The sequence below is a fragment of the Panthera uncia genome, assembly GCF_023721935.1.
Source record: "Panthera uncia isolate 11264 chromosome C1 unlocalized genomic scaffold, Puncia_PCG_1.0 HiC_scaffold_3, whole genome shotgun sequence".
Lineage (NCBI taxonomy): Eukaryota > Metazoa > Chordata > Mammalia > Carnivora > Felidae > Panthera > Panthera uncia.
The window spans coordinates 51,041,614-51,321,526 of record NW_026057584.1 but is presented as its reverse complement, the minus strand read 5'-3'; the positions used below and the strand labels follow the sequence as shown (position 1 = coordinate 51,321,526).

At 36.8% G+C, this 279,913-nt stretch overlaps 2 protein-coding genes and 1 pseudogene across 15 annotated transcripts in view; 2 read left to right on the top strand and 1 right to left on the bottom strand.

Annotated features, from left to right (window-relative positions):
* Nucleotides 1-55,147: 55,147 nt before the first annotated feature.
* Nucleotides 55,148-178,868, top strand: PPP1R1C (protein phosphatase 1 regulatory inhibitor subunit 1C). The gene is made up of 5 exons (XM_049615256.1): nt 55,148-55,228; nt 56,891-56,951; nt 117,284-117,321; nt 119,583-119,643; nt 178,394-178,868. The coding sequence occupies exons 1-5, from the start codon at nt 55,148-55,150 to the stop codon at nt 178,480-178,482; spliced, it is 330 nt and encodes a 109-aa protein (XP_049471213.1). The 3' UTR covers nt 178,483-178,868.
* LOC125910894 (mitochondrial-processing peptidase subunit alpha-like) lies at nt 113,937-114,876 on the top strand (annotated as a pseudogene).
* A 14,334-nt stretch (nt 178,869-193,202) lies between the features above and the next one.
* PDE1A (phosphodiesterase 1A) overlaps nt 193,203-279,913 on the bottom strand; it is a 329,201-nt gene continuing 242,490 nt past the window's right edge. For 4 of the 14 annotated variants that reach the window (XM_049615391.1, XM_049615395.1, XM_049615403.1 and 1 more), the window contains 11 exons: nt 267,002-267,184; nt 261,386-261,452; nt 258,220-258,336; nt 257,217-257,357; nt 249,282-249,382; nt 243,508-243,633; nt 239,960-240,061; nt 239,228-239,348; nt 228,461-228,542; nt 226,364-226,484; nt 224,801-225,276 (listed from right to left, as the gene is read on the bottom strand). In XM_049615391.1, coding sequence (XP_049471348.1) covers nt 225,036-225,276; nt 226,364-226,484; nt 228,461-228,542; nt 239,228-239,348; nt 239,960-240,061; nt 243,508-243,633; nt 249,282-249,382; nt 257,217-257,357; nt 258,220-258,336; nt 261,386-261,452; nt 267,002-267,184 — 1,402 coding nt within the window. In that variant the 3' untranslated portion in view covers nt 224,801-225,035. Of the gene's footprint in view, nt 195,933-198,823; nt 199,144-224,800; nt 225,277-226,363; nt 226,485-228,460; nt 228,543-239,227; nt 239,349-239,959; nt 240,062-243,507; nt 243,634-249,281; nt 249,383-257,216; nt 257,358-258,219; nt 258,337-261,385; nt 261,453-267,001; nt 267,185-268,681; nt 269,015-279,913 lie in introns of those variants that run through there. The other 10 variants (XM_049615394.1, XM_049615397.1, XM_049615405.1 and 7 more) reach the window with 9 other exon arrangements.

The following is a 279,913-nucleotide window of genomic DNA, read 5'->3' as shown; positions in this document are numbered from 1 at the left end:
TATGTAGAAATGAATGAGAGAGGGTCTACAAACTATATGGAAGAACAGGGCATCTTTTTTATATAGGTAAGTTTACAAGTACCAAATGAAAAATATGAAGAATCATGAAAGGAATTTGACAGAGTGTAGCCTGGGAGGTCCAAGAAGTCTTTACCGAGAAGATAATGGTTTGTGTAAAGTCTTCTAAAAAAAAATTTTTTTTTTTTAATCTTTATTTTTGAGAGAGAGAGAGAGAGAGAGGGACAGATTGTGAGCAGGGGAGGAACAGAGAGAGGGAGATACAGAATCTGAAGCAGGCTCCAGCCTCTGAGCTGTCAGCACAGAGCCCAATGTGGGGTTTGAATTCATGGACCGTGAGATCATGACCTGAGCCGAAGTTGGATGCTCAACCGACTGAGTCACCCAGGTGCCCCTGGTTTGTGTAAAGTCTTAAGAATGGGAGGTGGAAAGGAAGGGGTTAAAATAATCAGTATTAGTAAAGGTTATTCAGAATGTATAAACTGAGTTTTAATTACTCTGCACGATGAAGAAATGTTTTTAAGAATCCAAGTTGTCTATAGCTTTCACATACTTTGTTAAAAACCTGAACAAAGAAAGCATAGACGAAAAAGAATCTTGAAAATGGTGATTTGGAAGTTGGGACTCACCGTGAATGATATACCATGGACAAAATTGGGCAGCTTCTCAGACTTGAAGGACATATTGTTCCTCTAAGAACATTCAGTTGAATTTCAGTAACATGTAAAATATGCATTACATCAGCTAAGACTATTTGCTCAGCTGGCCATCTTCAACTTAAAAAAAAACAACTACATATTTTCAGAGCAGTTTTAGGTTTACAACACACTTCAACTTATTTAGAGGACAATGAAAATGTAGTAAAGTGCATGTAAAATAATGTAAAGAAAAAGTACGTTTGAGGGATTCCTGAAGAGGTGATCCTCACCTGTCCAGATGGGTGTGTGGTGCTTGTGGAAGAATAGTACAAATAATACAAAATACAAAAATAATAAAAAACCAATGCATAGGTTCTTTTTTCTTCTGGAAAAGAACTGGTAGCTTCTAGGTAGTGAGAAGAGGAAACATTCTATCTTCTAATTAAAGCTGAGGATCTAAGTTATAGTAAGTTATGTATGACTGGTTTTCAGAATCTTTTATATTAGCACTTAACTCTAGCTGCATTCTAAATGTAGAAAGTTAGGATGTTATATCTCAACAGCTCCTCTCCTATATGGTTTTTTATTACCGTTTATTACTGTTAAATTGAGCTCTTTACCTCATTCATTTTATTCTCATTTTCACCACTGATGCTCTTTTACACGTTGAATAAATAATAGCTTGCATACAGAATGTCAGTGTGCTCAGCAATACATTAGAAGTGTACTCAAACATTCGTACCAAACAGTGTCCTATCCTCACAAGGGTCTTTTTAGATTCCCCAAAGGAGACTAAATCTTGTGAACAATGATTAACTAGCTTACTTGCTCACTGTGTTCACTCAAAAGTTTGCTGGATAGCCACCCTTTACAAGGCTCTGAGCTTATGAAGATGGATCTGTAAGGAATAAGATCACATTCCAGGGACAGGCAATAGAGTACATTGTTCAGACCTTTGAAGAAATTGATACTTTTAGGAATTAGATTGTCTCTTTTTTGTCCATTTTTAAAAAATCTAATGAGTTCTTTGGATAAAAAATATATTAAATACATTGTAGGTAATGCAAGTTGTAATGATATGAAAGCTAATACATTTTTAACTTTTAAAAAAATTTTTAATGTTTATTCTTTTTTTAAAATTTGTCTTGCCTTTAATCTTACAACAAATGTTTAAAGTTTTTAGTTAGCAGTTTGTATCTGTATTTCTAGAGAGTTGATTTCTGCTTTTTTTTAAAAAAATATGAAATTTATTGTCAAATTGGTTTCCATACAACACCCAGTGCTCATCCCAACAGGTGCCCTCCCCAATGCCCATCACCCACTTTCCCCTCCCTCCCACCGCCCATCAACCCTCAGTTTATTCTCAGTTTCCAAGAGTCTCCTATGGTTTGGCTCCCTCCCTCTCTTTTTTTTTCCTTCCCCTCCCCCATGTTCTTCTGTTAAGTTTCTCAGGATCCACATAAGGGTGAAAATATATGGCATCTGTCTTTCTCTGTATGACTTATTTCACTTAGCATAACACTCTCAAGTTCCATCCATGTTGCTACAAAAAGCCATATTTCATTCTTTCTCATTGCCAAGTAGTATTCCATTGTGTATATAAACCACAATTTCTTTATCCATTCGTCAGTTGATGGACATTTAGGCTCTTTCCATAACTTGACTATTGTTGAAAGTGCTGCTATAAACATTGGGGTACAAGTGCCCTTATGCATCAGCACCCCTGTATCCCTTGGGTAAATTCCTAGCAGTGCTATTGCTGGGTCATAGGGTAGATCTATTTTTAATTTTTTGAAGAACCTCCACAGTATTTTCCAGAGTGGCTGCACCAGTTTGCATTCCCACCAACAGTGCAAGAGGGTTCCCGTTTCTCCACATCCTCTCCAGCATCTATAGTCTCCTGATTTGTTCATTTTAGCCACTCTGACTGGCGTGAGGTGGTATCTCAGTGTGGTTTTGATTTGTATTTCCCTGATGAGGAGTGACGTTGAGCATCTTTTCATGTGTCTGTTGGCCTTCTGGATGTCTTCTTAAGTGTCTATTCATGTTTTCTGCCCACTTCTTCACTGGATTATTTGTTTTTCGGGTATGGAGTTTGGTGAGTTCTTTATAGTATAATTTTGGATACTAACGCTTTGTCTGATAATGTTTGTTTATTCTTGACACAGAGAGAGAGTGTGCGAGCAGGGGAGGCTCAGAGAGGGAGACACAGAATCCGAAGCAGGCTCCAGACTCCGAGCTGTCAGCACAGAGCCCAATGTGGGGCTCGAACTCACTAACTGAGATCATGACCTGAGCCGAATGAAGTTGAATGCCCGACTGAGCCACCCAGGAGCCCCTGAAAGCTAATACCTTTTGAAAAGTAGACTTCAGAATGATTTAGAAGTGGGACTGAGAAAAGAATGTTGCTTTATTTTAGAAATAAAAATATTTGAAGTAGTGATAAAATATTTTACTTTTTTAATGTTTATTTTTTGAGAGAGAGAGAGAGAGAGAGAGAGAGAGAGTGCAGGGGAGGGGTAGAAAGAGAGGGAGACAAGAGAATCAGAAGCAGGTTCCAGGCTCTGAGCTGTCAGCACAGAGCCCAACGTGGAGCTTGAACTTGGGAACAGTGAGATCGTGACCTGAGCTAAAGTGGGATGCTTAACCGACTGAGCCACCCAGGTGCCCCGAGTAGTGATAAAATATTCTAAGGAAAACAACTGATTTATCCGTATGCTAAGGAGAAAATAATTAAAGGAAACTTGAGAAGTTACTTTAAATATACTGCTTACATGAGGACCATACAACTATAGAGAAAGCATGCACTTGTAAATATTTGTATGTTCTTGTGGTTTTAGAAAACCTACATTCTGTTGTTTTGATGCCCATGTTGATTTAGATTTACAAAAATGTCCTTTGAATCAACCTTGATGTCATACATTTTTTATGAAATCAACAAAAATACTATCGAATGACGAGTGCATTTAATTTGGACACTCAAACGGTATGTATAACATCAACAAGAAAGAATGTTTTAAAGCAGAGATTAATGTTTTATGCTAAGTTATTTTCTGTTCTTAATTCTAATGTGCATAAATCTTACAGTTTTCCTAAGAAAGCAATTTGCCATTGTAACACACTTTATAAAGTAAACCTCTTTATAATTTTCTTAGATTCCTTAGTGTTAAATGTTGTATCTTTAGCTTCATAAAATACAGGAAGTGTAAATGCTATTTTTTTGTTCACAAATGCACATATTGATAAAAACACCTATTTATTTACTCCAGTGTAATTAAGCTTAAAGCTAGTCATAAGGAGTGCTTTTGTTAAATAAAAGTGGTTAAACATTGTATTTCTAAAAGTGTTTTCTCAGAAAACAAGGTACCTGATTATTAGAAAGGGTAATAAAATGTTTTAGGCAAGAGAGCTAGTACATATGAGATGCAAGAACATCACTGATTTGATGTACACATTTCCAGTAGTTAAGGCTCAAGCTGCCTTCAAATTTCTGCTACATAGACCTGGGAAGGTGATAACAGTGCCTCTTTTATAGAATTGTTAGATGAATGTAAATGCACTTAGTACCATGCGTGGCACAGCTCAGTAAGGTTTGTGGTGATGGTGGTCATGACGGGTAGAAATAGTGTGTTAGGTATATGAAGTTTGACAAATTGGAAGAGAGAACATGAATTTATAGATCCAGGTCTGAATTTTTCATCTTCATCATGTTCTTTCAAGCAACAGGACCAGAGACTGGCAAAAGACCCCTGATTCTCCTACTATATGAAAGGTGAACACTATTGTATTCAAAACACAATACAAAAGACATTTAGTTCTTTGGAACAAAAATTTTTGCTCATGGAATACCACTTAGAGCAAACCTTAAAATTCACAGAAGTCAAATCACCTCAGATTGTGTAGACATTCATGAAGGTTCTGTTTAAATAGGTGTGGGTCCTATTTTGGGGATCCAAATTTTTGTGTTTCTAGAAGCTTCCAGGTGAGATTGATCCTGCAAGGCTATGAATTGTACTTTTAGTAGCAAGGATTTAGATTAGTGGACTTTATTACCTATGTATGCTAGATGCTTTGAAGGGAGAAATTGGTTAAGCAGGAAAAGGACTTTATATCTCCAAGGAGATGTCACCTAAGAGGCTCCCTTCAGGAAACTTTTCATCACAGCCCCAAATTCAAAATTGAGAACAAAGGTAAGCACAGCACATAAGGAGGAAGCTATGAGGGGAAGTACCTAAGGCCTCATGGAAATGTACAGTCGTCAAGACAGGCCTGTTGGCAACAACAGCAGCCTAAGTGCTATTGTGCTGTTAATGATAACAGGTAATAAGTCTTTATACCATGTTGATTGGAAATTAAGAAAATGCAGACAGTCTGAATGTTTTGAGAGTCAACCACTCAAGAACCAGGATGAGATCTAAAAAGGAATGAACTAGCTTTGGAGATGCTGCAGAAAGAGGAGATCATCTCTAGAGTGTGGAATTTGTTCCAGTCATTGGTGCTTGAAGAAGGTTACCACTCCTTTTGGGAAGGGATTAGTGAATAAAAACAATTACACCTGTGTCAAACACACTGGAATATGTTATTCATGTTTTTGATTAATTGTTTAGTAAATTCATCCTCAGGTGATTCATGGTTTTGTTTGGCACATCGCAAGTAATTCCTTTTATTATTTCTCCAGTCCCGAGGTAAAAATCCCTAAAGGCACTGCAAAACAATTACTATATTATATTATAGTATAGTATAGTATAGTATAGTATATTTATTATATATTATGTAAGCCTCCTCAGTCTATGAGGACACGTGGAATTGTATTAACGATGATAGACTTTTTTTTTTTTTTTTTTAATCTTTTTCCATCCCCTCCTCAGGACTGCTGAAGGATATCCTCTTCCGGGAAGAGTGTTTACTTGTATCTCATTCATTTATACTGGAAAGTGCTCAAGAACTATTCATATAGTGATCTCCTCTTCTCTTTATCGGGGGCGATAGTGCTCCGCTGCTCTTCTCCTGGGGTCCCCAACCGGCCAAAGTCCTGATGCTCCCGCGCCCTAGCAAGTGGAGAACTTCTCTTGCTGTCTCACTGTTCACTCCGCTGGCGGCAAAGCAGCACTGCTGATCACCCAGCCTTCTACGTGAATCCCCTGCAAGTGTGTCTTTGATCACTTATGCTTTCACGACCATCTCCAAGGGGCTTGGCCATGGGTGAAAAGCACTTAGACACGTTGCCGTCCTTCCCATCCCCTGTTCTCCTCTGGTGCCAGCAAGCCCCCTTGCTGTCTTCCAAAACACCAAATTGACCTGGCTAAATATTGAGTGTGAACACACGCTCACTAGTGTGCGTAGGCACAGACTAGTTCTTTTTTACTCCTGGAAACAGACAAGCATTTAATGTCAGATGCTGAACATTCCTATTTTTATCATATTTTAATTCCGAAATTTCACCACAAATTCGTTGAACACACGTTGAGTGAATAACTGTCGAGTACAAGGCGCTAATGACAAAGTTGGTTTTTATATGGCCTTAATTTACCGTTTGCTAATTTGCTAATTTTACTAGCATTTGAATCAAGTTTCTCAAGATTCACAAAGGAGAATTTTTACTTTCGTACAATTTTTTATTGTTCTTGTTATCTTTCAAGTGCTGTAGAAGAAGCCAAAAGTAGAGCATAAATAATATCACGGGTCAGTCAGGTGTAATCCTAATCAATTTTTTAGAATAGATATTAATTTCCTAGAAAAGTATTTACTTGGTCCATTCTACCTGTGATGCCCATAATGGGAAAGGGAAATGAATGAAACAGCTCATCACTTGTGAAATGTTCTACTTTTTTAGACTCTAGATACACATTTGACAGAAATTATTTGTAGAAAGGCACAACAGCGAAGGAAACTTCATCCATTATGTGAGTTATAGAACACACTTGTAATTATCACTCATGATTTTGGGGACAGTTTCCTAAAATAGGTTTAACCTCCCAAAGGTTTTGGATTTGGATTTGCCCCTCGATAAATGATCTTTTATTATTTTCTAAATTAATGCATTTGTTTAGAAATCCATGTAACAAAATGCCTGGCTTCATAAAAACCAACCCAGAACTCAATAAGGAACATCAGCAAAACTGATAATAGTCCATTTACACTATCTTTTGGTTTATGAATTAGCTGAATTATAGCAAATCTGGCAACAAAGCAAATTTCTTTATAATCTCCAATTAATAAAAAAATGGGAAGAGGAAGAGACAGTTGGGGGAATCAGTAATAGCCTGAATTTAAGCCATTTGGTGAGGAAATACTTCTATGATGGAAAAAATCTTAACCACAGGTACCTATTCAGCAATTATACAGATTTCTTTTACACTATGTTCTCAATTTCAGTATTTCCTTTCTGCTTTTATCTTCTTTTTTCACTTCTTTCTCTTCAAGACTTAGAAACTATTTCCTTACAGAGGGATTTTTTTAATGTGTTTATTTTTGAGGAGAGAGAGTGAGTGAGTGATGGAGGGGTAGAGAGAGGGAGACAGAGGATCTGACACCAGAGAGCCCAATATAGGAATGGAACTCAGGAACCCCAAGTCAAATGCTCAACCAACTAAACCACCCAGGTGCCCCTTTACTGAGGAATTTCTTGCACTCCACGTTTCTGCTCTGAGAATATTGTTTTATTCTTCAAATCTGTGCATTACAGTATCTGATAGAACTGGATTAAATATCACATTTTGCCAACAAATATCCCTTTCAATATCATTCTAGTCTGAACACTAAATTTGACACTTCAGGTTTTATAAAACAAGTTAGGTTTTTATGTGATCTGGGCTGCATGTTTGAGTCTGTACTGCGTTTGCTAAAAATCAAAGACATTTATGTTTATTTTCAAGAAAATATTGCTAGAAATATACATAACTGAAGGGAGTAGAAGAACATAAGTAAGCATTAAGATGTCTCAATATAGAGGCAGACAGGCCTCAGTTCCAGGCTTAGCTCTGCCACTTTCTTACTCATTTTAGCCTCACTCTCCTGAAAATAACATCAGCACTTACCTCTTTGGTTTATGAGGGGAGATTAACAAGGCCTAATAACATAAGGATACTTAGCATACTGCCTAGCATATGGTAAGAGCTCAATAAGTATTAGCTATTAGCAAGAGGTAGTAATGATAGAGAAGAGAAAGCACAAACATAGCAGACTATTAAAATATCAGGATATACTGTATTGATTATCTGAATCAACTGAATGAAAATACAGCTGAAGTTATTCCATCTTTATGTTAAACCATTAACTATCAAAATCGTGTGATTTGTCCTGCCTAAGTTTTATTTAATTCAGGAAAAGCTCAGTGTTAGATACATTTGTCAGAAGCTTATCTGTTCTGTTATTTTTTTGAAGTTTATTTATTTTGAAAGAGAGAGAGAAGGAGAGGGGGGGGGGGGGGCAGGAAAGCAGGGGAGAGGCAGAGAGAAAGGGAGAGAGAGACTATCCCAAGCAGGCTCTGAGCGGTCAGCGAGGAACCAGATTCAGAGATCTGTGATTTCACAAACTGCGAGATCATGACCTGAGCTAAAAAGAAAAGTTGAACGCTTAACCCACTGAGCCACCCAGGTGCCCCTCTCTTCTCTGTTATTTTTAATACACTTAGCTGGCATCACAATAAATGACCAATTAGAATAATTGTCAATGATGAGATACTTTACCCTGTTTCATTTATTTAAAGGATTTAGGGCTTCAGAAAATTAGAATCCTTAGTTTTAGCTATTTGTAGACCTTTGTTGTTTTTTATATAAATGCCCTTGGTAACAACATTCTCTTAGCATAATTCTCCTGTTTCTTTTCCAACTCCCATTTTTAAAAAAGAATCAATGAACAACTGAGTTGAGCTTTTAAAAACCATCTAAGCATAAAAATTCTCAGCTGGACAAGAGCATTGCAGAATGTGTAGTGTGTGAGTTTGTATGTATGTGTACTTATGCACATAAGCATGGCATGTTGTTTTATTCAGTTTTATAATTGTGTATTTGGAGAAATGTTCTTTTGAAATATATAGAAAACGCAACTTTTTAAAATCTTCTGAACTGGCAGAGTATGGGTTTTAAAAAGTTGAGAAAAACTAACAAATTAAGCCAATTTAGTATCAATTTAGAAATATTACAAATAAGATGTACTATAATACACAGAGCGCATTATAATTTACTTTCGAAAGGTTCTATCTACTATTTGCAATATTATAATTCTAGCTGGTTTGTAATAGCTAAGATATTTTCAAGTTAATATAATTCTGAAGGACACACAATTTAAGGTTGAATCAATATTCAACTCGTAGAAACTACAAATTTTGACACTCTTTAAAGTCACTACAATGGAACAGTCGGCATCTTCTATCTAGAGGGAAGAATTTACAGCTCTGGGTCACAAGGACTGCTAAGAGAGTAATAATTACTTAACCATGACTTGTATATCTTAGAGACTGAAAATCAGGAAGTGTGGACATCAGTATTTCATGACCTTGATATCTCATTACAGGCAAGAAAAAGAAGAGGCACTTTTGAGAAGTTATGGCTACTGTCAACTTCCTGGTTTCTTCTTTAAACAAGGAACATTTAGAGATCTCCAAAATATTCTGGTATAATACTAGAAAAACATGCCGTATGCAGCAGGTGTTTCTTCCCAGCCCACCTATATTTATGCTTGTTGGTATAAAATATCATCATTTCTCAAAGATGATGAGAATTCTAATTAACAATAATGCTGATCTACAAAAATAACTATGAAAAGAACTTCACAATATTTATTACAAGTCTCCGGTTATATAGTTATTAAGATATATATATTTGGCTGCGCTTGGGAAGAAATGTATAAACGTTTTATATAGTTGAGCTCACATTTATAGATTCTAAGTACATAAAAATACATTTATAGATTGTGCCATGTCATTTCTTTCCCTTCTAGAAAAAATTTTATGGAGAGGCACCTGAGTGACCCAGTCCATTGAGCATCCGACTTCGGTTCAGGTCATGATCTCTGGTTCATGAGTTTGAGCCCCTCGTCGGGCTCTGTGCCAACAGCTCAGAGCCTGGAGCCTGCTTTGGATTCTGTCTTCCTTTCTCTCTGCCCCTCCCCCCGCTTGCTCTCTCTCTCTCTCTCAAAAACATTAAAAAAATAAAAAATAAAGTAAATATTATATGCAAATATCATATCATTTGAAGCACGAACCATCTCAGATTACCTTTCATGTTTTTCCCTTTTTGAAACAACTAAGTAAAAGTCCCACCAACTTCCAGTTCCACTTACCAAATACTAATTGTCTTTCTTTGCCAGGTACCTTATTTCTTCACAAGTCCTGAGTGTCTAACTCCTTCATATCTGATCATCTCCACTCCTAATACCTTAATTCAGGCCCTCTTGCTTCTTGCCTTAGTGCACTATTTGCCAACTAGGCCTTTCTGCCTACAGTAGTTCACCCGCGGTCCATATTCCTCCATACTATGAGAGTGAGTGAGCTAAATGTAAATATGCTCTCATCCTTAACCCCTATTGCTCAAAGCCATCCAATGATGTCCCAGTCTTTTTGAGTTAAAGTCCAAATGCACCCCTTTTTGCATCTCCAAGCCTGTATCTGGAAAGCCTGATATAGGCAGCTGTGCCTTGGCCATACTCAACTATGCTGCTCCATCCTTCCCTGTATTTGCATGTTCTGTTCTTTCTGCTTGGAAATCCTTTCCCTCTTCTCCAATGTAACCCATTGTAAGCCTTTCTTCCTCCGAGAAACCCACTGTGGTCTACAAAGTGGACATCACTTCTTTGTCTATGCCTCCACTCTACGAAGTACATACTTTTATGTTTTAGTGTGTGTGTGTGTGTGTGTTGGATGTGCGTGTGTGTGTGTCTTTGTATCAGGTTTATTAAAATATAATTCACATACACTACATTTCACCCATTTCATGTGTAAATTCCATGGTTTTTAATATATTCACAAAGTCGTGCAACAATCATCGCAGTTAATTTTAGAACATTTTATTACCCCAGAATACCCAGTATACATTAGCAGTCACTCCCCATTCTTTCTCAACCCACCTCCATCCTAGGGAAGTGAAATTTACTTTCTGTCTCTATAGATTTGCTTATTCTAGACATCTCATATAAATGGAATAATACGTAACCTTATGTGACTGGCTTCTTTCATTTAACAATATTTTCAAAGTTCACCCATGTCACAGCATGTATCAGCACTTCACATTTTATTGGTAATGATATTCCACTGTACGAATATACCACATTTTGCTTATTCATTCATCATTTGATGGACATTGGGTTGTTTTCACTTTTTTGTCTATTATGAACAATGTTGCTAAGTACTTTCATGTGCAAGCTTTTTTTTAGAATTTTTTTTTTTTTTTTTTTTTTTTTTTTTAGAGAGAGCTGGAGAGAGGGGCAGAGGGAGAGGGGGAGAGAGAAAGAGAGAGAGAGAATCTTAAATTTATTTTTAATGTTTATTTTTGACAGAGAGAGACAGAGCATGAGCAGGGGAGGGGCAGAGGGAGAGGGAGACACAGAATCCGAAGCAGGCCCTGGCTCTGAGCTGTCAGCACAGAGCCTGACGTGGGGCTCGATCTCACGAACCTCAAGATCATGACCTGAGCTGAAGTCAGATGCTTAACCGACTGAGCCACCCAGGCGCCCCAAGAGAGAGAGAATCTTAAGCAAGCTCCATGCTCAGCAGGGAGCAAGATGCAGGGCTCCATCCCATGACCCTGGGATCATGACCCGAACTGAAATCAAGAGTCAGCACTCAACTGACTGAGCCACCCAGGTGCCCCTCATGTGCAAGTTTTTGTATGGACATATATTTTTACTTATCTAGGGTAGAAGTGGATTTTCTGGGACATATGGAAAACTGTATGTTTGACTTTTTGAGGAACTGCTATGCTGTTTTCCAAAGTAGCTGGCTAAACATAGTTACCAAAGATTAAATACAGTTACTATATGAGCCATTTTATATCCTTACTAGCACTGTAAGAGAGACCAATTTCTCCACATTCTCCATAAATCTTTTATTATATTATTGTTGTTATTATTATTATTATTATTATTCTAACATCCTAATGGATGGGTGATAGTATTTCATTGTGGTTTTGATGGGCATTTTTCTGAATGATACTGAGCATCTTTTCATGTGTTTATTTACCATTTGTAGATCTTCTTTGAAGAAATGTCTATTCATATCCTTTGGCCATTTTGAAAATTGTGTCATTTGTCTTTCTATTATTGAGTTGTAAGAGTTCTTCATATATTCTAGGTGAGTCCTGTATCAGATGTATGATTTATATTTGAGTTGCAAAATTTTCCCTCTATTCTGTGTCCTGTCTTTCCACTTTCTTGATGATGTCCTTGAAGCACAGTTTTTAATTTGAATAAAATCATTGCCTAACCAAGGTCATGAAGATTTACTGTTATGTTGTCTTTCAAGAGTTTTATACTTTAAGCCCTTGCATTTAGATCTTTATGGATTTTGAGTTTTAATTTTTATATGCATGAGGTAGAGATCCAACTTCATTAATTTTCATGGAGATATAGTACATACCTTTAATGTTTTTTTCATTTATTTTACTACTGTGTAATTAACTGTATAGTGTATGTCTTTCAAACTACAGTAAGACTGGAATATGCCTTATTTACCTTAGTATACCTAGAATGGTGCTTGGCATGTAGTAGATGTTCAATAAATACTTGTTAAATGGAAGTTAACTGGATGGAAAACTTGACCATTTTTTCATTATTACCATAAAACAGTAAGTTATTTTGACTGAAATATGCAAAATTATTTGATTTTTAGGATAATTATATTTTACAAGGATATGTCTATTTTAGAAGGACGCAAAAAGATCCCCAAGCTGGTTTATATCTATAATCCATCTCAACAGATATTGTTCACTTTCAGGGGAACAAAAGCTATATTATAAAATGTTTAATTCTTCTCCATAATTCTGGCATCAGTGACAGGACTGATAAGATTCTTTTATTTTTTAATTTATATGTTAACATACCTCCCCCACCAATATTAATTTCCTTATGCAATCAGTTTTTACTTGATGTAGATTATATTTTCTAAAGATGGGTTCAACAATATCATCCTGTCCCACATAGTCTTCTAAACCTTTGCCACTTCCCCATCAAGAGCTGGAGTTTATATCTCTTTCCTTTGTAAGTGGCTGAAATTTTAAGACTGCTTTGAACAATGGACTATAATAAAAGTGAAGATCTATGATTTTCAAGGTTAGAACATTAAAAAAAATGCCATGCATTGACATTTGGTTCTCTCAGGGTGCTTGATCTGTAAACCCAACCACCATGCTGTAAGAAAGGCCAACATATCTAGGAAGAAGAGGCCTATGTGAAGAGCAGAAGCTTTGGTCTCTGGCCTTGGATGAACGCCTACCCAACAGACAGCACCAAATTGCCAACCATGAGAATGAGTTTCCTTGAAATAGATTCTCCAGTTGTCAGTCATGCCACCCCACATATTGCCATATAGAGCTGAGAAAAACTGTCCTTGCTAAGCCTTTTCAATTTGTACATCGATGAACAAAATAAACAATAGATGTTGCTTCAAGCCACTAACTTTTATGCTTCAATATGTAACTGCTACTAATTTTGGAGCCTAGAAATGGGATGCTGCCATAACAGAAACCTAAAATGTAGCACTGGCTTTGGAATTGTACTGTGGGAAGAAGTTGAAATGGTGTTGAGGAGGCTGTTGGTGAAACCCTAAGTGTCTCAAGTAGATTGTTAGTGGAAGCCTAAAAGGCCTAAAAGACTGTCAGAAAAACCTTAAAGGAAACAGAGGAAAATGTTGGAAGCTGAAGGAAGGGGAACTCTTGTTAAGTGATCACAGAGAGTTTGCCAACATAGTCATTTGTGATAATGTGACAAAGAGAAAATGTACCTTTAATAAACTCAAAGATCTAGCTAAGGAGATTTCCAGACAGAATATTCAAAATGTCACCTCATTTTTTTTTCTTATTGCCTACAATAAAATGTGAGGAGAGATGAGCTGAAGAATAAACTATTAAACATAAAAGAGCTAGAACTTACGGGGTTTGAAACAAAATTGTTTCTTATACGCAGATTCTCTAAAAACAGTAACTTAAGAAAATGACTTCTGGAAAAGATCAAACCCAGTTATAAGTCTGTAAGATCTTTGTTAGTATCTCAAAAGGATTTAGGACAGTTACTCATAGAATATTTCAAACAGAGGAAAGGTCCTTTAAGGATCTTAATGCCTGCTTGTCCACATCATTTCAGCTAAGTAATAGTGCTTCTAAGATTTCCTTTATTTTTTAATTTATATTTTAGTTAGTTAACATACAGTACAGTATTGGTTTCGGGAGTAGAATCCCATGATTCATCATTTACATACAACACCAAGTGCTCATCACAAGTGCCTTCCTCAGTACCCACCACCCATCTCGCCCATCACCCACCTACCTGCCTCCATTGATCCTGTTTGTTCTCTTTCATTATGAGACTCTTGTGGTTTGTTTCCTTCTCTTCTCTTTCCCCTCCACTTTCCCATATGTTCATCTGTTTTGTTTCTTAAATTCCACATCTGAGTGAAATCATACAGTATTTGTCTTTCTCTATTTGACTTTTTTTACTTAGCATAATGCATTCTAGCTCCATCCACATCATTGCAAATGGCAAGATTTCATTCTTCTTGATGGCTGAGTAACATTCCATTGTACATATACATATATACCACTTCTTTATCCACTCATCAGGCAAAGGACATTTGAACTCTCTCCATAGTTTGGCTGTGGTTGATAATGCTGCTATAAACATTGGGGTACATGTACCCCATCAAATTTGTATTTTTGTACCCATTGGGTAAAAATATGCAACTGCTGGATTCTTTAGGAACCTCTTTACTATTCTCCAGAGTAGCTGCACCAATTTGCATTCCCCCCAGCAGCGCAAGAGTTTCCCCTTTCTCTGCATCCTCAAGATCCATTGTTTCTTGTGTTGTTAATTTTAGCCATTCTGACAGGTGTGAGGTGATATCTCATCGTGGTTTTTATTTGTAGTTCCCTAATGATGAGTGATGTTGAACATCTTTTCATGTGTCTGTTAGCTCTCTGAATGTCTTCTTTGGAAAATTGTCTACTCATTCCTTCTGCCCACTTCTTCACTGGACTATTTGTTTTTTGGGTGTGGAGTTTGATAAGTTTATATATATATATATATATATATATATATATATATATATTTTGGATACTAACCCTATCATATTTATCAGATGTGTCATTTCCAAATATCTCCCATTCTGTAGGCTGCCTTTTAGTTTTGTTGATTGTTTCCTTCGCTGGGCAGAAGCTTTTTACCTTGATGAAGTCCCAATAGTTCATATTTGCTTGTTTCCCTGGCTTTGGTGATGTGTCTAGTAAGACATTGCTCTGGCCAAGGTCAAAGAGGTTGCTGCCTGTGTTCTCCTGTAGGATTTTGATGCTTTCCTATCTCACATTTAGGTCTTTTATCTATATTGAATTTATTTTTGTGTATGGTGTAAGAAAGTGGTCCAGTTTAATTCTTCTGCATGTCACAGTCCAGTTTTCCCATCACCATTTATTGAAGAGATTTTTTTTCCATTGGATATTCTTTCCTGCTTTGTTGAAGATTAGTTGGCCATATACTTGTGGGTACGTTTCTGGGTTTTCTATTCTGTTCCATTGATCTAGGTGTCTGTTTTTGTGCCAGTGCCATACTGTCTTGATGACTACCGTTTTGTAATATTGCTTAAAATCCAGAATCGTGATGCCTCCAGTTTTGTTTTTATTTTTCAGGATTTCTTTGGCTATTTGGGAACTGTTGTGGTTCCATACAAATTTTAGGATTGTTTGTTCTAACTCTGTGAAGTATGCTGGTGGTATTTTGATAGGGATTGTATTAAATGTGTGGATTGTTTTAGGTAGTATAGACATTTTAACAGTTATTTGTTCTTACAATCTGTGAGCAAGAAATGTTTTTTCCATTTCTTTGTGCCCTCTTCAGTTAGCTTTGTAAGTCTTTTATAGTCTTCAGAGTGCAGATCTTTTACCTTATTAGGTTTATTCCTAGGTATCTTGTTTTTGGAACAATTGTAAATGGGATTGATTCCTTGATTTCTTTGCTGCTTCGCTATTGGTATATAGAAATGCAACAGATTTCTGCACATGGATTTTATATCCTGTGACTATGCTGAATTCATGTATTAGTTGTATTTTTTGGACTCCATCCAATTTTTTGATGGAGTCTTTTGGGTTTTCTACATAGAGTCATCTGCAAATACTGAAAGTTTTACTTCTTCCTTGCCGATTTATATGCCCTTTATTTCTTTTTGTTGTCTGATTGCTAAGGTTAAGACTTCTAGTCCTATGTCAAATAGTAATGATGAGAGTGGTCATCGTTGTCTTGTTTCTAACTATAAGGGAAAGGCTCTCAGTTTTTCCCCATTGGGGATGATATTAGCTGTGGGGATTTCATATATGACCTTTATGATGTTGAGTTGTTTTCCATCTGTCCCTAACTGTCAAGGGTTTTTATCAAGAATAGATGTTGTGTTTTGTCAGCTGTTTTTTCTGCATCAATTGACAGGATCATATGCTTCTTATCCTTTCTTTTATTAATGTGGTGTATCACACTGATTGATTTGTGACTATAGAACCAGCCATGCAGCCCAGAAATAAATCCCACTTGATCATGGTGACTAATTCTTTTAATGTACTGTAGAATTCAGTTTGCTAGCATCTTCTTGGGAATTTTTGCATCCAATTTCATCAGGAATATTGGCCTATAATTCTTTTTTAGTGGAGTCTTTGGTTTTGGAATCAAGGTAATGCTGGCTTCAAGCATGAGTTTGAAAGCTTTCCTCCTATTTCTATCTTTTGGGAACAGTTTGAGAAGAATAGGTAGTAACTCTTCTTTAAATGTCTGATAGAATTCCCCTGGGAAGCCATCAGGTCCAGGACTCTTGTTTTTGGGGGGAGATTTTTGATTACTGACTCAATTTCTTTGTTGGTTATGGGTCTGCTCAAATTTTCTATTTTTTCCTGTTTCAGCTTTGGTAGTTTGTGAGTTTCTAGGAGTTTGTCCATTTCTTCCAGGTTGTCCAATTTGTCACCATATAATTTTTCACAGTATTGTCTTATAATTTGTATTTTAGTGATGTTGGTTGTGATATCTCCTCTTTCATTTGTGATTTTATCTATTCGGGTCCTTTATCTTTTCTTTTTGATAAATCTAGCTAGGGGGTAATCAATTTTGTTTATTCTTTCAAAAATCGTTTCTTGGTTTTATTGATCTGTTCTACTGTTTGTATGTTTATTCTATATTGTTTATTCCTGCTCTAATTTTTATTATTTCTCTTTTTTCTGCTGGCTTTAGGCTTTATTTGCTGCTCCTTTAAATATAAGGTTAAGTTGTGTATTTGGGACCTTTCTTGCTTCTTGAGATAGGCTTGAACTGCAATATAATTTCCTCTTAGGACTGCCTTTGCTGCATCCCAAATGGTTTGGACTATCATGTTTTCATTTGCATTTGCCTCCATGTATTTCTTATTTCTTCTTTAATTTCCTGGTTAACATTTTTTAGTAAGATGTTCTTTAAATTATTTTTCATTTTTTTTTTTTTACTGTTTATTTTTGAGGGAGAGAGAGAGACAGAGCACAAGGGGGAAGGGGCAGAGAGAGAGGGAGGCACAGAACCTGAAGCAGGCTCCAGGCTCTGAACTGTCAGCACACAGCCCGATATGTCGCTTGAAGTCATGAACTGCGAGATCATGACCTGAGCTGAAGTCGGACGCTCAACCAACTGAGCCACCCAGGTGCCCCTAGAAGGATATTCTCCATGTATTTGAGGGCTTTCCAAATTTTTTCTTGTGGTTGACTTCAAGTTTCATTGCATTGTGATCTGAAAATATGGATGGTGTGATCTTGGTCTTTTTGTATTTGTTGAAGGGTTGATTTGTGATCTAGTATGTGATATATTCTGGAGAATGTTCATGTACACTTGAGATGAATGTGTATTCTGCTTTAGGATGATAAGTTCTGAATATGTCTGTTAAGTCCCTCAGTCTAGTGTGTTGATTTCCTTGTTGATTTTCTGCTTAGATGATCTGTCCATTACTGCAAGTGGGGTGTTAAAGTCTCCTACTATTACTGTATTATTATCAATGAGTTTATGTTTGTTATTAATTGATTTATATATTTGGGTTTCTCCACGTTGGGGGCATAAATATTTAGAATTGTTACATCTTCTCGATGGATAGATCCCTTAATTATGATATAATGCCCTTCTTCATCTCTTGTTACAGTCTTTGTTTTAAAATTTAGTTTGTCAGATATAAAATGGCTACTCTGGTGTTTTTCTTTTTTTTTCTTTTGATGTCCATTAGCATGATAGATGTCTCCATCCTGTCAATTACAATCAGCAGGTCTTTAGGTCTAATGTGTGTCTCATGTAGCAGCATATAGATGGATCTTTCTTTTTTATCCATTCTGATACCATACATATTTTGATTGGAGCATTCAGTCCATTAACATTCAAGGTGACTATTGAAAGATATGAATTTAGTGCCATTATGTTACCTGTAGAGTTGGCGTTTCTGGTGATATTTTCTCATCCTTTCTAGTCTTTAATGCTTTGTGGGGTTTTATTTGGGGGGGGGGGCTTTCTGTCTCCACCCAAAGAGCCCCCAGAGCAGGGCTGATTTAATGATCACAAAGTCCTTTAGTTTTTGTCTGGGAAACTCTTTATCTCTCCTATTCTGAATGACAGCCTTGCTTGATAAAGGATTCTTGGCTGTATATTTTTCCTATTCAATACATTGAATATTTCCTGCCACTCCCTTCTGGCTTTCCAAGTTTCAGTGGATAGGTCTGATGATAATCTTATGTGTCTACCCTTGTAGGCTAAGGATCTTTTGTCCATGGCTGCTTTCAGAATTCTCTTTGTGTTTTGTAAATTTCACTATGATATGTTGTGGTGTTGACCTGTTTTGTTGATTTTGGGAAGAATTCTCTGTGCCTGTTGGACTTGTTTCTGTTGTGCCTTCTTGTTTCTTCTTGTGTCTGTTTCCTTACCCAGATTAGGGAAGTTCTCAGCTATAATTTGTTCAAGTAAACTTTCTACCCTTTTTCCTGCTTTTCTTCTTCTGAGACTCCTATGATACAGATATTGTTTCACTCGATGGAATCATTGAGTTCCCCAAGTCTCCCTTTGTGATCTAACAGTTTTCTTTCCTTCTTTTCAGCTTCATTATTTTCCATTATTTTATCTTCTGTATCATCTATTCTCTCCTTCACTTCTTCAGTCTTCACTGTAATTCAGTTATGTTGATTTTGCATCTCAGTTATAGCATTTTTTTTTATTTTAAGCTGACTAGTTTTTAGGGATTTGATTTCTGTAGCCAAGTTTTCTCTGGTGTTGTCTATGCTTTTTTCAAGCCCAGCTAGTAGTCTTATGACTGTTGCTCTAAATTCTTATTCAGATATATTGCTTATATCTGTTTTGAGCAAGTTCCGAGCTATGATTTCTTCTTGACCTTTCTTTTGGGGAGAATTCTTCCATCTTGTCATTTTGGCTAAGTTCTGTCTTTTGCATGTTTTGAAAGCTTATTATGTTTCCTGCACCTGAGAGTAATGCTACATTAAAAAGAGGTCATACACTGTTCAGGGTCTGGCACTTCAGGAAGTATTTCTGGTGTATGCAGTGTGCCCTCTGCTCTTGGATTTGGGCTGTGCTTTCCCGCTGCTCAGTCCTCTACAGAGCTCCTCCTTGCTTGCAGTGGGGAGTTTCTGGAACTTTAACTGGGTGTGCTTTGAAATGTTTGTTAAAATAAGCCTGGGGAAAAAAAAAGGAAAAAAAAAGCCTCATCTCCCTCAAAATTAAAAAAGAGAGAGAAAGAAAAGGCAAAGAAATGAAAAAACAAACAAACAGACTGTCAAAAAACTATAAGCCTGATTCCAAAGAAAAAGACTTGGTGGGAGGGAGAAGCAGCAGCCTGATTCCAAAAAAAAAAAAAAAAAAAAAAAAAAAAAAGGGAGGAAGAAAATGAATAAAACAAACAAGAAACTATGACCCTGATTCCAAATGAAAGAAGAAGAAGAAAAGGTAAGCCTGGTCCTATTTCTACCAGAACTGCAGATGCTGCTTTGAAGCATTTGAATTTCAGTGCACTTGGAGCATGGGGGTCTTCTGGAGGAGAGATCTGCTGCTTTGGCTGAGAGTCATTCTTGTCCCAGTAAATAAGCAGTTGCCAGCCACAGAGAAGCAGGGTTTGGTGTAAGCAAAGGGTTTGGTGTAAGAGTTTGGTGTGAGGTTTGGTGTAAACAGGTCCCACCTCCACTGGGGGCTGTTGTGTTGCTCTCTGAAGTCCCAACATGTTGGTGTTGGGGGGGAAATGGTGCCACCCCACTCTCTTTTCCCTAGACAGGGGATCTCACACACACCACACTGTTCAGGAAACCCTCACAGAATAGCGAGGGCAGTCAGCTGGCCCTGTATGACAGCTCTACTGCATTTATTTATTTATTTATTTATTTATTCATTTCCTTTGGTGAATAGCTGGCATTTAAAACTCGAAATCTTAAAGGACCCGGCACAGCGCAGGCCCACCTCCTCTTTTAGAGTAGAGCCTCTCCACGTTGTGTCTGACGTCTTTTGTCCCAGAAAAAATAGTCCCACACCTGCATGGTTCATGGAATCTATGGTGTAGCACCGCTAAAAGCAGTAACAAGGTTATATGCCCTCTGTGTGTGCCTCTGCCCCCTTCCTACCCCCCTACCTACGAAAGGCCTTTTGCTAGAGCCTACAGGGTCCTTTGTCCTTGGAGAGGCAATATACCCTCTTCCAAATGTGCTCCAGGAAGGGAAATGTTCTCTGCTATTGTGACTCAGGAGATCCCTAAGCCACACTTGCACTCAGAGGCCAGTGCCCTCCTCCCCAGGAACACTCCCACAGCTGTACTCTGGAGAAAGTCATGCACTTCCAAAACCTCAAAATTTGACCTACATGTGCTCTTTGCAAAAAACCTGTGACATTTAGTACCTCTCTCTCCCCAGTGCATGGTCCTGAGAGGGTTTCCTCTTGTGCAAACCCAACACTGCACTCTCTCAACCTCTCTTTTCTCTCCCTTTTGTCTCTCCACGGACAAGTTTCCCTCCCCTCTGAGGCACCACTATTTTCCTCTTCCCCAATTCACTTCCATGCACCTTGCATCAGCCATGCTGTCTCCCTCCAACCATGGAGATCCTTCTCCCAGTGTCCTTTTCCCAGTGTTCCAAGTGATCTTACCTCAATATAGCTGTGTATGAGGGACAAGTAGAGCCTAGGGTCCCCCTACTTCTCTGCCATCCTAACTCCTAGGGCTTCTAAGATTCTTCAGGGTGTTCTTCCACAGTGGTCTCAAAAGAAACCTAACTATGATGTGCTGTTTTTGTCAAAGGTCAAGGCAAGGTTGTGTCTTTTGTTTACCAAAGTACTCTTGCTGATCATGGAGATGGTATTTGTCTTACTAAATTTTATGTAATAGAGATTTTTTAGAAATACCTTTAGCCATAAATCCCAGCACAAGAAGACTGCATAGTTAACAGGCTCTATTAGAAGCAGTTCATGGATAATGTGAGATAAAGCAGGAAGCAAGCAAGTATCATATCAACTGTGGTCAGTAGAAATAGTCAATATTGCCAGAATCCTATTCAAATACTGAGAAAAGATTATTCCATGTGTTTCCTTTTATTCACTTCAACTATGTTAGTTTAAGAACGTGAATTCAAGTTTAAATATATCTGAAATACTTCCCTTTGCATTTGGCATTTTGGCACTGGAAACCAGTGTCACAGCAGGTACATATTTGGAATTGTCTCAGACCCTCTGTGAAGTATGTTCTTCCCTGTGCAGCATGCATTTGCAATGTCAACAGTAGCTAAGTACCAGTTGAGCTACATTCCTTGTAAAGCAATCTAATTATGGCAAACTTGAAGACCTGAGCCCTGGTGATAATTTCCAGAATGAAGTGTTCACAAGATGAAATGGAAAAGCATCAGCAGGTCATCCTTTTCTCTGTCATCCTTGTTTATGAAAGCCTAAAAATGTGAATGAGTTTCCATTGTTTGTTTCCCAAGCTTCATAGAGACACCATGATCTACTGTTTGAACAACTAGTTACTTTTTCTGGATTCAAAGTCACTTACTTACAAAGAAACAAGCCTAATTTGATCCAATGATTAATTCAAGACTTAATGTTGAGTAATGGTGGAACCTCACTTTTTAGTTGCATTTGATTACTTCAGTTTTGTACAGTTTAACAGAGTCATTATGTGTCAGATCTTTATTCCTGATTTACTTTGACGGGATAATATTTTCATATTACTTTATGTTTATTTCCTTAGTATTTTTCTCACTCCAATTAGAAGACAGCAGCCAAGACTTATAATTGCTTGCTCCGGGGTTGTGATTTAGGGGCTGATTCTCTAACACTAGAGGAGAGCCTGCTGTCCTGGATTCTGCACTCAAGAGGATTCCACTCTGGCTTTCATCTTTTGACTGTTTTGAAGAAAACCCACTAATACCACAAAACAGCAACCACAATCCTTCCAAGACAGGGTCTCTGGAGAAGTGGGAATGGTGTAGGCTGAATATTCTCAGACCAGATACATCCACTGTTCAACTCTTATGACTTATGTAGAACACAGGCTTTCAGAGAAGGACTTCTTTAGAAAGAAGCCCAAACATCCTTTTAAGATTATTCTCAGAAACTTTGTCAACTGCAAAGTTCTTACAGAAGTAAATAATCTAATAGAACTTTCTACCTCTAGGTAAGAAGGAAGTTAGGAACTCCAGACAAAGGATAATGTCCAAACCAATTTGAGGTGGGGGGGAGGGCGGTGGTTCTTAAATTTGTAATTTTCCCATGTTTTAGTTGTTTTTTATATCATCTGTTTTCCTAAAATGAACACCAGGGACACATATGAATTGAAAATTATCTGTGTACTTGTTCTGGGAATCAGCTAGTGAGATTGTGCCCAGTGTGGAGATATTCTTGGGAGATAAATCTAAGGGACAATGTGGAAAATAGAAATTGAAAATAGAAATTCCCAAATGAGTTTTTAATTCATTTATTGTGAATTAAATGTGCAGAACTGCAGATTTTTCTTCTCTAAAACGGAGCTTGCTCATCATCTCTGCATTTGATACTCATCAAAATCTAATTTTCAAAAAAATAAAAAACATGGCTCTTCTATAAATATAAAACTAACAACCGTCAAAGTTGATTTAGTTCATTACTGAGGGAACCAGAGGGATAATAAAGCTAATTGAAAAATGTACTGGACAGGCAGAAATACTGTAATTGAAAAAAAAAAGGAAAAAGAATATAGAATAAGATTGTTAAACTGAATTCAAAAAATTGTGTTTTAATTTTTTCTACTATATAGAAACCATTCACATACCTATAGGACAAATTCATTTGCAATGCTAGTAAGGAAAAATTATTTGAATGCTATCAGTTTTTCTAAGTTAACATTTACTTTTTTTACAGTTGTAATTTACCCTAATTAATGGAAATTGTACGTCAAAACAAAACTATATACCCTTAAAGAATCAATCTTTTTCCTCTTCCCCCTTTGGAATTTTTCTTTTTACTACGCTGATGCAATTAATTATATTTTCTCTCAAAATGAGAAATGCAGAGATTTTTTTTTCCTAAGTTGTGATTCTAATAAGGGAATGAAATTATGACACAAATACGTTGGCATTTATGCAAATTAAAAACCACTATCTATGTTACTTTTTTTAATTTTGAAAATGTGTTCAAAATAGCTAATGAAATTAAATGGTTATGAGTCTAAATACAAAATTCATGAAAAATTATAAATCATAAATTTGAAAATAAACGCAAAAGCATAAAGTCAATGATATTGTAATAGCGTTGGTGAAAGATGGTAGCTACACTTGTGGTGCACACAGCATAAAGTATAAACTTGTGGATCACTAAGCTGCATACCTGAAAATAATGTGGCACTGTATGTCAACTATACTCCAATTATAAATAAATAAATAAATAAATAATAAATAAATGTTTTAAAATAAAGCTCAATGCATAAAAATATAAATGTCAAAAATTTTGTCACTCTGCTATAAATTAATAGATGAAGATGGAAGAAAAATTAAAATATTAAATCAAAGGTTCATAAAATTCTGAGAGTTTAATTAATCATAAGAAACAATATTATTCAATTTTTAATTACAATTAAAGGAAAAAAGTGCCCTTGTATACTGGTTAGTTAAATGACAAGGTTGTTTTTGTGTAAATTGTTGCAGATATTGAAAATGTCTTTTTTGACTTTTATTTAAGGTAATATGAAGTAACTTCAATGAGCATTGTGGTGCTCTAAGAGGATGCTTTCTAAATGAGGGCACCGTTGTTTAATGCAAAATTTCAAAGGTGTATAGTGATTCTCTGGTAATATCTCAACATATAAATGATACCAATTCTATTCCTTACTCCTCAACACTGGCTGCTTTTAAGATTTTCCCTCAATACTAGTTTTCAGCAATTTGATTATGATTTGCCTTGGTGTGGTTTGAGTTTCTTGGATGAGATTCTTGGATATGTGGGTTTATATTTTCATCAAATGTGGGAATTTCTTAGTCATTTAATTTTTTTTTTTTTCTGTTCTCCTACCCCTCCTTTCCTTCTGGGACTGCAACTACATGTATGTTAAACTTTTGATATTGTTTCTCAGGTCACTGAGGTTCTTCCTGTTCTCCCCACCACCACCACCACCACCCCCCAGGCATCCCTCTGTGCTTCATTTTGTGTATTTCAATTTCTATGTCTTCAAATTCATGATTTTTTTCTATATTATCTAATCTGCCATTAATATAATTCAATGAAACTTTTAATTGGCAAAATCATATTTTCATCTCTAGAGGTTCCATTTGGTTCTTTTTATAGCTTCCATTTATAGCTCTCCTCATTGTGTTTATGTTTTTCTTTGAATCTTTAAACATATTTATAATAACTGTTTTAAAGTTCTTGTCTTCTGGGGAGCCTGGGTGGCTCAGTTGGTTAAGCATCTGACTCTTGGTTTCAGCTCAGGTCATGATCTCAAGTACATGAATTTGAGCCCTGTGTTGGGTTCTGTACTGACAGTGCAGAGCCTGCTTGGGATTCTGTCTCCCTCTCTCTCTACCCCTTGCCTGCACTCTGACTCTTGATTTAGGCTCAGGTCATGATCTCACACTTCACAAATGGGAGCCCTGTGTTGGGCTCTGCGCTGACAGTGCATAGCTTGCTTGGGATTCTCTCTCTGTCTCTCTCTCTCTTTCTTTCTCCCTTGTTCTCACACACACACTCTCTCAAAATAAATAAACTTAAAAAAAAATGTTTGCCTTTCAGTTTTTCATACAGGTCGACAGTAGCCTTTAAATCCACTGCTATCCCTGAATCTTCTGGTTTCTCTAATGAAATGCCATGTGTATTCAGACTGATGTGAATTCCAATGATTCCCAGGTTTACATAAGTTCTGAGGATAATTTAATTTACACTTCCTAGTAACTATCTTCTCCCAGCAGTTGTTTTTTGTCTGGCCATGTTGAATTTCACCTTACACTCCAAAGACCTCTATGCAGATTTCTAGAGCTCATTCTTTTCATAGCTCCCTCTTCTCTGGTAAGCCTCCCTGCAAATTCTAGCTGCCTCAGATTCCCTCATCTTTAAGCTCTGTCTTCTCAACTGATTGTGACTGCCAGCATCTGCTTGTGTTTATCCTCCCTGGACGACAGTCCAGAAATTGCTAAAGCAATCATAGGGTTCATCTTGGTTAGTTCTCTTCTTTCAGAAAGCACAGTTATTCAATGTATAAAAACGCTTGTTTCATCCATTTTGTTCAGTTTTCTATTGTTTGTAATAGGATGGTAAGTTCTGTGCACAGTTGTGCTTTGGTACAGGATACATTAATTTAAAAAAATTTCAGAAGAACGACACTATGCCAACAAAAATAAGTGTTTCCTTACATAAATACACCATGGTATATTGGAATAGTAGAATGCCAACAAATGGTAGCAGCCACTGTGTATGAACGAAATAGACCACCTTCCATTGTTGACTAGAGCCTATTTCAGCTTTGTTAGTGTTTCAGATCTGGTGAGATTGTCCACGATTCCCATTCAATGCCTGGTTTAGGGGACTCCTTACAGTCTTCTGCTAAGGGTTGCAGCAACTCCAACTTGAGAATGTGGAAATTTCTGCGGATGGAAGGGATGGTGCTGCACGCAGGGTGCTATCATAGGTCTTCTCAGTCTAAATATTCCTGATTGCTTTCTAATTTATGGCACCCATGCCAGTTTGGCATGGAAAATTCTTTGAGGCTGCCTCTATTAGAATTCCAGGCCCTAATCAAATGCAAGTTCCTTTTGCCCATAGAACTGAGCTATTTGAGAGTTTTCTGCCTTATTCGTTGTCTAATCCACTCTCCTCTTCACTTGGGGAAGAGGCAGGGCAGGGGGCTCTCTAGAAGCTCATCTATGACTCACTTACTTGCTTTACTCACCCTGAAGATCCTTTCCACATGCTCTGGACTGAATTGTGCCCCCCACCCCCGAATTCATATATCAAAGCCCTAACCCCCAGACTGGCTGCATTTAGAGTAAGGAAGTAATTAAGGTTGAAGGAGGCCATAAGAATAAAGCCTTCATCCAACAGGATTAATGTCTTTATAAGAGGAGACACCCACATGCTTGATCTCTTTGCCAGTGAGGGCACAGAGAGAAGGTGACAATTTACAAGCTAGGAGGAGGAGCCTCACCAGGAACTCAATAGGCTGGCACCTTGTTCTTGGACTTAGCACCCTCAGAACTGTGAGAAACAAATTTTTATTGTTTAGCCTCCCAGTCTGTGATATTTTGTTACAGCAGCCCAAGCAGTCTAAGGTATCACACCTAATGGAGGTTTTGTTATTTTTTTGTTTCCTTTCTTTGGGCTAGAAAATTGCCTTCCTGACACCTCCTATATTTTTTTCATATTTAAAGGTTTTCAGATAAAAACGCTTTTCTCAGTCTTCCAGAAATTTTTTCCTAACATTTAAAGGAAAAATTATGGAGTTAAAAACAAGCAAGAAATCCACATTAAAACAAAAACAAATACAAAAACTTTCTCTATCTCAATCTCTTGCTTGCCTCTTGAAATTGAAGACCAAATTCAAGACTGTCCTTACTGAATATGATTTTGGGAACCTAATTCTGAAAGCCAAAAGCCAAACTCTGATTACCAACTCTTTTTCCTTTTCAATCATAACAACCTTAATCCTCTCAAAGGTAATGAACAGCCCTAGTTGAATGAGGATAAGATTACACAGTAAAAACAACAACAAATACAAGGAAGTGCCAAAAAGAAAAGCATAGTAATGTAATTCAAAATATTACTTCATTGCACAAATGTAATACAGATTTCCTACCCAGGCATAAGAAATAATTGAGAAGAGGGTCGCCTGGGTGGCTCAGATGGTTAAGTATCTGACCCCTCATTTCAGTTCAGTCATGATCTCAAGGTCATGAGAACCAGCTCTGGGGCATGGAGTTTGCTTAAGATTCCCTCTCTCCCACTCTGCTGCTCTCTCTCTGAAAGAGAGAGAGAGAGAGAGAGAGAGAGAGAGAGAGAGAGAGAGAAGGACTAAGTAACAATGGTTAAAAAAAAAAAAAAGCAGCACTCTTTTCTAAGCTACTTCTCTTACCTGTCTCTATCCCTTGGTATTGCTAGAACTCCTATGATAAAGTTCTCTTCTCTGGCAGGGTTTTCTGGTATAGAGTTCTTATGAGTAGTACCTGCATGGCCCCCACATGGTCTCAGGATTGCCACCTGTCTGACATTATCTACATCTTACCTTGGAGTATGATACAGGGTTTGCTGAGGTCTCCGTGTCTCCTCTTTGTCCTGAGTTCAGGTGAGCAAGGGCTCCTTTAGATGAGCCTACTAATGGTGATAGAAAGTGTACTCCCCTTAGCAATATTATTATTGTATGTAATTTCTATGTAGAAAATAAACACTTTCTATTTTTCAGGTCCTATTTGTATTACCAGATGTGACATTTTTCTTGATATCCTCTTTAATTTCTTCAGAGATTTAGATTTAGAACAATAACCTTCATTGGCAGAGTTAGAGGACAACCCATATGGGATCCCATAAGGTCACCTGGAAATACCATCTTTTACTACAAAATCAGCCAGTTTCCTATGATTCAATTCAAGCATCTTCCTATTCCTTTCCCTGAGTTTTGTGCATATCTGCTATATTCACTAAGAGGTTTTAAGATTGCTTTTATCCTCAGTTTGGAGGGATTTAAATCTTGGATTTTTTTTTTCTAGAGTCCTTTTATAATGTCCCCTTAGGGAATATCAGAATTGCTTGCAAATAGGGGCACCTCTGTGGCGGCTGGGTTGGTTAAGTGTCTGACTCTTGATTTGGGCTTGGGTCATGATCTCACCGTTCATGAAATCAAGCCACATGTCAGGCTCTGCTGACAGCACAGAGCCTGCTTGGGATGTTCTCTCTCCCTCTCTCTGCTCTTTCTCTCTCTCTCAAAATAAATAAATAAACATTAAAAAAAAAAGGGATTGTTTGCAAATATACTTACTGACAGTTTGTCCTGACATGTTAGGATTTTGGGTGAACATACAAATTAGATCTTTCTGGAATCCGATCCAAGTTGATCAAAATGATAGGATTTTTGGCTCATATAAATGGAATTTGACATATAAGTTGGCTTTAGGGTTGGTTTGTCAGCTGCTCAATCATGTCTTCAAGGTTCAGTTTCTTTTTATCTCCCCTCTCTGTCTCATGCAGGTTCAGCTTCTTCTTAAGCCTGGTTCTACTTCATGGTCACAAGATGGTTGTGTTAACATCCTTGGGGAATGTGTTTCTCTAGGCACATCTATGGAGATAGAAGGGATCGTTTCCAAGAGTGTTCTTCTCAGGAGGGGGAGGACCTGTCCTTTGATTTGGTCAGCCTGAGATGAGTCATTCTGGAACAAATACTGTGACCAGGAGAGGGACTCTTGTGTTCATTAGTTTAAGCTTCAGTCACTCTTCCCACTGCTACTGTGAGATACCCAGTGGAGGTGAAGATATCAGAATGAATATTTCATTCATGACTAAGGAAAAGGGAGAGTAATGTTGGGAGGCTAACCACAATGCCCAGCATATCTATTTCCTCAGAAGAGAATAAATGTCTTGAAAGGGGAGAAAAACACGCTAAGTATTCACTTATGCTAGGCCTCATGCCAGGTAATACATGTATTTCTAACACTGTTGGGGAGTGTCTACCCAGCCTATTACCTCCTTTCTTTGTGAATTTCCCTGCCTTCAGGGAGATTCTGATAACCCACCCATTGAACAAAGATGACTGGATCAGGGACAGACACCTGGTCCAGACTAGGCCAATTATCTTTCCTCTCTAGAAATTTTGAAGTGGGATTCAAACTAGTTAGTCTCTCTGCTGGTCTGTGGGAGCACACATAAAACATTGGAAGCTGTGGGGTAGCTGTTTTTTATATGTGCACAGAGAAACAAAGACAGTTTAGAGAGATTCTGAGCAGGGAGAAGCAGAGTTAAGGTTTGACACTAGAGAAAAGCTTCCTTGGTTCTTGATGACCTTCACATGCATGGTCCAGTTACTACTTAAGCCTACTATTCATGTAACACGTTGTTAAAATGGAACCCAAAGAACAATGTAGTAGATTCCAAAGAATACTTCTCTCCCCCCACCTAATGCCCTGGATACTAAAGTGAAGCGCTGGACCACCCGTGCATAATGTACTGAGGGATAACGAGATGCTCCTGCCACCTTGATCATGCACTGCAGCTCATAAGACAGAAAAAAGCTGATTAGACAGATGTCCTTGTGTGAACTTGGTGTGATATTCTCTGCTCCCTCCTCATGAGAATAGGATGCTTTCCTTTCACAACTAGCTGATGAGTGAAAACTCTGAGGCGATTTTAGTTTCTGTGTCCTGGAGATTGAGGGAGATAGACAATGCTGTTTGACTTAAGTCTGAAAAGTCTAAAGTCAAGAAGTGTATAGCAAATCCACTGGGGTAGTATGCACTTCTACTCAAATTGGCTTGTGAGCACAAAATGAGACGCTTTCCAAAAGTGAGCTGGCCCGGGTCATCTTAACAGAGAATCTCTTCTGAGAGGACTCCTCAGTGGGTTACGATACATAAAGAAATGGTGAGTTGCTGAATGCTCAGAGCAGAGCTACCCAGAGGAGGGCATGCCACGGGCAAAGGAATTTGGTGATCTTGAGTGAGAATCTCCAAAGAACAAAAATGTCCATCAGAGGAAAAGTCAGCAATGCTTCTACAGTCCTGAGGGCACTGAGGTCAGACTGCAGTACACCAGGCATGGAACCTGGTCCCTTTCCTCTAGTCCCTCTCTCCCTAGGTTGACTTTGGAGAGACCAAAACGGTGGCTTGCACAGTGAGAAAGCAGCAGAGGAGGAACTGCTTAAGCAGCCAACCATACCCACCACCTCAACTTGCTCTGAGGAATGAGGAAAGCTTGGCACTGAATAAGAGTTTATAGATATTTTCATTCTTTATTGAACTGGATGCCAGTTTTGTAATAATTAGACTAGACTGGAACTTTCAATACCAAAACATTATCTAAGAGTGAGTATAAAAACTATGGACAGACATACTAAAGTTTTATTTTTAACAGTGAGAAATAATACATTTATTTTCTTTTTACATTTTATTACTGACTGAGGTGTCATATAATCATTTTAATGATGCTGCCAGGTGAGTATTATTATGTCAGTAAGAATTCTTTTCTCCACTCTGTAATTGGGGAGCCCATGAAAGGGGAGCGACTCATGAAATGGACTTTAAAAGATGTTCACTTTTTTAGTAAGTGGAAATGAGAGAAAGGGAGTTCTGAGAGAGGAAGAAATGGAGAAGCAGAGGCTGGTGAGGGTGTAGCAGTCTAGAAGGTCTGGAAAGGCTGAGGATAAGTAAGTCTGAAAACATTTTAGAGTAATGTGGCAGATCTTTAACATCACTTTTTGTCTTGTCCCTCCTCTACAACTGCCTCTTTCTCATTCTCTGACAAAAAATGAAGGTATTCTTCCCATTTGATCACGTGAGAATGTCCAATTTGGAAAATAGGGATTATATGCTAGAATCTCACAAGGTAGAGGGGAAAACTGCAAGAGATTCTGAGATAGGTAGATCTGTTTTGAATACAGTACTATTGCAAGAACGTAGTATTTCTGAAACTCAATTTCCTTGTCTGTAGAGCTGGGAAATTTCTATAGGTCTACTGTCAGGGATACATAACATGAGAATGAGGCAGATCCATAAAATAATTGTGTGACCTTCAGTAAGTCACAGATGCTTAGGTCTAGGTCTCTTGATGTGCCCATTGTGTTGTCAGTGACACTTCATGTCAATGTCTGAAGCACAGTTGAGATGGCTTTTTTTTTTCAGTATCGTTTTCTTATAAATGCCCAATAAATGTCAAGCCTGACTTTTTGTGTACAAAATCAAACCATTTGTTTTAGTTACATAAGAAAGGTCCTTTTGGTGAGGGTAAGAAGGACATTTAAACTGAAAGTTATGTATAATTGGGCCTGAAAACTTTTAATGGCTCTACTTAAAATGAATAGAAAGGTACTTAGGGAAGGTAGCAGTTGTAGGCTTTCTTTTCTTAGGAAATCAATACTCATAAAACTCAAGGTTGGAGTTGAGAATTAAAAACCACAGTGAGTTTATTTTAAAACATGTAGTCTGTCATCTTTATTTTCCCTTTGGATAACATAGTGTTTATACCCTGAGGTCTATTTATGTTGCTGCAAATCTTTCACTGACTTTGAAGTGAACTTTATGTGGTGCTAGAATCAGAACCTTAGGGCTTAGAAATCATGAAGTCCAACCCCCTCATTTAAAAAAGGGTAAACTGAGGCCAGAGAGGAAAGTGAAAGTGCCTAACATCTCCTCCATTTCCTCCGAGTTGTGATGAGGAACCTCCTGTTGTTCTGAACCTCCAGGCCCAAATCCGATAGGCGAGAAGTCCTTTTCCTTTTCATCTTCCACCATGGGGCTTGATCTTCCGCTCAACCTGCATGGTGCCTGGCACTTAGCAGGTACTCTTTCTATAGTTCTTATTTGAAAAAAGGACTGTATTTCACTCTGAACAGAGTATTCTGTCCTCACCAGAGCCTAATTAGAAACTGTCTGCCATTCTTGGTGTGACTTAGGAGAATCACTGATCATGGTTAAAGAAAACAAATCCTTGATGCTCTTCTCCCAAATACATGCTTCGCAGACTTGCCTGTGTGAGAAACTGTTCTGTGGCCAATCCATGCCTGCAGTTTATGCATCCCACTCTTGTGACTGCTCACCTGCAGTTTCCTTTAAAACCATTTCCTAGGGGCTCTGTTAAGCGTCTGACTTCAGCTCAGGTCACGATCTTGCCATGGGTTCAAGCCCTGTCTCTGTGCTGGCAGCTCAGAACCTAGAGCCTGCTTTGGATTCTGTATCTCCATTTCTCTCTGCCCCTCCCCCACTTGTGCTCTGTCCCTGTCTCTTGCAAAAATAAATAAACATTTAAAAAAATATTAAAACCACCATTTCCTGTGTTCAGGGCATCTTACTGCATCCAGCACCTCTCATCCAACTAGCAAGCACACAGATGTGCTATCAAAGCTCGTTTTTGGGTCAGAGGACTACCTAGTTCTTTGGGGTGTCCCTTCAGGGTCCCTGGGAACGAACTGCATTTATGCTTATATTTTAAATCTGGCTGAACCAAACTTCTAGTATTTACAAAAACATGTTTAGTTCTTTTTGTGTGATTCAGATACAAATAGAGACTGATTTTATTTGTATAGGTATAAAGGTCATGTGGGTTGGGGAATGAGTCATAGACAATGCAAAAGTAAAACGAGTAAAGCAAACCAACTTAGAAGGTTTATAATTTTGGAGGTTTTTGTCTGAAGAGGAGATAGCTGAACCTCACACAGCAATAGGCTATTACATACTGGGTAGGAGAGACCAGCTGTTCCCCTCTCTCCTAGGGAGAGCACAGCAGTAATTAAGTTTAAAGGGCAGCAGTAGGCATTTTTATTGCAACCAGGTAACTTTCTAGAATTCCTACAATGAGAGAATGAGAACTCCGTGGAGTCTCTTTCACCTATTCTCAAATTCTTCCAATGCCAGCTCTGCTGTTCACTCCACCTGGTTCACAGATGATGTAGAGCCTTGGGTCCCAAATGGAACCCATGTGTCCAGTAGTCACTCACAAGGAACTGTCAGGAGCCCTGCGGGAGTTTAAATTGTCAGGGACGAGCATAGCACCATCTGTTGGGACATCACACCAACTACTATTATTACAGTGTTCCAACATAACTACTTAGTAAATAAAACTGTTAGGTATTTCTTTTTTTTCTTTCTTTCTTTTTTTTAATTCCAGTATAGTGAACACAGTTCACATTTATTTCAGGTGTACAATATAGCGATTCAACAATTCTCTACATTACTCAGTGCTTGTCAAGAGCACTCATCCCTTGACTTGCCTCCCCCATCAGTTTGTTCTCTATGGTTAAGAGTCTGTTTTTTGGTTTATCTCTTTATTTTTTCCTTTGTTCATTTTCCTTTTGTTCATTTGTTTTGTTTCTTAAATTCCACATATGAATGTAATAATATGGTATCTATCTTTCTCTGACTTATTTTGCTTAGTATTACACTCTCTAGTTCCATCCACATTGTTACAAATGGCAAAATCTTTCTTTTTAATGGCTCAATAATATTCCACTGTGTGTATACACACACACACACACACACACACACACATCACATCTTCTTTATCCATTCATCTATTGATGGACACTTAGGATGCTTCCATAACTTGGCTAAAAACATGTTTCAATAAACACAGGGGTACACATATCCTTTTGAATTAGTGTTTTCATATTCTTTGGGTAAATACCCAGTAGTGCAATTACTGGAACATATGATATTTATATTTTTAATTTTTTTGAGGACCCTCCATACCATTTTTCACAGTGGCTATACCAGTTTGTATCCCCACCAACAGAACACAGGGGTTCCTTTTTCTCCACATCCTTGCCACCACTTGTTGCTTCTTGTGTTTTTGAGTCTAGTCATTCTGACAGGTGTGAGGTGATATCTCACTGTGGTTCTGATTTGTTTTCCTGGTAATGAGTGATGTTGAGTATCTTTCATGTGTCTGTTTGCCATCTGTATGTCTTCTTTGGAGAAATGTCTGTTCATGTCTTTTGCACACTTTTTAACTGGATTATTTGTTTTTGACATTGTGTCAGTTTCTTTTGGTGTTGAGCGGTATACTATTAGGTATTTCTTTTGCCCTAGATACTAGATACTAGATGCTAGATGCTATTTATCTATGTATATGGATACATAGAGAAGTTTTTTTCTAGAGATGTCTCCTTAAAAATTACTTTGAAAAGGTTAAAGACATAGCTTTCACGTTACAGAATGTGGAAGCTGTGGAGTTCTCGAATCCTAATAGAGACCATGACGGAGGGAGGTGTTGATATGGAATCAATCTCATTCTAGGTGACCTTTGTCAACTTTACAAACTCTTTGATGACTTATTATCCATTTATAAAACAAAGAAAATAATGCAGATGTTGTTGAGGTTTTGTGTTTATAAAATATCCTAAGATGCTCAGATGAAAGGTGTGACTCACAGGAAATGCCAAGTACGAAAGAAACCGTCCCACAGATTCACAGCTGATCCCTTTCAGTGTGATGGAAACTTGATATTTAAAAACCTCCTTGATAAGAATGCTGTTCTCATCAGCTGTGCCTCTTCTCTGAAATTTGTTCCATTTTTCTCTCTCCTTTTCCATACCTTCAAATTGGTTGACATTTATAACTGCAAGGGAGTCATTGAGCAATTACTTAAGGGAGCCCTGCACAAATATAGTTTCTTTTCCACCAGGTAAAGGTCATGTGTGTATGTTTGGCTGTATTTATCCTTTCCTTTTCAGTATTTGTCCATCAAGGAAACAGATGTTAGAAAAATATCTGATTGTTTAATCTCTCCACTACCAACAGTTCTATTTTGGTCTGCAACACTCCTTTATTTTAGAATGTTTCCTAGGCAGTATATGGTAATTGAAAGAGATCAAAGTGAATCTACTTAATTTGCACAAGCCTTCCTAATAATATATTTTCATAAAACATGCCTGTGATCAGGTGACATTCATCAAATAACTAAGCCATTATTTGAGGGAACTTTGATTTGGAGAAAGGATCTTCTATGATATCTTTTTCATAAACAACACTTTTCATGATGAAGGAAATAAATCGATCCTCAATCATTTTAGGATACAGAGAGAAACACAACTGAATTGCTGGTGCTTCAGTCTAGCCTTTTTTCTAGGCACATATTTATGTTATACACATTTTTTTTTTGTTTTATTCACCTCATTGTGTGTCAGTTTCTTTTGTTAATGTTTATTACCATTTACTCCAATTAAGGCAATCATGCAATATTTAACACCTTTATTTTTTTGCACAAGCTATTTAAAAAGGTCAATCGAAGATTATTTTGGATACAAGTGAGTTGAAATTGAGAGATATAGATTTAAAATATATTATTTTGAAGATTCCTGTCTGAAATGTTACATAACTTAATGTTTATTGACTCACTCTGTAATTAATTCTAAAGCTCACACCACCAGCTGTTCACATTGTTAAAACTTAAAATGGATTTTGGGCAAAAAATATTTGATCAGCTGTTTTAATTGGAATAAGTAGTACTGACGTACTTTCCCACTGGATAACTGTACTAACTCTTACTAAGCAAGCTCCTGAAATCTCACTCAATTCATGAAGTCATCTGGGTTTCCTGTGGGACAGGTAGTAATTTACATTCTCAACCACTGAAAAATATTATAGTATAATATATAGTATATTATGACTTATTAAATCATAAAATGCATTCATTACATTGGTTATACATAGAATTAACAAACATTACTTAGTTCAGGGCTAGTCCTACGTAAAAATCACAAATGAGGTTGGATCATCCTCTGCTCAAAACTATTTCCGTTTTGGGTCTTCTTTCTTCCCTTTCTGCAGCCAAGTGATCAAAATCTGACACTGATGCTTATAGCCTGAGGAATGTGTCTCTCCTACCCTACTCAACTCACCTTTCCAGGCAAGGCCTGTGCTTCAGACCTTTCCTGAACATCATTCCTTGCCCCCATCATCACAGCCTTTGGTGGGTCTCCTGGTGGCTGAGGGACTTGTCAGATGACTGCATTGCTAATCATACTGCATTTTGCTAAATTGCAAATCATTGACAGATGTTTCATAAATCATGCCTCCCAGATTGTGTTCCCATTCAGTTAATGGAAACCTTTCAAGACCTTGATCCCTAAAAGGAACTGTTTGGGGTATAAACTCTAGGCAATAAGAAAATTGTGGTAAGTATTTGGAAGGGTAGCAGGAGAAAGAAATCTACATCCATATGATACTGGATTTCCAATATGACCATTGGGGGGTCTGATTCTCATTAGGTCTGATTCTCAAAGGAAGACTTTGACATGAGGATTTGTGAGCAAGAGATTTGTTAAGGCGGTACTTCCAGGAAAATCCAGTAGAGGCATACAGGAAGCCCAACAACGAAGGGAAAGAAGTTAAGCAAAAGAGCAGTTTTAGGTCAAGCTTCAGCCTGATCTTACAGGGAGCTATGCAGAGGACATTACATTTCAGAGCTTATCTTGTCTTGAGGAAAAGGAGCTGGGCTTTCACTCTTCCTCATCGGTCAGTCACTGGATGTAGGCTGCCCTCTGAGAGACACAAGTTCCCTGGCACCTCCAGCTCTATGCAGGTTTGGCCAAAGGGTAGTCTTCTGAAGATTACAGCTGTGTGCTGTCAAAAGTGCAACATATAGAAGCTGAGGGACTCATAAGGAAGCACAAGACTTATGAGGAGATCTAAAAGGATATGGGTGGATCACCTTCCATATCTGCTATAGCGCAGTGGGTGAGCAATGCCTATGCAGCCATACCTTGGGCAGTGGAACCTTCTTCCCAGGGGTAATTGCAACTCCAGATCAGGATATGGAGTAATACAAGCACCCCAGAAGTCTTCCTGGTACTGCCTCGCAATCAATAGACCCTTTGAAAAGGTAACCAGTTCTCTGATTATAGTTTTGCTTGCATGTTTTTTTTTTACCCTTTTATAAATGAATCTTACAGCATATACTCTACTGTGCCTGGCTTTTTTATTCAACTTATTGTGAAATTCATCCATGTTATAGCATCTAGTGGTAGTTCATTCTTTTTCATTGCTTTGGAGTATTCCATTATATGGCTGTCTCACAATTCATTTTACTGTTGCTGGGCATTTAGTTTGTTTCCATGTCACATACCCTGTATGTGATACATACTCCTTGAAGATAGAGAATAAACTAACAATATGACAAAAGGAAATCACAGCAGCCAATGTGAACTTCTCTAGCAGTTTGTCAGCCCCCAGCGTAGAACTTAAAGTATCCCTAGAGATAAGCTAGAGTAGTTTGCCAACATCCTCGGAAAGACTTTGGTGAGGCCCAGTGGACTGAACTGACATGGCAAAGACCCTCAGGTGTAACCATTACACCCAGCTATACAGACTCCCTAGAAGTTGCGGACTAGCAGCGGCTCAAAGACTGGAGGACCACCCATGCTGTACTTGTGGAGATACTGTTCCAGCTGGACTGCCAGAGGCTTTATCAGCCCAGAAGGCAGCCTGACTACAATTCTGGCCAATGTTTGTCACAGGACCACACGTGTGCCTCGCTCCTGGCATTTGATGCCTCCTTGCCAGATTCTCTTCCAAGTGGTTCATTAATTCCCTCTTCTACCTTTCTTGTGTAACTAACTTGTGTGATAAAGTTGTACAATACACAGCGTGATTCATGAATTTAATATTCGTGCTGCATGGTTTTTTGAAACATGTCTCAATCTCATGATTCATACCTGGCCTTGTGTTTGCCCTGCTTCATTCCAATTTGGGGCTATTATAAGTGATGCTGATATAAATTTCTTGGGAGTGTATTTTGAAGCCCAGATGTGTGCATTTCTGGGAGGTCTGTGGGTAAGTACCTGAGAGTAGAGTTGCCTGCGTGGACTGTGCATTTATTAAGCCTTGGTAGATACTGCCATTGTGCCCTTTCAATTCTCATTAGCACCGCATAAGAATTTCAGTTGCTCTGTATTCTCAGCCCCACTTAGTGGTCTTGGTCTGTAGCTTCTAACCATTCTGGGTGTGTAGATTGTTTTTTAAACTGGGGTTAAATTGAAAACTCACAGTTAAAGATTTTGTAGAAACTTTTGAAGATAGCAACCTCATTTTGATAAATGCTGATATTGGTGAGTAATTTGTCTTCTCACAAATAAAATTGCGGGTGCTAAATATTTCTTCATTCAACTGATAATTTTAAAAAGTTTTTAAGTCATTTAGGTGTGAATCAACAAGATCTCTCTTATATTGTTCATTGTAGAAATCAAGTGTTTTATCTGTTTGAATTTGGTCTGTGTAGAGCAAAGTTTAATGCTATCAACTAAGAAAATTTATAAGAAATATTTCATGTTGACTAGCTTTCACCCTAAAACTTTCTAGCTCCAATTTAAGACTATAGCATCCTGGCAGAAATATGTGGAAATGTTTTGATATCTGTATGAATGCAAAGAATCAGAAACAAGTCATTTAGCCTCAAATAGGAAAAAAACAAAATAAAACACACTTTCAATGAAGATGCATAAGACTATTAAAAAAAAAAGCTGTGATTTGCTATAGACTGAAACTTGACAGTTAGGCAGGAGAGAAATGTCTATTTGACCATGGACTAGAACTTGAAAAGGTTTACAGGAGTATGCCTGTTCTCAAACATCAATGTCACTGTATATCATTATACTAGCATTTCAGGACTTCTGCATTAATTATGTTTTTAATTTAGATAATCATGCTATAGAATCATGTGTCATTGAAGGAGGCTCCAATGATGTGTGTGTGTGTGTGTGTGTGTGTGTCTTTGATGGCAAATTTGTTCAACCACATTTTTATATGTTGATCTTTCTCCTTACAGCTGAAAAAGTCTTGGGGGCACCTGGGTGGCTCAGTCGGTTAGGCTTCCGGCTTCGGCTCAGGTCATGACCTCACAGTTCGTGAGTTTGATCCCCACATCGGGCTCTGTGCTGACAGCTCAGAGTCTGGAGCCTGCTTCAGATTCTGTGTCTTCCTCTCTCTTGCTCCTCCCCCATTCACGCTGTCTCTCTCTCTCTCTCAAAAATAAACATTAAAAAAAATTTAACAACTGAAAAAGTCTTGAAAAATTTAAAAATTTTTAATTAAATGCTTTTAATTAAATGCTTTTAATTAAATGCCGCCTCAAAAAACTGTATATAACTCTATAAAGCATCTGCCCTCAGCCCTTACTAGCTAACACTTTCCTTATCAGTTAATGCCTTATCAGAAATTTGTAGAATTAGCCACAAAGTAAATCACTGGGAAATCGTGCCTGAAAGAGGGAAAATCAAGAATAGTAGTGGAGAAGTGTCTGAGGGAAAAGAGAACTGCTCACACATCACAGAAAAGAGTAGGTTCTCCCATTTTACTGAAGTCTGGTCCTACTCATTTTAGGATGAGTGCAAATCATATGGTTTCTATGTGGAGGGTTTTGGGAGAAGATCAGTGGTCTGATAAACTCTATTGAGTTTTAATATCTAATTCATACAATCACACAGTGATTTAAACAGGAAGAGAATATAGGTGTCTTGTAGCTATGTTCTCTTTCCCAAATGGGAGAATTGGGGCTCAGAAAAGGGTTACAAACAACCTGAATGAGGGGCACCTGGCTGGCTCAGTCAGTGGAGCATGCGACCCTTAATCACAGGGTTGTGAGTTCGAGCTCATGTTGGGTGTAGAGATTACTTAAAAAAATAATAATAAGGGACACTTGGGTGGCTCAATTGGTTAAGCATCAAACTTTGGCTCAGGTCATGATCTCGTGGTTCATGGGTTCGAGCCCCACATTGGGCTCTGTGCTGACAGCTCAGAGCCCAGAGCCTGCTTTGGATTCTCTCTTGGTCTCTCTCTGTCTCTCTCTCTCTCTCTGTCTCTCTGTCTCTCTCAAAAATAAATAAAAATTAAAAAAAATAAAATACATAAAATAAAAACTTAAAAAAAGAAGAAAAAAAAAAGAACAACCTAAATCCCACGTAAAAAGTTTCCCATTATTCTAGAGTTTTATTTTCTCCATATACACCCCTCTCCCTCCCATCCTTCTCACCAGTTTCTATTGTTTTCCATTAACAGAAAAATAAGAATTCTCTCTTCCGTGAGGCCTCATGTTTTTCTATTTCTGTGCTCTGTTCATGCAGTCTCTCCACTTACAGATTACCACTACGATTACCCTGCTGTCATCCAGGAGTGATTTTCCAGCAAATGAGACTTATGTGAGCAGAGAACAATTACTCTAGTGTACAATGCAATCCATTCACGAAAGTTAAGAATGAAAACAGGCTCTAGCTACTGTTTTGTACCTATAGGAATTGCAGAGATTCTACTGAAATACATAGACATCAAAGAAAATGTTTCACCAGATAATAAATCCGTAACACAGCCTAAATAAAAAAGGATAAACTCAGCAGACCAGAAATTTTGAGGAATTTTTTGATGGTAAGGAACAGATAAATAGTGTCATCTAGCTGGAGAAAGCAGAAAAGAGAAAAAAATACAAAGGCTATAACTGGAGATGGCTCTACATTATTTAAGCATTTCCTAAAGAAAACTAGGAGAAATGTGCTCAGACTGAACAAATCAGAGAGGGAGGGGCCCCTGTGGACAGTTAGGGCAATTAATTAAAGACTTATTTGAATAGCTTGGGCCAGCTGGCTGCCCCCCGCCCCAACCCCCCAAAGCGGATGGCAATAGTAGTGTTTGCCTTGGGATAAATCCTAGAGGACTGTTTCATATACACAGTGAGTTACTTCCTTAGGAGAGAGTCCCTTGTATGAAGGTTGGGGCTGGAGATGAAGGAAAGCAGAGTCTGAGCTAACCTGGAACTTCTGAATCCACAGCAAAGATGGAAGGAAGGAGAACCACTTATTCTCTTTGTCCACAGGAACAAATTGGGAATGGGATAATCTGAAATGCGAGTTCTGACACAGGATACCCCCAGATAAGGTGTAACAACCAGCAGGGCCGAGAAGCCCTCAGACCCTAAATAAAAGTTATTTGCACATTTTCCCAGTGTGACCCCCCCTTCCAAACATCCAAAGCAGTCATCTACATTCAGAATTTAATGGCACCTACTGCAAAAGCGGTTCTCCTTTGATCTGATAAAATACATTTCAAATATCCTGTTATGATAAAGATACTCAACCACAAATATAAATAGCAACCCCAAACTACAAACTAATTGAAGAAACTTAACCATGTAAGTGAGTCATTCAAAATACTGAAAGGATCCAAAAAGTAGCATGAAGAGAAAAATACTACCTACATTTTGACACACCCCAATGTAATTTCAGAATGCCAAATCTAAAGACAAAATCCTAAAAGTTTCTCAAGAGAAAAAAACAGATTGCCTATGAAAGAGTTCTAATTAAAATCAGCAATCTTGGATACAGGTTGACAAAAGAGAAATATCATCAAAATTCTGAAAGAAAAAAAAAATTAACCTGGAGTTCTTTACCCAGCCAAACTCCCTCATGTGGGAGAGCAAAATATAGATTTGCTTTTTTAAATATGCAAAGACAGAGAATTTACTACCTATGAATCATTTTTTTAAAAATTACTGAAGAACACAGCTCAGCAAAACAGAGAATGAATCTAAAAAAGTAGGATATAGGAACAATGTGGGCAAAGAAACCAATAAAATGAAACCGCCAAAATATATTATAAAGAAAAAAAAAAGACACCCTGAAATTAAAATAAAAGATCCTTTTACCATCTCAGGTGAGTGAAGACTGGGGAGAAGGGCATGCTAAGTTTCTTGTTTTTCCAGGGGGTAGATGTTGAGAATGAATATTATTTATTACATTAATTATTAGTATAATTAATTTTTAAAAGGAAACAATGTATGAACAAAGACTCGTGAAAGCTCAGAGGATTCTGGGAAGACATTTCAGAAGAGGGGCATTTGAACAAGGTTCTATAGGAAGAAGTATATTTCAATAACAAAGGTGGGGTAGAAGGATATTCTGAACAAAGTGTCCCCATGTAAAAAGGGTGCAGCACTGTGCAAGGGCCTGGATTATTCGAGATAGAGTAAGAAGTTCAGTGGTGGCTGTAGGATGCATGGCCTGAGATGTGTCTAGAAAATAAGGTTTTTGAACCTTTTGTTTCTCTAATTTGCCAGGTAATGATGTAAGTTTGACTTCCTCATCATACTTTCTTAATTATCTACTCTTATCATCCATTTTGTTCCATGACTCATTATGTGCACTGGAAAATAAGGCTCAGCACATTACAACCTGATAGATATTTCATGTTCTTTCTGAATTAAGAATATCTCTTTGCTTCCAAAATCATTATGCATATATTATACAAACAGTATAGTGAGTCATATTCTCTTAAAACTAAGTGGTTAGAAAATCATAAAAAAGGTTTATAACATTTTGAACTCTCAAGAAAAAGAGACTGTGAGATAGCACTGATCATCCCCATAATAGGTTGCTAAGAAATAAATGTGATCAATAAGCAATTCTGATTTACAGACCAACTGATTTCCTGTCACTGCAGTCCAACACGACCAGGAAACCATGGCAAACGCCCTCAGCTGTTTAATATAGGTTTCATGTTCTTACTAAAAGGTTTGCGTTTACTGGAAGTGACTCATCCTAATCAGTGAATTATTCTATTTTTTTAATTTCCATTACTTAAGATTACTTGTGGATACGAATTAGCCTATGTCATGTGTGGAAACACAGGCAAACACTCAAGAATAGCTATCATGTGCCTTTTTAGATTCCACTCAGACCCAGAAGATCGCTAAACTGCAACATGAAGCCAAAAGTTGTAATCATCTTAAAAACGAATTTACTTTTGTGTAAATGGAAGTTAGAACAAAGAGCATACACAAAGTACCAGATGTGTAAGTAATATTTAGGTAGTAGGAATATAGATGAGCAGAAAAGTAAGACAGAAGAGAATGTGTATCAAGTTTTATACTGATAATAAAAAGAGGCAAAATGGTTAAGTGTTAAAGTACCAACTTAATTAATCATTTCTTGATTTAGTTTTTTTTTTGGAAGAAAAGGATTTTTGCCAAAGCAGATCTTTCTCTGATACTGAGAGCACAGGAAACAATTGGCTTCCTTCCACAGAGATGTTCTAATCAAATATACTTTTTAAAAAGGGAAAACATACTCAATATGAACTGAATATTCATTCATATAATACCATGACTTCACTGACTTCTATATTACATGCAACTTTCGAATCACATATATACTTAATTTACATCTTGTTCTCTTAAAAAAAATTGAGAAACTTGTCAATTCAATTACTATTAGCATCAGCTTTCTGTTTCTGGAGATTGATGAATTAATTTGTGGCTTATGCCGACATTTGCCTCCAGTCTTATCTTCCCTGTATCCTGCCTTTTAAGCAATCTCCTAAGCATTAGCATTTTACCCGAGGCAGGAAGATTTAGGGATAAGAGATGAGACTTAAGTCAGTCAATTATGCCACCTTGGAGTACTCCTAACACAAGGTTTATATATACATGTATAGAGTTTTAGGTTTAAAAAATCATTATGGAAAGAAAATTGGAACCAATATCTAGAGTTGGTTTGAATTATGTATGTGCTGTTTGTCACTCATCCCACAGGAATCTGAGATGGGTGTGCATATTAATTAAAGTAACATACAGAAGATTATACTGTGAGACTGTTTCTTACTTGTTATATCCATTTCAAATTGGATTTCACAGAGTATATTTGCAGGTAAGATAATGTTAAAACATTTGACAGAACCACCAAAAATTCAATGAAAAAATCTTATCTGCTTTTTTATGTCATTACAGAACTTAAGTTCTATTTTTGGTCACAAATTGTAACTGGAAGAAACTTTGGTCATGCCTCTTCTACAAAGATTTAGTATCCACTCTGAGATGTGATTTTTCTAGAATTAAGATAAATCTGAAGCATATCAATCACAACCTTACACACAGGATGGGCCCTTCCTAGAATTCCTCTGGGGAACTCAGGTTTTCTAGCTGTGTCCTGGGTTAGAAGAAACTGTGAGACAGTCCAAGCACGAAGGGGTGAGAGGGGAGATGAACTGAAGCAACAGTGGAAGGTGGCTTTTGGGTGTCAGAATCCCCTAAACTGAGAAGCACAAATCAGAACCCTCTCTGGTTCCCAGAATTAGGTTGGCGGCAGCAGCTGGCTGGGATCTACCTGATAGGCTACTAGGTACACCTGAGTATCCTTTAAAAGATTAAATACATTTTATTTTATTTATTTTTAAATGTTTATTTTTGAGAGAGACAGAGAGTGAGTAGGAGAGGGTCAGAGAGAGGGAGACACAGAATCCAAAGCAGGCTCCAGGCTCTGAGCTGTCAGCACAGAGCCCAAAACAGGGCTTGAACCCACAAACTGTGAGATCATGGCCTGCGCCGAAATAGAACGCTTAACTGAGCCACCCAGGTGCCCCAGAAAAGATTACAAAGATTTTAAAGTAAAGTGCCTCACCATCTCAGGAGTACAGTCTCTCCCTGTCTTCTTCAATCATTTAAAAATAATCTCTCAATAAAGGTAGGGCACAAAATGTTTTTCCTGATATCTGTAAAATGAATGAAAGGATTTAAGAGTCTACCAAAATTTTTATGACAATCAAGATTGTGCCTGACATCAATCAAAGTTACAAGACACTTACCTTAGGTGACTCACAAAACCCTACTTAGAAAAATTATGAATCTAAAATCTTGGCAGTAATTGATATTGATTGTTCTCTAGCTGGCATTTGATGACATGTTTAAGGAACTAAATTGAAGACAGTATTTTACCTGGGAGTTATCTGTTGCCTATTTTGTTTTCTTCAGAATGTATTGTCCATTTAAATTTCTCTTTTGAAAGGCGTCTTAAAAAGTAACACTGGGCAGGACTTTGAGAAAACTTGTTCCTTCAAGCTTCTCTGACTGATAAGTATTATCTGAATATATTTCACACTTTGTCTGATCACATTTTTGTATGTATGTAATACCATTTACATTTCGAACATTTCTTTTGAGTAGAAGACTTGAAACTCCTTAAAGTTTAAGGAGCTTCATTTTCTTCTGTGTTAATTCTCTTTCATTCATTCATTCATACTATCATAATTATGCAACAATAAAAGTAAGGATATGTTTTACTTGTTACGCATAGCTTAGAGAATGAAATCAACAAAGCTAAACAAGAAAATAATAGTGGTCTTCAAGGAGATTATAAGAAAACAAATTGCTCCTGATGTTTTCCTAATTTCATTGTAGCTTATATGCATTATACTGCATACATCAGCAAGTATATTAGAAATGCTTTTGTGTAGTTACAGTCTTTCTTGCAATATTGCTCTTATAGGTCAATATAAAAGTGTTAAAAACTGTGTTCTTTTGCATTTAATAGGTGAAGTAAATTCAGTATGCTTATGGAAACAATGATCTCATCCAAAGCAGTTTGTCTTTAATTAAAAGACAAAATACCATTTTTTGAAAAACTATTTTAGTTTAATTTTTCTGATTTTAGGGAGTATATAAAATAATCTCTTTATACATGAAAATTAAAACCTTTTAAAGAAAATATTATTTTAAAAATTATCTTTGTTATTATGAAAGCGGATTTTTACTACAAAATTAATACTTGCCCATTATATAAAATACAGAAACATAAAGAGCAAAGATAGGATCTATAATCCCATCATCTGAGATAATTCCTAGTAACATTTCAGAAGAGGTTATCCCAAACATTTTTCTCACATCACACACAAAAATACAAATATGTGTCTATGTATATATATATCAATATGTGTTTTATGCATTGTACTTGTGTGTGTAGGTGTTTGTGTGTATATACCCAAATAAATATGTAATGGAATTACATTAGACATACTTTTTTTTTTTAAACTTAACTGTGGTTAACAATACACCATGAAAAATATTTAATTACTGAAAGCCATACCAACAACCAAGAGTGTGATTTTATCTCACTGCGTCATCAAAAATTGGTAAAATGTGAAGAATTTTACAAATGGACTGTTTATGCATTCATTTCCTTATTTGTCTTAAGAGGAAAATTTCTATGGCCTCCTAGAAGGAAACTGGCCTACTATTTAGGAACCGTGAGTAGTAATTCCATAACAGAAAATAGACGCATAATCTGAAATAAATTGCCTACATTTTATTGTCTTCAATTTAAATTATATTTACATTTCTTTTTAGAAATTTTCCCCTCTCTCTTATTTTCAGCCTCTCTATTGGCCACCTCCTTGTAACACAGGATATACTCGAGTCTTGTTCATCTATGAAACAAACCTAAAGATCCCCATTCTCACTCTTGCTGTCTACTGTTAGGTCCTGTGTTTGAAGGAGGCTTTTTTTTAACTGCCATGGTGTTTTTTGTTTGTTTGTTTGTTTGTTTGTTTGTTTTGAAGGACTAGTTTCAATTTTTGTTTTCACTTAGATAATCTCTCACTCTCTCCCTCAGTCTAGTTACTAAAATTCAACAGATATTTTTTAATGATCACAATTACATCCTCTACCATTATTTTTTAGTGCTGATTACAATGCTCCTAAATAAACTATCTTCAACTTTGATTTCCATGTTATGATTCTTCCCTGATCTTCTTACCTCTATAGATTTTTGTTTTTCATTCTGTCTTGCCTTTTCTCTTTAACCTTTGGGATTCTTAAAATTTTTGACTTCCTACTCTGCATTCTACATACGGCTTGGATTAATTTATCTACTTCCATGTTCCTAATTGCTTAATTGATAATAACTCATATATTTATATGTATATCTTTATTAAGACAGACCTTGCTTCTGAGTTATAAACACACATATAAAATGGCCAGCTGTAAGAAGTAATAATGATTTTAAAAGTAGCCAACAATTACTGAGTTTTGCCTCTATATCCCTGTTCCAAACTTAGTGCTACAAATAACAATCAATTTTCATCTAGATTCTATAGATCAAGAATTCAGGTAGGGTAAAGTGAGGATAGCTTATCTCTGTTCCATGATGTCTGGGGTTTCAGCTGGATCACACAAACAGCTGGAGGTGACTCACAGTTAAAGGCTGTAATCATCTGGAGGCTTCTTCACTTAATGTCTCATGGGATGGCTGTAGTGATTCAAAGGCTGGTCTTCACTGAGGCAACTGACTGGCGTCAACACATGACCTCTCCATATGGCTAGGGCTTCTCACGCATACCAACTGGGTTCTGAAAGAAAATGTTATAAGAGGGAGTATCTGGAGTGTAGACAGACAAGGCAGAGCAGGAATGCATTCTTTGCACTTTGATGTCATCAGCTCTGAAGACTCAAACAGCTGGGATGACTTGAGTAGCTAGGGACTAGAATGCTCTGGAGGCTTCTTAACTCACATGTCTGGCACCTTGACAAGGATGACTTGAAGGTTAGGCTCATCTGAGGCTGTCAGCCAGAGTGCTTACATGTACCCTCCATGTGAATCCCCCAACCTTCATAGTGCCGTGGCTGGTTTCTAAGAGGGAGCATTCCTAGATGGAGGGAGTCTCTAGAAAGTAAGTGTTGCAAGAGAACTAAGAGAAATTAGTATGGCCTTTTATGTATAGCTTCTGCAGTCATGCAGCATCACTTCCTTTGTATTCTATTGGTTACAGACAAGTCACTAAAGCCAGGCAGAGTCAAGGGCAGGGGAATTTGACTTCACTTCTTAATGAGGGAGCAGTAAGGGCACATTGCAGACAAATATGTGGAATGCTGCAACCATCCACATTTTAGTGCGTGATATCCCCATATGCAAAGCTGCTGAATCTAAACTATTAGAAACATTCTTCCATTTATCTTTTCCCTTGTCACCATCCAATTCCATTAAATAACTGTATCTCCCTCTCTCCATCTTCACTACTATTTCTTTAGATAAGGCTTTTGTCATCCCTTGAGTAGAATACTATAATACCCTCAGATGTTCTCACCTTTGGTCTTGTACCCTTCCAATCTATCCTCCACACAGACATCACAGTGGCCATTCTAAGACTCAAGTCAGATCATAATACCCTCCTACTTAAATCTCTCTAGTTATACTTGTTGCCTTCACAGTAAATCCCACATTTCTTTGCATAGTATGCAATGTTGTCATGCCTATCTTCCTCTTCTCCAGCTCAGAGGTTAGCTGAAGCTAGTTGGGTTATGTAGCAATACCATGCATATACTGTTTTAGATTGATTACCAGTGTAGAAATCACCGCCATGCTTACAGAAGGTAGCTGGAGTTGATTGTAACCTTGTGGATATGAGAGCCCAGCCTTCTATCTATTTTAAGGGAAGCTGGATATCTTTTATTTTTATTTGTCTTAAAATGTCATCTCAATTAAAAAAAAATTATGTGTAGGCAAATAAAAACTATTTGTGACCCAGAGTCACCCATCAACTTCCTACCAAGGTCTCTTTTCTATTTCCTATTACCTCTTTCTATCATAGCATCTTTAGCTCTATGCTGCTCACTTGTTTAGGATTTTGCTTTCTTCTGTTACCTATAAGTTCTCTGAAGGTTGAGACTTTATCTTGCTCATGTTTATGTCCCAGTGTTTGGCATAGAATAGGATGCTCAATACATAGTTGTTGGATGAATGAATAATATTTATGAAAATATTTTATAAATTAATACATTTTTATGTAAATTCAAGAATTACAATTTCTATAGTTCATATAATAATCATCTCCTCCAAATAAAAGGCAGGGGAAGAATAAAATTAAGCCATGGAAATGAATGAAAGTGAAAGTTACCAAAACAAATGAAAAAGGGGATGGATATGAAGAGAACCAAGAATGGATTCCAACTCTTCTTCCCATTACTCCTGTGCCTTTCCTGGACCTGAGCTAAAAATCTTCTTAATATTTCACCTGGCCTGACATTTCAGAGGTCCCATGGTCCACACCAAGCTGTGACTGACTCTATCTTTGCATGCCGTTCCTTTGCCTGAGTAAATTGCTTCCTTAAGAGTGGCATGAACAAAATCCCATAGTCCTTCAGATGAGGCCCCAGCTCTACAAATCCCTAGAGTTCCCTTTCTCTCAGGTGAACTTACTGCTCTAGCCTCATGTTATGCACTTGCTGAAAACCCTTCATGAGCTTCTGATTTTCTTTAGTGAACCTGCCTCAACAAGAATAGAGATGAAACAATTGAGTGATGATCAGGAAAATATTATACATTAAACAACACAGTAGCGATTCTTCAGTTCAACACATATTGTAAAAACTGCATTAATTGATATGAGGATCCCAGAGTAAATCAAAATTTAAGTTAGAGGAAGTGAAGATAAAAACATGCAAACATAAAGCAATTAAGGAACAGTTTTAAGGAATATGGCAGGCACTAAATAAATGAAAGAATGTATCAATGATGTCAGCCTTTAAGCACAAGAGTGATTGCAAGTACATTTCTATAGTTAAGTAGTGTGGAGTTCAGATTTTATTATAAGATTGCAATATAGTGAGCTTAATCTCAGGAGTCTTCTTTTAAGTGTAGAATTTGAAAAAAAATTATATAATATTTTAAGAAAAATTTTGCATGTTTATTTATTTTTGAAAGAGAGATAGAGCACAAGCAGAGGGGGGCAGGGGGGGGGGGGCAGGCAGGGAGAGAGAGAGGGAGACACAGAATCCGAAGGAGGCTCCAGGTTCTGAGCTGTCAGCACAGAGCCTGATATGGGGCTCAAACTCAAGAACCGTGAGATCATGACTTGAGCCGAAGTTGGATGCTTAACTTACTGAGCTACCCAGGCACCCCAAAATATAATATTTAAAATGGCATGGGTGAATTTAAAAGATGTTCTGAAGGAATTAATATGATTAATGATTTCTCTGGGAGAAATTTAATTTAAATAGGTATTGGGAGACAGTGGTCCATTTCATTTAGATTAGTGGTATCGACCACATTTTACAGAGGCACATATTTGTCTCTATTAGGTATCGGTGCTTTACTAGTAATTTGTTAAAACAATATTCAAAGTTTGGGAATTCTCCATCTATTTTCATTAAAAATAATCAAGAGGGGCCCCTGGGTGGCTCAGTTGGTTAAGCGTCCAACTTCAGCTCAGGTCATGATCTCATGGTCTCTGAGTTCGAGGCCCGCGTTGGGCTCTGTGCTGTCAGTTCAGAGCCTGGAGCCTTCTCTGGATTCTGTCTCCCTCTCTCTCTGCCCCTCCCTCATTCATGCTCTGTCTCTCAAAATATGAATGTTAAAAAAATTTAAAAAAAATAATCAAGATTATTCTACATGATCCCAATAATAATGTCATTCTTGCTTGCATTATGATAGGCTTTCTTTAATGGAAGAAGTGAATAAAGTTACAGCTAGAGCTGAAGGAGGGAAGGCAGTGCATCTCATATATGCCTGCCATCGTCAAAGTGTTGAACACATGAGGTTGAAAACCATTATATCAGGGCTATAAACCTTACCAACTAATATGTATCTACACACTTCGATATGTTGCCTGCTTTTGTTCATTATGGTATTTTCAGCATTTAATGTAATCCTATATATTTATAAACATGTGCAATAAATATTTGCTTTTGTTTTTGGTGATAGCCATCTGAATGTTAAATAAAATATCTCAAGATTTGTGAAATCAAGACATCTGAAACAGAACTTTGAATAGGAAGTACATTAAAAATTTTTAAAATTGTTTTATTTTCTTAGCAAACCTTTTTCTCTCCTCTCCTCTCCCTTCCCTTCTCTTCCCTACCCTTTCCTTTTCTTTCCTCTTTCCAAAAATAAAGCATTTGTTATATGTCAGGTGAATGCAATGGACTGAATGCTTATGTTCCCTCCAAATCCATATGTTGAAATCCTAATTGGTAAGGTGATGGTATTAGGAAGTGGGGCCTTTGAGAAGTGAGGTCATGAGAGTAGAGCCCTTATTAATGGGACTATTGTCCTTATGTAAGAGGCTCTGGAGAAATTCCTTGCCCTTTCAGCAAGGTGAGGACACAGTGAAAAGACAGCTGTCTAGGAGGTGGGTCCTCACCAGTCACCAAATCTGCTGGCCCCATGATCTGGGACTTCCCAGACTCCAGAACTGTGAGAAATAAATGTCTGTTATTTATAAGGCACCTTGTCTCTAGTATTTTTTACAGCCGCCTGAACAGACTAAGACAAGTGACAATTTATAAATGTCTACTGGAAATCATCAGATAAAGAAAAACTCCAGAACAGTCATAGAACTATATATCTATGGAATTTGGAACCAATTAGGGTAACAAGGAATACCAATAGCTTCAGATGGCATCTTTGTATATGCGAGTACAACTGAGGTTTATATGAATGCTATGAACGAAAAAAGACAAATTGTGGTTGATACATACTCTTTTAAAAGGCATGAAAATACTGAATATGTTTTTTTTTTTAATATTTATTTATTTTTGAGAGAGAGAGACAGACAGAGGATGCGTGGGGAAGGGACAGAAAGACAGGGAGACACAGAATCCGAGACAGGCTCCGGGCCCCAAGCTGTCAGCATGAAGCCTGATGCGGGGCTTGGACCCACAAAGCATGAGATCGTGACCTGAGCTGAAGTCGGATGCTTACCCGACTGAGTCACCCAGGAGCCCCTGAATATGTTTTAAGTGTCCACTTAAAATATCAAAATAAAAGCCTGGCGTGGTGCTTAAAAGGTTGAACTGTAGTCTTGGGGAAAATTCACTATATTGAAACATCTCATTTCCTGACAATATCAGATAGGAGATTCCTAAGTAGAATTATTTGGTAACTACTACCTGGCCAACCTTATGCTTTTCTGGATATGTTTAAGATAGAACAGAAAAGGGTTTGCAGTGTAGGAGGGGAGGCTGAAGGAACACATAGGACGTTGTAGAATAACATAAAAGTACATATAAGTAAATACTAGGAGAAGAATGAAAGGAGTGATGCATCTTATCTGGAGAATCTGAGGGTGACATCCTAAAGAAGTGCAGTCAGAGGATGAATTCAATTTGGAGAAAAGGAGGGAGGGCAGGAAAGCTTCCCAGGAAGGTAGGGGAGGCCACAGAAAAGCTGGCTGTGGGGTCAAGTGCAGCCTGAAGGGGCTGTGGAAAATAGGGTCAGAGATTATAAAGTAAAATTAGGAAGGCCTAATGGACTATTCTCCTAATGTACTACCTTCTTTATTCACAGTATCACTTATCTTGAAGAAAGACTACAGTTATTGCTTGTTCTAGAGGCATTTTTAATCTTTAATGATAGAACCCATTACTTTAAAAGAGAGAGAGAGAGAAAGTAAAACTGTCTTCTTTCAAGTCAGCTTGGTGACAAAACCCCCAACTCTAGAGTTTCCATTTTATTCTGATATCTAACATGAAATGTAAGATCTTGATTACTAGGATCCTATAATCATGCTACTTTCTTTCCTTTTATTCATATGCCATGTCATCTTAAGATGTCTTACCATGGAACTTGAACCGGTAGAACATCTAACCATTGTAGGTTCTGGTACCTTCCACAACCCTCTCTGTAGGCCCTTATAGAATAGCAGCCATCTGATTAAAGCCCAGGCTCTAGGCAAAATTGATTGCATTTGAATCCTGTTTCTGCCAGATGACTTTGGGCAAATTACCTAAATTCTCTGATTCTGTTTCTTCATTTTAAATTAAAAATGAGGACAGCGATAATATTTGCCTGAAAGGATTATGAGTATTAAATAAATTAGTGCAGATAAAGCACTTCATATAGCACCTGGCATGTGCTAAGTGTTATGTAAGGGTAGGCTATTACTATTATCTCTTAACAGGGAGAAAAAAATGTACACCTAATATTTAGTATAACTATACTGCCCACATAAACATATTAAAGTTTTTGATTATATCAAATTTAAGTTGCATTTTAAGTGATACTTGAAATAGCAATTTAGCTTGAAAAGGACCCCAAGGATCTTTTAACACAGTTTCTTTTCTAATGCCATAGCAAAAGGCCTGGCATGGAGTAGATGTACTATCTACTCAATAAATATGCACTATGTGAATGAGTGACATTGTGAAATGCTAAACAGAAAAGATAAACTGGTAATTATTATACTTAGTGGTTAAGCTGAGTGCTTTGGGAACACAAAGATGAGTCTAGACCCTCTGTGGATAGAAATAAATTTTACTTTATCAGCTAGTGTTCTGATTGGTATCAAAATATTCCAAATAGGCAGAGAGCCTAGTAAATTCAGATTAAGAACGTACATCTTCAAGTCTTTTGAAGTCTAGTTTAAAAAAAATACTAGCTCTCTGAGTAGTTATCATGTACTGGCCTTACAATGAGCTCTTCTAAAGAATTAATTCATCTAAAACTCACAAGAAGAAAGTTCTCTTCCTGCCAAGTTGATAAACTGAGTAAGTAGCAGAGCCAGGGTTTGAACCCAAGGCTGCCAAGTGCATGCTCGAAATTACTCTGCAAAGTGAAGTTCTGGATTGATTATTCACTGGAAATACTGTCTTGTTTTCCTTTTGTATAATTTGAAGAAATAGAGAAATTTACTTCATTAATGATATTGATTCCGGTTCCACTCCGGGACTTTGTAAACGGTAACACAAAATGTAATTTCTAAGTTTCCCTTTGACACTGCAAGGATGAGTGCATCACAAGATGTCTTGCTGGTCAGCACTGTTCTCTGACTGAAAGTGCTTTCACATCCACATCTTCATTTGCTTTTTCCCCTAGTGGGTATAGAAAACTACTTGAATAATGCATACTACTTTCCATATTCCTTCAACAGAACACCACATACTTCAATCATTAAGATGGATTCCTAGTATGGACTCAGAATTTAAGCAAAAGAAAGAAAACCTCATTTGTAAGTGCCTGGTATAATATTCAGTGTCTAAATGTATTATATAAATGCAAAAACATATTAAAAATCTAATGTTCATCAAGCAAAATCTTTCAAATAAGAAAGTGGAGTACTCAAGTTCTCTCTTGCATTTAAACAGCTTCGTTTTCAGGCTACCTTCACAAATGGAGTTGAACGCAGGAAGGCCATCTAGCTATGCTGCTGCCTCCCCTTAGATATTAACAGATGTGGAGATCAGGCCACTGTCTCCCTCTACCTTCACCACTACCCACCATGACCATTATCCTCTATCATTCTGGAGATAACCCCTTTTATGCTTTTTTTTTTCAAGTCCTTTTCTTTACATATATCCCCACTATTGACAATAAACCACAATGATGGATCATTAGGTTGACACTAATGTTTTCTAGTCACTTCTGTATTCTTCCAAATCAGAGGATATAACTGGCTCCACCAGGAAATGAAATAGAGGTCATTACAGCAGCAGTGACTTTCAAGCTATTTGCTAAATTTAGCTGTCCAATACTTTCCAATCTAATGAAACTGTGAACTACAATTATAGAATGCTGGAACAGAACAGGAGCTTAAAGGTCACCGAGTCTGATCTCATCGTTTTTCTGATGAAGGTTTGGGGGGCCTAGACATAGCCTGTGATTTGCCTCAGGGCACAGAGCTTATTAATGGTAGAGATGGAACTTGAACTAAAATCTGCTCAGTCCGGGACGACAGTGTCCTTACTATACCACAGATAGTGGGCTTCCCATGGTCAGTCTTACCTAACCAGATCTCACAGCGTAAATATACCTGATATTATTGGTTGTGGCTTACTGTCTGTGACCATTCATCAGTTTGGTGGCTGAATGTGAAATGGCAAAGGTGTCTGACTTACAAGTTGCTACAAGAGAAATGAAATGATTTCATACCCAAACCCTGCCCCCAACCGTATAAACTTCCTGCTTTATGTTCATCAATAATGAATGGCCCATCCCTGCAATACTCAGAGGGAGCTTACATTGCACTTTTGAGCAGCCGGTTAGTAATGTACAGTGGATAGAGCCTTTCTTTCAAATCCCAGGGCAGCGGGTCCTTCAAGGCTAGCATTGCATTTTCAATTAGCTGCTGAGTGAATGCTTGGCATGTGTATTAGTGAAGAAGCACACAATTAGCTTATTGTTCCTTTCTGTATTGTGCTGAGAGGTTCCAAGGGATTGGTGGGGGAACAGGCAAGCCAGCCATCACTGCGGAGTTGAAGAAGGGATTTACTCAGACCTCCGCATCTTCACTTGCTCGCTCTGGAATTACAGCTATTTATTACGAAGTGCCCTGTGTGGCTGGGTGGAGTGTGCCTGAGGAAAGACATCCCAGACATCACCTGGGGTTAGTCTTTCTGAGCCCTTCACGTCTCTAATTCTCATCATTATCATGGAGCCCAACAGTCCCAAAAAGATACAATTTGCTGTGCCTTTATTCCAGAGTCAGATTGCTCCTGAAGCAGCAGAGCAGGTAGGTGGGGTTGGGTGGGGACCAGTTCCTGTATCTAAGGTAACATGGACATAGGTTCTTATTAACCAAAAGCTTTTCTGCTTCTTGAATCTGCCTCGTTGTGACGTTCCACGCTATGTGAACAAGAAATAAGTTGGTTTCCATATGGCACTTGTATTTGAGTTGCATTGGGTGACCTATTGGCTAAAATGCAGCACTTCGTGTGATAAAAAATTAGCCCCAGTTAAGGAGAAAAATGCTTATATTAGTGATTCAGATTTGGATCCAGAAATCTGTTTGCTTTTGCTTACTAAATTAACATGTTTAACATTCAGAGAAACTTTAAAAATTCTCAGAATTAGCAATCTTTTATTTCATTATTTATAAAATAAAAAAGATTCATTTAACAATGAAAACATTAAACCTTGCAATAATTTCAGATTATAGGGTTAATATTTTTTAAAGACTTTTCATTATATATTCAAAGCAGTAATTATATGTAATACACGATAGACAGGATTTGTAGGTGTATGTATAATTTAACACATTTTATTCAGATATTAAATAGTAGCAAAGATTTACCAGATTCCTTTTCTATGTCTAATATATCTATGTATCTATATTTCTATATTTCTCTGTCTCTCTCTTTCATGTAAGATTGATTTACATGTATCACCTTTCATATTCGGATTTACTTAGACTCTTGATGCAATGGAACCACTTAAAAGACCATTTGTGGTAAAATTACAACAGTAGGGGGGCAAAAGCAGATACAATTTATGGGGTCATCAATCTAATTCATTAATTTCTTAAAGTCTAAATTATCCCTGAATCCTTTTACAAATACTTTATACAAAGTCTTAAAAATGATTACTGAACCTGGGGCTTATAACTTTCTAGGATATTTTGATAACCTGAAGTAGATCATCCAGATAAACATAACCTTGAACATGTATCTATGTTGAATGGGACACTGGTTCTGTCCTGGACAAAATGTCATTGGTAAATTTTATCTTCTGTTCTACTGACATAGACTTTAAGAGTTTACCTGTATGTTTAAGAAATCAAGAGCACGTTAGAAATTCTAATCTTAATATGCTTCTGTAACTCTTAACTAAGAAAAAAACCTACATCAAACCTATTAGTTTTAAATTAATTACTCTCATAAAATCCATACTCATTCTTTATTTGTCCTAAATATTTTACTAGAAAATAAGAAAGCCTTATTAATTGAAATTAAGAACTAATGCTGTTAAATTTAACCTGCTAGAAATTTAAGTTTTGCAAGTGTCTTTACTCTGCTTAAGAATAAGGACAATGAATCTCGAAAGCATCATCAATATTATGAGGCTCCAAGAGAGCCACTGAAAGTCATCCTCCTACCTACACTGCATACTATTCTAGTGGCATCACTGGATCATATACAACTATTTCTTTTCTGTGGAAAGGTACCTTTTTAGATCAAAGAAGGTAATACTACAACCTGACTGTTCTATTATCTGTCTTTCTATAATTCCCAATAGTGAGAACCTACTGTGTGCTCTCCCCAAGTTTGCATTTTTTTTTTTTTTTTTTTTTTATATATTGGGAAAAGATGAGGATGGGATAGCTTTGCAAGCTGTAGAGTAACCGGGGGCAGTGTCTGATTCTCACTGACCTCAGCTGGGCCTTTTTTGTTTACAGATCAGAAAAAGAAGACCTACACCAGCATCACTTGTGATTCTCAATGAACATAATCCCCCAGGTAAAGAAGCATGATGTCTTTTGCACTGATGGGACAGACCAGAATTGTTTGAAGAACATGAAAGAGTGTGTCATTGCCAAAAGATTTCAATTTAGGATTTCAGCCAATTATAATCTAACGAGCTAGTCTATAAAATGGATCATAAGCAAAATCAGAAATAAATATAGGAACTATCTCAGTCAACAGTCTGCTTTTCCTCTAGATAATGACACATTTGTGATGATATGCTATAAAGTGTTTTGTTGTTTATGTAGAGTCTGGTTCAGAGCTTATTAATGCGGCTGGTGGAAAGTTGTTTAATTAGGTTTCAAAGCTCAATTTACAGTCCAAGAGATGCTTCTATCTTTACAGAGTAGGTTTTTTATTTATGAAAGGTTGTCATGGGCTGGGCAATGAGCTAGCACTGGCTACAGCTTTGTTTCTGATGTCATGTCTGAATAATGCAATTGACAAGTAACCAGATCAATTTTCAGCACTGCCCATTTGAGAGCCATTCTGAAGGGTTGCATCCATTTGTTGAGGTTTTGCTTTCTATTTCCTGTAAAAAAGTAAAGCTGCCTTATTCCTGATAAATGACTGTGATCTTCAAGATGCAAACATTATTAGTTACTTACTGAACGGACATGATTTTAATCACACATTTAAGTGCTGTTTCTAGAAATGTAAACAAGACAGCAGAGGTCATGGCATTAATTTGTACACAGGCAGGACTTGGTGTTGGGTTTTTGCAGGTCTAAATAATACAGGTGGACAAACGGAGTTTGAAGAGTAGAAACATAGTAAGTCTAAGCTCAGTTATTTTAAGAATACCAAGGCAAAACAGTCTTTGATTTTTTTCAGATTCCTTTCTAATTAGAGAAGCATACATATGAAAGTGAAGCTGTAATAGAATATATATCATTGAGCCTAAATACAAGAAGGTCTTCAGCTAATGGGAAACCAAAGCAAAAATATTACTGATGAAAATAGGATTTTTTTTTCTATTTCTTCTTCCTTAAGGTGCTATAGCACTTAAAAATTATTGGGGCGCCTGGGTGGCGCAGTCGGTTAAGCGTCCGACTTCAGCCAGGTCACGATCTCGCGGTCCGTGATTTCGAGCCCCGCGTCAGGCTCTGGACTGATGGCTCGGAGCCTGGAGCCTGTTTCCGATTCTGTGTCTCCCTCTCTCTCTGCCCCTCCCCCGTTCATGCTCTGTCTCTCTCTGTCCCAAAAATAAATAAAAAACGTTGAAAAAAAAAATTAAAAAAAAAATTATTTTCAGGGATGGCTGGGTGGCTCAGTCAGTTAAGCGTCCAACTCTTGGTTTTGCCTCAGGTCAGGATCTCACAGTTTCATGTGTTCGAGCTCCACATCAGGCTCTGCATGGGCAGTGCGGAGCCTGCTTGGGATTCTGTCTCTCTCTCTCTCTGCCCCTCCCGCACTTGCTCTCTATTTCTCAAAATAAATAAATAAACTTACAAAAATTATTTTCAAATATATTATCTCACTTAATAAATGTTAACTTATTTTGGTTTAATAAGAGGTGCAAATAGTTTGCATTTATAGTTCATAAATAAATACAAGAAAGTCAACATAATACTAAAATCTCAGATTGAAGGTAATTTTACAGCAAGTTTCCACCACTGTCTTTGCTTACAGTGGCAATTTTTCCACAATGTCCTAGAACTTAACTCCCTAGTCATCCTTAAAAGGTACTGCCCAGCTTGATTTTTAAGTGTTCTGCTACGGGTATTGCTACTGTTTGAACACAGTGAAGCCACGTAAACGACCCTTGTGGCTCTCATTCAAGCCCCCAGAATAGGAATTCATGTTTTTTAAAAGCCAAATATGTGCCATTTACAGATGAGGAAAGTAAGTAGCAGAGAGGTAAAGTAATTTCTGCGGAAGTTACTCCACTATAAGAGTCAGATTATACAGACAAACTCAGATAAAGGTCATTCTAAAGCCCATGCATTTTCTACTGCATGATGCTGGCCCTACAAATTTCAGTTTGCATTTCAGTATGAATTCTCTGTAAATGGGACCAGACTTGAGGCCCTATTGACAAGCGAACCTAAACTTTAAACAAACCTTCTGTCTAGACCACTACATTTAGCAAATTAGAATTATACTTAAATATCCCTGTGAATCATATTTAGATTTTCTCTAGAAATTTTTTTCTTACCAGATCTCCTAATCATGAGATGGCATTGTCCTATTTCCCTTATTGACTCCATACTTCTCCACGTTTTTAAGCAGCATTGCAGCAGAACTTAGATGCAAATAGCATCGCACCGAGAACCAAGTCATTTTAGTAATGTCATCTCCTTGCATCTTCATCCTTTTGGAAATCAGAACAGTTTAGGAGAGACCCATCAGCCTATGCCTGTGTATAGCAATGTGTATGGCAAGCAGAGATTTTTGGACTTGGGTTCCTGCAGGAAAAAAAAAAAATCACTTATATAGCTTCCCCAGTAAAAAATGATCTAGAACCATGATTACTAAAGAAATAAATCTAAGGACCTAACAAAACAATGGCAACAAAAGAACAAATACCACATTGAACCAAACCAAACTTGGATACTAATCTTTATTATCCGTGTGGTCTTGGTTGGGTAAGGAACAACATCTCCAAACTTTATGGTCTCATCTATAAAACAGAGATAATATTCATCCTTTCTACTTTACAAGGTTGTTGTAATGATTGACTTATTGTGAACACAGCTTAAAAACTGCAAAGTGCAACAAATATTAGGTGTTATTAGTTGATGTGCTCTGGGATACAACCTTTGCATGGGATATTTAAAAGTTAAGAATAGAATTTTCATAATCTCCTCTATACTAAATATTTCTGCCCAACCCAACAATTCTTTATGTTCCATATATTATCTGACCATTCCCTATCAAACAAAACAAAGCAAAATAACAGCAACAACAAAAACCTCAAGTGTTAAATGACCTTCCTAAAGCAATTGCTTCTTTTAGCCCTAAAAAGCAATATGTGCTGTGACAAATACAAATTGTGCGCAGCACTAAATCCTGGTAAGATAAACAAATCTCTTCAATTTTACTGAGATTCCCCAGGAAATAACTGAATGTTCTTGGAATCATCTGTCATTAATGCTGTTTAAAATTAAAATCCCCAAAAATATTTATTTCCAATTAATGTAGCAAAGAAAATTAAATTTTCCATTAGAGAGACATAATTAACAAACCCTCCCAATTCATACAATGAGACAGGTATATTATAATCACTGTTAAATGAATTAAACATAACTTCCTTTTTTTTAAATCTTTCCTGGAGTTTGCAGAAATAGTTAAAAAGTATTTGAAACAATTATTTGCTTTTTAAAAAATGTTTATTTATTTTGAGAGAGAGAGAGAGAGAGAGAGAAAGTGCATGAGCAAGGCGGGGCAGAGAGAGAGGGAGAGAGAAAGAATCCCAAGTAGACTCCACACTGTCAGCTTAGAGCCCAACACAGGGTTCAATTTCATGAACCTTGAGATCATGACCTGAGCCAAAATCAAGAGTAGGACACTTAACTGATTGAGCCACTCAATGTCCCTGATTTGCTTTTAGATTCAGAAAAACATATGCATTGTTTATATCTGATAAAGGGGAAATAAAAGAGAAAGATATTTGAACATGTAAATCCAGATTGTTGGTTTGCTAGTTCATCTATGCTGGTCAAAACACATAGATGAGGTAGGCATGTGATTGGTAGGATTTCAGGCACAGCAAAATGTCTCCTTAGTCCTTTTCTAACCAATGGCCCAGAATTCTCAGCAGTGAAGCACTATGGAAACAGACACATAACCTATTTAGGATATGTCATCCTTGGGCATACATAAACCATAATTTAACTCAAAATAATGGGAAATATCACTAAAAAATTTGCGTTGAAGTCATCATACCTGAAACAATTTAATAACAAAGGGTGTGTCTTTATGATAAAGGGAGCAGAAACTATGCGTTTGCTGCTAGGAATGACTCTGAAGAGCCAGATGGAAGTAAAAAGATACTTGAAGCTTAAGATGTAAAGTAGAAAAGCACCAAAGACAAATTTCATTTTTCCAAATGTTTTCTGGGGCTGTTAGTGTGAATGACCTTGCAACAAACTGCTTATTTTTCTCTATTTTCAGCTCACCTTCCGATTAAGGGAATATTTATGATGAGCTCTCAGAGGCTATACAGCAGAGCTTCATTGCTCTTATACTGTGTGCTGTTTGCTTTTACTCTTGTATGATCTGTAGTTAACTGGTTTGGTTTCTATGTTTTTACTTAAAGGAATACACACAAATCCTCTCCATTTAGAAGTAAATGGCAATGCCATTTTCTGCAATTTATTTCATCACATTTCTAGATTTACTTAAACATTACTTTAAGTAGACCTATGACAAAACTGTATATTTGGCTACCACAATCAGAAATCTAGAATTGAAAAGAACTTCAGAAAATACCTAATCTAACCACACATCTTTGTGAAAGATGCATAAATCAACCCAAGTCCCTGAGACTTGTTTTATTTTGTATATGTCAAAGAAAAATCTATAATTACCCCTACTTTTCAATTCCAGATCCAGTAATTTTAGATGTTAGAAAATAGTTTCATCAAACATGAGTAATACCCCCACTTTATTCTAAAATAACTCCTTGTTCATGCTCTTCAATAAAAGTTTATTTACCCACTTCTTTAAATACACAAAAGAATTCTTCATTATTTTCTTTCCTAAATTGAATACTTTCAGTCCCTATAAGGGCCTTAATGAATTCTACCCAAATTTTCCTTGTCTTTCGGCCTTTGGAGACAGAGCTGGAGATGGTCTTCCAGTAAAAAGCCATCCTAGGCCTTCTGAATATTAAAGTTTGTGGCATTCATTCTCTCCCATTTACTTTAACCAGAGACAATATAGATACAATTAAACTTAACGGATCTGATGCCTATTATGCATGAGTGAACCATAAGAGGTCTGGAGCTTAGTGAAGGTTTGGATAAGTACCCAAGGGTTTTGGCATCATTTAAAAGTTTGTTGTACATCTAAAAAGTGGGACCAGAATTACAATGTGTAATAGTTTTCTGGGGATATTTATTGAACTTTCTATCACAGCTGAATTTTGGAGAGATTGAATCTCTTTTTTATTTTTAAATCTTTTAATGTTTATTTATTTTTGAGAGAGACAGAGCATGAATGGGGGAGGGACAGAGAGAGAGGGAGACACAGAATCTGAAGCAGACTCCAGACTCTGAGCTGTCAGCACAGAGACTGACTCGGGCTCTAATTCACAAACCGCAAGATCATGACTTGAGCTGAAGTCAGACGCTTAACTGATGGAGCCACCCAGGCGCCCCGAGATTGACTTTCTCTTTGATGCTTTTGGCTTTAAACATTCTTAGAAATGAAGAATAAAACAAAAGCATTTTCACATAGGTGAGGATCCTGAAAATTAATTAAGACATGAATTAAATATCACACTATCTCTCGTCAACCTTGAGAGAGTAAGACAGTAAGTCTAGTCAGTAGAGAGAACTGGGGTTGCCAACTGATCAGGCTCTTTGGCTCCACAGACTGAGAAAGAAGCCACAGTCCATTCTGGATGTAGCATATGACTTTCTAAATGAAGCCTGCATTTTCAGACTCCAACACTAAGATACCTAATGAGGTTTTGAAAGCTCTGGATTAATAATGCTGAGACAGTGGATGATAGATAGATAGCTAGAGAGTATTGCTGGACTGAGACTGAGTTATTTAACATAGGGGGCCCCAGGAATCTCTGACCAATGAGAGGTTTTTCAGGGTCAACAAAGTTAAAGTGGAAATTTATATCCAGTTGTTGGGGCATTCATATGCAAACAATCTTTTATCATGGAGACCCTCTATTTTACCAAATAAATGATTTGTAGTCAAAAGGCAATGGGCACCTTGAGTGCAAGCTCCAAGAATACCACTGAGGGTTTTCCTGGGACTTAAGGATGGGTAAGACATCATCAACCCCATACCTGGTGGTGCCTGTCACCTCCAAGGACCTTCAATCAAATGCACTCAAATAAGAGCTGAAAGGGATTCACAGTCCATACAGTTTTGTTTCATTCTGTTTTCTCATCTTCTGTGGGAATGTCATTTTAAATCATTCTGATACACAATCCTTGTTGATTATTCAGCATTTATTTTGCCTTCTCACTGTGAATGGCAATATGAAACAAAGAAAAGCCCAAGTTTGAAGGTTATTTAAGAGTTAACTGGTATTAATTTCTAAGGAATTTTCAGAAAAGTCTCAACATTTATTTCGCCTTTTTTTTCTCCTCAGCATTTATTTCTATGAGTTATTGAATGCCAAACTATGTTGAATGATTTAAAGACAAGTGATGCATGTGGCTTTCAGAGATTCATGTACTGCACAACTGATTGACTTGTTTTCCCATAAAGACTCAATCTGTGCAGCAGCCAAATCGCCTATTCAGTCAGAATAACTATAAGCCAGGGATGAGGTTCCAGTTCTTAGTAATGCCAAGGTTTGCTACACTTTAAGTATTCAAAGGAACTAGTATAATCTTCAAATTAAATTAAAGAAAAAAATTAAAGGGCAAATCATAAAACTACAAAATAGTTCTATTTTATTTCAGCAAGATTACTACTTTTGCTTATTTTGAATAATAACATATCTTGCTTACTTTTTATGTTGATTTTAATTAGAAATACCTTAGTGAAATACGAGAGAATTATGGTAGGGTCAATTCATTTCATTTTTCTGGTTTTCTGTCTGCCTACTTGTGGAGGGATACTGCAGATGAAAATAACTCTGAGGTACTTTTGCATGATGTAAAGATGCAGTGTTGGTAGTAGGTAAAGCACTGACTGGAGTAAGGCATGGGTTCAAATCTCAGTTTTGTTAGTTACTGGTGGTGAGACATTGTGTGTATGGTCAACCTCCACGGGCTCAGTTTCCTCCTTTCTCAGTAAAATGAAATGCATAGCACAGTGCCTGCAACCAGGCAGATACTGAAGACATGCAACCCCCCTGCATTATTATACCCCTGCTGAGAAACACCATGTTCTCCTAAAACCTGTATTTCTTATTGGAAGATGGCTTAGCTCCTTTCTGATTTCGACTGCATTAGGCCATGTCAAACAGTGTCCTCAAGAGTTGGAGTTCTTGACAAGAGAGAAGATGTATCACATCTCCTAATTCATCAGGATAAGAATACACAATTAGGGAATTGTTATGTATCTTATACTGTGACATTTGTCCAACTGAGTTGTCTTGCTTACAAATATAATTTCCTGAAATATTAGTCCTTTAGAATTTTCTTTAAAAAAACAAGGTACTGACGTCTGTAAAGTTACAAAAAGCAGTGGAGATCCTCGTAGCAGATTTGCATTTGACCAAAAATGAAATTCATATTCTAATGGTATGTGGACTGAAAGAAGGTTGATTACTGAGTATAAAAATCTTTCAGAGATATCTATCAAACATTCATTTGATTGCTCACATTTATTTCCACTCCATTTCTTCTCACTTCCTTCCATACACCATCCTAATGCCATATTTTGGCTAAGCTTTCTTTTTTTGGTTCCTTCTTTTGGTTCCTTTGCCAGATCTTAAGGCTTAGTCTAGACAGACTCATTTGTGTAAATCAGTCTCCAACTTTTCCAACAATTTCTTTTATTTAAATTACAGTATGAAACTCACTTAAATCTCAAAAATTTTCTCTGACTGGTTTCATCCATTGTCTGGCTTTTTTATTCTAATACTCTCTTCCCACTTCCAACTATTGAAGCTATTTATTGGATTATATATTCAATTCAATTCAATAAATATTTATTGAGTCCTTATTCTAAATCCTCCAGGGACATGCGATTTAGGTAATAGAGAATAAATAATATATCTCCATGAACCAGAATACAATTGTAATAATATAAATTCTAACTGCTCAGACCAGGGTAAAATTAATTCTGGCCAAGACCTAGAGGCACTTATTTCTCATGTTCACTAATCTACAAAGCATTTGTATGACTTACTTTGATCTTAGGGCTTTAAGCTTTTAATGACTAGGGTCAGAACTAAAATTCTACTATTTATTTCAAACTAGTATAATAGTTATATCTACTTAAACTAGTAGAGTGAATATCTAGTTGAGTAGATGTTATATACCGGTGAGCTATTAAATTTAAATGGATTAAAAAAAAAAACAGATCCTCAAATCCGATGGCAATGCATCAAACTTTTTGGGTACTTACTCTGATTAGGACACAGTGTTAGCTGCTCTCGGAAATAAAACAGGTTAAGTCACTATCTCTGCCCTCATGGAGAAAACTACCTGAGACATCTATAATTTGATACATGTATATTGATAGTGGAATCAACAGCATGTGGCAAAAATACAAAATATATTTCAATTCGGCACAGAAATGTCTACTCATGGACATTTTGGGAAATTCAATTATAATATTAGACAGTACAGTATAAAGACTAGGTGCTTGATAAATGGCAACTCTGATTTTGGGGAGGCAGGCACATAGCACTTAGAAGCAGAGATGTTGGAATCACTTAGGTCTGGATATGGATCTCAGATGGCCGTATACTCCCTCCCTGTCTTTACCCTAGGGAAGTGGCTTATCCTCCCAAGGCCCATTAAGTGAGGAAGCTGGGTTCAAGTGGCTCTGAAATGCATGTTTCTTTTTTCAACACTACCGTATTTCACTAAATATAAAATACATTCATTAGAAATAAGGCTATTCTGAGTCCACTGAACAAGTAGATGTACATTTTTGTGTCTGCAGAATAATACATATGGGCTACATATGTCATCGTCAGCTGTTCTGGAGAGTTTAAGGGCACATTCAGTTTCAAATTTAAGACTGAAAAAGTCACTAACAGCTCTAATTGTTTCTAGTTCATAGTCACATTTAAGGCAAATAGTAAATTAGTAGTACTTGACAACCTCTAATGAAAAAGTCTAGCCAAGCTGTGTAATGAATAGAGAGGAGTTATTTCCATGTTTATTTTAGAACTGCTCAGGAACAAGCCTTCAAGCTTTGGGACTTTTTCCCCCCTTTCTCCCACCATTTTCTACTCTTGAGTTCCACTAAACTGTGATCTGAAACTGTTCCAGAAATTCCAGACACAATTTGGTAGCAGAATTGAAATACCCCAAGGGCTCAGGCAGGTGACATAGATGAGTACCTAGGCTCTGTGTGGGACACTGTGATGGGGACTGTGGTCTACTTGGAGGGTACAAGCTCCATTCAAGTCTTTCAAACGAAACATACAGAAATACGCAGAAAGAAAGAAAACAAAACAAAACAAAACAAAACAAAACAAAACAAAAACAACATTGTGAGCGATAGGGGCGCCCAAGTGGTCAGTCTCCACGCTACCTAAAATTGTACCTTTCAAAGTTCTTATTATTGTTACTATACCCTATCTTCTATACTGTAAGAACTTGATCAGATGTAACACATCGTCCCTGACACTAGAAAAGCAGTCTACCTGGAGCTCAGAAGGAACCTGTGAAAGCCTGAGGTAGAGAGAGAGGAATATCCTGAAGCAAATATTCCAGCTGCAAAGTAGGGACCTCAGAGTTCATCTCCTACTCCCCGTCTGTTTGTGGTCATTGCTTTCTTCCCTTCAGGTCTTCCCCAGTATTTCTGAGGCCCCAAGCCCATACTGGGAAATGTTACATCTGTATCTGTGAGTCTTCTCTGTGCTGTGGATAGAAGATTATCTTTGAATTTAACTCAATGACTTTGTATCACTCAGAGTAATTTGATATAGTGACAATTATAGTGCTTAACAAAACTAATTTGTTAAGCCAAATAAGTTGCCAAATCTGCATCATCAAAGGGAGATATATTGGCAGTCTGGTTAGAATACAATTACAGTTTGACCTTGGCAATAATGCTAAGGAAAAAGTACTATATAAAGTAAGAAAAGCTAGGAAATGGGTTGCTTTTCTTCCTCCTCCCTCCCTCCTACCTACCTTCTTTCTTCCTTCCTTCCTTCCTTCCTTCCTTCCTTCCTTCCTTCCTTTTTCATTCTCTGGGAGTAATTTTCCACCGTTTATAGGAAACAATTTTCAGAATCACATTCTTTACATATAAATACATATTGACTTGCTTGTAAAAATGGAACTGAATGCACAAAATGAAAATTGAAAAAAATGTTTATTTTAGAATTCAATTTTTAGAATAATTTGGTTCAATGCAGTATCATTTTATGCTTTCTTTGCTATCTGACAAAAAAATGAAATATTAGGAAACATATCCACAGATATACATGTGCGCACACACACACACACACACACATATAAGTTGAATACCCAATTATGTGTATACAAATATCACAGGAAATTTATTCATGTAATAAAATCCACCTCCACTAAGTGATCTGACTTACAAAAAGGCCAGGACCTAATAAAGTATCTAGAAAAGCTTTGTGAATTCAGTTTATAAATGGAATAAAGTTAAAAATAATTATTTAAATTCCTAATCCTTTGATTTAAAACCAATAGATCAAAAACTAATCATAATATTTGGAAAACCATGAATAAAAAAACATTGAAATTATGGATTTAAATGATGAGACTATTTTTTAAATCAAAAGAGCATTTAAAAATAAGTTACATGTATTGAATATTAATTGCTTTAAGACTATCTTCTCATTTGGGTAGATTTTGTATTCCCAGTTTCATAATTCGTGAATACAAGAAGTATTATAACAAATTAAAAGTGAGCTCCTCCTGCTACCACCTAAAAGTCAATGTCTAGCTGAAATGTGTCATCCAATTTAAAATCAACATTTAAACTCTTAACCTCAGCAATTATGTTAATGGTATCCCCATTCCTCTAATCTGAACCATGACAACCTAGGAATCACCTCTGACACCTCTCTCTCCCCACCTGCCCCCTAAATCTAGCCATGGCTTTTCTGTTGATTCTATTGTGAAGGTTGACTCTATCCCCCATGTTTTTACTGCCTCTGCTCAGGCTAGGACAGTTATTGCTTTATTCCAAAATAAAGTACAGTAGCTTCCAAACCACTTTTCCATGACTTTAACACTGGGAGGTAGTTTGTGTAGAGCTGAGCCCTAATGTTAGAATAAGTGAACGTGGCATGACTTAAAATCAAATCGTGGCATGACTGTGAAACGCTGTCTTAGTTTCTAATTCCACGAAGCACACATCATGCATGGTAACTCCAAAACTAGTTTTCCTGCTGGATCAAGTAAGATGATGTATGCTAGCGACACTATTGGTGGTAAATTTGCTTTTTTTCCACTCTGGCTTGTGTGAGAGGCTTTGGAAGATGTAATTATACAACGGGTGATGGACTGGGGCAGCTTTACTTTTCATAATTCATTTGTTATGAGCTCTGATTTGTATCCTATAATTTACCTGTCCAAGCTCTTAATTGGCTATGATAAGGCACATGAGGTCTTCCCAGGAGGAGCTCATATATTTAAATATCATTTACACATCATTCCTATTTCTTGCTTAAATAAGTCAATTGTTTCCTCCATAGTCTATGGAATCTTTGTTACCTAAATTGTTTATAATTGTACTAAGGCTGAGATTTAATTAAAGAAAAGAAATATACAGACAAAATGAAAATTGTGTTATATTATGGTTAACATTACTGCTTTATAATTTCTTTTCTATTGCCTCCTTTATTTTTGGCTGAGGGCTCTAAAACTGAATACAGGAAACTTGCTCATTTGCCATAGGTACCTTCCTACTGAAAATAACTTTTCCATATGTGGAGGAATTTCAGATCAAGCAGGAGAGACTCAGACTGGATTTGGTTTCCAAAGTACTCTAAGGATTATCCACTTTCCCTTCATGGATCTTAAGCACTGCCCACTTGCCCCCAATGATTAAAAGGTTTTCAGGAAATAATGCCAGAGACCCACTCACCATCACATTTCAGTGAAGTAAAATGTCATGAATGATTGAGCTAAAATGGCTCATCTCAAATTCTGCCACAGGTCATTTTACTTGGTGAATAGCCCAGAATTCCCGCTTTACTCAGCCAATGAAGGGCACCTTTTTGCTTAAGGTCTTGGAGACAAAGATATTTTCATATGCTAGCTCCATGGTTCACAGCCATCATTGGAGTCAAGGCAAAAACCAGCTGTACTGTTTATAAGGACACTTACAGTATAAAAAACATATTCAAATATATTTTGAAATATCTTTAGGACATAAAAGACAAATACTTCTAAGCTACAAATAATTTTAAAAACCCGTATAAACTCAAAGGCAAATTTAAAGAGATTAATAGTAATTTATCTTCCTTTTGGTAGTTTTATACTTTGAAAACATATTTTTCACCTATGATATTTATGCTCAAGAACTCTGTGAAATAAATATTATAACCTTCATTTTACAGAAGGAAGGTGATAGGTGAGCTGCTCAAGGTTAAAGAAGCTAGTAAGTTAGTAGGTCTGAAATTTAAACATAGGTTATCTATCCCAGGTTAATGCACTTTCCACTTCAATAATAATATTTTTCCTTCTACAAATAAGCAACATTATTCTCTTGCTATTTTATTTCTATCTTCCTCATGGAAGTAACTATAAGCAAATTCCTCATTGTGGCTCAGCCAAGTGAGATCCTGTTTGATGTAATAACAGAATGTACTTCTTTCTATCCCAATGTAAGTGAGTTCACTTTGGAGAGGACATACTACACTTTTTTCTTTTCTTTGATAATTTATTAGATAAGAGTTCTTAGAGTTACTAACATCAGATTTTTTTTATTATATAATCAGAAAGATAGCCAAACAGAAAAATAAATCTCACCCATTATTCCACTCTTATAGTTGGATTCTGTTATTTATTCATGTTTCTGGTTGCCTACCTATATGAATTCATTTATTTAAAAAAACCACTTCTTGATTTAAAACTTTAGTTGGAAGGGTAACAGTTTACATTTGGATTCTAGTTAACTCTGAAAATGACTGATTTGTACACTAGAATGTCATCTTCCCTTCTTATCTGTATCTACTGTAGTTTTTCTTATCCTCCTAGACTAAGATCAAATCCCCCTTTCTCTGTGAAACCTTCACTAGCCACTCCGGCTGAAAGGCTTTATTCCAGTAAAAGTAACAAGTCAGTGGATCCATTAACTCATTTGCTCCAAACGATTGTCAATGACTTTCTGTCACCTAGTAATGCACTGAAGGAATGGATTATAGAATTAATACATTTTAATGTGAGTCAGAGGAAGAAAGATTGAGTCACAAGGCCCTTCCATGTGTTCTCAAGCTTTAGTAAGTCCTTTCTGGGTAGCAGGGCTGCAGAATAAGGTTCTAAGGATTGAAGAAAGTAAATTTTAATAGAAGACTTGAGCTGCTTGTTTCATTATTTTCATATAGAAAATGTTCTGAATTAAGCACCATAGGCAGCTAGTGACTGCGGATACATAGATCATTTTGCATAATAATAATATTTTGGGGATTTCTTATGTTTTATAGGATAATATAAAGCCTCAGTAGGTTTTGTTTAATGACCAATTTTATTCTTTAGCTGTCTTTAAATTATTGAAACTGATTTTAAAATGTCAGTAAAATGGTGATGGTAGAAAACGTAGTATTATCAGTTTGGTTGCTTTCTTCTAACAGCAAGGGAGTTCAAGAGTTCAAATAGGAGCAATCTATCCCTCTGAATGGCTATGTACTTTCCTTCTATGTTAACTAATGTATGAGTCCATAAATAGGAGGTAGGTCTTCTTTTCATTTCCATTGAGTTGTGAAATAAACATTTTACCTAATAATTCCCCTTAAACAATTTCCTTTTTTAAACAATAAGCTACCAGGAAATAGTTAGTAACCTGTAGCCAATACTGAAAATCAAACAGTCCATTACTTGTCAAAAGCATTTAAAATTACACAACTTTACCTAAAAAATCCATTCGACTGGTTTGCATATAAGATTCCTTTGTAAGCGTAACTTAGTAACTACAAGAAAAATAATTTGAGTGGACCTTGTACCGTATTCTTCCTTTCCCTCACTTTTTACACAAGGAAACCATTGAAATAATTTACATTGGCCCCAGTGAATTATTTGTAAGCATACTGATACATAGTTTCACATTACAACATTCCAGCTGCTTTATTATTTTCTGACTGAGTCAGATAAGATTGTAGTCTATGTATTTCTGTTATCTGGGTACTTCTTAACATGTCCATCATTACGGGCATACTGTTGGTATATTACATAAAAATGAGTTCATTGCAGGCATCAGCTCCATTTCCGTATTTCTAACTCAGTTGGACATTCTTGGCAATTTTTCCAGACATACCACAACCCACTCTCTATTGAGATTCTTTTTTTCCCTTTTAATATTAAGTTTTTCTGTGCAGCAGCTAGAACTTGGAGCTGCTGTCATTGTTTTTAGAGCTATAGGTCTACGGTTCACTTTAGTAAAAAAAAATCTGAAAAACTTTAGCATCAAGCTCCTTATGAGAACACAGCTTTCTTAGATGTAAAAGAAATTTGAAACTCTGACATAAAAGAATTAAGATGAGGGGCGCCTGGTGGTTCAGTTGATTGAACACCAACTTTGGCTCAGGTCATGATCTTAGGGTTCCTGACTTTGAGCCCCGCGTCAGGCTCTGTGCTGATAGCTCAGAGCCTGGAGCCTGCTTTGGATTCTGTGTGTTCCTTACCCCTTACCCCTCCCCTGCTCTCCCTCTCTCTCTCTTTCTCTAAAAAATAAAACAAACATTAAAAAAAATTAAGATGAAGTAGAATATGACTTCCTACTACAAATCTTACAGACTAATGAATATATGCAAACTACAACAAGCAAGACAAAACAAAAAATAAAACAACTTAAAACAATTTATATATGCCATCAGATTTATATTTTTTAATAATGCAACAATCAGTAAGATTTCTTAAAATAGGATACTCAGAGTTTGCTTTTTAGTAATAGCTTTAATTTAACATTTTGATGAAAGAAAAAAGAAAATGACTAAGACAGAAGGTACTGCAATGATATTTCCAAACTGGAAAATAAAATTATTGGCATTTAACATTGTTCATTAATATGCTCCATTATCTACACTGATTTACATGCTTTAGACACTTCAAATCCAGATTACAAATACGGTAATACCCATATTAATCGCCACCAAACCTTTGGTAGTAGGAAGTGTACATGAGAAAAGATGTGCTTATAAGTTGGTCCCAAGTATCTGTATGTTGTAATTCCTTTTCTTCTTCTGTAACTTGTAGAACTATTCCATGCAGAGCCATGGTGAAAACAAAAACAAAAAGCAATACCCAAAATACTGCCATCAACCATCCTGTTGGGACAGGATTGGTCTGTGTTTTCTCCCATAACCAAGCAGAGCAAGGAGCTTCCTCAGGTGCAAGGTGGTGGTAGTTAATAACATGACAACTACAGTTGACCTTGAACAACATGGGTTTGAACTATTTGGGTCCACTTATACATGGATTTTTTTGTTTTTTGTTTTTTGTTTTTGTTTTTTTATAAATACAGTACAGTATTATAAATCTATTTTCTCTTCCTTATGATTTTCTTAATAACATTTTCCTGGGGGAGCCTGGGTGGCTCAGTCAGTTAAACGTCTGACTGTTGGTTTCAGCTCAGGTCATGCTCTCATGGCTCATGAGTGTGAGCCCCACGTTAGACTCTTTACTGACAGCATGGAGCCTGCTTGGGATTCTCTCTCTCCCTCTCTCTGCCTCTCCTGCTGATGCACACGCTTGCACATGGCACTCGCAGACACACACACTCTCTCTCAAAATAAATAAATAGATAAATAGATAAATAAATAAATAAATAAATAAACATTAAAAAATAACATTTTCTTGTCTCTAGTTTACTTATTGTGAGATCTGCTTATAGTGCATTTTCCAAATGAGGGCTTTTTAACAGAAAATGACTTTGAGAATACTTACATGCAGCTGTATTTTTAGCACTCACAGCTGAAAATAATACATAATGACAAAAAGTGACAATAAAACCAGTAATGCTTGAAAATGCCATATTTTATAAGTACAACAGTATCTCCACTCAACTGAAAAATAATTACAGGTGCATGCACAAAAACAAATACAATTCCCTGACCACATGCAGGGTGCATACATTTCACAGACTCCTTGTCATTGTCATGGAAATAGCCTCTGTAGAAAGTGAAATACAAGTCAGACAGCTTTGTGATACACTGTATTCGATCAGAAGTTATTTAAATATGGAGGTTTGGAAAAGTAAAAATTCAGAAAAGAAGGTAGTCATAAATCGGTTAACAAAAGTTAAGAATCATAGTTTACATGTCACTTTGCCAGTAAGGCTTCCAAATCAACAGTATGCTATGAGTAATTAAATTTGGGGGGAGTCAAAAATTATATGCAGATTTTCGAGTGCAGGAGCAGTTGGCACCTCTAACTTCCACATTGTTCAAGCATTAACTGTTATCAACATGGTTGGAATTATAAAGGAACACCTAAATCGTCATACTTTTAAACTATTATGATAAAGGCATATGTAATTTGTGCTTATATTTGAGATCCACTCTAGATACTCTTGCCTCATCTTTTCCAGATAGTTAGTACTCTTGTATTTCACTGCCTTGGCTCACTTTCTGCTCCTTACAGAAGAGTACTTAGATTCTTTCCTTAGCCTAATATCCAAATCTTTGACAGTCTGGGTCCAGCCAAATTCCCCAACTCCACTCTATTCCTAGACTTGAGCCTGCATCTCTGGTCAGACAGGCTACCTTTCACCTCTATCTCATCTACACCTAAAATCTCTGAATAGAAATTATGTCCTACTTAGAATGCCCTCAACTATGACTCTATTTTACCAAATATTTGCAGTTTTTAAAATACTCAGTTCTATTTCATTTCACTCATTTCTAGAAATAGATATTTATCAGAAATATATCTTCTAGCAGCTCAGAGCTGAAAAATACTGTAAGTGCAATTTGATAGTGGCTTAAATTCACAAGTTTCCTACATTTCATTACAGGTGGACATTAACTCAGTCTTGTGGCATCTCCAACTTAATAAACTCAAAGATAACCTCTATGATTTTTGTCAAATTACCATGTTTTTGTTTTGTTTTTGTTTTTGTTTTAATAAGCCTTACTGGGGCAACCTGGGCGGCTCAGTGGTTAAACATCTGGGTCTTTGATTTCAGCTCAGGTCATTATCTCACAGTTTGTGAGTTTGAGCCCTGTGTTGGGTTCTGCGCTGACAGTGCAGAGACTGCTTGCGATTCCCTCCCTCCTCTCTCTCTCGAAATAAATAAATAAACCTAAAAAAATGAATCTTACCATTTGGACTTGGAATAGTGTAAATAATCTTTGAAAAAAAGGAATGCTCAATAGCCACCCTATATTCCACTAAAACCATCCTTTTTCATTAATTTTGACAAGCAAAGGAACCATGAAGGAAAACTGGTAAAAACTGTGGTATTGGTTCTACTTTGGTTTCAACTCTATGCAGGATTACTTTCTCTAGGAATTCCAACTGATGATTAGTCTGATCTACTTGACCATTTTCATAATGAACAGTTTAGCTCTTTTTGAAACATCATGGTTATGACTGGATAGCTCTAATTGTTATAAAGTCCTGCCTTATATCTAGCTGAAATATCCTTCTTGGATACTGGTATGTCCTTCTAAAAGATACCAGGAAAAGTTTAATACCTCTTCCAACTGAGAACCCTTCATGTGTTTGGGGACAGATATCTCCTTTGCCCTCAGTTCTCTCTTCTCTAAAACTTTCACTTACATTTAGCTTTACAATCATGATATGGTTTTCAGAAATGTCACTGTTCAGCCCCATGGTAATACTCATATTTTTCAGTGGAGGACCAAAATTTTACTCATTTAACAGTTAGTTATTGATCATCTATCATAGGCCATGTAGTGTGCTACAATGTGAGGCTTCACAGTGAAATGCAATGTGAGTTTGTGCTAGCAGAAACATGAGATACTTTAGAAGCACACAGTAAAAGGACATAACTCAGTCAGTAGGCTTAATGGAGAAAACAAGTTTGTGGAGAAACTTGGAAAAAAAGAAAGTCAGGGAAGACTGATCATTTAAGACAAAGGGGAAAACAAGGATAAAGACTCAGAAGCAGGGCAAGGCACTGAAGATTCACGGAACTGAAAGGGGTCCAGTATGATGCAGCATGGAATGGCATCAGGTGGGGGTGGAAATCAAGCAGACACTATGTTGGGGGTTATTGTAAACATTTTTAAGGAGTTAAGATTAGGAACCACTAAGCAGGAGGGTTCACATGCTCAGATTTTATCCTAAAAAGGTCTCTGAGGCTGCAGACAAGGAACGGGTACATGGGAGAAAGTCTGAATGCATGGAGAGTCAGTGGACTTGATTAATTGAATGGCAGAGAGGGAGATGGTGATAAAAAAGAAGTTTGAGTTAAGTCTATGGATGCCAGGGCCTTTCCTAAGAAGGCAGAGCACATTTGCAGAGGAGTGGAGAAAGGTGATGACTTCACAGTGGAACACATTACTTCAGTTATAGTGGATAAAATAAATAGCTCTCATTCTAATTCCATATGAAATATTCATAACATCCCTGGAAGTAATACCTCAATAATGGAGCCACTGGTATTAAAAACCAATTTACTAGAGTCTCTTAAGAGTAAGCACGATGTGCTTATGAGAAGGAAATGTTTACCTAGTAATTACTATCTTAATAATGTTGGCAATACATCTACTATAGGCTCAGTATAACTACCTGAAAAACAATTATTGCTCTTAATCATTAAAAAACTCCAATTAGACACATACATCGCCAGTCAAGCAATTAACATTAACTACTCACATCTACTTATGTGCTGAGTCACTAACATGCTGCCAGACTATCTAGAGCATGGCTATTATCCTGCCTCTGACAGCTGTTCCATATGCACAGGCTCCAAGGAATAACTTATCCCAAAATGTATGACCTCAGTTCAACACATCTACTTAAATTCAAAGTCCCGATTAGAACGGCATTTTCTATTCTTCTTTGATGAGTTTTATGTCCTTCGCATTTTCAACATTTAACAAAATGAGTATGTGTGACTGAACAAGTTATCTAAGTATGGATCTTGGAAGTTTTAAGGATTTTGGGCAGTCAGAAGCAGCAAATTATTTCAATCTGTAACTAAGGGCATTTGTTATAGTCCATATAAACACACATATTTTCTATCATTTGTGTTATTTATTCTATCATTTTCAAGTCTCAAATAAATGCCTGACTACACTATATACTTTGTCATTCTGTTGTTCTCAGTCCATTTCATCTCAATCTTAGAAAAATTGTAAGTCTAGAAGCATGGTATAATCAAAAGATGTAAAGTCTGGAAGCAGAAAGGCCTAGACCTGAATCCCAGCTCTGTCATTTACTAGTTCTGTGGCTTTAAAGTAAGTCACCCATCCTCTCTGAACTTCAATTTGCTCACATATAAAATATAAATTAATAATATCTACCTTACAGAGTTGTTTTGAAAATAAAAATGAATGTCATCACAGTATTAGAATCAATAGCAATAAGAATAAAACATTAATACTTTAGATTGTTGAAGCAAAGAATATGTGCACTTTACTTTCCTCAACTGGAAATCCTGTCAATCTAGTCATGGCACTTGTTGGTTGTGTTTAATGGTGATTTTAGGAATTGGGGGGGATGAAGTGTCCCCAAAGAATACTGGTTGAAATTAAGGAGCTGGTAACTCAAAAATCATTGAAAGAGAATTTGGACTAATATCTGTTATTACTGCCCAGGATTTCACCGAACAAAACAAAAACAATGGTATTTGAAAGTAAGGCTGTGGTTATGAAAGATCAAAGACATTTACTTTGATCTTCACTGGAACCTTCCCAAGATTCTTTAAAAATACGGTCTTGTAATTTCTTAGAAAAAAAGGATTAGGTGAGAGAGACTAAAAGTAGACTTCAAGTTAATCAGATCTTCACAAATCGTCTATAGCATTAACAGAATAAGAAGACTTAAAAAAAAAAAAGTGATACTTCAGCCAGTTTGTCTATATCTGATGGTGACAGATTGAAGGTTCTCAAGATTGAAGGATATATGTTATTGTTGAATGTGGTTACAATTTTGAATAAAACCGCATGGACTAACTTCATAATTGTCTTTAAACTTTCCTGACATCTTTTCTGTTTTATCTTTACTTTTGTTAACAGTGGCCTTGAGTTTTAAGCAGTTTACTCTTGAAAGGCAGATGTGCCAAAACATGCATGTGAGGCCATGTACATTATGAGTGAAATACAAAGAAATTGAAATCCAACCTTACACATAAGCCATTATTGAAATATTTGAGGTATTACAAAAAAGCAAGAAGCTTCAAGTTGTGTGCAATGATCAAAGTAAAAACGATGGGCTGAAGAAACACTGACATATCAGGATCTGAACTGGTTAACTTGGCTTGTCTCACTGCTTGTTAATGATTTTCAGAGTACTCATCATATTAGTCTTTAAAATGAGGTGCCTGGGTTGGGGGTGCCTGGGTTGCTCAGCCGGTTAAGTGTCTGATACTTGATTTGGGCTCAGGTCATGATCTCGTGGTTTGTGAGACTGAGCCCCGAGTTGGGCTCTGTGCTGACAGCATGAAGCCTACTTGGGATTCTCTCTTTCTTCTTCTCCCTCTGCCCCTCCCCCCATTGCCACACATCCACACACACATGCACATGCACACACTGTATTTAAAATAAACATTTAAAAATTAAAAAATCAAATGAGGGTGTAGAGTACAAATTTCCTTGCCTATATTATCATGTTTTATCTACAGAAATTGTTTGCTTTTTGTTACCTTATTTATGCAGCAGCAGCATGGGAACAATTAAAAACAAAAGCAAAACCAGTGACTTGTACACTAGGATTCAGGAAATCTGGATTTAATTTCAAGTTGTCCATTAAAGGGTTAATCACCTCATGCCTTTGAGTGTCATTTTCTGTATCTATTGAAGAGATTTGATGAGATGACATCTTCTAACTTTCCCTGTATTGAAATTTAATAATTTTATATTATGCCAAATGCCATTAAATATTCAATTGAAATTCTGCTCAAAGCCTGGGCATCATAGGAGAGACCATTTATTTTATGTCTTATATATAATGCCTTGTACAGAATTCTATGCTTTTGAGAGTAATGACATATTGAGGCATATGATGGTAAAATAAAACTAGACAACAGGGGTTCTCATCCTTACTTCCACTAAGCAAGTAAGTTTGGTAAGGCAGTTTGTCTTTATTTTCTCAGTGCTGGCTTTTCCCCATTAGTCAATAAAGGTATAATGCCTGGAGACTGAGTTCTACTGATCTTGAAAAATGTAGGGCCTAAAATTTTTAAAGGGATTTAGTGTATTTTAAAATATTTCTTATTTTCTTAAAGTTTATTTATTTATTTTGAGAAGGGGGGGGTATGAGCTGGGGAGGGGCAGAGAGAGAGGGAGGGAAAGAATCCCAAGCAGTCTCTGCACTAGCACAGAGCCCAACATGGAGCTCAAACTCACAAACCATGAGATCATGACCTGAGCCGAAATCACGAGTTGGTTGTTTAACTGAATGCGCCACCCAGGCACCCTTTAAAATATTTCATTATAAATCAATGTATTTGAGTAAATTTCTATAAAGTGTAATATCAGCTAGTTATCTGCACTCAAAGAATGTAGTTATAAACAAATTATATTTAATGTGAGTGGAGTATATGTGATATCCCTGATAAGATATAGGAGAGACCCCTCCAAGTCACTGCTTATACCTTTGGTAAAGGCACATTGCTAAAGGGGAACAGAATCAATGCCTTCAAAGAACATAATCAAAGGATTATGTTCACTTTTTAAAGTGCTGTTATTGTAATTATCGATGGTTTGCAATCAAAGAAAACTTACAAAATATTTTGTGATAACTTTATCTTTGAAAGTAGCAGGGCAAAGCATAAGGGTTTTGGAGTAAGATGGTTGTAGGTTTGCATCTCAGTTTTACCACTGAGTAGTTAAGTAGTTATGTTACAAAAGTAACATAATTTTTTTGAAGCACAGTTTCTTCATCTGGAAAGCAGTACAGGGTTATTCATCTCATGTGACTATTACATGAAGATTAAATGAGATAATAGTGACTGGCACATGTAGTTTCTTAATGAAATGTTAGTTTCCTTTTTTAAACATAAAATTTGATTAATTTGGCATTTTAAAAGAAATAATTATATACATAAAATATCTGAAAGAGAAACTGATTCCTATTCTTCATAGATAAAATATGTTAACATTCCAGCTTCTTTAAACCATCATTTAGTCAGACTAAATATCTAATTTTGTCTCTGTTTCTGATAACTAACAATGAGTCTAGCTTCCTGATTATATGGTCAATTGCACTTATCCGTCTATTAACTGCTTAAAAGTGGTTAGACATCTGTTTAATTTTTGTGTCATTTTATATGCCAGGTCCTAAAATATTAAATTTCTGTGATTCATAGCCAAATTTCCAATTATAGAACTAAAGTTTTAATCTCACTTTCATCCATGATCCAAAAGGAATCTTTCTTTGTCATCATAAATACATGACTGTATACAGTTTATCCATCTTTGCAGAGGTTCAGCCATCTTTGAAGTCTTTGCCAAATACTTGGCAGGCCAACAGGTTTTGTAAGTTTCCACTAGCGGTGAGCACTCCAAGTGGATCAACTCTACTTTTAGGTCATTTGTTTATTTATTTCATATGAATCTATTTATATACAAATAAAGAAAAAAAGCTACATTTCTGGAAGCACATATATGTAACCAAGATATGTCAATACATTTTAGAGTTAATAATTTACATTTTGTGCATAATACAGTTAATAGAGTTCTAGTCTAGGTCCGCTTCCAATTTGTTATGGTACTTAGCAGGTTAATAAACTTTTCCAGGAATTTGGTTTGCTTGTATATAAAATGAAGGTGTGTCTTATTTATTTTCCTTGATGAGATGAGACCAGGGAAGGCTTTCAGAATCAAGGCTAAGTCCAAATCATGGTACAGCTAGGGTTTCGATGCTAGGCAAGTGTGAGGGTGATACTGGAAGTTTGTTCAACAGAGCAGATTTGAGGTATAACCAAAGACAGGAGAGAAAGCAAAATCGTTGTGCAAATCAAACATGTTCACGCCTGTGTGTGTGCATGTGTGTGTATGCTCACGTGATCACTCATATTCAGGAGAGGGGGTATGGGAGCAAAGAAATATTACTTGCCAATTATACCTCAATAAAGCTAGGGGGAAAATGAAAAAAGGCAATAGAGGAAAAAAATAAAGAAAAGAAAAGAAAACTATGGGGACCTAGGAGGAGGTTTCCAGAAGGCTAAGGTAGATCCTTAAGATGGAGGTTGCTTACTGCTTCATTAGAGGTTTTTTTTGTTTTAATTTTTTCAACGTTTATCTATTTTTGAGAGAGACAGAGACAGAGTGTGAGCGGGGGAGGGGCAGAGAGAAAGGGAGACAGAATCTGGAACAGGCTCCAGGCTCTCAGCTGACAGCACAGAGCCTGATGCTGGGCTTGAACTCACAAACTGAGAGATCATGACCTGAGCTAAAGTTGGACACCTAACCAACTGAGCCACCCAGGGGCCCCTCATTGGAGTTCTTCTTAGTGAATGTCGTGCTTAGCTATAGGTGGAGAGAAAAAAAATTTGTACAAAAACACAAATGACGGTTACATAATGTGAAGTAAATATGCCATGGTAGAAATTCTTTAAAAGAACTCTCAGAGCTGTGCCAAAGTATTCTTTAATCTTTGACAGAGCTACACATTTTGACTCTTTAAACCATTATCCAGTTACCTTTTCATAATGCTAAATTCAATATTATCAAAATAGATTTTTCATTTCACTTTTTATCCTACTTATTACAAAATTCATACTACTTTCTCCTTGTTCACTGTTCTTGCCCGTACAGCTTTAGGTTTCCATACAAATGAAAAATTAGTGATGTCAGAATGAGATTGGATAGGGGTATTTATAATTGCTCAAATCTCATGACTCTAGAACAGACCTCAGTTAATTCAATTTGATTGTAAACTACTGAAAAACAGTTCTGTCTTTTTCATCTTATTTATTCTTCATGGACTCCAGGCCTGCTTGCACATTAGAATGTTAACATTTAAAGACTTCCAGAATTAAATTGAAATAATTTTTCATTCATTCATTTATTCAATAAATTAATAGACTTTAAGCATTGACTACATGTTCTAGGTATTTGAAGATGCAGTGGTAAAGTGATGCATTCTTTTGATACACACATTCCAGTGAGAACTAGTGGGAGAAGGAGTCTAGTCACTAAGTCCTTATCTCCAGTATGAAGTTTCTGTGGAATTGTGTTCGTCATATCAGAGAAATAAGCTAAAATGTATGACCTGTGCTATATTTGGCAAAATACAGTCATTCACCCACATTTTTTACTACCAAATGCATTGTTGTCATTAAAACTAACATACTGCAAACCCTCTGTAGTCTCAAAATAGATGTGTGATGCTTAAGTTCTAGATTTCTGGGATAAGTCAACAAAAAGAAAAATCATGCTCTTTTGTTTTGTACTTTAAAATTATGTACTGTTTATATTGATGAAAGGCTGTTACTCTGAGTTAATGTCAGCAAAAAGAACATGGTTATAGTTCAAGTTTTTTGAGACTTTATATCCATTTAATCAATAATAAACATTTCTATTGCTATCTCTCAACTTTTGTCTTTGTGATCCTAGGTTCTTAAATATTTAAAGAAAAAAATGGTCACTAATATAAAAAAATGACTTCACACTGTATACCTTTTGGCTGTAATGATCTATCTAAATTTAACCAAAATAAAAATATTGAGAATGTAACAGACCAGTTTCTGTGCTATGTGTGCTAGATAAAATAGATTGCAAGGATCTGATTTGTGAGCTTACAAACTAGTGTTAGGAAATGACATGGAAATTAGAACAAATAATAGAAGTGAGAAACAGTGTAAAGTAGGTGCAGTAAGACAGATGATTCATTAATTAAAAAAACTCTTTAATGTTTAATTATCTTTGAGAGATAGAATGTCTCAAGTCTTGCTGGGGCAGAGAAAGAGACACAGAATCTGAAGCAGGATCCAGGCTCTGAGCTGTCAGCACAGAGCCTGACGTGGGGCTCGAACTCACAAACCGCGAGATCCTGACTTGAGACAAAGTTGGATGCCCAACCGACTGAGCCACCCAGGTGCCCCAATGATTCATTATTTAATGAATGATGTCAACAGTATATGCTTATAAGAGTTCAGAGGCGTGAGAACCCTCATTATGCTCTTATAGAACAGGTGGAGTTTCATTCCAGGCATGTCTTGTGGGAATTTTCAGAGGCAGAACATGTGAAGTTGATTGCTCAGGTCAATTGGACTGCAGCAGATGGTCCACACAGGAGACTAATGAGAATTTAGGTATGTGGCAGCCAATGTGTGGAGGCTAAAATGAGTAGTTCTGAATTTGTCTTGCAAAGTGGACATTACTGGCATTGTATGAACTAGTGCATGCTGTAATCAAATGAAAGTCAGTCTTACAGCACATGGTGCGCAATGAGGAATAGCAGGAGGGTCAGCTGGGAGACCAATAGTGGTCTGGGAATTCGTGGTAAGGTTCTAAACCGGGCAATGGCAAAGTAATGGATTGTGAAAGACTAAGTTGTGAGGCGTTGAGGAAAATGAATCAATTTATCACCTGAATCCTTGACTGCCTGAATGGGCATTTAATAAGGAAGCTCAGAGAGTAAAGCAGGGTTCCAATGGGGAGATTGGGAAACCCAGAGTAGGGAAATAATTTTGTATTAAAATTAAAGTTAATCATAAGTGCAAAAGTAATGGTTATGTAGCTACATAATGACACATTAAACAAATTCATATAGTATATGTAACATACACATTGTTGATATTTTTTAAATTTTTAACATTTATTTTTGAGAAACAGAGAGAGAATGAGCACAAGCGGGGGAGGAGCTGAGAGAGAGGGAGGCACAGAATCTGAAAAAGGCTCCAGTCTCTGAGCTGTCAGCACAGAGCCCCACGCAGGGCTCAAACCTAAGAACCGTGAGATCATGACCTGAGCAGAAGTCAGATGCTTAATCAACTGAGCAACCCAGGTGCCCCACACATTGCTGATATTTTACATATATTATGGCTATAACCATATTTATGTCATGACATATACATGCTTATACACAAAAATCCAACTTCAAAAATGAAGGCAATTGATAGAACCTATTTAAAAATGAGATTCTTTTTTTTAAGTTTATTTATTTTGAGAAGGGAGAGGGGCAGAGAGAAAGGGAGAGAGAATCTCAAGCAAGTTCTGCACTGTCAGTGCAAGCTCGATGCAGGGTTTGATCCCAAGAACCATGAGATCATGACGTGAGCTGAAATCAAGAGGGGGATACTTAACCGACTGAGCCACCCAGGTGCCCCTAAAAATGAGATTCTTTTAAAAAGTAGAGGTTTGTATTTTCATAGATGCAGCTTGAAGTTCTCTACATTTTGCCAGTCTATGGCTACAGATATTACTTTCTTTATAATAATTCCTAAAGTTCCCTTGTGCCATTACCTGCTAATGTGAGTCCTCTAGCCCCTTGCAAAGTGCTTTCCCTAATCAAATATTTTCTTGGATCCCTTGGGTGAAGCATCACATATGTACCACTTCTCATTATTTTTACTGCTTCACTGGGCCCAGCTGCTACTGCTTTCAGCTGTTTCAACCACCAGGCACATCTTTTTTCAGTTAGTAGCCACCCTCTGCCCTGGGCCTCCATGTCATTCAATGGCACCGTGCTTTGTTTGGTCAAATACGTATCTCTCTTCTTGGTATTAACCCATTAGTGCGGCTCTGAAACACTTACGAGTTGTGTCTCTTTCAGGGTTTGTTTACAGCTGCTTTCCCCATTTTTGGATGAGGAAATGAGTTCAGAGAAATTGAGTAATGTAGCAGATGCCATATGACAAATCAGTGGCAGAGGTGGGATTCAAACTCAGATCTGACTGTAAACCCTGTACTCTTAAACATAGAATTTTTAATAATTATGAATGTCATTCAGTCTCATAAGACAGCATAGAAATAAGATCTGGGGATCATATCCAGAGCCTTATTAAATCAACAAGACAGAAACAGAAATCCCTGAATTGAAGCCAAGCTTAGTAACTAATTTGGTGAAGTTTTCTTCAAAGTAGGCAATGACATGTAGATACATCTCTGTAACAGCAACTTAATATATCAGATATATAAAATAATTGAGAAGCTTCAGAAATCAGTTCCCTAAGGGGCACCTGGGTAGCTCAGTCGGTTGGGCGTCCGACTTCGGTTCAGGTCATGATCTCTCAGTTTGTGGGTTCAAGCCCTGCGTCGGACTCTGTGCTGACAGCTTGGAGCCTGGAGCCTGCTTCAGATTCTGTGTCTCCCTCTCTCTCTGCCCCTCCCCCACTCACACTCTGTCTCTCTCTCTTTCAAAAATAAATAAACATTAAAAAAATTAAGAAATCAGTTCCCCAAAGATATGAGCATGTTGAAACTGGTTTTAAAAAAATTAGATGTCTGTTTGACATGTAATATTGAAAACTCATTCGATATCATTGGTTCTCAGCTTAGAGCATGAGATTACAGATAACTGAAGGAAAGATGAAAAGGATTACAATCCCCTATAGGTATTTAAGTAAAAGAAGCATTATTTTGATTTTTGATTTGATTGATAATTGTTTTAATGTATTCATAAATATTCATACTACGAGTCTTCACAGGAAAACCTGAGGTAAATAGATTGTACTTTTAAATTTCCACATTATGATTGCATAGAACTAGAGGAAAGAAAAGTAATATCATAAATAATAAAAACTGTTAGATTCTAGATTTGGGGTATAAGAACCCCAAAAAGACTATACAACCTGTACTTTCCTAGCTCTTTTTGTGAGAATCACAGAAGGTTTCTTGACCATGAGGGATCTAAGGGTAAAGGTAGACATTTGAAGAAAGCTAAAGTCGAATAAGTAGCCCCTTGAGGTCTTTCCCACCCTGACCACTGTTTTGCATGTTTCCCCTGACAGCCTCAGAGGAAATCATAACTCTTCTCAACATGTAGTTTCTCCTTCTATTCTTAGACTGTTTTCCTCTCTTTTTATTAAAGTTCTTAGTCCCCCAGGCTCTGGCATCTTAACCCTCTTTCTTCTGCCTTGTAACACGAATAGGAGCCTATATCTTAAGAAGATGAAAACTGTTGTCCGATCTTGGCCACCCCTTTCTATACCACCCTTTCTTGCCTGATTTCTCTCTGGCCGGTTATGACTCAACTTTTCAAAGGTTAGCCTGCCTGTCCTTGCTTTTAGGTTCTCTTTAATCACTCATTCCAGTTCCATTTGGCTTTCACTAAATCATCTAAGATCATTTTATCCAAACATACTTGACTTTTCTCTGTGCTTCTCTTTCTCAAACTCTCAGCTACTTTTGAAACTATTAACAATTTCCTTCTTGAAATTCTCTCCACCTTTGGCTTTTGTGATTCCATGCCCTCCTTTTTTCTCATGACCAGGATAAATTCTCTTTCTCTGTATTGTTGACAGGTGGTTCTTTGTCCTGACCACCTCCAAGAAATGGTTATTTTCCAGGGCTCAAATGTTTACTTTAAAAAAAAATGTTTATTTTTGAGAGAGAGCGAGAGAGTGAGAGAGCGAGCATGGGGGAGGGACAGAGAGAGACAGAGGACCTGAAACAGGCTGCAAACTCTCAGTGCAGAGCCCGATGTGGGGCTCAAACTCAGGAACCTGAGCTGTCAGCACAGAGCCTGACGTGGGGCCAGAGCTCACGCACTGTGAGATCATGACCTGAGCTGAAGTCGGACCCTTAACTGACTGAGCCACCCAGATGCCACTCAAATGTTTACTCTTTACTCTGCTTCAGAATAAGTGTCACCAACTGCATGTCTTCCAGCTAAGTCTTTATGGTTTACCCACTGCATTTTGTATCCCTTCAGCATTTACCAATTTAAATAACAATTTTCTTTAATGCAAACAACTATGATGTGCTCTGTATACTCCAATTGACAGATTTACAGGGTGAGATTGTTCTACAAATGGTAGGGAGTTAATTGATGTTTGCTGACTATATTTCCACTTTAAAATAATTTAGTTATTGAAAAATCTGAATTTTCCAAATGTCTTTCAAATTTAGAGTTTTGTAAATGGAAAAATTATCATTCTAATTGTTTCTGTTCTAAAATTTTTCTGGGATATATCTGTCTGAGAGATATACCTGAACTTGAATGGCGCCCCAAAACTTATAGTCACAAAATATTTTTGAAATGAATTTTTAAAAAATAGCCTCCTGAGTACATTTACATCATAGACAAAATAGAACTGTTTGTATATTTTGACAATTCCTTGAGAGTGGCAGTAAAGATTTTTTCTAATAATATCAGTACAATCTCAGAATTTTCCAACTAGTGAAAGTCAAGTGTCCTAAGGAAAGAGCACAGTAGAAACCAGCTGTGGACCTCAACAGAGAAAACAAACATTTAAAAAAAAAACTTTTTTTAATGTTTTATTTATTTTTGAGAGAGATAGAGTGTGAGTGGGGGAAGGGCAGAGAGAGAGAGGGAGACACAGAATCTGAAGCAGGCTCCAAGCTGTCAGCACGGAACCCAATGCAGGGCTTGAACTCACAATCTGGGAGATCATGACCTGAGCCAAAGTCGGAAGTTTAACCGATGGAGTCACCCAGGTGCCCCCCAAATTTTTTTAATGTCAAGGTAGCCCTTCTAATAATCCAAAATATGTATAACATAATAGACCAAGCAAAGTACATTATTTTGATGCAGACCATATGGGCTGAGGTTATAGGGACATATTTTAATGCAATATAAAGCATTACATTATAACAATCAAAGTCTCCACCATGGGAAATATGAGCTGGAATGGAAGTGAATCTTCTGTGACTCAAGCAGGATCCAGATGACTGTCTCTCAGAGATGTGGCAGAAAAGCGCCCTCCATTATTTAAAGAGGAGTTGGGGCGTAGACTCTTAAAAAGTTTCTTCTAGCTGTGAGAATTTATTACTAAAACTCAAGTCATCTAACCTTATCAATTAAATAAAAGGAGTGCTGGGAATACCTGAAGGAGCCAACCAAGTAGCCTGTCAGAAGAGACCACCTGCCCCACCCAGGAACAGAAGCAGGGGTGCCAGAGACTTGAAAACTGGTGAAGCTGGAAGACTGGGACTGGAACACCAATCCATGGGCAGCTCCCAGACTTCCCCAAACAATTAAGGACTTTGGAAGTTAGAAAGAAAGAAAAGATGTTAGAATCTCTAATACAGGAAAACAGTCATTAACTATTTCTTTTTGCATTTTTTAAACTTCTCCTAGAAAGAAGAACAATTAGGCAGAAGGGAGCTAATGATGAAAAATAATGTCAGACAAAGGGGCATTTGGGAAACTCTACAAAGTATCAAGAAAGTATTTATCTCTTTCCAGAAAAAAAGAAAGTGATTATTACAAAAAGGGACCAACATTTTAGATATCAGAGCTACTCACTGTAATACCGTAAGTGATCAATAATTATCTATAAATGAGACAGTCAGAAACAGCAAGAAAAGGAGAGACCACAGTTGAAAAGCCTAAGTTCATGCGGTTTACAATCAAGGTTAGATGATAAGACAGACCCTATAATGGGTTGGTTGTCAATGAATAACTTGTGAGTAGATGTTTCTTCTAGTCTTGTTTTAAACTGTATTTTTTTAATGCTTATTTATTTTTGAGAGAGAGAGCATGGGCACAAGTGGGGAAGGGGCAGAGAGTGAGAGAGAGACACAGCACCTGAAGCAGGCTCCAGGCTCTGAGCTGTCAGCGCAGAGCAGGAGGTGGGGCGGTGAAGCTGGAAGCCATGAACTGTGAGACCATGACTTGAGCCTAAGTCAGATGTTTAACCCACTGAGTCACCCAGGTGCCCCTAAACTGTATGTTTTCTTCAGAAATATTGAACAGAATTAGTAGCCAATGCTTAGTTAATTTATGCTATTATTTAAATGAAATGAATAGTTTAATTAAAGAAGTCCCCACCATACGTTGTAGAAAACAAATAGATGAAAATTTTTGGTTAATACAGTCTTTACACTCAAGTCAATTTACATTTTCAATGAAATTCAAAATGTATTTTGAACCACTGTGCTAGGTTTGGGGGGGGTGGAAGGTGGGTGCGGGGAATCAGAGATTAAGAGAGCATAACTCATAAACCTGGGTAAAGAAAGTTTAATGAAGCTGCATTACATTCTGTACCCTCTCAGTTCTTCAAAATATTCTTTTTAAATAGTAAAACGAGCAAGAAAATAATAAGATAAAAAGTAGCAGAACCTAAAAGAGTTAAAAAGTAAAATCACATGCCATGAATTTTAAAACGTGGCAGCCAAGAAAAGAAATAGATGATTCTATCTCAACTCAGAGTAGCTCCTCATTCCTCCTCTGTCCTCAACCCCACCCCCATAAGAAGTGCAATAATACATCCTTATTTTTATTTAAAAACTTCAATTTGGAAAGACCTCTATTCTGGGGCATCCAATAAAAATCACAGGGAAGAAAATAAAAGCCTGATGAGTAGGAAGTTGTCATCCACTACTATAAAATCTCAAGGTCTCAGTAGAAGCTTGAAAATCCATTAGAGATCATCATAATCACACTTCCATAGATCATGGGAAGAATAAGGTTATCACCCTTATGAATAACATACATTACTAACTGGTGGGGTAAATCCTGAGGTAGGGAATTTAATAAGATGTTGAAGAAATAACAGAGCCAAGACCAATGGAGTTCTCCCTCCCCACTCCTCCCTTATTAAATCCTTAAGTTATTTAAAAGTTATATAAAAATTCTCAGTCCTCCACTGTAAGCTGGTAAGAAGGTAAATAAGTCAAATATAAAGTGGGAATTCTATCAAGACTAATGATATATAGTTTATCATATGAAATAAAAAAGAAATAGGATGGCAATTTTGTAAACATAATACAGAGAAAAAAATAAACACTACAATGCAGCTTGCTAATACAGATGAAGAAGCCAGTATGGAAGAACATAGTATGCAAGGAACAGAAGAAAATATACTCATCAATGCTTAATACAAAAATACTTACTAACAACAGGAACATCATGGTACCATAGCTAAAACTTCAGATGAGGAGAAAAGAGAATAAAATAAAAAGGAGACTATAGGCCAGCATGACACCACTACAGGATTGATGAATACCTTACCAACAGAAATGAAACATAATAGGCAAGCCAAGAATAGAATTTCCAATATGGAAGAAAAGCTTGAGATACTTTGGATTCATGCAAAGGGAAATTACAGATGGAAACAATTAGAAAAAAGAGAGGACAAAGACAATCCAATCCAATTTAAGGACCATTGGTCTCAACTTCCTCTCTCCACCAAAGGACAATGAAATAAGAAACCCAAAGTTATAGCAGCAAATTTTTTATTGTAATAATGGAAGAAATAACTGAAGATTGAAAGGGAATTTGATGATCCAATAAAAGATTGTGTAGTGTGACTAAGATAAAATAACATTAGTATTACATTATTACAATTCAATAGTAAATGATTTTTCCGATGTGCAGGCATATAAAAAAAATTGCTCCTTCTCACAGAAGGTGGTAGGGGAAACATTTATGTAGTTCTAAAGGAAAATGTAACTCAACATATTTACTCTAGTCAAATTATCTTTGTATATCAAAGTATGGATATTCTCAAACATGCAAGAACTCAGGCAAGAGTTTTTCTGAACTTCTCTGAGGTCTTCTGAAAAAAAAAAAAAACAATAATGATATCCAGCGAACTCAAAGAGAAATTAAAACAAAAAATATTCAGGATGAAGAAACTGTTATGTTTGCAAGCATCTATATATTCTTACCATTAAGGTTAAACAACTATGTTTTGAAAAAGAATATAAATATTACAAAACCTGAAATAAAAGAATTTGAATGAAAAAGTTCAGGGCTTAGAGAAGAAGCTCGAGGAAAGACAGAAGTTCTAATTTCTTCATTTTTCATTGTATAGTCACAATTGATAATAACTTGAAATATTAGTTAAAATAATGGTGTCTATTACTTTTTTTTTCATAATGTTACAGTGATCTTTAAAGAGCTATTACCTCTTAGGTGAAAAAAAAATTATTGAACTTTACCAACTTCTTTTTTTAATTTATTTTCTTTTTTTTACATTCATTTATTTTTGAGGAACAGAGTGAGACAAAGTGTGAGCAGGGGAGGGGCAGAGACAGAAGGAGACACAGAATCTGAAGCAGGCTCCAGGCTCTGAGCAAGAGGTCAGCACAGAGCCTGATGTGGGGCTCGAACCTACAAACTGTGAGATCATGACCTGAGCCAAAGTCGGACGCTCAACCGACTGAGCCACCCAGGCACCCCTGAACTTTACCAACTTCTAAGTTTTACAACCTCAGTATCTTTTCCTCCTGTTACATTGTAGAAATATTAGAGCATTTATTAAAACTAGAAAACTGTCAAACATATACTAATGACTTCCAAATCAGTGTCTTGAGTCAAAAATATTGCCTGATTTTTAGATGTCTATGTTTAAAAATTGTCTAGACATCTTATTTTGGGTGTCCCAGAGGAATATCAAACTTAACATATAAGAAAATAAATTTAACACTTCCTTGCACTTCCTCACAACTGCCACTTCTCATGTATTCTTTGACATCCAACCAATCCCCAATTACTGTCAATTTTATCTTCTATTTCTCAAATGTACCCCACATCTCCATTGCTACCACCAATTCTTAAGTCAGGCCCTTACCATCTTTGTTCTGCAATAACCTTGCACGACTCAGGCCAACTCTGATTTTATATTTCTCTTTTCTAACAGAGTGATAGTCTTAAAATAAACATCTAACCAGATCCATGCCCTATTTAAACACTTTAAAACCAGCCCCCAAGAAATGCAGAAAAGGTCCAAGTTGCAGAAAAGGTCCAACCAAGTTCATTTGCATGATGTTAAAGACTCCCTATGACAAGACTTCTTTTTATTCTCATCCCTACCCTAAACCATTCTGAACTGCTTCTAGGTATCCAGGTACAGCATACTATTTTATAAATGTATCCTTTTATTCATGCTGTTTGTTTCTGTCAGGCTTTTCTGAATCTTCCAGTGATCTACTTCTTCCTCTTTGTCATGATTCAGGTATGGATTCTGGAAGCTCTTTTTTTAACTCTAGGCTAATGTGTGTGTCTTTTCCAGGTTTCCTTAAATCTGTGTGTACATAATATACTTAATCATTGATTTATTCATGCAATGAAACATTTTTGAGTGCCTACTATAGCTAGGAAACTGTCCTACTTGGGATAAAGGCTAAGTTCTTTCCCTTACTGAGTGTGTGTTTAGGAAGGGAAGACAAATATTAAATAAATCAGTACACAAATGATTAATTTATGATAATCATGATAAATGCTATCAAAAAGACTTAAAGGTGTCATCAGACTGTATAATGAGAAATATATGTAGCCTAGTTTGAGGAATCAGAGGTCTTCTTCCAGGAATTAATATGTGATGTGTAAAAAGGGACCAAGGTAGAATACAAACTTTTTCATGTAGAAGGAGGAACATATGCAAAAGCCCTGACTGGGAAAGAGAATAGTGCTTCTGAGGAACGACAAGGCCACTGAGACTAAAGAGCAAAGGTTGTGCAGCAAAAGTGTCATGAGATGAAGTGTTTACCATATTATATTGAAACTATTTCTCCATCAATACACCATGAGCTTTTTTGAGGGCTGGACTGGCCCAGTTGATCTTCTAGTCACTCATACCTATTAAACCAATTTGGGCCAACTTAAATAAAAAGTTTAAGTTGGAAGATATAAGGAAGTCATAGACGTGGTGGGAATGCTGATCAACAGGTTGAATTCAAGTAGATCCTGGGGTCAAGAAAGCAAATTATAATCTCTCCACATTCATCCCAAGAAGAAAATCATTATTCCTCAAAATCTATCAGGTTGCTGTTGGGCAGAAAATGAGATGCTAGGCCAATAAATCAACAAATGACTAGAATCAACATGTGTTGACCACAATCAACAAAGATTCACAACACTCACCATGGTCCTTGGCACATATTAGGAATGCAAAGTTTGTCGGATTGAACTGCGCTCCCATAGCCCTTACACACTTTTAACCTACGACTTATTTCACTGCACTGTGATTTTTTGGTCTGTGTCTTCTTGAAAGAAAGGACTGTATCTGATTTCACTCTGCATTCCTAGTACCTAGCCCAATGCCTGGTTCCTTGTTACTCAATAACTACTTGGAGAGGGAATGACAAGTGACTATGTGCCCATGTACGTATCTGTTAAATATCTCAGCAGTCTAAGAATCTGGAATCTCCATCACTATATCACGTTGCTTCTTCTCACCCCACATGGAGCAGGAGACCTGATTCACAAAGAAAGTTTACTGAATGAATGAATGAATGAGTGAATGAATGAAGAAATGGTTGTTATGATACAAAGCTAAGTTTTAAAATCAAATGCCTAAGTAAAATATTTTTACAATGTTTCATCAGTTTTTAACAACTGCTCAACTTATTTTTTGAAGAATAAACCTCTAACCAATCATGTAAGTGCCTCGGTTATAAAAAATAATTGCCATGAGGATTTATGTATATATTTTTTCCACATACAGTTTACTTCTTGGCATTCTTACTGCCAACTCTAAATACGCTAGGGGGATAAAAGAAGCTAAATTTGTTTCTGAATCATCCAACAAAGGCTTTACTATAGAGACCTATGTTGTCCTCATTAATTTCATTGTGCTTTAAACAACTTATTTTGCTTCTTCATAGACAAGGGGTTTGACTAAGTGGTGGAAGGGAGAGTAGATTCTCCAAAACAAGCCCCTTCCAAGAAATGAGGTAGAAGGCTGGAGCTACAAAGTCATTGCAAACTGGGTTTAAATTTATTTGGTAGAGGGGTGCCTAGGTGGCTCAGTTAAGCATCTGACTTCACCTCAGGTCATGATCTCACAGTCCGTGAGTTCGGGCCCACATTGGGCTTTGTGCTGACAGCCTGGAGCCTGTTTCAGATTCTGTGTCTCCCTCTCTCTGACCCTTCCCCGTTCATGCTCTGTCTCTCTCTGTCTCAAAAATAAATAAACATTAAAAAATTTTTTTAAATTTATTTGGTAGAACAAGAGCTCCTTTCCCTCTTACAGTCTGTAACTCTAGAAAGTTTCTCCTCTCAATGATTCAGTGGGTCTGCTCAGATCTGTTTTCAAATCCTGATTTTACCACTTACTATTTGATGTGTCCCTTTCATTGCCTATAAACTGAGAATAATGAAAACTACCCAATAATGTTGTTTAAAGGCTTAAATAGGATAACATATGTAAAGGACTTAGCAAGTCCTGATACAAAGTAAGTACTCAAACAGCAGTTATTAGATTATTTTATTATTATTTACTGCTCACTTCCATATGCATATATAAAATTAACAGACATTTTAAACATGAAATTACTACACAGGCATACTAATACTTAATTCTGATTTTCAGCATAATTTTTAGTATTTGGACAGCTGCAATAATCAACTGGAATATGTTCATTTAGAAGGTGATTCCTAAGATATTTCTATGCAGTTCCAATATCAACATTCCACAGTTCTAAATTTATTGAGAACAAAGACAATGTAATAATTATAACTTGCACTTCCTGACAAAATATTTGATATAGAGCCATAATGTATCTTATCAAAATATTGTTTTAAAGATCACTATAGGGGTGTGTGCATGTATATATAAATATGTGTATACAATGTGTGAATATATGTATATATATGTATATATATACACACATATATACAAAACATTAAATGATCCATTCATAAGTACTTACATTGTAAGTCACATTTTCAAGGTAAACTCACTAAAGGCCTATATTTCTTAGCCTATCCTTCTGTTATGCTAGTTAGCAGTTTTAAAAAGAATAAAGTCTTATACATTCAGTTTTGAGAACACAAAGATGAAAGAGGCAACATATTAGCAACACATAAATTTCAGAGAGTTTTGTGGATCTGTAAAAATTCTATCAGAGAGGCTAAATACCAGAACAAGTTGAAGCTTGAAAATAAAACACACATATAAAATAGCTTTTAGATCCTTTAGGAGCAAGAAAAAAAAAAGGCATTCCCAATTGTCTTAAGATGCAGTAATTTAATTTAAAAACAAGAGCAAACAAACAAAAAGAGGTCTTCAACTTTTATATTTCCTTCATCCCTTTCTGTAAGGAGAATTTACCTCTAAGTGAAGATGTGCTATGAGCATTGTTAAAACAGACCTGAAGATAAGCTTAGTAATAAAGAGAGAGAGAGAGAGAGAGAGTACTGCTTGTTACTTTAAGTTCAGGTTCCCAGGCTCAGAAAAAAGTATATCATAAGATAATAAAAAAATAGCAATTGTGACCAAAGAGCTATTGCTATCAACATTTAAAGATACAAGTAAAATAAATGAGCTGGCAGAAGACTGCAGGGAGTCTTGATATTTACAGCTGAGAGAACAGCAGAGTGTAGAAACCGTGAACTCTTAATTTGACCTTAATTTGAAGCAAACTCTATTCCAGACTTCTCAGTAATCTAAAATGTTGATTCCTAGACACAAGTAGGTTCATTAAAAACAAATCATGTTCCCACAACTTTATTTTTACTCTTTTAGCAGATATACTATATTAATTGATCTAGGCAATGCTTAAAACATATGTATACCAGTAAGATACCTAGCAAATATCTCCTGATATTCATATATATAGGATGAAAAATAACTTTGGATTATAATGCACTTAGTTCATAATTTTTTATGTAACCCTACCTAAAGATCAGTGGATATATACGGGCCTAGCAACTAAATGATTTGCCTCTTCTTAAGCCATTTTGTTTGACATTTTTATTAATGACTCTAAGTGAAATCTTGCTAAAGCCCCAAAGCTGGAAAGACTTATGTAGATATCGGATGGCAGAATCAAAGACAAAGGTTGAAAGCCTTCCAGATTAAATACATCAGGGAAGAATATAAGATCCTTTGTTTAACTACTGAAAATGAAAGAAAGAAAGAAAGAAAGAAAGAAAGAAAGAAAGAAAGAAAGAAAGAAAGAAAGAGGAAGGAAGAAAGAAAGAAAGAAAGAAAGAAAGAAAGAAAGAAAGAAAAAGAAAGAAAGGTTTATGTGAATCAAATCCATAGACTTAGACAAAATAGGCTATGTGACCCTATTGTATATGGCAACTGATGTAGTATTTTGCAACATTAAGAGAACTATGATGTACCTCATTTGGGATATAGTGTTCAGTTCTGAAAATCAGCTTTAAGAGGGTCATCAACTGACAAAGAGTAATGTGGATGTGGGCTGAACCTCCAGGAGGGTAGATTTTAGCTCAGAACAGAAAACAATATTCTAATGGTTAAATTTTATAACAGATTGCATAAAAATTCCTCAATTCACTCCCTTTTACTAAAACTGTTTAAGCTGATATTGAAAGACAGTCTGTTAGGATTCACAGAAAAGATTCTTGCTTTGAGTAGGATTTTATTTTCCCAGCTTTATCAAAGTATAACTGACATATGGCACTGTGTAAGTTTAAGGTATAGAATGTAAAGATTTGATTCATGTACATACTGAAGAATGATCAATAATTACCTTTTGTGTGTGCTTGTGCGTGTGTGTGATGAGAATACTGAATATGTGCTATCCTAGAAATTTTCAAGTATATAATACAGTATTATTAACTATAATTACTAGGCTGGACATTAGATCCCCGGAACTCATTCATGTTACAATTGAAAGTTTGTACCATTTGACTAACATCTCCTTATTTCCTCCACCCTTAGCCCCTAATAACCACCATTCTACTCTGTGTCTATAAATTGAGTTGTTTTTTTTTTTTTTTTTTTTTTAGATTCTACATATATGCGTAATCCAACAGTATTTGTTTTTCTCCATATGTCTTACTTCCCTTAAACATAATAACCTAAAAGTCCATCAGTGTTGTCACAAAAGGCAGAACTTCCTTCTTTTTTTTTTTTTTGGCTGAATAATATTTTAATGCATGTGTGTATAAAATCACATTTTTAATCCAATCATCCATCCACAGATACTTAGGTTGCTTCCAGGTCACACCTATTATGGATAATGCTACAATCAACATGGGGGTATAGATACCTCTTTGAGATTGTTGGTTTCATTTCTTTCAGATATATACCCAGCATTGGGATTGCTGGATCATATAATTTTTTGATAAATTTTTTTGATCATATAATTTTTTTACAAAGTACAACACAGTGTTCTATAGCGACTGCTCTCAATTTATAATCCCACCAACAGTGCAAAAGGGTCCCCTTTTCTTTACGCCCTCACCAGCACTGGTTCCTTCTTGTCTTTTTGATAACCATTTTAACAGGTGTGAGGTGATATCTCATTGTAGTTTTGTAGTTTTGATTTGTACTTCCTTCCTTTAAAACTATGTATGCAACTCCAAACACTGAGCCACCAGAGAAATCAAAGAAGCAATTGACTAGGAAAGGATGATGGCCAATTATTGGGAGAGCAAAAGAACACACAAATCAGCATTTTAAAAATTCAGTATTTATAGAGTTATGTTTAGATGAGTGAAAAATGCATTTGGTCAACCACTTCATATTCAAATTCAAGTGTGTGGAAGTAAATTTGATCCATCTGTCCCTGAATTATTTTCTTAAACCACCAACATTTTGTTTTATAAGAACTGATTTCCAACAAGTCTTATGATATCCCCAACCTCCTGCCAAACCTGCTCAGAGTCTGAAATATAGTTATTGTACTGAACTTTCTCAAATATGCTGTTTTTTTAAATTAAAACTAAGAAAACAGGCAAAAGAATATTTGATTTGCCTGTTGCAATGCCACTCATACTGAAATCAAACATAAAATATGCACAAAAAGAAAAGGATCTACATAGTATCTATTTTTATTATATATATTCCGGATATAGTACAATACAAATTATCTAGAGAGCAAGCTTTGTGTAAGCAGTTTACACATATGAGTTTAAAAGTGGAATGGGTGACCCAGGACAAATTCAGGTCCACTCTGAAGAATGACTTAAATCATATACATTGCCAATGGAGTTTCCCCATCTACCCTTTGGCTGCTCCTTTGTCTTATAGGCATGTCTTCCCCAGCCTACCTCTTCCCTTTGTTTTTAGGGCTGTCATGCAGGCCCTCTGCTTCTCTAATTCTCCACCCTCTCTCTCATTGTCATCCTTTCCCATGGCATCACTGACCACCTACATGCTGATGACTCCCAGATCTGTATCTTTGCTCTGCTTTCACTTCCAAGAGATGATTTCTGAATTCTTCCCACTTGAAACATTAGTAAGTACCTCAAAATCAACATTCCATAAGTACTCCAATTATGATCCAGAAATTGATATAATATTTGACTTCCTTCTCCTCTTTTGTCACTCCCCTCCCACATCCAGTCAGTCACAAAGTCCAGTCCATTCTTTCTCTTAAACATCTCTCTAACCTTGTTCAAATCATCATATTCCATCGTGGGAATTACTGAAATACCGTCCTAGTTGAATTAGCTATACATCCAAGATGGACCCCTGCAATCCATTCTCCACACAATTGTCAGAATAATCTTTCTACAAGGGAAATCTGATCGTGCCTTCACCTGGTTAAAACCCATCAGTGGTTTCTCATCACTTTAGAAAGAAGACCAAACTTCTTAATATCATTACAAAGCTCCAAATTATCTAGCTCCTTCTTAAGTTTTCACTCTGTTCTCTCTGAACCTACTCCTATCATTCGACAGTCCAAATATTTGAGTTTTGTTCAATATCTAAGAAACTGTCATGCTCTTTCACACCTCGGGATATCCCCACAAATAGCCTCTTCTGATTAAAATCTCTTCTCCTCCCCTGTCCCCTCATCTAACTTCCTTGTCCCATCAACTTTCCCTATCCCACCTACCTTTGCTGTCACATCAGCTTGGATGTCCTTTCCTCTGAGAAGTCTCTGTGGCTCTGCCAAAACTAAGCTTGATGTCCTTGGCATATGCTTGTACCACACCTTGTGCTTCCTCCATCACAGTCTTTATTTATAACACTGTACTGTGGTTGTTTCAGGCTGAACCCCAGTTCCTAGCAGGATTCCCTAAATGTATTATACATGCAATAAATTATTATTAAAATATTGGATGCATTTTAGATCCCTGGTGACAGCCTTCTAAAAAACACAATCTATCATATAACTGATAAACTGCATTTATGTGTTTTCATTTAATTTTCTTCTTATATCACCATTCATAGGAAAAAATGTTTTAAGACTTAAAAATGTTTAAAATATAAAGCTATTTTTCCCTCCTGATACACACACATACAGACACACACATGATTTTTCTGTTTTCCTATCTGAACTTGGTGATAAACATGTTGAAGTAGTATCTAATTATAATACTTTTTCCTCTAATATTTCTTCCATGTATCTACTATAAATAGTCATTGCTTTCTATACTGTGAAATCCTCAAGTAAATTATATCTGAGATAATTTTTTTTGTTTTTTTTTTTTTTGTTTGTTTTTTTTGAGAAACAGCATGAAGGTTAAGGTTTCTAGGACAGGAAAAATACCAAGAGTTGAAAAGACAACCTGACTACACAGATATTTAATTCCTTCAATCTTTGAAACTGAGTGAATGAGGGACACCTGGGTAGCTCAGTCGGTTAAGTGTTTGACCTAGGCTCTGGTCATGATCTCATAGTTTGTGGGTTCGAGCCCTGCATGGGGTTCTGTGCTGACAGCTCAGAGCCTGGAGGCTGCTTCAGATTCTGTGTCTCCCTCTCTCTCTGCCCCTTTCCCTGCTCATGCTCTGTCTCTCTCTGTCTCTCAAAATGAATTAAATAAATAAATAAATAGGGTTTTAACAAATTAAAAAATAAAAATAAAACTGAGTGAATGAAATATCTTTTTTTGTGAGAAATATTACCTAGAATGTTAAATAATGTTTTTTTTTTCATCTTATTCTTTTTTTTTTTTTTTCAATATATGAAGTTTATTGTCAAATTGGTTTCCATACAACACCCAGTGCTTATCCCAAAAGGTGCCCTCCTCAATACCTATCACCCACCCTCCCCTCCCTCCCACCCTCTATCAACCCTCAGTTTGTTCTCAGTTTTTTGTTTTTTGTTTTTTGTTTTTTTTTTTTTAATATATGAAATTTACTGTCAAATTGGTTTCCATACAACACCCAGTGCTCATCCCAAAAGGTGCCCTCCTCAATACCCATCACCCACCCTCCCCTCCCTCCCACCCCCCATCAACCCTCAGTTTGTTCTCAGTTTTTAACAGTCTCTTATGCTTTGGCTCTCTCCCACTCTAACCTCTTTTTTTTTTTTTTTTTCCTTCCCCTCCCCCATGGGTTTCTGTTATGTTTCTCAGGATCCACATAAGAGTGAAACCATATGGTATCTGTCTTTCTCTGTATGGCTTATTTCACTTAGCATCACACTCTCCAGTTCCATCCATGTTGCTACAAAAGGCCATATTTCATTTTTTCTCATTGCCACGTAGTATTCCATTGTGTATATAAACCACAATTTCTTTATCCATTCATCAGTTGATGGACATTTAGGCTCTTTCCATAATTTGGCTATTGTTGAGAGTGCCGCTATAAACATTGGGGTACAGGTGCCCCTATGCATCAGTACTCCTGTATCCCTTGGATAAATTCCTAGCAGTGCTATTGCTGGGTCATAGGGTAGGTCTATTTTTAATTTTCTGAGGAACCTCCACACTGCTTTCCAGAGCAGCTGCACCAATTTGCATTCCCACCAACAGTGCAAGAGGGTTCCTGTTTCTCCACATCCTCTCCAGCATCTATAGTCTCCTGATTTCTTCATTTTGGCCACTCTGACTGGCGTGAGGTGGTATCTGAGTGTGGTTTTGATTTGTATTTCCCTGATAAGGAGAGACGTTGAGCATCTTTTCATGTGCCTGTTGGCCATCCGGATGTCTTCTTTAGAGAAGTGTCTATTCATGTTTTCTGCCCATTTCTTCACTGGGTTATTTGTTTTTCGGGTATGGAGTTTGGTGAGCTCTTTATAGATTTTGGATACTAGCCCTTTGTCCGATGTGTCATTTGCAAATATCTTTTCCCATTCCGTTGGTTGCCTTTTAGTTTTGTTGGTTGTTTCCTTTGCTGTGCAGAAGCTTTTTATCTTCATAAGGTCCCAGTAATTCACTTTTGCTTTTAATTCCCTTGCCTTTGGGGATGTGCCGAGTAAGAGATTGCTACGGCTGAGGTCAGAGAGGTCTTTTCCTGCTTTCTCCTCTAAGGTTTTGATGGTTTCCTGTCTCACATTCAGGTCCTTTATCCATTTTGAGTTTATTTTTGTGAATGGTGTGAGAAAGTGGTCTAGTTTCAGCCTTCTGCATGTTGCTGTCCAGTTCTCCCAGCACCATTTGTTAAAGAGACTGTCTTTTTTCCATTGGATGTTCTTTCCTGCTTTGTCAAAGATGAGTTGGCCATACGTTTGTGGGTCTAGTTCTGGGGTTTCTATTCTATTCCATTGGTCTATGTGTCTGTTTTTATGCCAATACCATGCTGTCTTGATGATGACAGCTTTGTAGTAGAGGCTAAATTCTGGGATTGTGATGCCTCCTGCTTTGGTCTTCTTCTTCAAAATTACTTTGGCTATTCGGGGCCTTTTGTGGTTCCATATGAATTTTAGGATTGCTTGTTCTAGTTTCGAGAAGAATGCTGGCGCAATTTTGAGTGGGATTGCATTGAATGTGTAGATAGCTTTGGGTAGTATTGACATTTTGACAATATTTATTCTTCCAATCCATGAGCATGGAATGTCTTTCCATTTCTTTATATCTTCTTCAATTACCTGCATAAGCTTTCTATAGTTTTCAGCATACAGATCTTTTACATCTTTGGTTAGATTTATTCCTAGGTATTTTATGCTTCTTGGTGCAATTGTGAATGGGATCAGTTTCTTCATTTGTCTTTCTGTTGCTTCATTGTTAGTGTATAAGAATGCAACTGATTTCTGCACATTGATTTTGTATCCTGCAACTTTGCTGAATTCATGTATCAGTTCTAGCAGACTTTTGGTGGAGTCTGTCGGATTTTCCATGTATAGTATCATGTCATCTGCAAAAAGCGAAAGCTTGACTTCTTCTTTGCCAATTTTGATGCCTTTGATTTCCTTTTGTTGTCTGATTGCTGATGCTAGAACTTCCAGCACTATATTGAACAACAGCGGTGACAGTGGGCATCCCTGTCGTGTTCCTGATCTCAGGGAAAAAGCTCTCAGTTTTTCCCCGTTGAGGATGATGTTAGCTGTGGGCTTTTCATAAATGGCCTTTATGATCTTTAAGTATGTTCCTTCTATCCCGACTTTCTCAAGGGTTTTTATTAAGAAAGGGTGCTGGATTTTGTCAAAGGCCTTTTCTGCATCGATTGACAGGATCATATGGTTCTTCTCTTTTTTTTTGTTAATGTGATGTATCACGTTGATCGATTTGCGAATGTTGAACCAGCCCTGCATCCCAGGAATGAATCCCACTTGATCATGGTGAAAAATTCTTTTTTTTTTTTTCAACGTATAACAACACGTTCCGATTTTTTAATTTTTGGGACAGAGAGAGACAGAGCATGAACGGGGGAGGGGCAGAGAGAGAGGGAGACATAGAATCGGAAACAGGCTCCAGGCTCCGAGCCATCAGCCCAGAGCCTGACGCGGGGCTCGAACTCACGGACCGCGAGATCGTGACCTGGCTGAAGTCGGACGCTTAACCGACTGCGCCACCCAGGCGCCCCAATAATTCTTTTTATATGCTGTTGAATTCGATTTGCTAGTATCTTATTAAGAATTTTTGCATCCATATTCATCAGGGATATTGGCCTGTAGTTCTCTTTTTTTACTGGGTCTCTGTCTGGTTTAGGAATCAAAGTAATACTGGCTTCATAGAATGAGTCTGGAAGTTTTCCTTCCCTTTCTATTTCTTGGAATAGCTTGAGAAGGATAGGTATTATCTCTGCTTTAAATGTCTGGTAGAACTCCCCTGGGAAGCCATCTGGTCCTGGACTCTTATTTGTTGGGAGATTTTTGATAACCGATTCAATTTCTTCGCTGGTTATGGGTCTGTTCAAGCTTTCTATTTCCTCCTGATTGAGTTTTGGAAGAGTGTGGGTGTTTAGAAATTTGTCCATTTCTTCCAGGTTGTCCAATTTGCTGGCATATAATTTTTCATAGTATTCCCTGATAATTGTTTGTATCTCTGAGGGATTGGTTGTAATCATTCCATTTTCATTCATGATTTTATCTATTTGGGTCATCTCCCTTTTCTTTTTGAGAAGCCTGGCTAGAGGTTTGTCAATTTTGTTTATTTTTTCAAAAAACCAACTCTTGGTTTCGTTGATCTGCTCTACAGTTTTTTTAGATTCTATATTGTTTATTTCTGCTCTGATCTTTATTATTTCTCTTCTTCTGCTGGGTTTAGGCTGCCTTTGCTGTTCTGCTTCTATTTCCTTTAGGTGTGCTGTTAGATTTTGTATTTGGGATTTTTCTTGTTTCTTGAGATAGGCCTGGATTGCAATGTATTTTCCTCTCAGGACTGCCTTCGCTGCATCCCAAAGCGTTTGGATTGTTGTATTTTCATTTTTGTTTGTTTCCATATATATTTTAATTTCTTCTCTAATTGCCTGGTTGACCCACTCATTCGTTAGTAGGGTGTTCTTTAACCTCCATGCTTTTGGAGGTTTTCCAGACTTTTTCCTGTGGTTGATTTCAAGCTTCATAGCATTGTGGTCTGAAAGTATGCATGGTATAATTTCAATTCTTGTAAACTTATGAAGGGCTGTTTTGTGACCCGGTATATGATCTATCTTGGAGAATGTTCCATGTGCACTCGAGAAGAAAGTATATTCTGTTGCTTTGGGATGCAGAGTTCTAAATATATCTGTCAAGTCCATCTGATCCAATGTATCATTCAGGGCCCTTGTTTCTTTATTGACTGTGTGTCTAGATGATCTATCCATTTCTGTAAGTGGGGTGTTAAAGTCCCCTGCAATGACCACATTCTTATCAATAAGGTTGCTTATGTTTATGAGTAATTGTTTTATATATCTGGGGGCTCGGGTATTTGGCGCATAGACATTTATAATAGTTAGCTCTTCCTGGTGGATAGACCCTGTGATTATTATATAATGCCCTTCTTCATCTCTTGTTACAGCCTTTAATTTAAAGTCTAGTTTGTCTGATCTAAGTATGGCTACTCCAGCTTTCTTTTGGCTTCCAGGAGCATGATAAATAGTTCTCCATCCCCTCACTCTCAATCTAAAGGTGTCCTCAGATCTAAAATGAGTCTCTTGTAGACAGCAAATAGATGGGTCTTGTTTTTTTATCCATTCTGATACCCTATGTCTTTTAGTTGGCACATTTAATCCATTTACATTCAGTGTTATTATAGAAAGATATGGGTTTAGAGTCATTGTGATGTCTGTATGTTTTATGCTTGTAGTGATGTCTCTGGTACTTTGTCTCACAGGATCCCCCTTAGGATCTCTTGTAGGGCTGGTTTCGTGGTGACAAATTCCTTCAGTTTTTGTTTGTTTGGGAAGACCTTTACCTCTCCTTCTATTCTAAATGACAGACTTGCTGGATAAACGATTCTCGGCTGCATATTTTTTCTGTTTAGCACACTGTAGATATCGTGCCAAGCCTTTCTGGCCTGCCAAGTTTCAAAGGAGAGATCAGTCACGAGTCTTATAGGTCTCCCTTTATATGTGAGGGCACGTTTATCCCTTGCTGCTTTCAGAATTTTCTCTTTATCCTTGTATTTTGCCAGTTTCACTATGATATGTCGTGCAGAAGATCGATTCAAGTTACGTCTGAAGGGAGTTCTCTGTGCCTCTTGGATTTCAATGCCTTTTTCCTTCCCCAGTTCAGGGAAGTTCTCAGCTATAATTTGTTCAAGTACCCCTTCAGCACCTTTCCCTCTCTCTTCCTCCTCTGGGATACCAATTATGCGTATATTATTTCTTTTTAGTGTATCACTTAGTTCTCTAATTTTCCCCTCATACTCCTGGATTTTTTTATCTCTCTTTCTTTCAGCTTCCTCTTTCTCCATAACTTTATCTTCTAGTTCACCTATTCTCTCCTCTGCCTCTTCAAGCCGAGCCATCGTGGTTTCCATTTTGTTTTGCATTTCGTTTAAAGCGTTTTTCAACTCCTCGTGACTGTTCCTTAGTCCCTCGATCTTTATGGCAAGAGATTCTCTGCTGTCCTGTATACTGTTTTCAAGCCCAGCGATTAATTTTATGACTATTATTCTAAATTCACTTTCTGTTACATTATTTAAATCCTTTTTGATCAGTTCATTAGCTGTTGTTATTTCCTGGAGATTCTTCTGAGGGGAATTCTTCCGTTTGGTCATTTTGGATAGTCCGTGGCGTGGTGAGGACCTGCAGTGCACTTCCCCTGTGCTGTGGTGTATAACTGGAGTTAGTGGGCGGGGCCGCAGTCCGACCCGATGTCTGCCCCCAGCCCACTGCTGGGGCCACAGTCAGACTGGTGTGTGCCTTCTCTTCCCCTCTCCTAGGGGCGGGATTCACTGTGGGGTGGCGTGTCCCGTCTGGGCTACTTGCACACTGCCAGGCTTGTGTTGCTGGGGATCTGGCGTATTAGCTGGGGTGGGTAGGCAAGGTGCACGGGGGCTGGAGGGGCAGGCTTAGCTCGCTTCTCCTTAGGTGATCCACTTCAGGAGGAGCCCTGTGGCAGCGGGAGGGAGTCAGATCCGCTGCCGGAGGTTTGGCTCCGCAGAAGCACAGAGTTGGGTGTTTGCGCGGAGCGAGCAAGTTCCCTGGCAGGAACTGGTTCCCTTTGGGATTTTGGCTGGGGGATGGGCGGGGGAGATGGCGCTGGCGCCTTTTTTCCCCGCCAAGCTGAGCTCTGCCGTCCGGGGGCTCAGCAGCTCTCCCTCCCTTTGTCCTCCAGCCTTCCCACTTTCCGAGCAGAGCCGTTAACTTATGACCTCCCAGACGCTAAGTCGCGCTTGCTGTCGGAACACAGTCCGTCCGGCCCCTCCGCTTTTGCCAGCCAGACTCGGGGGCTCTGCTTGGCCGGCGAGCCGCCCCTCCGCCCCGGCTCCCTCCCGCCAGTCCGTGGAGCGCGCACCGCCTCGCCGCCCTTCCTACCCTCTTCCGTGGGCCTCTAGTCTGCGCTTGACTCCGGAGACTCCCTTCTGCTAATCCTCTGGCGGTTTTCTGGGTTCTTTAGGCAGGTGTAGGTGGAATCTAAGTGATCGGCCGGACGCGCTGTGAGCCCCGCGTCCTCCTACGCCGCCATCTTCCGGAACCCCCTAAATAATGTTTATAGATGATCTACTGACGAAAGCTAACTTCTGTACTTTCCAAGACTTTCAAGACTTTTTCTACAAAAAGTTTTGTAAAGTAGAGGAGAATTATAGTTCCACTGACCTTTCCTTCCATAACTAACAGAAGTGTATTTACCATCAGTGATAGGAATGCCTTCAGTTGATTAAGCCATGAAAATATTATCATGTTGTTTATAGGTACTCACATGTACTCAATGTGTTGAGTGACACCTTGTAATTTTTAGGAATTTATCTTCCATTTAAACTAAAAAAGGGATGTTTGCCTCTTGTTATAGAAAATTCTCATTAAAAGGAGACTGGTGTTTCATTTTAAGTCATTTTACAATGGTCTACTCATAATATAATTACTCAGATAAAATTATTTTGAAATTCACAGTGGTGTGTCTACACAGCTGAAACACAGAGGAATCTGGAAAAAAATTAAATTTTTTTCAATAGAAAATATCAAATAGCATGATTAAGAAGTAAGAATCTTACTTAAACAAGAAATCCTGTAGTTTAGCAGTTTGATGAAGGTAGAGAGGCTCCAAAATTGTCAAATATCCACTTATATTTGGCTTCGTAAGAATACACGGAAGCCTAATTTTAAGTTTAGCTTTGCCTGCCAGTTTTTATGCATGAACTGTAGCCCCAACTTGACCTTTGAAAATTAGGAGCTAATAATTCAAATTAGAAATAATTTCAAGTTGAATAATCATGTCAAGTAATTAAATTTATAAGATATAAAAAAATATTTTTGAAGTTTACTTTATATTCCATTATCTTTTTTACGAACTGAAACTATTATATTTTCTCTAATGATTGATGTAAGTTGCAAAGCAAATTTAATAAGTCTTGTCAATTTTGACAGCCAGTGTGAAAAAAGAGGAAATGTTCTATGGAGTGCAAAGAGTACTAAATATTCCAAATATTGGTAAACAGCCAATTCTTTTCCAACTCCAATGCCACTCAGATCCATCTCTAAAGTTCTCAAAATTTCTTCGAAATTTTCTATCATTACCATTCAAATGATTAACCTCTGAATATTGTTCTCATGTTCACCTCAATCATTTCTTCTACTCTTATTTATAAGGTGCCTAGTTATGGGACTTCATTTGGGGACTCTGCTAAGAATATCTTTGTGAAATTTTCTGTGATAGAATAATGAAATTTTAGTGTTTTAAATTGGTTAAAACCTATTCAAATCCTAACTAGATTTAATTTTATTAGGTCAAAATGACATAGAGCACATTGTAGGGAAGATAAGTGTTCATTAAATAATTACTTGATTGGTTGTCCACATTACCTGAAATATCTGATAATTATTTTTAAGTAAATGGATAAAATTGATGTAAAAATAAAATGTATAATTTATCATCAGTTCTCTAGGTAATTCTAAGAAAAGGAGATGGAATTTTTCCCCCAAAGTTTATTTAATTATTTTGAGAGAGAATGCATGTGAGCACACAGGGCAGGGGCAGAGAGAGAACCCCAAGCCGACTCAGCATTGTCAGGACACAGCCCTACGCAGGGCTTGATCTCATGAACCTAACCATGAGATCAGGACCTGAACCAAGATAAAGAGTCGGACACTTAACCAACTGAGCCACCTAGGCACCCCAAAGGATACGGAATTTTAAAAAATTAGAGCTACTAAAACAAGTGTGGGTGATTAAACTGATGTCATTCCCTACCCTCTCCTGAAAAAAATTTTAAAAAACACGCATTAAAGGAGTAAATTTATTTTCCTGGAGCAAATGTGAGAAATGCAAACTCCAGATAGGCAGAAAAACTTTACCTATGATTGAGAATCACCACTGATGGGATGACGCAACAGTTCTCTGGCCCTCATGTAAGCTGATTCTGTGGTAGGATAAAATATGTTTTATAAGAGAAACCAAGTTTACAAAAATCAAGAATACTAATGAAAAGCAGACTTTTGAGGTTTTAAATGATCTGATTTTTCTGTTCTTTTTTTACTGTGTTTGGAAGTGGCAGCAGAAATTATGAAATATAAGCATAAAAGCAGTTTGGAAGATTTCTAACCTCTCTCATAAGACAATTGCTGGTTGAGAGTTCTTAATAAACCAACACGATCCATTTTGTTTTCCTTGTCATCTCCTTCACTATTTCCACATAGAATATATATCTGATTCTCACTGACTGCCACAAAAATGAACCATTTTGTAGGGGGCTCTGAGAGATAAAAACCTATTTGGTAATGAGGTTATATCCCAACTTCTATCAGTTAAAAGTAGAAAGCTATAAATAATACTGAAAGAACAATACAGCTGTGTGAATCTTGGCACAACAGGATGAAACTATTTCTACTGTTTGCTTCTTTTCCCCATGTCTCCTTTCCAGCGCATATAAATTCATTGCTCTGGTGGTTTTAATTTGGGCCCCAGTTTTGGCTAAATCTAAGAACTCAAAGAAAAACACAGCTGAAACCACTGCCTAGTGGCTTAACTCACAGCCTCAAATGATAGGCCTCCAACAGAGCCCAGCAGGCTTTCTGCAAAAAGGCCCCTGACTAGAGCTCATTTTGAAAAGTGGAGAGTTTGATAACAAGTCAGAAAGAGGTTCCACCATAGCTGTCTTAGGAGATTCTGCACTGCCCTACTAAAAAGAAACAGTGAGTGTTCTATGTAAGAAACACATGATAAATTTCTCTGGCACTTTTAACTGACTGATTCTATGCTGGAATGCTAAAACCACAAGGTAGTGACAAATTTACATGCCCAATGAAGAGCTGAGCTGTGCACAGCAATTTCTTTCATTTGCATTTGATTTATCTTATTCAGTTCTGAAGGCTCACGGGTCAGTGACTGTTCTCGAACTAGCAGACCTAAAGCCATCTATACAATTTTTGTCTTTAACTCTGCCCTTCTCTGTATTACACAGCCATAGATGATCTCGTCAATAGTTGTGATCCAAGGGTTTCTGAGAAGATGTTCAACCTTCAAATATGTTAGATACCAAAATATAGAATCTGCTGAAAGGTAATCATTTAGATTTCACTGCTGTTTTCAGAGATCTGATGGTAAATTCCTTCTGAGACTGTCAAAGATGGCACCAATGCCCGTGTGATTCAGTCTCCACGGCACCTCAGAAAGAAGACTATGAATTGCTTTTCTCTGCTGCTACTCCTCTGTGGGAGAGAATTAATTCTTTTTTCACAAATTAGTGCTAGGAAAAATGAAAAGGAAACACTGACTGAAAATACACTAGGGATCTAGCATAGTATCTGCCAAGGCAGATAACTCCATTTATTAGACAAAAAGTGGAACATAGAACAGAAAGATTATGCTGGGCAAGTCTTCAGTTTTGTTACTCCAGTCCCACATAATCACCAAAATCTCTGGATTCTGCTCCCCCACAGTAGTCCTCTGCCAGGGGCCAAATCGGACTTGGTGGCCTGGCCTGTCACTCTGCAATGTCTCTGGTCTCTGTAGTTTGCTCTGCAGATCTTCATGCATTCTTTACTTTATCTTGATTTCTAGTTGTGATAAGTGATATCACTAGCCTGTGGTGAACTGATACATACCACTCCAAGCAAAACCTCAAAATTTCATATTAAAGCATGTTTTATTATTCTGTTTACTTTCTTAGCTCTGTGACTATCCCATCTAATTTCAATTCAGTCTTTTAGTAATCTTTCTCTAATAGTCCAGACTCTCAGTGGCTGTTTCCCTAATCTTAATTCTTAGTTTCATGAAAGCTGATCTTTACCACCTACTTATATGACCCTGCCAGCTTGTACTATAGCTTGAAATCCCAATTCTGGTCTTTAGGACTGAATTGCCTCTCAGAATTCGAATCTATCTGCTGACATTGTTCCAGTTCGGTATTTTGGGTACAAAAATGCTGCCTCTACTACCTACTCAACACTGCAATCTTCTGCTTGTCCACGTGTTAACTCTTAACGGTACCTCCAGACCACCTGTTCGGATGCCACCCTCACCAGTTCTCTGATCAGTGTCACACTCTGGTAATACGTCATGCATTGATCCCACAGCCTGGCTTAATTACCTTATTCTTCCAGACCCCTGCCAAAATACTCATCTTGCTTCACTTAGTTATATCTGTCTTCCCGTCATCCATAAACCAGCACTTGTATTTTTACAATAAAGTGGAGTGCAAAACAACTGCAAAGCTGAGAGGAAACTTCAAAAGAAAAACATTTTAACGTAGAAGGCTTTTTCCACATCATTTATCAATTTGGGTGTGCTTTGCATACATTTCCTTAGAGTGTGAGTCCCAGAACACATTTGACCACAATTTCAACCAGATTGTATTATAGCAGTCAAACATTCTCTCTTGACTAACTTTACAAAGGAGAGAATCAAAAACATTCTCTCTGAATGTTCAGAGAAGCTTCCCATAGAGAAGGAAGTACATTCTGGTTTTAAACAAAAACAAAACGGCAGCTAAGCCTTTTATAATCCAGCAACACACACAGGCTGGATGCGAAAATAACCTATCCTTATCTACTTTGAATTTTACTAAGGAATTTGATGGCAAAAGATGGGCATTCACTTCGAACACTAGCTTAACAGGATAGAAAAAGAAATGGGAGAAAGAATATGTGCATGAATGAGATTTATTCTGCAATTTTATTAATATTTTCTGTGCCCAGTTTATTATTAGTGTTCCTGAAAAAGAGGAAGAATAATTTAGATGCTGGCTAGTGTGTAAAATCTGTGCAATTGTAGCATTTACTCTTGGTAGATTAGTAGAAGAAGGGAAAAATCAATTTCTAGTAATATTTAGTATGGCAGCTGGAATACTGTGGTTTAATGAGGGACGTTTCAGAGTTCTAGAGCACAAAGTGGTAATGTTCATAAGAGCCAGTCCTGGTTTTTCTTGGTAACTAAATATCATTACCACATGGGTTGTAGTATTTCCATTGGTGGACATTTTTAAAAAGTAAAAATCAGTCAAGAAATTACTACTTTGTCATCACGTCTTGTAAACTTACATGACCTCTATTTTTCAATTCAAACTTTGCTAAACGCATATGCGATTCTTATAGATCTATTAGATGAGTCTCACTGCCTCCGAAGACACATAGAAAATATTTTTTAATCAAAAACTTGACTAGCGTATAGGAGTGAATGTTGACAGCCAAAAAATAACCTCTCCATATCTATCTCCACTCTTTGAATATATTTAAACCATCAATTTTTGGATTTAAAGATGTATATGAAATATTTCAGGTTTAGTGAAGACAGATGGTTAATATTTTATAAAAATTTTTAAAAATGTGATAATATAATGATTCATAGTATATACTTTTCCTACATTTTTGAAAATACGATAAAGCACTGATTGTAGATTAATGATTTTTAATGATAAATTTAGTAAAGTATTAAATGACACTGAAACTAAAATTTTAGCAAAATAAATAAAAAAGGTAATTCAGGAAATCAGTCTGATCTCTTCCAGGATTTATTTTAAGGGATGGTTTTGAATAATTATAGTTTAAATATAAAGGTGTCAATGACCTCTGCTCCTACAATCGCTGCCTTTAGAAGGATCTGTCTGCAGAGGCACTGTCTTAGATTGCTTAATATGGAACAGATGCAAGATTTTTTCAGTTATTAATGAAAAAAATTATGGAAAGTGCTGTAAGTTAATGGATTGAACACTTAATTCCACATACAACAAAACATTCAATTGATAGGAAATTAAGAACCTTGAATCAATCTTCATCCAGGTTTTTGTCATACAAAATTTTTCTAGATTTTAGAATCCTTTTCACTTGACTTTGTAACCATCTCCCTAAGTAGATAAATATATACTAGTTAGAACATCAAGTGAAAATCTCAAGTACACCTATAAAAAGGCAATCCAGTAGAAACTCAATGTGGATGGCAAACAGACTTTTAAAAGAGGCCATTCCAATGTTCATTCCTGAACTTTCCTTTGGTAGAGACAATAGGGATGGGAGAATCTGATTTTTCTTAACCTATTATTCCAACAAAGTCACAGGCAACTAACTAACAGATTAAAGCAAGGTTTTTATGGCAATTGGCTACAGAGAAGAGAAACTATGGAAACTGAATTTATTACACTGCAGTTAAATGATGGAGTGGACACATTAATCATGTGAGTGTCACAAAACAATTCAAAATTGTTATTTGTAATAAGGTTTTGCATATGCTTTAGGTGGCCAGAGTTCTGACTCCATGCTAAATTGGACAGATAAAATAAGAATGCGTGAAAACAAACCTATAGTCTTTGTCATTGAAAGAAAAGGACATTGGGAAATCTCAATTTCCTTCCTCCTGTTTGAGCAGTTATATTTGGCTGTTACCCTGTCTGCTAAGTTATGTTTAGACAATGCCAAAGGAATGCCGTGATAAATAAAACAATCCATAATTTAGCCGGTGTGTGTGTGTGTGTGCACGTGCGTATGAGACTTGTCATCATACATAATAATGGTGGTTTTGTCAAATTCAATCCTCTTATAATGAATTCTACTGTACTGGATGATGATTAGCCACACTAGTTTCTCCTATAACACTCTCCCACATCAATAACACAAATGTGAGATCATTGCAACAACACAGAAGAATGTTGTTTTGCTGTTTCAACCTGCAATTTTGTAAACTGAGAAAGGAAATTATTTACTGCTTTTTAGGATTAGTTATTCCTGATTTGGTCTTTTGGTGTGAAATTACCTAAAATCACAAAATATGCAGGTTTTTTTTATTGTGTTCTAATATTTTCAGTAAAAGAAAATGATTATATGATCATATAACAAACATGTATGATTATAATTTGTTGTCAAGTGGCTAAAAGAGACTAAATTCCTGTCTATTTTACTTATTCCTGTCAGCTAACTAAGTCCCAAATGAGTGAAGTGGGAAAAAAAACATGTTTAAATTCTAAAAAAAATGTAATTTATGTTACCTTTTTTGATACTCCCCAAAAATTCAGAGAAGAAACAGAAGCTATTTTGGAATCATGAAAAACAGACTCATAATATAAAACAAAATTGTATATTTTTTAAAAGTACTTTTAACTGGCTAACTTAATCAGTTCGAGACTGATATTAATAAGAAAAACTAACCAACAAGAAAAAAACCTTTTTCATTGAATTATGAAATGGTGAAGTCTATACAGTTGTCTTGAAAAGACATTATTTTAGTGTGTGTTATATTCAGACAGTAAGAAGGCACAAGGCTGAATGGACACCATTTTGTTCTCAAAACAATAGGTTCTGAGTCCTGGGATAAATTTTGAAAACTTCTAAGGAATAAATAAAATCTTAAGAAACACAACTGACATTTAACCAACCAATGGATCACAGTACATGCATTGTTAAAGTGGATCATATTTCATATTTACTTAAAAGATGATAGCAAAAGATTTTGCTTTGATATAACTGCTCAATTCAGTGTATTCACAGTTACCTGATAATGACCCAGATACTTCCAGGAATATCAAACAATTGTGATTGCTGTCCTCAGCCAATAGTTCCTGTCTGCTCACCCCTACACAAGGGAGGGCAAATTTATTAGGTTCCATAATTCCATAACTTCTAAAAGTCTAGTAATCAAGATATAAGATTAGAATAAATTCCATATACTATCCATTCTAGCTGCTTGTCTTTTGTTTTGTTTTGTTTTTGCTGCTTGTCTATTTTGGTCTCCTACTACATGAAATACCGACTGTATGCACTGCGGACTTCTATAGAAATTTTACTACCTATATATACGTGTTTCTGTATATCCACACGATACGTATACATAGTTTTTCATTGTATGTATGTAATGTATGTTCACTAGGAAAAGAAACAGTACAGGTAGAGTGTTATTCAATCACCAAGAGATAACTACTGTTAACATATTGAATATATCCTTTTATGAATATACATGCACTTCTCTATCATCTCTCTCTGGGTTATCTATACTTTATGAAATAAAAATGCCATTCCTTTGGTTTTGAAATCCTTTTAGTACATGTTTTCATGTCAATTGATGCAGATCTGTATCACTGACTTGAGACAGTTATTCCTTGATGAACACCTCGTTCAGTGTTTGGACCATGGGCTCAGCCTCTCAGCCTTGGCGCTCACCTGAGGGTCAGGAAAGGGTAACCGGGACAGTAGGTCAAGGCAGCGAGACCAGGGACGGCGGCTAAGGTGGTGGCGGCAGAGCAGCTCCGGCACCGCGCGAGGCCGGGTCCCCGACCCGGCCCCACCCCACAGACAGTTCGGCGGTGGCGGTGCTTTTCCCCATCCCGGCTCTCTCCTCCCTTATCCGGACTGCCCACGCCCATTTTGGCTACAGTGGATGGACAAGAAAAGTTTGAAATTGAAGTCACCACGCTGGATAACGCGCTTCGTGTGGCATCCCCAAACAAGTTTGGAGAATTTTGTTCGGTAGGAATTCTTATTAATTCAGAATCAAGATATGAGACAAATAATTTATTGGAAAAGTCGGCACTTTCGCCAACCAATGGATTTGAGCACAAGTGAAATTCTGTTTACCTCCAAAAGCACAGGTCTCTTCCGGGTGGCGGCCAGGCGGCGAGAGCACCGCGTGCGGGTGGTAAAGGTCCGCACGCGGCGGGCATGTCTGGCAAGGTCCCGCACGCAGGCTCACGGAGGAAGGCACAGAGTCGGCGCGAACGCCTGAACCTCGAACCGCGTCCTGACCCGGAACTGCTTCTCCGGGAGGTGACCCCTGAGGCTGCTTACCCGGAAAACACAGTTGGTGTCCACTGCCTCAGCGCCACAAAAGTACAGCAAAGATCTGTGGAGAGGGACTTAATTCCCGCCTGAGAAACGATTACACGCCCCACCTCGTGGTGCTGGCTGGGGTGGGTTGGAGCATGAGCACCTGGTGGAATGTGCCAGAAAGTGCCTCCCGGGAACCCGAGCCGCCTGGGCATGTGAGAAGGCTGAGGACGAGGACAGATCGGTATTGCAGTGCACGGCGGGAGGCTGCCAGGCTGGAAGACGGCAGGTCCAGCGTCAGCCCGGGCCCTGCCCTGTTTCCGGAGCCCACGCACTGTCAGGACAGGACTGAAGAGCTGTTCCTTCTTGGAGGAAGATTCCATCCCCTGCGCGTGCTGAACTGGTTGGCAGGCGGCGGGGCACGGGCATGTTTGCCAGGCTGTCCCTCAGCGATCTCAACAGGCACCACTGGATGTCCGGCACAGTCTCCCACCCCCACAGCCAAGGCAACTCGGACCTCTTGTGAGTCCACGCCTGCGCCCACCCTGGCCAGGTTCGAGGAAGCCTGGAAATCTTCATCAAGAAATTCATTTTAATGGCTGGGACTGTGGGTGTGGTGGAGCTGCGGGGAACGAAGACGTAGTCGACGTCCATGCACATGCTGAACCTGGAGTCCAGGCCTGTGATCTAACAGGATGTAGGGAAGCAGGTGCTGACTACCCGTTCCAGAAAGCTGCCCTGCGAGCCGTGCACACTCATCTCCAAGGGGAAGCCAAAAGACATCCGGAGAGTTGCTTCTAAAATGCTCCACAACAGGTCACGATCTCACAGTTAGTGGGGTGGATCCCGCGTGGGGCTCTGCCCCCACAGCGCCCTCTCTCCCCCTCTCTGCTGCTACCCCACCCCTATCCCTTCTCTCTCTCTCTCTCTCAAAATACATAAATATTTAAAATGCTCCGCTGGAAGCCTACATTTGACTGAGCAGCTAACTCTTGAGCCCTCTGCCTGCTTTGTGCAGCGGAGGTGGGGGGTGGGGGGGAAGGGGCGGGACTGAGCAGGATGTCTGGGCTCTTCTGGTCAAGGCCCTCTGAGATCCCACCCAGGCCAGGAGCTGTGGACAGAGCCGTGTTCACGCGCGTTTCTTTGGATGTGAATTTAAGGCCAAATTTCATAAACGGTGCCAAGGGTGGGACATTTCTCTTACAGTTGAACACATTTAACGCCACCCAACATAGCTCGGTTTCCTTTCTTCAGAATTGGATAAGCCACTCAGTTTATCTTCACCATTGCAACTAGAAGTGGGGTGAAGTGCAGGTAGGTTAAACACAGCCTGCTGTAGGAAAACCAGGTCAATGTTCTTACCTCTGCCGGGTGTTCCCTGAGATTAGCAGTCACCGGTGGGTTAGCACCAGACTGTCCCTTCACAGAGGCCAGAGGGCCTGTTAGCCCTGCCCAGCCTCCAGTGGTCCCAGGGCTAGACAAGGACACGTGTTCTGCTTCGCTGAGCGTTTTTCTCAGCACAGTGTTTTCCTTCACCCTCAGTTAAGCACCGTTTTGTTCCAGGCCTGTCAATGTTCCTAAGACAGAGAAGGCTCAAAGTGGGTGAGACACACCTTTGTCCCTGAGAGTCGCCCAGTTGGACCCAATATTGTGAAGCCTCTTGCCTTTTGTTTTTAATTTTAATTTTAATTTTTTTATTAAAAAAAAATGTAATGTTTTATTTATTTTTGACAGAGGGAGAGACAGAGCGTGAATGGGACGTGGGAGGCAAAGAGATAGGGAGACATGGAATTTGAAGCAGGCTCCAGGCCCTGAACTTCAGCACAGAGCCTGATGCGGGGCTTGAACTCACGAGCTGTGAGATCATGACCTGAGCCCCAGTCAACAGCTTGACCTACTGAGTGACCCAGGCACCCCAACTTTGTTTTTTCGAGAGATAGAGTGCAAATGGGGGAGGAGCAGAGAAGGGGGAAACAGAGGTTATGTGCTGATAGCAGCCAGCCCTATGTGGGCTTGAACTCATGAACCCTGAGATCATGACCGGAGCCAAAGTGAGTCGCTCAACCTACTAAGCCTCCCAGGTGCCCTGCCTCTTGCCTTTGTAAGATGCCTTCCGATCGCAGATGTGCCAACATGCATGGGGCAGGGTTTCTTACAGTTGATGGCTGGGGTAACCAAAGCCTGTGAACGTTTTAAAAGGTGGGAAACTAAGGAGCTCTAGGTTCTCCATGTCTAGATGTTTAAGGAGAATCAAAGTCAGATGACTTTGCTAATATAGGATAGCTTTGTGATTCTCAAACTTGAGAACAACCCCTCCACCCCCCGGGTCCCATGTGGGAACCCACACTGACCACCCCAATAGTTGCAATGCTGTGGTTGTCCCTGGCACGTGGTAGTCAGGGGATTGCACAATATCTGGCGGCAGTTTGGTTGGAGAAAAGAGTTTCCTAGTCTTTTTTTTTTTTTTTTTTTTTTTTAAATATTGAGAAACCTAGCCTCTGCAGTACAGATGAGAGATGGAGGAATGTTTTAGGGAAGTCAAATAACCATTAAGAAAAGTCAAGATCCATATAAAGTAGATGAGGGGGTACAAAAGAAACTCAGAAGGTCTTCCTTCTGTTGAAGGGGCAGTATGTGAGCGCCTCTTCCTCCTCTCTCCCCTTCTCATTTTCGATTTTATACAGACAGCATTTGTACTATTTTCCCTAGCATTGTCATAAGAAATATTTCTGACAAAGCAAATGATTCTTTCCAGGGGCATATAGACAAGAGGGTGCTGCCTGTCTCAGAATCAGAGTGATTGGGCAGAGTGGGAAAGGTGCTTTGTTCAGCTTAGCAGCAAACTTGAGGAAATTTGACAAGCTACAGTTGAGCAGACAGAGGCAGCAAAATCCATGGAGGAGGTTGTTTATGCCTTAGCACTATGAGGTTGGTGACACCAACAGTTGGTTCAAGGGCCATTTCCCTGGTTTCCTTTCTGATTTCTGGAAGGTGGGCAATTTGTATTTCAAGAGAGATACATTTTTTTTTTAAAACTGCCTTTTTTAAAGCTTTGGGAGAAGGTTATCTCAGAAGGAAACCACCTCCTCTGTCCCCCTTTCCCTAAGCCACAGATGTTGTATAAATATAAGGTAATTATTAAATTATTTTTTATCATATTGTTAATGTTATCAAAAATGTTAATATGCATATTATAAAGAAGAAATCACCTTTCTAATAAATTGTATCTACTTCTGTTACAGAAATAGATGACAAGAGGGTGACCAACACACAAGCTGAAGTAAGTTTCCTTATATTTTGTATAAATAGGTGTTCAATTAAAGACATAATTAGTTTGGCTTGATGTTATATAAAATATATCAATATAACTAATGTAAAAACTAGTTTGCTTTTCCTGACCAAAGAAACAGTAAAATGGGGTTGTTAAATCTCTGCCTCTATGCTACATTGGTTCTCAACCTATGAAATGCCAACCCCTGAAAAAACTTGTAAAATAAACCATTGCTTTTAGTGGCAAGGTATGGTATTGCTATTTTCAATTTAGTGACTCATTTATGACCATCTACAGGCTAGGACCAGCCAATGTTGGAATCCTGGAGCAAGAAGACAGGGGCCGACACCTCTTAAAGGGTCTTCTGGTGTGTGAAGCCAAGAGCACACCCTGAGGCCAGAGGTTCACATACACATGTAGGAGTTCAGATGGAAAATAGGAACCAGGGGAGGGTAGGAAGCTAATAATATAGAATATATGGAATACAAAAAATTAAGTAAACTTGTACTCAGAAATAGGACAAGGATTGACTGCTGTGCAGACATACTAGTCAACTCCCATAGCTGCATTAGGCATATAGCAATACCCAGAGGAAATGTAGAAAGAACAAAATGCCAAATAATATCTAAGACTTTTCTAAATTTTTAAAGAGATTATAAATGTGAAAATGCTTTGATAACTGAACTCTTACATAAATATAAATCAGTTTTTATTACTTAACAAATTGTACTACGTGTTACAAAGCAAAATTTTCTGTCGAATTAATTTTCTACTTGATCTTTGAATATATGTATGGAGATAAATATATAAGAAATACCAAAAGTGATTGCTTCTTGAAATCAACTGGATGAGACGAATACAGTAAAGGAACACCAGAACTATCTGTGTTCACACTACATGTTTAACATTAACATAGAGTCCCTCTGCCTGCATCTGGGCATAATGAACTGGTACTCACATATTCCATTCTGAAGAAATGTGCTTGGACCATTTGCTTGTTGATATGGATTTGGCAATATTTGGTTGGATTTTTCCTTTTTAGTATATTGTTTTTGCATCAGGTAAGTGTCTACATCTTCATGATATTTTTGAGGGCAATTAAGCTTTAGTATGTACAAGGAAAAATACCTCAAGTTCTATTTACTGTTCAATGAAATAGTTTCTAGTTTTTTTCAGACTGTAGGTTATGTTCTTTCTAATACACATGAAAGCCTAGAATAATCCCCAAAAAAGCATCTTGTTACCATTTATACCTGACCTTTTCAAAGCAAAAATAATTGCTCTACACACTAAAACTCATTGATTAAGACCCCTACTTTTGCCACAATGAAATATAAATCAATACACTATTAAAAAGGAATCTTTGACATAATCCAATTAGAAAATAGACTACATATGTAATTTATCATAATAAATAATATAGTCATATGTAGGGATAGTTTAATTTATATATACATATATATATATATATATATATATATATATAGTTTGTGGTTTTGACCCTGAAATATGTTTCTGTGTTCCAATTTTTATAATTTTTAATACAAAAATTCTCTCTTCAATAATTCAATCCTGGTCTAGTGTGCATAGGTAAGAGTGTTAAATAGCAGTTTTGTTAGGAAAGAACTTATTTATCTTTTACAAATAGAAGAGAATATTATCTCAACATTGTAATTCCAAGTCAATGGAAATATTAGATTGAACATGTCAATTCCAGAGGTTTATAAATAGGTATTACTTACCAACGACCTTCATTATGTACCTAAAACCACTCAAAAATCCTATGAGCAGGTATAGTTATCCCATGGACATAGCATATCCCAGGACATACTTTGTCCTGGCCCTTATGTTTTTTCTCGCAAACAAAAAGGATTGGTGTCTCTTTTTCTGTTTCTTTTTAAAATAAACAAACATTACTAAGTGAGAAAATAAAAGGAGTAATTTCAAGACTGCAATGGATGAAGAGTTTTATGATAAAATAGCTTCGTATACTTTTAAAACTGTGATATCAAACCAATTTGACAATAAATTTCATAATAAAAAAATAAAAAATAACAAAAATTAAAAAAGTAAAAAATAAATAAATAAATAAATAAATAAATAAATAAATAAAACTGTGATATCAATGAACATGGATATAATTTCTCATTGATTTGCATTGTATTTCATGACGGGGAATCAGAAAGCTCTTTGAAATATGGCAGTGTATTTCCCTCACAGGGTCAATTTTTATTCAAATACGCCTTTTCCTCTTTTCTTTTTGTCTGCAGTCACAAAATGCATCCCCTAAGCAAAGGAAGCAGAGCGTGTACACACCACCGGCCATGAAAGGTACTGTTCAGGTACTGTTTCGGGTTGCCGTGAATGTTGAGCTCATGGCTGGTACGCTGTCTGTTCTCAAAGACCATATGCTTGAGTATAAGCTTGATCTGGTCGCAGTTTTACAACTTGGTAATGCTACTTTCAATAAGATAGTTTATCCATTTAAAACTTAGTTTCATCAAGAGTAAAACAGGTAACCGAAGAAGGAATAACTAGAGAGGTCTCTGAATTTCAGTCTGGAAATTCACATTTTCCAAAATAATAACAAAGGCTTTTCTTTTACCCTTCCTTATATTTTTTTTGAAGGGATCTTTCCAGAATCCCTAATTACTCTTGCCAGTGTTGCCAGAAAATTGCCATTTTTTTTCTAGGCTTATGCAAAGTAGAATAACTTGAATTGGGGTCACAGTTAATGTAAAGTGTTGCCTCATTGCCTTGTGTCAAGAGCAGCTCTGAGAAACCCAATCAAACAGTTATTAGCTGTACATGTAACAGTTGTTCAAATAACAACTAAAAATGCTAGCTCATATCCTGGCATTTTTCCAGATTTCTTCCCCCAAATTGGAACGGCTAAAAGAACATCTAAGGGTATCAGAATTTTGACTGACACCAGTTCCAGGGAAGGCTTCTTTTATTTCTCACACAAAAATGTTCCTGACGTGAGGCAGAGTGCTCAGTCCAGTAGCTCCTGCACCAGGCTGTCACCTGGGCCATTGGCCCGGTGGCTCATCAAGCTCCGTTTCAACTACAGGAGAGGCCAGCTGGGCAGCTTCCTCTGGAGTCTGGAGAGATGTCTAAATTGGGAGTGAAATTTTCCACTCTGTATTCTCTCTAGATTTGAGGCTTTTTCAGGGAAGTGGAATATAAATGGACACATTAATCGCTACTCTCAGTAAACTTCCTTCCTGTGCAGCTATAAAACCCCATGTTTGTTTGTTTGTAAGACTGCAGTAAATACACAATCATCAACATTGTAGTTTATTCCAGGGTAATTGTTGAGATTATCCGGCTTCCCTCTCTGATGACAAATAAGATCATTTGAAGGTATATTTCCTATTGTAAGTCATCTTGTACTTTTAATACACATCAGTTTTGGCATGAGTGGGCAACAGTAAAAGATATATGTTCACTTGTTTAATGATTTCCTCTGTTCTATTTTAGGTTGGCTTAACTAAATAAAGTAATACTGTTCTCGTGTCCTCAGAGAATAATAGTATTATTTTTAAAGGAAATTCTTAAAATCAAAACCCCAAGGGCTTTCATTATATTTAGCTTTCAAATATCATAAGAATGTGGGATCCTAACATTTAGGGAAGTTAGTCATATTGCACATTTTCACAGGCGACCTTACTACTGTCAATCCCTCCAAGATGGCTATTCAGTGACAGTCATTTTGGTCATGAGTTAAAGCCTTGAGAAAGCACAGTAATTCTTTCAAGAGGATACTAGTGTGTTACTATAAGCCACCTAGGTCCTCATTTTAACCAGTAAATACCTAGGTAAATCTGCTTCTGATAAAAAAATAAAGAGAGAGAGAGAGAAAGCTAAATCCACATGTTTTATTCAGTCTACCTGTCCCCAAGAGCTAGAAATGAATATTTCAAGACAAAATTAAGCTATGGTAACATATGGTGCATTGTGAGCACATTAACAAGCTTCAATCATAAGAAAGATGAATTAGCAAAGGAAATGTTATTGAGATGCTAAATACAGTAATACAATTGCTCCGAAATGTGTAATTCTTCAAATTGGAGTGGAACGTGATTATCCATTATTGAGTATAAAAAAAAGTTTTCTGAGAGAGCAAAGCAGCAACAGATGTGATTAATAGTTCTGAAAAAATTAACTCTGACAAAAAGGCCAACTAGGACTTCATGAAGGACCTAGCAAATAACTGGTTAGTGAAACAAAACAAAATACAACGAAACAAACACAAACTAGCCAGATTCTTTCCTTCTCCCCTTCCTTTACTCAGTTGTGAGGAGTTGCCAGGTACAGAGATCAAAGTAGCAGGAGGGGAGAGAGGCGACATCCTACCTATAGTGTTTTGATTAATGCATGGACAGACTGATTTCCTCTCTCCTAAGTGCATTTAGTTTTTCCTTTTTCGGTAACGGTGGCACTTCTGTCTCCAACAGGTTTCAGGAAACAAACACATGTCCAGGTTACCTCTTGTGATGAGGGCTTTATATGAAGGTATGTGGATAAGAAATAGAGCAGAGGAAACCATTTTAACAGTCATACTGTCAAGACTGATATACTGATGACTTCCAAATTTATATCTGCAATCCTAACATATCTCCTGAACTTCAGATTGCCAATTCCAACCAACCTCCGATTTTTTTTCCCCTGATTGTTATTAGCCTTCTCAAATTTAGTATGTCCGAAGTGAAACTCTTTGGCGCTTTTCTGGTTTTCCCTATACTAATAAATTATATTCAGCTGTTGAGAACAAAAGCCTTCATGTAATCCTGGACTTCTCTCCCTTACCCAATTGACTGTCTGTTCTTGTTAGCTCTAATTTCAAAGTGCACCTCTTAATCTGAGTACTCCCCACATCTTCCACAGCTGCTATCTTATGCAAGTCACCATTCTTTCTTTCTTTTTTAAATTTTTTATTTATATTTGAGTAGGAGAGAGAGCAGAGCGTGAGTGGGGGAGGGGCAGAGAGAGAGATGGAGACAGAATCTGAAGCAGGCTCCAGGCTCTGAGCTGTCAGCACAGAGCCTGACATGGGGCTCGAACCCACAAACCGTGAGCTCATGACCTGAGCCGAAGTCGGACGCTCAACTGACCGAGCCTCCCAGGCGCCCCTGCAGGTCACCATTCTTTCTTGCCTGGACTGCTGGAGTCTTTTTCTTACTGGTCACCCTGATGCTGCTCTTACCTCTCTCCACTATCTAGTGCTCACCCAGATGCCACAGTAATTCCTCTGACTTACAGATGATATCATACCCTCCTCTTGATCAAAGTCCTCAATGACTTCCTATCACATTCAGAATAAAATTGAAAATCCAACCAAGTCCCTAAATGCTCTGCACCAGCCTCTCTCTTTGACCTCATCTCCTTTCACACTGCCCCTTTTCAATGGAGCCCAACTTCATGGGCTTGTTCACTATTTTTAAACATCCCAAACAAATTCCGTTCTAGAACATTTGTCCTTTCTATTTTGTCTGCCTGGAATACTCTTTGCCCAGTGGCCTCACAGATGCCTCAGCTAATGTTACCTCCTTAGAGGCCTTCCTTCCCTGTTACTAACTCCTCCTATATCACTGTCTATGTCTTTACACACTGCCCTGTTTTTTCCATAACACTTATCGTGAAGGAGGTATCTGTGATAAGTTTTGTTCATTTGAGTATCTGCAGCACCTAGAACAGTGCCTGACAGACACATTTAGCTGCTTGATAAGTACTAGATGAATAAATGAACTGTAATGAACTAGGAAATCCAGTCACACTGTCATCTGCTGAGAAGAGGATGTCTCTTAAGCCTTGTTCTACTAATTTTCATATGTGTATTCTGCTTATGTTTCTCTTTGCTTCTCTCTTTGCCAGATTCTCCCTTAAGTCTTGTATTCCTACTTACACATATACTTCTGCTTTACTAGTTTTACTTTTTCCCACTCCTGTCCCCTCTGATCAAAGAGAAACATATAATTTGGTACATTAATTATCGTCCAGAATGGTGCATCGGTTGGGCTGGCTTCTTAAGAAAGATCATCTCAAGGACCACCAGAACCATTAGGTGGGCCCTGGATCAATAGTTTATGGCCAGGGTGGCAACACCATATGATATAAATATGGCAATGTAAATAGAAGAGTCTGGATATGGCTCTCTTCCTTCAGAGGTGTTTCGTGGTTCATTCAGCACATTTACTTTTAGGATATAATAATAGATTTGGTACTGTATCTGGCTGTTTTTCTATTCATAATATCATAGGCATTCAGTGTGTTCAAGGAGCTTAAAAGTTAACTAGTGTAACTACCCAGTGATGATTGAATTTTTTCCACTGCATATAACCTCAGGGTAATACATTGGCTGTGTCGTCTTGAGGATTCTAGTATATTAGGCCTGGAGGTAGAGCCAGATAATCAAAAGTTCCAAGTGATTCTGCTGTAGCGAGTCTAAAGATTGACCAGACTCAAATATCCAGTCACCTACTTAACATGTCTCATGGAGATCAAAGAGATAATGAGATCAAAATTAATATGGTCAAGACTGACCTTTGAATTTTTTCAAAACCAGATCAGTTTGACCTGCACTGTTTCCCTTCTCAGCAAGCAGAATATCCATCTGCCTAGCTGCATATTGCTGAGTTCTGAGAGCCTCCAGTGAACCTCTCTCTTTCTTCCACTCTCTTCAATAATAGAACACCAGGTTTCATGGATTTCACCCCATTACTATCTCTTATCTCTCCCACCTTTTGTCTTCTCTTATCTCCAACATCATCACCACACTTCAAATCACAATCATGTCTTTGCCAGGATATATAGGCATACCTCGAAGATACTCTAAACCACCACAATAAGGTGAATAAAATGAATTTTTTTAGTTTTCCAGTGAATATAAAAGTTATGTTCACACTATACTGTAGTCTATTAAGTGTGCAATAGCATTATGTCTAAAAAATAACATATATGCCTTCATTTAAAAATAACTTTATTGCTAAAAAATGCTAACCATTGTGTGTTTTCAGCAAGCCATACTGTTTTTGCTGGTGGAGGGTCTTGCTTCCATTGTGATGGCTGCTGACTGATCAGGGTGGTGGTTGCTGAAGGTTGGGGTGACTGTGGCAATTTCTTAAAATCAGACAACAATAAAGTTTGCCACATAAATGGACTTTTCTTTTCATAAATGATTTCTCTGTTGTATGTGATGCTGTTTGAAAGCATTTTACCCACAGTAGAACTTCTTTCAAACTTGAAGTCAGTCCTTTCTAAGTCTGCCACAGCTTTATCAACTAAGTTTATGTAGTATTTTAAATCCAATGTTGTCATTTCAACAATCTTCACAGTATCTTTACCAGGAGTAGATTTCATCTCAAAAAACCACTTTCTTTGCTCATACATAAGAAGTGATTCCTCATTTGTTCAAGTTTTATCATGAGATTGCAGCAATTCAGTCACATCTTCAGGCTCCACTTCTAATTCTAGTTTTCTAGCTATTTTACCCCATCTGCAGCTACTTCCTGCACTGAAATCTTGAACCCCTCAAAGTTTTCCATGAAGGTTGGAATCAACTTCTTCCAAACTTCTGTTCTGTTAATGTTGATATTTTGACCTCTTCCCATGAGTCATGAATGTTCTCAGTGGCTCCTAGAATAATGAATCCTTTCAAGAAAGTTGTTAATTGCTTTACACAGATCTACTGGAGTAATCATTATCTATGTCAGCTATAGTCTTAAGAAACACATTTCTTAATGAATAAGACTCAAAAGTCAAAATTGCCCCTTGACTCATGGGCTACAGAATGGATATTATGTTAGTAGGCATGGAAACAACATCAATCTCATTGTACATCTCCATCAGAGCACTTGAGTGACCAGGTGTATTGTCAACAAGTAGTAATATTTTAAAAGGAATCTTTTTTTTTTTTTGAGCAGTAGGTCCCAACAGTGAGATTTAAAATATTAAGTAAACCATTTTATGAACAATGTGCAGTCATGCATGCTTTGTTTTTCCATTTATGGAGTACAAGCAGAGTAGATTTACCATAATTCTTAAGGGCCCTAGGATTGTCAGAACATAAATGATCATTGGCTTCAACTTAAAGTCACCAGCTACATTAGCGCTAACAAGAGATTAGCCTGTCCTTTGAAGTTTTAAAGCCAGGAATTAACTTTTCCTCTCTATCAATGAAAGTCCTAGATGACATCTTCTTCTGACAGAAGGCTTTGTCATCTACCTTGAAGATCTGTTATTTAGTGTAGCCACTTTCACTATATTATCTTAGCTAGATCTTCTAGATAACCTGCTGCAGCTTCTACGTAAGTTCTTGCTCTTTCACCTGGCACTGTAATGTTATGGATATGCCTTCTTTTTTTAAACCTCATAAACCAACCTCTGATAGCTCCAAACTTTTCTTCGGTAGCATCTCAACTTTTTCAGCCTTCACAGAATTGAAGAGAGTTATGTCCTTGCTCCAGATTCGGCTTTGGTTTAGGGAGTATTGAGACCAGCTTAATCTTCTACCCAGACCACTCAGACTTTCTCTACATCAGCAATAATACTGTTTTGCTTTTTGTAATGTGTGTTCATTGGAGTAGCACTTTTAATTTCCTTTAGGAACTTTCCTGTGCATTCACAGTTTGGCTAACTAGGCACAAGAGGCCTAGCTTTTGATCTATCTTGGCTTTTGACATGCCATCCTCACTAAGCTTAATAATGCCTAGCTTTTGATTTAAAGTGAGAGATGTGTGACTCTTCCTTTCACTTGAGGACTCAGAGACCATTGTAGGATTATTAATTGGCCTAATTTCAATATTGCTGTGTCTTAGGGAATAGGGAGGCCCAAGAAGAGGGAGAGAGCTAGGGAACAGATGGTCAGTGAAGTAGTCAGAACACACATTTTTCAATTAATTTCACCATATTATATGGGCGCAGTTCATGGCACCCTAAAACATTTAACAGTAGTAACATCAAAGACCCCTGATCACAGATCACCATAATGTGATAACAATGAAAATGTTTGAAATATTGCAAGAATTTCTAAAATGCGGTGCAAGACACAAAGTGAGCAAATGCTATTGGAAAAATTGTACCAATAGACTTGCTTGATTTAGGGTTACCACAACCCTTCAATTTGTAAAAAAAAAAATGCAGTATCTGCAACATGCAATGAAGAGAAGTGCAATAAATCAAGCTATACCTATAACTGACTACTCAACATCCAGTCTTTCTCTCCTTGCTTCCCATGAGTTTTCTATACTGTAACCAAAGTGAACATTTAAAACTCAGAAGTGGTTATGCTCCTTCCTTGGTTAAAACTCTTTTATAGCTCCCCATTGCCATTAGATAAAATCCATATTCCAGAGCAAAGCTTTCAAAGCTTACTGGCCCAAGGCTCCAATCTGCCTCTTCTCTTTCCATTAGGTCCCAGACATGTTGGTATTCTGCCAGCTTCTGGATGCACCAAGTTCTTCCCTGATTCAAGAAAGATTGACACATTCTTCCCTTCACCTATAATGTTTTTCCCTACCTCCTCCTTGTCGTCATTCTTCATTGGCTAACTCCTACTTAACATTCATGTCCTATCCCTAGAGATCAGTTCCTGAAAGAAGCTTTTGCTAACTCTCCATCTAAATTCCCTATAGCTATAAATTCTGTTGATAGTTATAATCTCTAGGGTTTTTTCATAGCAAGTAATTATGTCCAGTTATTTACTAATGTCTTTGTCTTCAACTAGATTGGAAGTAATGTATGTAGTAGCATCAATAACAGTGTCTATTTTAATTACTACTATATTTGCAGGGCTTAACTTAATGGTTGAGACATAAGCAGTGCTTATAAATATATTTTAAAATAAATTTTAAAAATATACTCAACACACAAATGTTGGTGAATGAATCATTTCCTGTGGATATCTACTTTATCTCTGGTCTATTAGAAAGGCCTTTTTTTTTCTGTTGAGGCCCCTAAAAATTTGTATTCTTGTATTCTTGTTCTATATCTTATTACTATTTATGACAAATTTAAAAAATGGCAGCTATCTAAATATTTCAGGACATCTATCAGGTCCCTACCTCACCATTAATTTACTTCTTTCAAGGTTAAAATATCTCAATGTCAGTTATGCCTGCCACTTTGTTTTTTCACATTCTTTCTTGATCTCCTAATCTCCATTTTGATATATAGAAGTATATCATTCAGTATCAACCTAATATTTAAACGTGGTTTGATCAGAACAGAATGGAGACTTTAATGATGCCTATCACCCCCTTTTCCCAGATTATTTAATTATAATAAGGCAACCTAAAATCTTATTAACTTTTCTGGCAGGCATATACATTGGTGAAAAATAGTGAACTTACTGTAAATTCAAAACTTCCAAGTCTTTTTTATTATTTATTTTTGAGAGAGAAAGAGCATGGATGTGAACACAGGAGCAGTGAAGGGGCAGAGAGAGAATCTCAAGCAGGCTTCCATGCTGTCAGCACAGAGCCTGACATGGGGCTTGAACTCATGAACTGTGAGATCATGACCTGAGCTGAAACCAAGACTCAGACACTTAACTGAGCCATGCAGGGGTCCCTTCCCATTTTAAAATTATGTCTTTTTTGAACCAAAAAAGCAAGACAGTGCTGTCATCCCAATTGAACTTTCTCTTGTTAGAATCAGGCAGTCACATGAACATGTCATATTTTGTATTTTGATTCTGTCATCCATTTCTTATCTCAGTCACGTTTCATCCACAGATAAAATAAACTTATCTTTGGTATTTTTATCTACATCTGTAATAAACATATCAAACAGAACAGGGCAAAGAGAGGGCCTTGTAGCACACATTATCTCTCTCTAGTTGACATGGATCTCCCTGAATGCCACCATTCAAACAATTATGAAATAGACTTATATAACAGGACTCCAGTCCTTAAAACCAGAGGATATTGTGAAGGATATTGTTAGATACATTGTTGTGTTTCATTTATTTTTATGCTGACCACATTTTTTCATCTGTGCAGATGAATCATAAATTTATAATGTATATTATAACATAAAAATGACAAAAGTTGAAGTTTGCATAGAAAACAGATTTACTCTTCTATTACCTTTTGTAATATAGTGCTTCATAATTATATAAGTAGAAAGTTCTGAGGATTATCAGAAATTGATAGCTGATCACTGAATTTTCATGTGCACTTTTTTTGTGTTTATATTGTGGTCAGCCTTGTAATTTACAGAACAGACAGTTAAGGTTTTGTTGAAGAGCTTGAATCATGTTTTCAGAAAAGCAAGGCAGATTTGAATCTTGGGACAGGAAATAGCTGACTCATTTCCATCCTCATTGTGTGTGTGTGTGTGTGTGTGTGTGTGTGTGTGTGTGTGTTTTACTGGAATGCAAATGCCTTTAACTGAAGAGAGCAAAGCAAGTGCTATCGATTTAAAAGGAAATTTGAACATGAAATGAATCAGCTGACTGAAAAATAACATTGCATAGCAGGGTGTTACATTACTATTCTTAATGCAAAGCAAGTCAGATTTTACATGTACTTCTGAAGAATATCTTCTTTCTCTCACTGTTTGTAATTTCTTTAAGAGAAAATTGTAGTTACTTCGGTGTCCAGAGATTGTTCTTCTCATATGTCTAATAGTTCATATATTAAACAGGTCTTTGAATGCTTGCAGCACTATAACTCCTACATTCGGTTTCTCCAAGGATGATTGTGATCTTGATATTTTATCTTAACTCAGCCTCTTTTCATAGTTAAGCAATAAATGCAAATAGGGAATAATGCAAGATGGGAACTAAATAAAACTGGATCAATAAAAAAGGCTAAGTAGGTTTTTAGAGCATGGCAGATGATAGTGGCAAGGATGTGACATGTCATATTAACTGAAGGATAATCTTCAAATCAGAGAAAGCCATTGATCAAAATGATTTTACTGGACCCAACATGAAAAGACATGGACTTTGGAGGATAAGCAATCAGGGTTCAAACCTTGGTGTCAATGTTTATTAACTATTCAATTTCAGCAAGTCAATGAGTTTAATTTCTCCTTTATCATTGGTAAATGTTGATGATACCTACCCCAAAGGATTGCCCTAGAGACATAATGAAACAATATGTGAAAAGAGAATGTTTAGGGCAGGCATGAAGTATGTGGGAATTACTTTGAATAATTCTTTGAATTCTGGATTAAGTCAGAAGCACTTCTTTTCCATTTCCACTGAGCCCTGTATAAGGGAGGCAGGAGGTCAGGAGAGAGATGGAGGAGAAGACAAAAAGACTTGGGGAAGAATGAAATACCTGCCAGGGTTTTGCTCTGGTGGCAATTGACAAGTCAGAGTTAGAGGTGCCCAATCCTATAAGGTACCCATCCACTAAGAGTGCCCACCCAATAAGCATGTGGATTATCCAGCTTTGCAACATTTGCTCCACTTTTATTTGCCCCTGTCTGAGGTAGATTTGTGCAGCTAATCTTTGACCTTTCACTTTCTTTTCAACAAAAGCCAGCTGGCTTTTCCTTCATTTCACCTCAGGTACTGTGTACCTTATTTCCCAGCTAACAGTCCTCTCAGAAGTATTTATGTTTAATTTAATAAATCTTGTGTTTCAAGAAAGCATAAGAACAAAGTGATGGCTAATGGTGAATTTAGGGATTGCTAAAGATTATGCCATATATATGTCTAGCCACAGGGATGAGCAGGAATCACATCATCTAAATTCAGCCTTTAATTAGCCAATGAAGGTAGACTAACAATGATGACATGGAATTGCAACCAAGTCTCTCCTCCTGATTTCAAGTCTCTTATAATTGTGACTGAAAAAATACTCAGAAGGAATAGACCAGATTGTTCTTATCACCCCCCTGCACAGTGAAAATCAAAGGCAGGGAGAGAAGACAAGATCTTTTAATTTCTCATCAGGCAATCTCTACCATACTACATTCTTTTCTTAAACATTTCTATCCTTCTTTGGGTATTTTGCCAGGTATTCAGCACATTTGCCTTTCTAAAACTTAGCTGTTTTTGTTTGTGCTGGCTTGATTTATTTACTAGTAGGGTACGGCTTATTTATGCAACTCAAGAAACATTTCAACAGATTTCTAGATAATAAGGTACACAAGTCTTGCTTATTTCTAAAAAAAAAAAAAGTAAAAAAAAACCCAAAAACAACAACAACAAAAAAACAAGTATGCTTCTATTTCTAGATCCACTTCCTTCACTTCTCTTTAATTTCTTCCACTAAGTATTTGTACATCTTTCCTCCTATCTTTAAATGCAGAAGGTGGGGTTAGGGTGGAGAACTGATCTGAGAATGTACTTTTCCTGAAAGCCACTAAGATGTCTTTTTTTTCTGAGTTCAACATTGAGAGAGAGTAAAGCAAGTGGAAAAGGCCAGCAAAAATGAGTAGACTTCATATTCCATAGCATTGCTGATGATTATTAGGTTGAAAGGTCTAAAAGATCTTGAGATGAATTAAGTTGAAAATTTAGTATTTGGGACAAGAAACTTAATCTCATGTGGTGCCACTTATACTTTGAAAAGGAGACCACTGTTTGTCAATATGGTTCCATTCATGCGTTTGTGTATATAGTAAAACCTTGATTTGCAAGCATAAGTCATTCCAGAAACTTGCTTGTAATACAAAGCACTTGTATATCAAAGTGAATTTCCCCATAAGAAATAATGGAAACTTAGATGATTCATTCCACAACCCAAAAATATTCATATAAAAATGATCACAATACTGTAATATAATACAAAATAGTAAAGAAAATGCAAAATATAAGGAAAAAGAAAAAAAATTAACCTGCACTTACTTTTGAAAACCTTTGTGACTGGTGTGAGGGAGACAAGAGAAGAGGGTTATTGCGAAGGACAACTTTCACTATCACTAACAGAATCACTGCTATTTATTGGCTCAATGGAATCTTTCTGCATAGGGGCCATTGTATACACGTGCATGGATGTTGACTACAGTACAGTATTAATAAACTCTTGTCATATACTGTATTTAATGTAACTGGCAATAAGGTGCAGAGGAAAGGGTCTATATCTGCAGGCAGCCTGACCTAGAAGGAAGCAGAACATTCCTAAGCTTACTCTTGTTTGGAAAAGCAAAGGACTGTCCATAGGTGCTTTGAAGTGACAAAAAAATAACACTAGTGCCAGTTGTGGGTACCTTCCAACATTCTGAAAAATCACTGATTTCTGCCAAACACCATAACCCAAGACTGAGCATCTGAGCAGCAGCACACTGAGAGAGTGTGGGGGAAGGGCAGAGACAGAGAATCTAAAGCAGGCTCAGACGTGTCAGCCCAGAGCCTGATGTGGGGCTCGAACTCATGAACCATGAGACCATGACCTGAGCCAAAGCTGGACGCTTAACCGACTGACCCAACCAGGTGCCCAATAATAATGATGCAACTTTAAAAGTTGCTTCCTATCTTAGAAGCAGGGAAGGAGATGAACTTTTGCCTTTGGTTGGAACAGATGAATTAAGATACAGTGTCAAGATGTTTTCCAAATATGCAAATAGTAAAATTCAGTTATATAAGCACTAATCATATATTGCCACAAATCACATATCAGCCTCCACTGCGTACCAAGTACTGCAATAGAGTGCCATTGCTACAGAGATGAAAAGCAAAGTTCTCTGCCCAATGGGAGACCAGTCTAGAGGAAGCAACACATAAGTAGACAGGTAGAGCACACCCAAATGAATCTTGGAATAGAGATTTGACAGAGGTATCAGGGGGTCTTTAAGGACTCACTAGGCCTGGGGGACAGGAGATTGAAGTCACTTTCATATTACAGAAGGAACAGTTATCTTTACACATGTGCCTAGAAAGTAAAATGGACCAGGTCATGGAAAAGTATAATACATGGCTCATCATTTTCATTCCTCTTGTTCATATGAACTTAGAAAGCATTTAAGATGATACCCTAATATAGAGTGAATTTCTGCATGGATCATTACAAAGACCTCTGCTGCAGTACAAGGTTTAAGTAGGTCCCACGAATGGACTGTGTAGACAACGTTTTCCAAAGTATTTGGAAATCCGTGTGCATTTTATTCCATTTTAAAAGTTGCTTTATTTGGAGAGAAGGTGTGCATGCATGAGTGGAGGAAGGGCAGAGCAAGAAGGAGAGACAGAATCCCAAGCAGGCACCATGCTGCTAGCGCAGAACCCAATGTGGGTTTGATCCCATGAATTGTGAGATCATGACCTGAGCCAAAATCAAGGGTCAGTTGCTTAACCGACTGAGCCACCCAGGTACTCCAATAATATTCTTTTCAAAACAGTAATTTCCAGCTCAAATTATGCTTTAAAAAACAAACTTTATATTTTAGAACAGTTTTAGATTTTCAGAAAAATTATGACAATAGTACAGAGTCCCCATGTACCCTGCATCCAGTTTCCCCTACCATTTACACCCTATATTGGTATAGTACATTTGTTACAATTAATCAACCAATGTTGACACATTATATTAATTAAAGTCCATACTTTATTCATTGTTTAGTTTTTACCTAATGTCCTTTTTCTGTTCCAGGTACTCACCCAGGATATAATATTACATTTAGTTATCAAGTCTCCTTAGCCTCCTCTTGGTTGTGACAGTTTCTCAGACTTCCCTTGTTTTTGATGACTTTGACAGTTTTGAAGAACAGTGGGTGGGTATTTTCTAAAATGCTCTTATACTGCGATTTGTCTAATGTTTTTCTCTTGATTAGACTGGGTTTGTGGGTTTGGGAGAGGAAGACTGCAGATATAAGGTGACCTTTTCATCACATGACATCCAGGGTACATAGAGATAACCTGACTTATCACTGTTGATGTTGACCTTGATCACGGGTGAGGTGGTATTTGCCAGGATTCTCCACAGTACAGTTACTGTTTTTTGCTTCCTGTCCATACTGTACTCTTTGGAAGGGAGTCATGTGTAGCTTACATTTGTTGAGTGAGAAGTTGTGTTCCACCTTCTTGAAGAATGTATAAATTATTTGAAATTCTTCTGCACAAGACATTCGTTTCTTCTCCATTTATTCATGTATTCAATAATTTATTTTTGGGGCGCCTGGGTGGCGCAGTCGGTTAAGCGTCCGACTTCAGCCAGGTCACGATCTCGCAGTCTGTGAGTTCGAGCCCCGCGTCAGGCTCTGGGCTGATGGCTCGGAGCCTGGAGCCTGTTTCCGATTCTGTGTCTCCCTCTCTCTCTGCCCCTTCCCCGTTCATGCTCTGTCTCTCTCTGTCCCAAAAATAAATAAAAAACGTTGAAAAAAAAATTAAAAAAAAATTTATTTTTATGAGTATTGAGTCATAGATATTTATTTTATACTTTAGATTATAAACCAGTGCTACTTTATTTTGCTGCTCAGATTATTCCAGGTCTAGTTCTGGGAAGCTTTTCCAGTTAATTGCCGTTCCCTTTGATATACCCATCATTACGGGGTTTTTGTTGTCGTTTTATTATTTTTGTTTGTTTGTTTTAGCATATTGTTACTTTCTGGCACTACAAGATACTCCAGGTTCATTTGTGTATTTTCTGCCCCGGTCTAAGAATCAGTCATTTCTTCAAGAAGCCCTCAAGTTACAATTTTGTTTTCTATTTGAGTCAGTATACTGTAAAATATATGTTTGCATCGGGACATAGTTACTAAAAATAGAGAAATCTATCTCTTGCTCTGCAGAAGTGGATCATATCCATTAGTGTTTAGGAGGGTTAATGCTACACTATCAGCATACAGATGTACACTCTTTACTCTTATTAATGGTAATGGAAGTTCCTGGAAGGAAAAAACAGCGGCTAAGAGCAGATGTCATCTTCATGGGCTTGCCTTCCTTCATTTAAAACCTAATACAATGTTTTCTGGGATGGCATTTGTATTGCCACTTTATAGATGTGGAATTAGTAACAGATTTGCTTCTTGGAGATTGGCTATTTGCCTTGCTTAAATCAAAGATTTTAGAAAGTATCATTTATAACACTTTATACTTGTGTAGTGCTTCAATATATGCAACATATGTGTTTTTGATTAATTCATTTGTTTTTACAGAAAACTTGTAAGATAAATAGGATATTTATTTTAAAAGAAAGGTTCATGGAAGAGCAGAATCCCCATTAAATGTCACTCTTCTTGGGGCGCCTGGGTGGCTTGGTCGGTTAAGCGTCCGACTTCGGCTCAGGTCATGATCTCACGGTCCGTGAGTTCGAGCCCCGCGTCGGGCTCTGAGCTGACAGCTCAGAGCCTGGAGCCTGCTTCAGATTCTGTGTCTCCCTCTCTCTCTGCCCTTCCCCTGTTCATGCTCTGTCTCTTTCTGTCTCAAAAATAAGTAAATGTTAAAAAAAAAAATTTGAAAAAAATGTCACTCTTCTTTACAAGGCTAACTTGTGACATGAGCCTTTCTTGCTTTTCTGATGGAATAACAATAGAACTCATTTTCTCCATTTATTCTACCCATCTATCCTGTTTGCCCTAATAAAATCCAGTGATCCCTCAACTTTATAACTTAATGGAAAGTTTTTACAAGATCTTTTATATCAAAGTTACTACAGAATGCTTAGCACCTTTGCTCTTAATTATTTTGTATTTTGAACTCACATTATAGGTCCCTATATAATAACAGTTTTGTACTCAAACTAAGCTTGCCTTTAATCTTGTCTCTCTCCAACCCACCTCCCCCTGCACCCCCCCAACCTAGCTCCCAGCAGCTGAACCACAGAAATCTGGCCCCATGTCTTTTTGTTTTACAACCCTTTAAATGTGCACTGATTCCTTTAGAATAAAGCCCTGGAAAGAATGTGCAGAGCTGTTTAAGATCTGGCCCCTCATACCTGTCTAGTCCCACCTCCTGCCACAGTCTCCTTGTATTTCAGGCTGCAGCAATGCTGAGCTGTATTGAGCTCCTTGAAAATAATACATGGTTTCTAGCCTGCACATTTGCTCTGTAGCTTCATTTGCATGAAAGACTTCTCTCTCTTCCCCGTGCTTCTAAATTCTTTGAGCTGTGCTGCCTTGAGACTCAGAATGTATTACACACACTTATTTGTGTGTGTCTGTAATCCCACGTAGCTAGACTGAATTCCTTGGGGACAGAACCAGTGACTTACTTGTCTTCCATTTGTCTTCAGAAGGTTTTTAGTAAATGCTGAATCAGTGAGTGAATGAGGTTTCTGGTTTAAAAATGTGAATTTAATAGCTTAATTTTAGCCATATGGAAAAAGTTATAAATTTGGTGTATATTTTATTCAGCCACTTACTCATTCTGTAACCATTTATAGATTCCTACTCTCTGCCCGGTCATGTAGTAGGCTCTTTTAGTTTGGGATGAGCTAAATGCAGTCTCTGTCCATAGGAAAAAATGTAGTCAAGTGAAAAGGAAAGTTATGGAAACAAATAACAATAAGTTCTGTATGATTATATGGACAGCAGTATTTGGAAGCAGAGACGGAAATTGCTAGCTCTCCCCGTCACCGATAGTGAAGGCTTCACAAAAGAGATGAACTTCATCTGTTAGTTGAGGGAATGAGTAAGATTTTCATTGAGAAGCCCAAGGGATGGGTTCCAGGCAAAGGATGGAGCAGACATGGAGGCACAGAATGTGAAAGGGCTCATGAACCTGGAACATCGTGAAGCCAAGGGTAGAATGTGTGGACGAAAGAATACTGGAGACATGCTGGGGACTTGTCAAAAAAAGGTCCTTCCTGTGTGTCTTGTGCTCAGGTGTTGGGAATTTATCCCAAGACCACAGAGGACTTTTGGACAATTCTTAAGAGTCCTTGATATGTACCATGTTCTCTTGAGTGCTTTGAAAATATGGGGCAGGGAAGGGACAAAGAAGTCGATTTACAGAGCTAACTTTTAAACTTTTAACTTTTAAAGATTAGTCTACCTTAGATCTTATTTGCCTCAGTTCATCTGCCTGTTTCCAATGCTCTTATTTATATAAGAATGGCTAACTGCTAGTACTAACCTCACTTTCTTTTTCTTTAATGCATTTAGACTTTCTAAATAATAGTTATGACTTGTGAGAAGCCGAAATAGTCATTATATTGTCTTTCCAGATAAAGTAATGGAAACCCAATTAGCAATGTGTTGTAATATAAAAATGTCAAGATAGGGGCGCCTGGGTGGCGCAGTCGGTTAAGCGTCCAACTTCGGCCAGGTCACGATCTCGCGGTCCGTGAGTTCGAGCCCCGCGTCGGGCTCTGGGCTGATGGCTCAGAGCCTGGAGCCTGTTTCCGATTCTGTGTCTCCCTCTCTCTGCCCCTCCCCCGTTCATGCTCTGTCTGTCTCTCTCTGTCCCAAAAATAAATAAAAAACGTTGAAAAAAATTTTTTTTTCAAAAAAAAAAATGTCAAGATAAATTGAGAAACTGGTGCTTAGTGGGGAAAATTTAAGATAGAATTACATTCTTTACAAATTTGTGCCAGTCCGTGTAACTTTTCTAAACATTTTCCCTTAGAACCTTATATTCTTGTCTAAACCTTAAAAAAAAAAAAAAAGGAAGAAAAGGTCTGATCCTCAAGATAATTTTTAAAACAGCTTCACTAATTCCTTTCTCAAAAGGTCCTCATGACAAAATAGCCCACATTTCAATTGCCAGATCTGGCTGTACTCTTTCTGTGGCATGTTTATTATAGGATAGTAGAGGAATCAGCATTGCTGTCAATCAGTATACAAATATTTACTTAACTCAAACTCTGTGCTAAGCTCTGAATTGTATGTTACCTTAAACAAATGACCCTAGGTCAAATTTTTGAGGAAGGTTTACTGTTTCAGTTTTTTCATTAAAAGATACCAAGTAGAAGGTTACAGTTTTAGGAAATTAATAGGCCTCCAAGATAAAAATTACGTAATATGCATTGCATTTATTTATTTATTTTGAGAGGGACAGAGACAGTGCGAGCAGAGGAGGGGCAAAGAGAGGGAGAGAGAGAATCCCAAGCAGGCTCTGCACTGACAGTGCTTGAACTCCCGAACCCTGAGATCATGACCTGAGCTGAAACCAAGAGTTGGACACTTAACCAACTGAACCACCCAGGCTTCCCTGCATTTATGATTTATATTGTACATCTCTTCCTTTCTGGAGTAATCACCAATGGGGTCCATTCTGTACTTTCCTTATGCTTCATAGTTATGCTGAAGCTATTTTTTTTTTGTTTTCTTTGAACAGAAATTTTACTCACTGCACTTTTGAGTAACTATGTAAGATTTTATTTTTAAAACCAAACTTAAAATTACCTTATTGAGGGGTGCTTGGCTGGCTCAGTCCATAGAGAATGCAACTCTTGATCTTGGGGTTATGAGTTCCAGCCCCAAGTTGGATGTAGAGATTACTTAAAAATTTTTTTTAAAAGTCTTAAAAAATTGATGTCTAAGAAGCTGTTTTAGGGCAAGGCTCTCACATGTTTCCATCAGTATAGCAGCCAAAAGACATCTTAGCTTTAAATAGAGCTGGACTAGAATTGATAAAGGACTTTGAGCATTTGAAATGACGTCATCCTGCCTCTTCTGCATTTGAGGCTGTTGCTTAGCCTATTATTAAATGTTTAATTCTTGAAAACCTATGGTCCTCCTGGACCCTGGAAATCTGGAGGCAAATGAAAAAAGAAGTAAGCAGTAGAAGTAACAAGTAAAGTGACTGCAAGAGCTACAGGAGCTGTCTGGGCAGGGATGAAGCACAAGCAAATGACCCTAGGTCAAATTTTTGAGGAAGGTTTACTGTTTCAGTTTTTAAACTATGCACATAGTTATAGCACCACATGGGACAAAGGTGATCAAAACAGTGGCCTAAAGTCACTAAGGAAAAACTTGTACTATTTTAATATAATATGTATTTTCAAAGGTAGGAAGGGGTACCTAGATGGCTCAGTCCATTAAGCATCTGACTCTTGATATCCATTCAGGTCTTGATCTCATGGTTTGTGGGATTGAGCCCCATGTGGGGCTCTGTGTTGACAGTGCAGAGCCTGGTTAGGATTCTCTCTCTGTCTCTCTCTGTCCTTCCCCTGCTTGCATGCTCTCTTTCTCTCTCTCAAAATAAATAAATAAGCATAAATAAATAAATAAGTAGGAAGGTAAATCCTACTTTATTTATTTATTTATTTATTTATTTATTTATTTTTGAGAGAGAGAAAGGGCATGCACAAGCCGGGGAGAGGGAGAGGGAGAGAGAAATTTAGGCAGGCTCTGTGCCGAGTGGAGTCGGAAGCAGGGCTCGATCTCAGGACCTTGGGATCATGACCCCAGCCGAAATCAAGAGTTGGACACTCTACTGACTAAGCCACCCAGGTGCCCCTTTTTAGTAGTTTCTATTCAGTGTGGTATGTGCTTCTCATTCCATGGAAATACAAACACGTAGACTCTCTCATGCTTCCTCTTTCTGAAGCCTTGATGCCCAGCCACTGTTGTTATCTTGAAGAGTGATGACGGGGTTAATGAGAATGTGAAGTGACAGGAAACAGGGAGGGGTCTAGAGCTCAGTAGCTCATCAATTGGCCTTCTAGTCATTTCGGGACATTGGGAAGGGTATGTAAACAAATTTGGCCTACTTAAGCAATGTTCCTACATCAGCACCTTACCTCCTACTCACAGCAGAGGTTTCCTTTAAGATCTTTCTCAGAAATCTAGAGGTAAAGACCAACTTTCAAGTTTTATTCCAGTCCCTACAAAGAGTTTCATCTGGTTTGGAAAATTTATTAAAATAAGAAACAGTAGGAAGTATTTTTATTTTTCACTTTGGAGTGGTGAGCTCTCTGGAGCCAAATTGCCAATGCCATAGGGATTCATTATCACAGATAATCACATTGAAATGGTCTTTTTATGGACTATTTCAGAAAGTAAGTAATAATTAGAGCAATAATAAATCTTTCTTCCATACTGTGATGCTTGGAGAAATATTTCACCTAATTTAAAATTCTTATTGACTGTCGACCCTCTGCAAGATTCTGTACATTTCATGTGAAACTGTGAAGTCTAAGCATCTAGTTCAAATTTTGAAGACAGTTTCCATTTTGAGTTCATTTGATAATCTCTAGATTATCAGTTTTGCCTTTTATTGTAGTTAAGTGAAAAATAAATGTATTTCATGTATTGAAAATCGCCACTGCATGATAACCCTTACCTTGTGTAACAATAGGTCTCAATACAGCTTTCTGTATGGCAAAAAAAAAAAAAGTTTGAAAACTGATTAAAAATGTATTTTTACTGTGTATTTATAATGAATGTTATTTTAATTTTAGCTTTTTAATTTAGTTCCACTATTTATTATTTTGATGTTTGCCTTGAAAACATTTATTCTATTATTGTGGGAATTAGTCTGGATCTTTCGGGACAGTTGTTAGTGTCTCTATCAAGGATTTTGAACTTCTAGAAGAATGGGGCAAGAAGAGAAGTCCTCTCCTTCCATCTGTTCATCTTTTTAAAATTCACAAGCAAAAGGTACCTGACCTTACCTTTGATGTTATGGAAGGAGAACACATGTAAAAATTAGGTCAGAGAGATGGGGGGAAGGATTATTGGAACTGAGATTTCCAGTACTGCTCCCCTTTCATTCTTTCAACCTTCATGGTTAATGAAGTTGATCAGAGTTTTTCAAAGCTTCCAACCCTACTATTACTCTTTGATGCAATTCCTCCTCTAAACAATAAATTAATTAGCACTTGGGTAATAATTTCCTCCAAAACTTTTCCTATTGCTCATTCCCAATTATATAAGCTATAGTATTCTGCTTATGCTATTTTCTTCAACATTACAATTTTTCTACTATTAAGTAATTCAACTGGATTTTTATACCACACCTGAAAATTCTAGCATGAAGAAATATGGGAAAGAGATTTGTTTGCCAATCTTAGAATATTTGATAATGTTGAACTCTACATTTTGTACCCATCTTGCTCATCCTAAACATTGTGCAAAAATAATAATAGGATTAATATTACTTTGGGCTTTCTTGGAAGATGATAGGCAAAATGTCATTTGATTATTATTTAGTTAATCTTCTGTAATTACTAGGACATACAGATACATTGTAGAAATAATGAAAACTTTAAAAACCTCTACTCTATATTCAAATTTAAAAAGAAGTACAACATGAATGCACACTTGAAAAATGAAAACTAAAACTGCCCTTTATGACCTCAAAGAATCACAAACCATGGCAAAATATGCTTCAAATTTCATATTACTTAAGCATTGCTACTTGTTCTTGAATAACTTGAAATGTCATGAACTTAAATGATTTTTTTTGGATTAAGATACATTTTCTAAGAGTTGAACCAAGATAAAATAGAGAAACACTGGCATAGCCTTAATTTTAATGCACATAAATTCAATTAACATATCAATTTATTGAAGTTAGCAATGAAAAATATTCCAAAAGTAAATATCATAGGGCCTTGTTAATGCCAAAGCTTTCTTTCATCTTATTAAGATTAATTAATTGTTGAATTACCACAGGTCCCATGTTTTACTTGTAAGGCCAAACCAAAGAATTCTTTGCATTTATATCAGCATTCCTAGTTTTCCAGACAGACATTTTAATCCCTTTTGATCTCTGAGATAAATATATTTTTTCACGTAATTATATAATTACTCAATAGAACAGAACAGATCCCATGGAGCCACTCCAGTGTGTGCTGTGTAAATAATGTTCTGTTCTACCCCCTGGTAATTGGCCACTAGACGCCCCCAGGAGGGTTTTGATCCCTTAAGTAAACACTATATAGGTTGGGGGGGGGGGGGTGGTCATATTTTCTTCATTGGCAATGAAGCCAGAAAGAAGAGCTTCACATTCAGTACGTATTACATCATTTTAAAAAGAACAAACTGCTTTTGACCATATAGCTCCCTCTACTGGTTCACAAAGTTTAAAAAGTACAAAATAATATGTTCCAAGAACTAGAGCCTCTTGGGGCGCCTGGGTGGCTCAGTCGGTTAAGCGTCCAACTTCGGCTCAGGTCACGATCTCTCAGTTCGTGAGTTCGAGCCCCGCGTCAGGCTCTGTGCTGACTGCTCAGAGCCTGGAGCCTGGAGCCTGGAGCCTGTTTCAGATTCTGTGTCTCCCTCTCTCTCTGACCCTCCCCCATTCATGCTCTGTCTCTCTCTGTCTCAAAAATAAATAAACGTTTAAAAAAAAATTAAAAAAAAAAAAAGAACTAGAGCCTCTTAAGAGACAAATGTGTGAGACAAATGTGTCATTTCAGGTATGCAAGGGGGTTAACTAAAGAAATAAGCAATAGATAGGGCACTAACTAAAGAAATAAACAATAGGGCACTAACTAAAGAAATAAGCAATAGACAGGGCACCTGGGTGGCTCAGTTGGTTAAGCTTCTGACTTCAGCTCAGGTTGTGATCTCACGGTTGTGATCTCACGGTTTGTGGGTTCGAGTCCCGCGTCTCACGGTTGTGATCTCACGGTTTGTGGGTTCGAGTCCCGTGTTGGGCTCTGTGCTGACAGCTCAAAGCCTGGAGCTGCTTTGGATTCTGTGTCGCCCTCTCTCTCTCTGCTCCTCCCCCCATTCGGTCTCCATCTCTGTCTCTCTCTCAAAAACAAATTAAAAATAAAAATAAAAAAAGAAATAAGCAATAGACAGACTTCTCATTTTTATGTTTCTTAAGTTGTGAGCCACCCTACTCACTTTCTATCTTTAATCATTCTACCATTGTGTGCCTGTACTATCTTACTCTTTGCAATAAAAGGCAGGCTTTAGAACAGTAGGCAGACAACTTTTCTGGACAACTCCAATGCAAGTAAGATTCATGAGCCTATCAGCTGCACGCTAATAGCTCTATTCCTCCATAAGGCAGGGCATTATTCACAGGGAGCCTTATGTTACCCTTACTCCAGCTACAGGGGTGGTAAGTGAAACATGTAAACATCTTTTTCAAACTGATCAATTGAAATCCTGTGCCTCTCATTTTTATGGCATTGATGGCTGTCTTCATTTGGTATAGACTAAAAGCTATAGGCTGAACGTAGTCAAAAAAGACAGGACAGAAGTTGGAGAAACATGGCCTTGAGTCCCAGCTTTGACAAAATCTGTGTAGTCTTCTTCAAGTTATTTATTCTCTCTGTTCCTTCTTGTTCACATCTATAATATGGCAATAAAATTCCCAGAGAGTCATTGTTTAGCTTCAGAGGGCTAAATAAAGTAATGTATGTACAGTGTCTAACATGTAGCAGATGTATGTTAATTGTGGTTAACCTATTACTGAGTAATCTGGGTTTCTCCTCCAATGAACCAAATGATCTAGAGAGTGTCAAAGAGAAACAACTTCCCTTCCAAAAATTCAAAAAGCGTGACCACATAACATATGTTCAGTTGTATAAAACATATAGTTTTTATTGAAAAAAAATATGATTTGACTTCACCATAGTCACTCAATCTATAATCTAATCCTATTTATTTTTTGATGTGGAGACAGGATCAGAAGTATAGTTGACCCTACATAAGTGTAGGTCCAAGAAACCTCTATTATATTGGGCTATAAAAGAACTTAGGTAAACAGTATATTCTGATGAGGGTATTTAGAAAGTGAGTTGTAGAAGTTGTCATAGAGTATGATAGATAAATTCATGTCTTTAATAGCTCCCTTTTGCTACATATGTAGTAAATGTGTTTATTTCATTATATCAAGTTTTGACAAGACAGTACCTAATGGTTTCACAATCAAGTAGCAGGATAGGGAAAAGTGGTTTGACCTTAACCTTTATATTTTCTGAGTAACAGTTTGCCTCTAGGGAACGCTGTGCTGTCTCTAGTTCTATATACACAGCTAGGTCACTCTTTATCATGAGGTAATCAAAAAATAATAGAGGCAGTATAGGTGGTGGTTAAGTGCAAAACTCTGAAGCCAGAAAAGCCAGGTTTGAATTTTAGTTCTATTTAGCTCTGTGACCTTGAGAGAGCACGTGGGATACCCTCATCTGTGCTTCACTGTCTTCACTTATAAAATGCTGATGTAAAAGTGTACGCTTTGTATCAGTTTCCTAGGGCTGCCTTAGCAAATTACCACAAACTTGCTGGCTTAAAGCAACAGAAATATATGTTCTCACAGATCGGGAAGCCAGAGGTCTGAAACCAAGTTATCAGCAGGGTCATGTTCCCACCAAACAGTCTAGGGAAGAATCCTTCCTTGCCTCTTCCAGCTTCTGGTGACCCCAGCTGTACCTTGGCATGTGACAGTGTAAGTCTAGCCTGTGGCTGTGTCGTCACAGCCTCTCTGTCTCTGTATGTCCCCTCCCCTTCTTATGAGGACACTAATCATTGGATTGAGGATATTGGATACCCAATCCAGTAAGACCTCGTCTTAATCACATCTGCAAAGACCCTATTCCCAAATAAGGTCACTTTCTGAGGTTCCCAGTGGACATGAATTTCAAGGGGCACTATTTAACTTACTACATACCTCAGGATAGTTTTGAGGATTAAATGAGTTGTAATTAAAGCACTAGATAAAACAATGCCTGTTGTGGATGTTTTAGCTAAGGTGACTTCTCAAACTTTATCTGTAGTTCAGGCAGCTTCACTGACATTACAGATGCCCAGTTATGAATATGTGCTACACAGCATCCCCTAGTGGCCCACGGTACTTTAAACACAAGCCACTTAAAACTGCTTTCATTTATGAGGTGCCTGGGTGTCTCAATCTGTTAAACATCCAACTTTTGATTTCAACTCAGGTCATGATCTCACGGTTCATGAGAGCTCCATCCGGGCACAGCACAGAGCCTGCTTGGGATTCTTTCTCTCCTTCTCTGTGCCCCTACCATGCTCACTCACGCATGCACATGTGCGCGCTCTCTCTCTCTCTCTCTCTCTCTCTCTCAAAATAAATGAATAAAGTAAAAACAAAACAAAACAAAAAAACCTGCCTTCATTTTCACCCCAAACAAGAACCACTGGATTCCTCAATTCTTATAAGTGGTATTACCAACCCCATTTACTTAGGCTATAACTCCTCCTTATTTATTATTTTGTTTAATCAACCATTTGGTCCTATTGAGTGTACCATGAAAGCAATTAACTTGTTCTGCTCCCATTTCTCCTTTCTAGGTCAGGCTGCTTTAATATTCACCCGGATGAGAAATAGCATAAAACAGTCACACAGTAAATCACAATAAATGCACACACACACACACACACACACACACACACACACACATATTTCAGAGGGCAAAAATAACTACATTTCCGGGGCGCCTAGGTGGCTTAGTCAGTTGAGGTTCTGACTTTGGCTCAGGTCATGATTTCATGGTTCATGAGTTCAGGCCCTGCATCAGGCTCTGTCCTGACAGCTCAGAGCCTGGAGCCTGCTTTAGTTTCTGTGTCTCCCTTTCTCTCTCTGCTCCCCCACTAGTGCTCCCTCTCTCTCCTCCCTAAAATGAATAAACATTAAAAAGTTTTTTAAAAAAACTACATTTCCTTTAATTCAGACAATAGGTCTGACTTTAATGATTTAATGAAAAAATATAATATACAATAAAGAGGGCTTGGTGGCTCTGCATGTGAACTAGCTCAATTATGGAGAAAAGAGAAACTTTGAGGGGAAAAAAGGAAAATGTTTACTATGCTTCTAATCTGTGGTGTAAACAAAGGCATGGTGATCTGGCATGGATTCTGTCCAGACATTCCACAAGTCTGGCCTCAGTTCCCTTATCGTTAAAATGTGACTTTGAAAGGGTTATTTACATTTTTTAATCCTACAGATGATGCTTTGTCATTCATTAATTACGATTATACTTACCCACAAGTTTGACATAATTAAATGAGAAAACCATATGTAAAATGCTTTGGAATAGTATTCTGCCCCTACTACATGCTTAATAAATGTTAGCTATTAGATATAATTTTAGATTCCTATAGACATTGATTCTCTAAAAATCTTGCACCTATCTGTTGTTTCATTTGATGGCTCATTTCATTTAAAGTATATTTCCAGATTCTGTTGCATTTTAACAAAGCAGTGTCATTTGGGTGCAGTGTATGCAATTGTTAAGAAGAACTTGGCTTCTCAGTCGTTAACTGCTGTTGGGCAAATCCTTAGGCTAGGGATGTACTCTTCCTGAGCTGAGTGCTCCCTGGTGTCCTTACGTATAAGAAGGGGTACGATGTGTTATAAGAACTTAACAGCACACAGTGAGCATTCAATAAATGGTGGCTGTCCATAATAAAGTTTTTTGGGTCTCAGATTCTAGGTAAATCCTCTTAACTTTTTTTCATTCTTTTGAAAAGAAGATGAGACCTGGGTAGGGGAGATGGGCAAAATGGGTGAAGGGGAGTGGAAGATACAGGCTTCCAGTTACAGATTGAATAAGTCAGGGAATAAAAGGCACAGCATAGAGAATATAGTCAATGGTATTGTAATAGCAGTGTGTGGTGACAGATGATAGCTACAGTTGTGGTGAACAAAGCATAACATACAGAGGAGTTGAATCACTATGTTGCACACCTAAAAGTAATGTAACATTGTGTGTCAACTATGCTCAAAAAAAAATACTCAAAAAAAAATTTTAGAGGAGTATGCAATCCATTATGGCGCAGAAGTTATATGAGGTCTCTGGACAAAAAGAATTAGAACATTGTGATAGAAACTTTAAAAATCCCTGTATTTCTAATGTTGCAATAATCAACATACCTTCAGCACCTATTGAATGTTGCCATTCTGAAGCATATTGGATCAGCGGAAAGTGATCACCTAGCAAAGGGAATAAGAGCCTTAATTCTGAGATAGAACTAGCAGGATTAAAATAGAGATGAGCTTTCGTAACTTCTGGATGACTTCTTTTAAAAATGTCACACCATCAATAAAAACTGCACTTAACAGCAATTACATTAACTGAGTCTAATGTGTGTTGTTGAAAAGCCATTCAGACAGCATTTCGTGAATACCTCATATCCTATGTAAGGCCATGCCCATTTCACTACGGATACATATTTCATTCCGCGTATTAACAACATCCTCCATAGCACTAGGTCGTAAATGTCTGGGAGAGAAGCCTCATGTACAGAAACTTTATATTAATGGGAAAATAAACACCCAAAAGTTCAAACTATATATATACACACATCCAATTTTAAAATACTTTTTCTACTCAGCTTAAAGAAATAAACGCTGAACTATTACTTTGACAAAGCAGATAAGAACGTATTGAGATTTGCTCAGGGTTGTATATTGTCCTGTACCTACCCCCTCTGTCTCCCAAAAGGACACACAAAAACATATTTTTACTCATAAGAAGATTATGAGCTGGTTAGGAATTCTCCCTGCACCCATGCAAAGGATAGAAACACATCATAAAGCAACAGATGAATACATGCATGTGATATTGTAAGTCATTTGCTTTTAAAGTGATAGAAATATGATCAGAGGGGGTACAGATAGGAAAATACTTTGTAGCAAAGGCTCACCTGGTTTTTAAGGATACAGATTGTATCTGACAAAATTAGGAAGCATTACCTGTAAAGCATAATTGCATGTATATGGCATAGAAATCACGGTCGGAAAGTTACTCCGAAGGACAAAGGTACCAACCTCACTGAGTTTCAGCTTGATACAGTAAGCCTTAGTCATAGAAGAGGCCTGCTCCTGTCACTCACACTTGTTTCCCGCTCTGCTTTCATTGACCCCATGTCTGAGTTCAGAAGAAGATGGGCTCATTTAGTGCTGAATATATGTTGACTATGCTGGCATGAAAGATATGAAAGACTAAGAGATTCAAAGAGTTGTTTCAAACATGGAAGACCTAAGCAATGTGATAGGGGGCCTCTCTAATCAACCAGGAGATGAAGGGAGAAAGGGCATTTTTTTCCTACTCTGACCACCTTTTGCCCTGATGTCAAGAAGAGTCTTAGCTGACCATGGTTTATGGAGCAAAGATGTACCTGATGGGAAGCTGCAGCACTTAGTGGAGTCTGGTGACACCCAGTGGGAGATCGCTGTACCTGGTGGGACAGAATCCATACAGTCCAACTGGATTACACTTATGTGTGAACACTGTCACACACTTATACTCTAAAAAGTCCTGAATGCCTTGGAACACAAGATCAGGGCAGAGTGGATTTTAAAAGAGGCCTGAGAGGGGCGCCTGGGTGGCTCTGTCGGTTAAGCGTCTGACTTCGGCTCAGGTCATGATCTCATGATTCGTGAGTTGGAGCCCCGCATTGGGCTCTGTGCTGACAGCTCAGAGCCTGGAGCCAGCTTTAGATTCTGTGTCCACCCCCGCCCCTCTCTGCCCCACCCCTGCTTGTGCTCTGTCTCTCTCTGTCTTTCAAAAATGGATAAACATTTAAAAAAATTTTTTAAAGAGGCCTAACGTGTGTCCAACAGTCAAAAAAAGGATTTGAAGTATTGCTGATTTTAAGATCCCATTGGTTCTTCAGTTTGCTAAAGTCTAGGAAAAGTCAAATGATAAAAGATTAAATTTCATATTTCCAATTGTTTCTAGGTTTCTAGTTTGAGTCTTCTCATTGACAGAGTTAAATAATTAGATTAAGGATAAAATTAATTTTCCTTTAAATATTTTATTTTGCAAATTTTCCCCTATACACACTCATGTCCATGCATGTAAACACGTATACCTCTCTCTAATAAAAATAAAACATTCTAAGTATCTGTCCTTCAGTTGTAGGGAATGTACAGCTTTCTCCAATAAAAGTAAAACATTCTGAAAATCCATCCTTTCATCATAAGAAATAAGTAGTTACTAAAAATTGTTTGTTAAAATGTTTATCAGTATTTTATGTAGCTTTACCCTCCGGCCCTCACTGTAATAGAACCGTGAATATGGGTGCCAAAGATGATACTTCCAAGAGATAATTAAATTCTGGTTCAATTCACTTTAGACAAACTGGGAAATATCTTGTATTTTATTGCCTCTAGCTTCTCACACTAAAACAATCCCTAAAGAATTTCCTGCGTGGAATGTTTTTTCTGTAATGCAACTGTCTGCTTTGACTGTATGACAGAGTCAACCCCAGTTATACTTCTTGAAGTTCAAATATTTGGTATTTCTTCAATGAATAAACTACACTGCAACATGCCACAAGGGAGATTGGTTTAAAACAGAGAAGGGACAGGTAAGAAAACTGATCATATAACACACGTTTGGTCTATTTTGCCCTCCAGTTTATTTTAGTGTTTTGGTCAACTGAAAGCATATTGATAAATACATTTTAAAAATGAATTCTTGGGGCACCTGGGTGGCTCAGTCGGTTAAGCGGCTGACTTCGGCTCAGGTCATGATCTCGCGGTCCGTGAGTTCGAGCCCCGCGTCGGGCTCTGTGCTGACAGCTCAGAGCCTGGAGCCTGTTTCGGATTCTGTGTCTCCCTCTCTCTCTGACCCTCCCCCGTTCATGCTCTGTCTCTCTCTGTCTCCAAAATAAATAAACGTTAAAAAAACAAATTTTTTTTTAAATAAATAAATAAAAATGAATTCTTGGGGCACCTGGGCGGCTCAGTTGGTTAAGCATCTGACTTTGGCTCAGGTTATGATCTCACGGCTCGTGAATTCAAGCCCCGCGTGGGGCTCTGTGCTGACAGCTCAGAGCCTGGAGCCTGTTTTGGATTCTGTGACTCCCTGTCTCTCTGCCCCTCCCCTGCTCATGCTCTGTCTCTCTCTCTCTCAAAAAAAAATTTAAAAAGTTTTAATGAATCTAGATGGATCAGAGAATAAAACTTTTAAAATGATACTACAAAATCACCTAGAAGACTATATGGGTACATAGGAAATATTGCTCTGGAAAAAGAAATATATTTACAGAATCTATCTAAGACATAAATGAAAAGTTAAAGTGAGAATTTACAGAAAATAAAAAATGAAAGACAGGACTATAAAAATGAATACAAAAAAATCTGAAAATGAAAACATCTTTGAAAGGTAAGTGGCAGACTAGAAAACATGGCAGATAAAACATCATCATTATATCAGGAGCTCTCATAAATCAAGGGGGAAAATATGTTAATACTTTGAAAGAAAAATGAATTAAAGGTATGAACACTTTATAGAAAAATGTTGTTTTCCCAAACAGCTAAATCTCCTTCATAATTAAAGAAATATAAGATGAAATAACCAATAAATTTAGAAATCTCTTTAAAAAGATAATATTCAAACTTTGTGAGAGTGTGGGAAAAGAAACATTCACACATTGTTATTGGAAAATATAAATTGGTACCACTTTTGCAAGAAACAGAAAAATACTCAACCTCTTATTACAAAATTCTGCATTTATGAATCTGTTATAAACATGACATGGAAAAAATAACCAATTAAAACATGAAGTGAAAAAAACCTAGATTGACAATGATACCTACCTTATCTGAACTCAATTTTATAGTGAAAATGGAAAAACTCTTGGTTTAGACTCAGGTCATGATCTTGCAGCTCGTGAGTTCAAACCCCACATCAGGCTCTGTGCTGGCAGTGCAGAGCCTGATTAGATTTCTCTCTCTGCCTTTCTCTGCTCCTCCCCCACTTGTGCTATCTCTGTCTCTCTCAAAATAAATAAATAAAATTTAAAAAAGAAACATGTAAGTCAATTAATTAATACAGAAATACCTATGTAAGACCTATTATATGACTGATACAATTTTTAATGGATGGGTGATATTGAAGAAGTAAATTTTTCTTCTATTTTTCTTGTCAGGTAAAGAATATAGTCTGCAAACAAATTGGAAGTGATATATATCACTATATCCATAGTAATATAAAAGTTGTATAAAGAATCTCTCTCTCTCTCTCTCTCTCTCTCTCTCTCTCTGTCTGTCTCTCTCTCTCTCTGTTGAGGTACGCTTATATAGCATTAACTTAGGATATTACTATATTTGACATCAAACCTTCTGCATTAAGATTAGGCCATTAAAGTTTGTATATGAATCAATGAGAGAAGAGATGAACACCACACAACTTAATATCTGTAGAGTTAGAAGAAAATTTATTACTAGATGGTGATCAGCTAGTACACATCACTGAGAAGTTCTATTGTGAACAGTTCTTTTGTGACTTTATTCATATGTTTAATGATTTTTCTGGTCTTTCCCTTTTTATGCTAAATCTTGTCGTGAATTCTTACCACAAGATTTACTTGGCAGGATTTGACACGTGTGATTACTTCTTCCTCCACGATGTACTTTCTCTGGGTGACTTAGATCTAGGCACCACACCTACCAAATGCTCCTCCTACCTCACTGGTTGTGCCTTCTTGGTTCCTTTTGGTTTTTTATCCTTCTTGCTCAGACCTCTCAATGGTGGTATGGCCGAGCAATTGGTTTGGGTCCTCATCCCTGTCCATATTCACCCCCTCGATAATGTCATCCAGTGTTGTAGCTCTAAATACTTTTATACGCAGATGATTCCAAAATTTATATCTTTAAATTCCATGTTCACATATCAAACCACCTTGGAAGTAAAAGGGTATTCACTTGGATATGTAACAGACACCTCAAATTTAACATATCCCTAACAGAAACCATGATCTCTAGTTCTGTAGCCACCTCCCTCACTAAGGAGGAAAAATCAACCCAACAAACAAAAAGCCAAACTTGCTGCCTTGCAACCTTCTTCCTCCCAGTGAATGACACTTCCATTCTCCCAACTGCTCAGATCAAAAACTTTAGTCTTCCTTGACTTCTTTTTTACTCTCACATTTCATATCCAGTCTAATAGGAAATCCCTTTGGCTCTGGTTAGAGAAGACATTTCACTCTTGTTTGAGCTATCAATACTCTTCACCTGGATTATGGCAATTACTTTTTAATGGGTCTGTTTTTAACTTTGTATACTAGAGTCTATTCTAACTACATCAACAAGAGTGATTCTTTATGGTTCTTACAAGACCTACAAGGCCTAGGATCTAGATCCCTGTTACCTCTCTGACTTCTTCACCTGCCACTTTACCACTAGCTCACTCTGCTTGAAGCACAGTGGCTTCAGTTATCCACTCACCTTAGTGCCTTTGCACTGTCTATTCTCTCTGCCCCAGTACCTTCTTCCTCTAGATATCTGCATGGCCAACTCCTAGTTCCTTTGAGTCACCTTTGAGTCACATTTTCTCAAATGTGTCACCTTCTCAATGAAACTTATGTAGACTACTAGATTTAAAAGTACAGCCACTTGAACTGAACTTCTGAGACCCCTTTCCCTGGGTTATATTTTGACATAATACTTTTGTCATTCTAGCACGTTTCATCATTTATTTATTTATCATGTTTGGTGATTATTATTGGAAACTTTCTACTAAAAATAAGCTCCACAAGTGAAGAATGTTTTTTGTTTCTTTTTTGTTTACTTGCATATTCCAGTATAGAGAAGAATGCCTGGCATATAGCAGATACTCCAGAAATACCCATTGAGTGAATTAATGGACTATGATTGTCTATAAACTGTGATCATGTGTGTGTGGGTCACTGTTGAATACTCAGAGCCTAGCCTAGCACACAGTTTAGCACTTAGTGTACTACATGAATATTGGCTGAATGAGAATTTAATTACAACACAACCTTTGGTCATAAGTCTATTGTTTATGATAAAATTTTTTGTTGTTGCTCAAAATTAGAAATACTTATAAAGCTTTATGAGCTACACAAAGATAGTACGTACTTAATGAATTCCCATAGGGCATAACCATAAACTAAGAAATGGAGCAAGGTAATCACCTGCTACTACATCATTTGTAGTAAACTGATCCAAATGCTATCCCTGTCCTCTGGGAGCAGAGAGATCTCTTGTTGCTCCACAAGAGTAATTTTATTTTACTATTTTTTTTTGAGTAATAAAATTCTTTCCAGTAGTTCTTAGTAGCTTCTTTGAATTTTTGTAGTGGTTCTCTCTCTTAGTTTTATTTTGAAAATTTTAAAACCTACGTGCATTCTCTAATTGTAGACAGACATTGCATGGAAGATTTAAAGCTTTGCAGATAGCTGCCTTTCTCAGGCAACTGCCTTGAACATTTTCTCTCTCTGGTTTACTGGGATAACCAGTAAAGAGACAGTGACGACTCCCCATTTCCTATGCAAGGACTTTACCATCAGTAGATTCTGATCATCATGCTTTAGAATATTAAAAAAAGTTTACACATGTTTTGGGGACTCTTGCTATAGAAATTTTCTAGTCCACAATTACATTTCAAGAGACTTCTAAACTGTCACTAAACTGGAAACCACAGTTGTATAAAGTTTAGAGGAGGATTGTTGATGCCGATCCATAGCTGCCTCATAAGTGATGTTTATCTGCCTGCACAGTCATCAGAGTTCTTGGAGAGTAGTCAGGGTGATGGGGACACAGAGTGAGGCTTTAACTAAGGAACATGTGTGATTTCCTATAACAATGCAGAGACTGACATTTGGCAAGGCTGGTTGAGGGTTTGGCAATTTTTCTTATCACTCAGTTCATCTTGCCCTGAAAAGCTTAATGGATATTTCTACTACATTGATTATTCCTTTACCCCTGTTCCTTGGTGGTGTGTTTCTTTTCTTCGCTCTACATGTTTGGCTCAATGTAATCAAAATTAATGTAAACAGTTTTGCTCACAGGGTTTCTAGTAGCAAGCATGCCGTAAACATACTTACTGTAAATGAATCAGAATCATTACGTGGTGCACACAACATTTCTTACTTAAATTCATTTACACTATCTTAACAAAGTTCCACTAGGAACTAGACCACTAGACCTTTTTAATAGAGTGAGATAATCTCAAATAGTGGAGGAAAAGAATGAATAAGCAGTTACGGTTTCTTCTATTTAGGCAACCGGGTCAAACTGGCCCTGTGTAGGAACACCATTTATGGCTTGGTTTTGTAAACTTAATTCTGTGATTACAGTGAAAATCCAGCTCTGAACAGAAGGCCTTTTTTTCAAAGGCATATCCAGGGGAAGCCAGACAATTCTGAAATAGATTCCAGCTGTTTAGATTATTTCAACACGAGAACAGCTAAATACTGCCACAAAAAGGACTCTCAGTAGTAAATTCTGGTTTGGAGTTGCAGGTACATAAAAGCCAAATCCTTAAAGAGCACTCCCACTCAGCAGGAGCTTGGAAAGGATAGTAAGAGGAAGAGATTAATTCTTGCTTGTGGTTTTAACTGGCCCAACTACCTCAAATCTCTTAGTGTCTCAAATTGTTCCAAGCATGAGCATGAATATTTGCTACATGTGCATATTTCCAAGTTGAAAAGCTAGTCCTTTTCCAGGAAATTTAAAAAAAATTTCCAGTTTTGAGATAAACTTTTTATGTATTTCCTCAATAGTCATAATTGTCCGTGGATTGTACATTTTGTTTCACAATTAGCTCTTTTTACCTTTTTAAAGTTTTTATTTAAATTCCAATTAGTTAACATAAAGTGTAATATTAGTTTAAGGTGTAGAATTTAGTGATTCATCATTTACATACAATACTCAGTACTCATCCTTAATACCCATCACCTATTTAACCGATTTCCCACCCTACCCCCCCACCTCCCCTCAAGTAACCCTCAGTTTGTTCTCTATAGTTAAGAGTCCGTTTTCTGGTTTGCGTCTCATTTTTTTTTTCTCTATGTTCATCTGTTTTGTTTCTTACATTCCACATATGAGTGAAATCATATGGTGTTTGTCTTTCTCTGACTGACTTATTTCACTTAGCATAATACTCTCTATTGCAAATGGCAAGATGCCATTCTTTTTTATGGCTAATATTCCAGTGTGTGTGTGTGTGTGTGTGTGTGTGTGTGTGTGTGTGTGTAAAGAAGATGTGTACCCCATTTTCTTTATGCTTCAATCAATGGACATTTAGACTCTTTCCATAATTTGGCTATTGTTGATTATGCTGCTATAAGCATCCAGATGCATGTACCTCTTTGAATCAGCTTTTTTTAAATGTTTGTTTATTTATTTGTTTGTTTGTTTTGAGACAGAGAGAGTGTGCATGAGCAGGGGAGGGGCAGAGAGAGAGAAGGAGAGAGAGAATCTCAAGCAGGCCCCACACTGTCAGTGCAGAGCCTGATGTGGGGCTGCATCCCAGAAACTGTGAGGCCATGACCTGAGCCGAAATCAAGAGTCAGACACGTTATTAACCGACTGAGCCACCCAGGTGCCCCAGTACTTTTGTATCCTTTCGGTAAACACCTAGTAGTGTAATTGCTGGGTAGTAGGGTAGTTCTATTTTTAACTTTTTGAGGTACCTCCTCCATACTGTTTTCCAGAGTGGCTACACCAGTTTGCATTCCCACCAACAGTGTAAGAGGGTTCCCTTTTTTCTGCATCCTCACCAATATCTGTTGTTTCCTTTGTTGTTAATTTTAGCCATTCTGAGGTGATATCTCATTGTAGTTTTGATTTGTCTTTCCCTGATGATCAGCGATGTTAAGCATCTTTTCATGTGTCTGTTAGCCATCTGTATGTCTTCTTTAGAAAAATGTGTATTCATGCAAAAGAATAAACCTGGACTGCTTTCTTATACCATACACAAAAATAAATGCCAAATGGATTAAAGACCTAAATGTGAGACAGGAAACCATCAAAATTCTGGAGGAGAACACAGGCAGGAACCTCTTTGGCATTGGCAGCAGCAACTTCTTACTAGATATGTTTCCTGAGGCAAAAGAAACAAAAGCAAAAGTAAACTGTTGGGACTTCATCAAAATAAAATCTTCTGCACAGCAAAGGAAACAATCAACAAAACTAAAAGGCAACCTACAGAATAGGAGAAGATGATTACAAATGACATATCTGATAAAGGGTTAGTATTTAAAACGTATAAAGAACTTATAAAACTGAACACCCAAAAAACAAAGAATCCAGTTTAAAAATGGACAGAGTTTTTTGTCTTTTTAAAATAGCAAGCAGGTATAGATATTTCTATGGATTGTCTCATTTTAATTACACAGCATAAAGTATGCAAGAATACAGAGCAACATGGTAGACAACCAGTTGGCAACTTCCTGTAACCACAATAATCATCACTGTATTGCTAATGAATTAGTACTCTTCTTGGTTATATACTGTGTTACTAATAAAATGAATGATAGTACATATCAATCTCTGAAAATTAGATTGAATAATTTTATTATCTAGGCAAGTAACTTTCCTTAGTTTAATTCTGTGCCCAGCATTATCTTCCAATAGCACAAAATATTTTAAAATTTATATTTATTTAAATCTATTTCATGTTTACATGCTTATAGTTTATTTTGACTACTCACATATTTATAAGTTACACATTTGAATTTGGTTTTCATTTGAACATCTGACCAAAAGCAAATCATTTCAAGTATAAATATTTAGTCTCTCAAGAAGAAATGGATTTATTTTCTCTTAGTATTCATGCATAGTATATATGTTTCATTTGGACATTCTTGTCTATGGAGATTTAACAAACCTATCCAAAAAAATATTTTGTATAAAGATAAATACTAATTCTGATTGGGTAGCAGTTCAAAACCTAGGCCAAAATTCATTTTGTCACCTGATGTTATGTCAGATTACTATTAAACAATTCTCTTGAACTATAAATATGTGTGTGTGTGTGAGAGAGAGAGACAGAGAGAGAGAGAGAGGGAGAGAGAGATAGAGAGTAGAGACAGAGATAGATGAAGCTATGTAGTTGAATATACTTTGTTAAAATAAGGTTGCAGGTGGATAAAAGTTTTTTTCAATCTTAAGTGTAAATTGGGTGACATTTGCTGTTTATAACAGATGAAAACCAGATTAGAATTTCTTTCTGCTCTAACCTCTGATGACTAGATAAACCCAGTTTCTTTAAATTTTGTGCTTAATATTTTTAAACTGAATATTTTGAAAAAGATAGTCTAGGATGAATAGATAAAAACACTCTGAATGTAATCTCCCAGAAATGGCAAGACAATCTTAATTTCTATAAGAATTTCTCTAAAATTCTTAACTTCTCTAAGACAGTAAATTTAGGTAATATGTCAGGTTTTGAAAGTCAAATGCTTTCAGATGATAACTGGTAAGTTTCCCATAACATGTTAAGCCTCAGACTAAATTTTTTAACATCCAATTTTCCTATGTGCATATGCACAGTCTTCACAGTTACATGAGACTATAAACCATTATTTTAAAAATAAAAACTTTAAAATTTGAAAATGAAAATAGGTAACCTGTTTCCCAGGGCAGATCAAATTATTCAGAAGTTTTGCTTTCCTTTCCCAGAAACAAATATTAAAAGCAGTTAACCAAGATCAAAATTAAAAGAGAATAAATGAGTGTGTAGTTTTAGATATGTTGAGTTTATTGCCTGTATTGGTAAGGACATGTTTTAATCTTGAAGAAGTAATAAATTATGTTGGGACAATACTGACATTTAAGAAGTTAGTAAAAGCAGAAAAATGTAACACAAAGGGGACTGAGAAGGAGGACTAATCAAATGCAGCATGGGGGTTCCTGGTAGAATGATATCTTAGAAGGCAAGAGAGGTTGAATCCTCAGAAGAGAGTGAACCTTTAACAGTGGCAAAGGCACAGGGCACCTTGGTGGCTCAGTTGGTTAAGCATTGACTTTGGCTTAGGTCATGATCTCACAGTTCATGAGTTCGAGCCCCTCACTGGGCTCTGTGCTGACAACTTAGAGCCTGGAGTCTGCTTCAGATTCTATGTCTCCCTCTCTTTCTGCTCTTCCCCTGCTCATGCTCTGTCTCTCTGTCTTTCAAAAATAAATGAAACATTTTTTAAAAATTAAAAAAAAAAAAACAGTGGCAAAGGCTGAGGAATGGTGAAATAAGATGAAAGCTTAAGAAATGCCAGTTGGGTTAGGCCAGTCAAAGGTCACCTACAAACGGTTTTGGCGAAGAGATTGGAGTGGAAATCATATGGGAAATTTATATGGGTTGAGTGCACAGGAGGTGAGAAATTGGGCCCAGCAACATAAACAGCTTCATTTCTTACAGGATGAGATACAAGCAAGAGGAATATGCATGGTTAAAGGAGGTTTATGTTTGTTTGCTTATTTTTAGTATAGAAGATACTTGAGTGTGTATTACAAACTGAGTGGAAGAAAGGAGTAGAGAGAGGAGAGAATGAAGTTCTAGATAGGAAGCAAATGCAGATCCCTGAGCAGACTAGACTGGGGATGTGTATGGGAATCCTCCCAAGACAATGGGCACTCCCAATCTCCCTTACCCTGCTCTATTTTTCTTTTCTCTGTAGCATTAGTTACCTTGTATAATACTATATAATATATGTATTTGTTACATTTATCACTTGTCTTTTCCACCTCTCCACCCTCAACCTCCTTTGTGACCTTTTTAATAATATTTTTATTTAAATTATAATTGGTTAATATATAGTGTATAGTGGGTTACAGGAGTAGAATTTAGTAATTCGTCACTTACGTGTAACACCCAGTGCTCATCACAACCAGTGCCCTCCTTAATGCCCATCCCCCCCTCCCCTCCATCAATCCTTTGTGACCTTTTCATTTCCTGCTATTCCCACTTATCCTTTAAATGGAAGTGTCTTCCCAGGGCTTTATAAAGTTCACAGGGGCAGAGATGTTTATCTTTTATTTATTCACATATTTCAAGCATCTAGAACATGATGGGCACACAATAAATACTTATTGAATGAAAAGCTGTTGGATTGTAGAATTAAAAAAATAAAGTTGGGTTTAGCTTGAAATATTTTATTTTCTTACCTCCAAAGTAGGAATAATTAAGCTATAACTTATAAGAACGGTAAGGTGAAGAAAGATTTCATACATACTGAAAGTTAAACATTCTCTGTATCAATCAGATGTTATTTGTGGAATAACTCACAAGCCCTGTTTAAATAGCTCACATGCCCTATTTAAGTTCATGATTTGTTTATCTCATATAATAATTTATTTTTATTTTTAATAAGTTGTCATCATTTAAACAATAGACTTAACTCAAAGCTTCAGATGTATGGCTTGTTTTGGAAAGCAAGAGGATGTGGCAATACTTGACTCACACCTCTGCATGACCTCAATCACCTGGATCTGATTTGAGGCTGTCCCCTCACCACCATCCTCCAGGACATCGGCTCACAAGATAAAGCATGTGATCTTCATTTGCCAAAGTCCTAGCCATTCACTATTGTATCCTCAACATTTAAGTCTACTGTCAACCATCATCTATTATGGAACATGAGCTACTATTTTTTATAACATGGCTCCTTCATCCTGCTTGGCCTCTTTGGGCAAATGTGTCTGCAGTATTCAACTAACAAGTAATTTGTGTTCCAGTGAGGTTTTCCAGTACCCTTAGAAGTAGATTCAACCCCTCACCATGGCTAGTCAGGCCCTACATGAGCTGGCTGCTCCCATCCTCTGACTTCCATTCACAATCTCCACTTGACTTTAAATGCACTTCTATTTTCTGTCATCAGTGGCCCTCTTCCCTTTTCTTAAATATATCAAGCTCCCTCCAGTTTCTGTGCCTTTACATTTTCAGTTTCCTTTATTGCATTTGTTTTTTTTTTCCAGCTAATCAACATGGCTGGCTGCTAATTTTGCCACCTGTGCAAACATTTATTAACAAGCAGCTCCTTCCCTCAGAACCACACAAGTTGTTCTGAAATCTCAGTGGATTTTATCTTTCTGCCCTTTTAAATTATCCAACAAGCAACTTGCGTGAAAGGTTTACTCAAGGCAAGGGGGACAGTTTCCTAGTAGCAGGATTAATTTAAATTGCTAGTCAGAGCCAAGTGACAAAGACTGCCCACAGAACATATTGGAATCCCTAGCTTCTACTTTGAAGAATGTTGCTATTAGGCTTACTAGATATTTAGACCTTATTCATGCAAATGCAAGGGTGCCCAGTCAATTTATCTAGCAGCAGAAATACCTTAACTACCACTCATTTCCCTGAAGAAAAACTATTTCTAGCACATTATATACTAATTAATAAACTTTCTTATATTGATTGGAGTTACAAATGGTGCTCTTCTGAAGTGGACTTTCCATTAGGGTCCTTCAAATGCTAACTAGCTCTCCCTGGAGTGTTAGTCCTGATTAGTGTACTTGAATTATTAATCAACTATCCTTAAGGGGTAGATAAAATTAATACATATTTACTCCTGTACACATACACTCACACATATCAAACTTTCTATTCTGATGTGTTTTGTAGTACATCATAAGGAAACATAATGATTAGAAATCAGTCACTCAGGGTCAAATGATGAGAATTCTTTCCTCCCCACCACTCCCAAACCAATTCTGATTGAATTGACATGGGAATAAAAAATTAGTTTACTACTGGGACTAAGAATGCAATTCAACCCTTTACTCCATCCGTGGAAAGAATGGAATTGGAAAAAATTATTTGCAAAACAATTTAAAATGTATTTGGTTATAGAAATAAGGCTAGTCTTGATTTGGCTTAAAATGGATATGCTGGTTTTGCATTTCTGGATCTTTATGGGTTAGATAGGCATTGAATTCTTCCCTGGATAATTATCATGAAACCCAAACTATGTCTTCCCATTTTTCTCTTCCTGATCCTTCAAGTACATTTATTGCAGTGGTGTAGTATTTACTGATAATTTCATAAGATAAAATGAGGACAGGGTCTGCTATCAAATATTCCAAGGTAAACTCTCTAAATTTTCATGAGATACTGGTCTCCTTTCAGGTCTCTCTACCTCTCGTGTGACCCAACCGATATCCTTCCCTCTTCCTTTCCTTGAGATGCTGCCCAGGCCCTTCTGATTCTGTCCCTTCTCTTCCAAAAGTAAAAGGTTCCCTTTTCTTTCACATGCATAATAACCCTACAGTTTTCTCTGAATCCTGGATGCCAGTTGATAGCATAGTCCCCAAAGCCTCCACTATTAATGAATCAAAACAGCAAATGTAGGTCTATTCCTCTGGAGGTTTTGTATGTCAGCAATCTAGAAAAGTAAAACAAAATTCCCCACATTTTACATCTGTCCTTATAAAAAAATAGATTGAGTTCCAAACACCTTACAAACACATTTTTGGAACACAAACTCTTCTTAATTTGTAGACTTCTTGACTAATGGAAATAGAAAAAAAATGCTCATTAATTTTGGATTTTTTTTCAAATATGATGGATGTGGCTTCTTATGATGATATTTGGTATGTAACAAAAAGGTACAAGCTGTTCTGTCTCAACACACACTAATCTACAGTTACTTGTGTACAGAGTATTAACCTAAAAACAAATACCTAAAAGTAATTGGGAGAATATAATAATCTTCCTAAAATAACTTTGTAGAAAAAAAAACATGAAAAATTTGATTCTAGTAATCAACTCTCCAACAGATGTAATCTGTCTCTCTACATTCTTTTAGTGATGTTTTCTAGGAAAAAAATCAGGACTGAGGTTACCTGCAATTTTGCAATAATATTGGTGTAGGAAGTAGTTCAGGAGATGTTGGAATTCCTAGGACATTTCCATAATTTATGGAAAAGTACTTAAGAATATTTGAAAATAATCCTGTCCTGGAAAAATATCAGCCTTATTCCTAAATAGCCTCAGCCTTGCAAGCAGAGAACAGAGACCTATCGAAATATTGTGATGTAAAGGAGCAGTACTAATTTCCTATATCATCTCCACCTATCATGATCTTTCTTGACACCTGGATTAAAATTGCCATTACTTGAACCTTTCTTTAGAGGTCTGAGAAAAGAATCCATATTCTCCAGGAAAAAATAAATAAATAGTTAAAATGTTCATCATATTATGTCACAAGTGAATGGAGGAAGAGCTTGTGACTGGAATAATGAGATCTTGACCCAAAGGGAAAGAGAAATTGGGTGCCAGAGTGTAAAAATAACTAGATTAGAATTTAGGAATTTTGAGTTCTGATACCAGTTCTGATACTGTCTTGCTAGGGGATCTTGGGCAACTCATTTAATAATTGGCAGACACAATTTCTCCAACTGTGAAATGGGAGTAATAACAGTAGTCCTTCCCACTTTTCAGCATTATATTAAGGATAGAAAAATATATTTATTGCCTTGAAAATTTGAAAAGTGCTATAATATGTTCTTACTATTATTAAACAGGATGATAGAACTAGAATCAGGAAAATAATAGGGAAAGCAGAAGGGAGGCCCATATTAGGTTAGCTCATGTTAATCACAAATATTGATAATACAGGATGAAGGTGCAAAAAAAGAAAAGAATGAAATTTCCAAAGTAATCTACCCCAAGACAGATTGAATGTCCCACCTGGGGGTTGAGGTAAATCATGTCTAAACTGATTGCTTCAAATTGGCGGAGATCATGATACAAGGGTAAATTAGGTGAATGGGAAAACATAGATGAACAGCAAGAAAAGTATGGCATCAAAAATTATAGATCCAATTTATTTGTATTTCAAAGCCAAATTGAAATAATGATAAGGAGGAAGCTAAAGAGCTAATTTGGGGATTTTAAAAAAGTTTTTCTTTGCTATGTTTTTCTAGAGTCTTCAGGAGATTGCTTTTAATGTGTTATGACATCATGTGTGTTAATACCTGGTATATCTTCACAATTTACTGAAGTAGATGTTTCGCCTGAGAAAACTGACAGATTTTAAGCATTATAAAGCCTAGGTTGTGATAATTCTGGGCAAAACACTTCTTTTAGAATCACTCAAATTCTGTCATCTGGTTGTTTACAGATCTACACAATAAGAGCTGACCATAAATGTTCAGGGTTTTGTAATAATAAAACTATTGCCTCAGGAACCAAAGAAAGCATGAAATAAGTTGCAATGATTTTGACCTCTGACCTGCAAGTTTATGATATATCCATCCTTCAGAATTTGCCTTGCCATAAGGAGACAATTACTGATTTTGTAAAAAAAAAAAAAAAAAAAAAATCTCCTAAATCTCCTTTATTACTTTACCAGTAATGAATCTAAGGTTTAGATTTAATTTGAAGGACACTCTTGAGACATATTGGGAACATTTCTCATTTTTGTCTGGTTCTGAGGTCATCATATGTTTCATTCAAAGCTGGAGGTAGAGGCAAAAAAAAAAAAAAAGAAAAGAACAAAAAAGAAATATCCCAGTTGCCTTTCATTTCTCTCTTCTGTCTTCCATGCCAAGAGAAGATTCCAGGGAAGATACAAGATAAGGAGAATAGACTGTTCAGGACACTTTAGGTTTTACATGTCAAAACCCAAACCTAATTAGTTCAGGCAAAAGGGAAATTTATTGAAAGATTACTCAGTTACCTTATGTTAAGGGTAAACAAACTAGGAGCAAAGGAAAGAAAGGAAGCAGCTGAGTCTCAGGAAATGGATAATCAAAGGCTGCCTGTCTTCCATTTCCTTTACTTTGTCTATTGACTTCATCCTCCTTGTGGTCCAGGGCAGACGGGCCGTCTCCTCATGTAGGAAGTATGGTCATCAAGAGTAAGCAAGTTTAACTTTTTACACCACCTATAATTTCAAAATGCACTTGTAATGACTTGGTTTCAGACAGCAAAATCACAAAGGAAGCATTATGATTGGCCCAGCATGGGTCAGGTGCCCCTCGTGTTGGCAACGATGGCCACAGGGCAAGGTAATATAAGAACCAGGCAGTGCTGATGATTACCCCATGTTTGGAGTGGTTCCTTAAAGAAAATGAGTGAAGAGAAGAGTCATTCCCTGTAAGCAGGGGAGGGTAAGGAGCATCGTGTGGAAAAGACTAATCAATAGATACTCATTATAAAGTACAAATCAAGAATACATGGATAATAATAATATTTGTTGAAAAGTAAACAAATCTTCCTTAGAAACTTAGAAAATCATACCTCTTATTTCTGCCCACTTCTCATTATATTCTGGTAGTACTATTGGTGAATTTTCACAACATGCAACCTCCAATTATAAAAAAGGATCGCATTCTAAAAATTGGTAAGGGATTTGGCTCTGAAAATACATAGAATCAATGCTACCAATGAGTGGTATTTTTTAAATCAGTTTATAGAGCAGAATCCATAATATGCCTAAATTATTATAGTAACAGTCCATTTCAATGTCACCAAACATTCATCAGAGTATCTTTCTAAAGAGCCCAGCTTCCACACACCATGGAATACATTTTACCTCTTAGTGATTTACCTCTTAGTGGACATCATGCAACTAGATCATGGTTGGGTGAGAGAGGGCATGAAAAGTAACTCTGCTGGGATCCCTAGGCACTCTCTATGTCTAGTGTGGTATGATGCAGACAGTAGGGAATAAAAGTCTGATGACCTGTATTCTGCATTGAGTGACTGCTACTTGCTATGAGACTTCAGAAAATGGGCCTTGGTTTCTACATCTTAATATGATGGTGGTGCTGGTGGTGGTTCTGGTGGTATGTACGTGTTAGGAGGAAGCTGGACTGCTATTTATATTCAAGACTACCTTTTAAAGTTCTTTCAACCCTTAAAGGTTGTACTTCTGTGATTGAGAAAATGTGCTTTCTTACAGCACTATCGCTACTTAAGGGAAAGCAACTCTCTGGGCTAATAGTTATATGGGGAGGAGACTATAAGGGGATGGAGCAGGAACACAGGCTGTTCTCGTTCTGTGCCCATTGGTTTCTATGTCTTCCTTATTAAACTATCTGGATGACAGGAGACTCTGGCCACTTTCCTTTTTTTGAGGTTCCCTGTATTAATAAATGATGTAATACCAAAACAGGATTACAAGCATGATAGATTTGTCAATATTTTCATTTGACATAAAAATACTTAGGATATAATATAATTAAACTGTTCATAATTATGATATTTACAAAAAAAGAATAATTCATGGCATAATCCAGGTACTATGATCTAATAATCAGATGTGTGTAAAGTTTTATGAGATTTTTTAAAAAAAATTATCACTAAATTTGTCAATAAATATATCTGTGATTATATAATCACATATATACATATGAACCCATTTGGAGATTATATCAATAGCCCAATTCATGCCAAGTGTTGCATAAGAGGTCCTAGGCAAATGACCCGTCTCACATTTAGTGTGTGAGGTGCTGCTCCCTTGTGTTAGTAAACTGGAAACTATTTCTAGTTAGTATATCAAACCAAAAATAAAAGTGCTGTCTATTCTCAATAATTTCATTTTATTTCTAAAAATCTTGTGATTATCTTATATTTTTCCTCAGAGTAGTTTCCATTATTTGAAGGAGAAATAAAAATAAATAACTAAGAAAAGTTAAACAGATGAATGGACAGCAAATTTGGGGAACAAACTGAAATGCTTTGACATCATTTGGGGGTGTGATAAGCCATAAACATACTTCAAGAGAATTTTTCCTCTCCAACTGAGGGTTTAAATGAAATTCAACATGGGGTTTTGAAAAAACATACATTAATTTTTATTAATAATCTTAGAAGATAATTATACATTTTTATAAATTGAATGAAATGTTTGTACACTGAAAATAGATTGTTTACCTTTTTAAGAGAGAAATTTGCAAATTCAAAAGCCAAGATTTTAGAGTAATTGATTTATAATGTTCGAGAGAGTTGGGGGTTCCAATTTTGGTAATGAAAAAAAAAATTTCAGGTAAGTGTTGAGAAACTAAGGAAATTAGGTAAGTAAATGCTTTTTCCCCCTAGCTACTACATTTGAATATCATAAGGTAGAAATAACAGAATATTATCATTTTAAGCAAAAAAATGTATTAATTATTTTTCTTCGTCATGTAAACTATGTAAAATTGCTACTGCCTGTAGAACTTGAGTGTACAATTGCTCCTTTGCATCAAGTATGTTTAATAAAATCAATATTTAAGAAGACATAAGAAAAAAAATGGTATCAGTTCATCCGAGGAGAGTTTGCTAAAAATCTATGTAAAAGAAGAGATACTGTGATTTTACATCTGGGAGACAAGTGAAACAGACCAACTGTAGGGCAGCAAATCAAAGAAGAAAGTAGGTCAGTGAGCCCCATGGCAATACAAAGAATTGCTGTTATTTAAAGGGATGGTCAGAGAGTTACACTGGCTATGAACCAGAATCGCTAACAGAACAATGGTAAATGAACAGAAAAGCAGGGTCAGAGCAAAACAGTTGCAAGGCTCTGAGTGTGAACTGCATGTCCTTGGGTCGGGCAGAGGATGAAACAGCAGAACAATCTCGTCATTCAGAAGCTTCCTGGCGGCCAGCAAGCTGCATAATGAGAAGCAAACTGAGCTGAGGCCCTCCACAGACAAAGTGGAGGAAAACAGCCTCAGGATATAGAGAGAACTGAGCAGAGTTTTGAGACTGGATGTGAACTATCAACTCATCAAGATTAGCACTTTCCAATAAAAGAAAATGTTAAGTAACAAGAGAAACACTGAGGAGACCAAAATAATTAAATCCATTTGTTGTAAAAGCCATATGCCCAATGGGATTAATTACCTGTGTTTGGTGATCAGAGCAACATTGTATACTGGGGAAAGTACCATTTCTTGTTTCCATCTTTAAGATTTACTACACATTTTCTTGAACTAGGTGGAATTTTAGAATAATAATTGCTAAGTGAGTCTAGACTGATAACCTAAAAAAGCATAGGAAACTGAGAAGAACAAAATAACTCCAGACCAAGAACACTCTACTTTTTCTATCATAGAAGATGTGACTTCAGTCGGTGGAAAAGAAGTTCATTCATCTGGGGAAAAAAAAAATTGGCTAGATTGAAAATTATTTAATCTTTGAATAGGAAGTGTTTTTAATGAAAGTGCGATTGAAGTCAGTTCTTCACTTAAAATGAACTAAGCATCTATGATGTTAAGGCATTGTTCTAGGAGTGAAAAAATTAAGAATGATTGAAACAGGAAAATGAAGTATATCTTTCAGGAAATGTTGAAGCTTACTTAAGAAATGTGGTTAAAAGTTTTATGTGAAAGCCATCTTCATGGTTGTAAGTTTTGTGTCAGTTGTGTTTACTTGTCTAGGTTTAGGCATTAGGACTATAGAGAGTTGGGCTTTATATCAATTGTAGTTCCGTCAGGTATAATGCTCTACTTTATCTCTGATAATCTCCCTTGCTTTGAAGTCTGTTTAGTCTGAAAGTGAAACCAAACCAAAGTGAGTTCGCTCCTTGGTGAGTTACAGATACACCAGGTGGAAATGTCGCACAAAGTAAACTTTATTTTTGCAGCAAATAAGGAGATCACAGGGAATAACTTTCAAAGCCGTGACTCCCTGAACAAGGGTGGATGGGTTCCTTTTATTTAGACTTAGGATAAATATTTAAAAGGGGGAGCCTTGTCACCATATATAGAGGCAGGCATAAGGTTGTGAAACATGCCTATATATACATTGTATGTTATGTAAATGAGGCTTATACTCCTCCTTGAGTGGAGATTTTAGTATTATTATGAGGTAAATGTAATTGTCGGATATTCTAGAGCTCACTCCATGGTCCATCTGTGCAGGGTTGAGGTGGGTTTACTGGTCTGAGTGGTCTGGGCCAACTGGAGGTCTTGTTAAGAGCAGTTGGTATCCCTCAAGGGGTGATTTCACTTTCCATTTGCTTGAGTTTAGAGACAAGCTGGGGAAAAAAGCTTAAGAAAAAGTGTGGGACAAAGGTGGATGAGTATAAGCAGGTGGGCAGTAAAGGTCAGATCTTTGGGTCTAGCTGGTAAAAAAGTAATATAGCTACTCCTGCTTTCTTCGATTAATGTTAGCAAAATATATTTTCTCCACACATTTATACTTTTAATCTGTATATGTCTTTTTATTTATTTATTTATTTATTTATTTATTTATTTATAAATGTTTGTTTATTTTTGTGAGAGAGAGCATGCACACACACAAGCAGGGGAGGGGCAGAGAGAGAGATAGAGGATCCAAAGTGGACTCTGTGCTGCCCTGTGCTGAGAACAGTGAGCTTGATGTGGGGCTTGAACTCATGAACTGTGAGATCATGACCTGAGCTGAAGTCTGATGCTTAACTGACTGAGCCACCCAGGCACCTCACCTATTTAAAGTAAATTTCTTACAGACAATCTATAGTTGGGTCTTATATTAATAAATACCATGCTTTCTGTTTGTTGCCCTTGTTCTTTGTCTCTATTTTTGTCTCCCACTCTTTTTTGCCTTTTGTAGTTTTTAAAAAAAATTTTTTTAATGTTTTCATTTATTTTTGAGAGACAGAGCACGAGTTGGGGAGGGGCAGAGAGAGAGGGAAACACAGAATCTGAAGCAGGCTCCGGGCTCTGAGCTGTCAGCACACAGCCCCACACAGGGCTCGAACTCATGGACCACAAGATCATGACCTGAGCCAAAGTTGGACACTTAACCAACTGAGCCACACAGGTGCCCCAGCCTTTTGTAGTTTTAATGGAGCGTTTTGTATCATTCCATTTTTTCTCCTTTCTTAGCCTATTGGGTATACTTTTTATTTTTATTTTTTATTTTTATTTTTTTAAGTTTACTTATTTTGAGAGAGAGAGAGAGAGAGAGAACATAAACGAGAGAGAGAGAGAGAGGCACACAGAGAGAACCCCAAGCAGGTTCCACACTGTCAGTGGAGAGCCCGATGCGGGGTTCGAACTCACAAACCACGAGATCATGACCTGAGCTGAAATCAAGAGTTAGACGCTTAACCGACTGAGCCACCCAGGCACCCCACTTATACTTTTTAAAAAAATTTTTAGTGGTTGCCCTACAATTTGCAGCATACATTTACAACTAATCCAAGACTACTTTCAAATAACACTATACTACTTCACAGATAGTATACCTTATAAAAATAATGCAGTAATCTTATTCCTCTCTCTTATACCTTAAATCATCATTGTCATTCATTTCACTTATATATAAGCAACATAAACATATATACATATATATAACATATATACATAAGCATATATAATTGAATACCTTGTTGCTATTATTAATTTTGAACATCTGCTATTAAATCAATTAAGAATAAGAGAAGTTAAGGTTTTTTTACCTTCATTTATTCCTTCATTGATGCTCTACCTTTCTTTATGTAGATCATGTTGCTGATCTATATTATTTTCCTTCTATCCAAAGAATTTCTTTCAACATTTCTTGCAAGTCAGGTCTACTGGCAACAAATTTCACTCAATTTTTGTTTGTCTGAGAAAGTCATTATTGCTCCTTCATTTTTGAAGAATAATTTCAGAGTACAGAATTGTAGGTTGCTGGGGTTTTTTTCTGTCAACATTTTAAATATTACTCTTCACTCTCTTCTCTCTTGCATAGTTTCTGAGGAGTAGTCGGATGTGATTATTATCTCTGTTCCACTATGAGTAACATGTTTTTTTTCCTCTGGCTTCTTTCAGGGTTTCCTTCTTTCTTTTTGTCTTTCTTTCTTTCTTTCTTTCTTTCTTTCTTTCTTCTTTCTTTTTTCTTTCTTCTTCTTCTTCTTCTTCTTCTTCTTCTTCTTCTTCTTTCTTCTTTCTTCTTCCTCTTCCTCCTCTTCCTCTTCTTCTTTCTTCTTCTTCTTTCTTCTTCTTCTTCTTCTTCTTCTTCTTCTTCTTCTTTCTTCTTCTTCCTCTTCCTCCTCCTCCTCCTCCTCTTCTTCTTCTTCTTCTTCTTCTTCCTTCTTCCTCTTCTTCTTCTTTTGTTTTGTTTGTTCTCCTGTGTTTTTCCTTTTTTTTCTTTATCTTTGATTTTATGTAGTTTGACTACTGTATTTGTAGGTGTAGTAATTTGGGCATTTATCCTGTGTTGGAATTCTCTGAGCTTCCTGGGTGTATGATTTGGTGTCTGACATTAATTAGAGAGAAATTCTCAAGTCATGTCTTTAAATATTGCCTCTATTTCTTTCTTTCTTTTTTTTCTCATTCTGGTATTCCCATTACAAGTATGTTACACCTTTTGTAGTTGTTTCACAGTTCTTGAGTTTTCTGTTTTGTATTTTTCTTTTTCTCTTTGCCTTTCAGTTTTGGAGTTTTCTATTGTCATATCTTCAAGCTCAGACATTCTTTCCGCATCCATGTCCAGTCTGCTAATGAGCCTGCCAAAGACATTCTTTGTTTCTGTTACAGTGTTTTTGATCTCTAGTGTTTCTTTTTTTATTTTTCCTTAGAATTTCCATTTCTCTGCTTACATTATCCATCTGTTCTTTCAGGTTATCTACTTTTTCCATTAACATCCTTAGCGTATTAATTATAGCTTAAAACACAGTTTCTGGTGTGATAGTTCCAACATTACTATCATATCTGACTCTGGTTCTCATTTTATTCAGTCTCTTCAAACTGTGTTTTTTGCCTATAGAATGCCTTGTAATTTTTGTGGAAAGGTGAACATGATGTATTGGGTAAAAGGAACTGTGGTAAACAGACCTTCAGTAATGTGGTAGTGAGGGGCAGGGAGGAAGTGTTCTATAGTCTATTAATAGATTTCAACCTTTTAGTGAGCCTGTGCCTCTGGACTTTAAACCTCGGTCTCCTTCCTCCCCACTTAGGTAGGACACAATGGCTGAAGGGAATGGAATTAGGTATTTCTCTCTGCTGCCCCCACCCCCAAGTATGTTAGTCTTTGATAACCCCAGAAGGTTAAGCTCTGGTAAAAACCTCTTAAGAGCAGACCTTGTTAAGAAGAACAGAATGCTCTGTTTTTGAAAATGGCCACTATTTGTCTTCCTTGTCAAAAGCAAGAGGATGGGGCACCTGGGTGGCTCATTCGGTTAAATGTCCAAATCTTGGTTTCAGCTCTGGTCATGATCTCATGGTTTGAGCCCTTGCCTTGGGCTCTATGTTGACAGGAGCAGAGCCTTCTTGGGATTCTCTGCCCCCCACGGGCCCCCCCCACCCTGTCTTTCTCCCTCTCTCTCGCTCTCTCTCCCCGACTCATGCTGTCTCTGTCTCCCTCAAAAATAAATAAATAAACATAAAACATTTTTAAAAAGCATGAGGAGATTTTTCTCTGCTTTTTATTGCAAGAATCTAGTAGAGCTCCAGGAGGTAAAATTCACAAAAAGGTGAGGGCCCTAAATGGCTGCGCTCCTCCCCCTGGAGTTTTTAATCTGTCCATCTTGTCCACAATGAGCCCTCAGCCATTCATCCAGTACAGCTCAGGTTTTCCTCCCTGGCAGTGCTTCCTGTATGGGTGTCTGCTCCTGTAAGTTGTGTTTTTCTGTATCCACCTTTCTGTGTTTCCATATTTTGGCAGTGGTTTGCTTTGTGTCCTTACTTCTCTAATGGTAGATCTAAGAGTTGTTGATTTTTTTTAGCTTTTTCAGCTTTTTACTTGTTACAATAGAGTGGTGACATCTAAGTCTAAACTCTTTATATCGTGGACCATAGAGTTATTCTTTGAAAATGCAGATCAGATCATGTTACTCTTCTACTCAAACAAACACAACAAAAATATCTGTCAGTAGCTTCACAGAATAACAGCCAAAATGCTCATAATATCCCCTACAAGGTCCTGCATTTTCCTACATCGTCAGTCTCCTCCTCCTCCCTGCCTGGATTCATCTGTCTGAGCTTACCTCCTACTGCTACCTCATTCCTGACACTCCAGGCTCATTGCTGTCCTTTGACCCCAGCAGGCATGCTTGAGACAAAGCCTTTACAATTTTTGTTCCATTTGCCTGGGACTGTCTTCTCCCACTTAGCTTCACAACTCACTCCTACCTTCTTTCAGTCCAGTCAGGGTCTTTTCTCCTTGTGAGGAAGCTCTGTTGTTGTCACAAGGTTTCTCAGTGAGATTAGAATCAGAGCCGGATGATTTGATTATGTTTGGGCATATATTGGCATCAGGCTATGGTAGCCTATAGTGATCATTGCTTCAACAGAAAAGTACCCCGCTTAGAAGACAGAGCCTTCTAAAATGCCAGCACAGGACATCCTCCTGTGGGCATTCTTAAAAAACACAGACAGCATTAGCTTCTGTGGCTGTAAATGCAACTCCCCTTTCATTATTTTATTTTTAGTGCTTTCAGGGCTAACCACTGACTCTTGCTGATTGATGCATTCTTTATTTTAGACATGCTATTGTGTTCAATCAATGGCAGTCAAGTCTTGCAAGCTAGGGAGCCATTCTGTCCCTTTCTAAAGTGAAATTGCTCAACACATTTAGCTCCATTATATGTAGGCTTAAAAATTTAACTCTATTTCTGAGTTCATAGGAAATGCATTAGCTTAGAATCAAAAAGGGATATTAGAAGGGCACTTGACTGTAGAGGGCAAAAGAGACACTCAGGCTATCAAAGTGATTCTCATTCTAGGCTGAGTAGCAGGACTCTTGCAAATTTCTGGCCCCCACCTCACACTTACTGCAAAGATGTGGGCACTTTACATTTTAAGTAAGGCTAAACTGCTCCCCAAAGATATTATTTGAATTCACACTTCTAACAAACAGTCTGTAAGTATACCTCCTCCCCTATCTTCTTCTCCGTATTTACTGCTAAATCATTTACCTAGGGTTTACTCTTGAGCAACAGCTTTGGTAAAATACATCATAGTAAAATTACACATAAGACATATAATACTTACAAATAGTTATGAGTATCACATAAACATGCCACCCCGATTCCCATGTATGATGGAAAGAGAAGCATATCACATATTTATTCCTCTCCAGAAAAATGCTTCCCTATGTAATAGGGTGTCAAATGAAATGATCATGTGTTGATTTGCAGTTTATATTAACTGACCAGTTACCATTTCAGAACAGAGATTAACTATGCTGCATGTGTGTAATTTATTTCAAATAAAGTAGAAAGAGATAGATTTAAGGTAAATTCAGGAGATGATATGCATTTAGCTGTGGAATGAAATCAATATGTCTCTTGATCTTTGTGACCCTAAGTGTATTACTGTATTAGTAGTGCATTATAAGTGAATGACAAGAAGATTAACAAAATACATGCAAAAGCATTTGGGGAAACAGCACATTTTCATCCTGAGGTATGTTGGGCCCTGCTATGCATATTATAGGTTACCTTACATTCCTTGAATATATCTAGTATGATTATTTTGATAAAATTTGAAGGCTCAATACACAAGGAACCATTAGAAAATCATCTTTGTAGGGCCACTAAAGACAGTCTTTTGAGATTTTCTGAAGTAGGCCTTCAGAAAATGAATGGCTGTTAATTGTATTTTGCAAATAGTTTTCATATATAGAACTCAGACTTGCTGTTTCTCTTACTCTATCCAGTGTATTCCTCAATAAATAGCTCTCCAGATTAATATATCCCAAGTTGGAACCCTTTTTTCTCATAGCAGAACTCTCTAAATGTTTCATTTGTAGTACTGGTCCATAACACATATTCACAGGATTAACTTCATGTGTGTATACGTCATCACCGTTTGACCTACATCCCCATCTAATCTGTAGTTGTGTCTCTCCCATGCTCAACACACAGTAGGGGCTTTATTACTTTATTATATTTAACTCATTTTGCTTGATGATTACTGTCTCATCTGCCAGACTAGACCATGATATATTTTTTGTGTCTCCCAGAGTCCTGTATCAGGTTTGAGCATAGCAGAGAGAAAGGCTGTCTTTTTTGTAATATTCTGAACATTATTTGTAACTTGGTTCTGTTCTGGGAATGTTCCTGGGTGAGATTAAATTCTACATCTTTTTTATTCTAAATTCCATTAAAAACAGCCACAATAACAACAACAGCGACAGACTGAAAAGTTACATCTAACTCTATCAGCTATGTAAGGTCCTTTCAAGGAATGTGATAATGAAAAGGGCCTTGTGATCTTGTCCCCTTATTTTTCTTCAGTTTTTAACTTGGGAAAAGCCAATGACAGGGCAAGATTGAGTCTTGGTGACCCAGATGAAAAGACCCCAGTAGGATTTAGGGGCCAAGGTTTGTGTCTCAGATCAGCCAATGACTTCCGTGTGAATTTAAGCAAGTCACTTTGCCATCTGAAATTGTTCCTTCATATTTAAACTAAAGGGATTAAACCTGGATTCATGCTCACAATTATTTGTGGGTCAGAGACTCCTCTGAGATTCTACTGAAAAACATGGGCCTTTTCCCCCCTAAAGCACAAATACAACTATAAATAGAATTCCAAGAGAGTCAGAGGCTCTGTAAAATCCGCCCACATATTCCCTAGATGACTTTAGAATGATTTTTAAGGTCTAAAGTATGTGGCTAAAATAAATAAATAAATAAATAAATAAATAAATAAATAAATTTTAAAAAATCCATTTGCTACTCTCAATGTGAATTAGTTTTAAAATGTTGATTTGGGCCATTTATGTCATTAGAAGTCATAATTATTTTTTTGTAACTTAAAGTACAGCAGAACAAATTTTTCAGTAGAAGAGATCTCTTTTATGGACTACTAGTGTCTCAAGGCCAGCGAGGATGTCTGTCCCTCCTGCTCCACAATTCTGGCCTCCTTCTATGACTCTTCTCAGAGATAGACATTTAGGTTAGACTTGAACCCACAGAGTGATGAGAGCTCACTCACATGTTTACTGCTGGACATACATAAAGAGTTTAGGATTTTCTTCTTTGTACTAAACTATAATCTGCCCCTACCCCATAAGTGTCAGCTACTGATCCTATTTCTGCTCTCAGAAGCTACATAGATACATTTTAGTTCTTTTTCCAGTCTTTTAGGAATTCAAAGGCAGCCTCTTTTGTCCTCTCTTAATTTTCTGTGTGCCAGGCACTCCAGTTTCAGATACAATTGTTCTAGAAAAGTGATTTCATAAGACTACTTTTAATCTCAGTTAATGGAACTCTTGAAACAGAGAGCTCACAATTAGGCAGCATATTCCAGAAAAGGTCTGACAACCCACGGGTGGAAAGTAGTTCATTAAACTACTGACTGCTGTTAGGAATGCTGTGCTGACACCACCAAGAGCCTGGTCCCTAAACAGGTGATTCTACTGGGTCATGTTGGAATTGTGGTCACCTTAAACCTCTAACTATAATCAATTGAAGCTGCCCTCATTCTATATTTTTTAGAAGCAACGTAATTTTATTTATTGCTTATTTTTGTTTTTGTTTTTTTTTTGTTTTTTATTTTTTCTTCAATATGTTTTTTAATTTAAGTTTATTTGTTTATTTTGAGAGAGACAAAGATAGCACAAATGGGGGAGGGACAAAGAAAGAGAGAAAGGGAGAGAGAGAATTCCAAGCAAGCTCCACCCTGCCCGTGTAGAGCCCAATGTGGGTTTCGAACCCATGAAGTTATGAGTCACGACCTGAGATGAAACCAAGAGTTGGACACTTAACCGACTGAGCCACCCAGGTGCCCCTCTTTGTTTCTTTTATTTTATCTTATTTTTATTTTGATAGAGAGAGAGAGAACGGGCAAGTGGGGGAGGGGGATAGAGAGAGAGAATCCCAAGCAGGCTCCGTGGTGTCAGCACAGAGCCCAGTGTGGGGCTCGAACTCATGAACTGTGAGATCATGACCTGAGCCAAAGTCAGAGGCTTAACTGACTGAGCCACCCAGGTGCCCCAGAAGAAACCCCCAGAAGCAATGTAATCTTTCTAAAAATGAAACTCCCTGTTGACCTGAATCTTCCTCCCATCAGCCTCTTCCCAGCTCTTAGAAAGCTTCTGGAGTATTAGTTTTGTCTTTCATTATGCAGAAAGCTTCTGGAGTATTAGTTTTGTCTTTCATTATGCCATCTTTTCCTCTAAGTGTTATGTCGTCTACAGATATAAATAATTAGCCTGCCTTCCATCACTCCAAATTAACTGGTAAACATATTGACCTGTGGCTTGCCAAATAGAAGCTTCCCTCTGTGGATTCATTATTCATAGTCCCTCAGTCGCTTTACAATTTCATCCGACTCACATTTACTCACGTGATCTATAGACTGGAGAAGACCAGAGGGATTATGTCCTCTTTGGGGCAACATTTATTTCCTTTCCTTTCCTTCTGTTACTCACCCTCTGTTTTCTTCATTCCTTCATGCGTTCATACTGCATATTTTGGTCTTACATGGAGAAAAGAACCTCAGTTGTGTTTTGGGGGGTCCCTTTGCCTTCTGCCTGTGCGCAGGGCTGGCTGAGTCTGTGAGTGCTCCGGGAGACTCTTTGTGGCGCCATGCCGAGTCTGCTGGTGCCGCCAAGGTGTTTAAATACGTGCTTATTAGCATTTGGCAGAAGAGGAGGCTCTGAGGACTTTTTAGCAAGTCCTCAGCCCAAGTTATTTTCTTCCACCTCTACAATGACCTTAATATTAAACGAAGGTTTAAAGAAAATGTAAGCACAAAGTATATGTGTGTTTGGGAATAGGAGGAGAGAGTTGGGAGAAAGAAATTATTAGATAGTCCTCATGGACCTCACACTTTAATCTTAGTGTTACTGCATGGATAAGCAAACAATTGTTGCTGATAGGAGAAAAGATTCAAAGCACAAGTTAACCAACTATCTGTTATCCAAGGGAAAGATGACATGAATGTAAATTGCTTAGAGATCCAAAGAATGTGTCAGTTCTGTGGAGATGTTCGTATGTTATCAACTCCTGCCTCACCAAATCTTTCACCCAGAAATAGTTAATGTCACACCTGAAAAAAGGCTAAGAAAGGCATCTTCCAAGGTTTGCCCAAGTGAGTGATTTTACTTTTAAAAAAGCTTCCCATTATAACTTTGTGACCATTATTATAAAATAAATCAAATGTGAATCAGGATAAGCAAGTAGGTCTATACTCAAGTAAGGGAAGTGATTGACTAATGGTTTAGTAAGTTGGACTTTTTTGGTTACCATATTTTTTTAATGTTTGAGCCCCTCGTATAAACAAAGCAATGTTTCCATTAAGCTATTAACCCTAATTTAAAGAAAGTAGTCTTGAACACAACTTTATTGCTCTGTAGTTACCTTGTGGATGAAAGGGATGAGCTCTGGAGGTAATAGAACCTTTCAAACTCAGAGAGGTACAGACATTTCAGCTCAGGGGACTGACAGGTGGCTGAAAGATTACAGTTCTTTAATATTTCAGAGGCAATCCCAATATTGTCTGAGCCAAGTTAATAGGTACTGTAAATCTACAATAAATCTTAGAGAATGATAGGAAAATCTAGGTCAGCAACCAAAAAGCTAAAGGTGAAAATGAATTAGGGTCTCCTGACAATGAAACCTTATGCCTCATTCACTTATTCATCTATTCAGTAAATCAGTATATACTGCAGGAATATGATGTGTCATAACTTATCTTAAAACTACACTATCCTTGGGGCACTGGGTGGCTCAGTCGGTTGAGCATCTGACTCTTGATTTGGCTCAGGTCGTGACCTCATGGTTCATTAGTTCAAGCCCTGCACTGGGCTCTGCACTGACACTAGGGACCAGCCTGCTTGGGATTCTCTCTCTACCCGCCCTCTCTCTCTGCCCCTCCCCCGCTCATGCTTGCTCGCTCGCTCTTTTAATCAAAATAAATGAATAAACAGTAAAAAAAAAAAAATATACTACGCTATCCTTACAACCTTGAACAAATCACATACTTTCTTCAAGTCTAAATTTTACCATCCAGGTATCGTCATGGAGTTGTGAGGTTTAGTGACTCAGGTATATAAGACTCTAGCAGAGTAACTGATTGGATGCTGATTGAATGAATGAACTCTCTTCCCTTCTCCTTAACATTTAGACCTCTTCCTCCCACCCTATAATTTGTAATAATATGAAATAAATTCCATTTGTTAATAATAAGTGTCTCTCTTTCTTCAGTTTTGGGTCAACAGGAATTGTGCGTGATCTGTGTTTACAGATGAAATTAAAGTATTTAAATATTATTACAACTGATCAAATATTTTTGCAAGAAAATCCACCAAGCCCAAGGATGTCATTCTTTGCCAAACAGCACACTGGGGCTTGCTGACTACAGTGCATGCAAATCTACACTTTTTTTTTTGAGTTTCTTTGTTTCATAGGAAACAAGAGCAAGGACTTCCTTTCACTTACCAATTCTAACTGGAATATTTTTCAGTAATACTTAGAAAAATCTCATAAACCAATTTTCTAAAATATGCAAAATACATAAAATTTTTCATTTTAAGTATCAATGCATGAAGTGTCAGCTGTTATGTGTTAACAGAACAGATCCAAGTGAAATGAAAGGTAATTTTGTAGATTGACTATGGTTGTGGTAATTGCCTTCTGGTTAATACTCAAAATTTGGATTAATTTGAAATTATGAAAGAAAAACATGCCAAGACATATGCCAAGTTGTTTATTAATTAACTATATCAGTCATTTATTCCATCAGTATTAACGAGCACCAACTATTTGCCAGGCATCGTGCCTGGGACCCCAAACTGAAACTACATAATTCTGACATCAAGAAGTTTGCTCTAATGAGAAAGATATGTAAACAAATCACTTCTATAAGGTAATTGATACAAGAGAAAATGATCCAAGAGCAGTAGTGAAATATAAGGAAGATCTAGCCAAGTCCGCTTGGAAAATAAGAGGAGCCTTCACAGAAGAGGCAGGCTGAGGCGGAGGCATGAGTGGGAGATTATCAGGTGGGTGAGTGGGAAGAAGCTATTTGGCAGTGAGAACAGAGCGAGAAGAGCTGGGAGGCTTGAGGGAGCCTGGAGTGATCAGGGAATGTGGAAGAGGTTAGTGTTGCTAACTCCTAACTCCTAAATTACTGTGAAAGGGGAAGCAGGAAGGGCTGGGAAGGAATGAGTCCACATAGGTAGGGAGAGGCTGGATCATATAAGCCTGTGTACCTTGAGAGGGGTGCCAGTGTTTTTGCCTCTCTGTGGGCTGTGGGGGAAGTTACTGAAGAATTTTGTGTACAGATGTTTTGTAATAAAAGGAGTATGTTCTGATTCCTAAAGGAGACTAACAATATCGTGATTCTTTTGTTGTTTACAAGGTATAGAAACGGCACACACATCCCTTTTGTTCCTAGGGGTTTCTTCAATGGTTCTCATTGTACTAGATTTCAGGGATGCCAAAAGAAATATTTGAACTAAATGATATATGAAAATTACAATAAGAGTCTGTGAGTGGATTTTTAGTTAACAGGTTTTTAATAGGCTGTGATGCAATTCTTCATGGAGAAGATATAATTACAAAGGGAGCCTGTCTCGAATGGAAATTTGGCTGGGTGTGTTTTTATTTCTCAGTGAATTAAAAGGTTTACATAGGGTTAGATTATTGAAATTCTTGGAGAAAACACATATACACCAGAGAATACTTTCCACTCATTTTCCTCATCTCTTGCAGCAAAGCAGTGAACCTGTTAGAAATAAATTTCACTTAAATAGAGCATAATTTTTTATAATTTCAGGAGTTAAGCATCTGAAGGGCCAGAATGAATCAGCATTCCCTGAAGAAGAAGAAGGTGTAAACGAAAGAGAGGAGCAGTGGGACCATTAATTACGGGTCTGCAGCAAGAAGGCTTCTTGGGAATAACTGAACTATTAACTTTTCTGAATATCGTATGGAAGGCCACTCCTTGACTTCCAGAAGCATTCTCCACCTCTTCTCTCCACACTCATACAGTAGTAATACACCTCCTGGGAAGCTGTCCCTGGTTGAACTTTAGAACTAAGTACAGATTGTTCGATATTACGTCCAATTAAAGAATAAACATTTATTTTATGGTGATTTTTCCTTTTAATGACATTTGCATACATGTGAGTGTTCTAACTTTAATACTGCCCAGCTTAATCCCTGATGTCCTACTGAAGCGGTTTGCCTTCTAAGGTCAAATGTAAATAGCTTCACTTTAAAGAGTAAAAAATAAACGCTAAATACATTTAGACATGACTGTGTGTCTGGGTTTAACTTACAGAAGAATGTTTAACGAAACTTTTAAGATCTGCATTTATCATATTTCTGTACACAGGGGGGTCCACAGTGTTTATTTCAAAATGAAGAAATGCCAGATTTCTTGATTCAAAAGATCTCAATATATGAGTCTTTAGATGCTAAACATCCTTTTTCCTCCAGCATGTTAATGGACAAAGGACAGCAGAATTTTCCTCACTTTTTGAGCTGTGAGAGATATATTTCCCATCATTTCCACTAGCTATTAAGAAAAAAAAATGCTAAATCTAAAATAAAATATGCCCAAATCTCCCCTGCCACTTTTTGTTACTTGAAATATGAGCTATTTCCTGTTGCATTTTAGGAAATCATTAGTATTTTATAAATCTTCAAATGAAGAAATCATCAAATAAGAAATTCCATTATCATCAAATAAGAAATTCCATTAATTCATACATATAGTCATTCATTAATTCAGTAACTACTTTCTATGAGTTTATCTCTAGCAAACCACTTTGCTGGAGGTTATACAAATAAAGGAAAGATAATTTCTCATTCTCAGAACTGGCAGACACGATAAAGCATCAGTATAAGGTAAGGTTTTCCCAGACGGTATATGTTTATTGAACAGGGCTTTTGGTTATTCAAAGTTCTGGCCTCCAGAACAGTATTAATTATTTACGGCATTTCAAGGTAAAGTATCTATGCCACCAAATTTAGTGAGGACGGTGGCATGCCACTTTGGTTCCCACACTGATGATATTGGTGAGGTTCAAATGTTTCATGGATGAAAAAAATGACAAGATTTCTCAGACGTCAGTAAAGAGGAAATTAAGATGGGAAGAAAAAAATCAAATGTAAAATCCCTGGTGGGATCTTATATCAAGATTCAAAGAAGTAGAAGTATTGTTTTTAATTTTGAATGTGAGTTTAATAATATAGAGATTAAGAGAAATATGTAGGTCTATAAGACAATGCAGTAGATAATAACAATCATTTTTCTCAGTATCTTTCCTCAAGACCATAGATGTCAAAACTCACTGATAAGTAGTATGAATGAGTACTCTGGTTCCAAGTGTCTGTCCTTCTTCTTTCCTCCTTTTCTTCTTTCCTACCTTCCTCCCTTTCTCTCCTCCTCCCCACCCCCCACCCCTGGCCTTTTTTTTTTTTTTTTTTTTCAGTTTTTGTAGTTGATATTAAGCCAGTTTCAATCAAAACTTTGTCAGAGTTTCTAGACCACCTGCTGTGACTATTTGTTGGATTTCCTAAATTTTCTACTTAAAACATGATTAAGGCACAGATTTGTTTTAAATGACTTTGAATTATTTGTGTTTGGAAAACATTCCAATACCCCTTGAGATTATTTGAGACACCCCAAGGTGCTAAAAAATAAAATCTGCCCTCCCCTTTCCTTGAACACACTTTCGTATTTTTTTTTTCAAAAGGATTCAGGCAAACAAAAGAAACAAAAGCTTTTGCTGATTTTGTAACATCATTTGGGTAAATAAGTAGCATAGCTTCTGGATTCTTCTGTTCTCTATTAAAAACACAAAAACACAAAAATTAAAAACATAAGTTTTCCTTAGGAAATGTTGGTTTCTTCCATTCTGTTCTCTACTCTCAAAACAGAGATTATAATTAAATAAATTTTCCTTGGGAAATAATGTTGGCTTTCTCAGAAATTTGAAGGAAACCAGCTGAGATAATGGCAATGGCTTTTCAGCTTCCTTTTCGCACAATTACAGTCTACAACAATTTTTTTTCAAGAAGACGGCTTGGCTTCAGTTTGGCCGAGTGGGCAAAGAAACTTTCTGAGCAAAACAAAACAAAACAAAACAAAAACTTTATCTTTCCCAGACCACATTTATAATATAACATAATGGTTAGTAGATGGGCTTTTTGAGTCACTCTGGCTTGAGTTCAAATTCAACTTCTATCATATTTTAGACTCAGTTACTCCGTTTGTAAAACGGTTACCATCATACCTACCCCTATGGGTTATTGTGGAAATCAAATGAGATAAGGTGTATTAAAATGCGTAGTCCACCTTGGCGAGCATTTAATCATTGGTGCCTATTATTATTATCAGGGTGGGAAAGGACCTGATACTCTCTCTCCAAGCCTTACCCAGCACATGACCCTCTTCAACATCACAGACCAGCGATTGATCCCCTCACTTCTTGAACAGCTCCAGCTGAATCCCAAACCCACCCAAAGAGCTCTGTTCTCTGTGTGAAACTCTTTCTCTTGTACTTCACCTCCTTGATCACAGCCTTTCAACACTCTGATGTCATCTCCTAAGTGGCCTGGTCTCTGTGATGAAACACCACCAGTTCCTCCCTACCTTTCTCATCATCCCGGCCCCTTGCTGTTGGATCCTCTTTAATTGTGTATACTGAATAAGAAAGGTTATGTCAGATGGATATGTGGCTTTTAAAAAATCTCCCTAAACATGAGAAACTGAAGCATAGAGTGTGGCAGGGTGGAGCAGAATTCTAGACCAGAGTTCTTTCTAGTAGACAATAATAGTGTATGCCCTTTTTCTTCCCAGAGCTGTCCAGGGTAAAGGTCTTTTTAAAAAACAAAATGCTCAGACTGTTCTGTTCTTAGAAAGTTTTCAACATTCATTTTAAATTTTAATTCAATTATGACAATGTTTTCTACATTGTAGAAACATTTTAGGTTGGTAAGGGATGAGTTATTTTTATCTTTATATTTATAAATACTGTCATAATACATAGTAGAAAAGATACATAATTGGCACTCCAAGCCTATGATTTTGTAGCTATTGTTGCTTAAGATGAGGCAAGCTTAATGTGTAAGTATATTTTAGATCAATTTAAAGAAAAATATTAACTATAGTAGAGTTGGTACCTCAATATCACAGCAGTGATATATGATTGAATGATGTTTGGAAACACTGGTTTTGGGTATTGTTACAGCAAATAACTTAATTATTGCAGAGTTCATTTAGTTGCAATATGGATTAATGAATTTATAAATAAACTACTTCTATTGCATTCATTTAAAATGTCTCTTTCTTCACCCACATCTAAAAGCAGTGTACAAAATGAATAATAGAAAATTATGCCTAATTACATTAATGTGTTTATGCTCATATGTAATTTTCAATATTTGCTTTCTCTGAATATGGAGGATGGAAGAAGTGCCCTTACTTTTTTAAGTCCCTGATCCTAAATATCAGTCTTCAAAGCTCCAGCAGGTGTACTCATTTTTAAAAATGTCTATGTTGCTGCAATGAGAAATCTGTTTAAAGAGATAAAATTATTAGATTTCAAACATCATAACATTCTGGAAAACTAAATATCAGAGGAAGAAGAGTTTCAGGACAATGATAGAGGGCATCTTTGGTTTTAAATGACATTGTAAGTAGGTAAGGTACTAAAGTTTGCAAGCATCCCACATAATTCACACAGCAATGGGAGTAAAGGTTTCTAGCTTGCAGTGTTGTGTGAATTAAATGAAATAATCTACATGAATGCATAGGTGCTTGATTGCATTTTGTAAACAGGCTGCCATCTGACTGTAGCACTTCCCTCGACATTTATACTGCGAGCCCTCTTCATTCTGTGGGCACATGTTGGTGCAGCCAATTTCCTCATTGCATTTCATACTCAATTTATGCAGATAAAGAGATTTGGTGTGGAAGGGAGACGACCGTAAGTATAGAGAGAGAAGCAGGCAAAGGAAGGAACTCAAAGAAGCCTGGAAACTCAAGGGAGAAAAACTAGAGAAAGTCAGTTAAAATGGTATTGGATTCATCTTCATTTTTTGTTTCTTGCTCTAAAATATGGCTTAGCATTTTCCCCTTTTCTCTTACCTTTAGTAACAGCGAGGCTAATTTGAAGGAATGAGCACAGTGAACCCCAGAATAGAATCCTAGAAGTAGCAGAATATTAAAGTATGTTTGGCAAATGATTCTTTGTTATTACTCAGAACAAGCATTTGGCAGCAAATAACAGAAAACCCAGGAAACAATAGCATAGAGGCTTTTGTATGTCATGCAATAAAATGTCCAGGGCCGGAATTGTGGCTCAAGACCCCAGTGGGTATCCAGACACTTTTCATTTTCCTTAATATGCTCAATGTTGTAAATTCATGGTCCCAAGAGAGCTACTGCTACAGGCATCCAGTCTGTTCTGAGCAAAAAGAAGACTGGGAAGATAAAGGGAAAGAATCTAGCAGAGAAGCAGAGCTATCCCAGAGCCCCCCAGCTAATGTCCTATGGATCAGAGCTGTGTCACGAGACCACTCCTTGATGCAAAGGAGTTGGAGAAAGTAAATATTTTAAACCAGGAACCTTGCCACCTTCCAACTCAAAGTCCTCTTTGTAAGTTATAAAGTGACCATGGATATCAGTTGAGCAACCAGTGCTATTTCCCAAACAGAATTTGGGGAATTTATTCTTCCCCGGAGTATCTAAAGAAAGTACAAACTATTCAATATATGTCAAGCAGTTGAAAACATTAATACTCACTAGATATCTTTGTTACTTAAAATGCATAAATTAGGTTAATGTTTATGATAGACCTGTAGCTAGATATATCAGTTCAGATATCCTTAATTATTCTATAGTATTTTTCATAGGATAATTTGGTACCATTTATAAAAGTATACTCTAGAAACAAGAGACCAATGTCCTAGTCTATCAGTCAATAAATATGAATGCCTATGACAGGCTAGACATGGTTTAAGTGCTGAGGATACAGCTATTAATAAGATAGCTAAGGTCCTTAAATTCATGGATGTATACTCTAGTGTTTGAAGACTGTCAGTGAGTCTTCAAATAAATTAATAAATAAGTTATTAATAATAATAAATAAATAAATTAGATCATTTCAGATAGTGGTTAAGTTCCTGGAAGGAAATAGAATCAGCGATGTGATACAGGGTGGCATCTCCTCTTTTATCGTAGCTGCGTGACATTGGGGAAGCCCTTTTATCACTCTGGGAGCCAGTTTTCTGAACAGCAAAATGTAGAGAATGATCTGAGGAGGGGATCAGATGATCCTCTGAGGCTCCTTCCAACTCTAAGATCTGTTTCTCCTCTCTGATTCTCTTTCAGGAACTACCGACAAGCAGCAAAGGAGAAAAGAAGAGACAGGAATAGACAGAAAGCAGCAGCATTAAAAGCGAACGGGATCAGAAGAGAAAAAGGGTATCTTTGTATGCTTAGCTTATATGACAGTCAATAGAACAGAAGTGTTTTAGTTAGAACTCTACACACATGTGTATGTATGAATGTAACAGCATTAGCATTGTAACCATTTATGTTTCTGTCTTTTAAAACTTCTCCTTAGAAAATAATCTAAAAAATGGTGATCGTTTTTTTGTTTGTTTGTTCTTGTGGTGGTTTTGTGTGTTTTTTGTTGTTGTTGTTAAGATTTCAAAGTCCTTCCAAGAAAAATTTCCAACCACAAATAACTAATTGGATAATTTATTCTCTCATAGCACACATGCTTTGTTGCTATTAAGTGATACATACCAGATTTTTCCCTTTACAAAGATTGATGTGATGTGGTATGAAAGCCTCTGGAACATCTCCACAGTGTTCTGGAGGACTTTGTTATTTTCTTTTTCTCCACCAGGTGCAAAATGGGTTGATAATAACCAGCAGCTGACTTGTGAGGCTGTGCTCCTGTGTGAGCTTGGAAACACACCAACACAAAACAAACACCACCACTACCACCATCGCCCTCCTGGATTGCTTTCTGAAGCGCTTTAGATATTTTATACACAAATATTGACGTTTTCAGAAACTGTTCCTTCGTTTTGTATATATTTTTTAAAATGTATATATGCTATGCTCTTTGCCAAGTTCTTCCTTTTTGTTGTAATTTATTTCTCTACTACTAAAAGGGAGATCTTGAATTTGGGTAAATTCTAAGCAATTTATTTTTAGTTTTTCTAATTCTGGAATCTGAGCCTTCTTTTATAATAGGGAGAGGCTTTGACATATATTTCCTTTGTTTCTTTTCAAGTTCCATCATATGTATTTATTCTTTTCTTTCTTTTTCAAATCCATTGGTCTTGATGGAATTTAGTTCCACAAATATGTCTTGATAAGCTGCTACATACCAACCAGGTATTTACGCATCTGAGTTATAAAAATGCAAAGGCTTTTATTGTTGCTGCCGCCCTGCCACTTAATATTGGTTCAGTTCTTTACAACTAATAAAGTGGCCTCACCTTTGTTTCTCAGTTTACAATCACATTAAATATGTATGACAAGTAGGATTCATTTTATAGATCAGGAAACTGGAGTCTGAAGAAAATAAATGGCCCTAAATGAACTAATAATCCAACAAAACCCTTCTACTAGCTGATGATCTTTTTGAGAAGTTGTGACAGTTTTTCAGATGGAAAAGCCCATCTTCCTTAGAAACCAGAGGCTTTTACAGTTTAAAAAAAATTTTTTTTAATGTTTATTTATTATTAAGAGACAGAGAGAGACAGAGCATGAGCATGGGAGGGGCAGCGAGAGAGGGAGTCACAGAATCTGAAACAGGCTCCAGGCTCTGAGCTGTCAGCACAGAGCCTGATGCAGCCCGATGCACATAAACCACGAGATCATGACCTGAGCTGAAGTAGGACGCTTAACCAACTGAGCCACCCAGGCACCCTGGCTTTTACGGTTTTTTATAGTGTCTTGTAGATTGCTTTGGAACTAAACTTTCTACATGTCAGACCTAAAGCATAAGGGGAAAAGTTTGTCAATGATGCTGGAATGGAAAGAAACACCTCAGTTCTACCTTAATTCTTTGATATTGTCCTCAAACTAAAATGACCTTTACCCAATAAAAGACGTACATTTGAAATTCTTTTTAAACTATATGACTCACTTAAAAATATTTTTTATGTTTAAATCTGTACTTGAAAAAAGCAATCTTTAATATCTGAAAAGTAGGAGAGAACTGCTGAGTTTATGACAGTGTTGGGCATAAACTTTTTTTAAAGAACAAGGCATCAGTCTTTTTCAGTTGTTTCTTTTCTTTGATTTCTAATAAATTGAAAAGTCATTTCACAAATTACTATCTTTGTTATGACCTTTCCCTTTCTCTGTACCCCACTGTCCCCAGGATTTAAAGAATTCTAATTTTTACTTACCGTTCCCAAATTTGTTCTGCCCCCAAAGTAAAAATAATATAAACAAGCATAATTACCATAGAACTTAAATGCATAATTGTGGAATAAACTATAGATATTACGGCATTAAAAAAACCATATCCTACTTAATGAGGAACCAAAGAGAACCTTCTAACTGCTGCTCTCCTCAGGCTAACTGAGGAATCAATTTTATTGGTATTTCAAAATACCTTTTATTGCTCAAGAGTAGTGATGGGGTTCAGGTCCCACTGCTGTAAAGTATGGCACCTTGGCATATTGAGTATTGTAAGCTGAAGGAGCTTGAGAAAAATGGCAGATGCAGGAAGGTCACCTTCCCTCTGTCCTTCTCCCTGAAACAGGCTATAAAACCCTCCTGTAAGAGGTGCCTTATACCCAGAAGAAAGGAGCGCCCTTGTCTCTGAAGTCAAAGGGATTCAAAGAAGAATCTGAACAAGTCTTGCTAAGTTTCCCCCAGTTTACTACCCTTACTACACTCTCCTTAACTTACCATATTCTTCCGGCACACCATTCTTCCTCAGTCCTAGCACAATATTCAGGTCTGTTTCATTGGCTCTTCATTTCCTTATGAAGGCTCCCATGTCATGTAAAACTTGTATTAAATAATCTGTATGCGTTTTTCCTATTAGTCTGTCTTTGTTAGTTTAACTTTCAGACCTAGCCAGAAACCATGTTCTACCCACAGGAGCAAAGATATAACATGGCTTTATATGAATCAAGGCCACAGAACAATAAGAACCTAAAAAAAAAAAAAAAAAAAGCTCATAGATGGTTGGCCATCTCTTTAATAATTACAGGAGAATCTCTTTCTTCTTTATTTTTTAAAGAGACTGGCATTTGTCAAGGCATTGCAATAGATGGGCAAGTTTTCCCATTACATTTCCCCCGAAACATAAATTCCGTGGATGTGTTTCTCTAATCATACTAATTACATTACCAGATGTTCTCATCTTTCCCTGTTGCCTTAATGGGACATAGATTTCCTATTTTGAAATTGTCACTTATTTGTTATATTTGCGAGTGTTTAAAGTCTTTATTCGCTTTTGAGAACACTTAGTAGTCTAAAAATTAAAACTTGATCTGAAGACCAGTGATGCCTAAGATGGGAATTATACTATTAATTATACTTACTAACTATACTGTACTAGTACAATTATCCTGGACTCTCATAGGATAGCCAAGCTTGAGCTACCTATTTTCATGGTCAGTATAAACAGACTTTTCATGGGAAGCAGTTCAGTGGGACAAGTATTAATTGGAACCAATTGATATCTAAAGGAGATTTTTAAGAACAATAATTCTTACAGTATGGGCAGAGAAGTATTAAAAATTAGACATTGTCACCATAAGCTCCCAAAAGCTATTTTGGGGAAAATGTAATTGCCAAAATCAATAAATTTTTACTTAAGTCATAAATAAATCTGCATGCTTGTTTTCCTATTAATTTATTAATTTTTACAAACCTGTTCCTTTCATTGTGTAATGTGGAGTTAAAATATTTTCCATTGAGAAATATATATATGAATGTGTGTGAAGAATTTACACATATGTGTGTATACATGTACATATGCACATGTATATATAAAAAATATGTATGCAAATGCATATATATATAATTGCACTGATATAAAAAAGGAAACTTTTATTATAAATTTTTATTTTTAATTTTGAGACAGAGAAAGAGAGAGAGAAGGACAGAGAGAGAGAGAGAGGGAGAGAGAGAATCCCAAGAATGCTCTGTGTTGTTAGTGCAGAGCCCAATGTGGGGCTCAAACCCACAGACCATGAGATCATGACCTGAACCAAAATCAAGAGTCAAAGGTTCAGTGACTGAGCCACCCAGGCATCCTGAAAGGAAACTGTTTGAAAGAGAAGATAAGTGTAACCCATTTGCTATTAAAGAACAGAGAATTAAAACCCTATTAAAGAAATACTTCCCTAAATTCTCACTTCCATATTATCTTTTGTTAAGGAAAGGCTAAGTGAGAATGGAGGGAGATGTCCAGAATAAACTAGATGAGAGGAAGAAAGCGAGGACATCCTGACAGAAGGCGAAGAGCTGGCGGTAGCCAGGCGGGAGGTGGGAAGAGAAAGGCAGCCAGGGGCTGAGCTAGAGGCAGGGCCAGCTCCTTCTTCCTCAGGGTCCCTGGCCACACAACTTGCTTTTAGTAGGTTCCTGCCCAGGCTGCCAAGTCATCTCCATCTGAATGTGTCTTTGGCACCAGGGCTATTTCTAGCAGCCCTTTTCTCTGTGGTGGGTTTAAAGATTATGGTTTCAATGTTGACCCACTTGGCTTCTAGATTGCATCTGATTTACCACATTTAGTGGACGTGTCTGTTTATGGGCAATTTCCTCATTATGAAAGGTCCTCTCCTTTTTTTGTTTCCTCCAAAGAAAGACCTTTTTGTTTTGCTAATGAAGGTTCTCTGAGATCTGTGGAGAGTGCAGGGGTGTGTGTACCAGTAGTTCTTTTTTAAGAAACTGCTATTGTTGCTCCTAAGTGCACCTGGATGTCTAATAATGTGTTTTATTTAACAAGCCATTTAGGAAGTCTAAAGGTTATTGTTATTTTAATCTTTATGCTGATATTTTTCTTAATATTTGCATTAAAAAATTTCCCCTAGAATTAAACGTCTACATGACCTATATCAACATACACATCAATATAAGCATCTGTCCATAGATGTATACACTAATATTTCAATCTATATCTCCATCTATCTCTGTCTATCTATAGCACAGATATTTTGCCTTGCCTGTCCTCCATAAAGGACATTAAACACTGTGGTTAATGATAATGCACCCTCTACTATAGAATGGCCAGCCTAATCTTTACATGGAGAAATGTCCCCATCATGTGGACTCTTAGGATATTGCTACTGAAGTTAAAACCATGCTGTTTTCTTGCAACTATAATCATGAATTAATTTTTTTTAAAAAGGAGGATGATTCCTTTAAAGGAGAATCTTGGTAGATTCTTATTTTTATAGCTCATACTATTTCAGTATAGGAAAAATCTGTGTCAATATTCCCAGCATCTTACATGGGCCATTTCATTTCATCATTCCCATGATGGTATAAGATAGGTACTCTTACATCTCCATTTCATAGATAAGAAAATTGAGGCTTGTCTAAGATCACAGAGACCATGGCAAAGTCTGAAATGAGGGTCAAATTCAGTCCTTGGATGAGATATTTCTTGCCTCAGATCCTTCACATAAAATCCAACAAGAAGTAATGGTAAATGGATTAATATAAAAATAATGACATTAATTTATGTTAATTGAGGGCCAACAGGATGTCAGGTACTGTCCAGATCCTTTAAATATTATTCTTTATTATCTTGCCATTTGACTTTGCCAAAGTCTTCATGGTGAGAGGTTAGGAAATGTTAAGGTCAACAGCTACCAGCCGCCAAAGACATACTGTGAATTGAGGTCATTCCTGCTTCAAACTTGCATGGTTGCCACTGTTAATCATCAAGGCTATTTGAAATCACCTAGGAAATGTGAGCTTTGGTAAGATTTTGTAAGATTAGCAAATCTGGTAAGATTAGCTACAATTAATATACCTCTGCACCAGCAGACCCATCTCCCCAAGGGTAATAGGAGACAGATGGGGAGATCCTAATGTTTCTGTCATATAATTCAGGTTTGCTTTTAGTAGCTATTAAGTATTAATTAAGAATTAATGCACTCCCCTTGTGCCTGCTCTGAGAAAAAACACAAATGGCTTTTTAGAATTATGTCGATCTAAAGTGCTTGACGAGTGAGTCTCATTTTGATTGAATTAACTAGAGATGTTATCTGAAAAGGATTAATTCGATCCCATATCAAACACATAAGACGAACAAATACAAACTTTTCCTTCCTGCCTTCATTCATTATATTTACTTATTCCACAAATAGTTACCGGACACCTACTGCGTGTTAGGTTCAGGGCATCCTGACCTTAAAATCTGACAGCAGCTGTATGACTAGAGGAGCTCCGGGATTCAGGCAGGGAGGGGTGGAAGTTCCGAGTTCACCTGGAAGAGGGTCTAAGGCTCCTGACCAGGGAAATGAGAAAAGGCTCTCTGGGAGAGCTGGCAAATGTGCAGACCCGTGGAGGAAGCGAGCACGGCGACTGGGAAAGATGGCGAAGATCCTTGCAGAGGCGGCACCCCATGCAAAGGCAGACCAGAAATCCAGGAACAGAGCGAATGGTGAAGTGAACCAGACAGCCCGGGGTTCGACTGCGTGGGGCTCTGAGTGTTAGGGTAAGGAGTTTAAAGTTTACCTGTAAACCAGTGTTTCTCAGAGTGAGCTCTCCGTCCTGCAGCACTGGCATCACCTGGGGCCCCCACGTCACACCTACCGACTCCGCATCCCTGGGGCGTGGCCTTGGCAACCAGTAGTTCAGTAGCCCCACCGGGTGACGCTGCCACAGCGGGTGGAGAACCCGTGCGGTGCAAGCCCTCCCAGACTCCCGTGTGTGCCGTGAAGGGGCAACGCTGATCTCCCCAGACCTCCTCGGGGTCAGGCAAACCCCACCCCCACCCCCCGGGGAAGCTGCAGTCCCTGGGAGTGACTGCTGCCGGCACAAGCATCCTCATTCTTCTACTCTAGGGTCCTGAGCAACTTGGATCTGGGGGGGTGGGGGGGAAGCCCTGTGGAAAGCCGGGACAGGCCTGTGGGCCAAAAAGGCTTCGTGGCCTGTTTTTGTCTGACGCCCCACCCCGCAAGCTGAGAATCACTTTTACATTTTTAAAGGGTTACAAAAGAAGGGAAGGAAGAGGAGGAAGAAGAAAAAATGTTGAGGAAAGAAGAGGAGGAGAAACACTGTAATGGAATATGGCCTCCAAAGCTGAAGTATTCCGTCTCATCCTCTGCAGAAAAATTTTGCTGACGACTGGTGTAGACGAGGAGAAACTGTTTTTGCAGAGAAGAAGCAATAGGTCCAAACAATGAACTAAGGAACAGAAAAGAAAGAGAGAAAAGAACTGAAGGCAGAGAAGCCAAATATGGAGCACAAGGAAGACAGTCAAGGTGTAAACAATGCAATGCTCTTTGAAGAGAAAGACTGGGGCTACAGTGCTTACACAAGTAGATTGTTTTAAGGCAGTTGGCCCAAGCACCATGCTATAGTGAGTTCTCAACAACGGAGGAACTCCCAGTCTGTCCGGTTCAGCCGTCTCTCAGGGGTTGGTTTGGTGTCATTTTTGAGAGTAGTGATACGATGAAAGCATGAACTCTGGAGCCTCTTGTCAAACATGAGAAAAAACCACCTCATGTTTGAACGCTCTGTGGGCATTTAGATTCATCTTCCTAAAATTTAGTTATTGTCTCAAACAATGACATGTACAGGAATCACCCAGGCATCTTCTTAAATGCCAATTCCAGTTTAGGTCTGGATGGGGCCAGAGAGCGTTTACTTCTAAGAAGTTCCCAGGTGGGCGGTGGGGGCCACACTTTAAGTAGCAAAGGTCTGCACTGAACACCAGTAGGTTATTTGAAGAACATGCTTTTCAGGCCACATATTAAGCATGCAAAGTAATTCTGTCCACAGAAATCAAAGGCACCTTCTCTGCTATAATATATGATTCAACTGTTCTCCAAAGCACACCACTCTCGCTGTTGGTCACTTGGAATTCTGCTCACTCCAAGTGGTAGGTTTTAAAGACAAGTATCTGGATATAGAATGAAAGGGAGAATGGAATAAAGGGGAGAAAAGACAGGCAATGGATATGGTGGGTGAAGTGAACAGAGGCAGTCTAGCTTCATGGTTTGGGGACTCACACTCCCTTCGACTTCAAATCTGGACTCTTTCCCTGATCAGCTGTGTGATCTCAAATTATTTCACCCTCTGCCATGACTCCTCACCCACAGCTGGGGATAACAATTTCTTAAAGAGTACTTATGGGAGTAAAAGAGACAATGTCAGAAAATAATGTAATGCCACAGTGAGACTATAATAAACACTAAATAATTGTAATGTTTAATTGTCAGAGATAAAAAATATATATCAGCTTCAGATTCAAAGGAAGCTCTCCAAACATTACAAGAATTAAGCAAATAGCCTAGAAATTTATTAATGTTACTAAAGGATAAATGGCTCCTAAAGGAGCTTTAAATATGCAATGTTGGTCTATATATATAGGACTTGTATCTTAAATATTTGGGATTCCCTCCGAAGTAATAACATGTATATAACGTGGGACATTATTAGGTGTTTCTTTTTGACTCTAAACTATATATTGTCTTTATTGCTCAAGGCTTGTACTAAATGGTAGATAAGCTTTGTAATATTTAGAAAAGCAATTAGACGACCAGAGGCTTCATACAGCTTCCAAAGAAGATATGTATTTTATATCCACATTGTATTTCAGAATTAAAATATGCCCTTTAAGAGCTTTTTGCTATGACATGGAAATTTATCAGGGAATCACATTTAAAATAAAAGTTCAGTCAAATGTCATATATCTGATGACTAGATACGTTTTTATGTTTTAATTGAGTGATTTGGCACCGTGGAGCCAGAGTCTCAGAGGTGACACGGATTGTACCAATTACTCTTAATTCATTTAGTTGACACTCTCTAGGTCTGCACCTTAATTCGATGTTCTTTGCTTTTTTATTACTCTCAACTGTTACCTTATCCACATGGTTCTTCTTCACACAGCTTTCCTTTCCACTGTGCTTCTGCTCCGCCCCACAGAGATGTAGTAGAAAGAAAAAGGGGTTGTTGGTGACAGAGAGACCTAGAAGCAAATCCAGTCTGGAGTCCACCACTTGGGACCTGCATGGCCTAAATGAGGCTGTTTCTCTGAAACTTGATTTCCCTACTCAGGTCAATACACACTTTGCTGGATTATTGAGAATTAGAGATAATATGTGTTAAGTGTTTACACAGGGGCTGCTCATAGAAAATAGGCAATGAACATGAGCTTTGCTATTATTTGTTAAGTAAGTATCAACTCATGTGCAAGCTGTTCTAAGTCTTCTTAGAAGCCCTGAAGATGGATGCAATTTTTACCCTCCTTAATATCCACAGGTGCATTTTACTTGCACCTGGTTACTTTTCTGTGTGGCATTTTGGTTATTTATGTGTATGAATTATCTCTGCTATAAGATATAAAGTTTATAGAGAAAAGATTCAGGTTTCCAGATTCCTATATGCAACATGCATCTAGCCAGGAGCTTGTAAATAATAAATGTTCAATGAATTCTTCTATTAAAGAAAGAGCAAAAATCATTTTCTGACAGAACATATCAAAACTCACATCTATCCGGTATTCCTGATTTCTCCAACTTTTCAATGCCCCACCAAATTGAATTATATCAGACACCAAATGTTTCACAATATTTTCCCTCAAGTATGATTTATTTAACAATCATATGTAATAGGAAATACAGAGAACTACAGTAGAATAAAAACACAAGAATTGTAGCTTGTCAAGTTAAAAATTAAAACAGCTACTGGTTAAATAAAAAGGCGCATGAAATTGTTGAATATATGTTGTGGAGCTGAGGATAAAAATGCAAAGCAGGACATCCAAGATGCAGCGGCCTGACTCATTGACCCTCTCACCCATCCCTGGTGTTTGCAGGGGGATGGGCACTAGTAACCTCCACGCCCACTCCCTCTAGTCAGCACTAGTTAGTAGCCCTCTTGGAAGAAAAGAAAGAACAAGGGAAGTGAACAGGGGAGGAAAAGGAGGGAATGGAGAAAGGAGGGGAGATTAGAAAAGGAAAAAGCGTATCAACAGCGTGACAATTCTTCTGAAGTGGAGCGTGTTTTCTCCACTCCCTCTGGAAATTCAGTCACAGTGCTTTATAAGTTAAATAACCTGGGAAATTAGGTGAAAGCCCATATACAGACACTGATGAATTCATTATATTTCTCAATTTTTGTTTTCGTAACAAAGCCTATAGATCTTATCAATAGAAACAAAATAGACAAGTTTCCTATGACAATTGAGAAGCGATGTTTCAATTTACTTCTCCCTGGAGAGATTCTCTAGCTTTCCCGAAAGACAACTGGCTCAAATAAGAACAAAAGTAATTACACTTCCCAGATAGTCAGATTCTATTTTAAATGCAGAATATTTTCTAGCTGGTAAATAGCTACTTTTAAAAAGACTTTGAAAGCAGTAGTTATAATGTCTTCATAAATAGAAATAAAAAGTCCATTTTTTTAAAAGACAAAAAGTCACCATGATGTACATATCTATAAATTTCCCCCAACATATCATCGTAGATCAATTTGTACTGCTTACATTTAAAATATCAATTGCATTATAATGTCTATGATACAATTCAGTTATTTAGCTCAGTTCTACACAAGATTCAGGTGAAACAAAAATTAAGGACCTTATTCACAGAACATTTAAAAGCATTTTATGCACAGTCTATGCATAAATATATCTTAAATTAGAATGATGCATACCTAATATGCATATAGAATATGGCTTACACATTAAAGGAGATCTAAGTTGTGGGTTATAAAATCCCACCACTCAGACTTAAAAGCTTCTGATTCTATCAATTTCTAAAATATTGCTTAGCATCATGGAACCCAGGAAAAAAAGCAGGTGCAACAGAAAACTCATTGGATGGATGGACCCTCCTTCACTTTATTCTTTAATTGATGGCTACTCTTGTTTTTTTCCATTCAGTTTCTACCTTTCACAAAAACAGATTCATCGCAGGATCATCGACGTGTTCGCACAGTGAAAAGTTACAACACCTAATTGTGCTTGACTTTTCTTGTCAGCTAATAACAAATAAAAGTAGTTCTTCAGTTTGGAGCAAAGGAAGGGCTCTGCACATGCTCAGGCAAAACATGACAAGGAAGCAGAGTCTCTAAGAATTGCAGTTCGTTTCTTGTAGGAAAATTATAAAGTCACACCCAATACTATTATCTTATTATCTGTACAGAAAAGTGTGGGCTTCCATCTTCATAGATATTTTTGAGTACAGACACACACACACACACACACACACACACACTTCTTGTCACTTATCCCTTGGCCTGTAATATATTTTGTTGTGTCCTAATGGCATCAACACCCCAGAAGGCAAATTCCATTCTGAGCACTAACATCTGTTTCCAAAAATGGCTGGAGGTTCTTGTTATCCCAGAGCGTAGGTAATGTGTGACTTGCATTGTGATGACGCCCGTGTGGGTGACGTATCAGTGCTCTGAAACCACAGAGATGGAGGCAAGTTGGTCCAGTGCTTCCAGGGACAGGTTTCACTGCAGTTTCCCAGCTTGACAGTTACAACGAAGTGGTCATTAGGTTGTGGGACCAGGGTAAAGCTCCAGTGTCATCATGGGGCTTCAACCACAGCTTCTGAACAGCTCCACCCCTCATGCTGTTCCCATGTATTTAAAAGAGGGACAATCTAGCCTGTTCTTCAGAGCTACAAAAAAATTTTTGCCCCTAATTTTGTTTTGCTTTCCTTTTACTTAAAACCTTGAAATATTTGTAATTACACAACTCTGCATAAAACAATACATATGAAAGTTAATTTTAAAAATGCCTCATCTTTTGCACATGTATCACATAGTCACCTATACTATTACCGGTTCAAAGTGATGACAATTTTAAACTATCCAACTTTTGTCTTAAAAATTTCCTTAACTTGATTGAAAAAGCTGGATGAAAACAACCAACACATTTCCTCCAAGACTGTCTTTTGGAGGAAAGACAATGGCAGAAGCACTGACCAAGAAAAATGGCAACTTTGAATGTGTTTGTTTGGCCAGAGTTACTAGCTCAGAATTTATGTTCTTCTTATTAGTTCCTTATATAGGAGTCCATTAAAATGGCTGGATCCACGTGTGTGTTGAAAAGGAGAACATCGCTTTGTGGAAAGTTGAGGATTTAGGATGTTTTTGTCCCGTTCTCATTATCCTGAAATAAAATCTAAATGAAAATGAAGATCATGTTTTAGTCATATACATGCATCAATTACTGTGTGGTAATATCACATTGGGCTTCATATACCTTGTCAGAAATAAAGGATTTATCAGTATATAATATATATTTGTTTTATACCCATTGGAATTCCTGTTATTTCGTGTGTGTGTGTGTGTGTGTGTGTGTGTATGTTTTATTTCTTTAATTCCAGCAAAAATTTGGATTCCTTGGGTCAGAAGTCACAAACTCAAGTAGCTAAAAACAAGCCTGGAAGGCAGTATAAATGAGGTAAGTGGGCCTGTGTGAATGTGAAACCAGTAGAGTCACAAGGACTGTGGTGAACTAATGAGCGTAAGTCCTGCTTAAAGATATTCAAAAAGATATTTCAAATCAGTGTGGAAGTCAAACAAAGCAAATGCAAAACTAAATCTAGACCACAACACATTAGGTTCTGACCTCTTCTTGGATAGTACTCTCAACATTAAAGGGAACACTTCCCTCCCAATGAATACCAAATCTGATATTGGTTTGCTTTTGAAGTGCCAGAAACCTCTCATATATCCTTCAAAGAAGACAGTATAATAAATTATATGTCCACACCTTTTAAAATCTTTTGAAATAATAAAGCAGCAATGCATTGTACATCCAATTCCAATCTCATTCACTTGAATTAACAAAATCATTTTCAAAAAGTAAGCAAAACAAAATAGTTTTGTGGATAGAAATTTCTTAGAAATAGTAGCGAAGTTATGCAACAGTGTTACAAGTAGATTTCAAAGGTTGATTTCTTGCTCTAAGTGTAGTGTTGCACATTGATTTATGGGGCTTCATCATGGTGCACGTTGAATTAGACGTGTTTCCTGGGAAAGTATCTCATACTGGGGCCCACACACTGAGAATGCAGCAGGCAATGGCTCTCAGAGATATAGCCAGGCTTCCATAAGATCTAAATTTTCCATGATGGCTGCCAGTGAAAGAGTAGCTATAGGTCACAAAGAAGGTGTGGTTAATATGCAAACTAGGAGCCTGTAGGCAAAATCTGACCTCCACACATATTTATTTTGGTCTACATAGTGTTTCAAAAAGTTTTTGAGTCAACATTAAAAATGGAAAGATTTTTTCCTAATTAGTGCATGGTGAAAATATGTTGGATGCAAAGACTGGCTAGCTGCAGCCTTTAGTCAGGTGTGCTGTGCCCTTTCTAGAAGTTTCCAAGGCTAACCACTGCTCTCACCTTCCAGACAGTGGGCCTGAGTCATAGTTATCAGTTGTCACCACTCCTGTTGGTTTTTTACTTCCCTTATATTAGAGACCTGCCTATTTCTTGAAGGCATATAAATTTCACCTATTGAAGGCCATGATTTCTGGAAGACTGTGCTCCAAAGGCAGAGTTTTCTCCAATTGAGAGGAAAACTACAGGATTTAGTTAGTGCTGATGGAAAAAAAAAATGTCTAACAGCTTGCCTGAGTTTAAATACCACTGTTTAGTTTGAGTGGGTCTCAAATCTTTCCAGCTTTGGAGCCTTTTTAGTTGAAAAACAAAAAAAGAGGCTTCAGTAACTTCCAGTTGAATCCCATTGAAGTCTTTTACTGATGAGATGCCAGAATTTTATAGATAATTTTTTTTTTGCCTGAGACATCTTCACAGCTTAAATAGTCAGCTTTACAAATGTACTGGTGACCTGTGTTTCCTACACACAATTTTTGGAAAATGTTCATAAATATTCCAGTTCCATATCATAAATACATAAGAAATGCTGATTTTTAACTTTTTTCTTTTGAAGCTACTTAGTGTGCACTGGTCATCGAGTAGGAATGAAGACTCTTGCTTAATTTTGTTTCACTCAGTTTTCTAATGGAATTTATTTGACAGAAACCTTTTTGTACTTACAACATCTATAAATACTCCACTGAATTTAGTTTTTCCTAAAACATACTTTGAGGGTATGTTGTATGTCATCAGAACTTAAGGACTCTTCTGAAACAGCTGTGAGCTCTAAAGTAAAAAATTTATAGTTTGGGTGGAGGGATGAAAAGAAATTGCTGTAGCTAATATGAGACAATATGTTAAAATTGTTAAATGTAGACATACATCGGTTTTAGTTGCTGAACACCCACTTTGTGGGCTTGATATCTACCCAAGCTTCATATGTAAAATAGGAATCACAACCACCGACTCTGAAATTGTTAAGAGAACTAAGTGAGATACTATATATGTAAGATGTTGATCACAGTGACGGACACTTGATAGTTGGTATTAAGGAAACTGTTATCAAGAAAAGACAGTCTTACAACCAACTCAAGAATACTGAGAGATAAATCATCTTAAAATCTAACCACAGTTTAACTCTTTCATATCTAAAGCAACATGTGAGGAGCTACTGATAACATTTCAACGACTTGGTATATGGCACTCAGCATTTTCTCTCTTGCGGCCATCACCCCCAAGAACAGGACTCATTATAGCACGTGGGGTTTGTTTCTTACTTAAAAAGTAAAAGGAAACACTAAGACATCTCCACTATAATTACACAACCTTCCCTTCTAACAGCTTGCACTTCCTCTGTAGGCCCAAGACAATGGTTCTCAACTATAGTGTACAGAATTACCAACAGACGGGATTATTAAAAATTCAGATTTCCAAGGCATCATTCCCAGAGTTATAATTCAATCTATGATTTAGTAGATCAAAATCAGACCCCAGAAGCTGAATTAAAAAAACACTGATGCAAACAAATGTCTATAGATTTTAGCAAATATTGATGTCTGTTTCATAATATGTACTTGCCTTGTTATCACCCAATGTGAACATTCATATTTCCTACGTGAAGTAGGAAGAGAAATCAGGATTAAACCTCTCCACAGCCTCCAGATTATTAATTTAAAGGATTAAAAGGTCTCACTAAGTATAATTTTTATTGATGAACAAATTAAATTCTTTGAAAAAATAAATATTTAAGATTTTGCTTCAGAAAACAGGAGAAACTTTTTCTTTTTAAAGATTCCAGGAGGGCATTGAAATAAGGTAACTTTGCCTCTAATGATATCTACAAGCCATTCATTTCAAAAATTATGTTTCTTGCCTAAAAAATAAAATTACCTCTCATGTTTAACATGACAGAAGCCTTTAAGGTATTTCAAACCTATGAGTGTGTATCAGCATGTTTTTCCTCAGCATTTACTAGGTCTTCTGAGTTCTTATGAAGATCAGGTTCACCTAAAACACAAGCAAACAGATGAACGGAAACAAAATAAGCCTGTGGAAAAAAAACCTCATGAAGTCAGGAATCTGAAGCAAATAGTGAGTGTTGAAGACTCCATTTTGCAATGGGTTTTGTGGCACATTTCTCCACGGTTACCAAACACGTTCTTTTCAGACTGTGCATTTAAAGAGCACAGCAGGTCACACTGTGGTAGTTACACAACGTCATGAAGTTGTAGTTTAATCTGGTAATACAGAACTGAAACTCATGAGACATGCTTAAACATCTACTAAGTCAAACATAAAAATTGTGCATGTTTTTTTCTTGATATTTTTAAATCAAAACATGTTGTTTCAAACAACCCTTCTACTGATCAGTGTCCTTTACCATACATGGCTTAGTTGCTAAGAATTTGAACACATGACTATTACAGAATAGTAATTTTTAAGATAAGACATGATCTGCCAAAACAAACTAATGGAATTTACAGTCTCTGAATCACTCACCATTTATATATACCTTGAAGAAAAAAATTAACATGGAAAATATGCCAACATTTCTAAAGAGGTTGCCTAGAATCTAATCTATCAAAAATAAAAACATAAAGCAGAAATGTACAGATAAAAGAGTCTTATTATATGGAAAAGAAAGTAAATAAAATAACCAATTTCAATTTTGAGCCAATTACTCAAAATACCTTAATATTCAGGAAATAGTCATATATGATGGCATGTTCTTTCTATTTGAACTTAGATAAAAAATACACTAACAAGTTAAGCATCACACCAGTTATCTTTGAGATAATTCCTTTTATATATACTGTAAGACTGTGTCATCTCAGTTGCAACAGATTTTTTATTGAGGTTATAAAATTAATGAACATATAAGACTTATGGGGTGTTTTCATGAAGCAAAATTATTTTGTCTCCTGCTTTCTTTTTAAAACACTCAAAAAGGGAAAGTTATCTTCTGTCCCAGGATGAAATTTTCAGGTAGTGTCATGACTTTTGCAATCATTCTTGCATAATATAAACATTGCCTGATCACGTGAAGTCGCCCAAGTCTTAACCAACATTAGAAAGTCTTGTCACCTATATTGCACATCAATCTTAAAACAAAGATCAAACAAAGATCATAGAAGATCCCTTTCCAACCTTGAGTTTGTGGCAGAGTCCAGAAATGGTGTGCGTTTGGGGACACATGGTTGGTATTTCTTTCTGGGTCATTCTTCCCCAATTGGCCACCTTAACTCCTGAGCTGGAGCAAGCGAGAGAAAGGGCTGAGAGGAAAAGCCAAGCTCCTACTCGACCAGCACACTGTAGGATGGCTCCACACTCACTAGACCTGGCAGGTGTTGAAAACTAATTCTTCTATGAGCACATTCATGGGCTCTTCAGGGACTCTTTGCCAGGGACCATGGCTGGAGACATCTCACCACCTTGCAATGGGCACATGAAACTCTGGTTATTTACAATGTTGACAGCCCCCTGGAAATTTATAGTTGCATTTTTAGCTTCTGTGTGCTAAGGTCCTTTCATCCTTCCAAATAGGGATGGGCCACATCTGAATCACATGAAACACTCACGAAGCAACTGTTGCCATAAATTACTTGAGGAAAGACTGAAACCTACATAGATTCCCCTCATTTGGCTCATCTGTCACCAGCTAACCCTTTAGATCTCATGTTTAAACAAAACTCCATTCCCAATATCTCCTGAGGGTCCTGGTGCAGCTCTCTTCTCTTGATTTGACGTAGAGGGAAGCATTTCTACACCTCTCCCAATAGCTGATAGCTTGTTAAAGAAATTCTACTCGCAAATCTTTTTTCAACCATTAACAACCTGACCCTTTCATTTGTTTGAGTTGGGTAAGGATTATAAGCATCCTATAATTGGCTTTGAATCTTCTTTGAAATTCCTATCTCACAGGTTTTATTTCTGACATTTTAGACTCATGGCTTAAACTTCTGATTTAGTATTCTGTTACTTAGGACTAAATTAGAACAGAACAGAATGAAAAGAACAGGCTGAATTAAAAGAGGAATATAAGTAATTCTCTGGTTCTCAAAATTTTGAGAAAAACTTTTACAATGGGCAAAAAACACTAAGGAAAAGGAACTTACCAGTAATGAAAGTGGATATGGAACAAAATCACCAAATGGTAACAATACAGCAATTACAAGCTAAAATTCTTGTTAAAACCAGTCTATATGTATTCTAACATGAATGTGTTGTTATATTATTTGTTTATTAAATCATATGTGATCTAGGTAACAAAGAGTATAAATTAATGAGTAAGAATGACAAATTTTATTATTATTAATAATAATATTAACAGCAGCAGCAAAAAGAGTAGTTAACATTTAGGGAATATTTACTCTGTGCTAAGCACTATGCTAAATGCTTCATACATTTTATCATTTAATCTCCCCAACAATTTTTATTACCCAGGTTTATATATCAGCTAAGGAGCAGAGCTAGGCATTCAACCCCAGAGTCATGTACTTCACTACTAAACCAAAGGGTTTGGTTGCACAGTGCTAACTCCCAGACCCAAAGGGGCAAATTTCTATTGGATTTGAAAGAGTGAAAGCATTCCTTGTTGCCTAAACAACAATGGCAAAGGTTCAAGTTGAGAAGTGTAAACATGCTATTTTTCATCTTCCTGCTCTGACAAGCTATTAGGATTCAAAATTCAGTTCTTCAGAGATGAATAATTTGATAGCAAGAATTGTGAGAAGCATTTTCTAAAGAATAAAACTCTTTTTACTGCCACTCTGTGTAGTAAAACCTACAGTAGGAGACAGACTAAGAAGGACTCAGATGCCAAATCCTATATTCAGGGGAATTTCAAAGCAAAGTGCTGCAAGAAAGAATCAAATGTTTTCTTGCTATACCATGGAGGAGAGATAATAGAGATTTGTGACTCCAGGAGCAATGAGAAAGTATTCAATTTAAAATTCAACACAAATATGTGACTGAGGTGCCTATTCTTAAAAAACCAAAAGTTGTAAATTAGTGAAAACCCTATTATAATTTTTGTCTTGATGATTTCCAACTCTCCACCCTGCAACACTATAGTCAACCATCCACTGTAGATGTTAAGGATCTCAAATTGCACTGTTTTCCCTGCATATTCATCCACACCAAGAGCAATGAATTGTTTCTAACCTAAAGACTGCAAACATCACAAGTTTCCTAATTTTTAGTGTTTATGATCCAATTCTTTAGTGAAGAGAAGACTGTTTTTGTATGAGTTTCCATCTAGAGAAGAGTCAGGAAAGCGTATGTCCTTTGATTCTGTTCATTTTTCCCATGGAGACAAAAACCACTTGAATCTACGTCAAGCTGAATACATAATTATCAGCAATTAGATACCTGCTAAGAAAGCATATTCGGCAAATATTGGTGGTATGCATATTCCAAAATTCTAGGAGTCTTTAGATGTCCCTGATAATAGACTATAAACATTATTTGACAAATTTGTAGACTGGTTGAATTGGGGATACCAAAACCCCAAACAAGTAATTTTTTCCTCCATCTTACTTAGCTTTAAGTCATAAGTCTTAGAGGGCTTAGTTGGTAGCTATCTTGATTAAGGTTCAAAAATCAGCCAAAATAGAAATCAGTCTCACATATCTAGCTATCCTTTAACCTGGGATGAAAAAGGCTAGTGTTCTTTAAAAATGCCTTCCATGCTACTTTCTTTCCTCTCCTATGTACATGCTCCTATCTAACTTAGGCTGGCTATGATGAGAGGCTATTTGAAAGGATGTGTGAAGAGTGTCTCATCTACTTGTAGTTTTTTTTTCTTTAAGTAGTAGTGAAATAAATTGCTTCTCTTGGTCATAATGCAAATTGCTCCTATTAAAGTACACTTATAAATTGTAAATACATGCTTTAAAATAAAAGCACTTTAAGCAATTAGTTACACAGCACTTTATTGATCCACAACATTTAGCTAGAATTGTGGGGAGTAGTACGATCTCTAATCTATAAAGACTCATATAACAGGATTAGCCTCATGATGGAGATGAATTTATTTAAAATAAATCATAGGTGCTTTATCATTTCTACATTACTAATGCCAAAACTATTATCTTATTCTTGTTGAATTCCTTTGATGAGATTTCTATTTCTTACCAATGTCTCTGGGTTTTTTTTAATCAGCAGACTTGCTCCGCATATGTTATAGAAGCCTAGCCCAAGATGGAAGGATGGGAACGTAGGACTCTTCTGAACGAATCCCACGTCCAGAGTAATGAGTTTATTGTACTGAATTCTTTACTTCCACAAAAATTTCCTGATACAAATAAAAATTAGTCAAAGCTTCCAAGCTTACTCACTACCAATTGTCTTGCTAAAGAATGGGCCTAGGTTGGGTTTTGAAGAGGTTATGGAAATGAAGTTTGAACATCAGATTTTTTGTTTTCACCATTTCTTCTTGAAGGCTTATATTTTAAACTTTAACTGAAGAGATCTCTTGGATTATTTTTTATTTTCCTTATTTTTTCATAATTTCTTCATAGAAATTAAATATATGTAAAAAAAGATACAAAATTTCAGCTATAAATCTTTTTTTGCATGATTTCTAGGAAATCCCTAGATTCCTATAGTTAACAAGGGAACATTATATTAGCCAAACCATGAGCAAGAGTCCCAGAAGGAGTAAACTCAGAATTGAAGAATAATTCATCTAAACTCAGGCATACTTTGAGGAGTAAAAATATTAATGTTAATAGATTCTTTTAGGAAAGAAGTGAATTGCTGTAAACTAAGTTTGTTGGGTTAGCTAAAATCTTCTTCTTCTTCTTCTTCTTCTTCTTCTTCTTCTTCTTCATTTTTGGGGCCTTTAGGTCTGCAGGATACTTAAAAAATTTTTTTTTTCTTAAAAGGTTATATGCCAAGAAAAAATAAAGGCAAGTAACTTAAGTGGCAGAATCCTCAACAGAAAGTATTTAGATAAAGTTTGTTCATGTTCAGCTTTTCCAATTGGGCCACTATACCCACCATTCAGAATAAGCCACTTCATTCCTTCACTCACTCCTGCAGAAAACTGGTTGAATTTGAGACATACTTTGGAGAGATACTCTATAGATAATTTTGATGGATTAATTAATAATGGAAAGGTGAGGGGCATCTGGGTGGCTCAGTCAATTACATGTCTTTGGTTCAGGTGTTGATCTCATGGTTTGTGAGTTTGAGCCCTGCTTCGAGCTTTGTGCTGACAGCTTGGAGCCTGGAGCCTGCTTCAGATTCTGTGTTTCCCTCTCTCTCTGCCTCTCCCCCACTCATGCTCTGTCTCTCTCTCAAAAATAAATAAACAAAAGTTACAGAGAGGGAAGGAGGCAAACCATAAGAGACTCTTAAATACTGAGAACAAACTGAGGGTTGATGGGGGGGGGGGGGGGGAAAGTGGGTGATGGGCATTGAGGAGGGCACCTGTTGGGATGAGCACTGGGTGTTGTATGGAAACCAATTAGACAATAAATTTCATATAAAAATAAATAAATAAACATTAAAATAAAAAAAAATGGAAAGGTAATAGAAGAGTCAAGATCAAATCACCATACATCAATTCACTTGATATTTTAAAAAAGATTTTACTTTTAAGCAATCTATACACCCAGTGTGGGACTTGAACTCACAACCCTGAGATCAAGAGTTGTATGCGCTACCTACTGAGTCATCCACTTGATTGATGGAATTGATCCACTGCATATTTTCTCATGAGTTAAGCTTTATCTCATATCAAATTGTTATGATCAAGCAGTGTTTTCCCATAATATACTTCTTTAAGGAAGCCTTCTATAAGATCTCCATGTAGTTTGGAGGCACATATATGAGCCCAGGAGAGTAATAACAATTACTGTAGAAAACACTAAGTTCTAAATACTTTATATGTATAAACTCATCTAATCTTCACAATAGCTCTTGAGATAGACATAAGTTTTCTGATCCTCACTTTAAAAACTGCAAATTGAAACAGAGAGATTAAGTAACTTGCTCAAGGTTACATAGCAAGTAAGTGATGGGACCAGAATTGAATAGATAGTCGAGGCCCAGAGTTCTAGATCCTAACTGTACACTATGCAGCTTTCCTGGGTATAGTTTATTTAATAGCCGCTATGTTTTTGTGTTTCCTTAGTATGAGTTTATGCCTTATCTTTGAAATTAAATATCATGGTAAATTATAGCCTTTTTTTCCAAAGGCAGAGACAGAGAATAAGAATAAAAAAATGTCTTCGTGAAAATATGTTCTTCAATATTAAACACAAGGACAGTCTCAGCTAACTAATTAATTGGGGTGTTCCCACTAGTCAACTACAATTAACCATTAGGTCAACTGTTAAGGAATCACAGTAAAGAAAGTATATAAGAGCAGTTTTAAAAAACAACAGGTTTTTCAGGGTGGAAATAACTGGGCTAATCTGACAAATGGAATTATATATTGTACAAGTCATTCTCAAATCCCCCCCCGAAAAAACAGTATATGAAGCCATTTTACTCTTGCTGTTCACTCCTACTATAATGCTGTTAAACACTTTTCAAAAATATCTGTCCCTTAAAATTTTTATCAGTCATGTTTATTTAATGGCAGAGAACTATTAAGACATTTGTTCAGAAAAATGGTAGAATTAATTAAAAAACACAATGAGTTTATGGAAGTCACATTACCTTTATATTACCTAAATACTTGATGTTTTAGAAAAGGGACATCAAAGTGAAAATACAAGCTTTATTGCAGATGACACAGTGATTAGATGCTCAAAGAAAATTTATTGACACTCAACATATTATCTCAGTAAGGAGAAATGCTACAAAATGTCATTTAAACCAATATTTGAAAGCATGAAGATGCTGGGGTAGCCATAGCAGTTGAACTATGTCAACCAAAGAATTTGTAGCTTTTATTTATGTGGTTAGTGATGCCACTTGTGCAATCTGCAAAAAAACAGGTTCTTTTTCTCTCACAGGGCCAGGTAAATTTCCAGCAGTGGAATGAAATCTCCAAGTCTTTTGGTCACATTAGAGCTGCCACCATATGTGAGGTATTGTTTAAGGATGTTTACTGATCAGGAAAAGTTAATGCTTTGAATTGATTTTTGCTTCTGAAAAAAAAGGATACTCATTTAAAAAACCTTGAGACAATATTATCTAAGAGTTGGAATAATTAAACTGTACCTTAGCATTTATAATTATCCATGTTTGTAGGAATTGTGGAAAAATTAAGAAGATAAATATAATTGATATTTTTTCTTAATTTTCAATATATTTTACTTTTGCTCCTAAAACCTTTTGTGACTTTTGCATTCATCAGTTGTGATACTCAAATGATTCTTTTTTCGTTTACTTTTTTTTAGTTTTTTAATTTTTTTTAGTTATATATATATATAGAGAGAGAGTCAGAGCATGAGTAGGGGAGGGGCAGAGAGAGAGGGAGACACAGAATCCTGAAACAGGCTCCAGGCTCTGAGCTGTCAGCACAGAGCCCAACATGGGGCTCGAACCCATGAACTGCAAGATCATGACCTGAGTTGAAGTCAGACATTGAACTGACTGAGCCACCCAGCCCCCCCCCCACCTTTTTTTCTATTTCAACTTATTTTTTTTCACCATTTGATTTATCGCCTAAAAAGCCGGGGTTCTAAAGGAGCTCAATTCTAGTTGATTTCAAGTAGAGCAGATACCCTCCGAATCTAATAAGAAGCTATCTTGAAGGACATTAATATTGTCTACTAACAAATAGTATACAAGTATTAGGATATAGGACTATATTATATAAAGAAATAATATGGAATCTGTGACTTATTTTAAAAATAAAAAATATAATTATACTTCCTTTTCTTTTATCTTCTTCCTAGTAATGTATTTTAATAATCCTAACAAAAAATCAAATTCTTTGAAGAAATAGAGTTAGAGGGACCAATGCCCTTATGTAGGTAATAACTTAACTTTCAGGTACAACTGCATTCTATCAATCCTTAATCTACTGAGAAAGCATTGAGAAAATCATTAAGCTTTTCTTATGTGTGTATCTCATAAGTTATGGTCATGTACAATATAATCCTATTTTTTATAATTTAATATAAATATCATAAGTAATTTCCTTAACTCAGAAACATTTGGTAAGCTCATAAACACTATGACAAAGTATAGGAAGACATTTTTGGCTGAATATGGGTTTCAGAACAATTCTTAACTCATTGGAGGTTAAGTTTCTTCCCTTTACTATTTATAAGACTTTATATTGACTATGTCTCTAGTTTAGGAGAGTTATAGAAATATATTTTTAAGGAAAAGAATATCGTACACTGAAAACATATACTGAAACATAGACACTGACATAGGACTTATATTTATTCATTTGTATATAAATGCAGCATAAACTGTGTATGAACCAATATATGTCCTAAATTCTGAGTGATCCAACTAAAATGATGGTAAAGACAGAATTAGCTGAAATTGTTAAGCATAACAATGAAATAGTGCTCAAGAAAGAAAAACAAATGCTTTGTAATACTCACTAAGGACCATCAGAGTGCCCTTAACAAAACAAAAAGAACAAGAGGCGTGCCTTGGATGGAGAGGATCAGTGGAACCGTCTGGAAATAACTTCTTATATCCTGACTACATCCAACTATGGATAAAATCTCAAAGTTGCCCCAAGATAAATCGGCTTCATTTCCAAATTAAGTAAAGAGCACATCATACCACTTGTGCTCCTACCAATACAGATCTCACCTCTGCTTGTACTCATCCCAGTACCCAGGTGAAACCATTTCTTCATCATCCCTGAGCCAGCTCATAATCACTAGAGATGCAAGCCTGCTCCTTCCACCTTCCTTCTAACTTCTATTGTCCATGTAAATACAAGCGGAGAGTTCACACACTCTTCAACAATATCACTTTAAAGTGCCCCTAAGTTCTGCCGCTGTTACAGTTTCTCTATCAACTAACAGGTTGGGCAAGACTTCTGCTCTGGAAGAAAATTTAGAAAATGTAAATAAACCAACCTGTCACAACCAGCTTCTAGAGGATGATCTAGAAACTATCCAGAAGGTTACTGGCTTTGATTTGAGATGAACGAAGCACAAATCCCAGTCTTTTCCAAAACTAAGTGTATGGATTTAGACAATTTAAGTTCTCTGAGCCACAGTTTTATCAGAGTACAACTCCTACCTTGTGAGGTTGCTGTAATAAATGTATAAATGACCCATGGGAAGGTAAATAATGTAAAATTTCACTCCCAAATTCATAATTTCCAACATTTTAAAACAAAAATGTCTATGGGATATAAGTACACATTTGAAAGCTCATGGGATCAGTTGTGTTGAGATAAAAATTATGCTACTCTGGGGTAAGTTTTCACAAAAAGTTGTTACTTCTTTCTGGATTTACTACTGTCATGATACTATTTTCTGTGTATTATATGAAACTGAAAAGGAATGAGGAAGATCCATATGTAATATGTGTACAAACCTGTAATTTGGACAATTTACATGCCCCTCACAGACCTCAGTTTTCACATTGGTAAAATGGTGATAGTACCTAAATCACAGGGCTGTTTGGGGCGCCTGGGTGGCTCAGTCTGTTAAGCATCTGACTTCAGTTCAGGTCATGATCTCACGGTTTATGGGTTTGAGCCCCACATCAAACTCTATGCTGACAGCTCAGAGCCTGGAGCCTGCTTCAGATTCTGTCTTCCTCTCTCTCTGTCCCTCTCCCACTTGCCTTCTGTCTGTCTCTCTCTCTCTCAAAAAAAAAATAACATTAAAAAAATTAAAAAAAAAAGAACTCAGTATATTGTCTGGCAAATAAATGTGTACTTAGTAGGAAAGGAATCTGCATTCTCTTTAGCATTAATACCAACATGATTACAAAAATCACTTACCATATATACTGTAATATACAATATTGCATTTTAAGATATTTCAAATATAAAGAACAAATATAAAGTTTAATAATGAACCTATCAATATATTAAAATGTCATGTTAATCATAATGTAAATTTTATCTTTCAAAAATTTTAATACTTTCCCATCATTTTTAAATATTTCCTTATTTCTGGTGGGAAAATCTTTCAATTTTGTGTTTTAATTTTTCAAGCAATATTACAAGACCTATTTTGGAAAACTTTTTGTTTCCTGTTGAGAAATCTATGACATTTTCTAGCAAAATTGATTTTAAATGAACCTGTTTGACTAAAATATTATATATTCAATACATTTCAAATAAATTATAAAATGTGCAAAGATAAGAAAATATTTAACTTATTAGTAACTCATATGATGATCTGCTGGTTACAAAGGAAGGCATAGATACAGTGATTAAGGTTTTAAAAAAATGTCCTGATGCTGATAGGAAATAAAGCTTTTTATAGGAATGCTAATGAAGTTGAAGCCTCTAACTGAACCATGGTCATCTGAGACATGCCTAGGCATGTGTGAAGAACTATAGATATCATTTTAGACCGATAGTCAGGCTTTTGTTTTGTTGAATGGGTTCTTTTGAGGCCAGAACTAAACTGTTCTGTGCAACTGAGGGAGTTTTAGTGGCAGAGAGGGGAAAGAGAGGAGCTGAGGTCGTGAATCAAGAGCAATATAAGACTAAAGGTTTTGGAGACAGAACAGAGGTGAGTGGTGACAAAGTGATTTATCTTTTGCTCAGAGGTATAATGTTAAGACAACAAAGCTTTCAATGTGCTTGGAATTTGGAATTATTGGGAGAATATGACAAAGTCTATATTGCACAAAGTAAAATTAGAGCAAGTGAATAGTTTTTGGGTGTCTGAAAACATTGCAAGTATAGACATTGTGCAGTGGACTTTTGGGGAATACTCCCACATTTAGTTTCCCTTTTTCCATTTATCAGTTGTTTTTTTCTCTTTCGAGATCTTTTAGCTAACAAAAAATATATGGTACAACATAGTGGGTAATGTCATTTCAGTTATAGGGACTCACCACTAAAATCAGAGTTTTATGAAATGGAGTCAATTCTCCTCTACCCAACAGTGACCAAGTTTTTACCTGGCCTTGAGCAGGAACTAGAGATCTAAAGCTGAATATCCCATGAATTCTGTTCTCCAAAAAAACTACCAGCTTGTGTTTGGCACATAGTAGACCTAGGTAAATATTTTTGTAGTGACTTCATTAGTAGTTCTCAACTTCTTGTCAGGTTCCATTAAAGCAACTTCTTGCTTTAATATGTGCGACACATTCTAATCACAATATCTTATAATATGCAGTGGTTCTCATGTGGAGAGATGGTGCACACCCCCCAAAAGGGAATCTTGGAATCTCCTTGAGGCATGTACAATTGGAAACACATCCTGAAGCTCCTCTTATTCCCTCTCTTACTCCCAACACTGATTTTGGGAGGTCTCTTTTGAATGCATTTTTCTCTTCACATTTAGAGAATGCAAGTCTGCATATGATAAATTCCCAACTGGAGTATAAATAACACAGCTATGCTTACATAACTAAGTAACAGGCTTCTTGGAGAAGGTGATTTAATGCAGTTTTGGAAGATAAGTAGGATTTTTTAAATGTTTTATTTATTTTTGAAAGAGAAAAAGAGCATGAACAGGAGAGGGGCAGAGAGAGAGGGAGAGATAGAATTCCAAGTGGGCTCCACACTGTCAGCGCAGAGCCTGTCATGGGGCTGGAACTCACGAACTGAGAGATCATGACTTGAGCTGAGATCAAGAGTTAGACACTTAACCAACTGAGTCATCCAGGTGCCCCAAGATAGGTAGGATTTTAATGAGCAAAGTGCAAGAGGGGACCAAAGGAGTACATTCCATGAGGAAGAAAGAACAAGGGTTAAAGTAGAAAGAAAGTCCACTGACTTTCCTAGTAGTAGAAGGCAAATGTTCCAGAGGAGATGTGTGACCCAAGACACAGATATTTTTTTTTTCAACGTTTTTTATTTATTTTTGGGACAGAGAGAGACAGAGCATGAACGGGGGAGGGGCAGAGAGAGAGGGAGACACAGAATCGGAAACAGGCTCCAGGCTCCGAGCCATCAGCCCAGAGACTGACGCGGGGCTCGAACTCACGGACCGCGAGATCGTGACCTGGCTGAAGTCGGACGCTTAACCGACTGCGCCACCCAGGCGCCCCAAGACACAGATATTTTAAGGGATATCATTATCAAGGTACACACTGCTGTTTCCTGTGTACAGCCTGCCAGGGTGAAGCTGGCTCAGATTCTAATCTGTACTTGGCTTGTCTTGATCATGAAGTGATTAAGTTCCCTGCTCTCCCCCTCCATGTCCTCTGCATTCATTTCAATGCACAAAAGTGTTCTGTTTTGACTTACCTCTGTAAACTGGAGATAAGCCATATTGAACTTCAACTTTTTTTTTTTTTTTAGAGAGAGCAAGAGGGAGTGAAAGAGAGCACAAGCAGGGGGAAAGGGGCAGAAGGAGAGAAGGAATATTAATCTTAAGCCCAACGCAGGGCTCCATCCCACGACCCTGGGATCATGACCTGAACCAAAATGAATAGTTGGGTAATCAACCAACTGAGCCACCTAGGGACCCCACATATCAGACTTTTAAAAAATAAAATAGCCCAGAAGATGCTAATGTGCTGCCAGGGTTGAAGACTATTGGGTTCTGCCATTACAATAATTGAATGAGTGAATGAATAAGCACATACTCACTGTTCAAACTGTTATGTAAGCTCTTCTAGGCTTCAGTAACTTTGGTGAGTACCACCTCTTAAAACTTTATAATTCTGATCTTCCAAATGTTCCATTCTAGCAAATGCAAACTCCTGCTCTATTGTACTGATAATATAATATAGAATGTCAGCTAAAGAGATTAAGTTGAAAACAGGAATAAAATAAATGTATAATACAGAATTTAATTTACTAATAATTTTAAATATACAATTTAAAAATTACTGGTAGGATCTCATTTAAACTGCTGTTAATTGCATTTTTAAACCATGATTAGAAAAAAAAAATGAGAGCGAGCTCTAGTTTTTATTTGAAAGGTTTTGCTTCCCTTTGTTTGATTAATTGTCCCTTCTGAGCTCTAAACAATATGCATGTATTTTCTCAAAAAGATGCTTGGGTTTAGTCCTGGGAGTTTGAAAGTTGTAATTTTGTTTACATGATGAGTTTTGATTGATTAAAAAGATAATGGGAAGGAATAACTAAAACATTTTAAGAACAAATATTTAGAAACATAAACCTTTAAAGTAACTCAATACAAAATAATATGAACATGTTTTTGTTGTTTAAAAACAATCTATTTTTATTTTCTCTAAGCAGCAGATGCAGAAGAGTTAGGAACACTATTAAGTACTGATAGAGATTGCTGGCAAATAAGAAAAAAAAAGGGGGGGGGGCAGAACTTTAGTAGAGATCTATGGGACAAAGTGCAGCGAAATATCACAGAGTGATATAGACATCTGGGAGGGAAAGTGCCGCTATGTGGCTGGTTTGGGTGTGATGCTTAACAATCAGGTCTCAGAAGCATTAGGAGAAAAGGAGGAGAGATCAAGCAAAAGGGGGATGGCAAAGCTTTGGTGGCCTACAGTGGCCAAACCCGGGGGTCACGTGTCAGAGGTAGAAGATGGAAGGAGCAGGAAGTAGACAGGAGGGGGTATGTCTAGAGAGATGAGAAAGAAGAAATTAAGCAAGGTAGCCATCCCATGGTCACATTAGGAACTTTGATGCCACCTAAGAAGAAAAAGGAAATCAAGAACCCTCAATTGAATAGGCTTACTCTAATTCAACTAAAACATTTGAATGACAAGCTTATGTTTTCTTTAAACATGTAGCATGGGGATTTCAGCTAGAAACTGTATTTGGTCACAGAAAAGTAAAAGAAGTTACATTATTTGTGAACCTGATATGGACTAAGAAATTGATATGTACTATAAATATATTACTTAAAAGACTTAACTACTGGGGCGCCTGGGTGGCTCAGTCGGTTAAGCGTCCGACTTCAGCTCAGGTCATGATCTCGCGGTTTGTGAGTTCAAGCCCCACGTCGGGCTCTGTGCTGATAGCTCAGAACCTGGAGCCTATTTCAGATTCTGTATCTCCCTCTCTCTCTGACCCTCCCCCATTCATGCTCTGTCTCTCTCTGTCTCAAAAATAAATAAACGTTAAAAAAAAATTTAAAAGACTTAACTACTTAATATTTTAAAAAATCTGCATAGTATTTAGATACATTTTTTTTCTGCCTCATGTTTCTATCAAGATCCCCAAATTCCCTGGTGAGACAGATAACAGCTATTTACCTCATCATGGATAAAGCTCAAAAAATATGGCATTGGGTAGAAAGATATTCATTAAAGAATGTGTACCACGTGATTTCATTTACACTAAGTTTTAAAACATGAAAAACTAAATTATGTATTGTTTAAGGTTACAGAAAGAGGAATAACAGCTAAAAAACTAAAAAAAACTAAAACAAACAAAAAAAAATAATTATCATGAAATTCATAGTATTGATTAGATCATGGTAGGGAAAGAGGGAAAACATGATTAAAAAAGGACTTGGAACTTCTAGGGATGGTAATATATTTCTTGGCCTAGATGGTAGGTTTTCTCCCTCTGTCCCTTCTTTTCTCTTTCCTTCCTCTCTTCATTGCCATTTTCTCTCTCTCCTTCTCTCTCTCTCTCTCTCTTCCTCTCTCCCCATGTCTCTCTATTTCTCTCCTTTCTTTCAATGCTTAATTGTTTGAGGTCCTACTTTGTGATAGTCATTGTACTAAGAGCTTAAGAAACATCAGTGATCGACATAAACATCTTTATTCTCATGAACCTTATTCTGAGTGAAGGAAGACAGAAAACAAAAATTAAGCATAGTAAGTCAATTATTTATAGGTTAGACAGTGATCTGTGAAGTGTCATGGGAAAGTAGTTGAGAAGGGATCAGAGGTCAAGGGAGGAACCTGGGGGGAATTTGAAATGTTTGCCAGAGGAGGCCTTACTGACAAGTGACAACTGGAGCTAGATTGGAAAGTAGAGAGGAGGCAGTCACGTGGTGTTTGGAGGAAGCATGTTTCTAACAAAGACATGCTGGTACAAAGCACTTAAAGCAGGAACGTATCTGATGTGTTGAAAGAAAGAAGACAAAAGGACAGTGTAGTTGCACTGGAGCTAGTGAGAGAGAGAAAGAGAAATGGGAATTGAATCAGCAAGATAAAGGAGGCAGGGCAGATGTGGATCATATAAAGCCTTATGGGCAGCAAAATGCTACTCCAACCTGTACAGGCTCCTATAACCTGATTGTTGCATTTTAGGAACTTTGTAAGTTGGTTGTTAAACCTAGTCATTCTTAAAAATAAAATTATAGGGACTTACAATTAAATAAATTGTATTAAAAGTAAAGGTGATAAGTGTTTAAAAATCATTTCCAAATTATTTTGACCCATTTTTTCATTATCTATGTCTTCAGGTTAATTATAGCTACCAAATCTGTATGATGCAAACATCTCATGTGCACCTCTTTTCCCAGTTCCCATGTTCAGAGACTTTATACTGACAGCTTGAAACTGGCCATGGTAGGAATATTTACACCATGGATGTCATCAAACTTTATGAATCAGGGCTTGATTTATTGTTTCATTGTTGTCTAAAGTGCTGGAGATAAAAAAAATAGAGATTAAGTTTAAAAGTGTGTCATGTCTAAAACTGCTACATTATAAATAGCACAGAAGAAATTTGAGGAAATTTTTTCCAGTATTCAAAAATCATTATCCACTCAAGTGACCAAGAAGTCATTTGTATTTTTGATGAACAAGTGAAGTTGACATATGCCTTCTATGTTTTTTAAGTTTTGACATATGTTTTTTATACTTTCATCTTACTCCTTGATATAAATGCAAATATCAATGTTCTTACCTGAACAACTTATGTTTGTCAGTTGCAACCATAAGTTGACCATAGACACAGAGTTTGGTAAAAATCAACTAAGGCATTCTGTGAAAACCAATCACCTATATAGAGTTTACAACAAAGGCTACTGCATATTTTATTACTACTCTTAAACATGTGTTACACTTCCTTTATGTGTAAAATATATGAGAAACCACATGTGTATGTGTGTGTGTATACTTTTTTGAGCCAGTTGTTAAACTTGCCAGCATACTATTACCTGTAGGCCACTGTAAGGATTGCCCATACTGTATTATTGACTTATAAATAGTACATATATGTTTTTATATATTTTTGTGGCATATTTCACAATATTTTTTTAAAAAACTAAACATTAAACAACTTAAATAGTGCTCTATGACTATTAAGAAAATTGAATCAGCAGAAAAAAATTATCCCACAGAGAAAGCAGCAGGCTCACATGGTTTTTAAGAGTAAATTCTGGCGAACATTCAATGCTAATTTAAGGCTCACAAACTCTCAAGAATTTAAAAACTCCAACTTATTTTCTGAGGTTAACCTCAATACCAGAAGTATAAGTATTAGAAAGGAAAATTGCAGGCTCACCTCACTCATATAGATTTTTTAAGTCAGCCAAAGTAACACATAAATTTTAAAAAGTTATTACATTACAATTAAGTTGGGTCTAATCAAGGAATACAAGGTGATTCACCATTAGAAAATCTCTTAATTCATTATATGAACTAATTAAAAAGAAAAATCATATGAATTATTTAAAAAGCCACAGAAAAGACATTTGATAAAACTAAATGTTTCATTTAAAATACATTTTCTTAACAAATTATTTATGGAAATGTAATTAACCTCATAAAGAGAAGATCAAAATAAAATTAAGAAATATCATACTTTATTGCTGAAACGTTGAATATTTTTCCTTTTGAATTCAGAGACAACCTAAATGCTCTCACCATTTCCATTTCAGATGTTTCTGGATAAACTTGCTAATGCAACTGATTCAAGAAAAACAATCATTAGAGATATACATTTGGGAGAGAAAAAAACTGTCATTATTTGCAGAAGATCAGTTTTCAAAAGAAAATTGTATTTTTATACAGCAGCAAGAAACAGCCACTTGGAACAGCAACAAAAATATAAAATACTGATGGAAAATCCAACAAAATACATTCAAACTTTTGAAATAAATTATTATTAATTATAAATATTGATTACTTGATATATAATATGCTTAATGTAATGCCGGGCATCTAATAACGCTAACAAGTATTTTCCATGACCATTATTATTATTATGAAGGAAACGTATACTTTCTGAGAAACATGAAAGAAGATATATAAGATACATATGAATAGGAAGACTTAATATCAACGATGACAATTCTTTCCAAAATATCAAAGTAATTCTGACCAAAATCCTACTTGTTTTCTTTTTTTTTGGTGGAACTTATGAGCCACTAAAAGCAGCTACAAAAGCAGGTGTGAAAAGTTTAAATGAATAATATCATACCGAACATATTCTATGACTGTAGAGCAATTACATAGGAAGTCCCCAAAAGAAACTAGAAAACACTTGTGTATTTGCAAGTTTTAATACATATTCTAAAATGTCTTATTTGCCTTAAGCTAGCTCTAGGTTTCCTTCTGGTTCTAAATAGCTATTAATCATAGGGCACCTGGGTGGCTCAGTAGGTTAAGCATCCAACTTTGGCTCAGGTCATGATATCACGGTTCATGAGTTCGAGTCCCGTGTCGGGCTCTGTGCTGACAGCTCAGAGCCCGGAGCCTTCTTCAGATTCTGTGTCTCCCTCTCTCTGCTCCTCCCCCATTCACACACACACACACTCTCTCTCTCTCAAAAATAAATAAAAGCATTAAAAAAAATTAAAATAAAATAAATAGCTGTTAATCATTCACAATGCAAATCTCATGGCGTCTCAGTTCCCACATTGCCTCCTTTTCTCACTTGTTAATCGTCTTTAAGCCTAGTGTTTTGGGATTTGAATCTATATCAAATAAATCAGAAAATTACCCAGTACAGTAAGAAACATATTGTATTCCATTCCAGTATGACCCCACTCCCCACCCCACACTCCCAGTTCCATTCTGGGATGTAATTTGTTTTTGTCAAAGACACATTTTCTTTGAGAAGATCAGAAGCAGATCTGGGATTAGTTTGCAGTTTTTGTTCCAATTAAGGTGGACTTGGTGGATCTGGTTCAGTTTGTAATTTTTGGTTCTAAACACAAACCAAACCATCAAGTGGCTTACCAAAGTAACTCTTTTGCCTTGAAGGAGAACCAATATTAATGTTTGCCATTTGGGGGCTACTCTAAAGAGACATGCTTCTCTAACAATTCCAGGCATGAAGCTAAGCCACTCTTCCATTTCAGCTTGTGACACAGGATGGCAGGTCACCAACAAAAACAAGGTACATTTATCTGTTCCTTTAGAATTGTTACATTTCTTTGCTGCCTATGGTTTCCTTGCTTGCTAATTGCGGGCATCTGTCACCAACAGCCACCAGTAGAGGCAAATGTGCTCTTTTTTGTTGTCCCCCCCCCCCCCCACCCTCCTCACTTTCTTAGTTGCCTTGCTCTCAGAACTGCATCATAGACCTTCAAGTCTCTGGAACATAAATGGGAATTGGGAATGTCGGCTTCTTCATGGGGGTGGATATTACGTGCCCAATAATCACATTTATTGAGGATACGGAAAGTTACGTGGTTTGCCTGAAACTTTATAGGTAGAAATAAAAGCAGAGAGCAACTTTTCTCACTATTTCCCTCCACTTGTGTCACTAGGAGGTTAGCCACAGGCCCTCTTAAATCTCTTGTCTTCTCTGTAAGTCGTGCAGAAAAAGGAAAGACTTTAGATGCTGAGGAATGCTGAGAAATAGATAATGAAGATATTTTCCTCATTCCAAATGGGTAAGTTTTAACCAAAACCAAAATAGTTTGGAATGGAGGAAAGCATTTTTTACTTTTTTTTTTTATTTATTTTTTTATTTTTTTTATTTATTTTTGGGACAGAGAGAGACAGAGCATGAACGGGGGAGGGGCAGAGAGAGAGGGAGACACAGAATCGGAAACAGGCTCCAGGCTCCGAGCCATCAGCCCAGAGCCTGACGCGGGGCTCGAACTCACGGACCGCGAGATCGTGACCTGGCTGAAGTCGGACGCTTAACCGACTGCGCCACCCAGGCGCCCCGCATTTTTTACTTTTTAACTTCTATCTCTTACTTTTTGAAAAGGAATGTATTTACATATAACATTCTTAGATGCCCCCAGATCCTTAATAGGAGGCTTTCTGAGTGAAATTACTGTTTTAAAACGTGTCTTCTTTTACTGATGGTCTAGGAGCTTCATACCATGGGGCCTAAGTGTCCATACCTGCTTCGGGATTAGTGAAATGTTTTTAAGATAACTGTGAAATATACTGTCAGAGCTGATATGAACACCAAGAATCTGGGGTTCTGTTCAGAGCCTTATTGTTTAATTAATATTCTAAAACTTTAAGCATCATATAACCTTCTTATTTTCATCTCAATGCAATTATAATAAAGTAATTATCATCTTCAGTGTACTTAAGACTAGAGGTGATGGCAGCAGGAAATTACAATGGCAACATCTGATACATACTGGCTTTAAAACTGATGACTATTTTAGTAGATGTATTTTTGTACCAGATTGCATTTTTACTTTTTTATTATGAAACATTCTACTCATATAAATGGGTTATAGTTACACATATAAAGTATATATGTCAGGTATAACCATAATCACAAAATGAACATTTGTGAGATAAACTATTACTAAGGGTCCCATCACTCCCCTAGAACCATTCTGAATATTTTCCCCTTTCTTTTGTTTTATCATAAGTGTATTCTAAAACCTATTATTTAGTTTGTGGGTTTTTAAAATTTTTCTATAAATGGCTTCTTGCTCTATTGTGGCAGCTTGTATATTTTGCTTCATATTATTTGTGACTTCCATCTTTGTTGGTACTCACAACTAAAGTTCATTTATCTTAACAGTGTATGCTTTTCCATAATATGAATACACCACAGCCTGTGAATTCATTTTACTGTTGTTTTCAGTTTTTTCTTTTTTTGCTCTCAATACCAATGCTATAGTGAATATTTTGTTCGTGTCTTCTGATGCACATGAGCAAAATCTCTCTAGGGTAAAAAATACAGAAGTCAAATTATTGGGAAATATGGCATGCGTGTCTTCAGCTTTGCTAGAGAAAGCCACGTTTTTCTGGAGAATGATTCTATAAATTTACATATATACAATTAATGCGTAAGAAAACCAAAAACTCTGGCATTAGTCTTGACTGTTTTCTTGATTTCATACTCCAGATATAATCACTTAACAAATCTTATCAGTTCTACTTTCAAAATATATCCAGAATCTGATCTCTTGTTGCTATCCTTTCTTTCTCATGCCTACTCATTCAAGTCACCATCTTTAGGCACCCAGAATTTAGACACTTCTCCCTCCATCAGTACTACGTGGTCTAAGTCCCCATCTTTCTCCTGTGTTATAAACCACAGCCTCTTTTCTCACTTCCTTGTTTCCTTTTCTGTCTCCCAAACAGAATATTTTCCATTCTGTAGCCAGAGTGATCCTTTTAAAACTTCAGACCATTTTATTTTTCTTCTTCAAAATGCTACATTTGGCTTCCTATCCCTCTTGGGCCAAAACCAATGATGTGGTGTCATGTTATCCATTTATCACAGGGCCTACATTAGTCCCACTTGCCCGATCTTCTGTTTCACTTACCTCCTGTTATTTTTTTCATGTCAGGCAAACTCCACCTCTCAAATATTGTGCTGATCATTTCCTCTGTTTGAAAATTTATTCCCCCACACCTCCTCATTGCTCTTTCTAATCTCTTTCTTGTATTTATTTAAATGATCACTTCCTTAAGAAAGCCTTTCTTGGCTACCTTAAAATGCAATCCTGCTCCCAGCTTCCACAGCTTCTTTCATAAATGTAGGGATTATTGTTTCTCTCTCTCTCTCTTTTTTTTTCTATATCCCTAATTCCTAGAACACAACAGAAGCACAGTAAATAATAATTATTTAAATGTTTATTTATTTTTTGAGAGAGAAAGAGAGACAGAGCGTGAGCAGGGGAGGGGCAGAGAGAGAGGGAGACATAGAATCTGAAGCAGGCTCTAGGCTCTGAGCTGTCAGCACAAAGCTGGACGCGGGGCTGGAACCCATGAGCTGCGAGATTATGACTGGAGCTAAACATGCGCTTAACTGACTGAGCCATCCAGGAGCCCCAATAATAATTATAATAACAGTCAACTCATATAGTGCTACTATTCTAGGTACTTCTTTTTTTTATTATTTTTTTAATGTTTATTTTTGAGAGAGAGAGAGAGGGGCAGAGACAGAGAGACAGAGAGTGTGGGGGAAGGGCAAAGACAGGAGACACAATCTGAAGCAGGCTCCAGGCTCTGAGCTGTTAGCATGCAGCCTGACATGGGGCTCAAACTCATGAACCCTGAGATCATGACCTGAGCAGAAGTCAGACACTCAACTGACTGAGATACCCAGGCGTCCCTATTTTAGGTACTTCTAAGCAGATTCTACAAATCACCTCATATAACTCCCAAAACCCAATGTGGAGAAAGAGGACTTCCTGTTCTAGTGACATAAAAGGGTTGAGTGTTTCCACAGAAAACAAGTACACAATTGGAAAATATTAACAAAAACAATTCCACCACAATGGAAATCAACCAAGGCAACACAACAATTTAAGAAGCATTTATTCTTGAAAAACTGCTAGCGATTCAGGTAAGGAAAACAGCAATTGGTGACCTTTTTGCCTGGAGCTACTCCCAACCTCCCTGCCAACCTCAGCTTGAGAATGGCACCAGAAACCAGTTTTACTGCCAGAGGCGGTAGACTCAATTTGGGATAGAAGCAGAGGGCAAAACCCCCTGGTTTCCACAATGTAAAACAGTGGGTTTGGTTTAGAATAAATGGGGAAAATGCACAGCTTTGCAAGCCTGAGGTTGCAGTCCAAGTTTGGGGTAACTGGTAGATGAGTAGGATTTCAAAGAGAATTCCTAGCAGTTGAAGAGCCATGGAAAGTCTAGATAGCTCTCTCCAATCTCTGGCTAACTGAGGAACTATGCAAGCATGCAAGAGATGTTGAGAAAGTCTTCCTGCACTACCTAGATTTTTGAAAACGTTGTTAAAAAGCTGTTGTCCTCATATTCTTGAATTTCAAGAATACGTTTTAAATTTTTGGGACGATTTTTAAATTTTAATTATTAAATATAAAATCTATTTTAAAAACATTTTTGAACATCAGAGACAAAGCTTTCTAAGGTTTTTGTGTTATTTTGTGGAAGGGTAAAGTAATTAACTTCATTGTCATCTACTATTGATTATGCATTTAAAATTTTCTAATTAATCATGACAATAATAGGAATAAAGTGTAAATATTTCACACCATTAAGGAAATGAATTGGAATGGAAAAAATAAACAACCCAAGCAGTAAAAATGAAGGCAAGAAAAGCAGGAAAACAGAAATACTAGATTAAAAAGGCTCCTCTAATTTTAATTTTTATAATGAATAAATACTGAATTTTCCTGAATGTTCTTTCTGCATCTCTTAAGATCTTAGGTTTTTATCCCTTGATCCTTAATATGGTGCATTGAAGGGGCGCCTAGGTGGCTCAGTCAGTTAAGTGTCTGACTTCTGCTTAGGTCATGATCTCATGGTTTGTGAGTTGGAGCCATGTGTTGGGTTCTGTACTGACAGCTCAGAGCTTGGATCCTGCTTCGGATTCTCTCTCTCTCTCTCTCTCTCTCTCTTTCTCTCTCTCTCTCTGCCCCTCCCCCGCTCACACCCTCTCTCTGTCTCAAAAATAAATAAATGTTAAAAAAATTAAAAAAATATATGGTGATTGCACTTCTGGCATAAAAACCCTGTGTGGTGGTCAACTCAGTCTGCAAACCCAGGACTCCAGCAAAGGTAAGCAGATACCTTCCAGAGAGATTCTGGCTCCAAGTTTCTGTATCTCTCTCAATTTCAGTTTTATCTTTATTTGGATGGGTTCTAAGGACATCAATTTCTCTTTTTTTCTTTCTTTCATTTTTTGTTGTCACAAACAAAGTACTCTTCATTACTTGTTACAAGCAAGGAGACAGGGAGATAGTTCTTGAAGCACTGTCTCTGTCATTTTCTTGTTAGCAATATTTCACCCAGCATTTTATTTATTTATTTATTTATTTATTTATTTATTTTTACCATGAGATATTTCTTTAAGTTTATCTAGTTCACCACTGCATTGGAAACAGCAACCAACCATGCAATGTTACAAGTAAAACAAATCTGGCAGTATTTGCTTTACTCAAAACGTGTGTACCCTACACAACTATCCTTTGGAAATTATATTATCAAAACGATCCATGATTCTAATTTGCTAAAGCCAGGCTGCCTGTGTTCAAATCTTGGTTCTATCTTATCTAACTATAGGAGTCAGATATTATCACTCAATTCCAGAAATGTAAATTGAGAACTTTATATAGATCTAAAGTTTACTGTGTGCAACAAAATATTCAGTAGAGCATAGTGGCAGAAAGTCTATTAAAAAGGGAAAAATTGCAGTCACTAATTCAATTCTGATAAAGGGTTTTCCTTCACAGGTTTATGACAGATTCCAGGTGACAGGTTGATGTTTGGGGCGTAGTGTTGCTTATTTTAATTAAAACTTTCTTAGAGGAGAGTGTGTTTTGGTCAATTGGATTTTTTGGGTTCATTGAAGATAAAGGCTTCAAGTGAACTTTTTCAAACTTTTTTGAAAAGGTAGTATACTAGGAGGTGCTCGCATGCAGTGGGGAAAATGGGTAAAGAATCAGAACAGTTTTAACTCTACCGCTTAGAAGCTGTGTGATCCTCAGTTTCCATATGTAGCAAATGAGAGTAGTCACCTCTAGTTAGGAAGACTGTTGCAGGAGGAAATAGGATAATCCATGTCAAATGCCTGGCATACAGGAGGGATTTCAGAATTCTTACTCCCCTCCTCTCTTCCTTGCATCGCTGAATATCTAATATATCTATTTGTTTTCTTTTCTGAATAAATACATTCAAAGTGGAATTTAAGTATTCATTTATTCATTCATTCAAAACTATCCTCACTAAATAATTTTAAAGCAACTACAGTATGCCGAGACATGCTAGCTCTGAGAAAATCATGACAATGAGATAGACATTGTTCCTGTTTTCAAATGACTTATAGTTTTGGGATTTATATCTTACTGTGCTTCAGTAATTGTCCATAGAGAGGGGCAATTCTCATCATTTGAAGTCTCCAATTTGATGGATTTGACAATATTTTAGTTTGGCCATCTGGGTCTTATATTGCATTATATTTTTTATTGAGTGACAATAATGTATTACAAAGACCCTCTGTAATGGCTAAGGCTAGCTACATAATTACAGGTCCCCATATAAAATAAAACTGAGACTGAAAAATTTTTAAGAATTTCAAGATGATGATAGTAGAGGATTTAAGTACAGGGCCATTCTGAGTGTGTGTGTGTGTGTGGCGGGGGGGGGGGGGGCGGTGGTGCTGTGTGAATACAGGAAGTGGCCCTCATGATAGCTGTATAGAGCCACCAAAGCCTGGGAAACTATTTCTTCTCAACAAAGATCAGACTTTTAGGAAAATGTAAGTTACACAGTCAGATGAAGACATTAGAATGGTATTTCTTTTATTTCCTAATAGCAGAGGTGGAGAAATAATGTGACACCATTAAGTAGTTATTTAATTAAATGAATATATACTGAGTGCCTATGATATGCCCAACACTGTGCTACAAGCTAAGGAATATACTGGAAAACATAACAGACCATGTCCCAACTTGTGTGAATCATATGTTCCCCTGGGGAAAACAGATGATAAACTTTAAAAGGAATAAATAAATATCATCAATTACGGACTAGTGATACCACTTTGAAGCGACTGAACTGGGCCCTAATCAGAGAAAAATAGGACAGATGACATACTTGTCATGGTCAAGGAGGGCCTCCTGGTGGAGCTGCCTACCATGAAGGTTTAGAGCACTGCATTGGGGAGAAAGAGTGAATTCTAGCTCCTTCACTTACTAGCTGTGGGATTTGGGGCAAGTCACATCACTGTCTTCTGCCTCAGTTTCCTTATTTGTAAAAGGGGAATAATAATAATATATACCTTATAAGGTCCATGTGAAAATTGAGTTAATTAAGTGCTATTTTTCAAAATAAAAGTAAATACATACTACAAACTGCTAGCCAAGGAAGACTCAGCCTTGCAGAAAACTCTAAGGGGAGAATCATCTCTGGCTGAAGTAACAATCATCGCAAAGGCTCTGGGAGTATTTCAAGAACCTGCCAGAGGCCACCGTGCAGGGAGTACAGCACCTGAGAGACACAGGGCTATGGACAGGAGCGAGCATGAGGGGAGATGGGGGCCAGATTTGAAATCAGAAAGCTAATTTCCTGAACAAAGATAATGACTGCTACAAATTCACGTCTTGTAAACAAAAACAACAAATGTACTTGAATCAGAAAACATGTCAGAAATGGCTAACACTAGCTTCCCATTTGTTTCCTTTAAGGGAAGACTTACAAATGATTCTTTCCAACACATGAATGGAACTGTCACCCAAAGAAGTAACTTAGTAAAATTGAACAAAAAAACACACCCAAGTCTCTGACACTGAGTGTTACATTCCTAATGCAACACAAAAGCCATGTGCAAAGCCTAAAACACAGGCTTAAAAGCACTTCCAGAAATTAACAGGAGGTTAATTTGCCACATAAAGTTTTTTCACCATTTTCTTGCCCCATCCTTTGCATTCATGTCACTGCCACCCACTGGCACAGATTTCTGCAGTCCACATGACATAAACACAGCAGAATCTCTTTAACAGATAAGCCAACCTTGTGATGAATAATCAAAGGGTAGCCAATTCCAAGCACCACCAAAAGCTTGTGTATTCCATAAAAGAAGAAATCTAGGGGGAAAAAATCCGAAATCCCAGAGGAAGAGTTAAGACAGAAAGAGAGAGTAGTAAGGCTTCATAAACAACTATACCTTGTGCAGCTAACTCTTTCCACCTCTCTTTGTTCTGCTGGATGATGTCCACCAGGTTGTTTTTGAAGCTTTTCAGGTCCACGCTTGCAAGGGAGTAGTCTGGGGAATAGGTTCCATCGTTCATGGTGCCCTTCATATTTGATCGTCTAAACAAATCAACACTGGGTGAACCCAATAAAGGTGCATATGCTAATAGTAACAACCAAAAAAAAAAAAAAAAAAAGCCCAGAAAACACCAATGTCAAGATATGGTATGAGGGAACAAAGCCTGAAACACTTCACAAAGCCAGCTGCAGAAACAGGATGGCAGGTGCTCAGGCCCAGTTTTGAGCATGCGTCAGGGCTGCTCACCTCCCTCCTTTTCTCCCATCATGGAGAGGGCCAGGACTCTGGCTGGAACTCCCTGGGTTGGTCAAGGACACCCAGAGCAGCAGGTTGGAGCGCTCTTGCATTATAAGGTGGCTAGGCCTCATTAGAAAAGCAGATACTTGAGGTGAGCTGACTTGGTGGTGAGTTCACAGGTGAACATAACAAATGGGGCATCACGATTCTGGAGCCCTAAGTGGGGCCAACCTGAATCATTCTCAGGAGAACATTTCCTCAATTTCCTCATTGGGACAACATTTTGGGAACCTAGTGGTGTGCTATTAGGAAAAGTTGTGTGTTCAGATAGACAAGAATTTAGCATGATTAATCTACAACTGGAAGTTTTAAATAATATCCCTTAACAAATTTGTCAATGAAAAATGTTTAGCTTGAAATATTGTGATCGCATATACAGTGGATGCTACTGTTACCATTAGATGTTATATGGATCTGTTGTACTCACATCATCTGCAAGCTTTATGTTGATATAGGCATCTCTCTAGATCTACAAGTGGGTTGTAACTGGTTTCTTTGTAAGCAAACCAACACAACTATATATGCTAACATCCAAGACACAATACATACATTTGCACAAAATTCAGATATTTTAATTCTTCTGGTATTGAATACTCTTGTGTTATATTCATTAGTACTTTGATATATTAGTTAGTTAGTACTTTGTTAGTACTTTGATATATTTTGTAGTGGACATGAAGTGAATTTCAAAGGCAGATGCAATATAATAGAGAGCCACTAGGTGGCAATACTATCTAATAATTCTAAGAATTTCCAACCTAGCTATAAGAGATAATGAAGATAATCATTAAAAAAAAAAAAAAAAAAAAAAAAAAAAAAAACGCAAAAAAAGAGAAAATACCAAACCTGCTTGCCCCATAGGAAGGAGTTTCTGTTTTTGAGGCTTCCTCTATAAGAGGAGTAATAATTTTCTCTGTTGAATCTGTCAGAAGAGAAAATGTTGGCTCTACTATGAAGTCAATGAAACCTACAAAAGCAAAAAAAAAAAAAAAAAAGAGAGAGAGAGAGAGATGAATTGAAACACTACAATTTTCTGAACTCTAAAATCTGTAATAATGAAGAGTCTGATGCATCGGGTAGAAAGCATCAGCTACATACTGGTTTGGTTTACCCACTGAAATTATTTTTAACCCAATCTAGAGATAGTTTAATAGCTCTATAAAATGATCTCTCAAGCAGTGGAAGTGATGCAATTTAAGCTTGATGAGTATATTGGCTTTTCTATTTAATATTCAGTTTTTATACTCTTGTTCACAATAAATTCAAGTCTAACCAGAGTGATTATATTTTCCTCTCAGTGACAGGGATCATTACTTTTCTGAAAGGATTCCACTTGTTTGTTGAATTTATTATTGACCGACAAAAAATAATATCTAAGCTTCAAAGAAACAAGAGAATTGAAGTTGCTTCTCAGGCCACAGGAAGGCACCCACTTTTTTGCCCCCTCTGACTATATCAGTCAGAGCTTCCTGCCAGTGTGTTAATATTTCAAATTGCTGTTTATTATTCTCTGGATGTAAAGCGTTAGTTCACAGCACGTGGGTGTGTTCTGTCAAATCAGTAAAGAGAACAGTAACATCTCTGGGAGACAGCATTATTTCCACCACCTTGAGATGTCAGGATTGAATACAGACTTTAAATTTAAAGTGCTCGTCAAGATATGAAATGACACACAGAGAGAACGGGGCAATGCCCAGTGTTTATGGGGAGAAGGAGACAACCCACTCTAAACTGTGTACACATTTCAACACTACGTGTCCCTGGAGAGGTATGGCACTGGAAATCAAGTGCTTGTGGCCTTAAACACACCTGGGATATATGGACGATCATCTGAATATAAGAGAAAATTGGAGGGAAGCTTTTAAAGTGACACTGTACCCAGAAAGATCCACATTTGAAGAGTATTCCATCCATCAGATACACAGATAAAAGGAATTCGCATTTTAAGTAACTGGCTTAGTCATGTTATACATTAAGGTGCATTTTTAATTCAAGAAAACTGCAATAGTTTTGTGTTTTAATTGATGCCTTCCACTCAAAGCAATGTTCATTGGCCACCAGTAGGTTATTTCAAGTTCTGTCTGTAGTTTTCAATGCCTGGAATTCGGAGACCGTCAAATGAGGTGTCACCTTGCTAACCGGGTAGCAATTTATATTACAGCAACAAGCCTAAGACACTTCCATTCTTTCCAGTTTCCCTGAGGAGGTTCTTAGCCTGTTATGCTCACAGCTGCTAAACAATGGTAGGTACCAGTGTTATGGTGGCTAGAAAAACAGCTGTTGGAACTTGAATGGGAAGGGGCAAAGGTCAGAGCGAGACTCTTTCTGACAGTTGACTACTGCTCTGTTGGAGGTGGTACTGGAGCAGCTAGAGAGGTAAGGCGGCAATCCTAATGTTTATTAATCTTGCCGTTCAGTAATGAGGGTGCTGGCTCAGGGGATAACCATTACAAATATTTGGAGCATGCAGCATAGTAACCATATGTTATAATAATGGGTTGAACTTGTTGGTTTATCTTCTTATATCATAAGAATTTTTTTTCCAAAGGAATGTAAACTGGCATGTTGAATATATTATGCAAACTTAGTAATAACGGGACAGATATATTAACATTTTCATTGAATTGTTCTATATGCAAAGGATTAAATTATAGATTACAATAATCAGCAACACAATACAAAAAAAAGCTGTCTCTTAAACAAGAAGAAAGCCTGTCATTTGTAAGAAGGTTGAAAATAGAATAACAATTACGTTTACTAATACTGCTTGATTGAATTCATTTTGTGAGAATTTTTCAAAATCCTTATCATTTAGCACCATATAGACCAGTCTAAACATCAAATTGTTAGGAGTGTGAAGTTTCATGGATGTTTGCCCCTTTAAACAACATGGTTTCTCCATTTGAAAACTGGCACACATGTGCCCACCCTCCACAACAGTACCTATTTGTGACTGGGCCACCATCGTTGACTTCCGGTCACAAAGTGGGGAAAATGGAAGTCCTAACTCAGCTTCTTTATCTCCCTGTGGAAAGGAAAGCTCATTAGTACAGGCTTAGTCTGGAGAAGCTTAGACGACGAGCAGTCTAGATACAAAGCCTAAAAAAATTGCATCTTTCTTTTCTTAATTGGCACTGTGTATTTATTTATTTTTTTTTTTATAAAACAAAAAAACTATAGTCCAAGTTGGTGTAATTTTACTTGGTCTCCTTTTGAGGACATACTTATTGCTGAAGAAAAAGAAATGAACATTTCAGCACCTGGAGACTCTGCTTTGGTATTACAAACCCCTTGATTATAAAGAGACAAACCTTTGCTCTTTGGAATTTTCTGCAATTGCCATAAAATAGTCATCTTAGTGTGTTATTTGGCATTTAATTAACAATCAAGCTCGTGGATTCTCATGCTTTTTGTCCCCCCCATGCTAAATACATCACAGATCTTCACTATGAAGACTTAATGATTATATTATTTTTTGAAGTCAAAAGTATATGAATATTTTGAAACATCTTTCCACTTATAAAACAACATTAATTGAATCTCCCACAGCAAATGAAGAGTATCTTCAACATCCTTACATTCTGTGTGCATCATTTTAACGTATTCTCAGAAAATGGAAATGTTAATGATTTTTATTACTTGATCCTATCCATAGTAAGTTAATTGAGTACATATGTTAAAGAATTCCATGTACGTTTGGGTTTAACATCACAAGAACTGATTCGATTTTCATCTCCTAAAATAAAAGTGGCTGCTGTGGGCAAAACTTTATTATCACAAGATTCATCCAACATCGAACATAGGTTCTTTCCTTGGCATTCAAGGGGATGTGCTTACAAAAGAAAGAGAAGCTACTTCACTTGTGTCTCTTCACCTTGATCTTCTGGCTATTTGAAGGATGCCTTGGGCTCTATCTTCTCCTAAGCTGTTGGCTGTATACCTTCACAGAACACACGGTGACTTATGTAAGACCACAGTTTAGGACACGTGGCCAGGTTCTCGAATCAGAAGACAAAAGGGAGGGACCATCACTTTTGCTGTGTTGTGGAGCCCATGTAACAATGCAGTGTCTGTCTTGAGGACCTCAGATTTTCAATCCCTCTGCTTCTTTAACACCTTTTCATTGTGATCTTTACAATAACATATCAGTATGTTTTATTGGCTTTAAAGTTATTCATTGACAATGTTTTCTGGTGCATTTCCTTGAAACCATACCTCTGATCATAAGAAGCAGGAAGTCTGAAATCAGAATCGTTTGGGGAAAAATCTGGATATGGTCACCAGAGAAGTACACAAAGTAGCTGTAAACAGGAACATTTGACTACGTCATAGCTTAGAGAAAATGGGGAGTAGAATTTCTGTGATCCCTCCCAGCAGCTGTGCTCCTTCCTTAGAGAATAACAACACCCATTCCATTTGGAGTTAATATTTACACCCAGCTTAAGGGACAGAGGGAAAGGAATTATTAGTGCCATTAGCCTCAGAGTTACAAGATACACACTTCAATCACTGCTTTTCATCTGGCTCTCTTTTATTTCAGACATATCACAACTTGATGGAATGAATTTTCCTCATATGTTACCTCACTTGGTAATTTTGGTTAACTCAAGTTAGGAATAAAGATATAATAGTATCTACCTAGTAGGACTATCCTGAGATTATCAAAGATAATTTATGTGAAGGCTACACTGCCTAATATTTAGTAAATGGTCATTCAATATTAGCTAGTAAGAACCACACTTCATACAGGTGAAGAGGATTAAAAGTACACTTACAATGATGAGCACTGAGCTCCGTATAGACGTGCTGATTCACTATATTGTACACCTGAAGCTCATATAACACTGTATGTTAGCTATACTGGAATTAAAATTTTTTAGAAAGAACCATACTTCATAATAGCAAAGATACAGAGCTGTGAGGTATTTATAATGTCTAATGCATATCTTAGATGGTTTTAAACCACGGGATAAATGACTGGTACTTAATTGAGCATGTAATGGAGAGGCATTGGCTCCCCACCCCTGTCCTCAGGACCTCCCCAGTTTTCTAGCAGGAAACTGACATGACAGGACTTTTACTTTTGAAATATCAATTTGTCAGCAGTGTGGGGAATTGCTTGAAGTGAATTAAAGATGAATCTTGGGCTTCAAACCTGAATGAAAAGGAGTCTTTGGTGCCACTAATAGAAATAAGGCAATCTGAATGAGGGCTGTATTTGAAGACTATTATGCATTTGATCTTTAACATAATGAGAATAGCGTGCAAGAATAATATCATTGTTTATATTAAAATATAAATAATAATATTGCTATTGTTAAAATAGAAATAAAGCTCCTCATAGACTTCATGGGAAATGTGATATTGTAGACACTTATCTGATCTATGCCTATATAACTGGTTTTATTGATTAGGGGGCTGCTATCTGATATTTTAATATGTATATTTTTATACTATATAATAGGAGTTCTTTGTTTGATCTAAAAATGATAATTTGGGCCTGAAAAAGGCATTGTGGTGATTTCCCTTCTATGAGCTAAATTTTATAGAATGCTAGATGGCAACATTTTCATATAGGACCTAGGCACTTGGCAGATATATATAGGGTCCACTGCCCTATATTTGGAGGGAGAAATTTTATATTCTATTTGCTTCTTATATTCCACAATTGAATTAGGGTATTAAATTTCCACTGCTAAAGCACATTGAATACTAAAGCACATTAATTATTTAATTTATTTATAAATATTTCAGGGTGTTATTCTTTAGGGTGAATTAAGACCATGAGGGCAAGATTAGTAGGAGGCCCTATAGCCAGACTATGGGGGCACCACAAACCCAGTACGACAGGGGGGTACTACTAGGGGAGAGGGAAAGATATGTAAAGAGAAAGTTGGGATCCCTGAGTATAAATTTGATAAACGTTAAAATTTTCCTTATTGGGTCCCTGAATTGGGAGCATTTACTCTCCCTAACGATGAAATCTGGGGTCAAGGCAACAGACATTGTGTAAGTCATCTAGTTTTCTCTTGGAGGATGTGCTTTCATTTGAGGTTGCTGCCTTCAGGAGGCCAAAATATACTTTCAAAAATCAGTAAAATACCAAATATACATATGTTCTGGTGTATTGACTTGTACAGTGGTTGGAATAAAATTACAGGGCCCTAAGGCCACTGACCTCAATTAACCAATGTCACCCAATTGTGCTCCTGGATCCCTGCATCTTTTCTTGGGGATGACCCTGCAGGTGGGAAAGGGGAGAAAGTGACCCCAGAAATGTGGAAACACAAGGCAGCCTGATGTGCTCAGACTTGTCCTTGTATCAGCAATTCCCTTGGAGGCCGTTGAGGTTGCTTCTTTGAAAGGCCATGACAAAGACCAGTAATATTTTTATGCTTTCCTAACAGTATGAAATGCTTTGGTAGTGGTCAACAAGTTGTCAAATCCAGTGACTTAATGGCACTTTTTTTTTTTTTTTGCATTTTATCTGAAGCCAAAGAATTTCTATAGCTTTCAAAAACTGAAGACAAAATGGTGAAGTATAGAAATCTTGAGAACCTTCTTGCATTGAAAACAAGTTTTAATCACAGAAGCAACACCAACAACAAACATACAGGAAGCTCCTGACCACAGACTTGAGGGCCACTACAAGGCCAAGGGTGAATTTGAGGGGTCACAAGTTCTACAGGGACATTTAACTGAGGGAGAAGGGGAAGAAGTGATAGTTTACATTCTTTGGACAACTTATTTAAGGGATTTAGGCCATCTAATTACCTTCTTTCATTCTTGCTAAAAATTGTCCTTCTAAATTCTAGGAAGCCATCAAAACTGTTTAAATGTTTAATGATTACTATAGCTAACATATTCACTTGCAGCAAGATTTATATTGTATGATTGTATTTTGTGAGTTATAAATATTGTATAAGACATTAGTATCCTTGCATGCCTCTTAAAACTATGAGCTTTGATTTTTAAATTTTAAGTTATTATACGGGCTCATAGCTATGGTTCTTTATATTTATCAATTTTTGGTGGTGGTCGTGTCTGAATTTTTGATGCCAGATCCTTGGCTGAGGTTGCCCTAACTAAATACATTACTAAATAATACATTCCCCATATTAGTATGGGGAATACAATCTATTTTGAAATAACACACTTCACACTACTTCTTGTAATTTTGAAGAACATAAAGGGGCCTGGCAGTATACAATTTAGGATAAAATAATCGTTTTGTCCTGCTCCCCAAAACTTGTAATTCCAATTATTTGTTTCTCCTTTTTTGAAAAGGTAGTACCTATTGGTAAATATAGATTTTACATAACTGACAATTTTTTTTCATGTAACACAAAACAACCAGCTGAAAAAGGAAAAATTCACTTAGTTATTAGGTTTGTATAATATGAAGCAGAAACAAATTTTAGTAGCAGGAAGTATTTCTTTTAACTTTATTTGTATTAACTTCTTGTTATCTTGCCAACACCAAGAGTTGGGGTAACACTGATGTAATTTTAAAGAATAATGCAAATAACTTGGTTTGCATTGATTTCTCCTTCAGAAATACGGTGTGTTTTAAAAATTCTTAATGCCTATTTAATCCCTTTTGTTGGAGAAAATGAACTTAGTAGAAAAATTAATAAGAAATTGACTTAGAAGTCAACACATCTCAAAATTCCTCTGGATTTTTCTGAAACATTAAGTGATATGTATGTAAATATATGTATGTACACACATACATATACACATATATGTTTCTGTGTGTGTAAATTTATATGTGTGTACATGCACACATACAGGCACACCTCCAAAAGGCTAATATATGGGATATGGCAGAGTAAGAGTACTGGGAGATTCATTTAGTTAACTGAATGCACAGAAACATTTTAGCTGTTGGCATCAATGTCATACATTAGCATAAGTCTCATAAAGATAAACTTGTTTTGCTTGTAACCATGTCTGTTGGTAGTACAGACTCACTTGTTCTGACCTTTCACATCACATTCTCCTGTTTTGCTCTGTATATTCCTGCAGGGGATTTGAAAGTCACTTACTTTTAAAAGTCCAGAGACTGCGAAATAGAAGATTCCATTATTAAAAGCTCAAATCCTAAATCAACTTATTACAGTCTGAAAGGGATTTCATAGTTGAAGAGGGAATGCCAACAGGGATAATTTGATTTTATAATGGTCCACCTTAACCTGTATGCTTACTCGTCTCAGAGCTGTAAGTTTCTTGCCTTATATATTAAGGTCATTCAAGAAAAGACAGTCATTTGTGAACATTTTGGGATGACACAAATGCCTATTGTTGCCATCAAGAATCCCGTCAAAAAAACAAATGAAAAACTTGACATTTTCATACTCTAAGTAACACAGTCTGAAAAATTCAGATCACAAAAACATGCAAATATCATGATGTTATACCTATTCCAAGACTTGACCTTTTGTGTTGCATGCATTTTTATCTCTATTTAGATATCTGAGTCACTGCTTATCAGGCGCTGAGAATGACAGAGGAACTAAGTAGCCTTATGGAACGGTTTACCTCTACCCTGAATTTCAGATGTGAAAAATCACTGCGTGTTAGAAGCTTCATTATTAATAGCAGTCGCCTTTCTAGAAAATTCAAGAATAAGGTAGTGAATCTTGAAAACATCTTGACTCAATCTCATTAAGTTCATTACTCTCAAGATTCTGTCAGGTAATCTTTGTCTGGTTTGAAATTAATAAAAAATAGGGAGAATATAAGTCAAGATACTATTTGGATATCTAAGAGTAATTTTCAAGAGTTGCTGGAATTTATTGCAGACTTATATTAATGGGTTTTTTTTTTAGAATTCTTTAAAAAAATTTTTTTAATGTTTATCTGTTTTTGAGAGAGAAACAGAGACAGAGTGCTAGTGGGAGAGGGACACAGAGAGAGGGAGACACAGAATCCAAAGCAGGCTCCAGGCTCTGAACTGTCAGCAGAGAGCCGATGAGGAGCTCAAAGTCACAAACCACGAGATCATGACCTGAGCTGAAGTTGGACTGAACCATCCAGGAGCCTCTTTTAGAGTTCTTTAAGTCATTCTGCTATATTCTTCTTTAAATCAAGGAAAATTTTATGTACAAAATTTAAGTGCATAAATTAGGAACATATTTATGTAATTAACACGCAAGATGTAAAACATTTCCATCACTTCCAGAAATTCCCTTAACTTTTTCCAGTGAATCTCACCTCCTACAGGCACCCATTGTTCAGATTTTAATCATCATAGGTTAATTTTGCCAATTTTGAACTTCATATAAATGGAATCATATAGTATGGTTTTTTTTGAGATTTATTGTTGTTTGTATTAGTCCATTTTTTATTGTTGTATAATATTCCATTGTATGACTATGCCATTATTTACTTATTCATTTCTATTTTGGATGCAAATTTGGACTGTTTCTAGTATAGGGCTATAATAAGTAATACTGTTATGACTATTCCACATTTGGTGGGCATAAGCACTAATTTATCCAAGTTATACACCTGTGGGTTGGCATGCTGGGTCATAGGGATATTAAGTCTTATGTTAGTTTCATTAAGTTTCATGGATGCTAGCCAGTAGTTTTCAGAGGAGTTGTAATTATTTATATTCCTACCAGCAATGTCTGATACTTCCAGTTTCTCCACATAACAAAAAACACTTAATATTTTCAATCCTTTTAACTTTGGTTATTATGGTGAGGATGTAGATGTATCTTACTGTGCTTTTAATGTGCAATCCTTTGATAAGCAATGATATTGAGTACACTTGTATGTATTTATTACCAATTTGTGTACTTTTTAACGAGGTGGCTGATCAAATTAGGCTGATTTTTTTTATTACTGATTTGTAGGAGTTTATGCAATTTGTGAACAAGCGCTTGGACAGATATTTGTAGTACAAATATTTTCTCTCACTCTATGGCTTGCCTTAATGGTATTTTTGGAAGAGAAGTGTTAAAATTCATTCTTGTCCACTTTGCTACTTTTTTTTTTTCGTTTTTAGGCAGTGCTTTACGTGTCTTTTCTAAGAAATATTTGGCTACCCCTAAGATTAGAGAGATATTCTCCTGAGCTTTCCTCTAGAAACTTCATAGGTTTAGGTTTTGTGTTAAGGCTGGAGTCAATCTTGAATTAATATTTATATATGGTATACGTAAGGGATAAAATTCCTTTTCTCCCATATATTTAATAGTATCAGTCTATTGCCATTTATAAACTTTCTTTTCACTGTTTAACTATCTTACTGCTTTTGTAGAAAATCAAATGATCGTATAAGTATGGGACTGTTTCTGGAATCACTATTCTATTTTATTGATCTATTTGCCTGACTCCATGTCAATAACACACTGCCTTGATGACTTTAACTTTCTACTAAGTCATGTGATAAGAAGGTGTAAATTTTCCAACTTTCTTAATCTTTTTCAAAATTGTTTTGATTATATCTAGATTCTTACATTTCCATGTCAATTTTAGGATCATCTTTTCTTTCAACTACTACAAAGAAGTCTGTTAACAGTTTTTGATAAGGATTATGCTAGGTATATTAATCAATTTTTTGAATTGACATCTTTTAAAAAAAAATTTAATGTTTATTTATTTTGAGAGAGAGAGGGGACAGAGAGGCAGAGAGAGGGGGACAGAAGATCTGAAGCAGGTTCTATGCTGACAGCAGACAGACCAATATGGGGCTCAAACTCACAAACCATGAGATCATGACCTGAGCTGAAGTCAGACGCTTAGCCAACTGAGGCACCCAGGTGCCCCTCGTAGAATTGACATCTTAACAATATTAAATCTTTTAATCCATAACATGGTATATCTCTCAATCTACATAGACAGATCTTTAAAAATCTCTCAATATTCTGTGGTTTTCAGTGTTCAGGCATTATATGCATTTAATTAAATGTATTCCCAAATATTTTTTTTGTTTTTATGCTTTTATAAGTCATATTGTATTTAAATTTTTATTTTCAAGTTGTTTGTTGATAGTATACAGAACTACAATTGATCCTATAGCCCTGTTAAACTCATTTATCAGTTCCAGTAGCTTTTTATAGATTCCTTAAATTTCTATGTAGAAGCTCATATTTGTGCAAATAAAGACAGTTCTTTTTATTTTTATCCAATCTATTCTTTATTTTCTTTTATATATCGTAATGGCTAGAGCTTCAAATGCAATGTTGAAAGGAAGTGGTAAGAGCAGATACCTGGAACTTAGCATGAAAGTGTTCAGTATTTCCCCAGGAAATATTATGTAAGCTATAGACACCTTTTACCACAATGGGAGAGGTCCCCTACTTCTAGTTTGCAGAAAGTTTTGTAATTAGTGTCTTTTGGATTTTGTCAAATACTTTTTCTGCGTCTATTGAGATAATAGTAGGATTTTTTTCTTTTAGTATAGTAAATTATTTTAAATGATTTTTTACTTAAATCAACCCAAGTCATAATATGCACTCTTTTACTATATTGCTAGATTGGATTTGCTAATATTTAAAGAAATTTTCCACCTAGGTTCATGATAGATATGGGTGTATAAAATCCTTTACTTGCAAAATCTTTGCCAGCTTTTGTCAGGGTTATAATGACAATTTTCCCTCTCGCTCTGTATTATGAAATAATCTGTGTGAGACTGGCATTATTTCTTTTTGAAAAGTTTGAGAGAACTCACCATCTCTCACTTGAATTGAGAACTGAAATAAGAATTAAGAATTGAAACCACCTAAGCCTGAATTTTTCTTCATGGGAAGAGTTTAAAATACAAATTCAGTGTTTAAAAATAGGTATATGGATATACAAATTACAATTTTTCTTATGTTTGTTTTGGTATTTTATATCTTTCAAGAATTTGACAATTTCTCCTAAGTTGTCAAATGTGTTAAAACATAAATTATGCCTAAAATTCCTTACCCTTTTGTTATATGTAGAGTCCATAATGAAAACTCCTCTTTTACTTATGATTTGTGTTTTTTTCTCTTTTTCTTTTTTAAAAACACTTTTTAAGTTTATTTATTTTCAGAGAGAAAGCAAGTGAGGGGGGCAGAGAGAAAGAATCCCAAGCAGACTCCCGCTGTCAGCTCAGATCCCAATGCAGGGCTTGAACTCACAAACCACGAGATCATGACTTGAGCTGAAACCAAGAGTCAGACGTTTAACCAACTGAGCTACCAGGCACCCATGTTTTTTTCTCTTTTTAAACTTGCTAACAATCTTATTATTTTTTCTGAGAACAAACTGCTTTCCTTGTTAATTTTTGCTGTTGTTTTTCTTCTGTTTCATTAATTTCTGCTTTTATATTTTTACTTCCTTCCAGCAACTTATTTTGCTTTTATTTCCCTAACTTCTTCAAATCATTGCTACAAGTACTGTTATTCTTTTCTAATATGAGCATTTAGAGCTACACAATTTCCTCTAAGCATTGCTTTAGCTGCATTCCACAGAACTTCACATATTGTGGTTTAATGATCATTTAAAATACTTAAAAATTTTGTCTTAACTTGAGCAAAGTCATTTTATCTGTTCATGTTTCTGTTCCTTTATTTATAATATGAGAAAATTGTTCTTAAAGATCTCTAAGTTCTCTTTAGATTTACCATTTTCTGACTAGTGTTTGGTTGAATACATGAAATTGTAATTTTTAATTGGCCATAACACACAGTTCTAGAACTGGATAAGTTTTAACATGTGTGTGTGTGTGTGTGTGTGTGTGTGTGTTTATCACAAAATGTATTAAAAATATTTTTAAGACTATTTTTAGTATGAAAATACTTAAATTTGGAAGATGCTACTGAGTAACTTTCTCTAGGACCATGCTATGCTATTTCAAAGTGAAACCATATAGCATATTCATTGACAATGGGAAACAGAAAACAGAGTCATCCAAATATAGTAATGTATTTGGTCTTTATGTCTTCAGAATAGGTATAATGTCAATTGGCCCTTTCTTACTGTATTCTTTATAATTAAAACTGTAACTTTCTTGAGTTATTTGAATCATTGTAACAAATTGTCAGACCTGAGGAGGGTCATGGGAATCCTGAATTTATAACCAGTGGTCAGAAGGGCTGGTGTCCTGGGGCCCCACTTGATGTTGGCATCTGAACTAGAGCCACTCTTATGGAAGACTGAGCCTTCACCTTGTGGGGTCTGATGCTAACTCTGGGCGGTTAGCATCACGATTGTATTGTGGTACCTCAGGTCGGAGTGGACTATTTTAAAAAAAGTATACTTGTGGTAGAGACCACTGGCCATTCCCCATGGCTAGGCTTGTTTTTTCATATAATAATCCACTTTTTACAAAGCATACATCCATCTAACGCAAAACTGTATTTCTCAGTCTTCCTTGCAACTATGCATATATGACTAAGTTATAACCAACAAGATGGACGCAGCAGTGCTGTATTTTCTCCCCTTTCCCATTCTATGATGAAAGATATTTGATGTTTCTACTCTAACATTTTACCTCTTAACAGCAGACAACAATACTAATTTGTTTGTTTCTTTCTTTCCTAAGAGTGGCATCTGAGATCCAAGACTTGACTCTCTTTAAAATATATAGTATACTACGTAGGATTAGGAAATACATTTATCTGAAAGATAAATAGTAAGTCACAAGCCCTGAATTCGGAACAAAAAAAGGTGCATGTCAATATGCGTAGTTACTATTTCCAAAAACATGTGCACATAGTGTGAAAGAGGCACCTGTAGGAAAAACTCCTCCATCAGGGCCATGGTCCACCGGTGGTGCAGCTGCCAGGATTTGGCTGGGTGGCTGATGTCTGCTGCATGGAGAATCAGGGACATCGTTTTGGCTTTGTCAATCCTGTCATATCAAGGACATGTTCAAATTATTAGGGCAAAGTAACCAGTTATAGTCTTTTTTAAAAAAAAATATTTACTTTTTATTTTTTGAAAAAATTTTCAATGTTTATTTATTTGAAAGAGAGAGAGAGAGGGAGAGAGAGAGAGAGTATACACGCAAGAGAGGGGCAGAGAGAGAGGGAAACACAGAATCTGAAACAGGCTCCAGGCTCTGAGCTGTCAGAACAGACCCCAACGCAAGGCTCGAACTTGGGAACGGCGAGATCATTATGTGAGCTGAAGCTGGACACATAACAAGCTGAGCCACCCAGGCGCCCCTAATTTTTATTTTTATTTTACAGAGAGAGCATAAGCGGGGGGGGGGGGGGAGGGCAGCAGGACAGAGAGAGAGAGAGAGAGAGAGAGAGAGAGAGAGAGAATCTTAAGCAGGCTCCACACTCAACGTGTAGCCTGATGCAGGGCTAAATTCCACCACCCTGAGATCATGACCTGAGCCGAAACCAAGAGTCAGACACTTAACAGATTGAGCCACCCAGGTGCCCCAATATCAATTACAGTCTTTTCTGAATCTAAGCCCACCAAACTTTAACATTATGAAAGAAAATAACCTACCCTTCAGGTTGCTGCAAACTGTTTCTTATATTTTTAATTTGCTGGAAGTGACCTGACATGTCTGTAGACAAAACCATTTCAATCACTAGGTTCCGAAGATCCCTGTGGAGTCATCAAAAGAAGAAAGGTTTATTTGGCCCTTGATGATTCTCAAGTAAAACATTTCTTCAAATATTACTACTTAAGTTTTATTTTTCTTAATGTATATGAGCAAAAATATGCTACTTTTTAAATATAAAAGAGCTCGCAAACTTTGACTTTATTTCATCCTTTAACTCTAATGGCTTTAGGAAGTTCCCAGGAGAGCGATCTGTGAATGATGCTGTTTAACAACTCTCCTGCTTTCCCCACCCACACGTACAACCCTCCCCTACTCATAATTACTAAATATTGTTTTTATTTCTGAAAGTATCCTGACAAATCTAAAAAAAATACTTTTATTTTACTTATTTTTTAAAGTTTATTTATTTATTTTGAGGAGGGGGTGGGGCAGAGAAAGGGAAGAGAATCCCAAGCAGGCTCCAGGCCCAGCCCAGTGCAGAGCCCAATGCAGGGCCAGATTACAACTAACTGAGATTGTGACCTGAGCCAAAATCAAGAGTTGGCCACTTAACTGACTGAGCCACCCCCGTGTTTCCCAAAATTAATTTTAAATGCAGTATTTGCTATTATTAAAACAACCACTATTTATTCAGGTAAGTCCTGAATAAGTAGTGTCCTAAGTAGTGTCCCAAGTAGTGTCCTAGGTGCTTTTATATAGGGGGTATTATTATTTCACACCAGAGGAGATTGGGGTTTTCCCAGTCACACATGTAGCTGGTACATGGCAGAGATGAGATTCAACACCAAGAGTTCCCACTCCTAAAGCTTACACTTAGACCACTTCACTGTGCCAACCTATCATCATAAGAACCCCAGAGAAGTCAAGATGCTAACGTGAGTGCAACTCTCTGTTTAAGCTTTTGGGACCCTGACACTACAACATATTGCAGACAGAGCTATTGAAAGTTTGATCAAATTTAAATCTGAGCTATAAATACAGTGACCATATCACAAAATCTATGCATGAATAACTCATTCTCACAGTAAGTTGGAAATAAGTTACCACAGGAAAGGCTTCATTGCTCAGTATAGATAGGTAGAAAAGTCACTTATACTGGAAATCATATTTTATTTTCATTCTGTGGCATGGTCACTGGAGTAAGCTAAATAAAAGGTGTGTGGTAAACTTGCATTATAATCTTGTGTCGAAGATATTTTACTTAAAGGTGGTATGACTGGATGCTTTTTTTTTTTTTTAACAAAAGCATATTAGAGGTACTTGCTGAAAATTATGGGTCCTTAATTAAATTGCATTTTTCAGATGGGCACTGTGAGAAATCACTACGCTGATTACTGTTAATGATATTGAATAGCCTGCTTAGCATACTTGCTCCTAAATATTAAAGGAAACTAAAGATAATGAAATTATTTTTAATACATTTTTTTCTCTGGAATTATGAAGAGACCCATATTACAATAGCAGCTGAACCAAAATATTCATTTTAACTAAGAAAAAATGAGATGAATGTTTTATGAAATCTTAAAATTTAGTACATTTTACTTTGTAAGTGATTAGTAAGTGCTAGATATTATCAGTAATCAGCTAATAATGTATCAGTAAACTAGGCAAAATAGTGCACAAGGTAATGTTACTTTATGAATCTTCCTTACCAAATTTTTAAATTATTTCATTTATGGTTACTAAAGTTAAATTAAGATAAATAGGTATGCAAACCAAAAACCTACACAGTTTTTAAAAAGCTATCTATATTTTAATTTGTGGTAAAATATTATCAATTTTATACTAGCAAATATATCTTTTGTAGCTTTTAGAAACAGTGTTGTATCTATTAAATTCTACAATCTGTATGATATTATAGTATTAAAACAATTCTGTAAAACCATTCAATTAGGATGATTCTGAGAAGTTACTGTATAGAAATTTATAAAATATTATAGGAATAAATTATTAGAATACTAAAGATGCTGAAGAACAAAAATGTAATAGGAAAAAAATTACATTGAAATTGCAACAGAATCAACTTTGGGAAGGAAAAAGATTAATTTAAAGGAATAACAGTAAAAATTAATAATATAAATGTTACTTCTGGGAGTAATAATCGCTGATAAAAATTAAATTAATACTCTAAATGAGTACTCTGCAAAAGAGAGTACATTTCTTGGACCTTAGCAAATACCTCCAAACTTATCTCCCTACTCCTACGTATACCCTTCTATTCTCCACATAGCCCACCAGTGGTAGCTTTAAAATCCCTTCACGATTAGATGGTGGCCTTCTTAGCTGGAAACACAACTGAGCTATTGTTTCCTGCAGAATAAAATGAAAGGCCCAAACTGGGTTCCCAAATTTCTCCCCCCCCCCCACATCAGATCTGCTTCCAAGGTTGCAAAAGCGAGCCCATGTTTTATACAGCTTCAAAAGTGGCCTTGAAAAACCAGAAAGCTTGAGTATTTGGAAAAGTAACCATCAGAAATTAGGGCTTGTTTTAAAAACCATTCATTCTTTAATTCATTCATTCATTCATTCACTCATTCATTCATTTTGAGGCAGCTCTTCATCCCAAAGCATTTCTTTGAACATTTCTTTTTACCTTGATTTAAAGAAAAAAATTAAAAACCTGTGATATTTAAATGGGAACCTTTTCAGCTCACTAACTTTTAACAAAATCTTTGTTAAAGATAAGGCTTTTAAAAAAATAAGTAGGTCTCACTGAATAGTAGGGACATACAGACATATTTGCACTAAATATCTCGATGTTTATCAGAAATTCATACTTAACCGGACACCCTTTATCTTTATTTGCTAAATCCGGCAGCCTTATAGTCAAATGAAGGTGTTGATGATGACCAAAGGTAGAAGGAGGAGGAAAAGTTACTCTGAGCAGTAGGGGTACATCTTGTTATCTCCCCCTACATGGCAACAAGTATCACCAATCCATGAATGTTTTTTGTTGTTGTTGTTGTTTGTTTATCTTAAGCAGATGGATGCCCTGAAGAAAAGGTAAGATTTCCCTCTGCATCTGGGTGATTTTACCATATTATGTTTGTAATTTTTTCCTTCAAACAATGAATTTTTTTAAAAAAAAGCTAAACTCCACATATAGAAAAATAATATAGGAAGGAATCCATATTACATTACAATTTTGAATTTATTTAGGACCACATATTGGTATAATTAAGCAGAGCTCCATTCAAGAGAGTACATAATTACTCTCTGGAAGTATTTGTTGTGTGGTATGTGGTCTTATGGGTTGGCTATGATGGAAACAGATGCTGAATTAGCCTGGAAAATAGTTTAACTCCCACCAGCAGAGACTGGCTCCTGGAAGTCTTCTAGGTACTAATCCTTCTTAGAGTCATCTAGTCAAAGGGAATTTTTATAACATGAATAAAAGATTGATTTTCATCCATTTTCTTCACTTTAAATCACATCACTTAACTGTTTCCTGAAATTAAATTTTCTCTAGGCTTCCTCTGAAACTCACCTCCAGTCATCTTTGGATAAATTTATCAAAACATTCATTTCTTCTTCTTGCATAAGCCGATAAGCTGCACTCACATGGTGATTCTCAAGGACTGAGCGATCATTATATAAAAGGGCAACATCTGACCTGAGAATTAAAAACAAAATGTAAAGTACAGGATTCTTTAAATTTCATGAGTGTTGAATAAGAATACTCAAGTCACAAGATATCTATCTCATCAGTAAAAATTGATCTATTTGTCTATTCTTTTACCATTACCACACTATCTTGACTACTGTAGCTTTGTAGTGAGTCTTGAAGTTAGATAGTGTCAATTCTCCAACATTGTTCTTCTCCCTCAGTAACGTATTGGCTATTCTGGTTCTTTTGCCTTTCCATATAAACTTTAACTCTGTTTGTCAATATTCACAAAATAACTTTCTGGGAGTTTGGTATTGCATTGAATCTGTAGATCAAATTGAGAAGAACTGACATCTTGACAATACTGAATTTTCCTACCATGAACATGGAATATCTCTCCATTGATTTAGTTCTTCTTTGAATTCTGTCATCAGGTTTTATAGTTTTCCTGGTATATATCTTATCCATATTTTGTTAGATTTACACCTAAGTATTTCATTTGTTTGGAATTTCAATTTTTTGATGTTAATATAAATGATATTGTGATTTTAATTTCAAATTCCACTTGTTCATTGCTGGTATACAGGAAAATAGCTGAATTTTGTGTGTTAACCCTATATCCTGCAAAGTTTCTGTAATTGCTTGTTAGTTCTATCAGTTTTTTCATCAATTCTTTTGGATTTTCTATATAAACTATCATGTCACTTGTGAACAAAGACAGTTTTATGCCATCTTTCCCAATCTCTATACCTTTTGTTTCCTTTTCTTATCTTATTGCATTAAGTAGGACTTCCACTGTGATATTAAAAAAAAAAAAAATAGTGAGAAGGAACATCCTTGCCTTGTTCCTGATCTTAGTGGAAAAACTTCAAGTTTCTCACTGTGAAGTGTGCTATTAGTTGTCAAGTTTTTGTAGACATTCTTCATCAAGTTGAGGAAAGTCTCCTATATTCCTAGTTTACTGAGCATTTTTATCATGAATGGTGTTGGATTTTGTCAAATGCCTTTTCTGCATCTTGATATCATCATGTGTTTTTGTTCTTTAGCATGTTGATATGATGATTACCTTAACTGATTTTTGAATGTTCAGCTTGGGACTAAATCCCACTTGGTTATAGTGTTTCATTTCCTTTTAATTATCATAGTTTGAATATATTATGCCTTTTCCTTTAAATTTGTAATCCAGATACCTGTGATTTAATTTAGATATGCCAAACAAAGGGAAAAAAATTACTTGACATTTTCATTCAATCTGAATGAATCAACCCTCTGTTGATGAATCAACCCATTCCAGATAGTTGATTACCCACTATTTCCTATTAGCTTGGACTAAAATTACTTTGGGTGGGGGATGGAGGATGGAGGGGATAATATAAATCATTTGGTCTATTTATGATTCTAGGTTTTTTTTCTCCCATATAATGTTGCAATTCAATTTGAATATTTTGATCCCATAGCATTAAATTAACTGAGAAAATCATTTTTTAAACAAAATGTATGTTTCACCACCAATTTATAATGAACATTTTAAAATAATGAATTCATCAAGGGAAGTTTTCTTTTGTTTTTCACCTGTCCATATTTTCACATCATTTTATCATATCACTTGATCAAATAAACTATTTCAAGTTGCATTGTTGAAGTTAGTATTCTAGCATAAAGTTTGAAATATTCCAAGCATTCTCACATCTGTATAATGGAGCTCTGGTTGCTTATTCTTCTATCTTCTTAGGTTGCCAGATCATTTTGCAAGTGTGGAATGGAAGCAGAACCACTATGTTCAATGAATTAAAATGGTAAATCCATGTATATAAGTTGGCAAGTTGGAAGTAGGCAGCAAAAATAGCAAAAGGAAAGTCAATCTAAAACCTGTACAACTTTGCCTCCACTTTCCCCAATGCCCAGAGTCTTCATTTTTCGTTCCTTCTGGTAGGGATATACTTTTGTCTTACTAAGCCTAAGACTTACTGTTTGTTTTAGGCTTTTCAGTCAGTAGTACTGATTATAGCACTCACCACTGAATGTTTACCAAAAAAAAAAAAAAAAAAAAAAATAGGTGAGAATAAATAAAAGAAAGAACTAAAGAAGCCTGGTTTTTGTTGTAAGTTACCTATTTGAGATTTGTATCTAATAATCTACCAGATAAACCAAGCTTAATTATTAATCCAGCATAGGGAAAATGACCTATTAAGAAGAACAATTACGTATCTTCTGTTTCTAGACTATCATAGAAGTAGAAAAACATATGTAATTAGCTAATAGTACATAACTTCAAAATAGTTTTAATTTCAACCATGGCCTAAAAATTCCTTAACCGATAATCATAACTCAATATACAGAAAAGTACACCTGCAAGCCTTATTTAAAAGATAATTAAATATATGTTTCCAATCTCTAGAATTTCACTCAGATTATGGGAAAAACTGACTTGTAAATCACATATCATTTGTGTCATATGGCCTCAAATCTAGCCATGGCAGTGTTATTACATGATATAGCTCCAAGTAATACTGTCTTCTACTTTCAGCATCAAGCAAAAATGTATTTTTGAACCAGATTTAATTGTAAGAAACTATTATGATTTTGTCTCATAAATCAACAGGATTCTGAGAATACAGCACTGTCTTAATGTTTGAGATGGTCTTTGCTAAGAAAAGAACAACTCTAAGCAACAATTAGTATCCATAGTAACATGTAGCTCAGTATTTTCACAAAAAAAATTATTTTTATTTATTTACACTTTCAAGGATTTCATGTATTTTAATGTGTGTATTGAACTCAAATTTAGCACTGCACTATGTTCTAAATTATTTTTCACTTTTCATTACCCAGTATAGAGTTTTCCAAATTAGAAAAGCATTTTAAATTCAAGTAAAAATGAATAATATAAAATACAATAGAATTATTGATATTAGTAACATAAGACCTTATTTTTTCTTGGACAAAATATAAAGGCAACAGAGTTTTAAAAGCACACTATATTGTTAGATTTGTGGTCATTACAACTTTTTATTCATAGAATTTTCAAGTTCTTGTATAATTAATCCTTTAAATTGATCCTGATAAGCAATTTATAACAAAATAAACAAAATACTAGACCTTTTCTCTCCTTTATATACAATTTCTTAATGTAAAATTGGGGGGAAAAAAAGAACTCTTCTTCCTCCTCCCTCTCCTCTTCCTTTACTCTTTTTCTTCTCCTCCTTCCCTTCTTCCTTCTCTTCCACCACCTCCTTCTTTTTCTCCATTTCCTTATCCTTCTCTGCAGTCCAAAGTATAAGTAAGTTAGGACTCTTCCTCCAGTTGTAAATGGATGGTAAAGGAGAAAGCTAGAAGAGACAGCCTGACACTGCCGCTGGAGAAGGCCAGTCCATTGCCTTCACTTTTCAAAGTAGAAACAAGAAGTGTTCATTGGTAACAAATCTCTCACTCCTTTTCTCCTAAAACTATTGCCCTATACAGGGCTCAGTTCAGTAATGAGCTATCTTTAATTAAAATCTCACTCATTATGGATTCAGGGGACGTGGAAGAGTCGTTGACAAGAAAAAATGATCTGCACAGTCTACCTTTGCTCTGATGTTCAGCACAAAAATGGAACAACTCTCTCCACTCTGCAATGTGTAGGTTATTAACACCCCCTTCCACATGACCTGACCTCAATGTCTCTTTTTTCCCTTCTTGTTCTGCCAATCTTAGGGACTCTGGGTTTACACAGAATGCCTTCTTCAATATTTCACTGTATTTCAACTCTCCCTCTGTCTCCATCAAGGGACCACGTTTTCTAAGCCCATCCCATTTCAGGCTATAGAAGACTGGAACTATCATGCATCTGCCTCTGGCCATGGGATCAGAGTTGTAGGAAGAGGCTAGATTGAGAGTATCCCTCTTCTCAGCTTCTGAATTCTGCTACTGCCATCAGCTGACTATGTGTACATAGATAGATCATTTCACCTCTTGAGGTTTTTTTTCTCTGCTTAGGTTGTGAGACTTTGACCAGATGATCCATAATGTGGCTTTCTGTCACTTAGTCACTTGAGGCACTAAAAATGTCTAATATTTCAATAAAATGTTCCTATGCTCCCCACATTGAAAAATAATTTCCTATAGCTGCAAAATCAGGTGTTAACAATATTGCTATTAAAAAACAAATGAACAGACCACACAAAAACCTGCACATAAATGTTTATAGCCTCTTTATTTATAACCTTTATTCAAAAATTTGGAAGTAACCAAGATATCTGTCAATTGGTGAATAAGGAGAGAACCTTTGCCACATGCATACAATGTAATGTTTGTTGTTCACCAGTGAAAAGAAATGAGCGATATATAGCACAAAGACTACGCCAGAATATGTACTATGGACTTTTAGTGAATAATAATTACAAATAATATTTCATTAATTATAACAAATGTACCATACCGATGCAAGATGTTAACAATAGGGGAAGCTGTAGGGTGGGGAAAGAGTACATGGTAACTATGTACTTTTCAGTTTTTCTGAGAATCTAAAGCTGCTCTAAGAAATAAAGTCTATTAATTTAAAAAATGAAAAAGTAAAAAATAAATTTAATTTTCCCTCAACAAGAATAGACAGGTCTACAGTAGTTCCAGAGAAACATCAGTCTGTCAATGTACATCTCCATCTCAAGCATATTTGACTAGTAAAAGACAGAGAAATTTCAGGATCCAATGTATAGAAAGCGAATTGGATCATGATGGGTCCTAGACACGTTCTGCCTCCCAGGCACTGAGATCTCTGTGCAACCAAAAGAGCAGAGAGCACCTTTCTGTTACGAACTGAATTATTTCCCTCCCAAATCCTTATGTTGATGTACTCACCCTTTGTACCTTAGAATGGGACTGTATATGGATATAGGCTTTTAAAGAGGTAATTAAAGTTAAATGAGGTCATAAGGGTGAGGCCTAACCAATATGGCGGTATTTTTCTTATAGGAAGAGAAAGAGATACCAGGAATGTGTACCCACAGAAAAAAAGTCATGTGAACACAGTGAAAGAGCAGCCATCTGCAAGCCAACGAGAGGGGTTTCAGCAGAAACCAAACCTGCTGACATTTCTTGGACTTCTAGACTCCAAAACTGTGAGAAAATTTCTGTTATTTAAACCACCCAATCTGTGATTTTGTGATGATAAATATATCTCCACTCTGGTATTTTGATTCTAATAACTGCCATTATTACCATCACTAAAAAATACCATTTTCTGATTATTTTAACCTTAGAACTTCATGCTAACCTGGAAATACAGTTTCTTTGATTTTTTTTTCAGAAGTACAATTTTATTACTTTCAAATACATAATGATACTAAACTGATGCCTTAAACAATATGTTGTAAGATTTGTCTCAGTGAGCAGATGTCTGACTTGTGTGATAGTTCAGAATATTAATTCTGGGCAGAAAGAAGTTGTATGACACATTTTTACATTCTCTAAATTGCTAAATATGTCACCAAATATTTGTACAATTTTCTTGATAAATAAAAATCGTTTGTTAGCTTAAGAAATTTTGCTAAAATCTATTAAAACTATTCTTATTAGACATATTCGCTGTTATTTTTAAATTTTCTTAAAAATAAGTAATAGGTGGAAAATAAATTTCAAGTTTTAATTAAAAGTTAATACTTTATATAACTTACCTAGTCTGAATGTGAAAGTTGTTTGTGGTTCCTGTATGCTCATAATCATGAATGGCAGCAGCAAAGACCATTGCTAAAATTTCCAGTTCAGTGAGCCAGTGCTAGTAAATTAAAGAAAGATACCATGGTATTTAGAAAGCAGAGCCATCTTGTATTTCTACAAAAGAGATTTTTCAGTGCACCCAGTATAAGTAGTCATATATATATATTAAATTATTTTTATTGATCTTAAAATACTTTTTTCCCTTATTTCACATACATTAATTGCATAATGGATGCTTCATGAAGTCAATGATTGTTTCATGGCTTGTAAATTCAAAAAGAGACATTATAATGTTCCTTGCTAATCAGAAAAGGAGTAATTTTCTATGATTTAAAAGGTGAACCCTCACTGGGTTTTTGAATTCAAAGGGGTTTGTTGCTAATTAAAATTAGCAATTTGGGTTCTCATGAAATCAGTTATAGTGTAGTGATTTCTTTTAGTTTAGTAATTTTTAACATATAGCCCATATATCATTGAAATGTTTTTAGCTCAACTTTTGTAGAAGCCTCTTCTATCAGGAAATTTCCTAAGAGTTGAAAATATTCACTTTTCTCATTAGAGAAACTGAACTTTGTTTTTATATTTAAAAATTTGGAAGAGTTTCTAAGAATTTACTAAATTTACTCTTCATAGCACACATACTCTTGACTGTGCATATAAGTTAGTAATAAAAGAGAGAATAAATGTTTCATATAAAATCCAGACCACCTGCTTCAATATACATTGATCGTTCTGTTATCCATTGGACGGTTTAACAAATTTCTCTGCTATTATAAGCCTACTTTGGTAATTTGATAGTTTATTCATCGCTGACATTTAACATAACAGTTTTACTCCTCTATTATGGTAACCACATGTGACCACTTAAACTGAAAATAAATATAATTAAATAAAATTAAGCTCATTTTCCCAGTCACAGAAACCAAATTTTAGCTGCTTCATAGTCACATGTAGCAAGTAGTTACCAGATGGAACAGTGCAGTGTTCCTATCATCACAGACAGTTCTATTAGATAGAACCACCAGTAGGTGGTACTTGATGGTAGTAATGGAGGATCCAAATGATATGGAGCTTGCTCTTAGTAGTCTCATTCCATATACTTGAAACAATTAAATTGTACAAAGCAACAGAAAAATATAATGTAAACTACATGCATACTTGATAAAAGATCACAGTTTGAAGTACAATCAAAGAGCAGATTGAATGTCTATTTGATGGCAGTGATCTTGAAAGAAGGATGGACAAAGATTAGTATCTAAATGCAGTGTTAGGAACAGAGAGATTCTAAATAGAGCAAATGCAGAATGAGAGTGTAGAGGTTGATATGAAAGTCGAATTGCCAATTGTGTTGGAAAGTCAAGTGGAATGAGAATGGAAAGAGAGTGCAGCTTATGGGAAGAGTTGATAGACTACTTTGATTAGAGCTGATGAATTTGGATTTTGCATAAAATGCAAGAGGGAGCCATTGTAGGTCCATGACTCAGGAATGAGAGGTGACAACTGTTGAATTTCATAATTGACAAAGGCATGATCTTATTAATCTTTGCTCCCCTTCACATAACCTATCATAGTAATTGGCACATAGTAGGAACTTAATATTTGTCTGTTGACTTGAATTTCACCAGTTTTGTATTAGGAGGAGGTAGTAAGGAATAGTTGAAAGAGATTGTGGAATCAGACAATTTCTGGTTTTAAATCTTTGTCGATCATTAGGCAAACAAGTTATTTACCCTCTCAGCCAGAGCTCTCATGAAAATAGAATTAGTGATCATTCCCTGTGGAATTTTAAAAGAAGTTTTAAGTTAATGTATTCGCTGTACTTTTTCACAAATCTTGTCATATAGTAAAATACAGAACAGATGCCATTTTCCTGAACTTATTACCTTAAATGCACTGTAGAAGGCATTGAGTCTGGGAAATAATAGTGAGCTAACATATCTTTAGTGATTGCAATTCAAGAATAAATAGTCTCACAGCTGGATGACTGAAGCAGAAATGATTTTCAGAACCAAAGGGAGTTGATATAGCTGGCTATTCTGTGTTTATGGGTGCATTTAATTGTGAGTCATTAAAAGGAAGAATGGGCTGTATTATAAACTGAAGTAAGACTGGGCCTCCAATGTCCCCAGCGAGACCATGGAATTAAACACCATGAAATGAATAGCAAGCAACTAAAGTTAAACCAGTTCTTGAGCCCCCAGAAACCCATTGTTTTATAAAAAAAATTATTCCTAGAAAAAAGTCACCTGTTTTCTTAAGTATTTCCTGTTGATTATATTTAAGATTTATATATTTAACTGTGATTTTAAAAAAGTAACATTCAATATCTATAATAACATAGAATATGAAGTTGCAATTATACAAAAATACAATTAGGGCAGCAGAGATAAATTTTAATTATAGATTATCTCATAAGTATTTAAAATTATTATCTTCCTAGCTGTCAAAATTGGTTATACTTATTTCCTGTTTTTAGTCTCATTATTCTCTGCTTCCCATAAATAGTACTTCTTCCATGAATCTCTCTTATTTATTGCCACATTATAGCCCTAATAAATAATTTTAAATTATAAAATGGTTTGGAAAGAGAGAAATGCTGAACCCTCACACTCAATTTAAAAGCACATCTATTCTGCATTAGCAAAAGTAGAATTTGGGGCTGATTTTTTAGCTTCTTGGTTGTTAATTCATTTTACACTGGTGCCAAATGAGAATTCTAACTCAGAAAATGAATGTTTAAATGCATAGATTTTGTAAATGATGCACGAGGACACGCCAGAGAAAATGAGACTGAATCCTATCACTCTTCCCAACTAGCATAGTGATCCATACGTAACCTATACTCTTCTGATTCCTCACGGACAGGCATAAAGGGTAAAAATGATGAGTCATGAGCAGTGCAGACACTGTGCTTCATCTAAACTACAGTTTTCACTTTGCATAGAGGAATGCTTAGGGAGACTAACTCTAAAAATGAGAAGTCCTCAAATTACATCATAGGGAGATACTGACCACTATCAACAGTTCGCACAATGATGACAGAAAGAAAGAAGAAACTAACATTAACTGGACATTTTAGTTATATGGTCTCTAATTTGTATAATCATCCTATTTTCCATTTATGAGGTAAGTATTTTTACCTTCATCTGGCAGCAAACAAAGCTGAATCCTAAAGAATTGAATCAACCTGCCAAAGGCCACATAGCTATCAAGTGGAAGAGCAGGAATTCACCCCCAAATCTGATTTCAAAGTTTCTGTTCCTTCCAGAGATCAAAATATTCCTTCCATGGATGACAACAGCATTTGTTACTTGAGGGAGGTAATATGCAGAACACATTCTTCTAAGGTTTCAAAAGCAGAATTTCTAGATAATTTAACTGGGTATATTGATGGGTAGAAGCTAATAAAGCTCTAAGACTTATGATGTAAATTTTCATACCTCAATTTTTCAGTGTGTGTGTTTATATGTGTAAGGTTGGGAGAATTTCAGGTCAGAAAATCACATTGACCTATTAGTTCCTGGTGTGTCTAAAAGAGGATAATTAATAACTCTTTTAGTTAAATTATTGGGTTGGGTACTTTTTCTCTATCCCTTTGAATAGGATGACATAGTTTGCTATAACTTACCCAGTATAGAAAGTGAGTGTTATAATAATATTAATACATAATACACATAAAGTAATATATAATAAAAATAAGTTAATAATTGTTATCGACGTGAGGGTGTGTGTTAATACCCATTATGTGTCAGGAACTAGGTTAGGTGCTTTACATATATGATATCATTGACTCTTCACTGGTGGTCAGTATTATTAACCACATATTAATGACAAGAAAACCAAGGTAGAGAGCGAGTGAGCTAGGGTAGTGGTAAAGCAGGATTTCACACCTATGTCTGATTGCCTTGAAAGCCTGTACCCTTTCCACTCTTCCAAACATTGCTGTCTGGGAAGCCATTTGTAAAAACAGAATTCCCACACAGTTTGTAGAACACAGAGTGGTACATTTTCTGTAGACTGATTGGAGAACAATTGAGTCATTCCAGAGTGTGGGGGTCTATTTCTGGGTGTGGTCAGTAGACTGCAACTGCCAAAGGAAATAGATCTCACATCATCTTTCTTTCTTCTACTCTTAATGTTAGAACACAGTGCCAGGAGCCCTTAAATACAAGTGTTCCTTTCAAGACCTCGGATGATTTGAAATTCAATGAGATATTTGAAGGTGGCTTGGTAGCACTTGGTGAAGGAATTTGCTCTTTAGCAAATGGATTGAGCTACCACACACCACTGTCACCTTGGCACAGAACTACAAGTTAACTAAGTGATAAAGGATAGAAAGAGACAGAGGCTGTACCGACATCCAATCTCTCTGCAGTGTCTACTCCCAAGCCAAGAGTATCCCATCTGACATTAACAAATGGAAGGACACTGGCTTCATCACAATCCCCTTCAGGCACTGGTCCTTAGAACACTTTGCAGGTGACAGGCTGTGTGAGTCACCTGACAATTTGGGGCTGCCACTGGAGTGCTCCATAAATGTCACACAGATAAGACTGTCCTGAAACAGCAGGACATCAACTAAAATACTGAAGTCAGTGACTTCAGTAACTTTCCCAAAGCTATAAAGCTGGCAGTGAAATCTAGTTTTGGCAACACTGTCAATAAATTCGTAATTCATTTTGCCTTTCCTCTTAGCATCTATCATAAAATTTCTCATTACTCTCTGCAGTTTAAATGTATCTTCCTGATCTTGGACAACAGTGACAATCTTCCACTAGGCTGTTTTTGTAATGGCCAAACTAATGGATGATTAAAGAGCCCACTAACACATTTTTGCTGAAGGATGAATAAATCAGAAACAAGTTCCCCCAAGAAAACCTGCTAAAGTAGAGTGAAGTTATGTTTATGACTGGTAAGTTATGGTCCTCTCAAAGAGTGACTATGTGATCTTCACTAATGTCAACTTCTAGGAGTCCTGCCGGGCTGGACCAGCTTTGTCCAGTATTCTGGAGAAGTTGGAATGGCTTGGTATATCCAGGAAAAAGTCCTCCTCACAATTCCGAGGAAAAAGTTCCATTGTGGATTTGAATTTCTCTATTTACCAATAATACAGCATCCTTCATTTCTTCAAACAGAGATTTCATTTCAGAACAGAGATTCTGAGGCTAAAATAGGAGACTTTTATTTAGCTCCCTTTACACTGATAGCGAAAATAAAATATACTTAAGCAGAAACATTTTTAAATGATGAAATTTTGCTTACCTCCCAGCATAAAATGGCATATATCTTCTCACTGCATGTCATAATTAAAGTAGATATTTTATTAGACTGAAGGCTTTACTTTTCCATTCCATTAAGTTCTGAAAAAACTGAATCACTTCAGTTTACATTTCAGGATACCACTTACATGTTATGTTTTTGAGTTAACTTTTTCAAAGCCACAGAACTCAGGAAAGAGGAAATGCCACACTTGAAATCCATCTGGCTATCAGATTCAAGACCAAGGCCTTAGAAAGGAAACAGTAAGCAGCTCTAACCAGGAAGGTAGTGAAGCAACTTTTTCAAGTAGAACAGCATTTGCAGCTGTCAGGAGGCAAAGAGTTCAAAAAACAGCTGTGATGATGAAGTCTTATTAGAACCAAAGGAACTTTAAAAGAATTTGTGTGTGTGTGTGTGTGTGTGCGTGTGTGAGTGCACATACTAGAAACAGTTATAAAGAAGGTTACATATGCTACTTTTTAAAAGCTTATAATATTCTAAAACTCTATCTTTGAATGCTTTATTTTCTACTTATTATTGTTAACTTCTACTCCATCCCTTTCCATGCCAAATCAGACTCCTAGAAAGAAGAGTGAGTAAACTGCAACCCAGGACCAAGCAAGTCCAGACATGGCTGCATTTGATCTCAGCCAATGGGCATGTTTATACCTTAAGTCTGTGATGCCCATACTTATACCTTACAACAGGAAAACCCAAGGTATGAGGTTGACAATACATGTAAGTTCAGCCTTCAATAAGGTCATGAGAAGGTCATGCTACTGTATCAGTGAAGGTTTTTGAGATTTCTGCCTCACCCAAATAGGATTTAACTCCAAAGCAGCATATATTACTTTGCAATATTGTTGTAGAATGCATATTTCTCTTGAATTGGTAGTAATATTCCAAGAAAATCCTTTATGAAAAGCCCAGCTAAGGGGTGCCTGGGTGGCTCAGTTGATTAAGTATCCAACTCTTAATCTCAGCTCAGGTCATGATCTCACGGTTTGTAAGTTCGAGCCCTGCCTCAGGCTCTGCACTGACAGTGTGGAGCTTGCTTGGGATTCTGTCTCTTTCTCTCTCTCTCTGCTCCTCCCTCCCCCTTGCTACATAAATAACTAAATAAATAAATACCTAAAAATTAAAAAAAAAAAAGAGCTGAGCTCCAACCATTAGCCATTATCAACTGCCAGCCAGTGACTGAGCCACCATGGATGTCTTTCCCAGTGATGTCCTTAGATATCTTCAGCAATACTTGCTAGCTGATTGTAAGCCCATGAGAGACCACAGTGACAACCTGCTAGTTGGGACCCTTCTAACTAGACCCTTGAGAGATATTGATAAATTGTTGTTTGAAGCCACTAAATTTTAGAGTAGTTTGTTTTAGAGCAACAGATTAATTGAAACATGGCTTAGGAGTAGGATCTGAGCCCAAGGCATTGATAGATCTGTGATATTTTGGAGGAAAAGAAAGATGAAAAAGTGGAGTAGACAATTTCTTTAGTCATCATATGAGACACTATTGGATGAATCACAGCAAGTGGATGGTATATATAGTAAGCAACATACTATAGTTTCTTAGGAAAAAATAAAATTATTATGAGAATTTCCTGTATATAATAAAGTTTCCTGTATATAATAAAATATAATAATTATGTAACTGTTACAAGTTTTCAATATCTTCAGCACAACATACTGTGGCCCTAGGGACTTTGGTTGGGACCAGGTTAGGAATAGTCTCTGGTGTGGAAAGATGAGGTATTGAGGATCTTTGGGGCCCCAAAGAGCATTAGTTACATAGATCTGAGTGCCAATGACCCAAAAGAACAGGTGTGACTTCTGAAATCAAAATAGGTAGGAAATGCATATTATGGGGTTTGGTGGAACATTCTACGTACATGCACTTTATGGCACTGCTTCAGCATAGGCTGACACATAAGGAATCAAAAAGGTACTCACAGGGACTATATCCCTTTGAACCCATGTCAGTGTGGAATTTTTAGAAGAGTTATTCCTTCCTTTTCATTTCTGGGAGTCACCCTAAACTCTGATACATTTCAGAAATTCTAGGCAGTGCCAGAGTTCCTAACATGAACTCACTGTTGTCCCAGGATTGCACTGCTGGATTATTTATTTACTTATTCATTGATTCATTCAGATGTAAAGAAAAGGAAGGAGAATTTGGAAAAATTCACATAAATAATTTCCAAAATCCCTATTAAGATTTCATTATAATTAGCAATGCAAGTAAAAGAGAAAAATCCACTGAAGTCAGCTTGGGAGAACATGGCAATATGAGGGAAGAGAACTGTAACTAGCTTTTATCCCAAAGACTTTTTATCTAGGTCACTTTTCTTGGTTGATTCCTATGGGAAAACAATTTATAAACAAAATGTTCTAGAGTCCAAATTTTGGCAAATTTGCAGTATATTTACATTTGCCTCTGGGTATCTTTTTATCATTGAGTTAAAATATTTTTTTGGATAATGTATATTATGAATAACTCACTAACCCTAAAAAATACAAAAGATTACTTCTTATAATACTTTTATGGGTATTAGAGGGACAATGGCAATATGGAGAAAAGGAATTTGATGTTACAAACTAACAAACTTCAGTTAGGAAAGCTTTCTTACCATGATACCTGTATGAAGCATTATGTAATGCACAGTTTGAGTGACATCAGCTGCATGAATCAAATTGTGATAAGGATTTTTGTACTTGCTGTAACCAACTTCTAAAGCTTCTGCAAAGCAAATTAGGCAAGAAACAGGAATCTGCGAAAAGTAATAATTATGATTATATTTTGATAAAATAGTAGCACTAAGTCAACATAAGCACAACAATGTTCAGGATGGAACACAATTGTGAGTCAGATGTGGGCAGGAGTTTTTTTTGCAGTTAAATGTAGGCTGTTCCAAAAAATGATTTCATTAACCTGTTAGCTTTCAATCCTAAGATTATAAACCCATGTGTTTAACTAAGAGAGATGAATTAACAATATCACCCATATTGTGGTCTTTAAATGTTTATATCTTCCAGAGTCAAGACAGAAGGCTAGTTCTTAAAAGGGTAAAATACCCAGTTACAATTGAAGTCTGTTTTTTCTATCTGTAGTACAAAGGATTAAAATAAATGACCTCCCAGTACCCTCTAGCTCTAAAAATGCCATGATTCCATTGGAAATGCTGAAGGGTACAAGTTTCAGAGTGCTCAGAAATCTGGATCAATCTGTTGCTTAAATGGCTCTAAATGAAGTTAATTAGAAGCCCTTTCATCTCAGTTTAAGAAAACCTGCCAATAAAGATTCATTCTGTGTTTGTGAAACATAGAAGAGCATCTTTTTTTTTTTAAGAAAACATAGTTCACAGTCTCTACATGACTATTCTGGGAGTAATTCAGGGGGATGTTGGTATCTTGTTGGAATGATGCTACAATGGCCTCATGACATCCATGTGGATATATGTCAGTGAGTCATGGAAAATGGATATATCGTGTGGTAAACTCATCCCCTAGTTCTGTGACCTGCTAATTAGAAACATTAAAAATGCATTGATTAATGACTCAATGTTCTGCTTTTTCATTCTTATTCAGATAACCAATTCTAAGAGCATTTCACTTTTGTCCCATGTTTCTGACCTTGAAACGATTGATAAGATCATATCTGGTAAACAGTTCATAAATCATAAACTTCAGGCTGTGCTCTCCACTTGCTTCATTTAAGGCAAATACATCAAAAGACCATTTATCAACATCCTGTAAAAAAAAAAGAGGAAATACTTTAAATGGCAATATTATATAGTTCTATTTCTCTCTATGAAAAGATCAAGCATTGTAGATTCAGCAGGTTACATTTTGATTTAGAACATCTGACTATATTTTGCAGAGTTTGATATGACAGGGCCACTTAGCATCCATGGGTTCACAAAAGTGAGGCCATAATGTGTAATGTAGTGTTAAGATTTTCCTTAATCCTTTAATCCCAAAGTTATCAAACTTGATGTAATAAACCTGTTAACACTATAATACTAACCTTATCCTCAATCTCTCTTCAAATTCATACCATAAGTCACTTTCTCAGAGTGGGCTTCATTTTCAGGTAGAATTACGGGTTATGTGGTGATGTCAATGGGGAGATGGGGGAAAGTAGCCCCAACTTCTCTTTCCCATCCACCACCTTCTACACGGCTTGAAATTACACCCTAAGAGTTAGTACTTTGGTTTAAAGCTTTGATATTTTATGTCTTCCTTTAAGATGCAAACACCCTAGAAAGGTAGAGTATATACAACCTTGTTACTCACTGTACCCTTGATCGATTCATTTACACTTTCCTCCAAGGACAGATGAAAAGGAAAAAGAAGTGGGTCTTTTGACTGACGTGAAGGAAGAAGAGAGTAATTGCAGCATTTCAGGAGATTCTTTAGAGAAGTGGTCAGGCTTATAGGCAAACACATACATACCCTTGGAAAAAAACCACTGCCAGTGGGAGAGAAAGCCAAACTGTTACAGCTACCTCCTGATGTTTGCTTTGGGTAATTGCAGGATGAATACTTGCAGAGGTGTTCACAAAATGGACTTGTAACAAGTGATATTAAGTCCTATATACTAAGGAGGTTTTAATGTAAATTTGAAGCTCCAATACTAAACAAATCACTGAAATTTTAAAAATTTAAAGAAATACAACAGTCAGCTCTGATTATTAGAAACTATTAGCAAAGTGTGGGTTTACATACACACAACAGGTTTACTATTGAATAGTAAGTGGGAAACCTTAAAGCTAGGTATTAATTTTGAATTTGGGCTGGCATTGTTTAGAACTTGGTTCATTTAACACATTTTTACAGAGGCCAATTATCTGTACTATAACATGATGAAACCTGAGAATCTGATAAAAAGTATTCAGTCTCCTAAAAATACTGCTTTTGAAAATAGTAATAACAGCTTCCAATGGTAATTTTAATCACTTGAAAACACCAATGAAATATTTTTGTTTTATTTGCTTGCATGCTTTTGTTAAATTCCTCACATTTGGCCCTGATTTGATCCCCAAACACTTGCTTTATCTGTTTGTAAATTTAGAATCGCTAAAAGTTGTCTTAGAAGGCATTTTGCCATCGTAAAGCTCAAATGAGGCCAACAAATCTTTTATCAAATTCCAAAGCTAACACAGAAGAATTAGTTCAGATTGTTAGGAAACTGCTATTTATAGTTCTTGCAAGGGGTTTCCCACTGAATGAAAGGTTAGTTCTCTACTTTGGGGGATTTTTATCAACAATGATAATTTACATTTATAAACTACTGCAGATGCTTGATTAAGAACAAACAAGACAAGAAGGTATCTCAGGAAATAAGAACTATTTAACAAAAATATTCTTTACTGGTGGCTATTTCCTTCTGCAACCTGTTAGTTTATATATTTTTTCTATACTGAACTTTAGAAAAATGTTTACTTTCTCTCATACTAAAACATTGTGTTGGTTTCTAAGTAAAGGTTATTAAAATAAGAAAAATAAAAATAAGTAACATTCTTGCCCACATTTGAGTAAATAAAAATCTCACAAGATCCAAGGAGTAATTAATATCCTACAATGTGACATTTCAGTTATATACTCCTTTATTATAGCTTTAGAAACATAAACACAGGGACCCCTGGGTGGCTCAGTCAGTTAAGCAGCCGAGTTCAGCTCAGGTTGTGATCTCACGGTTTGTGAGTTCAAGCCCCATGTTGGGCTCTGTGCTGACAGCTCAGAGCCTGCAGCCTGCTTCAGATTCTGTGTCTCCCTCTCTCTCTGCCCCTCTCCCACTCATGCTGTCTCTCTCTCTCTCTCAAAAATTAATAAACATTAAAAAAAAGAAACACAAACATAAAAAAGTGCCCAAGAAAAACTATCCTTTTAAGTTAATAAGATGAAAGTCTAATATGGAACAGAGGAAAAAAAAACAAATGCAAAGGGTACCCTTAAAAATAAATTAACAAAAGAAAACAATATAAATTGAAACTAGAAAAAGAGTTTAATAAATCACAAATAAAGCAACTCAGGATATTCTGTTGCCAGTGTCCTTTAAATTCTTGGTTGATACAGGAAAACAACCATGAAACTATTAGAGGAGACAAAGTTGAATGTCTCTACCCAAATTCAACAATAGAAAGAAATAAGAGATATTGAATAATAAGCCTACAAACTGCCTCTAGAAATAGGAACAGTGCTCACATGGGCACACACAGTGGAGACAAGTGAATCCAAAGCTTTTACCACTTCAGAGTTTTGACTCTAGTTATTTCTAATATATTTAATACTGCAATGGGGCCTCCACCACAGGAAAAGCAGAGATGAGAGAGACAAATTTCTTTTGTTTTCTTTCTTAATTTTATCTTTTTATATTTTCTCAGAACTAAAATTCCAAACAAATTTTTCATGTAAGTTTTGTCCTGAAACATTTTTTTAATGCATGCAACTTTTCCATAGTATATACATAACAAGATATGTATATTCTGACAAGTCCTGGTGCCATCTCAAAACTGAATTCAAGATCCACCTAAATAAAGCACAAAGAAGAAAAGAAAGCACATATGTGTGTGCACACACGTGCATATGCATTGATAGCTTGTTGGTGTCAATCAATCCTCATTTAAGTCTACAATGAGTCATGATTCAGAACACACGACATGTTGAAAATGGTTAAAATACTACTTATATACAAACATATAAGCTGCAGCAAAGACCTATTTTCATGTTCTCCCAACCATTTTAAGATTTGAAAAATGACTGTTTGAAAAAGTTAAAATAATTAAAATCATTTCACCTTTAATGTTATTATGACAGCTTCTGGATATGCCAAACCAACCATGTGATAGGACTTTCTGTACATCCTGAAAGAGAAAAATAAGTGTATATATAAAACTCATTTACTCAAAGTTTTCAGCTATTTTTTAAGAGATAAGGGAAAAGATTACTTTTGACTTTTTCAACTTTCATTTTTAGGGACAAGCTCCCTTTGTGGTAACGATGACAACTATGGTCACCATTTATTGAGCATCTACAATGTGGAATATGCTCAAATGAATTTGTGCACAACCACCCTACAAAGTCAATATGATTGACATCTCGCCTGTAACTTCATCTTATTAAAAGAGACTGTCCTTTGTATATGCAACAAAGCATTCTGGCATGTCATCATATCAATGACAGAAGGGTATTCTTGTTTTGTGTTCATTTATGTGGCAAAATTTTCAATCTAGAAGCTGAAATGTATTCCTTTATGTATTGCCTTTATGTATTCCTTTCTTCTTTGTTTTTTATAAAATTATTGCCTTTATGTATTCCTTTCTTCTTTGTTTTTTATAAAATGTAAATTATAAATTATAAGAGACAATACATAGTATCATCAGAATTTATACAGCTTTTATATTTTTAAGTTAATAACATTGGGGCAGACCATATTGACAAAAATTGTTTAAGTCTGTTCAAATTGTCATTTAATAAAATTTAAGAAAAATTATACAGAAAGAACAAATTTATTTCTATTTTGATAGCATCAATAAAATGTTTTTATTAATCAGTAATTTGTTGGATTTTTTCCATCTTCTAATGGGCAACCAAAATGATATAAACCAAATATATGAAATGCCTCCACTGGTTCATGTGAGAATAGGATCAGTGTGATACCCCAATGTGTAGAAATAACAATAGGCTTCAATTTCAGAACTGGAAGATACATGGTTCATCCACAAAGTCCCGGGAAGAAAGAATTTATTAATCATATCCCTTTTTATATTATTAGTGCATAAGAAAGCTGCATTTATCGACTATATTGTTGTAACTTTTCCCAAAATGCCTGAATAAAATAATTATTTAATGATTATATCATTAGTTAAACAAGGGAGGTCAACATAAGAATAGTCACTTGGAAGTTTTGCAGCTTTCATAAAACCACTACAGAAGATGTTAACCTTTTTGATTCAATATACCTTCTATTAAAAATCTATAAGATGTATTACTTAATTTCTATGTAAAACCTATCTTTTCATAAAATAATAAATGCTAAAAATTCATGTTTCCCTTTTTAATCTTGACTTCTTGGAAGCTCAGAATTAAAATATTGCATTTGCATACATATCTGTCCTAGGTTTTCTTGATAAAGTATTTTGCCACTTTATTACAGAGACATTATTTATTTCTATATTTCCATTTTATGCTTATTTTAAATGACTCTAAATGATTTTTGAGTGTGAGTAATTGGTTATAATAAAAAAATTATCCTTATCCTCTATCTCTATTGGAAGATTTCAGAGCAGTTTATAAATAAAAATACTTATATTAATTACTCTATTGAGATAGGTGTAATTATTCTAGTCTTGCAGGGCAAGGAAACTAGCAATTACACTATAACAGACCCAGAAAATAATTATTGTCAATAATGATGTTTAGTTGTTTTGTGTTTTTTTTTTTTTTGAGGCACCAGTCTTTTCTATTTTTCTAGTCATTAGAAAGGCACAGAAAGGCAGTAGGCTGTAACGAAGAGAAGACATACTTTCAATTACAGACTCACTATTGAAAGACATACTTTCAATTACAGACTCACTCACTATCTATGTGACCTTTGGAAAGCTATTTAATGTCACTCATCTGTAAAACAAGGATAATTATAAGCTTTTTGTGAAGAGTAAATGATGTAAATGCCTGGCATAATATAATAAGTCTCAACACAAGAAAGCCATTATTAGTATTAATGTTACTGTTCTCACTATTCTGCAGCCAGTGCTGTTGGCTGCAGTTCTTAGGTTCTTCAGGGCTCCCTGGGCTCTGTGGGAGTTCTGGTGCTGTTTCCTTAGACCTGGAGTAGGTTGAGAAATGAGTATCAGTGTGCATTTTCCTTACGTGGAATGTAAAGAAAGACAAAGCAGATTATCTTTCTGAGGAGACAGAGAAACTTTCCCATTATTCTTTTCCAATCCTATAATTTGGAGTAAAATATTAGGACAAAAAATTAGGATGTTTGGAATCAGAATCGATGTAGGGGAAACCTTAATACAGTTGCCTCACACTTGAGTAAATAGCTGATATATTAGAAGTTGCTGAAAAAGAATAGTGAGTTTCCTAGGTTCCTTCAGGTGGTATAAGTTCAACTGGAAATACGGTGGATTATTTTTGGAAGTTTTTACTGCAATTGCAAAATATAATTCAAAACCTAAACAAAACAAAACAAAACAACACACACAAAAATAAAAATGACTTTATGTCAGACACTGCGTTAGGTAAGAGACCAGTGGCAAATAAGAAAACTACATCTGCTGCTTTCACAGGGCTTACTGAGCAGTGAAGAGGGACAATAAATAAAAATATATGATTACAGGGGTGCCTTGGTGGCTCACCTGGCGCGCACACACACACACACACACACATATATATATACACACACACACACACACACATATATATATATATACACACACACACACACACACACATATATATATATATATATATATATATAAAACAACACTAAGCACTATGAGGTAAACTGCTGGTTAGGGTAGAGAAAGTGATGAACAGTGTATACAGAGTACTCAGGGAAGGCCTCTGAAAAGACAGAAAGGACCAGGAAGGGGGAAGGGTGGGGAAAATCACTTTTGGTAGAGGGAATAACAGGACAAGTGGCCCCAAGGGAAGAAAGAGTTAGGGATCTCCATGGGGTTGAAATCAGAGCAGTACAGATACTCAGTTAAAAATAAAGGTAGCATTCAATAAGGTGAGAAGGTAAAAGGGGGCCTAACCTGCAAATCCATGATACAGAAGTCACTTTTAATACTAAGTGAAATGGAAAATCAACCGATGGTTTTAAGCTTAAGAGTGACAGGGACTAATTTATATATTTAAAATTGACTTGTTTGGAGAGGGCACTTGTGGAAGAGGGAGGCCCAACTGGAAAGCTACTGTCCCATTTCTGATGGCAAGTAACAGAAATGGAGACTGGGATTGCAGGAGTAAAGATGGAAAAGCAAGTAGATTGGAGGTACTTTTGGATGAGCAAATTGCCAGGACCTGCCAAGGCACTGAGTCTTGGGAGGGGAGACTTGACAGGATGCTCAGGAAGTCTTTCTAACTTTCAAAACTGAAGACAATTATCTTTGAAAACTGAAGAGAAGCATATGCCATTATTTCTATGCACCTACTAAAGGGGCTACAAGAGTAATAAAGAGATTTCATTTCCTTGTGTTTGTTGCATATTGATTTCTTCCAGACTGCATGCTGGTTTAGTTGTCTTAAATACATTTTATATCTCTATAACCTACTAAGTAAAATATTTTATGTAGCATATGGAAAAAATGAAAATGTAGGATATCAATGTATTTTGCAGAAATCTTAATCTTTTATTGGGTGGGAATAGAAATTTACCTCCACAGTTTGCCTCCTTTTTAGTTTGCCAAGTTCTACAATATTTTCTTTAAATGAGAATTTTATTTTTTAAATTTTTTTTTTCAACGTTTTTTTTTTTTATTTATTTTTGGGACAGAGAGAGACATAGCATGAACGGGGGAGGGGCAGAGAGAGAGGGAGACACAGAATCGGAAACAGGCTCCAGGCTCCGAGCCATCAGCCCAGAGCCTGACGCGGGGCTCGAACTCACGGACCGTGAGATCGTGACCTGGCTGAAGTCGGACGCTTAACCGACTGCGCCACCCAGGCGCCCCTACAATATTTTCTTTAAAAAGACCAAATACATATTCTTTCAGCAAATCACACATACTGTCTTTTATCTGTAATTCTTTCACTGACTTTCTGAACTCCTATTGAGATGTTAATATTGATTTGATGTTAATGAGAATCAATAACTGTCACACACTTTCCAAAATTGTTTTTTTTTTTAAATGGGAATAGATATTCCTTCTCTCCAGCTCTGCCTCCTTGTTGCAGACTTCTGGTCCCACCCAGCAGAGTTGAGACCAGTTTATGCATCTTGTAAGGGGGTGTGGGTATCTCCTTACCACACTGATGGAAGATTCTGTTATAAAAGCCAATTAGATATGGTTAATAAATACTCAAAATAATTTAAATAATCACTGACTGGTTGTTATTGTATATAATATAGGCACAAGCCAAGATACTTCAAGCTTTATGTGCTGTATTTATATTTTCAAATGGCATCAAATACTTCTTGCAATGCATTCTCATTTACATTTTTAGAAACCCAAATGTGTTCCTATTGTTCCTTTAACAGAGGAAAATTAAAGTTTATAATGTTCATTCAAATTAATAAGTAGAGATGTCAAAAGATTAAAAATGATGTGGTCTCTCTTAAATTTAAGTACATTGACAAAAAATTCTGTTCCTCAATTTTATTAGTTTCAAAAATGTTTCATCTTTTTATATATCATTTAATATAATTTAATTGTTTTTTAATCCAAGAGATTTCTAAAGACTAATTTTTTAAATTGTCAGATGTAACATGTTTATTTCAAGTCTTTAACTTTAGTTCTAGAACATCTTGTTTGCTAGATAGAAAAAAAAAAAAAGCCTGTATTCTTAAGGGCTAAATGAATATAAAATTAGGCCACATCAACATGTATTTCACAGGGCTCCTGGATGGCACCTTGTGGTTAAGCCTCAAACTCTGGTTTCTGCTCAGGTCATGATCTCATGAGTTCGTGGGTTCAGCACCCCTGACCCACACACACCCCCTCCTGTGCACCCCCGCCATGGGGCACTGGGTAGCATGGAGCCTGCTTGGGATTCTCTCTCTCTCTCTCTCTCTCTCTCTCTCTCTCTCTCTCCCACACTCTCTCTTTGCTCCTCTCCTGCTCATGCTCTCTTTCTCTCCCTCAAATTAATAAACTAAAAAACAAAAAACAAAACAACAGCAACAAAACCATGTATTTCACATCAGAAACTACAGCGATTTGATTTGGTGCTTCTAGGAGGCCTCAAGTATTCCTTGCTTCAGTGACAGAAATGTTAAAAAACTCTTCAAAAGCTCATGGGATCTTTCCTTCCATGATGGAAAGAGGATGGTCTTTTCACTTTAATACAGAGAAAGGCCTGTTTGATTTTAGTATGTAGTACAGAACTCATTTTTCTGAAGTGTTACATTTTACAGGTAAAATTAGTTGTGTAACATATGAGTGTGTTATAACTTCTTAAACAGTTACTCACAAAGGTTCATTTGAGGGCACTGGTCAGTCAAGTCTTTGCTTTTAGTCTTTATGTCATTTTAAAAGAAATAAAAATAATAAACCCAGGATAAAACATTTTTGTTATAGGCAAGCTCATAATAAAGCCCTAAATTTGTTCATTCTATGTATACTTATAATTGAAGTTTTCTTCAAGAAGCAAAATATTTGACTCACATAACTTTGATATGGTAAGTTTATCTTCTGCTTTCCAAATTTTATCATCTTGAGATACTAACAGTGTCACTTACCTTTCCACAAAAATCCCAGCTTGAACAGCATGCACGATGCTTCGAAATTTTGGCTTTTCCTCAGATTTCTTTTTCATCATCCCCATTTTCCGTGTAAAAGTAGAAGCCAACCAGTCCCGTACTTCCAATGGGACTGAATCAGTCTGAATGTCACTGAGCTCATCATCGGTATCCAGCAGTCTTCTACAAAAATGTATACTGATTAAACTTGAGGAAAAAGTGAAGAAAAACTGATAATAAAACAAACACTGCAATAGGACTTAAAATACAGCAAATCACTCTCTGATCACCCCTCAATATGAGCTGTCTCAAAAAAGGAAAATGATTGGATTAACATTTGGAAAGCTCTGAATTCCTCAAACTGATTCTCTTCTGAAGGCAAGCACTAAGGGCTTTGAACATTTGCAGCTTCCCCAACACTAAAGTGTAGCAATACCAGTCTGAAGATATCAATTAATATACTATTCTTGTAATGAACAAAACTAAAATAGAGAAGAAGTTTCATAAACAGATGTCTGTTATTAAAGGAGGCAACTGGAGTGGAAAGAACAAAGGGGACTGGAAGTTGTAAAAGTCACCTTGTAGTTAATAACCTTGGGTATATATGGTACTGATAGCACAAACTATTTGAATAAGGCCTTGGTGTTTACAAAAGTCAGTGTTATTTCATTTGATCAGGATCTCTACATTTTAGGAAAATAATAAATTAAGTACTCTAAAAGATATTTATTCCGATAGCAGCACCACAGTTTAAAAAGTGAAGAAAAAAAAAGAAACAAATGGATTATTTTGAAAGCTCATTTTAGGTGACAGAGCCAGTGGAAGTGGAAGAGAAACACTTCTGGCTTCTTGAGGAAAACTTCAGTATTTTGCTCTCCTGAGGGTGGGGATCGGTGGGTTTAGAATTGCTGGCTGAGGAAATCAACAAAGTGAGTGAGGAAGCGATAGGGCACTGCAACAGGTGCTCTGTCACTCTCCTGTATAAGCTCCACACAGACAACACTGACTGGACTGATGGGTAGTAATACCTGCCCTTAAGGCTGGTCAGCTCCAATCACCCAGAACTCCCGAAAGGTCTGAACTGGCAAGATAGTGTGAAAGGCTCCCCACAAAATATAGAAACTCTACAGAGCGATTGAGCTTTGCCTCCAGAAAGAACAGAGGTCAGCTCTGTCTCATTTGACTTCATTATTTCCTTGTCAGTGCACCAATTTAATAAATCCTAGGTATTTTTAGCACATTGTAGTTTTGACTTTTGGATTCCATTCGCTTGGGTAAATCTCTTTGTACAGAGTGAAGCCTAAGAATCATAAGCTGATGGAAGGTAGCCAGAAATGACAGCGTGTGCTAAAGCCTCCAGAACAAGTCACACTAACTTGAGAGGGCAGGGACCCAGTAAAGGGCAAAAAAAATTAGAAAGGCCACCCAAAGCACCCAGTGTTACCAAAAAAGGCTCAAAAGATTATACGATGACCTCTATGTGCTGCTGTTCTCTATAAACAGAGCACAGTCATTTGCCAGTATTTATTTTTCATGGTATTAAATAAGCACAAATGCATTTATGAAATAACTTATGACAAAATATATACAACTTAATGGCTAGAGTTACAAAACCACATGTATATATATGAAGACCAAAAAAACTTACATAATTGGAACTTAATACTGATTAATACTTACATTACATCATTTTTAACTTTCTTTCGGAACTTACGTTTGGGTGATTCTGATTTACCCTTAACACACTGACACTGTAACTCAAAGCAAAATACTTTTTTTAGCATTTTGTCCATTTCAAATGGACAATTATAGCAAGATATCACACTACATGGTTTGGAAATTCAGGGCTTATGGCATTTCTATTATTTCTTATCCAGTGATCAAATAAAGCTACAGAAGAGGGCAGGTGGATTTGAGAATCGTTGTGGTGTAATATTGTGATGTCACCAAACTCCAAGAATTCTACTGCTGCCTTGTTTTATCAGCTACTTGAAGTAGAATGACACATTGTGATGGTGGCCAATTGATTCTTTACAAATTTGATATTGATGACTGGTATGTCCTAAACTCATAAGTTATCCAAGACAGATCATCAAACATGACAAAATCAGCCTATGGAAATGAGATTTCATATGTGGATGTGGGATCAGGAGTCTGGTAATTCTTAATTATGATGCATGATGTCATTCATTAAGAAGGAAAGAACATATGGGGGTATATGGGTGGCTTAGTCAGTTAAGCGTCTGACTCCTGATCTCAGCTCAGGCCTTGATCTCAGTGTTCTGAGTTCAAGCCCCACATTGGGCTGCATGCTGGGTGTGAAGCCTACTTCAAAAATATGTAAAAATAAAAAAAAAATAAGAAGAAAAGAGCATATAATCTTGGAGAAAGAGTGATATGAATTCATTTGTGGTTATAGGAATAAAGGAAGAGTGTGTAAAGAGGAAAGTATGAGCTATGGTACTCTCTAATTAAAAGCAAAGTTTGAAAAAGCAACAAATACCTCTTCAGTGGTTAATTTTATATGTTAAACATGGCTAGGGCATGGTGCCTGTTATTTGGTCAAACACCCAGTCTAGGTGTTGTTGTCAAGGCGTTTTTCAGATGTGAAAGCAGATTACCTTCTGTAATGTGAGGGTGCCTCATTCAATTAATTGAAGGCCTTAAGAGATAAGACAGAGATTCCCTAAAGAGGAAGGAATTCTGTCTTGGAATTGCCTTCAGACTACAGATTGCAACATTTACTCCTGCCAGAATTTCCAGCCAGGGTCAGCCTGTTCTGCAGATTTCCGTTTTGCCAGCCCCCACAATCACATGAGCCAATTCCTTAAAATCAGTCAATTTCATTCTCCTCTCTCTTGCTCTTTCTCTCTCATTCTCTTCCTCTAATAATATAAAGAGTAAGCAGATAAATATCTTTATATATATAAGCTATATATATAAAGGCTAAGAAAGAATATTTCCATCATTCACAAACACTCTGTGGTAGCTACCAGCATGGATTATAAATCAGATAGATGACAAAGGCACAAATCCATCTTATATTAATATTCAATTAACTAAGCAAGTCAATTGTACTTCCTGTTTTGAAATATAAAAAGTCATTGGCAAGGAACTAAAATGCCTTTTTAGCTATTATGGATCTAAACGCCATACTGTCTTTTCATGTCTTAATAGCTCTTTTTTCTAAGGTGCATTTCGCTTTGAAATTCTTTATTGCTGAATCACAATCTATTGTATGGATATGCTAGTTTGTTTATACATTCACCCAAGGTTACCTTGGTTGATTCCAAGTTCTGACAATTACAATAAAGCTGTAAAAATAGTTGTATGCAGAGTTTTCAAGTTAATTTGAATAAATACCAAGGACCACAATGGTTGGATTGTATGGTAAGAGTATGTTTTGTTTTTTAAGAAACTTCCAAACTGAAGAAGTGGCTGCATTCCTACCAGCAATGAATGAGAGAGAGACCAAGCCACCATCATCTCTCTCCTGGTCTGCTGCAGTAGCCCCCTACCGGTCTCCTGGTCTCCTTGTCCTGAAGCCCTTCTGCAGCCAGAACGCTTCTTTTCAAGTATGAGTCGGGCCATGTCAATGCCTAATTCATAATGTCCTACATTGCTCATCACAAGCTGTGTCTCTCTACCTTCATCTCTTAACCAGTTTTCCCTCACTAACTTTGTTCTAGCAACACTGACTTCCTTGCTGTGCTTAACCCTGCCAGGCTTCCTACTGCTTTTGGGTCTTTGCACGGGCTGTTCGCTTTGCTTAGTATCTCTTCCCAATTTGAGGGGATCATTTTCTCACTGTATTCGGGTAAAGAGGGCTTCCTTGACTCCCCTACTCAGTTAACACCTCTATTCTGTCTTTTTGTCCTACTGTAGACTTCTTAGCACTTGATATCATGTTGTATGTATACTAGTTTGTTTATTCATTTTATGTTTCATCCCCTAAACTGTAAAGATCTTGAGAGCAGGGAGTTGTTCTGATTTTGTGCATTATTGTATCACCAGCATCTACAACAGTGCATGGCACAGAGTAAGAGATGAACATGTATCTCTTGAATAATTAGAAAACATTCAGAAATATTATAAGTGATTACCTTTGAGGAGTAGAATGAGGATAGGGATGATAAAAGAAATTTTAGTCTTTAGAGTCCTGTATTATCTGATTGATAAGCAGCAGTAGCAGCAGCATGGGAATAAATTCACTGCTGTGAATCATCATCTTCATTGCCTTTAGGTTAATTTGCCCTTGAATAACCCCTTAATTTTTGAAGCAAATTATGGGGAATCATGCATATTTAGTGTGGAAAAGTCATTAAACATTTTCTATGGCATTTTGAATTACAGGCACAGGAAAAAGAAATTTTAAAAATTCTATACACTGGTTGCATGCCTTTAGCCAAGAAAGTCAATACAGCAAAACCTTGGATTGCGAGTAACTTGTCTGCAAGTATTCTCTGCAAGGTAGTAAACATTTCTAATAAATTTTAAATTGATAAAGGAGTGATGTCTCACAATACGAGTAGTACATGATGCTGAACATCACATGATCACAACTGAGCCAATGTTTCTTCTCTCTATCTCTTTTTCTCTCTCTCACTTGCTTGTTCACTTGCTGTGGAACTGTGGGTGATCATCAATGCAATGTCATATTTCTGTGAAATGCTCAAAAAGAGGCAAAAGCAAGTGTCATTGGATAGGTTCCTTGTTAAAGCTGCACGAACAGAAAAAGATGCCATTGAGCCAATAGATAGCAGTGATTCCATTAGTGATAGTGAATATCATCCTACACGATAACCCGCCTCTCGTCTCCCTCAGACCACCCACGAAGGTTTTCAAAGGTAAGTCACAGGTTAATTTATTTTTCTTTATATTTTCTATTTTCTTTATTATTTTGTATCATATTACAGTACTGTGATCATTTTTATATGAATATTTTTGGGTTGTGGAATGAATCATCTGAGTTTCCATTATTTTTTATGGGGAAATTCGCTTTGATATACAAATGCTTTGGATTACAAGCATGTTTCCAGAACATATTATGCTCACAAACCAAGGTTTTACTGTATTTCTGTTAAATACTAATTCATATATTCCTTTCTCAAGTATAGCAAGACATTGTTAATGAAGCTATAAATAAGTTGTAACAGATTCACGAAGGTGATTATTCCAGTTTAGAGAAAAGAAAGTTGAATAAAAGATATGTGAATAAAGACATGTGAATAAAACCTAAATATAAACACATTTTAAAAAGCTAACACACCTAATGGCACATATTTCTCCCCACTCATCTCCATCTCTCTCTTCTCCCTTATTCGTTTTCCCTTTCCCTGACACCTGCCTTGTCCACTCTGTCTTCCCAGCTCTGAGCACCACAAGGACTCTTCAGGTTTCATTTGATCTTGCTAGATATGGAAGAAGCAAAAACTATAGTATAATGTGGAATAACAGTCTTGGGCTTTTGTTAGAGAATGATCATAAACAGTTTTCTTGAGACATGTGAAAATACCTGAATATTTACATAAGATTATGTCACATGTAAAACACATAGGACTACGCTTGGCCCTCATTTCATTTTTGGAATAAATGTGTACAAGTTGATAAAACTGGATCTCAAATACTATAATTAATTTTGCTTTCAAAAACTCCAATGGTTTAATTGCTCCTCATCCTAATGTTAGGTGGCAGAGTGAGCATAATTGTTTGTATCCTGAGTGCTCTTAAAAAATACTTTGTGTTTAAGAATCTTACAACCTGGAATACTACATGGCAATGAGAAAGAATGAAATATGGCCTTTTGTAGCAACGTGGATGGAACTGGAGAGTGTGATGCTAAGTGAAATAAGCCATACAGAGAAAGACAGATACCATATGGTTTCACTCTTATGTGGATCCTGAGAAACTTAACAGAAACCCATGGGGGAGGGGAAGGAAAAAAAAAAAGAGGTTAGAGTGGGAGAGAGCCAAAGCATAAGAGACTGTTAAAAACTGAGAACAAACTGAGGGTTGATGGGGGGTGGGAGGGAGGGGAGGGTGGGTGATGGGTATTGAGGAGGGCACCTTTTGGGATGAGCACTGGGTGTTGTATGGAAACCAATTTGACAATAAATTTCATATATTAAAAAATAAATAAATAAATAAACATTTAAAAAATTAAAAAAAAAACCTACCTTGATGGTAAGCATTGACTAATGCATAGAATTGTCAAATCAATATGTTATATATATCTGAAACTAATACAACATTGTCAATATACTTTTAGAATAAAAAAATTAGGAGACAAAAATTAAAATAAAATAATAAAAAACCTAAAAAAAAAAAAAAAGAATCTTACAACCTGAAGACACAGTCATTGGTGCATTTCCCTTAGGAATTCTTAAAGTGCACAATATACAAAAACAATGATAAAGAGTATATGTGTAATATGTTATCACTGTTGACTTCTGAGAAATGCTTTCTCTGTTTCTTTTTTTAGTGCCAAGACGGTCAATAAAGCAGAAAGTGAGGGGTCCTTAAGCATGGGTATAGATGGGGGGCCATGGAGTCATGAAAACTGACCTCCTGCCCAATCATTGCTCAACTGATCCTTGGGAGCTATTTATACCCCAAATTTTCTCTTGAAATCAGATGACACAACTCCCAAAGGGCTTATATTTTGAACTAGAAAATTTGCAGGGGAAGGGACTAAAGAAGGAGGCGGCCACGGAAGGAGAGGTCATGAGATTTTGACTTTTACAATTATATCAATGAAAATATTTCTGTCCACAATGGACTCTTGGAATATGGTTACATCAGTGTACCCACACAGTTATTTCCAGGCAATTGGTGCCCACATTAACACCTACTGAGTATTAAAATGCAAGTGTTGAATGCAATTAGACACTGGCTTTGTAAGTTTGAAAGTGTATTTTCCCTGCTTTACTCTTCGTATAAAGGACACACTTCAACAAGCAACTAAATCATTCAATTCTGCCCCTAATGTTTGCTGGGTCCAAGGCAGGAGCACATTTCTTTCAAATACCATATAATTAAGTATTTTAAAGTTATACATCAAATGAATACATTATTAAATGTGTTTTATCCTCCTACCTTTTAATAAGTTTCATAAAAGCCTGGGCAAGTTGAGTTTGAATCGAGAATTCTCAACTCCTTGCATGACAAGCCTGGGCCAGCTGGCTGTGGCTGCCCCTCTGCACCTGTCTAACCTCCTGCTCAGTGCCTTACTATGTAAGCAGGTGGACTTTGCAGCCTCCCCGTATACTTTCATCAACCTGCCCAGCTTTTAAAGCAGCTGCTTCTTGGCCACTCTTTAGGGGTGATGGGATGCACATACCAAGAGTGTCTTGGTTCTCTCAGGAGGAAAGACCTAAAGAAGAAGTCTGTTAAGACTTGGGAGACAGGCTAGAGAATCTTTGGGCAGAGAATTCTGGGGTCTCAGTGCTCAAAATATGGGAGAGGAGCACAGTGGGCAGGACAGGGAATTCCACAGTCCAAGAACCTAGAAGAGGGAGAAGAGCATGAGTTTCAGGTTCTTCCTGGCTTGAAGACCTGTCACCCTAGGGAAGGGGCACACCAAAAATGAGCCATCATTGAGCACTCAAAAATGAGGGGCAGTGTCCAGAAAAGCAATTATAGTGACCTTGGGCTAAGGATGGTATTGAACACGTACATGGTAAATACCTTCTAAGTGAGCCCTCCAGGGATAGCTGGGGGAATTAAGAGAAATTGATCATTCTGCAATATGGGTATTTGGGTGTGTGTGGGGGGTGGTAAGTGGTTCTCACACAGGCAAATCCATTAGTGTTATTTCTTGGAATAATACATACTTGTGCTCTGAGCTGACTGCCGCCCCCCCCCCCCCCCAAAAAACAAAAATGAAAACAAAAACAAAACAAAACCCCAAGAGTAGTACTAAAGTTTCGCTCAGACCTCAGAGTTATCTGAGGATAGAGATGATAATGCTGTTAACTTTGTTACTTACTATGAATCAGATGAGGAGCCAAGCTTCATCTAATTAATCCTTACAATATGACCATGAGGAAAATACAATTATTATCAGTGCCCTAATTTTACTGATGAATAAACTGAAGCACAGACACCTTAAGGGATTTGCTCAAAGTCATACAACGAGGAATGGCTGTGCTGCTTTTTGAGCTCAAGTCTGTCTGATTTCAGAGTCTGAGTTTTTAACTACTCAGCTATCCTTTCCCTCAAATGCATGTTTTCTTGCTAAGTTCCCAGACTACCTTCACATTAGGCAATAATATGAGTGATCATTATTTACTATCTCATCTCTACCATGAAATTTAGGGTTAAAAATAATTGATCTTAAAAAAAATCATAAAGAAATTTGATTTTTCAAATCCCTGGCCTACCAGGGAATTTCTGGTTGGAGGAAGCTTAAATTTATTTTTCAAAACTGGTGTGTTGAATCATTCTCACATAGAGAAATATATCTGTATAGGAGAATTTCAGGGTACTTTGAAATACAATAAATTAAATGTTGGGATAAGAATAGGTGATACATTTGAAATGCCATATTGACTTGTCAGTAACCTACTTCCTGAGTGTGAAATACACTTGAATTAATTCTTCCAGGCTACCACCCAAGCACATTTATTTACTTATTTATTATTTATTCCTTGTTTTGTTCCAAAAAGGATTTAAGATGTCAGGCTTGCAAATTTTTTCAACAATTTTGTTGTTATTGTTGTTGTTGTTGTTGGAAGTTTCCTTTCCTTTTTTCTGTCTACCTGATAACTTTCTTCTTTTGGTTTTATTAGTCTTTTTTTTTGAACTGTAAGAAGATGATAATTATATTTGAGTGACTATTGAGACTGAATATTTGGGTGGACAAGTTAGTTATACTGACCTTAGCTTAATTCTCAAGAGGCAAATCTTGGCTAAAACAAGACCAGCTAAGGAGAATATTAAAGTTCGGATGCAGCTTTCTTCAAGGTCTAAGGAGGTCTCTGTGCTTCCTCCGTATCTATCCAAGGAAGCAGAGGCCTAGGCAGAGGAGGTTCCATCCCACAAAACAGGCAGAAGGGGCCAGGGGAATGTTGGAGGAGGAGTCTGAGGAGAAGTCAAGTTGCTTGGACAGTTGGGATTCAGATTGTATTTTTTGAGTCAGTTGGGAGATGGAAATGGAGGGAATGGATAAAGCAGAAAACTACTCTAGGCCTGACTGATGACTCTTGGCTTTTCACCAGAAAGTCCTCTTGGCTCAAAAATATCTTTGAAAACATTCCATTAGGCACAAAGCTTCACATTCTATTAATTACCAATGTTTTTGATTAATAAACATCCTCTGGTTAGGAGAACTGCCTCTAGAGTCAAACTCCTGGCTCCATCACCTTTTAGTTGTGTGGTCTTAGAAAACATCCTTCATCCTAACTGAGTCTCAGTTTCTTTGCCAATAAAAGAGAAATGGTAATAATCGTATCCCCAGTACTTGGGTTATGAGGATGGAATGGATAAATGCACAGAAGCACTTAGAAAAGTGTCTGTCACAAAGCAAGTCCTCAAAGAACCCCCATTATTTACACATCTGCATTAGGTAGTCTAAGCAGACTTCTATTTCTGACATGAAGGAAAAGGAGGGTCTCCTGTCATAGGAATAAAAGAGTTTGAGACATCATGGGAAAAATTCAGCACCTCTTGTTTAATGCCCCTAATCTATGGTGGAATTTCAAAATGACTTTGGAGAGCCAAAGAACAACATAAAGAGTCTATGGATTGGGGCACCTGGGTGGCTCGCCCAGTTAAGCATCGTACTTTAGCTCTGGTCATGGTCTTGTGGTTCATGTGTTTGAGCCCTGCATCTGGCTCTGTGCTGACAGCTCAGAGCCTGGAGCCTTCTTGGGATTCTGTGTCTCCCTCTCTCTCTGCCCCTCCCCTGTTTGTGTTCTCTCTCTCTCTCTCTTTCTCTCTCTCTCTCTCTCTCTCTCTCTCTCTCTCTCTCACACACACACACACACACACACACACACACACGTAAATAAACATTAAAGAAATTATAAGAAAAAAAAGAGTCTAGGGGCACCTGAGTGGCTCAGTTGGTTAAGCGTCTGACTCTTGGTTTCAGCTCAGGTCATGATTTTACGGTTCATGAGATTAAACCCCATGTCAAGCTCTGCACTGACAGTGCAGAGCCTGCTTGGGATTCTCTGTCTCCCTCTCTCTCTGGTCCTCCCCAGCTTGCACTATCTCTGTCTCTCTCAACATAAATAAATAAACTTTAAAAAAATTTTAAAAAAAGAGTCTATGGATCATAAAGAGTCAGTGGGAGGAATTTCCAAAAATAATTTTTACCTACTTAAAAATTTTACCTGGTAAAATAGACGAATTCATAGAAATAAAAACTAGAACCGAGTTTCCAGGGGCTGAAGGGAGGAAGAAAGTGGGGTTTATCATTTAACGGGTACAGAATTTACTTTGGGATGATGAAAAAGTTCTGGAAGTGGACAGTGAGATGGTAGAACAACATTGTAAATGTACTTAATTCCACTGAATTGTACACTTTAAAGTGGTTAAAGTAGTAACTTTGATGTTTTTCACATCTTATCACAATACAACAATATCTACCTAGTATTGATCTTCCTGCCTCATTGTCCAGGGAATAGATTCTTCTAATTGGAGAAGTATGACGTGAGAGAAGGGCATTCCGTTCTTCATCTACCTGTGTGTCTTTCCAAGGATTACTGAGAGTGCTAGGTTGGAGGAAAAGGGTGGCTTGCAGGCCAGAGATGAAGCCTAAGAGCCAATAGTTTCCCAGATCTGAGACAGGTGACCACACCAGAAATCAAAACACAGGACGGCCTCCCCTGTGCCCAAGACTCATAGCTGTGAGGAACTGCTAATGTCCAGTTCAGCACCTCTTGTTTAATTCCCCTAATCTATGGTGGAATTTCCCAGTTGAAGGAGGCATTTCGGCACAAAGTTATCTCATGTACCAGTCAGGACAATATTTGGGCCACATTCTTAATAAAATCTTACGATTCTAACCATTGAATTTCTAACATTCTTTCACTTTTTTGTAGCCTCATTTTGACATCCTCGAAGGCTGTAGTTCTCAAAAGGTGGTTCCTAGACCAGCAGAATCAGCAGCATCTGGGAACTTCAAGGCTCTACTCCAGACCTACTAAATTAGAATCTTTGGAGGTGGAGACCAGCACTCTGTTTTAACAAGTCCTCCTGATGACTGTCATGAACACTGAAGTTTGAGAACTGCTCTCACCCATTTACAGCTTGCCAGTTAATGGAATACCTCTGCCAAGAAAACATGATTCAGTTACATTCCATAACATGGATTTAGCAGCACTGTTACTTCCATTCGCCCAATATTTCACTGTCGGAGATAAAGAATGTTGGTGAACTATCGGGAAGGTGCCTTAATTAACAAATATTTTATACTGATGTTACAAATGAGAATTATCTGTATGTTACTTAATTGCAAAATAGAAAAGGTTATTTCTCAACTGAGCAGGGGTGGAGCATGGATAATAAGAGCTGCAATATGCTTGGAGGACAGGAGTGTGAGGGAAGACAAAGAACATATTTCCTTCTAAACCTAGGAGGCCAAAATATGACAAGAATGACAAGAGGGAATTAACAACAGCCAAACAGAATAGCAAAATAATTATCAATGTACACAGACTCTCCTTCATAAATATTTGTTGAATAAATGAATAAATGTATTAAAACATGGGCAGAAAATCTCTAGTTTTAGTGGTTGTTAAACTTTTCAGATATTTACAGTAGTTAATAGAGGAAAAAAGTTCATTTTTGTTGTTTATTTTGATGCATATACTATATATGTTAACATTTTCAGTCAGGCCCTGTTTTATATGTGAAAAGATGATATCCCAAAATATTTTTACAAATATTTGCTGTTACCCTGTGGCCCTTTGTCCATATAGAGAGCCGATTATATTCGCTGATTCAAGTTATATATGAAACACAATTACCTGAAGGGGGAAAACTCCTGTTCCTTGAGTTTCAAAATCTAGATACCAGACAAGGAGGAGAGGCTCAGCCAAAGACAGTGGAAGATGATATAATGAGTCAGAGTAGGGTTTCCATTCCTATGCATGTGCAAAGACGCCCTCGGTTACACAAGAGAAGTCACAAAGGAAGACAGAAGGGATCTTGAGAAGGGATGCTGAATCCTGCCTGACCTTCTCCAAACAGAAAAACCCTGAGGAGGGTGACAGCACACCCCCAAATAATTTCTCAGGATCCCGGAACAGAAGAGAGCTGAATGCCTCACCCACCTCCAGCCCCCACTTCTGAAGGGAACTGGAGGACAGCAAGATCCCAGTGCTGAGCTGGTTGGTGTGTGTCTAGACAGCCTCAAAGATGATGGTGACTCAGCCCAGACTGATGGAGATGGCAATGAGAGAAAAGTGAGGGAGAGTACACAGAGACAAAATATACTTGGGAAGTAGGTTTGCTGATAGAATATGGTAATGAATAAGGAAATAATGCCCTTGTATTTAATGAGAAAAGTCTTAAGTATTTGACTTTCCAGTACTCAATCCTTGCCAAAGGACCGTGTATTGTTGTTTAGCTGTATCATGGAATCAATATGTTTTGTGGGCTACCTTGGAAACTGAATCAACCTATTACTTGTTTTAAAGGAAAATAGAGTGTGAATTATAAGTAGCTAACTTAGAAATCATACATTTGTGTTAGGACTTATTAGGATAAGACGACTGCCTGGATGGCTTAGAGATTAAGAATTTGAGCTTTGAAACAAGGCAGACCTATGTGGCTATTAGGATGCTCTCAACAGCAAGTGACATCATACCTAATCTGAAGGGGCTTAAATAATAGGAACATTTATTATTTTCCTTCAGAAGAAAACTAAAGGTAGGTTGACTCCAAGAAGGGCTTATTTTTAAA

Excerpts from the sequence above, each read along its gene's own strand:
- PPP1R1C (XM_049615256.1), top strand. The coding sequence starts at position 55,148 with ATGGAGCCCAACAGTCCCAAAAAGATACAATTTGCTGTGCCTTTATTC. Across the intron at positions 56,952-117,283 it reads CAATGAACATAATCCCCCAG|AAATAGATGACAAGAGGGTG; the intron begins GTAAAGAAGCAT and ends CTTCTGTTACAG. Across the intron at positions 119,644-178,393 it reads CACACCACCGGCCATGAAAG|GAGTTAAGCATCTGAAGGGC; the intron begins GTACTGTTCAGG and ends TTATAATTTCAG.